Source organism: Vombatus ursinus, unplaced genomic scaffold (genome assembly GCF_900497805.2).
Source record: "Vombatus ursinus unplaced genomic scaffold, bare-nosed wombat genome assembly UNPS02015175.1, whole genome shotgun sequence".
In the NCBI taxonomy this organism is placed as follows: Eukaryota; Metazoa; Chordata; class Mammalia; order Diprotodontia; family Vombatidae; genus Vombatus; species Vombatus ursinus.
Window position 1 is genome coordinate 6,275,532 of NW_020954953.1, and position 246,267 is coordinate 6,521,798.

General features: G+C 39.4%; 2 protein-coding genes and 2 pseudogenes across 5 annotated transcripts in view; 3 read left to right on the top strand and 1 right to left on the bottom strand.

The window, feature by feature from the left end:
* The first annotated feature begins 3,623 nt into the window (after positions 1–3,623).
* LOC114031514 lies at positions 3,624–4,203 on the top strand (annotated as a pseudogene).
* An 8,663-nt stretch (positions 4,204–12,866) lies between these two features.
* Positions 12,867–144,096, top strand: LOC114031479 (sorting nexin-9). 2 transcript variants are annotated; one of them, XM_027846563.1, is made up of 18 exons: positions 12,867–12,943; positions 62,047–62,133; positions 66,674–66,748; positions 68,365–68,487; positions 93,508–93,673; positions 102,194–102,350; positions 107,620–107,704; positions 109,218–109,343; positions 109,448–109,565; positions 114,339–114,469; positions 118,657–118,760; positions 122,069–122,172; positions 127,883–127,960; positions 134,521–134,597; positions 136,026–136,115; positions 139,013–139,127; positions 140,384–140,475; positions 143,586–144,096. In XM_027846563.1, exons 1-18 carry the CDS (start codon positions 12,932–12,934, stop codon positions 143,631–143,633), a joined length of 1,788 nt encoding a protein of 595 aa, XP_027702364.1. In that variant the 5' UTR covers positions 12,867–12,931; the 3' UTR covers positions 143,634–144,096. The 2 variants fall into 2 exon arrangements, with proteins under 2 accessions (XP_027702364.1, XP_027702365.1); XM_027846564.1 differs by having other exon boundaries at positions 102,197–102,350.
* Positions 144,097–178,841: 34,745 nt separating this feature from the next.
* LOC114031525 (synaptojanin-2) overlaps positions 178,842–246,267 on the top strand; it is a 143,526-nt gene continuing 76,100 nt past the window's right edge. For all 3 annotated transcript variants that reach the window (XM_027846650.1, XM_027846651.1, XM_027846652.1), the window contains exons 1-4: positions 178,842–179,282; positions 212,270–212,356; positions 227,650–227,920; positions 238,385–238,610. In XM_027846650.1, the coding sequence (XP_027702451.1) occupies positions 179,156–179,282; positions 212,270–212,356; positions 227,650–227,920; positions 238,385–238,610 (711 nt within the window). In that variant the 5' untranslated portion in view covers positions 178,842–179,155. The remainder of the gene's footprint in view (positions 179,283–212,269; positions 212,357–227,649; positions 227,921–238,384; positions 238,611–246,267) is intronic.
* Positions 198,076–207,244, bottom strand: LOC114031551 (annotated as a pseudogene).

A 246,267-nucleotide genomic window follows, 5' to 3' on the forward strand; every position in this document is an offset into this window, starting at 1 on the left:
TTTCTTTCTTTCTTTCTTTCTTTCTTTCTTTCTTTCTTTCTTTCTTTTCTTCCTTCCTTCTTTCCTTCCTTTCTTAATGCAACTATAAATGCTCTCTAAACTTTCTGGATAGTGTTGTGTGCCCAAATTCACAGTAGCTGCTTTACCAGGGGTTGACTGAACAAGGTTTGAGTCTGTAAAGCTCTTCAGGATCACTGGACAATAATCTCTGGAGATTATCCAACTGCAAATATGCCATCATTAAATCCATTTTCATGATGAATAAGCCTGGCTAATCACTCCTGCAAGGAAAGCAGGGATACCTGTTGGTGGTCTGGTTAGAGAACAGCATTAGTGTCCTATAAATCCCTTTAGCTCTTCTCTTCAGAGAGTTTCTTTGGCAAATAAGGAGTAAGGTTATATCTGAAGAAGCAAAGGGCAGTCTCTTAGGAAGCAGTGGGATCAATGTAGGATTAAAAAGGATCCTTGGCATAAAGAAAGCCAGCCATAAACAGCAGTGTGCTAAATGCTTAAGAACTGGCTCTCAAAAAAACTTCATGTAGAAGCCACTTTTAAGATTAATGTGCATTACTAACATTTCCTCCATCACTTTCTCAAGTCTAAACAACCAACAAAACAATAAATTAAGTCTTGATTTGTAGCATTTGTGACTTCTGAGGTGTAAATGCTTACACTGAAAATTTAACAATTGGTTCTCAGAGCTGATATGAGCTGCCTCCAGCATACCCCTGGCCATAAGGGCTTCTCCTCCTTAGGGAGCAAGAGCTCCTCAACTCTAAGACAAGGGACTAAGGTTGCAGCAACCATTCTTCTGTCTCATCTACACCCCTAATAAAAGAGACTCCCATATAATGCCTCCTTGTTCAATGCAGTCAATCCATCACACAAGAAAGTGATACTTCCCTTGGACAGAGTATTTTCTATCAAGTGTGGTTTAATAGAGTATGCTAGACCTGGGTTTGAATCGCATCTAAGATCTTTACTAGCTGGGTGGCTGTGGGCAAATCACATCAGTTCTCTGAGCGTTGGCTTCCTTATCAATAAAACAGTGATCACAATATTGGTGATACTGTATGTAAACACTTTCTAAACCTTAAAAAAATTCTATATAAATGTCAGCTAATGTTGTGACTAAAATGGCTCATTCCAAGGTCATTAATGACTTCCTATGTCCACAAGGCAGTATGGCATAGTGGATAGAGTAGTGGACTTGGAGTCAGGAAGTGTTGGGTTCAAACCCTACCTCATATTTATAGACTGTGACCTTGGACAAGTCATTTAATTCTGTTCCTCATCTATGAAATGAGGAAATTGGATTAAATAGCCTTTAAAGTTCATTCCAACTCCTTATTTATGATTCTAAATTCAATTACCTTCTCTCAGCTCTCACAGTCATGGATTTGTAATAATCTAACTGGTCTCCATGCTCCTAATCTCCCTTTCTAATCTATCCTTCACATTGCTACCAAAAAAATCCTCCTAATGCATGACTTCTATGAGTTATTCCCCATAAACTCAAACTCTTAAACCTTCAGAAGCTCCCTTATTACATACTCTATATTTCAGCCAAACCAGATTACTAGCTGTTCTCCAATCAACATCCTCCATGTCTAGAATGGTCTGTCTTCACATCTCTACTTGTTGAAATTCTTCCCTTCTTTCTAGACTAAACTCAGGTGATGTTCCTCAAAGAGTTTTTCCCTGATCCTTCCCAGGTAGAGGTAAATTACTCCTTCTTGGAATTTCATGCTTCTCTGGTTGACTCCTCCTAGCCTATGATCTTATTGTAAGATATTATATTTATTTGTACATGCATCTCAACACCCCGATAGACTGTAAGCTCCTTGAGGCAGGGAGTGAATCATTTTCTATTTTTATATCTCCTGTACCTAGTACAGTGCCTTACATATAGTGGGTAATTGACCAATGTTTGTTGAATTGAGTTCCTTGGGTAAATAGGTGATCCTTGTAAAAGAAGTCAGCGCTAAAGACGACCAGTGCTTTTTTTGGGACAGCAAAAAACTAGAAACAAAATGGATGCTCATTAATCGGAGAATGGCTAAACAAAACCGTGTCGTATGAATGACTGGAATATAGTTGTTTAATTGTTTCAGTCATGTCCGACTCTTCGTGACCCCACTTGGGGTTTTCTTGGCAAAGACTGGAGTGGTTTGCCATTTCCTCCAGCACATTTTACAAATGAGGAAACTGAGGCAAACATGGTTAAGTGACTTGACCAGGGTCACATAGCTACTAAGTGTCTGAGGCTAGATGTGAAGTCAGGTCTTCCTGACTCCATGCCCGGCATTCTATCCACTGCACCATCCATCTGCCAAACAGGTATAAGAACCAATGAATGTGATGAATAAAGAAGCCTGTAACACTTACATGAAGAGACTGAAAGTAAACAAAGCCAAGAACACAATATACATGATAACTACAGCAATGTAAATATATGACTACTATAAAATAATCGCAAATGAATGTTGCAAAGTTATAAAGAACAAGCTTGACCCAAAAAAAGAGATATAAGAACACATCTCCCTTTCTACGCCTTTGCAAAGCTGGGGCGGGGCGGGTCCATGAGTATAAAACATTGTATATATATATATATATGTTAGGTATATACATATGTATATATATGTATATACATATATATATATACACACACACACACATATATATATGTTTTGTTGAATTTTTTCCTTCTTTTTCCTTTAAAAAATATCATAATAGATGGCTGTCTGGGAGGAAAGAAGGGGAGGATACAATGACAAATCTAACCAATATAAAAAATAAAGACATAAATTTTTTTTTTTACAAATTTTTTTTTTCTCCTTCTCCCTCCTGACTTCTCTCCCCAAGACGGCATGCAATCTGATATAGGCTCTACATATACATTCCTATTAAACATATTTTCACATTAGTCATGTTGTAAAGAAGAATTAGAACCAATAGGAGGAACCACAAGAAAGAAGAAACAAAACAAAACAAAAGAGCAAATAGTATGCTTTGATCTTCATTCCAACTCCATAGTTCTTTCTCTGGATGTGGATAGCATTTTCCATCATGAGACTTTTAGAGATGTCTTAGAACCTTGCATTACTGAGAAGAACTAAGTCTATCAAAGTTAGTCATCGCAGAATGTGGCTGTTTCCGTGTACAACGTTCTCCTAGTTCTGCTCACTTCACTCACCATCAGTCCATACAAGTCTTTCCAGGTTTTTCTGAAGTCTGCTTATTCATCATTTCTTATAGCACAATAGTATTCCATTACATTCAAGATATAAATTTTTAAAAAAATTTAATAGTACCAATGCTGCATTATCCACCATCATCACTGTACCTTTCCTGTTCATTCCTTGTTTATGTATGCATGAGATGGCTTAAAAAAAAGGGGGGGGGCAGCTAGGTGGCACAGTGGATAGAGCACCGGCCCTGGATTCAGGAGGACCTGAGTTCAAATCCAGCCTCAGACACAACACTTACTAGCTGTGTGACCCTGGGCAAGTCACTTAACCCCATTGCCTAACTAAAAAAAAAAAAAAGACACTTTTTTAAAAGTTAGACATCAATTCAGGCCTTAAATAACAATGTATAACTTTGGCCCATTCACTACCAGAATGGAGACCATTCTAAGCAATCAGACCATCGACATCCTAGACAATGTTGACATCTCTCTTAAGGGTTGGACAGTTATTGTGAAGGGGCCCAGAGGAATCCTATGCAGGGATTTCAACCATATCAATGTTGAGCTCAGTTTCCTTGGAAAGAAGAAAAAAAAGGCTCCAGGTAGACAAGTGGTAGGGAAATCGAAAAGAACTTGCAACTGTACGCACAATCTGTAGTCATGTACAAAACATGATCAAAGGTGTTACCCTGGGTTTTTGTTACAAGATGAGGTCTGTGTATGCTCACTTCCCCATCAATGTTGTTATTCAAGAGAATGGCTCACTTGTCGAAATCAGAAATTTTTGGGGTGAAAAATATATCCAAAGAGTGCACATGAGACCAGGTGTTGCTTGTGCTGTTTCTCCAGCCCAAAAAGATGAGTTAATTCTTGAAAGAAATGATATTGAACTTGTATCAGACTCAGCTGCCTTGATTCAACAGGCCACCACAGTCAAAAACAAGGATATCAGAAAATTTTTAGATGGCATCTATGTTTCTGAGAAAGATACAGTGCAACAAGCTGATGAATAAGTTGGAAAAGATGCCAAAGGCCATTTCCCAAGGAGTCAACACTTATTCAGATGTCAAAATAAAAATAATTTTTGCCAAAAAAAATAACAACGTATGACAATAACATAAAAGATGTCCTGAGCCAATTTGTTTAAAGTGCCAATTAAATGAGCTACCTCTGGAGCTTTCAACCATATCCCCAGGGTGTCGAGGCAGAGCCATCGGCATTGCCTTCTCAGAAATGCAGCAAAGGGAAAAAAAAAAAAAAAGATATGCAGCCTAGGCTATGTCTGAATGGCCTGCTCGTCACAGACTCACCTGGACTGGACAACAGCAACAGACTCTGAGCCGTTAGCAAAGGCACCAAATGTAACTAAAGTGCACAGGATATCTGAGTGGGAGGGAAAACACAGACACAGGACTGCGATTCCCTGGCTGCCTGACTTGCAGGCAATGCAGACATAGCAGTCATTACCCTTCCCAAGTCCCAGAGGCATATGTGAGTCTGAATCTGGCTCTGCAATATAATCAGCTCCACCAAAATGTACCATAGTTTCATCCAGCCTAATTATCCACTGCAGCAGCCATGGCTCTTCCTCCTCCTTAAATCTCTCCATTACCCCCCCCCCATAAAATAATAATGTTTACTCTAGTCACAGTGCTGACAGAATGCTACAGATACTAAGTGCTATGAGTTCAGAGAATGAAGAGAATGCTATGTGCTAATGGGCTCAAAGTAGAGTTCCTGATGGCTGAACAAATTAGGATACATTAATGTAATGGAATACAATTGTGCCATAAGAAATGATAAAGGGGACAGTTTAAGAGAAACTTGGGAAGACTTGTATGAACTGATGCAGAGGGATGTATGAAGAAACTTGAAAACAATTTATGCAATAATACCACTGTAAAAATAAACAACTTTGAAATCTTCAAGAATTTTGATAAATGCCATGACCAACCATAATTCCAGAGGACTAAAGATGAAAGACACTACCCACTTCCTGACAAGAGAGATGATAGGCTCAAGGTACAGAAGGAAACTTATATATTTTGGAAATAATCAATTCAGGAATTTTTTTTTCATTATGCATATTTGTTATGAGAATTTGTTTTCCTTTCTTTTTTTCAATGGTGGGGATTGGGGGGCAATTTTTTTGTTCATTGAAAATGTAAAATTTCATTTTAAAATACTCTAAAATGTTAAAAAAATGATCCAAAGTAAGTTTCATGAAGAATCAGTTTTTTTGAGCTATGCTCTAAAGGATGGATAGGATTTATATGCAGACAAAAAAAAAAAACTATTTTCTAGAAGAATAGGCAACACATTGGGAGAAAGAATATCTATTTATGGTATATTTAGGGGAAAGCATGTAGACCAACTTGACAGGAACCAAGGGTTCATGTAAAGATAATGGAGTTGGGGGAAGAAATAAACATTTTTATAGCACCTACTATGTGCCAGGCACTTTACAAACACTATCTTGCTTTATCCTCACAATAACCCTATGAGATGGGGGCTGTTCTTACCCCCGTTTTACAGTTGAGGAAACTGAGGTTAAGTGATTTAACCAGGGTTATATTGCTAGGAAGTATTTGAGGCTGGATCTGAACTGAGGTCTTCCTGACTCCAGGTCCAGTGTTCTACCTACTCTGTCACTTAGATAATGAGATAATGTTGGTACCATTATATGAAGAATGTTGAACACTAGGATAAGGAGTTTGGACCTTACTTATTCTGGAGACGTTTTCACCATCAGATATTTTTCAGACAAGCCCCTGTTTCTGTAGAAGTCAGAATTCAGATATTTTGCCTAGGTTGGGGTATGGAAAAATTGTCTCTCTCTCTCTCTCTCTCTCTCTCTCTCTTTTAAATTCTCCTGCTATAAATTATAAAATTTGGCCCCCGATTTTTTAGATTTATCCAAAGTGTGTTGTTGCCTTGCCAATCTGATTTAAAATAGAAGAGGAATGAGAGTCTGAGTGACTTAAATCAACCAGTTCTGATGCTTTCAGAATAGACAGAAGGAAAGATACATGGCTTTCCTCATACTTTTAAAAAGGACAACATTGTCATTTTTGACCTGCCAGGTTCCTGCTATGAACCAAAGAAAGGTTTTTTTATGAATATAGAAAAAAAACACCATTGATCATATATAGGACTTTTTATCTCTGCCTACATGGGTGCTAAGCCATCAAGTGGGATAATATTTGTTAAGAGCCTAGCCCAGTCCCTGGCACATAGTAGGTGCTTAATAAATGCTTGTTTCCTCCCTTGCATCACAATTGGTCATTTTTCAGGCAAAAGGACACATATGCCATGTCAAGTTGATGTATTGGGTGAAAGAGCCAGACCTTCCTGTTTGAAGGAGTGCCCTAAGTTATCTTCCTCATCAGCCCACCACAAAACCGGAAATTGCTGCCCCCAACTCATTTTCTTGGGTTCAAATACTAAGGGCTTTGCTAAAAGGCAAATGTTTTATGTAAAAGCCTATATTTAGGGTGTAGCGAACTAGAGGAACTTCCCCAGACTTCACGTTTTGTGTGGTCCAGTGGCTAGAGAAATGAATTATCTTAGATTTTTTTTCTCTCTCTCATTCCCCACACCCAATCATTGCCAACTCCTACTAATTCTAACTCTATAACATTTGTCACACGTGCTTCCTTCCCACTATATGTACCAATGTAGGTATATGCCTCCTTCTCACTGTATGTACAAAGCCACTACCATGGTTAGGACCCTCATTTGCTCTCACATGGACTATTTTAGCAGCCTCTTAGCTAGGCTCCCAGCTTTTAGTATTTCCCTCCTCCAATCCATCCTTTACTGAGCTGCCCAAATCATATGTATGGATCAGACCATGTTACTCCCTATTCTAAAACCTTTATTGCTAACCTTCATTGGCTACGCAAAATACAATCTCTTTATCCTGGCATTTAAGGCCCACCGTAGCCTGATACCTTTACCCCCTTGACGACTCTATTTCATGTTACTCCTTTCCCATACTTTGTTATAGCCAAATTTACTACTAATTGTTCCCCAAATCACCACTCAGCTCTGTTTATTCATACAGTAATGTATCCTCCTCATCCCCACTTTCAGGATTTTCCTCTTCTTTCAAGAAGGAAGGGGAATAAACATTTATATAGCATCTACTATGTGCCACACGCTTTTTTTTTTTTTGCAAATATCTCATTTGATTCTCATAATCAAGGTAGGTGCTTATTATTATCCCCCATTTTACACTTGAGGAAACTGAGGCAAACAGAGGTTAAGTGACTTGTGCACAGCCAGTCACATAGCCAATGTTAGTGGCTAGATTGAAATTTAAGTCTTTCTGACTCCAGATATTTTGCTACTAGCTCAGTTCTGATATCTTTGTCTCCTATATTAAACCCTGCTTCAACACTTCCTAACTAGATGACCCTGGACAAGTCAATGAACCTCCATGAGCCTTAGGTTCCTCATCTGTATTGTTATTATGAGAATAAAAAAATGATGTTGCATATAAAGTATTTTACAAACCTTAAAGGACTATATAAATGCCAGTTATCATTATTAGTGGGGGAGAATGCGACATACATTCCAATGAAACTTGGATCTCATTTGAATTGTTCCTTCTAAACCTGTAATTTCCAATCCATACACGCTCACCTATCCTGTACTGCTCTTGTCCAGAATCTCCCAGAAGTTCATCACAGGGGTAGGGCCCTCCCAGCTTGTTACCCCAAGGTCTTTCTTGCTTCCTCCAGACACCTCAAGGTTACCACTGAAGCCCTCTGGCTGCCCACTTGCCATTCCTCATTGATGTCACTTGACCAGTTCACCTTCTTTTCCTTTGATCCATTTTTGTGATTGACAGATACCAGGTAATGTGAAGGGGGTGGGGGGAAAAGTACTGAGGGGATCAGGGAAGATTTCATAGAGGAGGTGACATCTAAACTTGAGCCTTGAAGGACGATAAGGATGCTGAAAGGCATGGCAGAGGAAATATGAATGGATGGACAAATGGAAAAAGTATTTATTAAGCACTTTAGTATATGCTAGGCATCATGCTAAGCGCTAAAGATACAAATATAAGCTAACAAGACAGTCCCTGTTCTCAAGAAGCATACATTCTAATGGAAAAGATAACACATAAAGTGAAGCTAGAAGGCAGTGGGGGAAGATGTTAACAGAAGAATGTTTGGAAATAACCAGGAAGAGTCATGGTGGCCAGATTCCAAGAAAGACAAAGTATCAGAGCCTAGGGTCCCAGAGGCAGGGTCTAAGTTCTGGTGATTGGAAATCTACCAAGTAATTAATTCTGCAGTAGAGTTAGCAGAGGTCCAAAATTCCAAGTGGCCTGGCAGCATAGAATACAGCATGTCGATATGTACTGTTGAACAACCTGAAATACATTACAGAGTCTTCTGTCCTTTTGTTTCAGAAAATGCCGTTGAGCACGATCTATTCTGGAGAACACAAATTAGTAAAAGGTAATTATATATTAAAAGTATTTTCTAGTCGTGGAAAGTTTGAGGGTTGCTAGTCTGATCACACATAACTATTTGACTTATATGAAGTAAGGATTAAGGAAGAAAGAAGGAATGAATTACTGCAAGAGACCTTTCCAAGTGCCCCTCACTGACCAACTAGTGACCTCCCTCTGAGATTATCTTTAATTTACCTTAAATATATCTTGTATGGACAGGATGTTTCCAAGTTGTCTCCTTCCCCCATTAGAATGTGAGCTCCTCCAATATGGGGACTGTCTGGGGGCTCTCTTTGTACTCCCAGGGATAACTCAGTGCCTGGCACATAGGCATTAGTGAATAAAAGCTTGCTGATAGCCTGATTATGGGTGGAAATTCACTTTAAATGTAAATAGTAGTAAACATGTTGGTTAGCTTTTGTAATTTAAGTTAAAAACAGTGAAATAATTTGTGTAATAATAATCAGTGAAATTTGAGTAATAAGATTTAGTTATCAGAGGGCCTTAGCTCTCATAAGCTCCACCAGTTACTTGGGGACTGGGCAAGTCACTAAACTTCTCTGAGGCCTCAGTTTCCTCAAGTGTAAAATGAGGAAGCTCAATCAAACCATCAACAAGTTATTCCACGCCAGGCACTGTTGTAGGCTCTGGGAGTACAAAGATAAAAGTGAAATAGTGCCTGCCCTCAAGGAGTTTACACTCTATAGGAGGAGATAGGGAGAGAGACAGAGACAGAGAGACAGAAACAGAGAGAGACAGAGAGAGACATAGACAGAGTTATCTACAAAATATATATTATACAATAAATACAGGATAATTTGGAAGGGGCAGGCATCTTATACAATAAATACAAGGTAATTTTGAAGGGCAGGGCACCATACACAATAAATACAAGGTAATTTTGAAGAGGCAGGCACAAACAGTTGGGGAGTGATCAGAATAATTGAACCAGACGACCTCTAAAGTCTCTGCCAGTTCCAAATCTATAATCCAATTTTTAAAAACATTAACATATAACCCTTCCACGACACACACAAAAAGTACCAGACCCTATAACACCAAATGAGTTATTTCCTAAACTTATCTTTCATTTCATAGAAAATAGCATGTTGGTAATTCTCTTCAGTTTAAGTCTTTCCTCTATTAATAAAATTACACATTTGAAAGAGGAAAAAAAAGTTTCATTTATCAAAATAATGAAACATATTCAACCTTTCATTTCCATTTTAGGCTCTTATTTCATAATTTTCATGGGTTAAGCTCTCCCAGAAAACTGAGCTATTGTGAAGTTAACAGCTCAGTGATTTTTCAGGGGTCAGCAAAGTTACCCAAGTATCTTGACCCTCTAAAGCCCTGGGCCTTACCACCAACTCGTTCCACAACTAGGGTCACAGCAGGTCATAAAAAGTAGGAGGGGAACCAGACTCCCTTTGTACTAAGAGACCTGGGCCCATCAGAATCCCATTACTTATCACTGCATTTAAACCCAGGTCTCCTGGAGTTAGGAAGACTCATTGTCTTGAGTTCAAATCTGGCCTCTGACATTTACTAGCTGTGTGACTCTGGGCAAGTCACTTAACCCTACTAGCCTCAGTTTCCTCATCTGTAAAATGGGTTGGAGATGGAAATGGCAAACCACTTCCAGTATCTTTGCCAAGAAAACCCCAAATGGGGTCACCAAGAGTTAGACACAACTGAAAAACAACCAAATAACAAAACCGAATACTTATTATTGCTTGCTCTTGGATTTGAACCCAGGTCTATCTGAATCCAAGTCCAACCCTAATTTATCCATTGTAGGAACTCCACACTGTGCATGGAACCCTTACCAGGAAGAGACCCACCCATGTGGAGCAAAAGACCCCATTTGACTGATTAAAAGCCCAGCCCAAGAAAATATATCAATAATAAGAGCTAGGATTTGTATAAAATTTTAAGATTTGCAAAATGCTTACATGTTATCTCATCTGAGCCTCACAACAACTCTTTCAGGGAACATGACGTAAGTGCTAATATTATCCCTATATGGGCAGTGAGACAACTGAGGTAGAGAGAGGTTAAATGACTAGTCCAGGGTCACTTGGCTAATAAGCATCTAAAGCAGAATTGGAACTCAGGTCTTCTTAACTTTTTTTTTTTTTTTGCTTGGTGAGGCAATTGGGCTTAAGTGACTTGCCTAGGGTCACACAGCTAGTAAGTGTCTAAGGACAGATTTGAACTCAGGTCCTCTTGACTCCAAGCCTGGATCTCTTTCCACTGCACTACCTAGCTGCCCCTCTTTTTTTTTTTTAATTTATTTGGCAATTGTGGTTAAGCGACTTGCCCAGGGTCACACAGCTAGTTAAATGTCAAGTGCTTGATCTGAGGCCGGATTTGTACACAGGTCCTCCTGACTTCAGGGCCAGTGCTCTATCCACTTCACCATCTAACTGCCCCCTTCTTAACTCCTACATTTGACATTCTATCCACTATCTCACCTAGCTGCATGCCCCTCATTCAGGATCCTTATGGGTTGGAAAATTAAATCTGTAAACCCATATCTAAACAAGCCTGTATCCATTTGTACATAATTTGCTTGTTCTCTTCCCTGTCAAGAGTGTGATCTCCTTGAGAGCAGAGATGGTGTTTTTATCTCATTGTATTCCCAGCACATGCTGTACCTGGCACAGAGGAAGTGCTTAATAAATGCTTGTGCACGGATTGTAGGAAAAGGGGAGGGCACAATACAGGCTTGTTTGACTCCTGACCAGGGCTGAGGCTGCAGATCACAAATCTGATTTAACATCTGATGAGTGGCTGGGGGGTGGGGTGGTAAACTGGTCAATTCCTCGGCTTCCTTCAAGTCCCAGCTGAAATTCCACCTTTCACAGGAAGCCTTTCCTGATCCCCCTTGTTGAACAGCAAACTGACCTATTAGAGTGAGAGCTTCTTGAGGGGGTCTCTTTTGGTGTTCAGCACAATGCCTGGCACTTTTTGTTGTTGTTGAGTTGTTTTTCAGTCCTGTCCAACTCTTTGTGTCACCCCCTTTGGGGTTTTCTTAGCAAGGATACTGGAGTAGTTTGCCACATTCTTCTCCATTTCACAGTAGGTATTTAATAAGTATTTATTAACTATTGACTTGCTCATTAGAAGCTAAAGTCTCTGAGGGCAGGGACAGAGCTATTGCCTCTCTCACTGCCCAGCACAGTGCCTGGCACATAGCAGGCATTTAATACATGTTTATTTACTTTCTTATTAGAAGGTGAGCCCCCTGAAGGCAGGGACAACGCTTTTGCCTCTCTTGGTGCTCAGCACAGTGCCTGGCACATAGCCGGCATTGTATACGTGTTTACTGACTTTCTGACTAGAAGGTGAGCCCCCTGAGGGTAGGGACAGCGCTTTTGCCTCTCTCGCTGCCCGGCATGGTGCCTGGCACATAGCAGGCATTTAATACATGTTTGACTTTCTTATTAGAAGGTGAGCACCCTGAGGGCAGGGACAGCGCTTTCGCCTCGCTCGCTGCCCGACACAGTGCCTGGCACACAGCAGGCGCTCCACAAACGCCGCGGCCGGACTTCGGGAGGCCCCAAGCTCTTGCCGGACGCTCGCCGACTCCTCTGGCCAGCGCTGGGGCCCCATGACACGACGCGGACCGGACGTGTAACGAGCGGCTCCCGAGCGGGTTGACCTGCGCACCCAGCGAGCTCCCGCAGGCAGAGCAGGAACAAAGCGCGCAGAGCGTCCGGGGGAGGGAGGGAGAGGAGGAGGAGGAAAAGGAGGAGGGAGGAAGGACCGCCGCCGGCTGCTGCGGCTGGAGGAGGAGGAGGAGGAGGAGAAGGAGGAGAAGGAGGAGAAGGAGGAGAAGGAGGAGAAGGAGGACTAGGAGGAAGAGGAGGGGGGCGGGCGGAGGGCGGAGGGCAGGGAAGGGAAAGAGAGGAAGAAGTTCAGAGCACCGCAGCCGCGGCAGCCGGGCGCGCACCGCGGGAGAGCCGGGAGAGGCCGGCAGCGCGCGGCCCGCAGCCGGGCTCGCTCGGTGCCATGCATTAAATGAAGCGGCCGCCGGGCTCCTGCGGCTGAGTTAGCGCCGCCCGAGCGCTCGGGGCCCCGGAGGCGGAGGCGGCAGCGGCAGCGCAGGAGAAGCAGCAGCAGCAGGAGCGGCCGCCGCCCCCGGAGCGCCGCGGCCCAGCCCTAGCCGCCCCAGCGGCCCCCTCCGGGAGCCGGCCTCGGCCGAGTCCAGCCCGGGAGCGAGCGGAGCAGCCGGGTCAGTCCCGGGCCGGAGGAGCCGCCCTCCAGCCATGGCGACCAAGGTGAGGCGGGGCCGCGCGAGCCGGGCCGGGGGACAGGACGCCGGCCAGACCCCGCGAGGGCCCGGCCCAGGGAGGGGGAGGGGGAAGGGGGAAGGGGAAGGGGAGGAGGACGGGGCCGGGGCGGCTTCCCCTAGCGGGGAGCCACGCTGACACCCCTTCCCCCCAGCACTCCCCCCTCCCCAGGGGGGCGGTGTCCCGGGGGTTCGGGGTCCGGCGGTGCCTGGCCGAGGGGGGAGTTCAAGGGCGCCCCTGAAAGAGGAGGGAGCAGAAGAGCTGCGCCCCCTCCCCAAGGTGGGGAAGGAGGCCTCTCCTGCCCTGGAAAGTTTTCACCTGAGTGTTAGTTTCCTCTCCGCCCTAGAAGGGAAAAGGAAGGGGAAGGGGGAAGGGAGGAAGGCTAAAGTCCCCGGGAGCGGGCCGGGAACGTCATTCCCCGGGGCTGGAGCCCTGGGGGCGCGCGGGACCACTCCCCCCTTCCCCACCCCACCCCGGTGCCCGAGGCTCTTAAGCAGCCGCTTGCCCCGGGCACCCCAGACCAATGCCCCAAATGTTGGGCTTCCAAAGTTTGCAGCTTGCATAAAGAGAGGAAAACTAAAATGAAACACGACGCAAGTCAGCGTCCTTCGTGTCTGGGTACTTTTCCCATTTTGTTATTGCCACATTTTTCGGTGCCTCGGATAAAACGTAAGGGAAATGACTGCTCTCTTTGGCGTATACGTTGAATTATGTTGGAAAAAGTCACAGGATCTGATTATTTGGTGGAACTTTGACTCACAAATGGTCCTTTTCCAAAAAGGGCTTCTTGTCCTAATAATGTCATGTTGGCTAAATGAGGAGACGGGTTTTGCAATCGGGGTTATGTAAACAACTCTGTTCAGTCCCTCCTTTACCTAGGTATTTATCTTATTGAAAATAGGCGCAGGTAAACCGTTTATCATTGATAGGGCCATCTGGGGGGTAGTCCATTTAGGAGATAGTGACAGTATGGTTGACAAAACTTGGAGCATGGATGTCCCGGTTTGGTTTTTTCTTTTGAGTTTTTCTAGTGGTCACTATATACTTTTGTAGCTTTTGACCATATTATTACTTTTTTTTTGCATTAGTAATAATAGTGAAATGATGAAAATTTTGGTAATATTCTGAAAAATTAAAATTGTTCAATTACAGTTAACTTTTTTACTTACTAAACCATGAACTCCAAGTGGGGACTTGATTTAAACTTTATTACCGCCCTCCTTCCTTAATTCTCCAGACTAGGTGTTTAGGAAATGTTGGAATTGAATTGATTATCTGTTTAATAATATTTACAATTTATATGGAATCTGCTGTCTTCCTAGCACTGTACTAAGGACTTCACAATTACTATCTCATTTCTTTCTCACTTCAACTTTGAGAGGTGGGTGCTATTATTATCCTCATTTTACATTTGAGGAAATTGAGGCAAACAGGGTTAAGTGACTTTCCCAGAGTCACACAGCTAGTGTCTCAGGCTGGATTCAACTCAACTCTTCCTGCCAGCATTCTATCCACTGTGCCACCTAGCTGCCCATATATTAGATGTATTTATATAAAAGGTGCAGATTATGGCCCAAGGAACTTGTTACACATTGTAATTGAAATCATTTTTTACTGTTACTATAAAACACACTATTCCCTAGTTTTATTAGGTGTAATCATTCAGCTTGCTGTCTTTTTAATGTAAACATTAATTTGTGTTGACCTCTAAAAACAAAACTTAATATTCAGCACAAAGATTTCCAAAGAAAGCTGAAATTGTTATGATGCCAGACATTCCAGAAATTCAGCGACATGTTCTGTCCACCAATCCCAGAACTTTAAAAGGTAGCACAGAGAACTAGACTTAGTAATGAAATATTAGTGTGCTGTATCCTGAATATCCTTTTGCATTGAAATAAATAAATTCAGATTTAACTATTCACAAGTACACCACACTTTATACCAAAACTTGAACTTAATTTTTTTCAAAAGTTCAGAATATTTGGTTTGGATATTTGTGTGTGAGTACACCCATGCTAAACTTTGGTGTGGTTGTGTACTGATTAGGCAGAGCTAAAATAGTTAAATACTTGTAATAATTTGGTTATCTACAGCATTCAGAAGGCAAATTTCTGTATTCTCTCTGATAAAAGTTTTTTTTCTCTACCCCCAGTCATTAATCCACATTGTACTAATTCCATGTTTTCACTGGAACACATTTCTGTCTAGAAGAAAAATATTAATGATTACTCTTCATATAAAATATCAGTTACTGCAGGGAAGCTCTTACTTGACTTTGCATTTTTCCCCCTCTTACTTTCCCAGTGAATAATGGTGGGTTCTTCACATTGGAGAAGTTTTGTTTTCTTTATCCATCTCTCAATTTTGAGGAAGGCTTAACTTTGGATATATCAAAGACCAGAATTGTTATGAAACCAAATATTGATGTCACTATTGAGTACTGGTCTCGGTATTCAAAGTGGGGAGTACTAAAGCAGAACCCCAGATTTAGGACTTTGCACAGGTGGATTTTTTTAAACTACTACATTCGATCATTATGTGCTTATAGCTTATATATATGTATATGTACACATATGTTTGTGTAGGTGTATATATACACATGTATGTATATATAAATGTATGGGAGGGTGTAGTTCAGGGCATAGCATGTTGGACCTGGAGTCAGGAAGACCTGAGTTCTAATCCTGCCTCAGACACTTAACTAGCTTTGTGACCCTTGGACAAGTTACTTAACCTCTCTCAGCCTTGGTTTCCTCATCTGTGAAATGGGGATGATACTAGCACCTACCTTGAAGGGTTGTTTGAAGATGAAATGAGATAGCACATGTAATTGTTGTTGTTCAGTCATTTTAGTCATGGCTCTTTGTGAGCCTATTTGGGTTTTCTTGGCAAAGATACTAGAGTGGTTTGCCATTTCTCTCTTCAGTTCATTTTGCAGATGAGGAAGCTGAGGCATATTTGACTTGTTGGATTTGAACTCAGCTCTTCCTAATTCCAGGCCCATCGATACCTCCACTGTGCCACTTATCTGCCCCTGTAAAGGGCAAAACTTAAAAGTACTGTGTAAATGCTAGCTTGCTATTTAATCAACAGAAAAACAAATGCTTTTGTTTCAGTTATCCAGATATTTCAGGTAGTATGGTTTCCCCTACAGGCAGTTAGGTGGCATAGTGGATAGAATGCTAGACCTGGAGTCAGAAAGACTCCTCTTCCAACCTCACACACTTATTAACTGTGTGGCCCTGGGCCAGTCACTCAAGCCCGTTTACCTCAGTTTCCTTATCTGTCAAATGAGCTGGACAAGGAAATGGCAAACCACTTAAGCATCTTTGCTAAGAAAACCCCAAATGGGGACATGAAGAGTGGAACACAGTTGAAAAAAGTAACAGGAACACGGTTCCTCTACCTCTAGATTTTCTGTCATTGTCTCGGTCCCCTGTCTTGCTCTGTCAGCATTATTGACACAGCCCTAATTTCTGTGTGCTGCTTTTGTAGTCTTGTACTTTTCATTACCTTTCTGCATGTTTAGGATCATTTAATTCAGAGTAAATTTGTTACTCAGTTTAACATTAATAAGGGTGGTTTTTAAATTTGTTGGGGATATTTCTGATCTTAGCATACCAAGAGTAGAATAAAAGAAAATAAAATTTAGGAATAATATTGACATTTTTTTTCTCTCAGGTTAATTGTTTGCATAATTTTGAAGTATTATTGTCTTATTATTTCTTTGTTCCTACATCCATTCCCAAACGGAAGGCCAGTGTAATAGTTCATTATAACAGGGACTAGAATATGCTGTACCATGAATGAATGAAAAAGCATTTATTAAGCCTTTTGTATATATGCCTGCGCTCAAGGAGCTTACATTCATTTGGATGGTGAAGTAGGAGAATGGTGCCCGGGGATGGGCACTCTGAAATTTCCTGGCATGGTGGATGTGGCCTTAGGGAAATGCATCCACATACCACCCCTGCCCCGTTTTCAGGAGAATCAGCAGAGTTGATTTGATCCTGATTTCAAATCTGGAGGGGAAGAGAGGATGTTCCTGAGATGAAAGGGTTAAAATCTCCAGGGTATGAGCTTTAGGCAAGACAGCTGGCACGACCTGGGTAAGGTGAAGACGTTGATAAATAAAGCTAGTGACAAACTTGATCAGATTTCTGCTATCATACGCTGTTAGGTAGCATGGTAAAATTTAGCAAGCTTTTCTCATTCTTTGTATTTTCATCCCCAGGCCTGGGGGCTAGTACAGTGCTTGGCACATTAGTAGGTGCTTAAGAGAGGCAAAGTTGATTGAATGATCTTTTGAGGTGGGCCCATTTCACAGAGAAATAAAGTGACTTGATCACATAGCGAATGAATGAATATCAGAGGCAGTATAAACCCAGATCTACAGTCTAGGGCTCTTTGCAGTGGTAGGTTTTTAAACTTCCAACATCAGCAAAAAGTTTTACTGTAGTTGAATGACTAATTCATATGAGGAACTTGTTAGTAAATGAAATGTTGATTGTATGAAAAAATGTCATTTTAAGAACCATCAGGAGCTGTTTTTGCAGATGTTGCAATATCCTCAAAAACATTTTTTTAAAAGTTGCTGAGAGTTTATGCATGTAATTGAACACAGCGGGCACACACACACACACACACACACACATACAAACACACACACACACACACACAAAAATATACTCGTTACCCTTAGCTTTAATTTTCTTGCCAGAGTTAACCTTTGGTATCAAATGTAGATTGCTTTTGTGTTGACATAATCATGATCTAATTCTTTTTCTTTTCTTTTTAAAACATTTTTGAAGGCGTTCCTAACATTAATATTTTTTTTTTATTCCCTCCTTTTCATCCCTGGCTTTCAAAGTACAGTATTAGCCTCATGTTGTTTGTATTAAGCAGCTTGTCTCACTGAACTAAGTGGGTGTGGAATGTTGAAAATAACTAATAGGCAGTGATTGGACCACTTAAAACAACCCATGGAAATAAACACTGGGGTAATACTTTTATGCTTCTCCTAAGTAAAAGCTACCTTGTGACCAAAAATATATAATTTTGCCAGATGGCCTTAAAGATAAAACTTTGTTTCATACATTCTTCAGTGCCTTTGACTCAGCACTGATTTTGCTTTCAGAGAGGATTGTGTTTCTTAAATGTCTTTAAGAAGAAATGGAATTTATTTGTAGTACTTTGTGTGTGCCCATGAAGATGAGAGGAACCAGATTATTATGTGGACTTCATTAGGAAATGTTTTGTTGTTTGTTTGTTTTTTTAATCTGCATGGATAATTTTCTACAGTGTGTTTTCATGGTCTCATATTTGTACCTTTACCTGGACATTAACATACCTTATGGTTTTATTTTTCATTCTGTCTAAAGTACTGAAACAATTTACCTGCCTTTTTTCTCACTTAATTTGAGGAGACCTAGAGTTATTTCAATGACAATAGGGCATTGCTAAAGCAAACTCCAAAAATCTCATTGTAAACCATTTTCTTTTTTTCCACCTAGACAATTCAGTACTTCAGGAACCACTTATTAAAAAAACCCCACCAAACTTAAAGCTTATTTCTTATCAATATCTTCAGTAATATAATAATAGTGCTAGCATTTCTATAGTGCTGTAAGGTTTACAAAGCACTTTACAGATATCTCATTTTATCTTCACACAACCCTTTAAGGTAGGCGCTATTATTCATAACCCCATTTTGCACATGAGAAAAATGAGGTAGACAGAAGTCAACGTGCCCAAGGTCACACAGCTAGTTAAGTATCTGATGCCAGGTTTGAATTCATGTCTTCCAGGTACAGCCCTTTATCTATTGAGTCACCAGTTGTGAATTGTTTTGTTTATAGGCTACAAAGTGTCATATTAATTTGAGATATTAATGGATTCTCCCAAGACTGAATTCCATCTATTTGAGGAATGCTTATAAATCTAATTATTCATCCAGCAAACTGTGTCTTTTCGGCAAAGTTTCTAGGATTCTTTACAAGGAGAGAAGAAGGGGGTGGGGGAAGCAAAGCGGTAAACAGAAACAAACTTCAAACTAAAATACAGAATGGACCACCAGGCATTTATCAAACACTTACTGTCATAGACCAGGCACTGTGCTAAGCCTGGGGACCAAAAGAAAGGCAAAAACACAGAAACAGCCCCTGCCCTCATATGAAATAGTAGGCCATTTATATATTCATCCACCATCCTTAATCCCCATCAAACACCAAAAAAGCCAATTTTTTAAAGTTTCAGGTTGAACTGGGGAGCCGGGGCAGCAAAGCTGGTTCAGCTTCACTGTTGTTATCTCTCAGATTTTCTTTTGACTAATTACTTGAAGTCACATGATATACTTAATCTTCAGAAATTGTCAATGTAATGTTTGTTAGAGGATGGTATTCAATATGACTCAATTTTCCTAAGCTATTTTAAGTATCTGGAAATTGAGTCATACAGTGCATCATTACCTGCAGAGGTAGCTTTTTCAATAAGTCATACTTTTGTGGTGGTTCAGTAAGTCAGAGAAACCTTTGATGTTTTTTTGGGTGAGTTATTCAGGCAGGTTGAAGACTCCACTCTTAGGATTTCTGCAGGTTGAAAGAAGCCAGGTTTTGTGGTAAAGAGCTCTTCTCCATTTGGAGTTAGAGGATCTGAGTTTGAGTTCCAGCTCACTTTTAACCTGTGTAACTTTGCGGGAATTACTTTAATTCTGGCCTTTAGCTGCCTCATGTGACAAATGAGAGGTCAGCTTAGATGACCTGCAGAGTCCCTTTAGTTCTAAACTGTGATAGGATCTCAGGTTCTTCATGCTCAGGAGGTATCCTTATAAAACCTCATAAATTTGACTTAATCTTATGTCTTATTTCAAAATAATCTCCTAAGACTCTAGTCATTTTTTTTAGGCAATGTATTTAGGTCAGGCTGTTCACTGAAAGTTGTTAAATTTAATTCATGTAATTCTTCTTTGTTAATCACTATCTTTTAGAAAATTGATAGAATTTTTAGAAAATCTATAATGAAAAAAATTTAGCTTTTATCTAGTGAGACCCTCAAAAATGTGTCACATAAAAATATACATTCTAGAAACTAGATCTTTTTTTTTCATTGTGGTACATTGAAAAGAACAAGTGACTTTGTTCAGTTTTCCCTCTGAGATTTACCTGAGTAATTGGGCAAGTCACTCAACTTCTTTAGGCCTCAGTTTCTTTATCTGTGAAATGAAGGGGTTAGGGGCAGCTAGGTGGCGCAGTGGATAGAGCACTGGCCCTGGATTCAGGAGGACCTGAGTTCAGATGCAGCCTCAGACACATAACAGTTACTTGCTGTGGGACCCTGGGCAAGTCACTTAACCGCATTGCCTAGCCCAAAGAAAAAAAAAAGATTCAGCCAAAAAAAAATGACAGGATTAGATTAAATGACCTGAGGTTCCTTCCAGATTGAGTTCTGTGATCGTGTGGTTTGTGTTATAAGCAGATTTCTGTACTTTTACATTTCCAATTAGGTTAGATTAAATAATTTATTAAATTTGATTTATGTGCCAGGCACTAAGTGCTAAACACTGAGAATACAAATAAAAGCAAAAAGAAAAGATAGTCCCTGCCCTCAAGGAGCTTACATTTTAACAGGAGAACATTTCCCATAAAAGGAAGCTGAAAAAAAGAAGTTGAGGAAGGCCACCTATGCAGTTCTGGACCTTTGCTTGGTTAAATGTTCTTATGACTGGCTTAGGTACTTCCTCATATGGAGGTTCCAAGGGGAAACTTGCTCACTGTTGGGGAGGTGGCAACAGAGAACCTCCAAAGTCTCTGAGGTAGAAGTAGAAAAGTCTGGGGAGTCTAGAGCTTACTTCTGGGTTAGATTATATGGAAAATAAAATACTGTTAGCAAGAGCAGAAACATAGGAATTTTTGCTCTTTCAGTCCTGTCCAACTCATCGTAACCCCATTTGGTGTTTTCTTGGCAAAGCTACTGATGTGGTTTGCCATTTCCTTTTCTAGCTCATTTTACAGATGAGGACACTGAGGGTTAAGTGACTTGCCCGGGTCACACAGTTGTGTCTGAGGCCAGATTTGAAATCAGGAAGATGACTGACTGCAGACCTGGCATTCTATCCATTGTACTGCCTTCCAGAGGATCAGTAATGATAATTATTCACATTTATATATGACTGTAAGCTTTACAAAGTGCTTTCCTTATAATACAACCTTGTAATGTATAGGTATTGCAAGTACTGTGATTCCCATATTCAGATTAGGAAACAGAAATTCAGGAAGAATAAATAACTTGTTGTATAACTAGTGAGTTAGAGCAAGAATTTGAAATTCTTTTTTTTATTCATAACTTTTCATACAAGTCTAGTCATCTATCAATGAAAAGATTAACACATTCAACATTACAAAACATCAGCTTGAACTCCTAGTTCCTCAATCTGGTCAATTCCCATGATCTGCTTCTCCAAGTTTCTTACCCATGTAGAGGTATGACCAAACCTTTGATCTTACCATCACCTGTAACATGTTCCACTTCCCATGTTCAAGAATTCTAAAATTAATTTGTTTGTTTATGTCATCTTTTATCATTCCATTTCTGCCTATGATTTACTACTCTCAAACCTATTTGTTCTCATTGTAACTTCCAGTTTCTTATAACCCTGAGAATTGTCCCAGGCCATTCCCTCTGCTTTGTCTCCACTGTCCTCCCTAACCTGAACAATGATTGATCTTACTTTTCTCAACTCTCTGAAATCTGGCTTCTGATATCATTCAACTGCGGTTTTCTCTCCAAAATTACCAATTTGCCAACTAATGCTGTTTTTTTCCAATCCTCATTCTTGACCTCTTTGCAGCATTTGACATGGCTGATCACCTACTCCTGAATATTCTGGGTTTTCATCCTATTGTTGTCCTCTTTGGATCCTTCTTCCCAACTGACTGATCTTCCATTGTCTCTTTAGTTGTATCTTCATCTGAGGCTGCATCTTGGGCCCTCCTTTTTTGTCTTTACTTTCACTTAGTGTTCTCATTGGCTTCTGTCAGTTCAATGGTCATTTGTATGCAGGTGATTCCATATCCGTATATCTCACCCAAGTCTTTCCTGTGCTCCATCCACTCACACCATATCAATTGAATACGGACATTTCAAACTGAGTGCTTCCATGAGCATCTCAAATCCAAGGTGGCATCAACAGAACTCATTCTCCTCCCTCCTCCTGCCAAAGAGGGCTCCACCATCTTTCCAGTTACCCAGGTTCACAACCTTGGTTATGCTCGTAGGTTCCTCACTCTCACTGCACGTATCCAATCAGTTGCCATATCTTGTTGCCATCCCTACTACAGTATTTCTCACATGCATCCCCTTCCTTCTACTGAGCCATCACCCTAGTTCAGGCCCTCAACACCTCAATCTGGACTACTGAGATTACCTCTTCATTTGTTTCCTTTCCTCCAGAATCACTTCACTCCAATTCTTCCACACCATTGTCCAACTGGTTTTTGTAAAAGTGCAGATCTGACCATGTCACTCCCTCACCCGGTAAAATCTACTCCCTGTTGCCTGTAGGATCAAATATAAACACAGCTGGCATTTAAAGCTTTTTACAACATGCTTCCTTCCCATCTTTTCAGTCTTATATTACCCTTCTCTAAGTACTCTGTGGTCTATTCCAGGGATTGGAATGGCAAATTCCATTACCAGTGGACCAAATCTGCCTAAGAGCCAGGAATGTTGAGTTTTTTTTACATTTTTAAATAAAATTTTATTGTATTTAAAAATGTAAATACCATTCTTAGCTCATGGGTAGGTGGTGGGCCACGTCTGGCCCTGTAACCACAGTTTGCCGATAGCAGTACAGGAATATTTGTTAACCCAGTGCTCTCATCTGCCATCTTCATTCCTTTGTACCAGCATTCTCTCATGCTGAGAATACTCATCTTTCTAACCTCTCCCTATTAGAATCTCCAGCTTCCTTCAGGACTTAGCTCAGATTCCCATAGCTTCGAATGTCTTCCTCCCTCAGATTACCATTTATCTACTCTATGTGTATCTCATATGTACCTCTTGATATACATTTGTCTCCCCAGTTAGAATGGAAGCTCCTTGAGAGCAGGGACTACTTTTGTTTTTCTTTGTATCCCCAATAATTAGTACCTTGTCTGGCTAATAGTGACTGATTAGTAAATGGTTGTTGATTGATTGATCATTTCTTAACATTCTTCTGCTTTATGTTGGTTGTAGGAAAAATACTTTAAAACGTCCGTTTTGGTTTGTAATTTTCCACTTATTAGAGTAGCTGAAAATTTCAGGAAGTATCACTAATGCAGATGGCTATGGATTTGTTTGGTGGTTTGTGGTTAGGTTTTTTGGGGGGGGGGGCCAAGGAGTCCAGCCCTATGATATCATTAGTGTGTGGAAACTTCCTCCATCTATGTAGATAGTCAGATCATCTGTAATTTATGGTCTTGAAGAATGGCAAGGGGCAATGGGAGGTTAAGTAGTTTGCACAAACTCTGTGAACACTTTTGTTTCAGAAATGAAACTTGTACCCAGGTCTTTTGATGCCAGGGGTACTCTTGACGCAGTACTCCACACTTTTCTTCCTTTTGTGGTCTTCTTATGTAAAGTCTTCTTTCACTTTCTTTATGTGTATTTTTTTTCCCAACTAAATCTACTTCCTCTTTATGTGGAAGAGTCAGTCTGTGATCTATTAAGGGCCTACTGTGTGCCAGCCAAAGAGAAACACAAAAAATAGTCTTTGCCCTCAAGGATTCCCCAGTCCAATGGGGCAGATAACATGCAAACAATTATGAATAAACTACAGGATAAGTTGGAGATAATGTCAGAGGGAAGGCACTAAGATTAAGGAGGATTGGTGAAACTTAGCCAAAGGTGAGACTTCAACAGAAACTTGAAAGACCTTGGGGTTGGAGATGGTGGGAGAGAGTTGTAGACATGGGGGATAGCCAGTGAAAATGCTCTCAGTTAAGAGATAGAATGTCGTGTGTGAGGAATAGCAAGGAGGACATTGTCACTTGATGGCACAGTGGCCTGAAGGCAGGAAGACCTGAGTTTAAACTAGCCCCAGACACTTACTAACTGTGTGACCCTGGGCTAGTCACTTAACCCCTGGTGCCTGTTTCCTCAACTTAAATGGTGATAATAGCAACACCTACCTTGCAAGGGTTGTTGTGAGAATCAAATGTCATATTAATTAGTAAAGCATTTGGCACAGAGCCCGGCATGGAATATGAGCTATATAAATGCTGATTCCCTTCGCCTTCCCACCCCCAGCATGGGAGTCAGTAAGGTTTAAGAAGAATGGAAACATAGGAAGGGACCAGGTTGTGGCTGGGAGGTGTGGTGGTTAGCCCTTTCCCAAGCTTGGGGAAGTTTGTACCACTGTCCACCCCTCTTCTGGGCTTACTTGGATCATCGCTGGCAACTTGTTTTCCCTTGTGCTTTTAGACCCTCCCTGCACACGCTAGGTCCTTTCGTGCAGCATTGAATCAAGGACTTTTTAAAGACCATTTTGCTGATATGTGAGATCCACTTTGTTCTTTATTTGTCATTGAACAAGCTTTCTGAGGAGTTAGTGGTAGTTATATCTTCCAAGACTTTAAAACCAGAGAATAAATATTTTATAGTAAATGGAGTAAGGGATCCTGCAGAATTCAAACAGGGTCATATGAGTCTGAGTCATCTTAAATCGTTAAACTCAAGGGCCTCCTCTAAGAAAACACTGCCTTAAAAAAAAAAAGGTTTTAGTGATTTATAACAATATTACTCCCCACCCCTTGTAATTTTTGAGTGTTGTTTACAAGACTTTTAAAATCAAGATGAGCTGCATTTTAGGAGAAGATGAAAAGAACTTCTAACATGCATTACACTTCAAGTAACAATATTATTTCCCAATGTAGAAGTGAAATAGCAGAGAACTGGATGTCCAGAGGCATGGGTTCTGCTGGTCATTGGGACAGCGTGGCTGTAAAATGGTTTGAATGCAGTGGGGCACCTTTCTATGCACCTGGAAAGGTGTGCATGCAACGCTCAATGTTTTTGCTTCAAAAAATGAATTCATTGGTTGTTGAGAATCAAAAGGATAATATGGTATTCTTAAATGAAAGATGTTTAACTCTATTTCATACTACAGCATTTTTAGTAATCCAGAAATTTTCTACTGATATCTTTTCTACGTATAAAAAAAGATTATTTAAACAACCATTTTGAAAGCATCTAGGTTGATCTCTGAGTAGCTTTTCATCTAGATAATATTAATAATAATAGTTAGCATTTATATGGTGCTTTACAACAAGCCTTTATTATTTTTAAATATTTTAATTGTTTTCCAGTTTACATGTAAACAAAATTTAACTTTTGATTTAAAAAATTTTAAGTTCCAAATTGTCTCACTCCTTTCCCTCCCTCTCATTGAGAAGGCAAGCTGTTTGATATAGCTTATACACACGCAGTCATGCAAAACATTTCCATATTAGTCATCTTACAGCAAGCATTTGCTAAGCACCTACTATGTGTCACTGCTAAGGCTTTAAATTTTGCAAAGCACTTTACATTTATTGCATTTGATCCATGCAATTCTACCCTTTGAGGTAGAATTCTCATTGTACAGATGAGGAAACTGTGGATGACAGGAGTTAAGTGACATGCCCAGGGTAATGCAGCTTGTTTTAGTCTGGATTTAAACCCAAGTCTTCCCAATTCCACGTCCCAGTATCCACTGTACCACCTAACTGCAACAACCATAATGTAAAATAAGGGTATATAAAGTCATTTTAGTTATATTTTGCTTTTTCTTTTGATCTAAGCAGTGCAGAAAAATTTTCAAATGTATTCTAGTAGGTTAGAATTTCTGCTGGAATCAATATATACAGGTGTTCCCAGTGAGTATCCATACAGGTCTGTTTCACTTTGCACAGTAGATATATGTTCCTGAAAAAGTTGTATAAAAACAAAATAATAATACATTCACTAGGGGGACATTGCTATTTAAAAGAATTTTATTTTTAGTTACTGATTGGCAAATAATCACCATGCATGTTGAATGGGTTTGGGTTTTGTAGAAAATCTAGCTTTTTTTAATCTTATGTGCTTGAAGTACACTATAAACTATGCCTGAAATTTGATTTTACTTTTTATTCTTAACTTAATAAATGCTAATTAAAATGAGCATTTCCATAGCACAAAACTACAAGTATTATGTACAGCTAACTTTTCTTTTAAAATATATAAATTTAGTATGTAACTTTCAAATCTGTCCTGCTTGTCTGTGATTTTTTTTCCCTAGGCTTATGTTCTCTTGTGTAATTTTTTTAAAAAATGTTGCAGTGACCTTTTTCCTTTTTCTTTTTTGGAAGCTACCTTCTCCCTCTCTTTCTCTTTGCATTCCTCACATTGAACAAAAAAGAGGAGACAAATGAAACCCTTTTGCTAAGTATGCACAATCAAGCAAAACAAATTCCCATATTGGCCGTGTTTGAAAATGTGTCTCCTATTCCAAATATAGTCAGTCCATCACATCTCTGGAAGGAGGTGGGTAGCATGCATCATTGGGTCTCTGGAAATGTGATTGTTGCATTGATTAGAGTAAATAGATTAATTTCAATTTCCTCTCTTCCTTCCCCTATTGGTTCAGGGCATTAGTGCTACTGAGAAAGGAAATAACCAATGTTTGACAAAGTTAGGCAATGTAAAAAGGACACACAATTTATGGATTCGAAAAATTTATATCTACATAATTGAATTTGACTATATCCATAGTGACATACAAAGACTTAACCTAGAAATAGTCATGATTTGAGGCTTAGTGTTCAGATAACATAGCTAGCTAACTAGTGTCAGAATTATTTGTATCTGGATAAGAGAAAATAGGGGAAAGATTATTAAAAACTTCCTGACTTGATCTGTTTGGGGTATTTCTTTTAAACCTTCATCTTTCTATGTCTTTTGACCCTAGGCAGATGCTTTTGGTAGCCCTTAGGAGTGTATTTAGTTTTTATTTTGTGTCATATGGGTTTAAAATATTAGGTTATTGATTTTTATAGGTTTTTTATTTTTATAAGGGAGAGTTTCAAATGACTAGCCATGTTGTACAGCTACAGAAAAGCAAAATAGAGTCAGAAATGAGATGAGGGTTTAGGGAAAATGTATGGAGAAAATTGGATATAAATTTGGAAAGACAAACAAACCTGAGTTCAGACCCCACCTCAAGTTAACAGGTATGGAACCCTGGGCAAATCACTTATCCTCTCTTTGCCATAGTTTCTTCATCTGTAAAATGGGGGTGATTAAAAAATATAGTACCTACCTCACAAGGTTATTGTGAGGGTCAGATGAGATAAATCGGTATGTGGACTGGTGCTTTGCAAATCTTAAAAGTCTATTTTATGTATGGCATATAATATATACAACATATATACATAGGTTATATGTTAATATAACAATATATAAATGCATTATGTAACATAATGTATTATAAAGTAGCTTTTTTATTCCTTGGAGATTTGCCTATATTCTCATTTGATTTGCTTAAAAGTTTTAGAATAAAAGTGAATTTGATAAATGAAGCAAGTTTCAGGATGTTAAGGAAAAGACTGTCAAAACTCTCTTTAAAATGCATGTAAAGTCTTGATGTGGAAACCATTGCTTTTGATGTTCAGCTACAGGAATAGATTGTTGAATGACAACCAAGTAAAAGGGTTCTTGAACTCTTTAAAAAATAAATACAAATTCATTTCAAGTGGCTGATTGTGCAGGACAGAAAGTATGTGGCAGAGTATGAGCTGAATTCCAATTTCCCCATTTTGTTTGGGCCCAAAACATATTTGCAAGTCAGTTACTTAGATTTACTAGAAGTAGAAATAATAATAATAACAGCTAATATTTATATAGCAGGTACTATATTCTAGGCATTGTGCTATGCGCTTTATAATTATTATCTTACTTGATCAACCCTGAGAGGTAGGTGTTATTATTATCCCCATTTTACAGATGAGGAAACTGAAACAAACAAAGGTTAATTAAGTTAACACGCTCGGGCTCACACAGCCAGTTAGTATCTTAGGCCAAATTTGAACTCAGATCTTGCTGATTCCAGGCCCAGTGTTCTATCCACTGTACTACCTAGCTGTCAGCAGGATGTAATTAAGCAGCTTTTGGAAAAATCAATGAGCAATTCATGGAGATAGAAACAATAATTTTCCGATGGGAAGAAATTGCCTTATTTGGGAATGTTGGGTCCTAGTTACTTCTTATGGATCCTCAAATAGTACAAAATTCTGGGATTGACTAAAGGATAACATGCCTACCTCTTCTAACTTATAGAATTATCATAAGCATTAATAATAGACTGTCCTCTACACAGAATGATGATAAATCTGACTGACCCATTAGTGCAGCATGTGGTAATGTTTTTTCACAGCCGCTGGAATATACTACCCTGTCCTGTAACTAGTGTCACAGATTTCCAGTGTAAGTTAGAGGAATGAAGTAGTGGGTTTACCCCGGGCCAGGTTGACCACTTGTCAGGAATGTTGTGTATTAAGGCCTCTTACCTTTGGGGTGTGTCATGGACCCCTTTTTAGAATATGTTTATTATTTGTGTGTTTAAAAAAATACACAAAATGAAGTACATTAGGGGGTTCCCAGAGAAACCAGTTATATTAAAATAGTCATCAAAATATTCTTCAAACAGTTTCCGAGACCCCTGGTTAAGAACCAGAGGGAATTCTTTTTCAGGTATGCATTAGGCTAGATGGCTCTTACAGCTCTAAGATTCAGGCCCTCCGATTCTCTTCTAGTACTTTTTTTTTTCTCCTTTGAATCACAACAATTTCTTTCTCTGTTAAATCTGGTTAGGAAAATTTTGTTTCTTAACTGACAAAAATTAAATTTGAGAACCCAGCTCGATTAAGCACTTGACTTCAGGGGGCACTTTGAAAGAAAATGTGGCCTTCTCTAGAAACAGCCCCATTTTTGACTGTCAGCAGGATGCTGAGAACAATTGTTTTGACTGCTTTTATTGTAATTACTGTTCTTGCTACATAGACACAGTCTTACTAAGTAAAATGTTTGTAGACTGTTGGATTATTGAGACACCAAAAAACCTTAAAGAGATTACAAATAACTATTCTGCTTTTCAGAATGGAATGGTGCATTGTGAAAGCAGCCAGTTGTGATTAAACTTCCTAAATCCTCAATAATTCTCAGAATAACATGCTGAAACAATGAGAACAGTGTCAGAATGTTCTCTAAGACTTATAAGAGATAGCATCACATCACCATGACTTTGAACCTTGAGAATCAGTGAATCCTTTTTATTCCTTTTTTCTATACCACTGAGTACTTTAATATAAAGCAAGTTATCAGATAAAATAAAAGGAGTTACCCAGAATTTCCTGTAGCTGTTGGATAGCCTTATTTTTTAGTGCTTGGCTTTAATGGAGTCATTTCATCTTTACCAATGCAGATTGCAACCCCTTTGTGACTTTTCACCTTGTGAAAATCTTGTCAGCGCCTTATTATTGATCCTCCATTGAAAGTTTACTTGATATGTTGGAAGCTTTCTTATTCTAAAAGGCAGATACTTTTTTTTTCTTTTTTTATTGGTGAGGCCATTGGGGTTAAGTGACTTGCACAGGGTCACACAGCTAGTAAGTGTCAAGTGTCTGAGGTCAGATTTGAACTCAGGTCCTCCTGACTCCAGGGCCAGTGCTCTATCCACTGTACCACCTAGCTGCCCCTTGCTTCTTATTCTATAAATCCAAAAAGTTCATTATCCTTAGGATCTGTCATTTGTCTCATTTTATGTGACCTCACCCCACTTTTTTATCTTGCCATATATTTCCTTAATAATATCTTTTAGACCATTTCTTACAAGCAAGTAGTCATTAGTAACATACTACCTACTGTATGTTGTTCTGTTGAATAACTAGATGAATGAAAGTAAAAACATTTATTTAGGGCTAACTCCATTCCGGGCAGTTTTAGAAGTACTGGAGATACAAATAGAAAAAGAGTCCCTGCCCTCAAGGAGCTTAGATTAATAAGAGAATGTTCTCATACATATGTCATAGTAAGAGAACATACTTTCTTGTATGTGTTTCTATGGGAATGGTAGCCAGGAAAAGGTGTTTGGGACTGAGAATATATGGAATAAATCCATAGGGCAATTGATTGGTCTGCCCTTTCCAATTAATTTAATTACTGTTCCTAAAACTAGAGGTGAAAGGGGGTGTGGGGGGAAGGGACACTGAGAAAGGGTGCCTACCAACCAGAATGCAGGGTTCCAGGATGGGAGCTGGAGAGCCAGGGCAGGGACAGGAGAGGTTGCGTGATGATAGTTGGAGAGCAGCAGCAACAGCAGCAAGGTAGGTCTGGGGCAGGCTAGTTAGGGAGAATTCTCTCCCCACTCTGAGTGCCCCAGCTCAGGGCGGGATACTGGGGTGCCCGATCTTTGACTCTTTACCTTATTTGCAGTTTTAATTCTCTTATATCTAACAGCTGAAGCCATATAGTATTGCTTAGTGAACATTTTATTAGACACAGTCTTTTACAACAGTGAGAAGTTTGAGATTATTGAAGGCGTTGCAGTTTCCCAATTAAGATCTAGACTGGTCTTTCTCTGTTTTTCATCAACTTTGGTCTATTCCATCACTCTGGAAAACTGTTTCTTGTCCTTCAGTGTTGTGGATATTCATTCTGTTGGTGCTGATTGCAACCCATCCATATTCATTCAGCCAAGTGAATAGGCCTTTTAAAAAAAGCACTTAAGATACTGCATCTTGGGTTAGCTTTTAAATAGATACTGTTCACTGGTGAATACCATGGTATTTCTGTTGCTTTATTTGTGCTAGGACTGGAACAGTGAAGTTTAATGGTGATAGGCACCTTTTCATGATGGTGGCTCTTACTGTTCATTGCATTCCTATGAATATTCTAGTAATGAGTTCTCTAAACTTGACATCGTGGAGGCATCACAGGTAATATAGGCAGATGCGTTTCTCACTGACATCTTCAACTTTGCCTCTGTGCTGGTCAGCATTTCTCAGTGATTTGGATGAAGCCATAATGACAGTGCATAGAGAACCCACCCCAGAAGTAGAAAGACCTGTGTTCAGGGTCTGCCTCTGACACAATACTGGTTGTGTGACCCTGGGCTAGGCATTAGTCATCTCTGTGCTCTTGGGTTACAGAGAAGATGCCAGTCTTGCCTTGGTAGAGACAGTTTCCTCATTTAGGTAATTCTCTCTGTCAGTGAAACCCCAGGTCCAGCACCTGTACCCATTCATAGAAAGTGAGCTTATCAGATTTGCAGGTGACATTTGTCTGGGATTAGCTAACACATCCAAGGAGAGTCAGGATTCAAAAAGCTCTCATCAGGATGGACGGATGGACCTGATCTAATTACAGAAAATTTAATGTAGATACATGTAAAGTTCAGACGGTTAAGTGCACAGATAGCATTTTACACAATCATTTCTTCATGAAGATTATTGGAAGAAACTGGGAACATTTAGCTTGGAGAGTAGAAATATTGAAGAACTCAGATAACTGTCATGAAGAAAAGAAGAGAAGCTTTGAAGGCCTGTCGCGTGGAAGAGGAATCAGAGTCATTTTACTTGGCTCCAGAGGTCAGACCACGGAAGAATTAGTGGATGGAAGTCTCAGAGGCAGATTTCAGCATGAGGCTGAGCACCTTCACCATGTAAGGGCAGACTTCTCAACATTTAGAGCTGTAGACACATGGCCTTGACGTCAACATCATCATCATCATCATCATCAGAATCATTAACATTTATGTAGAGTTTTACGAATATATTGAGATGATGTCATATAAATAGAGCTTTTAGGTTTACAACGTGCTTTACAAATATTATTTTATTCTCACAACACTGGGAAGTAGGTGCTATTATGAAGATGAAGAAATTGTGGGAGACAGTGATTGAAGTGATTTGCTGAGGGTCACTCAGCTGGTGTCTGAAGCTGTATTTGAACTCAAGTCTTTCTGACTTCAGGTTTAGGGTTTTACCTACTGCACCATCTAGTTGCCTTCTCATATAAAGAATTAAGGAACTGGGAAGAAGATTGAGGGCTTGTGTGATAGCATGTTCAAGTATCTAAAGGACTGTTTTGTAGAGGAGAGATATATCTCTTGGCTCCAGAGAGCAAAAAAAGAATAAAAACACATGAGGCAACTTTAGCTTGACGTAAAGAAAAATTCCATAGCCACAAAAGCTTTCAACGAAAGCTTTCCCGAAGCAGAATGGACTTTCTTGAAAGTGTGGTGGGTTTTCCCTCATCGGAGGTCTTCGGACAGTAGCTGGAGGAACCAGTGGTTGGATATGTTGCAGAGGATATGTTTATTTAGGACTAGATGACCATAGACTTCCTTTTAAAATCTGAAATTCTATGATTTTGGTGTCATATCAGATTTTTCTCAGAACATGAAGTGTTTTCTTGGAACAGGTTACTGGTAGAAGTTTTTAGAAGTTGTAACTTTTTGTGGTCACCAGAGTTCTATTAACTGAATTAGTAGCTTGATATTAATGGCCCAAAAGAATTAAGGATGTATCTCCAAATCCCTTCATATTTTCCAGAATAGAAACTAACATTCTGGGTAAACCTGGCTTAGTAAAATTGTATATTTTAAATTGTTTGCATCAGTAATAATCTCTCATATTTGTAAAGTACTTGAAGATTTGCAAAGAGTTCTTCCTTACAACAGTCCTGGAAGGTAGACAAGATAAGTCTTATTTAGCCCCATTTTACATATGAGGAAATTGAGGTTCTGCAAAATTAAGTGTCTTACCCATTATCACACACTGCCCATTGTAGGTGTCTAAGGTGGAAATCCAACTTGGATTTCTTGACTCTGGGTTTACCCTGTGCTCCCTCTGAGGTGTTTGGATGGCATCATTAGCTTTCTGGGAAACTACAGGAAAATACTCTTGTTATCCCTAAAGCAATTACATTGAAAGGTGGGCACAGCATTCTTCGTTTTAGAAGGACTCATTATTTGGGTTTATTCTTATCTCCTGGGAGATAATGCATGGCAATTGCATTGTAAACCTTAAAAAGTTATATAGCTAACAATTGCTGCTATTATTATTATTATTATTGTTATTGTTATTATTTCACAGCCAGAGAGGTGTATTTACCAAGGTACCAAAGGTTGTCCCATAGCAGGTCTCTAGCAAAGGGCTGTGGTGAAGTTGCCAGGTAGGTACGTTGAAACTGCCTGCAGCTTCCCGATAGAACTCTCTTGGTGTGAGTGTGATTGTGGCAGAAGTATCTAACAGCTGTGCAGACTGAAATGGAAGTGTGTGCTCCATGTGAAAGAGGCACATAGGATCCAGGATTTGGAGGACAATAGTATGGGACTGTAGGGGGTCACTTAGTTCAACTTCTTTATTTTACAGATGTGGAATTGAGGCCCAGAGGAGGATAAGCTACAGGCCCAGAGCAAATCAGTAAACAAACATTTACTAAGCACCTACTGTGTGCCAGTGCCGTGCCAAACACCATACTAAGTGCTACGGGTAGATAAAGAGAAAGGCAAAACATAATCCTTGTTCTGAAGGAGCAAGTCGGGAGACTTGCAAACATCAAACAAGATAGAGACAGGATAAGTTGGAGATAATCAACAGAGGAAAGGCACTAGCCTGAAAAAAGAGAAGGACTTCTTATAGGAAGTAGGATTTTAGCTGGGCCTTGGCGGAAAGTAGAAGGCAGCATTGAGGACAGAGAGCATTCCAGGCATGGAGGACAGCCAGAGAAAATTCCTGAAGCCTGGAGATAAAGTGTCTTGGGCAAGGAACCAGGATATTTGATGTGTGATCCTGACTGCAGCTATGTAAATTTGAAGACCACAAAATTTAGGCTAAACACAATGGATGAAATTGGTGCTATTTCATGTTTAAATTGACAGACTTCTTTTTAACAGAAATTCGGTTGTAAAGGTGTTTGTAGGCATCAGCTGTTGAAATCTCTTTTGTGGTTTCTTTAAATTTTCGTGGAGTAAAATTTTTTTGTTTGTATTTGTTTTCATTTTTAAAGACAGTTTATCAATAAAAATATACAAATTGATTTTTTTTTAATGACAGTGAAATCAGATGTGATGGAAGGTAAGCAATCCTTAACAACGATCATGGCCTCAGACTTGAAGTTTTTGGTTGATGTGAGTTTACACTTGACTTTTGTGTACTCTTTGTCTATTAAATTTTGTTTTGAGTCAGAACAATTGAGAACAAAGCTTTCCTGTCCTCGAAATAGTTACTCTCACTTTATAGATCTGTGAAGTAGAAAATCTCTCACTAGTTTTTGAGGTTTAAACCCAAGTATTTATTGATTCCAAATTTAGGCTGTGGTACTTGAGTTCCGTAGCTCTGAGGAACTCTAGCTTTGAATATAACTCAGAGCAGGTATTTGTGCTCATTGCTGCTTTGTCCTTTACTTTTGATCATTTAATGTACCAAAAAAGTTTCATTCTAATGCTTTCACTGAAAAGCGAGTTCTTATCAAACTAGTTAGCAAATTCAAGAAGATCAGATTTATTCACGAAAACGAGTGTTATTTTTGGTTGTCTTCTATAAAAGGATCATCTATTTAGAGCTGGAGGGGACTTTAAGGTTGACCGTCAGACTTCCTTGTTTTACAGATGAGAACATCTGAGGTCCACAAAGATTAAGGCACAAGGTCACGTAGGTAGTAAATGACAGGACTAGGTATTGATCCTAGGTCCTCAGACTCCCAATGCAGAACTTCCACAAATGAGCAAACTGAGCCCCAGAGAAGTTGACTGACTTGGCCAGTGTTATTGTTGTTCAGTCATTTTCAGTCGTGTTGGGGTTTTCTTGACCTTTAAAGATATTGGAGTGGTTCGCCATTACTTTCTCCAGCTCATTTTATAGATGAGGAAACTGAGGCAAACAGGGTTAAGTGACTTGAGCGTCACACAGCTAGTAAGTGTCTGAGGCCAGATTTGAACTGAACACAGTGCATAGAGCACTGTGCCCCCCCAGCTGCCCCTGACTTATCCATGGACACCCAACAAATTAACAACCATTTTATTCAGTACTTTCTATGTATCAGACAATGTACTAGATGCTGAAATGATCCCAGTTTTGTCGGTTTTTAATTTAAAGACCCCTTTAGGGACAAGGAGTATATCTGTCACTTTTTCCACTAGGTTTTCCCTTGTACATTTAAAGAACAAAAAAGGAAATTATAGTCGTAAGAAAAGCTCATATACATAGTACCTCAAGATTTCAAATGGTGTCTCAGTTTTAAGGTTGGTCGCACAGGTGTTATCTCCATTTTATGGATGAGGAAACTGAAACTCAGGGTATCCAGTGTCGCCCATCTAGTAAATGAAGTAACTGAAATGGGACCAGAGTTCTCTCCTAACCCTCAGTCCGATTTTCTTTCTACTTCATCTTTTTGTCTCTCCCAGAATAAAAATCAGTCCACGGTTCATATTGTTTAAAAATCTATTTTGAAATATAATATATTTCTTTGGCCAAGCAAAATATAATCTTGCCATAGCATTTAAATTTAATCGCTACTGCTTTGGAATGTATTAGTAGTTGGGATTATGCTGGGTTCTCTGGGAGCTCCAAAAAAACACAGTTCCGTCCCTCAAAATACCTACTAGTCTTGCTAGGGAAACAAAATCAACCCAGAAGCAGCTAAATCATCATCATAAGACCCTATAAGACTAAATGCTCCAGATTAGTGATATCTGTAAAGTATTCAGAGTTCAGAAAAGGGGGAAGTTTATTATGAGAGAAGTTGGGGAAGGTTTCATGGAGAAAAAGAGCCTTGAATTAGGTCTTTGAAGAGTGGATAAGATTTACCTAGAATGCATGAAGAAGACATTTCTGTCGAGGTGGGTGAATATGAGTAAAGCTCAGTAGTGAGAATGACAATGGTATTTTTTGAAGGGAAAAGAGAAGGCTGGCCTGGTAAGAGTGAGCAGTTGATAGAGAGTAATGGGAGACAGTTATATTGTATGGGGGAGCATTGCAAGACCTTGGAGATCAGAAGTTTGGACTTCACTGTAGATTGGGGAGGAAGCCACTGAAAGTATTTGACCTGTAGATCAAAGCAGCTTTTCACAAATGTAAGAAAGCATGGACTCACTCTCCCAGAGGAAGGCCTGCTTCATCTCCCCAATCAATGCAAGTTCTCCTGAGAGGCTGCAAAAGTCTTTAATGCCGTCAATTCAATACCTTATTCTGATATATTCTCCAGCATTGTGGTTAGCAAGCACCCCAGTTCCCTTTAACTCATTAATATCAACTAACTTTTACAAATAGATATTTACTGGGAACATATAACAAGAATAAAGGTATAGACATTTTCCCCCTCAACACCTATGGGGAAGAGGCACACACTCTCCCTTTTACCACCCTGCCCTCTAGGAAGAGTGGACACAGACTGAACACAGCTCACAAGGTTAAAGCTGCCTCCAGTCTTAATCACCCAAAAGCACAACACAGACACAAGAAAGACAGAAGCATCAGCAGGGCTCAAGGCTTCTCTCAGGTAAGAAGGACTACCTATCACTTTGCCTTTTAGTTGATGCCTTTGAAATACACCTCACTTTCAGATAATCCATCTGGCCAAAAAGTCACCTTTACCACAAGATGGGTGGACTAGAATGAGTTATGGAATGTGTGTGCATTCTCCAAATTGGGAAGTAAGGCCCTTTTCATTGTATATGCTGTGCATTCCCCCCCAGCCCTCCCCCGCCATAAAAATTATCTGGCAGCATTGTACAGGATAGTTTAAACTAGAGGAGACTACAGACAGAGAAACCAGGAGGTGGAGAAGGGATGTGATAGACTGAAAAAGTAACCAAAAAGCCAATTTTCTGTTCTATATATAAAAACCCAACATACCCCCTTCCAAATATGGAACTTACACAAAGGAAGGGATTTTACTGGGTTAATGTCTCCTCATCCAGTGGGTCTCTTCAACTTTACATCCTATGAATTTCTGTTTTTAATATCGTTTTTCCTCACAATTTCACCCTTTGCTTAGATTGATTATATCTATCTTTGGCAGGATAACTTCACAAATTAACCACTCAAGTTTTATTTCTGTTTTCTGTATCTCCTTCACTTTATTTTTGTCTCATTTTGTGGTACACATCACCTTACAGCTGTTACATTGGGCTACCCAGCTGCAAACCTAATTCTGTGGTATCGCTTTAGCAGCATGAATCTACTGAGGAAATTACCTTTGGGAGGAGCCTGCTGATACAAATATATATACACACACGTGTGTGTGTGTGTGTGTGTGTGTGTGTGTGTGTGTATTATTATGATGAGTTTAAAATTCTGGCCCTTGTCCAATTCAAAACTAATACCAAGAACTTAATTTTTGATGTGATCATTTTCTTTATCTTATGTTAAAGTTAATCATGCCTATCTTGTTAGGCACCTTTATGCACATCACCCTTTTCTTTAATGAGGATCTATATCAACATGAAAGCACCTTGAAAGATTTGAATCGGGAGATATTGTGTCTCTGACTCTTTGAAGGGGTGTTGTTTCAGGGTAATGTTTTTCTTAAGTTAAATGCTGTGAATTGCCTGTTTCCACATAGATTCTAAATCTCAGAAGTATACCAGAACGTTCAAAATGCAATTCATTCTACAAGCACTTATCGAGCCTTTATTGTTTACCAGTCACTATACTAAGTAGGACCTTAGGGTCATATATGCCTTTGTATTGTCTCCATGAATAAACTATGATGAGATATTTGCTCTACAGATGAAATATCCTTTAAAAACCACCAGTTGTGGTATTAGTGCATTCATAAAGTCCTGGTTACTTTTAAGGAGGGACTCCTGTGTATGTTGTCTTCACTGAAGTTTTAAAAGGGGGGGAGGGGCAGCAGATATGAAGTCACATCTGATTTCAGCTGTGAAGTAACATACATTGACTAGCCATGATGCTGTGACCTGAAGATTCACCAGAGATGCTAATGTACAGGATTGGAGTGCAAAGAGTATGGGATATAAAGTCAGAAGAACTGAGTTCTTATTCTGACTCCGTTTACTAACTTGTGTTCTGGGGCAAATCAGTTAAACATTCTGCATGTCATTCCCAATTTCTTGATCTGTAAAATGAGCAGGAGGAAAAGGTTTTGGCTTGAGGCAAATTATTTCAGTCTTGGCAATTCAATTCAATAATTCTCTGCCTTCAAAGAGCTAATATAGTATCAGGGAGATAATGTATACATATGTCAGTGTATATGTAATAAATACAAAATGAACACAAAGTGGTTTGGAAAGTGAGATCATGGGGGGACAACACGTATCTATTAGTGTGTATATAATACAAACAAAATAAATAGAAGATAGTTTGGGAAGTAAGTACTCTGGCGTGGGGGAGATCAGGAAAGATTATGTGAAAAGATGGCGCTGAGAGGGAGTTTTAAATCTAACTAAGGATTCTAAGAGGTGAAGGTGAAGAGGGAGTGCGTTCAACGAATAGCGGAAGAGCAGGGGCAAAGTCGAGGTGGGAGTTGGAGCATCTCACGTTCAGAACGAGTATGCCAAGTGGGTGGTATGGGCATAAAAATCTTTCTGAATATTTAATCAGTTAGTACATTTTATTTACAGGTAGATTGTCCCTAAAGTTTTCTAGCCCTATAGCCATGGGCTTCAAAACTTTTGGAAGATAACTTGTTTACCTTAGAGAACAGCTGCTTCTTAAAGGCCTGGGAAGCTCACCAAAGAGACATCCACTTTCTGGCTTGCTGTTCTTATCCATGGAATTTAAAGCTGATGAAGTTACCAAGAGAGAGAATATAGAGAAAAGCACCTAGAGCAGAACCTTGGGAAATACCCCAAGTTATGGGCCATGAAAGAGATGATGAACCAGCCAGCAAAGGAGATGGAGAAGGAGTGGTCCTGTAGGTAAGAGGAGAACCAAGTGAGAAAGCAGGGTCACAAAAACTCAGAAGAAAAGAGAATATTCAGGAGGAGAAAGGTGGTCAACAGCATTAAATGCTGTAAAGACTTCAAAGGATAAGGAATGAAAAAGGAAAGCCATTGGATTTTGTAATCAAGAGATCACTGGCAACCCTGGAAAGTATATTTTCAACTGAATAATATTTTTGTCATTCACTTGGATAAAAACAGATTGCATGTTTAACAGATTTGCAGATTAAACAAAGCTAGGAATAATAGCCAGTATGTTGAATGACTGAATTAGGATCCAAAAAGATCTTCATGGGCAAGAAAGATGGACTGAATCTAGTAAGTTGACATTTATTAGGAATGGGAGAAAGTCTTAGACTTGAGTTTTAGAAGTCAGTTTTACAATGATAAGCTGAAAGTGGCATGGCTGGATAGCACTTATTCTGAAAAAGATCTGAGAGTTTTCATGAACTGCAAACTCAACATAAGTCAACAAAGCTCCTCTAGTTAGACTATGTTAAGAGAAGATTGGTGTTGAAGATTAGGTAGGTGATAGGGCCATGGTACTCCATCTGGGTCAGAACGTATTTGGAGCCAAGTTTTAGAAAGAAATTGAGAAATTAGCAGCTAGAAAATGATGGCTAATATGGTGAAGGGCCTTAAGACCACGTCTGTCATAGGATTATCAGTTGATATTTAGCCTGCAGAAGATATTTATTAGCAAGCCTTGGATAACTATCTGTGTATTGGAATGTGGAAGAAAGATTAATTAGGTTTGTTCTGCTTGACCAAAAAGAGTAGAAATAGGAGCAGTGTGTGGAAGTAGCTAAAAGGTTTGATCTGAGGAATAACTTCCTAACAACTTTCCAAAAGCAGAATGCAGCCTTGGGAAGTTACAGATTCCTCCTCACTATAATTATTTGTGTGTTATCCTACCAGCTACAAAAGCTACGAATGTGCACCTGGTGAGAGATTGTGTGTCTGTTGTCTAAGTAACAGGTTTCACAAATCAGAGAGATTCAGAGAGATCACTGGAATAAGTATGTGGTGCTGTTTTTTGTTTTTGTTTTACCAGAGTATTGATCATAGGTTCATAAATTTAGAAATAGAGCTGGAAGGAAAAGGACCTTACAAGTCATTTAATCTAGCTCCTCCACTCTCCCTTTTTCCACTTTACAAATGAGAAAACTGAGATCCAAGAAATTTAAGTGACTTGTTCAGAGTCTAACAAGTAATAAGTGGCAGGTAAGCGGCAGGACCAGGATGATGATAATTAGGAGTTTTTAAAACCTGTCACTGTACCAGCAAATACTCAGTCTTCAAACTATAAGGAATAAAAACCTTTCAGAATACAGAGACCTAACACAAAAAACTATAAAACCTCAGTATTTACTTCCTGGACAAGTTGCCTCACATCCCTGAGCCTCAGTTTCATCATCTATAAAATGGTAGCAGGTTGAATTCAGTGACATCCAAGGTCCCTTCCTGCTCTAAACATGTGATCCTATGAAGGGCAGCCAGGTGGTGCAGTGGATAGATCACTGGGCCTGGAGTCAGGAAGATTCATCTTTCTGAGGTCAAACGTGGCCTCAGACACTTAACTATGTGACCCTGGATAAGTCACTTAACCCTGTTTGCCTCCACTCCTCATCTGTAAAATGAGCTGTCTCCAAGATTAAGAAAAGAACTATATCTAGTTTTGACCTCCTTGAACAAATTTAAAATTATTGGTTCAGGTGTAGTATTTAGGTGGTGCTACATGAAGGCAGGCACTTACATGCTTTTTGGAGATGATTTTGATCATTTTTTCCATGTAGTCCCTACTCTCATGACCTGAATAATTGAGAAAATGCTACAGGAATGAGCTACATTTTTTACCAAACTTTTTAGTGGTTTTAGAACTAGCTTGTTTTCTGTTGAGTTGAAACTTAGCCCACGTAGAGTAAAGTTAGTTGCCTTACTCTATTAGATTTGTTTATGTAGGTGGTTACTTTTTTAAAATAACTTTAAAAAAAAAAACAAAAGTGACTTCCTTTTTAGAAACTGTCAGACCATTTTTAAGAACTTAAGATGTGAATGGCTATGGCTTAATATCTGACCCAAACCCAGAAAATGCCCTTCGGTGGCTCCAGGCCCAGCCCTTTGTAGTCCTTAAGCCACAGGACTTTACTTGGGCTACCTTTCCTAAACTATATTAATAGAACCCTAATATACAGAGCAAGTAAAGGAAGGGTTTGTATACAGAAAGTAGATTAGACTTATCCTTCATCTGAGGACAGAATTAGGAGTGAATGAGTGAAACTTGCAGAGGGATAGATTTCATCTCAAAGGAAGGAAAAATTTCTTAACAATTAGAGGGAGGACCTGAATTCAAATGCAGGTTCAGACACTCTTTAGGTGTGTGACCCTGGGCAAGTCACTTAACCCTGTTTGCCTTAGTTTACTCATCTGTAAAATGAGCTGGAGAAGAAAATGGCTAATCTTTGTCAAGAAAACCCCAAATGGGATCACAGAGTCAGATAGGATTGAAAACGATTGAACAACACCCCCAGAGTGAAGGAGGCTACTTTATTTATTTATTTGTTTGATTTTTGGCTAGGCAGTGGGGTTAAGTGACTTGCCCAGGGTCACACAGGTAGTGAGTGTTTTGTGTCTGAGGCTGGATTTGAACTCAGGTCTTCCTGAATCCAGGGCCAGTGCTCTATCCACTGTGCCACCTAGCTGCCCCAGGAGGCTACTTTAGATGGTAGTGGGTTCTCTTTCATTAGAAATCTTCAAGTATATATACTATGACTTTCTTGATGTTCCTTACACCATTCCATTTCCTGTGTGCCTTTGTACTGTCTCTTTCCCCAAACCTAGAATGCATGATGATGAAGGACCACCTGTGGGAAATGTTGTGGATTTCTATTCAAGTGCAAATTGACCTAGATCAGGGGTGGGGAACGTGTGGCCTCCACACGTGGCCAAAACTTCAGTTTGGATTCCTTCAAAGGGCTGCTCTTGAGAACCTAGAGGCCTTGAGGCCGAAGGTTCCCCACCCCTGACCTAGGTGAATAGCTGGTGAGGCTCCTTCCTTCTACCTGAGATTCCAGAATTAGTGAGGGGGCAGTGATCAGTGACACCTGGCCAGATCTACCAAGGAAAGGGCAAAGGGGTTTAAATCTGTGCCAGCCTGGATATTGTGAGATCACCTATGCTTTAGATTTATTGTATTAATTTTTTACCCTAAATCTCCATAATGTATTAAAAATTAATTGTGCCTTTGAATTGTGTACAGTATTTTAGTGGCCAAGATTGGGAGGATTCTGAGAAGGACTTTTTTCCTTCATATATAGTCTGAATTTGAACCATATTCATCATTGTTTGATTCTGCCATCATCCAGCTAACTTTTTGGCTCTCCCAGTTCAAGTCAAGTTGGTTTCATTCACGTAATGCTTATTGAAGACCCAGTTTGTACAGTGGGAAGTCACTATGCCAGGTGCTGTGAAAAATGCAAAATAAATAAGATATGGTCCTAATCCTCAAAGAACTATAGTAGGAAAGATAGGAGTGAAACATAGATAACTGTATTTGTAAATACAGGGTGAATGGCTCAAATAATTTAGGGCTGTATAATATAAAGTAGAAAGAAGTACTATATAGGGTACAAAGTAAACACTACAGGAATAAAAAAGGAGGAAAAAACCTGACTTCTGACTTGGAGGGACCTTGGAAGACGTAATGTGGACTGGATTTGATGGCAATTCTACACAGATTAAAGATGAGAAATGATAGGTGATTCAGTTTGACTGGAATGTAGGATGTCTGTTAAGAGAGTAATATGGGATAAGGCTAGAGAGGTAGATTGGGACCACCTCTATCAAGAGACTTGAACGCCATACTTAAAGAGCTTTAGTTTGATTGTCTAGGGAGCAATTGAAAGCATGTCCGAGTGATACCATCAGAGCTGTGCCTCAGATGGGTTTAGGTACTTTATTCAGGCGGCAATGCTTAAGATGAATCAGAGGAGGCAACACTTGGTGCTGTAGCCAACCTGATGTTGTTTCTGTTTCTTAAAGTTTCACCCAAAGTATCCACAATACTTAGAACAATTTTCTTCTTTCTTATATAGTAGGTCCTCTTTCCTGGTCTTCAAAAAACAGTTTAAATTAGTCAATCAGTCAGCCAACAAGTATTTATTAAGTATTAATTTACTAATATTAATTGCTATATTAATTTATTGTTTATTGATACTGATTATTTATCATATGCTAGGCACTGTGCTAAGCACTGGAAACACAAAGAAAGGCAAAAGAGAGTCTCGGCTCTCAAGGACCCCACAGTCTAAGGGAGGTGACAACATACAGAAAACTCTGTACAAAGGGTATATGAAGGAAAAATTGGAAATAACAGAGAGAAGGCACTAGCATTCAGGAAGAATCAAGAAGGGCTTCCTGTAGAAGGTGGGATTTGGGACTTAAAGGAAGCCAGGAAGCAGAAATAGAAGGGAAAGAGTGCCAGGAATGGGGAAACAGCCAGAGAAAATTGCCTTTGGAGATGAAGTGTCTTGTTCAAGGAACAGCAAGGAGGAAATCAGAGGATGGGGTGGGATGTGGGGCGAATTAAGACAGAAGAAAACTGGCAGGGGAAGTGAGGGCAGTGGGTTATGATGGGCTTTGAACCCTCAACAAAAATGTTTTATTTCATCCTGAAGGCGTTAGGAAACCACTGGAGTTTAATGACCCGGTGGGATAATATGGTCAAATCTACACATCTGGATGGCTGATTTTCTGAATATGCTTAAAAATCTTTGATTTATTATTCTTTATTCAGATCTTCTATATGTGTTTATTCATTCCTGACAGAAAACCTGCTGTGCCTTGGAGAACCTGCCTAGTTAAATTGAAAATCTCTTTACTAGAGGATTAGCTACCAGGTGATGACTGGTTTTGGTCACAAAATTTAATAAAACTGCCCACTGAAAAGTATAAGTATAGGAGACACTGAGAAAAGTCTTAGGAAGTTCAACAGTTATTGCAGCTGGTGGTCAATTAATAAGATTACATTTTTCATAAGTAGCCCCTAAACACCATTTTTGCTCATAGCAAATAGTAGCCAATATTTATGTGGTATTTTACAGTTTAAAGGAATCTTGTGAAGTAGGTAATACAATTATTACTATTATCTCCATGGCACTGTCAGGGGAAAGGTGCAGGAAGGGCAGGTTTTATTGCAAAGTGGTGGGTTGGGTAGTGACTGCCACCCCACTGCCATGGTGGGCTGTGGGGGTAGGGGTACTTTGTGAGCATGAGTTAGACTTAAGTTCATGGAGTTCTGACCTCTTTTTGGGTTCTTGGTGTGCTAGACCATGGAGACCATTGAAGTAATTTTACCTTTGGTGCATGATTTCTGTTTTGGAGAGGTTTGAGAGGTTGTAAGGATCAGAGAAAATGTCTAGTCCTCCATCTTGTCAGTCACTTTGCATGTATTTGTTTTTAGTGAATTATACCATAGCCTCTTATTTCAGAACATTTGAACAGCTGTAGCTGTTGGAAAAGCATGCCACAGATGATTATTTAAAAAAACATTTCTGTGTTTATCTCACTCTGAAGTTTTGCAGTACTTTCCTTTTTGAAAAACAGTGTTGACTATCTCCAGTCTTTTGAGGATATCTTAGTCTCCTGAAAAGTAAGAAATAGATTCTTCCTTTAAGGATCTTTCTGATTTCTAGCCTGTACTGTATGGGAAATATTTCCCAGCATACAGAGGTCATTTGGTTCTATTTTGAGGAAGTAATGATTCAGGCTAACATGCAATCTCATACTTAATTTCTTACTTAAAATAGATAACTTAGATTTTATTCTTTTAAGAAACTTATTTTTCTATAATTCTGAATAAATTGTCAATTCAGAAAGGTAAAACACATTATAACATTGGCTTTTTTACAAGGTACTATTTAAAAAATGTTTTATGGGGCCTTTTTTTTTGGCTATTGTTTGGCTTATGAATCACTAATGCACAAGAAGAAACCATAATATTCCAAAATGAATCAAAATAATGGTGGTCCAACCAGGACATCAAATATTTACTAATACGCCAGATTCAAATAGATCCAAAAATGTTTGATCGATTTGGTTAAAGAGGGTGATGAGCTTTATCTTTGGAAAACCTCTTCTGTAGTATGACCTCTTACACTTATGGTTTTCTATCCTGCTCATTTTTATCTCTGTATAATTTGTGGGTTGGTGCAACACAGTGGTTATTTCCCAATTTGAGCACCATCTTTGTAAGTGTGAAACCAGTGGTGCATTTGATATATAATCCCTTGAGGCTCTGCCTGTGAAAAAGATATACAGGGTACAAAAGTCAGAGGTAGTAGTGGGGAATGCGGAAAGGGAGGGGCAGGGAAAAGTACCAGATGGTTTCATACTCTAAACAAAATGTTTAGGTACCATTGATTCCTGCTTTATTTCTACTAAAACATTTACTTAGAGAATTTAAAAAAAAACAACTATTTCAAGGGTATATTTCAACTAATTTAGACAACTGATTTTATCCCCTAATGAACGTTAAATAAATATCCCTTTTTCTATCCATGTGCATATATATTTTTAAAAATTCATTTTTATTTTTAAGCTGCATTTTCTCCTTTGAACCTTAATGCTCCCCTTCCCTGTCGGCATTGACAAAGTGAGAAAAACAAAAAACCCCTGTTACAAAGCAAAACAAATTCTGGTATTGACCATAGCTGAAACACATACACACACACACACACACACACACACACACACACACACACACTCACTCTCTCTCTCTCACACACGCATGCATACATACATACATACACACATCTTGGTCTTCACTCTGAGTGCAGATGGAATTCATTTCTCCGTCTGGAGTTAGAGACGGCATGTTTCATCATGAATCCTTCTAGAATTGTGGTTGGTCATTGTGTTGATCAAAGTTCCTAAGTACTATATTACAGTTCTTATGTAAATGTTTCTCCTAGTTCTGCTCCCTTCATCATGACTACACTAGAGTACGTGAGGCAGTGGAAAGAGCCTGGGGTTTGGAGTTGGCTGCGATACATACTCTCTGTGAGACCTTGGGCAAGGCACTCAACTCAGCATTTGTAAAATGAGGCAGTCGGACTCTGATCTCAAAGGTTCCTCCCTGCTCTAAAATCTATGAACCTGTGGCTATAAAGATTGATTTATGAAATTTTTTTCAAAAACAAGGTAGATTTGGCCCTGTAGTCAGGAGGACCTGAGTTCAAATCTGGCCTCTGCCATTTCCTAGCTGTGTGACCCTGGGCAAGTCATTTAACCCCGATTGCCTTATTTTAAACAAAAAAGAAAAAAAGGTAGATTATCTGCTTCAGTGGAGGGAATGTCACAGGATCCTAGAGGTAAAAGGAACTCTCAAGGTGATTTGACTCAGCTCTTTACTATCCCTAATAAGGGTTTTGTTTGCTTAAGTTTTTTTCTTTTCAATTCAGTTTAGTAGCTGAAGAATCTCTACCCGTGAATTAACCTTGTCTTAAATAAAAGTGATAACTCGGATAAGTAAACCTGTATTTTTTATAAATTGTTAAATCTGAGATTAATAGCTGAGATGAACTGTAACTAATGCAGAAATGAGAGGCAATTGCTCACCTGTGTCTTGGCACAAGGTAAAGGAAGTGAAGCCAGGAACATTTCAAAAATAAGCTAGGAGCTTGGAAGCCTATCAGATAGTTGGAAATGTGCCTTCACCCTTGGAGGTAGAAAGAAGACTTCTCTGTGAGGAAACCCAGCCTATACCTTATTCAGAAGCTTCTTATAAAAACAGACATTTTTTAAATGCCTTTTTTTCAAAAGTGCACATCAAATATGAACCTTTCCTTTTTTCTTAATTATATCTTAATGGTGGGATATTAGAAAACATGCTGGTTTTGGAGTGAGACAACTGAATCCATATCCCAGCTCTGCTCTTTACAGCATGTGTGTCCTAAAACAAGTCCCAGTTTCTCTGGGGCTCATTTTCCTCGACTATAAAAGGAAAAGACTCGACTAGATGTCTTCCTGTGTCCCTTTCAGTACAAAGTATATGCTCATATTGATTCTTTTGTTGCTTTGTCTAAAATGTTTAGGTACCATTGATTCCTTCTTCATTTCTACTAAAATGTTTACTTAGAGAACTTTAAAAAAAAACAAACTAGTTCAAGGGTATTAAATAATAAATACTTAAGTAATACATCTATTATTTTGGATATCTTAGCAGTAATTAGAATCCCCTTTTAGGAACATTAGGTGGTCCCTGCTTTTTAATGCCACGTCTTTTGGGGTGGGGGAAGGGACTGAAAAATCACAAGCAGGCTCTGTCCAGAAATGCCTTTGATAAAATAGCTGTCTCTACTTTCCTGACATACTCTCTGGTAACTATTTTTGGTTACTCTCGGTATTTACTTTACAGGATAGTCGTCCAGCTAAGGGCTCACCTTCTACCAGGTTGTGAAGATTAAAAACAACTGAAGGAAAGATAAACATTGAATCAGCGTATTAGAGCTGAAAGAGATGTCTGCAATTCAGCTCCCCCATTGAGACAGGGAAGTAAAGGCCTAGAGAGGTTAAATGTCAGAAGTTCCTTAGGAAGTTAGTGGCAGAAATAGAATTAGAATCCTCTCCTCCTGACTCCCAAGTCTAGCATTCACTGGCTTAAGTTATTTGATCAGTTTCCATATCAGGTGCTTTTAATAAAAAGTCATAATAGCCTCTGCCTTTACATCAATTGCAGACTTTCTGAATTAGGGCAACTCCTGGATTCCACAGCTTGCCAGATACCTACCGTATCTTTTATTTTCTTTGTTCTTTCCATGCAAATCTCCTTGCCTTGACTTCGTAAACCAAATGTAGAGCAGTAAGCAGTTAGCCAAAGGTTAAGGTAACATTGGGTGCTGGTACTAAAGAGGGTTGTCCAGTTTGAGGTTAGAACAGAAGCTAAAGAAATATCATTGCCTACATATGAGGTAATGATCTACTGTTAAATAAACTGATTTGACCACTACTTATCCAAACTTTGGTATTTGATTAGGCCTCACTTGCAAACCTGACCCTGGCTCCCTCGTGTAGGAACCGTGCTAAATTGTGGACTTGATTCTGACTTTGATGTGGTTTTGTGTTTAAAAAAAAGGCCCTTACCTTTTACTTACCTTTATCAGAGCAAGGAAATTCTAGAACCTAGCTTTGACTCTCCACCCATCTGCTTCTTTGGTGGTCAGAGAAGAAAAAATCCCTCCGTACTCTTTGACCTTGTGATTCAAACTTCTTATAAGTATTTCCCCTGTGGTGTTCTCAATGCCGTTCAGGAAGAGGTTACCCATAGCAACCCATAGTTGCGTGTTTTCCGACTCAGATTTCCTTCCTCCTGTATTTTTATACTGTATCTGCATGTCAGGTGTAGAAGAAACAATTAGATGGTTTTGTGCATAGGATTCTTTCATTTTTCTATGTCCACAGAATACAGACAAAAAATGAGTCATTTTCAAGGCATGATTCATGGAGTGCTAAATTTAATCAGCTTAATTCCTAGACCTGTTAAAGGGACATTTTTTTTTCTGCCTGCACATATAACACAATTTTAGTAGTTTTTAAAAAGTTACATAGTGACTTCCTCTTACCTATCCTTGAGACTTACTAGGGCCATATTGGTTAAACAGTTGAAAGTTCCTTCCTTACAATAGCCATAAAATTAAGTTGTACCTTAGTGAGACATGTGGGTCTTATGTTACCTTTTGTTTACCTGAATGTTTTCAGGTAGCAGGTATTTTCTAAGCATCCCCTTCTTCAACAAATAGATATCAAAGAAGTCTGCTCAGTAATATTAGCTCACATTTCAGAAAGTGCACTATGATTTACAAAGCACTTTTCTCCACGGCTATCTTGGTTGGTGGGTTTTACAAACATTATCCCCATTTTTCAGATGAGAAAACTGAAATTCAGACCCTGGCTGGCTCAGGGTCATATAGTAAATATCAGTCTTCTGGCTCCAGACTCTGAGCTCTATCTACTGCTATGTTACTTCTTATTCAAATAAACAGATTATGAGATATAGTAAGAAAGAATTGCATTTGGAAAATGTAAGATTTTTGGTGTGAATCAAATGATGCTTTAAAATTTGTAATAATATAGTACAGCATGTCAGAAAGTTTTGTGTGGATTTTTAAAGCATTTTTATGTGGAAGAGGTTCTGTGATATTAAAAACAGATTGTACAATTACTGTCATAAAACCTAAAGAACTCTTGATTTATCTAATTTTAAAATCACCTACATTAACTCAACATCAATTTAAATGGCACGATGGATAGAAAAACCTTAGTTCAAATCAGACCTCAGTCACTAACTAGCAAGTCATTTAACTTCTGTCTACCTCAGTTTCCTCAACTGCAAAACAGGGATAGTAGTACTTACCTCCTGGGGTTGTTATGAGGATCAAATGAGATAATATTTGTAAAGTGCTTAGCACATAGTAGGTGTCTAATGTGTCTTCCTTCTTTCCTTCCTCCCTCCTTCCTTCCCCACTCTCATCCATACCCATAAAAAAAGTCTGAGAGCTATTGACAGAGTTGGCTCAGGTAGGAGATAATATTACTGATGTCATGAGTGTGTCATGAGTATTGGAAATTGGAAGACTTTGGTTTGAGGCCCAGCTCTTTTTTTTTAAGTAATATTTTCACCTAATTACGTGTAAAAACAATTTTCAGCATTCGGTTTTTAAAATTTTGAGTTCCAGATTCTCTCCCCCCCTCCCCTTTCTCCCCTTTCCCTGAGATAGTAAGCAATCTGATATAGGTTATACATATGCAATCATGTAAAACATTTCCATAGTCATTTTGTGGAAGAAAACTCAGATAAAAGTGCAATAGTATACTTTGGTCTGCATTCAGACTCTTACTAGTTCTTTCTCTGGAGGCAGATAGCGTTTTTCATCATGAGTCCTTTGGGATTGTCTTAGATCATTGTATTGCTGGGAAAAGCTATTCACAGTTCAGTGTACAATATCATTACTGTGTACAGTGTTCTGGTTCTGTTCACTTTACTCTTCATCAGCTCATCTAAGTCTTCCCAGGTTTTTCTGAAATCATCCTGCTCCTCATTTCTTATAGCACAGTAGTATTCCATTATAATCATATATCAGAACTTGTTCAGCCATTTTCCAGTTGATGGGCTTCCCCTCAATTTCCAATTCATAGCTACCACAAAAAGAGCTGCTATAATTACTTTTGTTCATGTGGGTCCATTCCCTCTCTTCCCCCCTCCCTTTTTAAAATCTCTTCGGATACAGACCTAGTTAGGGGTATTGCTGGATCAAAGGGTACACAGTTTGATAGCCCTTTGGGTGTAGTTTCAAATGGTTCTCTAGATTGGTTGGATCAGTTCACAACTTCACCAACAGTGCATTGCTGTTGAGACCCATCTCTTGACATTTTATTAATTCTGTGACTCCAGAGCAACTGTAAAATGTAGTTATTTGTACAACCTGCCTTCCTCACAAGAATTCTGTAAGGAGAGGGCTTTAAATTGTTAAATAAATGTATAGCATTGTTATTTATGGCTCTTTAAATTCTGAAGTCAGATTTTTTTTTATAAACTATCTTTATATTTTTTGTGTTTCTTTCCTCTGTTATTAAGCAAAAAAGGATTATGACACCAATCAACAAATATTTTATTGATTATGTACAGGGCAGCTAGGTTGTGCAGTAGATAGAGTGCTGGCACTGAAATCAAGAAGACGCTAATTCAAATTCAGCCTTGGACATTCAGTAGCTATGTGACCCTGGGAAAGTTACCTAACCCTGTTTGCCTCAGTTTCCTCATATTTCAGATGAGCTAGAGAAGGATTTATTTTGTTGTTCAGTCATTTTTCAGTTGTGTCCAACTCTTTCTGACCCCATTTGAGGTTTTCTTAGCAAAGATACTGGAGCTCGTTTTTTACAGATGAGGAAACTGAGGCAAGCAGGGTTCAATGATTTGCCCAGAGTCACACAGCTAGTAAGTATCTGAGGCCAGATATGAACTCAGGAAGATGAGACTTCCTGACTCCAACCCCAGCACCCTATGCACTGGGCCATCTAGCTTCCCTTAAGATGATTTATAGGGTAGTCCTAAGGAAACTTAGTTTATAAGAGTCCACTGTTAGATTAAATAAGTATAGTACTAGCTGGTTTGGTTGCAGTTTAACCTTAGTTCCTAGCTGTATGAAAAAAATGGACTGAATGGGTAATTTGTTATCATCTGCTGCATTGCATCTCAGGAACTTCCTTGAAATTTCATTTGAGAAATATAAATTTTCTCGTTCCTGTTTTTTCTCACTGTCCTCATTCTATTTACCCTATCCCTCCTCACTCCCTTGCTTTAACTTCTTAACCTGCCTCCCCCTCTCTCTCCACCCTATCTCCTTGCCCTCTTATTTCTTTCCGAATTCTAGAAGACTTTTACATCCTTCTAGAGATATATATATATATTTTTTATTTTCCCCTCTTCAACATATTTCTGATGAGAGTAAGGTTCCAGCACTACCCGCCTTCCCCTCCACTAGCTTCTTCTGTATCAGTTTTTCCTTTTATGCTTCATTTGTATGAGATAATGATTCCTTTTTATCTCTCCTTGCAGAGTTTATTATTTTTTTTAGTCACCCCATGATACTCAGCTCAGCCCACGCCTTCCTTTCAAACTATCCAAATGATGACAATCATAAGAGTACTGCTAATATTTTTACATATACAAAGTAAACAATTTGACCTTATTGAGTCCTTAGTGATCTTTAATGTTTACCTTATATTTCTCCTGGATGTTATATGTCAAATTTTCCCTTAAGTTCTGGGTTTTTTGTCACCAAAACCTGAAAGTCTTTGAGTTTGTTAAATCTCCATTTTTTACCATTCAGGATTATACTTAACCTTGCTGGGTAACTCACCCTTGGTTATAACCCCAGTTTTTTTGCTTTACAGAATATAATATTCCAAGACCTATGATTCTTCAGTATAGTAGCTTGCTAGGTCTTGTGTAATCTTTGTTGTAGCTCCATGATGTTTAAATTGTTTTTTTCTTATTGCTTCCAATATTTTCTCCCTAATCAAGAAGCTTTGAAACTTTGCTATGAAGTTCCTGTAAGTATTCCTCCTGGGATCTCTTTTAGGTTGTGATAGGTGAATTTTTTCTATTTCTACTTTGTCTTCTTGTTCTAGAACTTCAGGGCCATTTTTCCTTGATAGTTTTTCCTTGAAAGAGTTTTTTCATCTGATGCAATTGATCATTCAGAGCTTCGGAGTTAATTTAAAAAAAAATTAATTTACTTGATAGAAGCAGGTCCCAAGAAGATAGGAGGTTCTGTGAAGATCTCTGAAGCTCCCTGCTCAAGCCGTATAGCATGGCCCTCATGTATTCTTTTCGTAGAGGGCACACAGTTGAGTTTTAGATCATTAGGGATAGGAAATAACACACACTGCCCTAGGTATGTTCCAGAGCTTCCTGACTCCCAAAAGTTCTGATAGGTGGGGTCAGGGTGGGCAGACTGCTGCAGGTTTCCTAGTGCCCTGGCCTACAGTGTGAAGAAATAATTTGCAGTAAAACAATGTTCTAACTAAAATAAGACGAATCAGCATAGAATAGTGGATAGAGTACTACACTTGAAGTTAGGAAGATGAGTTCATATGCTGCCTTAGACACTTACTAGATCCCTGGGCAGGTCAATTAACCTCTCTTGGCCTCAGTTCCTTATCTGTAAAATGGAGAGGTTGAACTCAGTTAACTCTTAAGATTCCTTCCAGTTCCAAGTCAATGAGCCTATGATCTTAGGGTTATGGTAGTGACATATGTCAAAAGAATATTTGTTGTGACTCATGTCTACGTTATTATACTATGGTTTTAGGTTATTTCTTATTAATAATACTTTTAGACATTGCTTCACTTGAAGTTGATAATCAAAGGATTATCGAATAAAGTTTATCTCTGTGGTCCAACTTTGCAAGACAAATTAAAATTAAAATATATATGGGGGGTGCCGTGGCATCACAGAATCTGATTGTGAGAGAATCTCAGAAGATACAAAATCCAACCCATACCTTAAACAGGAATTTATATTGTAGTGCACCCAACAAGTGTTCCGCTTTGGCTTGAAAATCTGCAGTAGGGCTGCTGCATTCCAAAGCAGCAGAAAATGAGTTTAGGAGGCAGCTGCAGGAACACTCCTGGAAGATCGGGACAGCTCTAATTGTTAAAAGATGTTTTTCTTTATATCAAACTGAAATTTGACAATTGACCCCTTCTGCTTATTGTTCCTAGTTCTGATCTCTGGGGCCAAACAAGAAAACATAATCTCTCTTCCATGTGGTCCTTCAGATTCTTTAAGGCAGTTCTGATATTTCTCCTAAGTATTCTCTGTAACCATCAACTGATTCTCATTCCCCAAGATTTTAAGACCTTTATCATCCTAGTTTCCATCCTTTGCATGCTCTCTAGCTTTGGTGGCCAAGGAGAAAAAAGGAAAAGGACCTATATGTACAAAATTATTTGTAGCAGGCCTTTTTGTGGTGGTAAAGAATTGGAGACTGAAGGGATGCCCATCAGTTGGGGAATGGTTGCACCAATGTAATATGTGGTTGTGATGGAATACTATTGTGCTGTAAGAAATAAGGAAGAAGACAGTTTCAGATAAAACTTGGGAAGATTTATATGAACTGATGCAAAGTGAGCAGAGCTAGGAGAATATTGTGTGCAGTAACGGTGATATTGTAGCGGTAATTACCTGTGAAAGACTTAATGACTGATCTGTATAGTGATCCATGACAATTCCAGAGGACTCATGGTGAAAAGTGCTACCCAAATCCAGAAAGAGAACTGAGGGAGTCTGAGTGTAGATTGAAGCAGATTTTTTTCTTTATTTTTAATGCTTTTTTCCCCCTCAACATGGCTAGTGTGGAAATGTTTTGTATGACTGCATATGAATAATGTCTGTCATATTTCTTATCTTCTCAATGGATGGGGTAGAGTTGGAGGGAAGGAGAGAGTTTGGACCTGAAAACGAAAATAAAAAATTAAAATACAAAAATAATAGAATAAAATGTGGTGCCCCCCTGAACCTGATACCATGAGTGCGTCAGTTGTGATCTGACCTACAGCATCACACATTTGGTTGTGTCTGACTCAGAAAAAGAAACCAGAGGCACCTACCTAGTCTGGTCTAGTATACTATATTCCTTGCCACATATTCTCTGAAAAGTGTTTGTGAAAATCTCTCTCTCTCACACACACACACACACACACATATTTGTGTGTGTGTGAGTGTATCTGTATATGTCTATATGCCATTCTCTTGAAGATTTTATAGAGAGAAAATAGGTATATGGGTTGGTGATTTTTGATGTTTTCCTGGTTGCCCTTACTTTGGTAGTAATGTCACAAGAGGGAGGAGATAAGATTAAGAAAAGTACATATGAGCAATTCTATTCAGTTACAAAGGTCAATATTAGTATCATATGGTCTGTCAAAGGACACATCCCTTTTTTCTTTTAACTACTGATAAACTTTTTCGGAGAGTGTACTTTGGAAGGGGGATTGTTTGGGTGTTTGGGATATATCTGTTGTGTCAAAACAGTGTATTGATTAAAAAAAAAAACACATCTAAGAGCCCAAGAAGCTTGGCACCTTGATGCCCTTTAGCAGCAAACAGTCCAACATATCTTAGTCCAAAGGAATGCCATTCGTTGTTAACTCCTTGGAAGTTACAGAAACGTGAGGCATTCATGTCAGTGACATTTGTTTATTCCATACCTTCTGGGACTCAGCAGTTCTAAACAAGTGAATTTTCATAGTAATTGCATGGACCTCAGATCCTTCATCTGTGAAATGAAAGAGCTGGATGGTCTTAGATGGACTCTAAGGTCCTATAAAGTTCTAACCTTTTATGATTCTGAGTTCATAATGACAACCTTGAGTCATCAAGGAAAGGTTAAACCATGCTCACTATATAGTATCTGTTTAAGAAGGCATGGAAGGGTATTATACATTTTAGACAGATTTCTATCCTAAATGGCTCAATAGGAAAAAAATTTTGATGCTTAAAATGGTAAGTTTTAACTTTTGGAACATTTATTTATACAGAATTGCTCATTCCCAGAGGAAGGTGTGTAGTAAGAGGTGTGGATACTGTAGTACGTTGAATTTATGTAACATCTCACATGTTTGTAGAATTGGAGTTGAAAAGACCCCAGAGGTGATTTGTTGTTGTTCAGTCATTTCAGTTGTATCAGATTCCTTCACCAGCTCATTTTACAGATGAGGAATTGAGGCAGACAGGATTAAGTGACTTGCCCAGGTTCACACAACTAGTAAGCATTTGAGACTACATTTGAACTGAGGACGATGAGTCTTTCTGACCCCAAGTCCAGTGCTCAGTTCACTTCACCACCCAGCTGCTCCACTTCACTTTGCAAGTAATTCCATTTGCACATGGTTGTCCAGAGTCAAAAATAAAAACCTCTGTTTGACATTCAAAACCTTTCATAACCTGCACCTTACCTCCTTCCCCTTTCGATTCTTCGTACACTTTACTTACCCCTTTGCACCCTGTAGTCCAGTCCCACTGTCCTCCCCACTATGTCCTTTCACGGTCTGCCATGCCTAGAATGTTCTCCCTCCTCATTTTTGCCTCTGGCCTTCCCTGGCTTCGTTCAAGTGCCAGTTAAAATCCTACATTCTGTGGGAAGCCTTTCCCAGTCACCTTTAATGCCCTCTGTTGATTATGTACAATTTATCCGGAATGTAGTTTTGTCCATAGTTGTCTGTTGTCTCCTCCATTAGGCTGGGAGCTCCTTGATGGTAGGCGCTGCCTTTGTTTGTATCCTGAGTGCTTCACACCGTGCCTGGCACAATGTTTATTGACTGACTAGTGCTTAATATCTTTTGTGCTAACACATTGCAGTTAGCTGAATTAATTTTGTTCAAAAATTTGACAGATTTGCATTCTATTTAATTGTTAGCCTTATAATAATGGCAGTAGAGAACTAATTTTAATGTAACATTTTTCTCTATATTCCAGTTCAGTTCAACAAGCATTTATAAAGTACCCACTTTATATCAAATACCGTGCCAGGCACCATAGTTTAAAAGATTCATTAAACTTACATTCTAGGGGGAGGGGATTATGAAAACATACACAGATGAATAGATATAAATGTATTAAGAAGGGGGGAATACATAGTAATTTCCAGGTAGAGAACATTAATAACCTGGGGGGTGGAAGGCAGGGTGGTAGAGGGTAGGAAAAAGCCATGGACAGGATATAGCCATTGAGGTGGGTTTTGAAGGTAACTAGTAAATTCCAGAAACAGAGAGAATATTCTAAGAATGGGGGATAGCCTATGCAAAGACTAGAGGTGTGTGTCATGTAAGACAGGACTTTGGTAGGAACATAGAACGGGTGAAGAGGAGTGATACAAAATCAGTCTGGAAAAATGTGGCCTGAAATAAGAGGGCCTTCACCAGCGTTATTGCAATCCTCTGTGGGCTCTCAAACTTTGTAGTGTCCCTCCCAAAACGTGGTGCTCAGCATTGAACACTTCAGCATGATATGACCAGGGCAAAGTACAGTGGGCCTGTGACCTCCTTTATTCCTGGAAGCTCTGCCTCTCGATGAAGCCAAGAGTCACATAAGCTCTTTTGGCAACCATGTCTCACTCCTGACTTACAGTACCCCTTTTGTGACTGTGTATCCTGTAATAATGGGTAGCATTTATTCCATGGAACAATATTTATTGGTACCTAGAAATAATGTGATTATGGGACATTGCTCAATTATTAGATTCAGAAAAGGAAAAAAAAATAATGAGTATGTCTCAGTCTATAATGGATACCTGCCTCTTGAGTGGAATCTTAAACCCTTTTGATGATGTTGAGGTTTAGAGGCTTACAGGTGCTGGAACCCCAAAATCATGACACGTGGGTGCTGCCCGAATGAATTCGACCCAAGCCTTCTTTCAGCCGAAGACAAGGTTTATTAGAACATGGATGGGAGTGAGATTTAAAGAATCTGCCATATTGACCAGGCTCTTAAGGGATCTAAACATTTGTGTCATTAATGCAAGCAGGCTAGATCTTAACAATTTGAGCCCTTGGCTAGACTTTAAGAATCTCCGCACCTTAATAGAGGCCAGATGGACCTTATATACAGAAAGACTGTGGGAGGGATCTAGGAGTGGCTAACTAGTTTGGGGTGACTAGAGGAGGGGTCTGGGAGAAGGGGTATCTTGATGGGAGTGGCCAGTAAGCTGGGGTGACTGGAGGAGGGGTTTAGGGAGGATCTTGTTGAGAGTGACTAGGAGGTAGAGTGAGTTCTAGATAGGATCAAGGGTGGGAAGTGGCTGGGGCCATCCCCAGGTAACAGATAATAGAGGGCTGGGCTAAATGAAGGATAACAAAGAACTGGGAGATTGGGCATAGGCTGTAAGAAAAGGCCAGTTGGTAGGATTATGGCCTCAGGCAAAAGCTAGAGACTTCTTTAATCAAGTAGAATTCAAGGAGAATCCATAGACAAATGGGACCCAAGTTCTTTTTGGGGTAAGGGGCAAAGGTGTTGGCTTGGGCCCGTATCCCCTTAACGTGACCTCTACTGAAGTTGACCTCTAATGTCTGATTGTGCCATGAAAGTGACTGTGGTTCCTTTCAGCCTCCTCCATTCATACCCAAGCTCTGGCAGCTTCTCTTTCTAAGACAGAAAGGTTCTTCAAGCCTAGGTGAAGGAGGGTTGTAATCTTTGCCGGTGGAGGGAGTAAACATCTACCTTAGTGAAGTTGCCACTCCTTTGAATTCTAGAATCAGAGGAACGTAGATCACAGATTTTGAGCTGGAAGTGACCTCAGAAGCGATTTACCTTAGTACAACCCCTTCGAAACTAAGTCCCAGAGACTTCAAGACTAGAGAGGATCATGCTTGAGCCCTTCTCCTATTCTGCCTGGGACTTAGAGGGTGTGGGAGGGACAGCTTTAAAATGCCTCCTGAAAAAGCCAGGTTTCAGCTAACAGAAGGCAATTTCAAATTGTCGAATGCAAAAGATTTTTTCTATTTTTTGTTCTTGTTATCCCTTCCCTAAGATAAAATCATCACCTGAAATCTTATCATGTGATTGACTGAGCTTTGATACTCAGCACCCGTGGGTTGCCACTTCCCACTTATTGGAGGGCAGAGAAATAAACTCTTCTCAAACTAGATAGATGGCTTTGGAGGTTTGCCACCTTTTCAGCTTTCATTTGTGTGTTTTCTTACCCCGTATTTGACTTTCATGGGCAGCTAAGTGGCACAGTGAATAGAATGCTGGGCCTGGAGTCAGGAACACCTGAGTTTAAATCCAGCCTTAGACACTTAACTAGCTGTGTGGCCCTGGGTAAGTCACTTAATCCTGTTTCCCTTAGTTTCTTCATCTGTAAAATGAGCTGGAGAAGGAAATGGCAAACCACTCCAGTACCTTTGCCAAGAAAACCCCATAAGAAGTCACAAAGAGTTGGACATGAATGAACATTTGACTGCAAATTACTTGAGAGCAGGAACTATTTTTTTTCTTGTTTGTACTAGCAGCTGTAGCACTGTCCCTGGCACATACATAGTTTGCCTTTAATAAATATTTATTGACTGTGGTTTGTTTTATAAATTTTAGATTATCAGCAGACAAGTAGAATTTAGAGAGTGCTGGTAGAAAGAAGCTCCTGTTTATTAAAGAAAAAATTTAAAAGAAGCTCCTGAAATAACACTTAAATATTAGTCCCTGAATTAGACCTTTTAGGAACATTTGAGCGTGAGTAAGCATGAAAAAAAGGGCTCTCTGCTTCCTTGAGGAATTTGCATTGAGTACTCTGAGTTCCCCTTAGGTTGGGATGATTCTAAACCTATAACCCAACCAGCAGTTCTGGCTCCATACCTCAAAGAAATCAAAGAAAGAGAAAAAGAACCTATTATATTTAATACATAGGTTTATAACAACTCTTTTCATAGTAACCCCATACTGGAAACTAAGGGGGAGAGGAGACATCTACCTGCTGCAGAATGGATAAACAAATTGTAGTATATGAATGTAATGGAACATTATGGTGCCAATATGATAGTCTTGAAGGAAACTGAAGATGTTGTGGTATAGTACAGAGTGAATTGGGCAGAACTAGAAAAACAATTTCCACAGTGACAACAACATAGAGAAAAATAACTTTGAAAGACTTGAGATCTGATTAATGTGATGATAAACTAGGAGTCCGGAAGACTGAAGATAAATCACATCACCCACTTCTTCCCAGAGATGACATGCACATAAAATCCTAGAAGGCAGTATGTGTAATTGGACATGGCCAATGTGGGAATTAAAGTTTGAGTTTCGTTTTTCATTGTTCTATAGGGAGGGGACAATGAGAATGAGATGTGCCACATATATTTATAAAAAGAAATGGAAAAAATTAAAAGCTTCCCCAGTACACACACACACACACACACACACACATTTAATTAAAGCCCCACATTAGTGGTTTAGATCCACAGTATCCAACTTAATTGGACAATTAATAATTCTTCTCTTAAGTAAGGGGGCGTTTTCCAGTGGCATACTTCTTTGTCAGAAACTTCCTAAGTAGACAAAGAAATAATAGAAAAGGATTAGGTTGCAGTCTGGAGTGGCAGGTGGTAGCGATGATCACAGTTCTATCTAAAAGGTATAATTTGAACCTCAGTCATAATGACTACAAGCCCAAGCATTCTATCCATTATACCAAGAAAAATGGTTACATCCTAACTAAAGTGCCAGCTATTCAAGGAAATAAAAAAAATCTATGTGGGACTTTCGGTACAAAAGGAGGTAACAAAAAGGATTGCGTCTTAGAGATGAACTCTATGGACTCATTGATTTGTGCTAGGACATGGCAAACTGGATTGGAAAAAATGTATTTTCCTTCCTTTGTTGCAAAGATTAGGGGACTGAGAGTAGGAATGTTGCATGTAACATCAGAGAAAAATAAAATTATATCTTAAAAAATTTATTCTCCCCTACCCCTAATTATAAAGAGAATTTTTCATGGTGTAATCTTTTATATTTAGGTTATTTATCCCTTTCTTAGTATCTCTTGCCTGGCAGTTGAGTGTCTTCATGCCTCAGACCTGTTTTCCAAATCATTTTCCATATATCTACCAAAGTGGCTTTTCCTAAAAGTCATTTCCTTACTCAGTAGATTCTCTATTACCTCTAGGATCCTTAATATAAACTCCTCTGTTTAGTTTTTAAGACTGTCCAGAGCTTGGTCCCAACCTGCCTTTCCAACTTCATTTGCCATCCCACATCTTTTGACCCAGCCACACTAGCTTTCTTGCTACTCTAGCTCCCATCTTTTTGCTTCTGTTCTGACTGCCTGTGGAATGGGAATGCACTTCTTAGCTTACTTTCACCTTTTAGAATACCTGTCTTTCCTTTCAAATTCTGCTCAAGCAACACTTTGTACTGGAAGCCCTTCTTGTGTCCTCTCCTGCCAAATCTATCTTGTGTTTATTTTACACATCTATATTTATGTTCATGTTGTCTGACCTGATAGAATGCAAACTCCATGAGGGAGCAGATAGGTTAATTTTTGTCTTTATATATCTCAGAAGTGCCCCTGGCATAAAGAAGGTGCTTTAATAAGTTCCTGTTGATTAATTTAGTTTAGATGTTGATCTACATCTATTTTCTGCCAAACTGCTTTTTTATTTTCTTGGACATTCTTATTTTTGGTTTTATCAAAAACTGGACTAGTAATCTCAGTTTTTGATCATTATATACTCTGTTCCACTGTCTTATTTTTCTATTGTTAAAATCAATAACAAAAATTTTGATGATTATTATAATTTTATTTATTAATGATTATTATTGGTTTATATTGTTGAGATCTAGAAGTGCTATGTTCCCTTTCAACTTTTCCCCATTATTTCCCTTGAGATTCTAAACTTCTTGTATGTTTGTCCAGCTGTAGAAAATAACTATACTCCATGGTAGCTTGTGTAGCACAAAATTTATCAATTAATTTAGCTAGTATTATTTTATTATCCCGCAGACCAGATATGATCACTAAATGTACCTCCCATTATATCTTCCTTTATTTCTAGGAAATGTTTTACAATTTTATTTAAATAAGTCTTGAATATATTTTAATAGGTTGATTCTCAAGTATTTTATGCATTTTGCCATTATTTTGAATGGCATTTCCCTTTCTGTAATTTCATCCTGGTTTTTGCTACTGCTATATAGAAATGCAGAGTTTTTGTTCATTTATTTTGTATCCTGCTATTTTACTAAAGACATTAATCATTTCAAATAGTTTCTTAGGTTATTTATTATTTGACTTTCTAAGTAAGCCATCATGTCATCTGCAAATTAGGATATGTTTGCCTTTTGATTTCTCGTTCTTGTCTCACTATCACTAGGAAAAGATAAGAAGTTTGACCTCTTACTGTCCAACTAGGCAATAATGACACACAAATAATCAGTAAAATAATTCTTAAATGTGCATCAGGTGAATGAAATTCAAGTGAAGCATTGGAAGGCTAATTTGAACTGATGCAAATTGAAGGAAGCAAAACCAGGAGGATAGAGAAAGGAAGAAAGATAGTTAAAGCATTAAGCTCTTTCTGTATGCCAGACACTAAGCAAGACAGTGTCTTCTCTCAACTAGCTTACATTCTATTGCAGGAAGGTGGCACATTAAAAAGTTTGTTTGTTTTTTAATTTAAAAAAAATTTTTTTTTAAGTCTACCAGAATTGTACAAGGGAGCAGCTGCTACATGAGGTCCTTGAGGAGAGACCAGGGAAGGCTTCCTAGAAGATGTAACATCTATGTTGGTTTTTAAAGAATGGGTAGGAATTCAGTGGTGAAGGATAGTGGTATTCTAGGTATGGGAAACATCATGAATGAAGGTGCTCCCTCCAAGTCAGTAAAATTTTCCATTTCTGAAGTAAAAATTTCCATTTTTACCACTGCATCTTGGAATCAAGCCAATGAGACACCTAAGTCATTGGTCACATTGATCAATTTATAGAATGTACTGTGGCATATTTCAAAGTAAAACTAACATGTCCTTTCTTCTTTCCTTTCTCTCCTTTCTCCCCCACTCTCATTTTAACAGGCTCGAGTTATGTATAATTTTGATGCTGAACCCGGAAATAATGAATTGACGGTTATTGAAGGGGAGATCATTACAATTACAAATCCGGTAAGAAAAATATCAAGTTGAAGTCATAGAGCTGTAGCTCTTTTCGTAGGATTCATTGTAGAACAGAATTGATTATTCAAGACCACAAAAGATTTTTTTGCTCTCTGCTCTGAAGTAATTGTAAATGGACCAAAAGTAAAATGTTATTTCCCTAAATCTTAAGGCAGGATTGTAACTCTGCTAAAGATAACTGAGACTACCACTGAATTCATGATTTTCCGTGATTTTTTTCCCCTGCCGCCGCAACATAGTGTCATGTTTTTATGATAAAAAATGATGCTTATAAATTTCTTGGCTTATTATCCTAAGGTAATTACTCAGTGCCATTATAAAATGGACCTCACTTAGAAATGGCAGTAGCAGGTAAAAGAAAATATATCTTACTGATGACTGGCATTTCATTCATTTTTTATCTTTAGATCTATATTGATGACAAAGAATCAGTAAACTGCAATTTGTCTATAGGGAAAATGGAATCAGAGAGATCTTGGTTTTGCCCCTGTGGAAAAACTAGCCAAACTCTGACATAAAAGCTTACTCATTTTAGGTCTGCCACATTCTGACTATTTTTGGCTCTCTTATAAAAAAATATGCTCTTTCTGGGTAGTTGCCCTGCTCAGTCCATACCTCCTGTTATGCTCTGAGTCACACCACCACATCATGATCAGAAATGGCAAAATAAATATATATCCTGCATACATTTTTGTCATGTTACAGCAATCATATATTCATTAGGTGACCACTATGTTCCCAGTACAATTAAGTGCTTTGGGTGAAACAAAAGTAGTAGATGTAGTTCTTGCCCATGTTGATTATATAGAGAGTACTAAATACCTATTTTGTGAAATGTATTGCTCATAATTTTTCGGAATAAATTGCCAGCTTATTTTCAGCAAAGGATCATAGATTAAGAGCCAACAGAGACGATGAAGGTCTGCCTCTTTTATAGGGAACAAAAAAAGTTGTTGCTGTTCAGTTACTTAAGTCATATCTGACTCTCTGACCCCTTTTGGGGGGGGTTTTCTTGGTAAAGATACTAGAGTGATTTGCCATGTCCTTCTCCAGCTCATTTTACGGATGAGGAACTGAGGCAAACAGGGTTAAGTGACTGCCCAGGGTCACATAGCTAGTAAGAGTCTGAGACCAAATTTGAACTCATGAAGATGAGGGTTCCTGATTCCAAGCCCAGTGCTTTATCCACTGTGCCACCTAGCTTCCATAGGGTTAAATGAGTTGTCTAAATCAAATCCAGCATTTTAATCCAGAGTCTTTTGACTCCATGATATTCATTCCTCTGTGTGATGCTCTGACTTTGAAATGAACAATAAAATCTTAATGTCCAATGTAGTGAACTTAAGGTGGTGACAGTGGACTGGAAAGAAATGGGAAAGAATCTTAGAGGCATTGACCTGGAGGTGGATTGGCAGGACTTGTCTCCTGATTGGATGTGGAGGGAGAAGGATGTGTTAAGGTGATTTAGGTTTGGAGCTTAGTGAGATCTTTAGCAGGAGCAAGAATTCAGAAGGGAGAGCTGATAGGAGGAATGGGAGAGGGGAGTGAAATTGAGAGTGGATCGAGCCCAGTTTTGTATGTGTTGAGTTAGAGGTGTCTGTATGGCAGACATAAATGTGGGAGGCCTCTGCATAGTTAAAACCATTGGAGTGGACAAGATCACTGTGAGAAAGCATAGAAAAGATGACTGAGAGCAGAGTTTGAGGGAACACCCACATTTAGGGAATTGGAAGAGTGTGAAAACAGAAGAGAGAAGGAAAGACTGGAATTGAAGGAGAAAGAATCGTGAAGGAGATTTAGAGGGTTTTTAGTGATTAGGGCCGGTAGTTGGCACAGTGGATAGAGTACAGGGCCTAGAATCAGGAAGACCTGAGTTCAAATATGACCTCGGACACTTACTAGCTGTGTGACTCTGGGCAAGTCACTTAGCCTGTTTGTCTCAGTTTTCTCATCTATAAAAGGAGCTGAAGGAGGAAATGCAAACCACTCCAGTATCTTTGCCAAGAAAACCCCACAAGGGGTCACAGAGAGTCACAACATGACTGAAGTGACTCAGTGACAACAACAAAAGTAGTGTTGAAGAAGGCTAGACAGTAAATTATTGGAAGGCCAAAGAGCTTGTCAGGGTGACAACAAGGTGAGGAGAGGGGCACTTCAGCTCCAGATCAGCGCTCCATCGGCGTTGGCCATAGCAGCAGCTAGCAACGAAGGTCAGGGATGAAGGTGCTGGCTGCCTCCGTGACCTTCTGCAGAGAACACCTCTTTCCTGCCAAGCCAAGGAATTGGTTTTCTGGTTAACAGTACACATACCTCCCTCAGAGAAGAGAAAGTAAAGGAGCTCGAAGAATTTTTCTCCACTCATTACTAATCCTATCTTCCTCGATCTCCCCCAAAAGGGAGAGGGGTTGAGAAGACTTCACTTACAAGAACAAAGAATGAGGTGTGAGTTGGACTTCCCGATCTGAGATTCTTTGTAAAAGGAGCAATCGAACCAACAAACATTGGTGAAGTGTAGGTTTTCTGCACGCAAGCACAGTCATGTCATCATCTCCCTGATGTCATGGTCTTCTTCCAGAACAAAGGACAACTCACCACAACTGTGGCTGTTAAGAAATGTGAATTGACTAGTTGGTAATCACAAAAGAAGATACAAAGTTTAGATTAGACTTGGCCCCTATTTTCTCAGAATTTACTAGGCATAGATTGCAGAGACAGATGGTAGTAATAAAGAATGTTACCTCAGTGCATTTGAGTTAGAAAACAAAGTACTATCTATGTGAGGTCTGAAAAGGGAAAGGGAATCCGGAAAGACTTCCTGGAGAAGGAGGCACATGAGTTGCTTTTAAGGATGGTTAGGAGCCAAGGAAGTAGAAGAAGGGCCAAGATGTAGGAAACCACAGGAAGAGAGCATTTCAAAAAGGAAAGGGATGGGAGTGTCAGAGGCCCTTGAAAAGTCTGCAAGGAAAAATCATGGTATACCCTTGGAAATTGCTTGGTTATTTGTTAAACCAAATTTTTAGGCTTCCAAGTGGGATTATTGGAGCAAAAACTGATGGTTGTTCATTTACTGAACATCATCAGGCATCTACTAAATATCCTTTAGCATGGGGTCATGTACTTGGCACTTAAAAGTAAAGCAAATTCATTTTGTTTTTAAGAAAATGCCTAAGGCTGTATACTCAAATTTAAACCAAATTGTTGATTTTTTTAAAATTAATTTTTTTTCTATTTTCCAGTATTTTTTCCTTCCCTTTGCCTAGAGAAAAAAAAAAAGAAAAGAAAAGATAGAAAGAAAACTCTTGAAACCATTATACATAGTCAAGCAAAATAAATCTTTGTTTTGACCAGTTCCAAAAAATGTTTTTCTCATTCTGCTTATTTAATTCAGCACCTCCCTCTCAGGATGTGAAAACTTGGATTTAAATTTATGGGTATTACGAAGTAGCGATTGATGCCATGGGGTTAGCCATTTGTATTCTAGGATTGACAGATGACTTGTAGAGAAAATGTGGTTATCCAAATTCAACTAGCTTTGGATAGACTAATGTGGATATTTAATTAAGAGCTTTTTAAAATTTTTATTAAATGTTTCCTAATTACATGTAAAACAATTTTTAACATTTATTTTTTAAAATAAATGAGTTCCAAATTCTCTCCCTCCCACCACTCCCCTACCCTTGAGAAGACAAACAATGTGATATCAATTATACACGTGAAGTCATGCAAAACATATTTCCATATTAGTCATGTTGTCAAAGAAGACACACACACAAAAACCACAAGAAAAATAAAGTAAAAAAAAAAAAGTAGGCTTCAATCTGCACTCAAGGTCATCAGTTCTCTCCCTGGAGGTAGATAGCATTCAAGGAAACTCTTAAAGTATTGTTTAGGGGAAAATTAGAATAGAGAATGTCAGTTTATTTTAATTTTATGTTGGATCCTATTTAGTCAAAAGAGACACTATAGAGCAGTAGAGAGAAAGGAAGAGAAAAATTAATTTTCGTAGCCCAGGTGACCTGACCACACATTACCTTACAGGTATGCAAGGGGGCAGCCTTGTTTACCAGATAAGGAAAAAGAGATACCCAAGAACACATAGCTAGTAAGTGGCATAGCTCAGACTCAAACCCAGTTTTTCTGGACTTGGATCTTAGTGCTTTTTCCATTATACCCACTACATCTCATGAAGTTAATAATTTTCTAGAATTGAGTCATGGTTTAAATGATGAATGAAGAAAATGTGGTCATCAAAATAGAGCACACTTTTCATAGACTAATATGGGCATTATTTACCACTAGCACCAATTCCTCATCAATATTTCATTAATTGTAGTCTGGGTTTAACTTTTTTTTTCCTGTAGATAAGGTCTCGAGTTTTTTGATGTCTGGGTGACGTGGGGAGGGGTGTAACTTATGAATGATGGATTTTGTAGAGATGATATACTTAGTGTTTAAGTTGTTTTTGTTTTGTTGTGATTCTTCACACAAGTTTCCCAAATATACCAAATTTCTTTTTGCATGTTTTTAGGATGTAGGTGGAGGATGGCTCGAAGGAAAAAATAACAAAGGAGAACGGGGGCTTGTTCCCACAGACTACGTTGAAGTAAGAATTTTCATTTAATTACAACAGTTACAACTGATTCCTTCTGTAACTTATTTTGGATGAACAGGTTTGAGGGACAGAACATAAAAGAGAGTAACAATTATTCCTCCCACATGTATTCCCTTCCTTGGTGTGATTAGTAGTGGTTAAAATGACATAAATGGTATTGTTCAGGAGGTGCCCTGGAAAAATTGGAAGCCATCTTATTTTTTATTTTAGTGAATAATACATTGTATGTTGAAGTAAACAAGATAATAGCTCATTTATCTCTATTATAATTGTTATTTTTTGTTAGTAGCATTACACTATAATTCCTTACCTTTATGTAACACTTGACAGTTACAAAGTACTTTCCCCCACAATAATCCGGTGAGGTAGGTAATGCAAATATTATCCCTATTTTCCAGATAAAAAAACTGAGATTAAATGACTTGTCCACTTCCTCCCTCCTAGTAAGTGACAGGGCCTAAGCACAAATCCCAGTCTTAGGTTCAGAGGAGTTAAAGACCCCAGAGACTACCCTTTCGTTGTACAGAAGAGGAAACTGGGATCTAGAGAAGCCACATGTGTTGCCAAGAGTCACTCAAAAAGAGCTAATCTTTGAGCCCCTATCTTTTGCCTCCAAATCCAGTGTTGACTATACCACAATCAGAATTTCCCAATTCATTTTCTCTGTCTTGTTTAAAAAAAAAAAGTTAGCTGCTCATTGAAACTGTGAGCTGCTGCCCATTATCTTTGATGTCCATTACAGCATTAAGTTCCTTGAATTGACCATCCATGGTTAAACACCATTCAGTTAAAAACTAACCAACCAATAACAACCAAAAAAAAAAAAAAAAACCCAAAACAAAACACCATTTCTTAGCCAACCAGCTGGCTCCCTCTGCTGGCTGGTTGTTCTATATCATGTATAAAATGAATGTAAAATCCTTTGATCAGTCAAGTTCAGCGGAAGGTGGAGGAACTAAGGTCCTGTGCTGAGATGCAGAGGTGTTTATTTGCTTCTGTTTTTTAATCTAGTGGGTAAGGGAAGAGAGAATACTCACTCTAGAAAGGAGATGATGTCTTTCGGGAGGAAAGAAGATGATATGGATCATCTCCTGGGATCCCTTTTAATAGAAAAACCTTTCTTAGGGACACTCTTCCAGATCTCTAACACACTAAGTATAAGGGGTCATGTTATAATATCTCATTCATGTCTGCCCAGAGGTAGAAAATCAACTACTAAAGTTTATGAGAATGGTCTCTGCTTTTCATCTGAGGCCTAAAAATTCCTTAAGATTGAGGGAAATCTGAGGGGTGGCTGGCATTGAGGTTCATCACAATTACCAAACTTGCTAGTTTTAGCAAAATCACTTGGGTATCCACCTTAATGTTTTCAATAAGTAACTTAGGATTCATTCAGTTAGATGCCAAACACCCTGATAGGTGCTGAGGGAGATACAAAGAGAGGTAAAACCCAGCCCAAGCCCCCAAAGGACCTTACATACAGTCTAGTAAATAGGATCTCAAGCTCCATTTTCCCCCTGGTGGTTGACTCTACTGGCCTACAATAATCTTAACCTCAAGCGAACTATGCATTGACTGAAAATAATAAGAGTTCTTTTACTCTTCAGATTTTGACTAATGGTGGGAAAGATCAGTTTTCTTGTGGAAATTCAGTAGCTGACCAAGCCTTCCTGGATTCTCTGTCAAGTGCAATTCAAGTCAATGCCTCAGCGGTCAACAGTAATAACCAGGTATGTGTTCTCTTGTCTTACTGAAGATGGCGGGCTTTGCCAAGCGCACAACTTATTGTGAGAGCTGTGATGCGTTAAGTTGTCGTTCTCTAAAAGCACAAAAGAAAGTTGCTGTTAGTGTAATGTGCTGCATTTCTGTTGAGTGGTATTAGCAAAGAAATCACACATTGAGCATCGATAGAGGCTGTTTTTGAGACTATTGGGAGGCAAGGCATTAATGACTAAAAGAGTTTTGGCACAGTGGTATAAATTCAATTATGAGGTCTCCTATGGAAGCTGAAGAAATATAGAGAAGAGGGACACGAGAGAAAAAGGCCACTTGTTCCCAAAAGTTTCAACTGACAAGGCACCTACCACAAAAAATAGGCAAACAACTGTTTTTTGCCTACCAAGGAAAGCTAATGCATTGAGATGAATTGAAAAAACTTCATTGAAGTAATACAGTATTATTATAGAAGTGGTTGACCTTTAACTGGTTTAAGTGAATTTTAGTTTAGTCTGGCCTTCCAGATAGTTATGTGATGTGAGCTGCAAGTCATGCTAAGAAAATGATTGAGTCAGTTGATTTCATTTTACTACCTTCCTGTTACCTAGTATTATATTAAGAATATTGGAGGGATTTTAGTCTTTATATTTTTATACATTTATGTCAAACTTGTTTAACTTTTTAAAAACTACTCCAAAAATTAAGGATATACTTTAAAATATCCCTAGGTTTTCTCTAATAATCTGTTATGGGCCTGTCATCAGTGCAATTTCCAAAAGCTTCTTAAACCTCTTTCTATTTTTAGCACTCCATAATGGCAAGAGTGTTGGATTAGAAAATGACAACAGTGTAAAAAAGTGTAAAGCATCAATTAAAAATATTTTTTTACAATTTAAAAAATTTTAAAAACCAAACTGTGGCCAGTTCATTTGACCAAGCTTCCATTTCAAATTAGACTATGACACTGACTAGACTTGTGCCCTTGGAAAATCACAGAATCTTTATAAGTCTCGGTTTTCTACTTTGTAAAGTGAGCAAATTGAACCATGTAATCTATGAGAAACTTTTTAGCTTTACTATTCTATGATTTGAAATTCATGAGTTTATTAAGAATTATATGAAGTATCACTTGTTTTCTTTTGACTTTTTTCCTAAAAATATTGCTTTCAAGGTTCAAAGGCAATCATCTTGTTTTTTTCTCTGACCTTTTATAATAACAATAATAATAGTTAATAGCTGGCATTTATATAACCCTTTAAGGTTTCTAAGATGTCTTACAAATACTGTTTCATTTGAGCTTCACAATAACCCTGAGAAGTAGGTGCTATTATCCTCATTTTCCAGATGAGGAAACTAATGCAGGCAGAGGTTAAGTGATTTGCCCAGGGTCACTCAGCTAATTAGTATCTGAAACTTTATTTGAACTGAGATCTTTGTAACTCTAGTCCCATGCTCTATCCACAGAGGATTATGGAGTATGAAAAAAGGCCCCCATATAAACTGTAGGCTGTAACTGTAGTCATGATGCTCCTATTTTAACTCCCCTCCCCCCAAAGTATTTCTTATGTCCTAGAAGTATTAGGGAGATAGTAATTTTTTAAATTAATTAATTTATTTTTGCTTTTCAACATTCACTTCCATAATCTTTTGAGTTTTAAATTTTCTCCCCTTCCTTTCCCTCTTCCCTCCCCAAGATGGTGTGCAGTCTGATATAAGCTCTACATATACATTCCTATTAAACATATTTTCACATTAGTCTTGTTGTAAAGAAGAATTAGAACCAATAGAAGAAACCGTGAGAAAGAAGAAACAAAACAAAATAGAAGGGAAAAAAGGACCAAAAAGCATGCTTCGATCTGCATTTAGACTCCATAGTTCTTTCTCTGGATGTGGATAGCATTTTCCGTCTTGAGTCTTTTAGAGATGTCTTAGATCCTTGCATTGCTGGGAAGAGCTAAGTTTATTAAAGTAGTCATCAAACAGTGTGACTGTTAACTGTGCACAGTGTTCTTCTGGTTCTGCTCACTTCACTTAGCATGAAGTAATTTCCTTACTCAGCTGTGTTGTATAGGTTTAATTTGTAGACTTTGGTTGGAGGGAAGTGAATTGACCAGCCAAATATTTGGAGACATGAAGAGTGCTCATGTGACCATTTTGAAAACGATAATTCTGGTACTCTGAAGGAACATCTCAGTAGAAATTTATAATATGATGAGACATTCTGGTGGGCTGTTTGCATGAGGGAGTATAATTAACTCTTAGAGGCAGGAGGCTGTAGTGATTCCTTTATTTTAATATTTAAGAAATATCTTTTCTGATATAGATTATTCATTTGGGTGTGAATAGTCAGAGTCATAAAGGATTCTGACTTTCACTTGTATACTGTATCACCATCTCTTTTGAGGTGAGACTAAATAGATTACATTAGATCCCCTTCTAACTTCCATTTTATATCCTTAATTAGCTTGAAAAGATAGATTAACAAGCAGTGAAGCCTCAAAAATGTTTGCTATCAATAAGTTGAGCATAGTACTAAATTTCACTGGGTAGATGATAAAATTTTGAGGAAATCAAAAACATTTATCTTAAAACTGAGAATAATTTTAAGAGGGCTAATACAGAGTCATGGCATTTTTACCAGTTGTGGGGTTCATGTTTTTTTTTTGTTTGTTTGTTTTTTAAGTATATTAATATTCTAGCTAAATTTCCAAGTTTCTTGAATGGATCTGTGATTTGATCAGTATGGATACTCCTTCCACCAGTACCTATTACAACCCATTCATGTTTTCTCATCCTGTTAGACTCTTGTCTGTATGTTCCTGTAAATCTTCCCCTAATCTAATTTCCTTTTCAAATCACATGTCTCTCAGATATGAACTTGTATGCTACTTCTCTTCAATCAGGAGGACAATTGGAGGGATCTGGAAAGGTTTCATATAGAAGATGGTGCTTAAATTGTATAATCAAGAAAGAAAGGGATTTTCTAAAGCATAGCCGAGCAGGGGAGTGCATTCCAGGTAGGAGGGATGTCTAGGACAAAGGCACATTAACTCAGCTATTAGAATTCATATGTGGTGCCTCTGCCACCCTAGATGGTGAAAAGTGTGCTATAAAAACATAATACAGATCTTTTCCATCTTTTTTATCTGTTGTCCTCTTCCTCCTTCCATCCTTAAATGTTTTGGAGTGACTTTTCTTTGTTGGGTCTCTTGCCAAGCTTTCAGGAAACATTCTCTCTCTATAATACTCTATATTTTATGAGTAAATATTGGCCATGATCCATCCCCCATCCTTTTTGCAAGAGCTTTCTAATATATATTGGTATTGTCCCTGGCCTTTATATCTTCCCACTTGACAAGGAGATCAATTTTTACTCTCTTAGGTGGTTTCTGAGCTCTTTAGGTCTCTTTGTTGTGGCAGTTTACACTGGTTAAATAAACTTCCTTAGGAAATGATAGTGGTTTGTGTAGTCAATATCTAATCATTTATCTCTTTTCCCTTTTTGGTGTCAACTAGTTTAAATCAGGGGAGAGTCACTTCACTTGCTACCACAACTTGTTTTTATTTTTCTTTGATGTTGATTTTGGTTTTGGCTCTAACAAGTCAACAGTCTTACTATACAGAGATATCTGATTCAGAAATTGTTTGCTCATTAGGACTCAGTCTTTTCTTGCCAAAATATAATCTTTTTTCTTTTTTCTTTTCTTTTTTTTTTTTGTGCTTTTTGGTGAGGCGATCAGGGTTAAGTGACTTGCCCAGGGTCACACAGCTAATAAATGTCAAGTGTCTGAGGCCAGATTTGAACTCTGGTCTTTCTGAATCCAGGGCCAGTGCTCTGTGTCACCTAGCTGCCCCCCCCCATTTCATTTTTTAAAGATAGTATTTGGTGTCCACCTTGTTGAGTACCTGTCAGTTTTCAGTACAAAAAAAAATATTCAAATATGTAAGTGTAAGGTATATAAACATATATACTTGTGTAGGTATGACGCTTCTGTATAGTCTACAAACCTTTTTGCCCTCTTTTTGTTTCTTATTCCTAAATCACTTTTTCTAAGAGTTTTCATTATTCTTTGCTATATGCCCACCTTTGTGTTGAAGTCACCAAATACTGAAGTGTGTGTTAATTTAACGAAGAGAGTCTTATCTAGTTTTTCATAAAATTTCTATTTTCTCATCCTTTGCACCAGATTTTGAGGCATGAGCTGTAATTGTTTATACTAGTGGTTTTCTTGGAAATGCTTATCATGAGTACTGCAGTGTAAAATTACCTTTCTCATGAGATACTATTTCTTGTTGCCCTTGGCCACTCAATAAGAATGATTCTCTTTATCTGCCTCTCGAAAGAAAACCTGTGAGCCATCTTTCTATTTAGCTTAAACTGCCTCTTGTTTTCTGGTTTCATTTATAGTAAGAAAAGTCAGAATTGATATTACTCAGTTACTCCAGTAGATGGTTCAGCAGATAGAGCTCTGGGCTTGGAGTAAGGAAGAGCTGAATTCAAATCCAGCCTGTTAGGTACTACTTACTACCAGTTATAGTTACTGCTTGGGCAAGTCACTTAACCTGTTCTCCTTAATCCACTGGAGTCTTCGCCAAGAAAACTCCATGGACAGTGTGGTCCCAGTGCAAGGGGTCACAGAGAGTTAGACAAACAACGAGTAACATGACCATTTGTAGGTCACTGGGCAAGGTTCTCCCTTTCAGAATATTATTAGCTGATTAGTGTTTGCAGATGGTCAGAAAACCATGATTCTTAGCATATTTTGTCCACCTTTCTATCACTGCCACAGTTAACACAGAAGCTCAGGAGAAAACCACAAGGGACTGAGTGCCCTGTCTACGTTTTATAAAGAAATTATGAAGATAGATTTCAGGAATGTCATTGACAAAAACAGAGGCCCTATATACACCAGAATAGTTAAATCAGCACTTTTTATGGTAACGGAAGAGTGGAAATAAAATCCACTTTTATTGGAGAATGCTGAAACAAATTGTGGTACATGAATATGCTGGAATATTATTGTGCTCTAAGAAATAATGGATGTGATCAGCATAGAGAAGGGTAGAAAGACATGAGCTGATACAAAATGGAGGAAACAGTCAGGAATCAAAATATACAATGACTGCAACAATATAAACAGAAAGAAAAACCACAAAGTGATCAGAACCGAATGTGGTGAAATTATAAAGAAAAAACTTGGCTTCCAAAGAAGAGATGTGAGCAGAAATCTCACTCTGCTCCTTTGCAGATGTTGGAGTCCCCATGTATGGAGTAACTGAATACAGGGTCAGATTTTTTTTTTTTTTTTGATGTGTTACCAGGTTTTATTATTTATTCTCTTTAAAAGAAATTCTTTATTATTAAGGATGGATCTCTGGGAGGAAGGGGGATACAGAAGCAAATCTAAGCTATGTAAAGATGAGAGATGCCACTAAAAATTTTATTTTTTTTTGTATTTTATTTATTTGTATTTTAAAGATTTATTTATTTCCATTTTAAAGAAGAGAAAACATGAGTCTCACTTCACTCGAGTCATGCCTTCCAACTCCTACAACCTACTTTACAACCAGGGAGATGGGTTTTGTAACTGTTGATATGCCCACTTATGTTAATTAATTCTTCTGTACTTTTCATGACCTCTTTGAGGGGTCTATAACAAGTCTTTTTTACCTATGTAGATTCAGAATAGAGATCTCAATTTTTCTTGGTATAGTAGAGATTGAAGACCCTTTATATTGTTTAATTGTCTGTGAATGAGTAGCCTTAGTCTTTTTTTTTTTTTTTTTTTTTTTAAGGCAATTTGGTTTAAGAGACTTGCCCAGGTTCACACAGCTTAAAGTAAGTGTCAGGTGTTTGGTCTGAGGCCAGATTTGAACTCAGGTGCTCCTGACTTCAGGGTGGGCAATCTATCCACTGTGCCACCTTGCTGCCCCAAGTAGCCTTAGTCTTAAGAAGCATAGCTTTTAGTGACTTAGGAAAGTTTTACAACTTGTGACCTAATTGAACTTTGTATATTCCCAAGTGCATTGGGGATGTATACCGTTCCAGAGGAATGAGTTGACCAGTCAATTAATTATTTTTCAGAGAGAGAGAAAACCATGAATTAATATTATTTATTCTGGAGAATTTCCTTTCTCTTTCCTCCTCTGCAGTTCTTCAATATGATTTTTAGAAATTGGATGACTGGCTTATATCTGAAAAGGTTTTTGGGCATAATCTTAAAAGTTTTAGTAGATTGCTTCATTAAAGAGACTTCTTTGAGATATATAATTGAAGAAATATTTTAGGGAGGAAGAACTGTAGGCCATAAGCCTTTCTTTACCACATCCTTTCCTCTTTCCCCTTCTAAGAGTAGTGAAAATTATGTTCTTTTTTCCATTATTGTCATTAACACTCATTTATTTTGAACTGTCTGAAGATCAGTATGTTATCTATTACAAGATTTGCAGTTTCTAAACTTGAATCCCTATCTGTAAAAAGCTTCTGATCTGACATTATAGGATTATGGGATTTATCATATTACTAGTGTAATCCTTTACCAACACAAGTTATTCAGCATATTAAGAACTCTTTTGTTTTGCCATTCCCAAGAAATTGGACTGTTTCTCTTGTTGTTTTTATGGTTTGTGCTACCAAATATGGGTTGTAGAAATCAGGCCATTAATTGAACTTAAAAATCTTTGTTGTATGGGATCTTTCTCTATAACTACATTTGCTATAAAAGAATTTGACCAAAATGGAGATCATATTCCTCTCCTTCCTCCTAGTTTCACCCATAAAAATTATTAGAGGCAAAAAGCTTTAAAAAAGAAAGAAGAAATATCATTCTTTAGAAGAGAACTGTCTACTTCCTTACCCCGTTTATCAAAAGAATTCCCCTTTTCTGAGGAAAGTGCTAATGTTGATATTAACATAGCCACATGAAAAAATCCTCTCTTAAGGTTTCAGATTCTAAGATTCTCACAAAACCCATAGACTTTTAGTTACTTATAGAGATGTCCTGTCCTAAACTGTTTCTGAAAAAGACATTTTTTTGTGTGTGTGATTCATTTGACCTTTTGGAGATTTGTATGTAGTCTATTTGTTTTTGGGTAGTTTCCTTGGGTCCAGCTATTCATAGGAAATGTAAGCTCACTTTGAATTTAGCTTTTGCATTCCAAGCAGATATCAGTCCATCAATACCACCTCCTCACGTGTTGTTTGTGTAACAGAGAGCTTTCTTCATGAGAACTCTGTTGATCTTTGCTGCCTTTTAAAGTGAAGGCTAGTCATACTCAATTTTGTTTCGTTGTTTTTCTGTTCCAGTAGAAAGAAAAGATGAAAAGAAGGTACAGTTTCTAGCAGTAAGTCTGTTAGAGTAAAGGGGCATTCAGCATCTGCAATTATATGCAACCCCATCATTAGCAGTATGTATGCCCATGAAGGCCCTTCCAGGGATATTACTTCCAGGGACGGATCTCTGAAGCCCACATTACTTTTCACTGATTGCAATGGCGTCCTAGTTTGTTTGTACAAACAAATAATAATCTGCTTATGATGTTTTACATCAAAATTAATAAGCTTCCAAAGCTACTGTTATGTAATTATGCTTGATGATTTTTTTTTCCCCCTTGTTTTGGATAACTACCTGCAGTATAGGTAGTTGGGCATTCACAGAGTTCAAATTGTCAAAGGATTTAGTATACTGTGATTGTTGAGACATTCTTAAGATTTCGAGCAAGTAGGGTTAGTAGGCCTTGTTACAAATTTATACCATTCTACTTTACTTTTTTATTTTATTTTGGAAGGCACATGGAGTTAAGTGACTTGCCCAGGTCACACAGCTAATAAGTGTCTGAGGCCAGATTTGAACTCAGGTCTTCCATATTCTAGGCCCTACACTCTATCTACTATGCCAACTACCTGCCCCAATTTATACCATTTTACTAAGATCAAGCTTTGCTTTTAGGGTTATCCAAATAATATCTATCCATAAGAATCCATCCCAACTTAGCTTAAAAAAAAAACAAAACATTTAAGTTGCATAAGTAGGGCTAGATTATAAGGATATAACAAGAAGACCTGTGAAGATTAAGAGGGAAAAAGGTATTTTTAAATACCATTTGTATTTTGTATTTTGGGTTGTTTTTTTTTTTTTAATATTTTGTTTTAATCATTCCAGACCTGCTTTCTCACCCTCCTGCCCTACCCCCACATGAGAACACAAGAAAAACTATCCATTGTGCCATCTAGATGAATCCACACAGAGGGCTGGTCTGTTAGAATGTAAGCCCTTTGAGAAACAGGATTTATTTCATCCTTTCACTTTGTATCCCCAGCACACCTATGGGTCAACAAGAATTTTGAGTCCTTCTAATATGGGAGACAATAGGTAAACAAATAGATACATATAAGAGTTATAAAGAATAGAGGGAAGGTGACCTTCCATCTGGAGGGGAAGGAAAGGCCTCCTTCAGAAGCTGGAACTGGAGCTGAGTCTTGAAGGAAGAAGAGTATTGCAGGCATGGGGGACAGCCAGTGCAAAGACAAGGAGAGTGTGGTGTTCACAGAGCGTCTCTATGACCACTCCTTCCAAGTCTCCTTTGTTGGATCTGCTTCTTTTCCTTAATCCCTGGACTGTGGGTATACACAAAGCCCTTTCCTGAACCCTCATCTCTTCTCTCGATGTATTGTCAGTGACATTATCAGCTCACAGGGGTTTAAATTATCAGCTGGGTGGATAGAGTGGGTAGAGTACTAGACCTGGAGCCAGGAATACTTGAATTCGAATCCTGAGTTAGAATTATTAGCCATATAACCAAATCACTTTACCTCTGTCTACCTTGATTTCCTCATCTGTAGAATGAGAGTAAAAAATAGCACTTACCTCCTAGGATTGTTGTAAAGATAAAATTAGGTAATTTTTTTTTCCAAAAATTTTTTGGAGGAAGTTGGGGTTAAGTGACTTGGCCAGGGTAACACAGCTAGTAAGTATCTGAATTCATGTCCTCCAGACCTCAGTTCCAGTGCTCTATCTACTACACTACCAGGCTGCCCCTGGTAATATTTTAAAAACATTTTGCAAACCAGATAAATGCAAGCTATTATTATTACTACTACTACTACTAATAATAATAGTATTGTATCTGTGCTGATGACAGTCAGCTCTATATATCCAGTCTCTGATCTTTCTCCACAGCTTTAGCCCCACCTCACCAACTGCCTATTTGAGCTACAGGCCCCGCAAACCCCACTCTCTTCTTTACTTCCCTATTGCTATCAAGGTTACCACCATACTTCCTCCCCCTATATCATGTCAGATGCAGACTTCCTGACTTTCTGTCCATAATATCTCTTTTATCCATTCACTTCCCTTCTCACTGTTGATACAGGCATCACCCTAGTTCAGGCCTTAATCACTTATCGAGGAGACTACTAGCCTCCCGATTGGTCTTCCTTACTTACATCTCTCTCTACCCAAATTCATCCTCCATACAGCCACAAAAGTGATTTTCCAAAAGAGTAGGCCCTATCATATCACTTCTTTGCTTATTAAACTCTAGTTATCACCTCTAGGATTAAATACAGGACGTACCAAAAGTCCCAAAAGCTATTTTAAGCGTAAAACTCAGGTGACTTAAACAGGGAGACACAGCTTGTATGGGGCAGGATTCAGACTCGGGTCTTCCTGACCCTGCAGTACTCTGTTCAGGGTTCCACCTAACTGCTTCAGGGGGAAGGGAAGAAAGGAAGGGAAAAGGAAGAGAATAAGATTTATATAGGATCTACTAAGTGCCAGTCATTAATCCGTCTTTTGCGTCTTTTCTTGGTTGTTGATTATCTCACTTCTTTTTTTTTTTTTTTCTTCTGGGCAATGGGGTTAAGTGACTTGCCCAGGGTCACACAGCTAGTAAGTGTAATGTGTCTGAGGCCGGATTTGAACTCAAGTCCTCCTGTGATTATCTCATTTTTAAGGATGCCCAGGTTCAGGGTATCTTTAGGTAGCAGCAGCAGCCAGGGAGTTTCATGGTTGACACCAGACCTGATTTATTCAGCCCGCTAATATATTATTCAAAATTTGTCATGGATCTTCTAAGCTGAAGGGTTTCCTTCTATTAACAAAAGATATTTACCAGGAATTATGCCTGTCACGTTTTAGCTTAATTCATAATAGAGATAAAATTTCAGCAATTTCACCCCTTTTTGAATTACAAGTATACAATTATACAAAACTCATATATTGTGTTTGTATGTAAGAGCTATTAAAATGCAAAGATACATAGTTGTGGTGTAGCATACTAAAGGTACTCACTCTATAATTACTAGACTTTGGACTGGTCATTAAAGGGATGTGGTAAAATTATTTCAGGTTGATATCTTTTATGCTCATAGCTATGAGGAAAAGCAGTAAAATTCTTATCTTTATTAATAATGCATAGAGTTAATGATTAGGACCAATATTGCATTATAAAATAAATTGGATGATGTGTTTTTTTTTAAATATTTTGAAACATTTTAAGATGTTTTAATTGACTTTTTTTTCTTTATATCATCTACATTTCCCAGTGCCTTCCTCCTAGTTTGATCAGAACTTCTGAAAAAACTCCAAAGCATTGTAACCAAAATTAGGCTTAGATTGACATCTTATACCATCTTTCAGAAAAAATTCAAAATGGATATGAAACTTGACTATTAAAGATCATAGCATAAAAAATTAGAAGAGAAGCTTGTCTTTATACATTTCACATCTGTGAGTTGGAGATTAATTCTTAACCATATAAGGAATAGAAGCAATTACAAAAGACAGAATAAATAATTTTGATGACAGGAGTTTGAAAAACATTTGCACAAACAAAAGTAATGGATCTAGAATGTGAAGGGAAGTGGTTAAGTGAGAAATAAAATCTTAGTATCAGATTTATCAGGTAAGAGTTTGGTATTTGACATGTGTAGACAACTAACAGAAATATATAAGACCAAAAGCGATTCCTCAGTAATTAAGTTCTCAAAAGATATGAGCTAACAGTTCCCAAATAAAGAAATGCAAATTACCAACAACTGTGGAAAAATGTTCCAAATTACTACTAATAAGAGAAGTACAAGTTGAAACAACTCTAAGACTTTACCTCATACCCAACAAATCAGCAAAGATGACAAAAGATGTGAATAGCCAGTGTTGGAAGAGTTGTGGAGAGACAGGCACATTAACACATAATATTGGTGTAGCTACAGATTAGTACCACCATTCTGGAAAACAATTTGGAATTATACAAATAAAGTACATAAGTTCTCTATGCCTTTTTGACCCAGAGATTCAACTGCTAGACATATATCCATCCCAAGGACGTCACTGATAAAAAGAAAGTTTCCAAGATATTTATAGCAACAATTTTTGTGATAGCAAAGAATTAGAAACAAGGTAGATAGTCATTAATTGGAGAATAGCTAAATTGTGCATGAATAGCAATAGAATATTAACTGTGCTATAAGAAATTATGAACATGGTGAATACAGAAAATCAAGGAAAGAATTAGGTGAAATTAGGCAAAGTAATAGTAAAGCAGAACCAAGGAAAAATACTTAATGACTCCGACGATGTAAGTAGACAGAACAGCTACAAAACAATTGAAAATAAATGTTTCAGAATCACAAAGAATAAAGAAGAGAAAGGAGAAGACACTCCTCTCCTCTTTTGCAGTGTGGAAAAATCAATATATTATCAGATTTTTTTCCAATGTATTGATAATGCTATTTTTTTTTCTCTTTTGGAAAAAATATGTATTATATGAGATTCTGTGGGATGGAGAAGGATACATGGGGAAGTATAGGCAATGTAAAAACAGAAGATACCAATAAAAATTGTATCAAAATAGATTCTGGCGTCTTTTTCTTTTTCATATCACCTATATTTCCAACTCATTCCTCCCCCTCCAAGATCCATCCCTTATTATAAGGAGCGAAAAAGAGGGTGGAAAACAGTTCATCAAAACTATACAATCCATCAGAAAACTCTGGCTTTACGTGTAGTGTTGAATGTACATAGTCCCTCCAGCTCTGCAAAGGAGGAGGGAAATGCCTTCTCATATCTCTGCTTTGGAGCAAACCATAAAGTTAAATTTGAAGCTAATTTGAAAAAGATCAGTGTAACCAGTGACTCTGGGGTTGGGATTGAAACATGTGTATTGCCCAGGCTGTGATGTGCAGCAGGACTAGCAATTATTCCATCTTCAAAACAAAACAAGAACATTTTAAGTGATCATAATTTCATAATATTTGCTATAATTACTTTCATTGCAGTTTTTCTTCCATGCAAAGTATTAACATTTTATCTTTTACTTAGGCAGTATAGTGGCTTTGAACACCAAAATCAGGGTTGAAGTTCCAATTTATTTATTTATTTATTTTTTAAAGGCAGTTGGGATTAAGTGCTTTGCCCAGGGTCACACAGCTAGTAAGTGTCAAGTGTTTGGTCTCAGGCCGGATTTGAACTCAGGTCCTCCTGATTTCAGGGCCATTGCTGTATCCACTGCGCCACCTAGCTGTCCCTGAAATTCCATTTTAGCACCTGGTTGTATGACTCTGGGTAGGTTGTTTAATCCCTTTGCCTCTCAGTTTCCTCGTCTGTAAAACAGGAATAGTAATACCTGTCCTGTTTACATCAGTTCTTGGTGAGGAAACTGCAAAGTATACTTATATGCTGCCACCCTTCCCCCAAAACAAATTTCTTACCTTTCCTGCTTAGGGAAAGAATGTATGATTAGTGGGAGACGTAGGTGATGGAATAGCAAAATACATCACCAATAAAAATTTATTTAAAAAAAAGAAAGATATCTTAAGGCCTAGTCTTTTAGCTCTGAGATTGTAGGAAAGAGGCTTAAGAGCTTATGCCAAAAAGTGAAATATTGTGCAAAGTTGTAGCTAGGAATAATTTGGAAATCAGAGGCCATACCATTTCTGAAGAATTATTTGGCATGGAGATTGGGCACCCATTTAGATGAATCATTCACTGTATTTTATTTGTTGTTTAGAGGTACTAGCTGACAATATGCCAGGCCTATGCTCAAAGGCTGTTGTAGAGATGGCGGGGGATGGGTGCACATGCAGGGAGAGTTTGGGGCTTTTATTGCCACTTTAGTGTGTATATATTTTTAAAGCTAGCTCTATTACAAGGAAGTTTCACATCTGTTTACTATACCCTATCTTAGCAAGGCCAAACAGATGTTTAGTTTAGCTGAACTTTTTTCTTCCTCTTTTTTATATATAAGTGATGGCCTTCTGGGAGGGGATGAGGGAAGAATAAAGTAGGAAATGTAGGTGATGTGAAAAAAGTTATCAATAAAAAATTATTTAAAAAAATTAATATAGTGAGCCCTATAGGAGAGGACACTAGACTTTCTAAGTAGGGATAACCAGCCCAGTTTGGAAATGGAACAGATCAGAGCTCTTGTGCTATTCAGAGAGGCACTGGCCTATGAGCAACCCCAGTACTTTCAGCCTGGGCCAGATAGATAGGTAGGGAAAGGCAGTCTTTAAAATGCAATGAATGAATGACAAATTGGTGAAAGGCCAAAAAAGCCAAAGTCTAAGCAGTCAGGACAGATGCTTCTGAAAACAGTCCAAATATATCTTCTCATCCTGCCTATCGTTCTACCCTTCTTGGAGACTTGTTTCCTGTTCCTCAACTCATAATGTACTTGTCTTGCTTTTGTTAACGTTATCAACCCCCAGGCATCTTCAACAAGTTTCCACCATTTCTTCCTTTATTTCACAAAAGAGATAAAAGTAGTTTGACCCAAAGGTCAAAAGATCGAACAAGGAAGTTCATGCATAAGGATGTTTTATTATTATTGTTGACTTTGATATAGGCAATGTTCTGTTTTTAACCTATACAATTCTAGTTTTACCTAAAGGGTTTTACGTTTTCTATAATTAGAAGTGGGAGTGGGAGTGGAGGATAACTAAGACCTTTGCGATTTTGAATGGGCAGCTTTCTGGCTTTTAAACCCTCTAGTCAGGTCAGTACTCATATACAAGAAAGAGCTCCTAAAATTAAGCATTTATGCCTATAGCCTCCATGTACCCTAGGTACTGTAACAAAAAAGAAAATTCATCACTGCTTTGCCAGAGCAAGTATCTCCTTCACCCTCAACTTCCCAACAAAAAAATGCTAAAAATAATATTGAACCACACTTTTAAAAATATTTTCAGACTCTTATTAAAAGCTTAGAAATGGCCAGCTTTTTTTTTTTAAGGAAATTCTCTGAAAATGTCCAGTGTACTCTATGCCTGACCCTCATTTTACCCCAATCGATGTAACTCTGAAAAAAATTGTAAATTAAATTTTTGAAAATGGAATTATTTCATCATTGAATGCTATTGTCATTCTGGAGGAGTTTTGTCTTCATTGTTAATTGGTCATTATAGAAGCCCTTAAATACCTTTCTCTTTCTGTCAAGCTACTGCTTTTACACAGCTTTCCTTCCAGGCAGGGCCAGAGTTTTAGAAGGGGATGACTGTGTTCCTTGCCCTCAGTTCACACGAAGTTCTCTACCCTTCGGCCCAACCACTCTACTGAAACTGCTCCTTCCAAGGAAGGAAACTGCTAAATCTGATGACTTTTTCTCAGTCATCATTCTGCTCAGACTTCCTGCAGCTTTTGACGCTGTCAACCACCCCTTCCTCCCATACACTGACCTCTTTCTGTGTCACTATTGTATCTTATTCTACTTGCCTGACTATTCTTAGTCTCCTTTACTACTGTATCATCATCATCCTTCATCCCATTAAGATGAACTTCCCCCAAAGTCACCTCCAGGCACTAATTAACAGGCAGAGTATAGGTAGTGATATTACCAATTTTTGTTTTCTTCTCTCCCTCCTTTCTCTTACTCACTTTTATTCTACTCTTCTTTTATTCTGCTCAAGAGATATTTCTGCCTCTACTCTCTTTGCCTCCCAGGCAGTGAGTGTGCATGGTGGTGGTGGGGGGGGGAGTGAGGTGTAGTGAGAAGGAATGGTCCTCATTGCTCTGGCCAATGCATTGAATTGACCTTTTTTCCCCCGAAATGAGTGGACCCAATTCACAGTAATTCTAACAGTGCATTAGTGTGCCTGTTTTCCCACAACCCCTCCAACATTTCTCATTTTCCTCTCATCATCTTTGTCATTTTGTTGAGTTTGAGGTAGAACCTCAGAGTTGATTTAATTTTCATTTCACTAATTATTATTTATACAGTGGATTACTACCCTTTCTCTTGATCTCATTAGCTGATACTTATAGTCATGAAGAAGAAACCCAAATGTAATGCCCAGCTCTTACCTTTAGTCCCACATTGCCAACTGCTTGCTGAATTCAATGTGTCCAAAACATAACTTACTATATTTTCACCTAAACCCATCTCTCCTCTAGTCTTCCCTATTTCTGTTCAGGGGACCATCGTCCTACCAGTAAACCTTGCAATCATCCATGCCTCTCTCCTTTACCTCACCTCCCATATCTAACTTTTGTATCTACTCTACCTTTGCAACATCTCTCCATTTTTTTCCTTTTGTACATTCACACAGTCAGCATCCTGGTTCATCATCTCTCTTGCCATGGGTTATGGTAATAACATCCTGATCTATCCTTGCTTTCAGCCTGTCCACTCTCTAATCAGTCTTCCGCATAACTTCCAAATTAACATTCCTAAAATAAGTCAGTGGTTTCCTATTGCTCTATGATAAAATACAAACTCCTCAGTCAGGAGTTCAAAATTCTCTATAATTTTGCCCCTGCCTACCTTTCCAGACCCGCACACTGTTTGTTCCAGCCAGACTGACCTAAATCTTATTCCCCAATTTCAATATACTGTCTCCTGTCTCTCACCTTTCCTTCCCCTCCCCCTTACTTAGAATGCAGTATGCAGTCCCTCTTAACTTATACTTCTTAGAGTGCCTAGCTTCCTTCAAGGATTAAGCTCAATCTCATATGATCCAGCAAGGGACATATAAGCACTGGGGATATAAAGACCAAAGGAAAAAACAACTCAGTTCCTGCCTTCAAGGAGCTTACACTCCTTACATTTTACTAGGAGGGGGTGTGGATAAGTGAACAGAGGAGTATGTCCATACATATATATACACATACATATACATACACGCATATATATGTATGTATATGATGAATTCAGGGGGGAGAGGGAGAAAACCTTTCCTGATCCTCTCTTCCCCTCAGTCGTTATTGCTTTCTCCATCCTGAACTGATTTTGTTTTTATTTATCTGGATTTTATAATCTTGGATTTATTGCTGAAAAGGATTTATGAAGTTATCTAACCTAGCCCCTTCATTTTACAAATGAAAAGATAAGATGTAAAGTAACGTGCCTGAGGTCATAGAGGTAACAGCAGAACCAAAATTTGAACCTGGGTCTGCAAATCCAAATTCAGCACCCTACCCTACTATGCCTCATAAATTGTTTCCCTCTACTGCTTCTCATTCATAATACTGTAGCGTCTTCCTGGGTAAGAGCTTACAAATTAAATTATGCTCTAATCCAGCTCTTGGCTGCTCTGTCTTTCTACTTGGCAAGGGGATCTGGTATCTATGGTCTGAAGCAGCTTCTAGGCCACTTGGTATAGTGACTGATTTCACATTAGATAAACTTTAGGAAATGGTCATCATCAGTGCTGATATCTGTCCTTTTGCCAGTTTGCTACCCTTTTTTTTGTGCTAGCCCTTTGTTTAAAGAAATCAGATTGGAGTTGCTTCAATTAATTAAATAAATTTTATCACATTTAAATGTTCTAGAGGGCCTTGACATTTAAAGACACATGATAATTCTTTAAAGCAAAGAGTGTTTTGAAAAAAGTGAATTGCCCCCTATTTTTAATGGGAATCTACATTTTCATATATCGGGTTCATAGTCATTATAGACCAAGGTACACTTGCCATGCTAAAATTTTGTCTCCTCTTATAGACCAGAAGGTTCTGAATCTGATGCTCTCAGTCTGGCTTCATTTCTTTCTTCAAAGTAGTTTGTTTGTATCACTTGCATGAAACTTGCTCTTTCCTCTGCTGTTTATCTTGTTTTGGAGGCTTCTATAATTGCATTGTGGTGTGGGGCTACAGATTTTGAAAAATAATGTTGTGCCAGTATGTTGGAAATAAGCTAATTTTTCTTGCATGTTTGTGGACAAATGCATGCTGGAGTCACCCCCTTTGGCTTTCCCTGCCATGAATTTGCTCTTTCCTGCTAAAAGCGATGGTGTGCTTTTAATTTTTATTCACAGAGCACTTTTTATTTTAAGGGGGATATTTTGGCTCAGATTGGCTACATCGAAAGCCTCAACCAGTCTCCACCTTCATCTTCTTCTCCTTCTCCTTCTTCTATAAATGAGGTAAAAGAAAATCTTGAATGCTAGGGAAAGCTACAATTTAATAGACTCCTTTGCCAAAGTAAAATGATTCTCCCTTGGAAAGTACCTGAGCATTGCTATTTATGACATGTGGGAATAGAGGATGTAGAATATCTTACAAATCTTTTTCATGTAGTTTGACTATGGCCTCATGGAAATGTACCTTTTGGGGTGGGGTGGCACGGCACATAATCTAATAGTATTATCCACTGGGGATTTGACACTAGTGCATCTTGACAGATTGAACTCAATAACTCCCACAGGTCTTTCTTTGAAAACAGTCACATAACTGTATTAAGCATAGGAAATTCAGACACACATTGATCATAATCAGGAAAGGTTTGCCCACAGACAGGTATTCAAATTAGTGTTCATCAAAAGGAGAATTGGCTCAAAAAGATTTGCCTTAGGAATTCAACTTCTAACAACTTCTTTTTGGGGGATGGGGGTGAGGCAATTGGGGTTAAGCGACTTGCCCAGAGTCACACAGCTAGTGAGTGTTATGTGTCTGAGGCTGGATTTGAACTCAGGTCCTCCTGACTCCAGGGCTCATGCTCTATCCACTGCGCCATCTAGCTGCCCCAAGAAGTATGACTTTTAAGTCTGATATGATTGCAAGCATTGAAACATTGACTTGGAGAGCTGGAAGGGACCTTAGAGGCTGTCTCATCCAACCTCTTCATCATATACATAATAAGGAAATGAGCCTCAGGAGGCAAAATGACTTTTTTTTAGGGTCACAGCTGAGCTAGGATTTGGACCCGATTTCTCTGATTCCAGTTCTCTTTCCTAAGCTTGGAGTCAGTTGGCATTCTATTACAGGCATAAAATAGTGTTTGCAAAGAAGTTGCCACAATGTAAGACTTGTTTGGGAGGAGAAATTTTACTATTTTATTCCACTGTCATCTGTGTCTGAATGATGCAGATTTTTAGCCAGAGTAGAACATGTCTGAAGTGATAATTAGACATTCTCCATTTAAGAGTAACTCTTATTTTAGTATGACCCAGCCAAGTAAAAAATCCTGTAAACCTGACTTTCTTCTCAACTTATATAAACACAGTCTCCCTGCCCAAATGGAGGAGATTTGCCTAAGTCAGAGAACTGAAAGTTTTAACTTTTCCCCATCATCTAGGTTCGGTCTCACATGTGAATTATTTGAACTGAAAAGCCCCTTGCGAAATCTATACCATCTGGTGACCCGTCTATCACAACCCTTACTCTGCCTTCCCTGGAAGTTCCTCTAGGAGTATTACTATTTGCATTAGTCATTAACACCAGAGCCATAGCTCACAGTTTCAGTAGCAGGCACTAGAAAACATGCTTTCCTAGTGGTAGAGATCTTTTGGGCCATGTGGGAAGAGAGACCCTCAGATACTACAAGGCCATAGCTGGGAAGATCATGGACATGGGAGGAGGTCACCTAGGTTACCTTTCTAGAGAGAAGTATAGGGAGGAACCATGCCATATGGTGGCTCTTCTCAATTTAATTTATGATTCTTGCAAACTAATTTCTTCACTGAGAAAGGAATCAGAGTGCTGTTAAAAGTTAAATGTCATTTGAAAATTGCATAGTATTTTAAAGTCATTTTAAAATTGTATTCCCCTTCTATATTTTGGTAACCTTGATCTCTCTCTCTCTCTCTCTCTCTCTCTCTCTCTCTCTCACACACACACACACACACACACACACACACACACACACACTCTCTCTCACCTTGACACTCTTCCATACACATATGCCTTTCTTCCTCACAGCTGTGACAACTACCACCTCATAACCCTTCCAACTGTCTCTTGGCCATTCTAACAAGATAAGTAAGATTAACACTTCAGGAATCATAAAGTAAACTAGTTTTAATTTTTACCCTGCCTTATGAAGATCATGTGAAAGGAGGCCTAAAAACCTGGAGTATTCAATTGTCGGCTGATTTTGATCTTTCACCTCTAAATAAAAATAAATTCCTTAAGATGTAGAATTAGGTTAGTACTTCTAGACATCAGGCAATATCTAGTTAGGATTTTTCCTGGTGAAGTAAAAGGGAATGAAAATACAATTTTCTAGGCCTAAAGCAGTGTTTCTGATAATGAATTATATAAGCTTCCAGTGACAGAAAGCTTGTTTCTGCTGGGCCAGGAAGTAGGGTGCCCTGAAATTGAATGAGTTGTAATATTTTCTTCCCAGTTAAAATGTCAATATCTTATTATTAAAGGACCTCTCTTTCCTAATATAATCTGTAGGACTTTTTGTTGAGGTAAGACTGATTTAAAAAAAATCTATTTAAAGTCGTACTTTCATGCTAACCTAACTTTCTTTCTCTTCCTTTTGCGTCCTTTTTTTTCTTTCTTTCTTTTCATTTTCTGCTCTTTCATTTCCTTGTCTTGCCGTTTTCTTCCTTATATAACCTTTGAAAGTCTACTTTGTGTAAGGTACTGGGATAAATGCCATGGGGGATACAGAGATTAATAAAGACCCATTCTGTGTTTTTACTAGTGGAGTTCAGGCAGTTAAAAGTACCCTGAGAAGAGGCATAAACAATTCAGAAGAAGTCTCCTTCAGAACTTGGATTCAAGAACACATCTCTAGTCCATTGAACACTGAAGTTGGATTCAAAAGCCCTCTGAGTTATAGGCCCAGCTTTTCCATTAACTTGCTGTATGACTTAGAGCAAGTTACTTAACCTCTCTATATCTCTTAATCCATGTCTATCATGTTACAGATAAAGAGATTACCTCTATAAAGAGATTATCTCTAAGATTCTAACATCCTTAATGTTCAATGATTCATTAACGTTCACTTTCAGAATCTTCTTTGAAAGCTCTCTGTGTACAATAGGTCATCTTCCTATTGGGTTGGAGGGGAAGGTAGGCTGGGTTTACTAATATCCCTAAGTATAAACTAGCAAGAAGTTTTTATATGAGTTTTCTGAACTTCACCATGAAGTTGTTTAGGACTTTCTAGGTATCAGTTTTCATAGAATCAACTGTTAGAACTTTAAGGGATCTTAAAAAGCATCTAATTCAATCCCGTTTGTCTAAACAAATAAGGAAACTGTGAGGGCCAAATAGCCAGAGAAGTTAAAGTACTTGCCCAAGGTCATGGAACTAATTCAATGGTTTATTCATTCAACAGATCTTTATTCAGCTGCAAGATGCAGACACTAGTTTTCATTTCAAGTATCCTTATCCTCTACCAAAAGGGAAGCCTTCACTTCATACACAAAGGAGTCATTCATTACAAAATTCTCAGCATGTGGGGTTTGACTATAAAATATAATACTCCAAGTAATATGTGTAATTTTGTGGAATTGATAATTAGGAGATGTCAATAGGAGAAGTATTATCTTTTGATGAATTTCTCTCTTTTTAACCTTTTGCCACCGCCAAGGAGGTTTTGGGTGGATTTGTGAATTATTAAACTAGACTTGGGTAAGAAGATTAAGTTTTCATTACTAACACTTTCCTTCTGTGGGGAATTGTTCATAAATAACTCATTATGAAAGGGAGCTGTTTAAAGCAGGTAATTGCTCATTAAGAGGCCTCTGAAAAATAAAAACAAAGATTTTGAGTCAAAAGTCACTTCAAGATAATGTAGCAAGAATATTAATCTACCACTTTTATATTCAGAAGGAAAAGGTTAATGGGAATTTTAATGGAAGTGTGCCTTAATAGAATTTGAAGTCAGCAAATCTGAAATAAGCTGCTGTTTGGATACAGATCTAGAGAAGCTGGATCTATAAATGTTAAGTTAGTTAAAAGAAGAGAGCCCCAGTTGTCCTTTAAATATGACAGAAATGCAACCATTGTTATATTGCAGTTAGCATTTCAAAATGTTTTGTAATGGCTAATTAGCTGAAAAGTCCTTTTCAAATATGTTACTTATAATGTTGCCCAGTTCTTTGGTTCAAGAAACCAAGACTTGAGTTATTAAAGGCAGTTTCCCAAGAATAATCACAAAACTGATACATCCAAATATTGAGGTCAGATTTGGGAGAGAGGTTCAAGTGTGAAAGAATTCACTTAGACCACTTTCTCTTAACCAATGGGTGCTTTTTATTTTATGTGAAAAAGCATCACGGGCCTCATTAGTGAGAAGCTAATGAAAAGGCCCTAATATTTGGAAGGATCAGGCTTATATAGACATAAAGCAATACAGCCTGACAATGTTCAGGATGATGTAGTTTTAGGGTTTTATGGTGGTTAAAGATAAGGACGGGATAAGGAAGATGGGAAGTTTTATGACACAGGATGAGGGGGGAAAGGACCTCAAGTCACAGGATCTCAAGTTTCAGGAAGGGCTACAGAATGAGCCCCAATCCCCTCTCAGGAGGGTCTTCACAAAGTACTGGAAAAGCAACCCTTAATAATCTTTTTAAACCTTAGGGCACCAAATGCTATATCCACGTCACAAACTTAGATAGATCTTTACTAATGGCACGAAGATTGGCTATAGTCATCGCCTGTAACAGGTGGTAGATTCTAACAGTAAATATAATCCATTCTATACTAAATAGATATGTGTGTGGCCATTGTATGCCTCTTGGTAATTGGGTCTCATTGATTACTTTTTACATAGCTTGTAGACACAAAAACAGTCAACCATGTAGTTAATCAAATTAGGATTTCATGTTTCAATTTAAAGCCTCACATTGTCTTCCTGGCTAGATTTTTAGGAGAAAGGAGGTGGGGGGCTGGGGAAGTTGGTTACTACCATTTTTTAAAAAAGGTTTATTGATGCCTTTTTTTTTTTTTTTACTCTTTTGTGATTTCTTGTTCTCTTCATCCTTCTCTCTCTCTCTCTCTCTCTCTCTCTCTCTCACACACACACACATACACACACACAAACAATTTGAAACTACAAAAAAACCTCAGAGATTAACTAGTTCAACCCTTTGATTTTACAGATGAAGTGAGAACACAGGCTAAGTGACTTGCCCAAGGTCACACAGTGACAGAGTTGGAGTCCTCAGACTCCAAATCTAGCACTAAGAAGAGAGGAATTATGTTTCATAAATTGTCCTCAGAGTCCCAAACTGGTCATAAGAAAATCCTCTGGAATTTTTTTTTTTTTTTTTTTTTGGTAAAGATTAGTTGGCCTTGGTAAAGGCAGGACAACGAGGTGGCTCAAAGGATAGAGCAGTGTACTTAGAATCAGAAGCCTTATCTTCATGAGTCCAAATCTGACCTTAGACACGTCAACCCTGTTTGCCTCAGTTTCCTCATCTCTAAAATGAGCTGGAGAAGGAAATGGCAAACCACTCCAGTTTCTTTGCCAAGGAAACCCCAATGGGGTTACAAAGGGTTGGAAACACAACTGCAATGCTAAAGGCAAAATAATGCTAAATTAAGGGTTAGTTTTCTATAGTGATCAACAAAGCCAGCTTCTGGGGCACAGTTTTGGTTTTTTTTGTTTGTTTGTTTTTTGTTGAGGCAGTTGGGGTTAAGTGATTTGCCCAGAGTCACACAGCTCATAAGCGTTATGTATCTGAGGCCACATTTGAACTCGGGTCCTCCTGACTCCAAGGCTGGAGCTCTATCCACTGCGCCACCTAGCTGCCCCATGGGGCTCAGTTTTAATACCATAATCAAGACCTATTGGCAGTCCTTGAAAGCCTGGGTTCCTGGTGCTTACTTTTCATGTGACCACAGGCACTATAAATGGGAACCAGGAAACACAATTGTCATAAAGGGTTATAGTCCTTTCAACATAGTTTTTTTTTTTAATAGAATGTCAACGACTACTATATTTAATCATTTATCTGTTAATCAAGGATCCTTGGTTCATCCCAACCAGTGCAGATCCCAGGCCTTCTTGTAATCTTTAGTTTCAGAGAGTTAGCTGAAGCTCGCAGGGTTTAAATGGCAGTGGTCACACAGTGTCAGGAATGAGATTTGAACTCGGGCATCCCCTAGCCTTGATAGCTTTCAGTTATTTAATAAAATAAAAATTATACACCTGAATCCTGTATATAATAAAAATTGAAGTATATATCAATCAAGTAAGGCAATAGAGTAATCACATAAAATTTAATTAAGCGTTTTGAGGTCTCTGGGAAACAGGCCATGTAGAAAAGGGGAGGAGCCAAAGGGAGAAAACAGACAGCCACAGGCCTCTGGGGAGAGGAGTGAATTAGGCAGGGGGGAGTTCCAGGGTCCTGAACTGAGGAGAGAATGGGATCTTAGGGGCCAGGAAGTAGCCCAGCTCTGCAGTGCCTCCTTTAAGTGCCATAGTTAATAACATGGATGTCATTGCCAAAGCCTTGTTGACAAGTGTGAACCACTATAAATGGAATAATTGCAAGTGAAGAACTATTTGTCTTGGTTTGAATGCCAACACAGAGAGAAAGACTAAGCTTTTCTAGGAGCAGGGGGGGACACAAAGAGCAATGGATTGCTTCTCTGCGGGGATCTTAGTCCATTTGGGATGACATAGGAGCATGAACAAATGACTAACAATACTGGGTTGTGAGTGATGAAAATGAATGATTTTAGAAGGCAGATGAATCCTGTTAAAGACATATTTATATTCTTGTTAGGCAGACCATCCCCCCCTCCCTGATTTTTCCCTCCAGGATTTGGACTAATTCAGGGGATGTGCCAGGGCTACTTCTCACCAAAGTGTTCCTTGATATCACGGATAGCTACTTTTCACTAGTACTAACATTTGTTCTTTCGCTTATTGTTATGGAAAGTGATAAGCTTATAGGGAGAGGTGCAAAGTCCTATGAGAACTAGGAAAGAAAGGAGATATATCTCGTTGGAGGGGGAGGGGGTGGAGACATCCAAGAAGAATCAAAAAAAGTTTCAAGAAGGGAAGGGGATACCACTGAGCCTTGAAAGAGGGAGAGGATTTCAGCAGGCATCAGGAGCCATTTGATGGTTCCCAGTGTGAATTTTTCTCAGTTTACCAAACCCTGTGGTTTTTTTGTTTTTGTTTTTTTTTTTAAATATAGCCTGCCTTCGCTCCTAAATGTGCTCTGGGTTGTTAGACCTTTAGCCTGATAGCTCTGCTGATAAATGGTTAGCCGGTTATTAGAAGCCTAGTATCAGATAAGTGTCTCCCTGTGAGCTCATGTGGATGAGATGTCTTTCTCTTATTAATGTTTAACTTACAGTAACACCACTAGGGAGTTTGTTAAAAGGTAGTTAGGTTTCCTGTTTTGTATTTTTTAATATTTACCTAAAAATAATAGAATAAAATTGTGCATTCAAATGTAAAATTTTGTCTTTTAAAAAAGAAAAACATAGGCATCAGGTTTGCTGTTTTTTAAATACTCACCTGAAAATATTAAAATGAAATTGTACATTCAGATGTAAAATTTTGTCCTTTTAAAAGAAAAACACAGGCATCAGGTTTGCTGGTTTTTTAATAATCCACGTACAATTTTATCCTTTAAAAAATGGGCATCTGATATTAGTTCTCCATTTCTATGTGATTGAAATACAAAAGATCAGTCCCTGTAACCATGAGTGTGTTAAAGAAGAGTAGATTAGACGTCGGCTCCATTCAGTATTTTCTTGCAACCCTCTCTTTTTAAATCAGAAGTCAATGTCTTTGCGATATTTTTCCAGTACCACTTTGTATGTTCAAATGCCACACCCTCTGCACTTAATTCTTAAGACTTAACCATTCCTTTTCTTTCCTTGCTCTTCACAATGTAGGTGAATAGTGCTAATGACCCTTGGTCAAACTGGAATGCTGGCAAATCTGGGAACTGGGAAAGCACAGATGGTTGGGGAACCAAACCAGAAGGTGCCTCTGCTCAGAAGAACACTTCCAACAACTGGGATGCTGCCTTTGGCCATCCACAGGCCTACCACGGGCCAGGTGAGAGAAGGCTCTTCTGAGCCCTTAAAGGAACCAGGTCATCCACCTTCAATACACATTTTCATGCATGTTAAACAGTCCCTCAGGACTACTTTACTGGGAGAATCCACAAACACTCTTTGTTCTGCCCTCACCAGATGTTGGCGGTTGATGTTCTTTTCAAAATACAGACAAATGTCAATTATCCACAAAGGGATCATCTGCTTTGTAACACCTGAGGATGTCTCCACCTCCTTTACTGCACATTTGGGCCTTAGGACTACAGCATAGAAGGACTCAGGCTCTTTTTGTGTCCCAAAGCTAAATTTAAGTCTCATCTTTACCAGTCTTTCCTCTGCTATTGGTTGATGTGATTTGTGCCACTCTGTGCCCAGGGTTAGCGCAGGGAATTGAAAACTGACAGTATGACAAGAAACTTTGATAGGCACAACATGGAGGCGGCCTTTTGAATCAAAGCAGAAGTAGTCAAGAGTGCCTAGAAGTCCAGACTGCTGGCTGATTCTGGGAACTCCTCTTCTAGAATTCTCTGTTTTCTTCTTCCTTCACTTCCGTAAATCTCTTCGTTTCTGCATAATAAGGCTGAGTGCCTAAATTCCTCATCCTCTCCATGTAGAAACAGCCCACTTTAAAAGGAAGTTTGAAAGGAAGCATAAATCAGCAAGACAGTTTTGAAAGTAACCTCTGGAACTATATCTTCTTTTTAAAAGGGAAGGAAATATGAAATGGAGATTCATGGTTTCCTACATAGCACTTTTTTGTGTTGCACCGTGTTTGGGTTTTGTGTTTGGAAATGCTCTTTTTTGTGACTGTTTAAGTTCGGAATAAAAAATATAGTGAAACAAAAACAAAAAAAAAAAGACGCCTGCTGCCTTTCACCAGGGAAGCAACATCGCAGATTAGCTGGGATGTTGGCACAGACTGAACGTGGAAATTGGAAAAAAGGGAGGGAGCTCTGCCTGTCAGGGGCACCACTATTTCCCCAGAGAATCTTAGCATTAGAAGTCATTTAGTGAGACCTCCAGGCCTGGGCAGGAATCCCCCTCCCCCTCCTCAGCATATGTAAGAGGTGGACATTCAGGCAGAGGATGGGTGACACCCTACCCCACCCCGACGCCAGCCAAAGATAAGGAAAGATCTTATTAATTCACTAGGCAGCCCACTGACTTTTGGGGTAACCCTGATTGTGAGAAAATTCTTCCTTTATTGAGTCAGAAAGGTCTGCTCTGGGGGCAGCTAGGTGGCGAAGTGGATAGAGCACTGGCCCTGGAGTCAGGAGGACCTGATTCCGCCTCAGACACGTAACACTTAGTAGCTCTGTGACTCTGGACAAGTCACTTAACCCCAATTGCCTCGCCAAAAAAAAAAAGAAGATCCACTCCATTGCTCGTATTTGCAGTTCCCCTAGACTTACACAGAGTGAGTGCCATGTTATAATACTGTGCAAACTGTAACTCTAATTTAGAGTCAGAGCTTTTCTACTTACTTCCTCTGTGACCTTAGGCAAGTAACCTCTCCAAGCCTCAGTTCATTTGTAAAATGAGGGGAAAAGAAGGGGAATAAGTATTTTTATAGCACCTACTGCATGCCAGGCACTGTACTTAAGCCCTTTACAAATATTATCTCATTTAATCCTCACCACAACCCTATGAAGTAGGTGCTGTTATTATCCCCATTTTACAGTTGAGGAAACTGAGGCAAACGGAAATTAAGTGACTTGCCCAAGGTCACACAGCTAGGAAACCTCTGATGGCCCATCACTCTATATCCACAGAGCCACCCAGCTGCTTCTAAAATGAAGAGGCTGCACTAGATGGCTCTGTGCTCTCTCTTCCCGATGACACCTGTCTTCAGGTATTTGATGACAACTCTACTGTCCCTCTGAGTTTGTCTTCTTTAAGCTAATTAGTCCAATGGCAGTTTCAAATCTCCCCACTTCCCTGGTTCCTCTATTCCTCTAGAATAGTTTTTTTGGTCCATGCCTTTTACATTCTGAAGAGAGCGTAGGTGTGGCCTGTCCTCTTCTGGGTCCATCCTTCCTGCTTGTGAATGCTGAACTTCTAATGACGAATCATAAAATTATGTTGAACGTTGTGATTCAGTGGAAAGAGCATGAGACTTGGAGCCAGCTAAGGCCTTGCTTGATTCAAGTCCCATCTCTGATACTTACCGCGTTTCCATGGCTACGTGTCTTAGCCTCTCGGAGCCTCTGTTTCCTCATGTGTAAAATGACGATAGTAAAACCTGTAATAGCTACCTCCCAGGGCTGTTGTAAAGATCAAACGACATGGTGTGTACAGAGCACTTTGTAAACCTCAACAGTCTATAAAAGGCAGCTGTCATCATTATTGTCTTTATTATTATTATTAGCCTCCCTGAAAACCACATTACATATTGGCTTGTTCCAAGCTTATGGCCAGCTAAAACCTTGTCTTTCCTTGTTCAGAACGCCTTGGTGTTCATGTTTCCTTTCTTTCTTCTTTCTCTCATATCCAGTGAAGCCCCCTAGAGTCTGCCTCTGTAATTTCTCTCAAACCCATCCCCTCCTCACAGTTCCCACTGTTAACACCTTAGTGTGGGCCTCTGTTACCACCTGTCTGGGCTATAGGCCTCTAACGTTCTTTCTCCCCTGCTCCAGTCTATGCTTCCTAGTCCCACAACCTGGCATAAAGTCCCACCAGCTCATATTATCACTCCCCCTTTTCTCTCTCCCCCCTTTCCTCCCTCTTCCTTTCACCAGACTGGAAGTCACAAGCCAGTTCATACTCTGATTGGCATAAAAGCTTTGACCTTCATTTTTCCAAACTGGGACTTCATACCTCTCTTTGGTCAGACTGGTGGCCCTTTGCTTCTGGAGCCTCACCGTATTGGGGCTTAACTAAATTCAAGGACTCAGTCGGCTCTAGTCCTACTATCACTCAGAGCTCTGGAGCTCAACCAATTCACCAGCCTCAGCTTCCCCAAGCAGCAAGAGTTACAGGCTTTCATCACCACACCCAGCATCGTTCTACTTTTCTTTCTTTTTTAAAAAAATTTTATTTTTTAAAATTTATTTTATTTTTAGTTTTCAACTTTCACTTCCATAAGATTTTTGAATTAAATTTTCTCCCTCTTTCACCCCCCACCCCCACAGCACGAAATCCAATATAGGCTTTACATACACATTCTTGTTAAGCATATTTTCCCATTAGTCGTGATGTAAAGAACAATTAGAACTAATGGGAAGAACCACGAGAATGAAGCAATAAAACAAAACAGCAAAGGAAAAGGAGAGCAATTAGTATGCTTCCGTCTGCATTCAGACGGAATTTCTTTCTAATTCTTTCTCTTGGTGTGGATAGCGATTTCCATCATGAATCTTTTGTCGTTGTCTTAGATTCTTGTGTTGCTGTGAAGAGCCAGGTCTATCAAAGTCAGTCATCCCATAATATGGCTGTTACTGTGTACAATGTTCTCCTGGTTCTGCTCATTTCACGCTGAATCCGTTCATATAGATCTTTCCAAGTGTTTTTGAATTCTATCTGCTTATCATTTCTCATAGCACAATAGTATTCCATTACATTTATATACCACAACTTGTTTAGCCATTCCCCAGTTGATGGGCATCCCCTCAATTTCCAATTCTTTGCCACCACAAAAGAAACTGTTATAAATATTTTTGTACATGTGGATCCTTTTCCCATCTTTATGATCTCTTTGGGATACAGCCCTCGAGGTGCTATTGCTGGGTTAAAGGGTATGCACAGTTATATAGCCCTTTGGGCATAACCCCAAATTGTTCTCCAAAATGGTTGGATCATTTCACAATTCCACCAACACTGTATTAGTGTTCCAGTTTTCCCACATCTTCTCCAACATTTATCATTGTCCTGTTTTGTCATGCTATCTGTCATTTTAAGGAAGACTCCATTTATTCCTATGCTCTCTAGTGTTTTTAATAGGAATGGGTGTTGTGTTTTGTCAAATGCTTTTTTCTGCATCTATTGAGATAGTCATATGATTTCTGTTAGTTTTGTTGTTGATATGGTCACCTATGCTGATAGTTCTCCTAATATTGAACCAGCCCTGCATTCCAGGTCTAAATCCTACCTGGTCATAGTGTATTATATGTTATCCTCAAGATAAGTTGTTGTAATCTCTTTGCTAATATTTTATTTAAAATTTTTTCATCTATATTCATTAGGGAAATTGGTCTATAATTTTCTTTCTCTGTCTTGGCTCTTCCTGGTTTAGGTATCAGCAACATATCTGTGTCATAAAAAGAATTTGGTAGGCCCCCTTCACCTATTTTCCCAAATATTGTGTATAGTATTGGAATTAGTTGTTCTTTAAATGTTTAATAGAATTCACTTGTAAATCCATCTGGCCCTAAAGATTTTTTTCTTAGGGAGTTCATTGATGGCTTGTTCAATTTCTTTTTCTGAAATGGTGTTAAGTATTTTATTTCCTCTTCCGTTAATCTGGGCAATTATATTTTTGTAAATATTCATGCATTTCATTAAGATTGTCAAATTTATTGGCATATAGTTGGGTGAAATAGCTCCTAATTATTGTTTTGATTTCCTCTTCATTGGTGGTGAATTCACCCTTTTCATTTTTGTTGCTGGTAATTTATTTGTTTGTTTTTTTAATCAAATTAACCAAAGGTTATCATTTTATTGATTTTTTTTTCCATAAAACCAGCTCTTAGTTTATTTATTAGTTCAATAGTTTTCTTAATTTCAATTTTATTAATCTCTCCTTTGGTTTTCAGAATTTCTAGTTTGGTATTTATTTGGGGATTTTCAATTTGTTCTTTTTCTAGCTTTTTTGTTTGCATGCCCCATTCATTGATCTCTTCTTTCTCTATTTTATTCATATAAGCATTTAGAGATATAAAACCTCCCCTAAGGACTGCTTTTGCTGCATCCCATAAGTTTTGGTATATTGTCTCATTATTGTCATTCTCTTGGATGAAGTTATTGATTGTTTGTATGATTTGTTGTTTGGCCCATTCATTCTTTAGGATTAGATCATTTAGTTTCCAATTAATTTTTAGTCTGTCTTTCCATGGCCCTTTATTACATGTAATTTTTATTTCATCATGATCTGAAAAAGATGTGTTAATATTTATGCCTTTCTGCATTGGATTGTGAGGTTTTTATGCCCTAGTACATGGTCAGTTTTTGTGTAGGTGCCATGTACTGCTCAGAAAAAGATATATTCCTTTCTGTCCCCATTTAGTTTTCTCCAGAGGTTAATCATATTTAACTTTTCTAAGATTCTATTGATCTACTTAACTTCTTTCTTGTTTGTTTTGTGGTTAGATTTATCTAGTTCAGAGAGGGGGAGGTTGAGGTCCCACACTAGTATAGTTTTGCTGTCTGTTTCTTCTTGTATCTCCCTTAACTTCTCCTTTAGGAATTTGGCTGCTATACCACTTGGTACATATATGTTTAGCCATGATGTTACTTCATTATCTGTGGTACCTTTTAGCAGGATATAGTTTCCTTCCTTATCTCTTTTAATTAGATCTATTTTTGCTTTTGCTTTGTCTGAGATCAGGATCGCTACCCCTGCCTTTTTTACTTCAGCAGAAGCGTAATATATTCTGCTCCAGCCTTTTACCTCTGTATCCCTCTGCATCAAATGTGTTTCCTGTAGACAGCATATTGTAGGTTTATGGTTCTTAATCCACTCTGCTATCTGTTTCTGTTTTATGGGAGAGTTCATCCCATCCACATTCACAGTTATGATTACTATCTGTGTCTTCCTCTCCATTCTATTCCCCTTCCCCCTCGTTTATGCTTTTTTCTCTCCTTTTTCCTTTTCCCTCCTCAGTAGAGTTGTGGCTTCAACCACCGTCTCCTTCAGTCTCCCCTTCCTTCTATTAGCCCCGCCTCTCTTTTCCCTTTACCCTTTCTATTTCCTATAGGGTAAGTTAGATTTCTGTACCTAACTGATTATGATATTCCCTCTTTGAACCAAATGTGATAAAAGTAAGGTTCAAACAATGCTCATCTCCCTCCCTTCTTTCCCTCTAATATTCTTGGTTTTTATGCCTTTTCATGTAATGTAATCAATCCTTGTCTGCCTTCTCCTTTCTTTTTCTCCCAGTACAATCCCTTTTCTCCATTTAATTAGATTTTTTACCATCCCATCAAAGTAAACTTAAACCCAGCCCTCTGTCTAAGTATACCCCCTTTTAAATGTCATGATGACAATACAGTTACAAATATCATCTTCCCTTGTGGGGATGTAAACAGTTTACCCTCATTGGTAATATAATGGGGGTTTTTTTCTTTCCTGTTTAACTTTTTATACTTCTCTTAAGTCTTGTATTTGAAGGTCAAATTTTCTGCTGAGCTCTGGTCTTTTCATCAAGAAGGTTTAGAAGTCCCCTATTTCATTGGATGTCCATTTCCTCCCCTGAAAGATTATGCTCAGTTTTGCTGGGTAGTTGATCCTTGGTTGTAATCCAAGCTCCTTTGCCTTATGGAATATTGTATTGCATGCCCTCTGATCTTTTAATGTAGAAGCTGCAAGATACTGCATAATCCTGACTGGGGTTCCATGATATTTAAATTGTTTTTTTCTGGCTGCTTGCAGTATTTTCTCTTTGATCTGTTGTTTTGGAATTTAGCTACTGTATTCCTTGGCATTTTCAATTTGGGATCTCTTTCAGGAGGTGATAGGTGGATTCTTTCCATGACTAATTTGCCTTCTGGTCCTTGGACCTCAGGTCAGTTTTCTTTGATGATTTCCTGGAGGATATTGTCCAGATTCTTTTTTTCATCATGGTTTTCCAGTAGACCAGTAATTTTTAAATTGTCCTTCCTGGATCTATTTTCCAGGTCAGTTGTTTGATCAATGAGGTATTTTATGTTTTCTTGTATTTTTTCATTCTTTTGTTTCTGTTTGACTGATTCTTGCTCTCTCGTAGTCATTAGCTTTCACTTGCCCCTTTCTAATTTTTAAGGAGTTGTTTTCTTCTATTGGATTTTGTACTTTCTTTTTCATTTGGCCCGTTTTACTTTTTAAGGAGTTCTTCTCTTCATTGAGTTTTTGTGCCTCCTTTTCCATTTGACCAATTCTACTTTTTAAGGACTTGTTTTCTACAGTTAATTTTTGTCCTTTCCTTTTCAAGCTATTGATTCTCTCTTGCATACCTCTCATTTCTTTTCCCAATTTTTCTTCTACCTCTCTTATTTGACTTTTAAAATCCTTCTTGAGCTCTTCCAAGAAGGCTTTTTGGGCTTGAGACCACTTCGTATTCCCCTTTGAGGTTTCGTATGTGGGTATATTAACAATGTTGTCCTCTTCTGAATTTGTGTCTTGATCTTCCCTTTCCGCAAAATAAGAATCTATGTTCATTTTCCCTTTCTGCTTTTTTTTCATGATGTTTGCCTATTCTCTGACTTTTTACCAAAAAAAAAACAAAAAACCCAAAACTGTTGAGTTCTCCTGCTGGAGTGAAGGGGGCACTTACTTAGTGCTTCTTTTCCTACTCCCTGGGGCCTTGCACTTGAATGTTTGGCTCCTGGTCACCTGGGCCTTGCACAGGGATGTTTTGCTGCTGCTGAGTTTCTGTCAGCCTGAAGCTTTCCTTCTGGAGTGTTGTGTTTCTCAGAGTTGTGTTGAGGGACTGGGTAATTCCACTTCTGGAGAACGCTGTCACCTGTGGTCATTTTCCGAGTTGGTGTTTACTAGTTCCCCTTCCTGTGTTGAGGTTCTCAGGGATCCTGGTGGTAGCATTTGCCTGTTCCACCATGGGTCTTAGGATCTCCCAGTGGTATGCTGAAGTGGGGCTTGCCGCTGGTTTGCTGGGACATCTCCAATCCTGTACTGCTCCCCCTCCCCCAGAGCGAGAAAGGCCTTTCCTGTTAATCCCCCCAAGCTTCCTGGGGTACAAGATTGCTGTGCCCTGCCTTTTTGCTGGCTCAGGGTTTTTCCTGGGTCGGTATTTTCTGGGCTTTCAGAAGTCAGTGAGGGAGAGTAAGAGCAGCTTATTTCCTACTCTGCCAATCCTCCATTCTGCCGTTCAGGTTGTTATCTCATACGGTTTCTTTCCGTATGTCCTATACTTCGTCCAGATTGGTCCACTCACATTTGCTAATGTACCTCCATACATCAGGTTCCCTGTATTTGGAATAGCCTCCCCTCCACCTTGAATTCCTACTCATCTTTTAAAGCCCATATTGCATTATAGCTTAACAAAATTAACCTTGAGAGACTTACCTAGCTGCGCCATCAAGATGGGAACAAAGTCCTATGAACATAGGACAGGTGGTACCAAGAGGTGGGAGAAGAAGACAAAAGAAACATGAGAGACAATCTTCCCATTTCAAAATTTTGTCTCACACCTTCCCTGCCAGGTTATACTGTTTGAGATGAGAACATGAGGGTGAAAAGACTCGTTATATCTGAAAACATTACTCTATATTCACCATCCTTCTACTCCATCTTCTTATAATTGGCTGTTACCTTTTCCTATGGGCACCAGAATGAGGATGATCTGTTTTCTTTCTCTTCTGTTCCTCACAGCAGCTGCCGGGGATGAGGATGACTGGGATGAAGATTGGGATGACCCCAAGTCATCACCTCCTACTTATTTTAAGGATGTAGAGTCCACTGAGGCCGGTGGGGCCCAACGAGGCAACGCTCGTGCTAGTGGTGCTTCTATGAAGATTCCACTTAACAAGTAAAGTCAAAAAAAAATCTTGGTTCTTTTAGTCTTGAATATTAACTTGAAAGTTTATTTGTAGGAGCAGTCTTTTTTTTTTTTTTAACAGTCTCTTTCTATTGAATTTAATGACATTTGAGAGGCAGCCTAGCTTAGTGTACAGAGCACTGGACCTGGTGTCAGAAAGACCTAGGTTCAAATCCTCCCTCAGATACTAAGTGACCCAGGGCAAGTCATTTAACTTCTCTGAACCTAGTTTTCTTCTAAGTACAGTGAGGGAGTTAGGGTTTCTAAGGTCCCTTCAAGCTCTAAATCTGATCCTGTTCTATAATCCTGTCATCTGAATCCCTAGAATATTCAGAGATACTGTTAAAAACTCATTAAATATTGAGCTTTGCCTCAGGATGTCAAATGAAAAAAACTACAGCATATCAAGCTTAATTCCATTTTAGTTTTCTTCCATTCTACTGATACTTTTGAAAGTAAATAACCATCAGGGGTTGCTGCTTTATTTTGTTGTTGCTGTTTAATTAACCTTTTTACCTGGTAGTTTACATTTTTAATAAAATTATTTGTAGAAGCATTCCTTATTGGGAAGGTGTGGTAACATAGTGCATTTTTATCATACTGGGATTTTAGGGTAAGAAACACTGAGAAATAGAATTTATGACTTTCTTGAGATTCAGCCAGCAGTATTCCTCTGACGAACAACTTTGTGACTGATATTTACAAAAACCTCATTGATTTCATTTTAATCTTAGTAGTATTCACAGTCCATTTTTCAGTGTAGGTGTCATAAAGTTGTCCTATGTCTGAAAATCATTAAAAGCAGCATAGTAAATTGTGTGGTTAATGAATATAACCTGGGGCAGCAAGGTGACATAATGTATAGAGTGGCAGGCTTGGAGTCAGGAAGGTTCATCTTCTTGAGTTCAGATCTGGCCTCAGACACTTACTAGCCTTGTGACCTTGGGCAAGTCACTTAACCCTGTTGCCTTGCTTTCCTCAGCTGTAAAATGAGCTGGAGAAGGAAATGGCAAACCACTCCAGTATTTTTGCCAAGAAAACCCCAAATGGGGTCACTTCAAGTCAGACACAACTGAAAAATGACTGAACAAAATAAATAAAACACATAAATTTAGTAACTCTTATTTAGACTTCAGCCTATTTGTTACCTCATTTAAATTAGCATATTTTGATTGCATAATTAAATTCATTAACCATTTGTTAAGCCCAGGTTCTGTACCATACCAAAGTGAAATAGTCTCCACCCTCAAGTCAGCAATATGTACATAGGTAAATAAATACAGAAAATATATAAAGTCATTTTGGGAAGGAGGAAGTGCTCGCAAGTAAGAGAATCAGAGAGGGCCTTGTATAGGAGGTAACACCTTATCTGAGAACATGACAGGCACAAGGTATAGAGGTAGGAAATGGAATGATACCTAAGGGAAACAGCCTTGGGCTAGAACATGGAATTCATGGGAAGTGAATAAATATGTAATAAGCCTAGAAAGGTCAACTAATGCCATACTTTTAATAAATTTGCCTTCTCTTTGTGACATTGTTCAATTTTGTGTTTAATTACATATATGCAAAATAAAGCCATTCACTGACAACTTTTTAAAATGCATTTTTAAAGTAGTAGATATAGTTAATAATTTTTATTGAAATTTTATTATTAAGATTCTGACAAATTTTTTTTTCACATATTAAGCTGAAAATAAGGGCTGTTTAAAGTCCCAGCAAGTTTAAATATGTCTTAAAAGACCACTAAAGGGTAGGGTTAACATTTAATTTTGTCAGTGTAATGAGGCAGTATCATATATTGATGTTTTTCTGCTGCTAAGTGAATTTTTACATGTGGAAAAAGAAAAACTTAAATTTTCCATTGGTTTGAAAGCCTTCATTTTACAATGATTTTCTATTAAAAATGGCATTAATTTTATTTCTTTCGTGAATTATTAGGAGGCAGCTCCTAATGGTATAGTGGTGGTATAGTGGATAGAGTGCTGGACTTGGAGATTGGAAGACCCCAGTTCGAATCCTGCCTCAGACACTTAGTAACTGTGTGACCCTGGGCAAGTCACTTAACTTCTATAAGCCTCAGTTTCCTCATCTGTAAAATGGTGAGAACAATACCGCCTATCTCATAGAGTTGTTATAAAGATCAAATCTGTTAACACACGTAAAGTGCTTTGCAGATGTTAAAATGCTATATAAATGCTTTTATTTTTAGAGAAATACAGGCATATAAAATTAAAATAAAAGCCATTCTTCTCCAAAATAAAAGTTTTATTAGTTGCCCAGAAAGCACGAAAAAGTACTATAGCATTCCTCAAGTTGCTGTGTTTGAGTTGGATGAACGTCTTCCTTGCTAATTGCCAGTCATTAAATTACTTCTGGGTTATGTAGTTTCTTAAAAATTAAGATAACTGGAAAAGAGGAAAAGAGTATCAGTATAAAAAGGATTGAGGATTATGAAAAGCAACTTAATGAAGTTATTTAAAAGATCTGAAATTTGGAAATAGCACTGTGACTTTGAGTAGCTCACTTTGCCTATCTCTGAGACTCACTTTCCTCATCTGTAAAATGAAGGTGTTGAACTCTGTGATCTCTGAAATCCTTTCCGACTCAAAAATTCTTTTTGACTCTAAGAACTCTTCTTCTGTGACTTATATTTTGTTAAATTTATAAAGTTAATATAATAACCTACTTGCTAACTGTTTGTCCTGTGTTCTGGACAAGCACCATGACATGCAAGTGAAATAGATTTAGGTGAGGGAGGGCTGTGCAAAGTCACCAGCCTCACTTTTCTCCTCCGGAGCCATCTAGGTCCAGTGGTCAGATATAGATCAGGACTACTGATCTATATATGAGAAACCCCAGGATGCAAGAGGGAAACCTTGGCCTTTTTAAGCTAAGGTCTTTAACAGGTCTCAGTTTGACTGAGGCAACACCCATTCAGGGATATAAGACTAGGTAAGAAATGAGACATAGAATGGCCTCTTTTACCTAGTCAAAAAAAAAGAAAGAAAGAAAGAAAAAAATAATCAAACTGGGTGGGAAAGACCCTCTAGGTTTCTGGCTAAAGAGGAACAATTACTATTTACATTCATTCTGAGCCATCAGGGCCAAAACAATAACCATTGAGTGGTGCTTTGGTAGACCCAATCAATGTTGTTGGCCAGTCAGTGAGAGCCTGAATGAATTGGGTTTAAGGCAAGGTCTTTAAAAAAGAAATCTAAGCAGCTTGGAGGCACACTGGATAGAGCACCTGCCCTGGAGTCAGGAAGACCTGAGTTCAAATCCGGCCTCAGACACAGCTTACTAGCTGTGTGACCCTGGTCAAGTCACTTAACCCCAATTGCCTCACACAAAAAAAAAAAAGGAAGAAAAAGAAATCTAGCTAGTAAATCCCAAGGATTCAGCCTTCAAAATTTACCTTCCTTTCAGCAGAACACCTCAGGTAAGGATATGATACCCCATGTGGAGAGTGGAGGGGCAAAGTTGCCCAACTGGGCCTGATACTATGTAAATGTGGTAGAGTTCTTTGGGTGCGGGGCTTAAAGAGTTAAATGCAAGGCATCCCAATTCTATATGCAGAGAGGCCCTGTGCATCTAAAGCTAACCCAGATTGTAGGTTGGGACTTGAGACAGGAAAGAAGAGCAATCAGTACTGTCTAGGACCTTGGTTGGAGCTAATGTGTATTTGGGGACAAAGGAGATAATAAAACTAACTTAAGTTCCCTAGGCATTCAGGTTCTTTTTCCCAGCTTAATTCTAGACTTAGCCAGAGAGGATGAAGTATGGTGCATCAATGCATCTTTCAGGTCCATTCCAAAGTAGACCTGTACTTCTAGGTCTCAATTGTGGCCTTAATCCTTGGACTTTCCTAGAATTGACCCCCTTTTTTTAGAGAGTTAAGAATGTTTTAAATCATGTGATATTGTGTAAATCATTTTTTAATCTGTTAATGTACTACCAGTGAGGAGTATCTATACTAAAATTGTTTAACACTAAACATTTTAGCTCTGTGTATTAACATTTGCTTTCCAGCTTTGAACCAACTTTCGTTTGGTTCTGTACTGATTTGTGGACTCTAAAATACTGGGTCAAATTAACATAAAGTTGAGCTCATTGTAGAAAATGTCACCTTTTTCTAAATTTACCACTCCTTCTAAGACTAGAATGTGACCATTTTTGGTGAAGCCATAAAATGACATTTCAATCAATCCAGTTACATCCCAGTAGTTGGTTGGTGGGGATGCAGAATAAGTAGTAGACAAAGACCCTGCTCTCAAGGACCTAACAGAATATTGCACAGAATGTGTTTAAGACTAGGAATGAGATTCCAAAGATGTGCCCAACAATGGCGACAGCAGTGTAGTAGGTAAAGGAAAAGGGATCTTGATTGAGCTGAATTGTATTGTTTTGGTCAAAGAATCAAAGATGCCAGTATTACTGTGAAGCAAAGAAAGATCTTTCCGTACTAAAGAAGGCCCTTGTAATAAGAATGTTCCAAGTTAGCATGCTTTTATGAGATCTACATTATAATGACTTATTTGAAAAATTACTACCAAGAAAAAAACCCCACCAAAGCTAAACACCCAAATAAAGGCATCCCCTTCTCAATAGTGACCTTTGGGAGATTGCTTGCTTATGTCATGGCTGTTGATATTGCTTAAATGGTCTTTGTAATAGCTTTCCAAGTCTGTAGCACTTCAAATATCCAGTTCCCAAAGAGGCTTTCCAAAGATGTTTTGAGTAATGGGATTAACATTGGAGTAATTTAATTATACCCCCACCCTGACCCAAATGCCAATTTTAGGAACCCTCATTGAAATGCATAAGTCCTTGAATGCTTGTTTAAATAAAATAATCAGTCTCCTTTCTCGTTAATCACACCTCAGTATGTGGCCAACTCAGGCTGCTAAGAGTTCCCTCCTGTAATCTGAATGAAATTTACCAAATTGTCCTATTGCCCTTCTTTGGGTGATAGAATTTTGTAGATTTAAGATAAACAGTGTCCCTGTAAATGTAGCACCTTCTGGAATAAAACTATTTTCTTAGTAGCTGCAGCTTGATTAAATGACTAATTGGCCATTGAGCAATCTGATTAGACTGGGTATCACTTACCACACCACTGTTTCTAGTGCGTCTATCTGAAAGACAAAACAAGGTGAAAATTGTTTCTAAAAAGCAAATGGGAATGGAAGGATTTGAATTCTTATAAGGAAAGATTGGGGAGCTCAACAGCATTTTATTCATTTATTTCTGTAATTAGATTTCCTGGATTTGCAAAACCTGGAATGGAACAATACTTACTGGCAAAGCAGCTAGCAAAACCCAAAGAGAAAATTTCCATCATTGTAAGTTTTTGGTTATTTTGTGTTTTTTTTTTTCCTTCCTTTAAACTGTTTTAATGATAATTTCAGTACTAAGAGAATTGTTTCCTTTGTGAAAGGTCTAAGATATACATACCCTAAATAACTGACATTATCCTTTAGTATTTAAGAATGCTAGAGATAATTAGGCTATTAGTGCCTTCATCTATGCTATTTAGATCTGTTTTCTTTCTCTTTTTAAGACCATTAGTAGTAAGAGTATGTAACTATAGATCACTTTGGAAAATCCTTTTTATCAGACCTTTGAGATGAGTTGATAAGCTTAATTTTTATGCCTCAGTTTATAGCCTAGAAAAATAAACATGCAGTATCAGAACATAGCACCTTCTCTAATGTCTACAGTAATCAGACTTTTTTTTTACCAGTCAGCCATCTGTAACATGAAGATAAGAAATGATCAGATTAAAAAACTGGTATTTAACGATACCATTGAGGATATTAGTCTGTGTCCTTTACTTAATATTTACACAGCTCACACATAAAGCATTGGGATTTCATCCACAAATTATGAAAGATAAGAATGCCAGATAGCTCAGGACATCCCAGCTGTGTGTCCTAAAATAAATGTATTTCAGGAATGGGAGCTGTGGATATATGCTGTCCCTATTCACTTACCCAGATTGGTTTGATGACTGAAGAAGCCTTTATCATAATAACCACAAGCACCAAATGAAGATAGAGAACACCATCCACCTTAGTTCATCCTCTATCACAAGATGTTGGTGGAGGAGCAGAAGTTATAAAACCTGTGTTCTTCCTTACTTGCACCCTCAGTCTTTTGATAAGCTTTGCAATTCTGTGAATTTCCAAAGTGGGAAAATGAGGCTAAGATTTCTCAGCGGTCTGCTACTCCCATAACCATGTTGGGAGCAAAGGACCAGGGTTTACCGTCATTAGCCTACTACAGAGTAGTAGGCTGTCACCATCTCTGATAAGTGTGCCAAAGGCCTGAATCCCTAATTATGTCATACAAGTTCAGGGGTAGGAAATTTTATTTTAAAGGGGCAGCTAAGTGGTGCAGTGGATAGAGCACCGGCCCTGGAGTCAAGAGGGCCTGAGTTCAAACCCAGCCTCAGACACATGATATTCACTAGCTGTGTGACCTTGGGAAAGTAACCCTGATTGCCTTACCCAAAAAAAAAAATGATCTGGTAGGAAATTTTATTTTAGAGTTCCCCTTCCTAGTGAAGGTAAACTAGTAAACCCAAAAGCGTTCTAACTTAAATTTATGTGGAATTTAGAATGAAAACAAATTTATACTCATAAATAAAGCATTCTTTGAGTATGGCATGTAATAAGGAAAAAAGATCTGACCCAGGATGTACGTATGTTACCTCCGTGAGATGTATATAGCAAAGAGATTTCTACTTGGAAGGGGCTTCTGTCCTGAAAAGAAAATTTTTGATCATGGACTGATTAGGATCTTTATGCTTGTCTGAAATGAAAATAATTTTTTTGTGGGACATTCTGCGTGCAGGTTGGAGATTATGGCCCAATGTGGGTTTACCCCACCTCTACATTTGACTGTGTTGTAGCAGATCCCAGGAAAGGCTCCAAGATGTATGGTTTGAAGAGTTACATCGAGTATCAATTAACAGCCACTGTAAGTGCCTCAAACATTTGTCAGAGCTAGAAGTGTGTCCAGCTTTCTTTCTGTGCATGGTGTTTATTTACTTGTTTTTCTCTTTCTCTGTCTGTATTTTACAGAACACTAATCGGTCTGTCAACCACAGATATAAGCACTTTGACTGGCTCTATGAGCGCCTTCTAGTTAAGTTTGGGTCAGCCATTCCAATCCCTTCCCTCCCGGACAAGCAGGTTACAGGTGAGTATATTGCAGATCTGAGCCCAGCAATTATAGAACAACTTGGAGAAATGAGGGTTGATCCTGCTGTATATCCAGTCTTTGAATTTGAAAAAGGCATCAGGGGAATCATAAAATGTCCATAGCAGTGAGGTGGTGCCACCGTGCAAATAGCCCTGGGCCTGGAATCTGGAAGAACCCAGTTTGAACCCTGACACGGAACACTTACTAGCTGGGTGACTCTGGACAAGTCACTTGGCCCCTGTTTGACTCAGTTTTCTTATTTGTAAAATGGGGGGTAATAATAACACCTCCCTCCCAGGGTAATTAATGAAATAATATTTGTAAAGTACTTAGTGCCTGGCATATAGTAAGTGCCATGTAAACGTTAGCTATTATCGTTGTTCTTGTTATCTTACTAATACTTTTATAATTATTCCAAATAGAGATACCATTTGGCTTTTCCCTACTCTTGTGAAATAGTAGTAGTGGAAGTTGCCTGGAGGAGCAGAGTATGTAATTTGGAAGAAATTCTTAGTGGGAAGTCTATCATTATTATCATTTATTATTACTATTATTATTTTAAAGCCTGCTGGAAACTCTGAGGCCCTCCTGATCTTTCTCAGGGGCCTTCAAGGAGTTTTAGTGAAACAAAAGTATAACCATATCTTAAAGATGCAGAGGCTAGTGGGTGAGCTTAATGTTAATATGTATATGAAATTGTTCTTATAATTCTCTAGCTTTTATTATGTGTTACTGTTGCTATCTCCCTTAAAAAAGGAAGGAAATAATAAAATCAGTTCATATTTACAGAGGGTTTTAAGGTTTTACAGAGCCCTTTTTTCTAACCACCTAATAAGGTATATAGGGCAATAATTGATTACTCCATTTTACAGATGAGGAAACTGAGGCCTAGAGAAATCAGGTGACTCATCTGTGGTCACACAGTACTAACTGTGAAGAGTCTAGATTTGAATCTCAATGCCATGGCTCTAAGTCTTCTTGTCTTTCCACAACACTAGATTGCCTCTCACCAAAAGAGAAGGGGAGGGTGAGGGTGGAGGGGATTGGAAGGGAGACCAGTATCTCAAAAAAGAAAAATATTCTTTAAATTTTAAAAATTATGTCTTTAATTTTATAAAGACTATGTTTCTTTAAATGGTTTTATGGTGTCTTTTCACATAACATAAATGTTTCTGAAATATAAAACAATGTAAAATACAATAGTGTAACAAATGTAATTATAATAGTGATTCTCCAATATTCCTTTCATTAACAAGGTGCAGAAAGCCATGAAAAGCGTTCTAATTACTCTTATATAAAAACAGTTTTTCAACTAGTCAAGAATTCACTTCAGTAGAAAACTATGGCTCTCTCTAAAATGGTAATAGTTGTGCTCCACTTTGAAGAACACATTTTAGCTTCTTTTCAGTCTAATTATTTTAATCTGAACACAAATAAAGCCTTTTTTTCCCCCAATCAAAGCTAGTTTATGTATTCCTTCATTCTCTTAAGTTAATTTCATTTTTATATACACATTTGTTTGAATTCCTTTGAAACGTAATTCTGGCTTTATCAGGAATCAAATACTTAATGTAGAACAGTTATTTCATGTATAGTGAATGATATTTTTAAAGCAGGGCGGGTTCCTCCATCCCAACCCTCCCAATGCTGTGACTCAGTGGTTTTTTTTAAGGGCAGGCAGCCAGCCAGCCAGCAGTGTGCCACTTGAAAGCAACAGCCCCTCTGTCTGAAGAAAGATGAGCATTGATTCACTGACCGGGATACATGCCGAGGACACTGAAAAGCCCGGAAGTGACTTTCTCTTCCCCCTCCTCCCCTGTTAGCCTCCTGCCCAGAATCCCCCTAGCATCATTATATTATATGAAAATACTCTCATCACTTAAACATTCAGCACACACAGTGAGTGGCAAGGAGATGATGAAGTGGCATTTCTGTACACTTCAGAATTAATCCATGAAGAATTCAACTGATTAATCTGAATTAATTTTTTTTTTGCTTGTTTTGTGATTGAGTTCTTTATGAGATATTATGAATGAGGCATTTTTGTTCCTTGGTTGTGCCAAGTATTCATTTGTTTTATGAGATGATTAAATGAGATTCTTTGAAAATAGGGGAAATGGAAGTTACCTTTTGATGAACTCTGTAAGTCTTATTTTAAAATGCTACTGGACAAAGAGTTAGGTCATAGTTGAGACATACTTATTCTGCCAGGAAAATGAGTTCTGGGTAATTTTTGGTAGAAAATGGACATTAATCTACTGCTCGTGATTAGGTAAATGGACTGTTTCTTTAGTGCTTTCCTTCCTAATGTGGAAATTGGTACAACATGACTCCATGTTGAACTCTAAAGTTGATTATTTAAAACCTTTAAGAAAACGGTATTGCTTCCCTTTTATTTAAGCAGTTTTAATTTGGTTTTGTGAGGTTTACACTGACCTGGCACTATTTTTTGAGACCTCTTCCCCCAGAGATGAAGGATGTCATAAAATATTGTGTGCAGGCTACTAAAGGGAGGTCCATAGACACTGCTGTAATTAAGTGTGTAAGTCATTATAATCCGGTGGCATGAACGTAAGGGCCATCTTACATCTATAAGGAACCCTCTTGAAGTCAAAGAATCTTAAGGTGCCATGTTTTTTTTGTTTTGTTTTTGGTGAGGGTAATTGGGGGTAAGTGACTTGCCCAGGGCCACACAGCTAGTGAGTGTTATGTGTCTGAAGCTGGATTTGAACTCAGGTCCTCCTGACTCCAGGGCCAGTGCTCTATCCACTCTGTCACCTAGCTGCCTCCAAGGTGCCATATTTTTAAAAAGATGATTTGAGCTATATTTTCAAAGCAAAATTCCAAGCTGCTATTTTGTTTTTATTTCTGTAGATAAAAGGATGTTAATGGAATTAAGTAGTTATCACTTGGGGGGAGAAGTTTTAATGTTATACTTGCTTAGTCTTCTTATTTATATATAATACCCACTTTTAATAAGTTCAGAATGCCCAAGAAAAATTCATTTAATGTGTAGTTAAATGAATTGTAGCCACTGAAAATTCCATTTCTAACAATTCTTTCTTATTCTTGACAACAAGAAGAAAAAATTACATAGACATAGTGAAGGATTTGGAGTAAAAATGAACATTGCATGATATTTTTTCCTCCAATTGATATTAAATCATTGAGTCACAAAGAGTTTAATAGGTAAAGGGGACTTTAGTAAATAATAGCTGAAATTATTTATAAAGAGCTTTGAGGTCATTTTACATTCATTATCTCATTTGAGCTTCACAAAAAACAATGCTACTACAAGTGTTATTGAAAATCATCTAAATCCAGCCATTTCATTTTGCCATTGAGGAAAGAGCCCAAGAAGAAGTCAGGTTGTAAAGAATCCATAAGAATCAATACTGAATTTCTTCTTTAGAAAACTTGAGCATAGAACTGTCCAAAATCATGGTGTCGGTTGCTAGCAAAGCCTCAGTGTATATAATAACCTACAGATAAACTTGTTATTAACCACTTAAGTTCCTACCTCTTCAGCCTCTCACAACCAAATAATATTCACTTGTGTATAATGTAGTGGCAGACATTTCAGTTCTATGTGGATTTCTGTCTTTTGTTGAAATAGTCAAAAACAATTTAGCTCTTGATTTTCACACAGTTTTCCTTTTGATACTACAAAAAATTTCATCATTCCCTCAGTCCATTGCTTTCCCCCCTCCCCACATTTTTTTTTTTAAGGCAGTTGGGGTTAAGTGACTTACCCAGGGTCACACAGCTAGTAAGTGTCAAGTGTTTGGTCTGAGGCCTGATTTTTGAACTCAGGTCCTCCTGACTTCAGGGCCAGTGCTCTATCCACTGCGCCACCGAGCTGCCCCCCAGTCCGTTGCTTTTTTGGCTGATTGACCTTGCTTTACAGTTGTCTCTTAAGCTTTTGAATATTGAGGTATCCTGAATTGTACCTACATTTATAGGCAAGAAGGCATCCTTTTTAAGCACTCTGTTTTGGAGTCTTCATCCACACAATCTAAGGAAGTATTTCCCAGGATTTTTAGTTTTCAAGGCAATTTCTATAAAGCAAAAGGAGAAAAATGGTGCATTTCTGCATTGGTTCCTGTGGTATTTACACAATTCTTGTGTTTATAGAAAATGATCATATGCAGCATTTTTGACAGGTTGATTTCTACAAATATAAAAATTTGGTGCAAATTGTAAGAATAGCTTGCTGAATTCTGTTTTAAATTTGTTTTCTGCTCCTGTAACCTTGTATTTATTACTTCTTTGTGTATGTGTGAGAGTGAGGGACACAGAGAGAGAGAGAGGCAGAGAAGTTATGTTCTGTTACTTACTTTTACCCAGGAACTGGCATAATGTTAGTGGCAAGCTCCATTAGATTCAATTACAGTTGAGTCCGAGGTAGCTGAGTGCTTTGGAGGTCCTTCAAGAAAATAGCACTCAGGCTGTGATTATTGATTCTGTCAGATACAACAAGGTGGCATATTGTGTTACTGAATGCATTAGTGTCAGCAAATGCGTTCCATTTTCAAAAATTCAAAAAAGAGCCTTTCTCATTCTTCCTCCAGGATGGGCTTTCAGTACTCAACTAGTAGTTTGTGTTTTAGGCTAGCCAGAAGTTCACATGGGGGTGGGTTGTTTTTCTCTTCTAATAAATAGTTTTTGCTTTTTATTAACCAGCTACATAAAGGGCCTTTCCATTGTTGCTAATAACTAACAATGCCTTGGGGCAAAACTGCATTATTTATCCTAATGTGACTCTTCTAGGTCGCTTTGAAGAAGAATTTATAAAGATGCGAATGGAAAGACTGCAGGCATGGATGACTAGAATGTGTCGTCATCCTGTCATCTCAGAAAGTGAAGTTTTCCAGCAATTCTTGAATTTCCGGGATGAAAAGGTAGGAAATGACTTTATAAACGGTCTTTCAGATATTGAACAGCCAATTTCAACAGCAACCAGAAAATCAGAGTTTTAGTATTTGCTTTTATTGAGAGCAACGTGGGAACTGGTCTCCTGATTATTCTTTAAAACACAGGAAGAAATCCACATGAAGCTGTAGCAGGAGGGAGGAATTAGATGTCATAGAACGGACTTCTCCCTTTGCCATAGAACAGAAAGAAATGCAAGATTAGTGTCTCCCAAGGGGTTTTTAAACATAAGCTAGGTCCTTAACACTTTTGGATATTCTTAGGTTGTAAAGTCAAGGGAATGGATTAGATGACATCATACGGTAACTTCCAACCTTCTTATCTTAATGATAAAATTAAATAGAAGAGAAAATAGATTTATGACATTTTGGTACAACGCTTGACTTCTGTGGTAAACAGAAAATGTGTGTTGGTCTCTGTGCCCCCAGTGGACAACCATCTTTGTTAGTGGCCACCTATCCTTTATTAAGAGCAAGAGATCAGGGGGCAGCTAGGTGGCCCTGGAATCAGGAGAACTTGAGTTCAAATCTGGCCTCAGACACATAGCACTACCTGTGTGGGCCTCGGCAAGTCACTTAGCCCTGTTGCCTAGCCAAAAAAAAAAAAAAGAAAAAGGGGAAGAGATCAATTGCTCGTAATATATTACTATCAGTTTTAGAAATGGTTTTTCCTCTAAGGAAAGTTTTAAAGCATTCTTGGAGTGAAACTTAAGATATTGATATTTCTTTCTTCTTGGGAAGCGTCCAATGTGTTCTAAAAACAAAACAAGTATTGCCTTTTTCATACCCTTTGACCTAGAAATCCCACTAATGGTCATTTATCTCAGGCGGATCAAAGACAGAAAGTGTTCTCTTGTATAGCTAGCTACATGGAGAGATCACATGATACATATAGCATAATATGTCAGTAATAACATGATATTTAATGTGTGTGAGAGATATAGATAGCTATATTATTAATAACCAGGACTGGTCATTGTAATTACTCAAGAGGTTAGCTTTTTTTAAGTGGACTTTGAAGTTTACACTATTATAAATAAAATATACATTTTATATAAATATAATCAGGCAACACTGCTATGGTAGTAAAGAACTGGAAATAAAATGATTGCTCACTGACTGAGGAATAGCTAAACTGGCATATGATACAATGAAGAAATAAAAAAAATCTTTTTAAGCATTTCTTGTATTTCCAAGCACTGTGCTTGTTTAGGGGAAACAAATAGAAAAACAAAACAATCTTTGCTTTCAAGGATTTCACCTTCTATTAGGGAGATGTAATGCATATAGAAGGGTCTAGCTACAGGGCAGATGGCAGTACTTAGGCAATCATCCCTACAGTAGATAGTAAGACCATCCATTTTATCCAGTAGGGGAATATTATTTTGTAATAATAAATGACAAAAATGAGGAATTCAGAGAAACATGAGATTTGTCTTAACTGATGGGTATTGAAAAAAGCATAGCCAAAATAAAAATATACCCATTGCTGTGCATTTTACTTAGAATAGTGCAGATTTTAAAACCACTAAAAGGAAAGCTGTACTCTTGGGTATTTGTGATAACAGTCTTAGTCCCAGAGAACAGAGAACTTATGCAAAAACAGAATATTGTGTGGGTTTTCAGAAATGGACATTATCAGTTGGTTTTTCTCAACTCTTTTTTTTTTCTTTTGCTGGAAGGGAGAGGTCAGTTCCAGGTACAGAGGTTGTGGGCAGTGGGGTTGATCAATATTTAAAAAAAAAGGCATCAGTGAACGTCTTACAAAGAAGAAAAAGTATGATTTATATCAGAAGCAGCAAAATACAGATGAAGTACATAAATCCTATAAAATGAATCCAATTACTTTAGCCTTTTTAGAATACAATTGCAGAAATTTCAATAGCAGCAACCCTCCTTGAGTCTTTGTTTTGGCTCCAGTATCCTAGCTGACTTCTTAAGAAGCATTTCTTGTTAGGTGAACACTTGATTACAAAACATAATTATGAAGCCAAATTAAATATTCTATCTTCTCTCACTGGTTTATGTGTGTGTGCATGCTGTGAGGAAATGAGAAAACAATGGGGTCCTTCACACTTGTTTGTGTATTTACATACTATGAGTGCTGCCTGCAAGATTGCTGTAGGAAATCTTAATGGTCTACTTAAAGCAGTGTGATGATTTTCTCGTGTGGCTTGTAAAAATTGATCTCATAGTTTTATAGTCATGTCATGTAGAATCTATATTTAGAACTGGAAGGGACCTTATGGAGGGGTAGGCAGTGTGGTGTACGCGGTGTGGTATATGTGAATGGAGCACCGGACTTGGGAATGGGACCTGAATTCAGATGTGACCTTTGGGTGTCTCACTTTCTAAGTCACTTCAGCTTTGATTGCCTCATGGTCCAGAGGTTAGAATTTATCAGCTATCACAGAGAATTCTGACCTGTATATTTGTCAGAATTTCCCAACCTGGACAAAATTACAGATGCTTGAAGTATAAGATGATAGAATTAAAGGGGATGTTAGAGGTTGCCCCCTTGCAGGACTCTTTTCTGCAACATCTCTGAAAAGCATGTATCCCATCTCAGCTTGAACTTCCAGGGACGGAGAGCTCAGCCTCTCACATCTCAGCTTTGAACAGCTCTGAGATTCATTAGGGATTTCTTGTCTACTCTTTGAGCCTCTCAAGATGATTTTGGATCCCAATTCTATCTTCCAACATAAGAACTGTCTCAGCTTTGTCACCTTCTAGTTTAATAAGATGTCAGCTACTAAATTGGGTAGCTAGGTGGCACAGTTGGTAGAGTGCCCAGCCGGGAGGGAGTCAAGAAGACTCATCTTCCTGAGTTCAAATCTGGCCTCAGAAACTTACTAGCTGTGTAGCTCTGGGCAAGTCACTTAATCCTGTCTGCCTCAGTTTCCTCATCTGTAAAATGAACTAGAGAAGGAAATGGCAAACCACTCCAGTATCTCTGCCAAGAAAACCCCAAATTGGGTCACAAAGTTAGAAATGACTGAATAAAAACAACTACTAAGAGTGTTAGAACTATAAACAACCTTGTAGCTGAGCACTGGATACCCCCCCACCCCACCTCACCTTAGTATTCATTCATTAATCATTAATTAATTAGTATTTAGGTAAAGCAACTCAACCATCTAGAAATATACATTGCAACCATCACCTGGCCCATATTTCCCCATCTTTTCTACAAAAGTGATTTTTGAAAAAGAGATTTTGTCATTTGTCTTGTTGAAATCCCGATATACCATGTCTACATACCAGTACATTAACTCAATTTAAAAAAAAAAAAAAGAATTGCGTTCTGTTGAGTTTATGAAATACCTATTAACATGTAAGAAACAGTTCTAAGCCCTTAGTAATGATAAGTAGATGTTGATATAATCCTCTAAGATTTGCAGAATGCTTTGCAAATATTATCTCATTTTATCCTCATTATCCTCATCAATAGCAGCGGAATATCGGTGCTATTATTTCCATTTTACAGATGAGGAAACCTGAGGCAGACAGCGGTTAAGTGACTTGTCCATGATCAGACAGCTAATAAGTGTCTGAAGGTGTATTTAAACTCAGGTCTTGCCTGACTCCAGGCCCAGGGCTCTATCCACTATGCCATCTAGCTGCCTCATACAAAAATGAGTAAGGTTCCATTGTTGCCAAGATGCGTAGGATGATCTGTAATCTAACTATCTGGGATAAAATACGTACCCAGAGAAAATAAGTAAAGTGAAAGTGCATTAAAGAGAAACAAAGAAAATATTTTAAGAGTTTGATGAAAGGAAAGATCACTTTAGGTTGGGGAGATGAGGGAAAGGTTCATGGAGGAGATCATATAAGTGTCATAAGCAGGATTTAAATCCGAGTCTTCCCAATTCCCAAGTCAAGCACCCTACACTGTGCCATGCTGCTTAGAAGGTACCTGTTTTTGTAATATACTCTATATTATTTTAGATCAGATTATAATTTAAATTAGAAGGAATGTTACCGCTGTGCAAATAGAGAGGCTGTTACTTTTCAGTTAAGAGGCTAAAGGTCCAGAGTGGACAAATCTCCATCCCTCTTCTGCTGTTACTGCTGGTGGCTGAATGGATGCCCTGGGACAAAAGGGAAAAATTCTTTGTACTCACTCCTTTACATTATAATGTTCTTATTTCTAGGAATGGAAAACTGGGAAGAGGAAGGCTGAAAAAGACGAGCTGGTGGGTGTTATGATATTTTCAACCATGGAGCCAGAAGCCCCAGACCTGGACTTGATAGAAATGTAAGCCATGTTATCTTGGTTTCCATCTCTTGGTCTGCTTTTTTTTTTTTTTTTTTTAAACCTCCCACGGGATGGCAATCTAGACCAAGTTGATAATGACCTGAATTCAAACTGGATGAATAGCCTCTGTGAAATGGGTTAGGAATGGAGTTATGTTTAATCAGAGTTAGAAGGGACATCATCATAGCTGACATTTATATAGCTCTTTAAGAAATGCACATCACTTGTACATGTATTATCTCATTTGATCCATTTAATCCAGTTTCTTTCTTTTTTTTTTTTTTAAACACATAAGGAAACTGGGACCCATATGTCCCATGCCATCCTCCCATTTTCATTCTAAATCCAGTAATGATGATGGTGCTGAGGAATGTCAAGGCCCAGTCTTCAGACTCCAAATGCAGTGTTCTCTCTCCTTATCTTTTGTTTCTGTAGACCAGAGGTCAGCAAACTGCTCAACCAGCCAGTGAGTTAAGAATGTAAATGAAAGTTTTATTTTGTAAATTTGTAAACCTGTAAATTTTTATTGTCTTTAAAAATGTAAAATCTCTTCTTAGCTCACAAGTACAAAAACACTCCAGCTTCAGGTCTAGAATTTACAATGATGGAGCATTTAAGTGATGGAGAAAAATGTTAATAATACAAATTAAATTTAAAAGTGTGGTTTTTTTTGTTTGTTTTTTTTTTTGAGTAGCCAAGTGTTAAACATTTACCAACACACCACTGCCTCCAGGTTCCTTTACAGCTCTGCACTTACAGAGGCCACATAGGGGTCTCAGTTTCCTTATGTATAAAAAGGGGAGATTGGACTAAATGAATCAAATGAAATAGTATATGTAAACAGGGGCAGCTAGGTGGTGAAGTAGATAAAGCACCTGGCCTGGAGTCAGGAAGACCTGAGTTCAAATGCAGCTTCAGACACTTACTAGCTATGTGACCCTGGGCAAGTCACTTAACCCCAATTGACTCAGAAACAAACAAAATAATGTAAACAGTTTGAAAACCTTAAGACTCTATATACAAACTAGTTATCAGGCGAGGTAGTGGTGGTAATATTGTGATGTCTCGTCCAGCTCTAAAATCTTATGATCCCCTATGAACTAAACATGGTAAATCTAACTAGAAAAAGAAAAGCCAACTTTGCTCCCACCCTGATTTGTCACCATAACTCACAGGCCCATCTTGGTTTCATTTTCTCCTTTAAAGTTTGATGCTTTGATGATTGGCACAGTGTTTAACAGCTGTTTCATAAAAGGATTATTAAAATGATAAAGCAGTGTGGAACCAACAGACAGCCACTTTATCTTCACCAGGACAAAAAACCTGTTGGCATATTTGCCTTGAAAGAAGCAACCCTGAAGCTCTTTTTCCCCGCCTACGTGCTTTGTAAGAGCTTGTTAAAAATACCTTATCTCCTATAGGAAATAATGTTAGCTAGCAATTTATATAGTGAATTCAGGTTTGCATAGTGCTTTACAAATATTATCACATTTGATCCCCACAACCGACTCTGGGAGGTAGGTGTAGTTATTATCCCTATTTTACAGATGAGGAAACTGAGGCAAACCAAGGTTAAGTGACTTGCTCAGGGTCACAGAGCCAGTAAGTGCCCATGCCTGGATTTGAACTCGGGTTTTCCTGACTCCAGTGTCCAGCACTATCTGTCTACTTTGTAGACACTGTGATTAGGACTTAAGAAATAGTTCTTTTGTTTGTGAAAGAAGCAAAGAAATCTTAGAGTCTTGGGTGTCAAACTCTCGGGGGACAGTGAGTGGTCTATTCAGAATTGCTTTCTTCTGACAGCCACCAGAGATGCTTCATTTACAGTTGTGACAGATGGGGGCATGTTGAGATTTCATAGAATTTCATCTTAAAGAATCAATAAACCATTTACCTTTGGCTAACCTTGGTTATCAGATTTCTAGATAATGATGGAAAGAAGAAGATTTAAATAAAAAGTGGGAATATTATGATTTGGCTAAGGGAGCTACATGTGCAGGCCTCTTTGGAAATTTAACCTAAATGTTTTCTTTATGCCATTAAAGCAGAAATTCTGTGTGCCTTTTGTGAAGTGAGGGCTTGTATTCAGTATTAAAGTAGTGATAATGTACTTTATGCCATGTAAGCTTGAGTGGTAAACACTGCTTGGTTTTTTAATGTGCCTTAAATTTACATGGGACTTTTTTGGAAGTGGCCCAGAATTAATGTATCTTGTTAATCTTTCTGGCTTCTTCAGAAGCAGCATGGGGAGAGGTAGCCACTACTCTCATTTTCAGATAGGGAATGCAAAACGCAAAAATGGCTAAGGTACGGTCACATGGGTGAATGGATCAAATCCCAGATTGACGTCATCCTCTAAAAACCATTGTATATGCATTGCTAAACTCACAAATATTTGAGCATTAATTTCTTGCTACATCATGCTGAAGAGTGGAGTGCGTATAATCTTGTCTGAACTCCTATCCGGTCCAATTTGGAGATGACTATATCTGGGCTTGGTACATCAGGAGGCACAGATGATGGACAGCCAAATTCTCATCATTTGGGTTGGGTCATCGGCTTTGTGGATTGGTCCCCTCCTCCCAATGTCTACTCATTCCCTACTCTGCTGCATTTCCACAGAGGACAGAAAATAACTCAATTTTTTTCCACTTCTGAGGATGATTCTAGATTATGGTATCGCTTACCCCACTTCATTGAAAGTGTTTAGGTTCTTCTCTTGACCACTTTAAGAAACAAGTATTCTGATTCTGCGATATTTCTGTCATATAATTCGGCAAACAGTTTATAAGTTCACCAGCAACTACATCTGCAAACAGTAGATAGTTTATTTAGTAGGGATTTACATATTAGTAAGTTACTACTAGAATGAGCAGTTAAAGAATTTTGATAAATGCATTGAATAAATGACTGGTATATATGTTTTGTTGGTCTGTCTCAGCTACTATACCGAATAATTGAGAGGGGACTCTGGGCTTTGGGGGGAAAAATGGATCATGGGTGAAAAATATTCATTCTCTATAGGGAGAGGCTGATAGAACCCAAACAGAATGTTAGTGGCTGTTTTCCACTAGTATATCCAGCTATTTGGCACAGTTGGCAGGTGTCAGTCATTGTTTGGGGGGTTCTTTTTTTGTTTTTGTTTTTTTGGCTAGGCAGTGGGGTTAAGTGACTTGCCCAGGGTCACACAGCTAGCGAATGTCAAGTGTCTGAGGCCGGATCTGTCAGTCATTGTTTAAACACAGTCCTCATCCACCAAGGAGCATCCTCATCTAATCAGTCGGTGGGTGGTTGTCTTTGCTTTGCAGAGAACAGAAATGCGAAGCTGTTGGTAAGTTTACCAAGGCCATGGATGATGGTGTCAAGGAGCTGCTGACCGTGGGACAGGAACACTGGAAGCGGTGTACAGGACGTAAGTCTCACTTCAGGCGTTTGTTGACCCTTGTTTGTTGTTGTTATTGTTTGTTTGAATTTTTGCCACATTAATGAACTCAGTGGCCCCAGAAGAAAATTAGGTAAGTCAACTCGAGTAGGTAAAGTTTGAAATGATAGTGCATTGAATAACCTGGAGTCACAAAGACCTGAATTCAAAGCCTGCCTCATGCATTTGCTAGCTGTGTTACTCTGGCTACCTTGGTTTCCTCATCTGCAAAATGGGGATGATAATAGCACCTATGTCCCAGGGTTGTTGTGAGACCAAAATGAGATAATGTTTGTAAATCAAATGAGATGTCTGCAAAAGTGTTTAGCACAGTGCCGGGCATACAGTAGGTGCTACATAAATGCTTATTCCCTTCCCGAAACTGCTTTGCAAACCTTGAAGTTGTTGTTGTTGTTTATTTTTAGACAGCTTAGAGCCTTCCACAGCAGCACATAGTTAAATTGTGGTCGGTAATGCTAAAACCGTTCGTTCTCCATGAGTGTAAAATCGGAATGGTGGTACATAGAGTTGCTGTCTCACAGGCTTGCTTTGAGGTCCAAATGAGATAATGTATATAAAGCGCTTTGTAAAATTTAAAGCAGTTTATAGGCAGCGAAGTGGCACAGTGAATAGAACGGCAGCCTTAGAGCCAAGAGGACCCGAGTTCAAATCCACCTTCAGACACTCGCTGTTTGACTCTGGGCAGGTCGCTTAACCTCAATTTCCTCCTTCCCCCAAAAAAGGCTTTTTATGTGTCAGGTATCTATTCTTGTTACTCGTCTTTAACACATTGGACTGTGTGCTCCTTGAGAGCGGAGACTGGAGTTTTTTGCCTTTCTTTGTATCCCCGGAGCTTAGCACAGTGCCTGGAATAGAGTAAACACAATAAATGCTTGTTCACCTTGACTCTTTACACAATTCCATAGGATTTGCTGAGGATGGCCAGAAGACTTAAAAATTACTTACTCCAACTTTGGATGGCATAGACAGAGACATTTTAGATCTCTGATGCTCTTCTGAGTTTTTTTTGTTTTGCTTTTTGGTGAGGCAGTTGGGTTTAAGTGACTTGCCCAGGGCCACACAGCTAGTAAGTATCAAGTTTCTGAGATCACATTTGAACTCAGGTCCTTCTGACACCAGGGCCGGAGCACTATCCACTGCACCACCTAGCTGCCCCCAAAATCTTCTGTTTGCTTTTTTTGGGGGGGGGGGATGAGGAGTTTGGGGTTAAGTGACTTGCCCAGAGTCACACAGCTAGTAAGTATTATGTGTCTGAGGCCTAATTTGAACTCAGATCCTCCTGACTCCAGTGCTCTATCCTCTGCACCTCCTAACTGCCCCCTCTGATGCCCTTCTGAAGAGTAATTGTTGCATTGCGTACTTTTTTTTTTCTTTTGATTAACACAAAACACTGAAGAAGTTTTGCCTATATACCAAATACCCTGAAAAGCTATTCCACATTCTATGAGGGGAACTCTCTATTATCTGGTACCATAGTTATAGTACAATGATAGCTGATACTCTCAGACATTTTGAAATTCTGAACCACTAAAGAGATATATAATTAAGTTAAGGATAGTAAATGGATTCTTAATATCCTGCATTTCTTTAAAAAACAAATGCTTCTTATCTATCATGACCATACCCTGTCTGCCAAAATTTAATCAGAATACCCCATTCTCCAACTTTTACTTGGGAAACTGAGAGTTTCAGTTAGTTTTTCTGTTTCCATCGATGGGAATTAATCTCCTTTACCACATGGATTTTTTTGTAGTGTGCTTTTTTTTTTTTTAAATCAAGTGATTTTTCAATAGATGAGAGAGTATACACTGTACTTTTTTCACCTCAGTCTCTAAGATGCCATGCATGTGCTTGGCTCCATTCCTGCAATTTCTAGAAATAGCCTGAAAAAGTCAAATTACTTCTAATAATAATAATAATAGCTAGCACTTATATAGCTCCTACTATGGCACTTTGCATATAAAGTAGAAAAATATGAGCACAATTTTAGAAGAAACTGGAGAGGCAAAATGTCCCTTCTTTCTCACAGCCAGAGGAAGTGGTTCAAGGAGGGGAAGAGTAGTGAGAAAATAGGCAGCTGCGGTAATAATGACCATGTAGTATAATTGCTGTCTCAGACCTAAATTTACATGCAAGTCACCCCATCGAAAATGAGCCCTTGTCAGCTCCCGCAAAGCTGGGAACAGCAGCAACCAGATCAGACCATTAGCTTGGCCCCCCTCGGAGCAGAATTGACCTTCCTCTGCCATATCTAGGCTGACCTATTGACATGGGCCTCCTAAGGCTTAAAGGTGAACCTGGAAATGCAGTTTTCCAGTGTAGGAGACTGATGCTACTGATTTCTGGAGCAGTACGGCTAGTATAGGCATCGTTTTATATCCTTCCAATAATACACAAAGGCATGTATTACAAAGAAATACTGGTTGTATTCTTAACCGGAAGATTATATGGATAATTTCTTGTTACTTTGGTACTCAACACAAGACCAAGTTGGGTCATCTTTGTTTTTATTAAAAGAAATGGGTTTTTTCCAAAACTAAGATGAATCAGAGTAGTTAGGTTTTTTCCTGAAACTCAGGTGAATCAGAGTAAGTGGGGTTTTTCCAAAACTAAGATGAATCAGAGAAGTGTTAAAAAAAAAAAAAATTAGACACTAAGGGTGGAATGTTATAGATTAGTTAACAAGTTAGAAATCAATAAGCCCCCACTCCCACTTTTTTCATCTTCCTTTTGTGTTCTTCCCCCATTAGACTGTAAGCTCCTTGAGGGTAGGAACTATCTTTTTCATATTTGTATACTCTAAGCACAGTGCCTGGCACATAGTAGGCACTTATTAAATGTTTTCTGACTGACTGATGGATAAATCTGTTGTAAAAGTAGTGGCACAATTGAGATCTTTTTTTAAAATATTGAAAAGAGGTAACACATTGCATTTATGATGTACTTACTGCTTTTTCAAGGCACTTATAAATAGTCACATTTTATCAGAAAGAAAAATCACTTAGGATTTGCTGACAAGCCAGCTGCCCTTGCCTGAGGGACATCTGTCAGAAGTAATGACAGCTTTGCTTCTGTCCCATGGCAAAGAGAACTGATGATATATTCTGAATACAGAAATTAAGTCTGAAAAGTCATGTCAGCAACTGTTCAATCTAAAAAAAAAATCCGTGCTTTTGGCCATAATAAATAACTCTTGTAGACAAAAAGAAAATATTTTTATTAAAAAAAAAATACAAGAAATGCTATATGGCAGTACACCCACAGTTTCCTGAACTATAAAAGCATATCCTTTGTGAGACAGGTAGTACAAGTAACCCCAATTTACAGATGAGGAAGCTGAGGCTCAGAGAGATTAGTTGACTTGGCTAGGGTTGCATAGCTGATGGAAAGTAGTAGGGTTCAGTTCTCAGCCAGCCCTAGCATTCCCTCACCCCCAAAATGAATCCAAAAACAAAAGGTCTGTGAGTCACCCATCACAGTCTGCTGGCAGCAGGATCTGTGGATATAGGGGGATTCTGAGAATTTTCTTAGTGGTGAAATAGTCAAGACACACATGCACATACACACACACACACACACAGACAGACACACACACACACACACACACACACACAAATGAAGTGGAAAGAGAGAGACTGGAGGCAGAATAGCACCCTCTTACCTACCACTTCTCCAAGTTATCTTGTACACTCACGCTTTGCTCCTTCTCTCCTCTACCCCCTCCACCCCCACTTGCCTGGGCAGAATTCTTTGTTCTTGTAAAGGAAATAAAGGGTATCCTAAGGCTATGAAAGCTTAAAACTGCACTAAGACTTTTGGGACACCCTGTACTTGGATTGGCCAACTCTGATTGCTTAGGGAGTGACCTCAAAGGGCCAGTGAAACTATGGAATCCTAATTTGTCCTTCAAACACTCGTCTGTCCCTCTCATCCTCCAAAAAAAAAAAAGTATAGTATGTGAATGATTATATTAGATTTGGTGAATGGTAAAAGAGTGGGGGGGTAGCAGTTTTATTTACCATTTCCTTCTTTTATTCACCATTTAATTTGCCAGAGTTGGTGTATAGAATGTATACGTATATAGGTATGGCACCCTAATAAGCTTGTATCTTAAAGAAATAAAGAAGACCCACACTGAAGCCACGCCGTGCCTGTGAAACACACAGCAAATATCATGCTCAGTTCCAGATGGTAGAACCAAAGTCTGAAAAAGAAAATGCCATGCATCTAATCAAATTTATTTAGTTGCAGCCCAGATCCCCTGATTGCTGCAGTCTACACATCTTAGTCAAATTCTTCTGGAAGGAATTTAATTATGTTAGAGTAGGCCCATAAGATAGAGTTCTGGCTCTAGATTTAGGAAGCCTTGAGTTCATATCCAGCTTCAGACGCTTACTAGCTGGACAAGTCATTTACTGTCTGTCTGCCTCAGTTTTCTAACCTATAAAATGGAGATAATGAGAGCAAATTCCCAGGGTAAAATTATAGTGAAATGCTATGCTAGCTTTTGTTGTTCTTATTCAGTCATGTCTGACTGACTCTTCGTGACCCGATAGACTTTAGCATGCCAATATTGTCCATGGAGATTTCTTGGCAAAGGTACTGGAGTGATTTGCCATTTCCTCCTCCAGGGGATTAAGGCAAACAGATTAAGTGACTTGCCCAGGGTCACACAGCTTGTAAGTGTGTGAGACCAGATTTGAACTCAGGTCTTCCTGACTCCAGGCCCAGCATTCACTCATTTATGTGAGCCTCCTAATGCTGGCTAGCTATTATCAAGTATTAATTTTCAAATGTGAATAATGTTTTTTTTTCTTTCTTAAGGCAAGAGATCAACTGGGGAAGTATACAGATAGATGAAAAAGAATCCATTATTTAGAAATTGTTTTGCATTGTTCTTTGAAATCTATCAAATTTGAAGGGATTTTGAATTTTCAAGTCTATGGAATCATAGGATAGGAGTTTAAGAGCAGGAAAATACCATGGAGATCAGTGAGTCTGACTTACTCAGTTTACAGACAAAAAATCAAGTCCCCAAAAGGTCATAGAATCATGGATTTGGTGCTGGCAGGGACCTCACAGGCCTCCCTCGTTTTCCAGAAACTGAGGCCCTGAAGGTTAAGTGACTTGCCCAGGTTACCCAGCTAATAAGTATCAGAGCCAGGATTTAAAAAAGGTCTTCCTGACTCCAAACCCAGCACCCTATCCACTGTGTGAACTAGCCATTCACACTTCATTAGGTGAGGTGGCCTGTTCAAGGTCACACGACTGGGGAGTGAGAAGTTGTGGTTTAATGATCTTACTCGGGCCCAAATCAGAAAAGATATTTAAGATGCTTTGCAAACCCTCAAAAGCTGTGTAAATTCTTGCAGCTGTTCTTGTCCATTGCCTTTCTACTGAACTACATGACTTAGTGCACCATAATGCATTCCTTATGCCTTCCCAGCAATTGATCTGCCATGCAGTGGCAATGTTAAAATACAAATAGCAACCCATATGTTTTTTTCTTCATAGGTAAATGGAGTAGTGAAAGAGTGAAAGAATTATCAAAAAAAAAAGTGAAAATACAATAAAGATGTGGGTAATGGTATTGACTGACATAAGTAACTTTGATGAATGTAGATCATAGTTGGGATAACTTTTTATCCTCAGATTAAGTAATCATTATTTCTTTTCTTAGCATTGCCCAAGGAATATCAGAAGATAGGAAAAGCCTTGCAGTGTTTAGCAACTGTATTCAGTTCCAGTGGCTACCAAGGTACATCTTTAATTTATTTGCACATAGACTGGGCCATATGTGGTATCATAGAATTCTGAATTGGAAGGACCTCAGACCATCATCTAATCCAATGTTCTCCAAAGTGGAAGCTCTGGTCTAGCCCCAAGGAGTTTATGATCAGCCAGTCATGGGGTAGGAAAATAGATCATGTCCCACCCTCTTCCTGATAGGCAATTAATGGGCTGTAGTACAATCACACCTACTTTTGTCCCTCAAAACTCCTAATGTGTTGTGTGTACACACACATACACATACACATATACACACACACACATATCTGCTGTGCAAGCTTCTAACCTACCACTCTTTGAATTGGGTGTTGACAGGGCACCTGAGTGGATACCCATGCGTGGAGCATCTGCATACCCACCTCCTAAGCTCAGATCATTTGGTAGCTATGATAGGCACACCTCAGATCAAAGTAGGCTCCATGTTCTGGGAAAGTGACCTGGATTAAAAGCTCTTCCCTTCTCCACTCATTTAGTCTATGAACCAGAAACCCCTACTATAGTATCTCCAGCAAGTCTTCACTTGCTTGTCCAAAGCCTAGCACCTTTGTTACAGAACTTTCCACAGGATCTGGAAAGTGAACAAGAATCTCATCCTTGAACATCTTTGTGACTAGGACTTAAACTGGTTAAGATGTCACAGTAAGAATCCTTGAAAATATCAACATTCTATTTCATTGAGTTGTATGAAAAGTAGAGACTTTGAGAATCTACATGATGAAAGATTGGAGGGAGGAGAAACGTTTGAAAGGGAGCATAATTTGTGTTCCTCCTGCTAGCTTACTTTCCTTTAGTTGTTCCTGGGTCCACCTCTTCAGTGTTTTTTGGAATTAAGTCCATGGCACTTGGCATGGAGGAACACAGCTGTAATCTTTGCTACTGAGGGAGACTGAGGCTGGTGGATTGCTTGAGCCCAAGAGTTCTGAGTTATGAGCAAGATAAGGGAGGAGACTCAGTATCAAAAGAACAAAGTCCTTGATACTGAACGTATCTTACTCTTGAGTCCATTTATTCGCTGAACTCTTAGAATAAAAGTCTTATTTTTTTATCCGTATAGTCACTCTAAGCAAAATGCCCCAAGTATTGGATCCATATTGCCTTAAGTCTCCTTCTCTCTCTCGGCATTCTGTCCATCTTGTTCCATAAGTGAAAGTCTCATCTGAATTGTTGAGACAGTGTCATTTGACATAGTTGTTCTTGAAGCTCCTAGTGCCTTGTCTCTGCGAATAAGTTACTGCTTTTGACTGCATAGTTCATTTTGTCTCTTCTCATTTTATGCTATAGAGCAGACTTGTTTTGTTCCTCAACCCATGATTTTATCATGATGGTGAACTCCCAGTGAGGAATGTCCTTTACCTATATGGATTGGCACCTCCTCTGTAATGTGTAGTCTAGAGTTGCCAAGGCCACTGAGAGAGGCTTAGTGACTTGCCAGGTCACATAGCCACGGGTGAACCAAGTCTTACTGAATTTCCAGGTTAGCTCCTTAGCCAGTATACCATGCTGCCTAAAAATTGGTGTTTAAATACATGAATGTCCAGTATAAATAATAAGCTGGAATTTTCTTTCTATTGTCTAGCTCTATCAGATTTCTGAACGTTTAAAAAGTGATTCATAGGAACTGCTAAGCTGGGCTTACGGATTTTAATCTCTATCTATTAGGACCTACCAAAATTCAGTTACATTCAGGCAGTGTTTTTGTGTTTCCGTCCCAGGCTCTAAGGTGAGACAGCCAGCTCTAACAGGAAGAGGAGGGGTTTTGGAGTCCAGTGACTTGGCCTTGTCTCCTGATTTTGCCTTACCACTTGATGTTGGACGTGTGGCTCTCAAGCCCAAGGTCCTACATCTAGAAAACAAAAGTGCTGGCTTAGATATCCTCTTTAGCCCCTTCCTTCAGGGAATGTATGCTGATAATGGCAATGGCGAAAGGAGAGCAAGAGAAGGGGCTTTTGGAAGGCGAACCTTTATCTCTGGAAGAGTTAAGGAAAAAATGTGGACAGGAAATTATTTATCTCAGATAATGGGGTGGCATCGTCTTTAACTGTCAGCACATTCCTGCCGTGGCCTGACACAGATAGGAGCAAACAAAGATGATCCTCGAGCAGAAATCTAATCATATCTCCCCTCCCTATCTCCAAGTGACTGGCATGCTTGCGGTTCTCCAGACTTAGCACTTCTTTGCCTTTGACACAGGCTGAATGTGTGATGCCTGCTCCACTCACCTCCTCACCTGTTCCTCTTAAATTAAATCTCCATTTCTTTTAAGGCTCAACTGAGGTGCCACCTACCTTGGGAAACCTTTTCTGTATGCCCTGGTCATTAGGGTTCTCTTCCTTCCACCTTAAACTTAATTAACAGTGCAAATATTGAATCCCTTCCCTCCTTCCAGTAGAACGTAAGCTCTTTGAGGGTGTGGACTGTTACATTTTTGTCTTTGTTCAATTGAATTTGGCAGGAAATTGTAAGGGATCCCTCCTTACTACAGATCTTCAGTTATCTTCATGTACTTCTATGGGCTGCTAAGGTTTCTGTTCCCGCTGTTAGGGGTGGGGAGAATGAATTTTAATTTATTTAACAAATAGCAAACACAGGCCACAAAGTGATACTGTTAGGAAAGGATAATATAGACAAGGAGTTCTTAACCTTAGGGTCCTAGACCTTTTTAAAATTTTATTTAAATAATTATATTTCACTATCATTGGCTTTCTTTGTTTCTAACATGTTCATGCATTTAAAAACATTATTTTGAGAAAGGAGGCCCATATTTTTCACCAGACTGCCAAAGTAGTCTGTGACTCACACGAAAAGGTTTAGAACCGTTACTATAGACAATCTAAACAGAAGGGAGGAATTAGATGATTAGGGGGGTGTGTGTGTGTGTGTGTGTGTGTGTGTGTGTGTGTTTTGAAGGCAAGAAAAGAATCAAAGAGAGCTTAAGAATGGTATTTTGCTGTTTTATTTCCCAAAGAGAACAATTTATACTGGGAGGAAGAGATGAAAATATGATTGGGAGGAAGAGATGAAAATATGATTAGCAGGGAGTAGAAACTGAAGAATCTGGCAGGACAGCATCTGGCTGCCCTCAGTGAGTTTGTCACCTATCCAGGATAAACTATATTCTAGGATGCTGAAAGAACTGAGAACTAGGATCGCTTAGCCAGCATTGGTAATGTTTGGGAAATGTTGAAGAATATGAAAGGCATCAAAAACCTGGAGAAGGAAGGGTCAATGCAGTCCCAGTTTTTAGAAAAGGGAGAGAAGTGGAGCCTGCAAACTATATAACTGTGAGCCTGACTTTTATCCTGGAAAAATTCTAGAACACCTTTTTTGAAATATAACCTGTAGGCATTAAGAAAAAGAAGTTGGGATTACTAAAAGCAAGCATGACTTTTTCAAGAACAGGTTATGACAGACTGATCTCTTTCCTTTTTTTTTTTTTCTGACAATGTGACATTATAGGCTAGCAATTCAGAGGTAGACGGTCTATACGTAGATTTTAGGAAAGCATTTAACAAAGTCTTTCATGCCATGCTGGTGGAGAGGATGGAGGGGTATGAGCTAGAGGATAGTACAGTTAAGTTTTTGGAACCCTAAAAGTAATCCTTGATGGCAGTGTTCAGCTTGGGCATATAGCTGTAGTGTAGTTGGTCCTGGGCTAGTCAACATTCTTATCAATGACTTAGATATAGAGAGAGGTAGGGGTGTGTGTGTGTGTGTGTGTGTGTGTGTGTGTGTGTGTGTGTGTGTGACACAGAGAGACAGATTGTGACAGAGAGAATGAATGAGAATGAGAATCATACATTTAGAATTGGAAGGGACCTTGGAGATCATTGAGTGTGGTCACACAGCTAGTAACTGTTAAAAAGGCAGGGTGTGTATGGATCCAGGTCTTCCTAAATTCCAAGTCAAGCATTCTAACCAGCATACCACACTGCCTCTTCTAATATATCCAATTTGCTTAACCTCTTCATTCTGTAGGCATCTCAAACTCAATCTGTCCCAAAGAGAACTCATTATCTTCTTTCTGAAACCCATTCCTCTTCCAGATTTCCCTATCTCTTTTGCTAGTACCACCATCTTAGCAACCAGGAACACAAACTAGAGGTTATTCTTTTTTTTTTTTTTAATTTTTATTAATTTATTTTGATTTATCGATAATCACCTCCATATGCCCCAAATCCCTCCCCCCCTTCCTCCCCACCACCCTCCTCAAGACAGCACACAATCTGATATAGGCTATACATTTACATTCCTATTAAACATATTTTCACATTAGTGATGTTGTAAGTAAAAATTAAAACCAATAGGAGGAACCATCAGAAAGAAGAAACAAAACTCAACAGAAGAGAAAAAAAAAAGCAATTCAGCTTCCATAGTTCTTTCTTTGGATGTGGATAGCATTTTCCATCACAAAGCCTTTGGAGATGTCTTAGATCCTTGTATTGCTGGGAAGGGTTAAGTTTATCAGTATTAGTCATAGCACAACGTGGCTGTTATTGTGCAAGTTGTTCTCTTGGTTCTGCTCACTTCACTCAGCATCAGACCATACAGGTCTTTTCTGGTTTTTCTGAAGTCAGCCTATTCATCATTTCTTATAGCACAACAGTATTCCATTACATTCACATACCACAACCTGCTCAGCCATTCCCCAATTGATGGGTATCCCCTCAACCTCCAATTCCCTGCCACCACAAAAAGAGCTGGTATAAATATTTTTGTACATGTGGGTCCTTTTCCCATTTGTATGATCTCTTTGGGATATAGCCCTAGAAGTGCTATTGGCTGGGTCAAAGGGTATGCACATTTTTATAGTTCTTTGGGCATAGTTCCAAATTGCTCTCCAAAATGGTTGGATCATTTCACAACTCCACCAACAATGCATTAACCTAGAGGTTATTCTTGACCCTTCACTTGCATCCCCTTCTCGGCAGTTGGGGTTAAGTGACTTGCCCAGGGTCACACAGCTAGTGTCAAGTGTTTGGTCCGAGGCCGGATTTGAACTCAGGTCCTCCTGACTTCAGGGCCAGTACTCTATCCACTGCACCACCTAGCTGCCCCTCAAACTCTTTCTATATTTAGTTAGTTCCCAGATCTGTCCATGTCATTCTCCAGATACAGTAAGGTAGAATTTAATGAAGATAAATGTGAAGTTTTACATGTGAGTTGAAAAAAATCACCTTCACACACTAGAAACAAGAGTGGAAATTCTAAAGAAGAAGACTTAGGTTTAGCGTGAGCAAAAATCTTATCAGCGTTAGCTCCAAAACAAAGCTCAGTGGACTTACTGACCAAAAGGTAGTGGGTTCCCTGTCACTAGATATTTTCACATTGCAATATTCTCAGCATAAGGGTACTCTTATTCAATTACAGGTTGGACTAAATACCCTCTGATGTTCCTTCCTACTCTTAGGCTTTGTGAAGATTTGCACAGGGTTTATGGGAATGAATGAATGAAAAAAGCATTTATTGAGTGCTTACTCTGTCATGAGCCTTGGGGGGCACAAATAAAAATGCAAAACAATCTGTCCCTGATCTCAAACTCACATTCCAATAAGAGGATATAATACATATAGGAGGGTTTAGCTGCCAGTCGGATGGCAATGCCCACAGGTCTAATGGATGTGTCAGTAGGGAAGATAATATGGTTCAATGTTCCACCATTTTACTGAGAGGATTATAGTTAGTGACTTCCCTGTTCATCCAAGGGGTGTGAGTGGCACAGTTCAGAGGGACAGGAACACTGAGCCCTAGGATCTGAGGTGAAGGTGGGTTGAAGATAACTTTTGCGTAGAGGGGACTGAGTGGTCAACATTCCAAGGAGGAGAGCGCATCCAGTGTATGGTGAGAACTGGACAATGAAGTTGGGTGTAAGGATAGGAAGGTCACTTGGATAGAGAGAAGAGAAAGGTACTTGAATAGGGATAAAAAGATTTGCATATGGTAAGAAAGGAAGAGGAGACAAGTGGAAAGCAGGCCAGCTAATAGATGGAGACTAGAGAGAAAAGTTTACTCTGCTATTACTAGTAACATGGTCACCATCAGATTGCTGTGCTGATGAATCACAGCAAACTCCAGAGTCACTGCCACTTTGATAATTTCACAACTTCCTGTGAGAGACACTGTTCCATTGCCTGCTGCCTCAATATTAACTCTTATCTATGTTCATAATTACTATTCAGTTGTTATTAAATAGCTAATATATGTGTGACACTGTTCTATGTCATAAAAGTGCCTCAAACATTAATTATGAAGTGTATTGTGTTGTCTGTGTGCATTACATAGTTTAACTCATTCAGGTTACAAGTATTTTTCATATGATACTTGGGCTCCCATTTTAATTAGGCTCTTACGCTTTCCAGCCAAGATGGAAGTCACTAACATCAAGCTCTTTGCTCTGATTCTCTTCTATTTACATATGCAAATGTCTAACACAGTCGTGACAGTGGAGCTCAGAATCCTTTATTCTCTCCCAGTTCTACTGTTTTTTTTAGTCCCGATATGTCATTGAAGTAAATGCAATTGTATTTTCAGGTGAAACAGACCTCAATGATGCAATAACAGAAGCAGGAAAAACTTATGAAGAAATTGCAAATCTTGTGGCAGAGCAGGTATGAGTGTGGCTGTTCACATCTCTGCATAATTCTAGTTGAAAAGGAGACATAGAACGTGCTTCCCTGGTGTTTGGCTTACAAGAGGAAGTTTTCTTCTCCTTGTCCAGATAGTCAGTTTTCATGAAAACCAAAGGCAAAAAGTTAATTTTAAGAAATCAGACTTTCTTAAATGGCTTGCTGATTTTCAAGGAATAAATAACATCATTGTATTCCTATCTCATGTAACAGTCTAGAACATCGATTGTGGTGCTGTGGTCCTAAAAGGACACAGAAAATTGTCATTAAAAATTACAAATTTTATGTAGAATTTATATCCCACTTAATCCTTAGTAGCCCCATTTTCTGTATTTGAAGAAAATAACCTTTTAGAGGAACATCTCTCTGAGTTTGCCATTTTTTCAGTTTTAGCTTTTGCTTTCTAAGTTCATGGGAGTATTTTCAGATGACTTAGCAAAATGGTACATAGTTTTATTATTAAAAATGCATATTGGCATATCCTAGCATAGTCAGTAACCATTAGTTACTAACTAGTACCAGTAATTAGTTACTGATTAGTAGCTAACTTCTTGTTATTCAGTCATTTTTCAGTGATATCTAAATCTCTGTGACCTCATTTGAGGTTTTCTTGGCAAAGATATTGAAGTGGTTTGCCATTTCCTTCTCCAGCTAATTTTACAGATGAGGAAACTGAGGCAAACAGAGTTAGGTGACTTGCCCAGGGTCATACAGCTAGTAAGTGTCTAAGGCCGGATTTGAACTCAGGAAGGTAAGTTCCTGACTCCCAGCTGGCACTCTATCCAGATGTCCTAACTTTACTAGTTTACCGAGTAAATTGTTCTTTTCAACAACAACAAAAAAAGAACATAAGAAAAATGCTACTGCAATAAAACGGGAAAATAATGTTGAATTCAAAAAGTGACTTAAGTAGTCTGCTGCCATACAGGTAGCCAGGTGACATAATGGAATTGTATGCTGGTCCTGGAGTCAAGAAGGCAGATCCGGCCTCAGATACTTATGTGACCCTGGGCAAATCACTTAACCCCAATTGCCTTTAAAAAAAAATAATAATAATAAAGAAAAAAAATCTGTTTGCCTTAGTTTCCTTGACTGTAAAGTGGGAAAATAATAGTACCTCCTTCCTGGTGCTATTAATAGGAACAAATGAGATAATTCGTCTTTTTCATAACATGGGCATATTGTGTTGCTCCAAAATTGCTCATCTTAAAAGGCTACTTTAAATCTGTTTCATTTTCAACTTTCACAAAATGTAGTCCATAAAAAGATTTGCTTCTGTTATTCTTGGTGAAATATAGTTGAACATTTACAACACAACACCTCAGACTTAATTGGTATGTAGGCTGTGGGTTAAAAAAAATTACTTTTTCTTATTTGATCTGTCACTAATCACAAACATATATATTTTAGCCAAAGAAAGATCTCCATTTCCTGATGGAATGTAATCATGAGTACAAAGGATTCCTTGGCTGTTTCCCTGACATCATTGGTACTCACAAGGTATCTTGAACTTGAATTGACAAAACATTCCTCAAAGATAATGGGTGCAAGATCAACTATTTCTCTTTTGGTTGTTTAACTTCCTTTTATAATGACCGGGAAGATTGATTGATTGTGTGTGTGTGTGTGTGTGTGTGTGCGTGTGTTGAAATTTTGTATCTCTACAAAAGTGTTTGTGGGGCTGTAATGGAAAATTATGCTTCTGTAATTTTTACTCAGCTAACAATCCCATTTGTAAGCTTGGAATAGATGAAACCATTTTCTTTTAATGAACTTTAAGTCTAAAAGACAAAAATATGCTTTTGAATGCAGTTAAAAAAAAAAATACCAGTTACCCAGTAAGAAGAGAATGAACACAAACGACTGTACCTGAATTTTTGGTTCTCACCAGTTCCTTCCTGTTGAAATAAAACCAATAAACCAATATTGGTTTGTCCCTGAAATTAATAAGAGATGTTTTGTGAGTCAGCCTTTAATGGTTGACAGTACTGTTGATGTATTTGCCAAAATTCCCCAGAAAGGAACCATAAATCTCCCAACTCTGGAGCATTTTAAAGTAAAAATAACTCCTCTATCTGTTCCCTTCTCGGCTCGCACAGCCACGACCCTCGTTCAGAGTCTCGTCACCTCTCTCTTAGATTAATGCAGCAGCCTTCTCATTGGTATTCCTGTCTCCAGTCTCTCCCCTCTCCAAACCATCCTCCACACAGCTGCCAAATTAATATTCCTAAAGCACAGGACTGATTTTGCTACTCCCCTTCTCAACAAGTTCCAGTGACTGAATCCCTGCTGTCTGTAGGATCAAGTACACATTCCTCTTTTTGGTATTGGAAAGCTTTCATAAACTGGTTGCATCTTAGGAAATGGGCTGCTTACACATCATTCACTTTCATGAGCTCTGCATCTCAGCCACATTGGCCTAGTGGCTGTTCCCTGTCCATGACGCAGTCATTTCCTGTCTCCATGCCTTTGCACGTACTGTGCCCCCAGCCCACCCACACTGCCTGTGTCTAGGGTTCATTTCCTCCTTATCTCATCTTCATAGAATCCCTAACTTCTTTCCAGACTCAGTTCACTTACCACCTCCCCACAATATTCTTCCTTCTCCATCTCCAGTTGCCAATTTAATTTTTCTCTTCCTGGACCCAAGGTTAGACTGGGCCCGCTGGCAGAGCCTAACACCGCTTTAGAATTGGTCATGGTGGTGTTGGGTTGGTTTGGACATTTTTGTTTTTAATGTTTATCAGCAGAGTCTCAACAGTGGAGCAGTCAAAGGACTTAATTGTTCCCCTGTAACCCAGCTTCACAATTTTGGCACGGTTCTAAATAATTGAAATAGCATGAAGGAAGGGAAACTCATATGAATGCGTGTTTTTGCACAGTTTTGAAGGGCGTACTGTAAAATTTGGAGTGACTTGGCTTTTAGTAATAAATCCTACGATGAAAGTGAGAAGTTTGCTCTGTCTCTGGACCGGCATGACCATCAAAGTTGCAGAATATCAAATCCACCAAATCACCCTCTTGACTTTTCTGGTTTTGTTCATGTCGTCATTCCCAGACACCTAAGCTCAAAACTTTAATGTCATCTTTGGCTCTTCCACATGATTCTTTTCCTTCACTACCTGTACTCCTACCCCTAAAAGTACATTCATATCCAGCAAATTACCACATCATCTCTTTTTGATTTTTTTCATTTAACAAACACTTTTTCTCCTCTCCATTGGAAAAAAAATAGAAAAACAAAACCTTTGTAATAAATGTGCGTCATCAAAGGTGGCAGCCTGTTATACAGAATGATACACACAGTTTTGGACATGGCCAATATGGGAATTTGTTTTACTTGACTCTTATTTGTTTTAAAGATTTGGCGTGGGAAGGAAGTGAATGCTTAACACTTGAAAAAAAATGAAATCTATTTTAAAAATATGAATAGTCAAGCAAAACAAATTCCCACATTGGCTATGTGCAAAATAAAATGTGTTTGAGTATATTACCTCTCTGTGAGGAGGTGGGTAGCATATGGCTGTGTCTTTATCATTGCTCCACATTGTTTCTTAAATCTGGCCTTTGTTTCTATTCCTAATGCCACTCTGTGATTCAGACCCTCATTTCCTCTCAAGTTGACTGTCGAGTAGACTCCTAGTGGGTTTCCCCCACCTCCATTCTTTTCACCCTCTGTCCCATGCCATATACTACTCCCAGATTGATCTTCATGATACAGCATTCTGATCATGTCACTCCACTTCTCAGAAGCTGTTGGTTGACTCTGCCGTTACTTGATAAGCAGCATCCAGTCCTCTTAGAGCCATGACACCTAAGGTCTTCCGCAGTCTGCCTCCAAACTTGCATCTCTACTCTTGTTTCCAGCTATTTTCCTCTACTTTATGCTTCAGCTGAATTGGACTACTTGTTTCATATTGACATACCGTGATTTCCTGCCTCTCTATGTTTGCTGATAACCTTCTCTGCCTGTGGAATGCCCACCACTCTTTCTTCTGTCTGTTGACATCGTATTCCTCTTTTGAGACCTCTTTCACAAAACCTCACTGGATTTCCCTTCCTGCTTCTTTTCAAATCTCATTGCTCTCTTTTTAGCTGCCCGTGCATTTATATTCCTCTTTGTGTTGCAAAGATCTGCATACATTTATCACCACTCTTGCTGCGAGATTGTGAGGCGAGGATGATGCTTTATTGATCGAGGTCTTTTGCAGCAGCTGACAGGTGTTGGTGGTTATTTGACTGTTTGGTTGCATTCTCTGAAGAACAGTATAGAAATCTCAATTCTCTTTTCTGTGTGTTAGAACATGTGAGCGTCTTCCTCACTGAAACTATGATATGTAGAAGCCTTTTGTTTTTTATTTGGCTTAGCTAATAATGTCTGGTTTTGTATTTGACAGGGAGCAATAGAAAAGGTGAAAGAAAGTGATAAATTGGTCGCGACCAGTAAAATCACCCCCCAGGACAAACAAAACATGGTGAAGCGTGTAGGCATAATGTCTTATGCACTACAAGGTAAATATGAAAACTCTTTGTCTAAGTACGGTTTGTTATATTATCAGTAGCTGGCACTCAGGGGAATTGGTTGTAATGTGGAAAATCCCTGTCAGAGCAGTGAAATTGAAATGTAAACAACAGTTAACTGGAAGATTTTGAAGAAAATTTATCACTGAGTCTAAAATATGGGTTTATCTTTAAAATACCCAAGACGGGCCAGCTACGTGATGCAGTGGATAGAGCACTGGTCCTGGAGTCAGGAGGACCTGAGTTCAAATCTGGTCTCAGACCAGACACTTGACACTTACTAGCTGTATGACCTTGGGCAAGTCACTTGCCCTGTTTGCCTCCGTTTCCTCATCTGTCAGATGAGCTGTAGAAGGAAATGGGAAACCGTTCCAGTATTTTTGCCAAGACAACCCTAAATGGGGTCACAAGGCATCAGACACAACTGAAATGATTGAATGATAAAACCTCCCAGGGTTGTTGGGAGGATCAAAGAGGTTTGTAAAGCAAACCTAAAAGTGCTATATAAATGTTGGTAGTTATTATTTCCAACCTCTTTTTTTTTTATTATTAAACTTTTTTTTTTTTTTTTTTTGTTTGGTGAGGCAGTTGGGGTTAAGTGACTTGCCCAAGGTCACACAGATAGTATGTGTCAAGTGTTTGGTCTGAGGCCGGATTTGAACTCAGGGCCGGTGCTCTGCCCACTGCGCCACCTAGCTGCCCCTTATTGCCAACTTCTAAAAGAGATCTTTAGCGGTTAGTCAAACCTTCTGCCCTGTGCAGGGATCCCCTCTACAAGCTTCATGTGATTCTATCTCATTTTTAATATAGTAATACCTAAAATTAGAGGCAGCGAAGCTATATAGTGGATAGAGAGCCAGTACTGGCGTCAGGAACAACTGAGTTTGAATCCTGCTGTAGAAACATGCTAGCTGTGTGGCTGTGGGCAAGTCATCTGACCTCTTTTGGCCTCAGATCTTCCTGACTGTGGGTCTTCCTCTGTCTACTGTACCTTGTAGCTGCCTCACCTAGGCCTTCTTTCTGATACTCACTAATTTACATTAATTACATTCATCAAGAAATGTTTGTCTGCCATTGGCTTAATTCGGTTGTATCCTTCTTCTCTTGTAAAATACACTGCTGAGGGCTTGAGTGTGCTCTGAAGGCAGCGAGGTTAAATTCCTTTGGATGAGTCATCATCACCTAGGAGGAGAGTCATTTACTTTGGAAAATCTTAAGCTGATTTCCGTCTTGGGTTTTGGTTGCAGCGGAGATGAATCACTTTCACAGTAACCGGATATATGACTATAACAGTGTCATCCGCCTGTATCTGGAGCAGCAGGTACAGTTTTATGAAACGGTAAGTTGGCATTCCTTTTTCAAACATTTGCACTGGTGGGCTCAAATGAAGATTACTTGCAATTTTGGAAGTAAGGTGTTGAGCCTTTTTAAATTAAGTTATGAGAGGTGATTTTTAAAAAATTATTATTGCTTTTATTTTTACATCACCATCATATTCAAATCGACTTCCCTACTTCCCTGCTCAGTGAACCATTTCTTATAACAAAGAATAAAAAAAAGAGAAAAAGTAATTCAGTTAAACCAGGGGTGGGGAACCTGTGACCTCAAGACCACGTGTGACCCTTTAGGTCCTCGAGTGAAGCCCTTCCATTTGGATTCCATCAAAGGGCCGCACGTGGCCTCGAGGCCGAAGGTTCCACACTCCTGAGCTAAACTGACTGGTATATCCACTGAGTCCCCACTGAGTCTGAAAGTTTATGCAGCGTTCCGAGTCCATAGGCTCCCACCTCTGCAAAGAAGGGAGGGAGGTCGTTTTTTTTTTTTGTCATCTTATGGCCAAGCTTGGTCATTAACAGTGTCCCATTTCAGGTTTTTGTTCTTTTACATCACTGTCCTGGTTCTGCTTGCTTCACTCTGTTATTCTATTTTAAGGCTTCCAGAGCTTGGATAAATTTAATTTTTATGACACAGTGATATTCTGTGGTAGTTGTATTCCATAATTTGTTTAGCCGCCTCTCCACAGTCAACAGGCATCTACTTTGTTTCAAAATCTTTGCACCACTAAAAGTGAAAAGTGCTGATGTGATTATTTTGGTGTGTATTAGAACTTTCTTCCTATCTTTGAGCTCCTCGGGGTGTATGAGTAGCAGTGGCATCTCTGGAATATATATCTCAGTCACTTTCCTAGTTGCATTCCAGATTGCATTTTGGAATTTTTAGACTAATTCTCAGCTCTCCCAACAGTGCATTAGCATATCTATCTTTCCTCTGGTTTTTGACATCTTTGCCAGTTTTGCTAAATGTGAGGTGAAACCCGAAGCCTCAAGTTATTTCGATTTGAATTTCTCTTATTATAAGTGATTGGGAGAGGCGGTGAATATATCAGCTTCTTTTGAAAGATCTCTAGTTTTTGCCTTTGATTTTGCTCCCTCGATACCAGAAAAACATTTTGTTCTTCTAAAGGAGAAAGAATCTTGGATTCTTAAAACCCTAAGAATTCCCTATTTTGTTCCCACCTTCCGCCTCACTTAATGGCCAGTGGACCGCATATGAATCATCCATTTCTCTGGGTACCAGGAACACTACTAAATGAGATGAGATCATCCCATCACTATAGTAGGCTTTACAGTGACTCCTCAGCAGGGAAAGGAGACTGGAATAGAGATTAAACCCAGGGCCTTTATTTCTTTTTGTGAAAGAGGAGTTTCACAGTCAGCAAGCATTTTGTGTACCAGAAGGAGATTTAAAAAGAAAAGCAAAGCATCTCTCTCTTTCTCTGTCTCTCTCTCTCTCTCTCTCTGTCTCAAACACACACACACACACACACACACACACACACGACATAATACATAAGTAAGCTAACATTGCAGGTCACCAGACTGTATGTAAAGCAAATACATAAATGAAACAAACCTGAAAAGCTAATGAAGAGCCACGTTTTTGTTCTGCATTCCCCTAGGCATATACTCAGGCATCCAATCAGCTCTGTGTCACGTAGACTTGAGCAGCTGCTTTGCCTGCCCATTTTTAATTCCATGGAAACAGTGGAGCCATATCCATTATCCTAGGAGCGTTCCACCCTCATGAGAGCAAAGGTGACTGATAACTGACCCACCAGGGTTAAGTATCTTCTTTCCACCAATGTTTTAACCTGAGCAAAAAATTCACTGTATCCATCCACCCACAATGTCTTAAGCAGACATTGTGCTGAACACATGTGCCTCAAATATATTACTGTGCATACCACATATATTAGTGTACATACATATAAAAGGCAGCTCTGTCTGATGTGCCTCATCTGTGTATCTTTGTGAAGTTATCATCACAGCAAACAGATAAGGGGACATACCACCCATCTCTTAGTAGAGAGGCTGGGGACTACTGAGGTAGAAGCTAGAATGTCTTTATATCAGATGCAGTCACTATATTGGGTATTTTTGCTTAGTTCTTTTACTTTGTTGAAACAGAGATTCTTAACCTTGTTTGTATCATGGATACCTTTGGCAGTCAGGTGAAACCTATATAAAATACACAGGATAACAAAGGAAACCAATTACGTTGAAATATATTTATCAGATTTAAAAATTTTTACATATATGTAAGTATATTATACTTATTTATTATGTATTTACATAATATAAATGTGTATGTATATAATACATATATGTGAATATAATATTATAATTACATATATTATTTACATATCTTATGTGAGCCTCACAAAACCTTAGAATAGATACTATTATACTCCCTGTTTACAGATAACGAAACTGAGGCCTTCTAGGTCTTATGGACCCCAAGTTAAGAACCCCAATTTAAAGGAAAGGCTCAATCTTGAGGAGAGGTGGGGTACATACATAAATTACTATGACATAAAATTTAAAAAGCATCAATAAGTCTTAGCCTTTTAAAAAAAGTTTCTTTTATTCATTTTTTTAAAAGTTGGTAACAGAACTCTTGGAATTTAAGTAAGCAGCAGCCTCCCTCTTTGCAGTGAAGTTCATATATTTGGCATTAATCGTGTTTCATTACTGTACGTGTGTGGACGTTAGAGTGGCATGTGGCACCTGTGATCTTGGAGAGTCTTTGGTATTTGTTACCTCTTGGAATATTTGGTTCACTGAGTTCCAGGGATTTTCTCCATAAGGCTGAAGGAGCCACTGCACATGGTGATGGCCCACATCTAGTTCTCACTTCTAAATTGTAACCATTGTGGCTGCTGCACTTTATTTCACAGGATCATTTTAAGATGTCTTGAAATATTTTTATGGCGCTGAGTTATAGTAGTTGACAGACAACATTTTAGATTTAACTTAGGCACCTAAGAAAGTATGCCCTAACGTAAATGTCTGTTTTCAACAGATTCACAAATATTCTGAAACATTCAGAAAATGTTGCGGCTCATGACTTCTGCACGTAATTTGTTTTAACGTGTATTTTTTCTTCCAGATTGCAGAAAAGCTGAGGCAGGCCCTCAGCCGCTTTCCAGTGATGTAGACCAGGGACATGAAGAAAACTCCTAAGTGCTTCTTTCTGACTTGGGGCAATGCAATTTAAAGTTTGTTTTCTCTTCTTTTTCTTCTTTCACCATCCCAAAAAATTTTCGAAAAATAACTGAATTGAAGAAAAAAAAACCCCACAAAATTAAGATGTTTACTTTATTAAGCAGCCTGAATGCATCATTTATTCAAGGGTGTCCCTTTTTTTTAAAGTTCATTTTTCATATCCATTATTTAAAAAAAAAAAAATTTCTCTATTTTTGGAAAGGATTTCAGATTGCTGGGATTTGTTAATGAAAAATTAAAGAGTTTTTCCCATTGATTTTTGTATAGATTCCTAATCTCTAAGTCACATAAAATCTTCTCATTCTTATCCAATGTCAGATAAATACTAATTTCTTTAAAAACGTGAATATGCCAGAATAAAAATATATATATGTTTGTATATTTTTATAACTCTACAGTCTTTGGGGGATTCCTGTCTGCTGTTTAGCAAAATCCACATACATTTCATTTACACATTTGAAACGCAACTGCTTATATTTTGGGGGGCCAGGAGGGAGATGAAAAGGGAGCCCCTGGGATTTTTAGGTCTCTGTCATGTTCTAAAGGTATTTTACCATTTACCTCTTTAAAAGGATTCAAACCTCACAAAACAAGCTACAAAGTGCACACTTAGGTTCCTTTCCCTGCTTCTGTTTCCTCACCTAGCCACTGTCTTAAAAGTAATTTCTGCTGCACCGCCCTGGTGGCCCGTGAGGATTTGTGCTGCTGTTGCTTAGCCCCCATTGCTCCTTTCAAGTTGGAGTCAGGGGGTGATCATCAGTAGAAGTCATCGGTCGGCAGCATCATTGAACATCCTCTACTTCTGGTTTCCTCCCCTCCACTGAAGAGGCAGCCTGATGATAGTAGATACACTAGGTGTAGAGGGCACTTTGGGAGAAAAGGAGTAAACTGAACACTCCTCTCCCATGTTTCCACCCTTTTATTCCTCTCGTTGTTCCACCCTCACCCAGTTATCACAACGTGCTGGTGATGGTGTAACCCCGAACAGGTACCGAATCTTTCTGTCGTAGCATAGTACCCCCATGGGATAATCTTTTCATCTGGGAGAGTGGGGGAGAGATGAAAAACATAGTTCAGTCGCTTAACAGCCAAAGAGGAAAAGGACCTTCCACTATCCCACCTACCTCCCACTCCCATTCTTCTGCCACAGCAGTGGAAAAGCATGGAGACTACCTTTCAGGTGATAGATACGGTGTGAAGTCTGAGTAATGGACAGTAATTCTCAGTGCTTTTGTGTTCAAGAGGAGGTGAGAGGACACCGTTTTCCCACTAGTTGTATCCTATGCACAGCCTACTTCCAGTAGAATTGCTCCAGCTGCCTGTATTTCCACTTACTGCCGAATATATCCTTGACAAGTCAAGTGACTTAACCCTGAGGATGATGCATCAGGAAATCCTATTACTGCAGAGAGGCAGGGAATGTTATCTTAGCTCTGGAGGCTCTCTTACTCCACTGTCATACATTGCTTTCATTTTTCTGTATTAATGGTTAGAGAAAAGGGAAAAATAGAGGTCAGCCTAAGATGAAACCAAAAAGAAATCCGATAAAATGAGGGTGAGTATGTGAGAACATCTTACACTTTAGTGTCAGGGGTTTTTGTTAATATTTTTATAAATAATTCCCCCCCCCCAAGTTTTCCTTTTATAAAATTCCATAGAGCCATGTTTATGATACAGCCATTTAATATATGTACAAATTGTAAAGAATGTGTATAAATATTTTACACCAAATGCATGTAGAAGCAACTTATAAAATAAATTGTTAAAAACTGTACAGTAAATTCTCAAAGCACTTTTTCAAAACAATACTTCAGCATTTTTATTTTTTTCCACTTGAATTGTTTGTATATTGTTTCTGAAAAACAGGATGGGGTGTGATTTTAAGTTTTGCTTTATTTTCAAATTAGAATCCACTTTCTCTCCCTCCTATATCCCCTTCTCCTTACCCCTAGTTGAGAAAGCAAGAAAATAACCTTGTTATACACATGTGCAGTCCAATTTTAAAAGTTCCCACATTGTGTCCCAGGCACTGTGAACTAAAATAGCTCACTCTTATAGGGAGACAACAAGCAAACAGATATGTACAGACAGACAATATACAGGATGCAGAGTCAGTTAGCAGAGAGAAGGGATTGGGAAAGAATTGCTGTACAAGGTGGGGTCATAGCTGGGACTTGAAGGAAACCAGCAAAGACACGTGACTGAGATGAGAAGGAGAGAGGATTTCAGATGAGGAGAAAAGCCAGATAAAATGCTCAGAGCCAAGAGATGGGAGTGTCTTGTTTGTGGAACAACATGGAGGCCTGTTTTGCTGAATCAAAAAGTCCTGAAGAGGAAGATTAGGTGCCAGAGAGTAAGGAGTAGGAAGATTGGAAAGGTGGTGGTAGGGAAGGGGCCTCTAGGATATGAAGGGCTTTGTGATCCTGAAAGTGAGAAGGAGCCCCTGGAGTCGACCCATGCTTTAGGAAAATCACTTTAGTGGTTGGAGGATGGATTGGAGTGGGGAGAGACTTGAGGCAGGCCGACCCATCAGCAGACCATGGCATTAATCCAGGTGTGAGGTGATAAGAGCCTGCACTAGAAAGGTAGCAATGTCAAAGGAGGTGGGCTTATCCAAGAGATATTGCAAAGGTGAAATCAACAAGCCTTGACCACAGATTGGGGGTGAGGGTTTGAAAGACCCAGGTACTCTGAGGGACTGGGAGGTTGGGGGTACCCTCACCATTAATAGGAAAGAAAGGTCAAGGTCTCAATTCTTTAGCTGTGTAGTAGTTGAAGTTAACCAAAGACTGTAGGGTTAGGTTATAACAGTTTTTTTAAGTCTTAAAGTCTTTACAATCTTTTAAAAATGGAAAAAAAATTATATCACCTATATTTCCCACTATATCTCTCCCATAGTATCTCTTAATTATCCATTTACATCTGAGGAAGTGGATTCCTGGGGAGTTTTGCTTTAACCCCAAAATGAGTCCATTAGGTAACAGGCAAACCAAGAGACCCAGGGAGGCTAATTTAATTCATCTGGGTTAAAAGTTAAATCCAGCCCCACTCACCTAGTTGTGTGACCCTGTGACCTAGTTAATGAAAAATTTTTTAACGGGGTGTACTTGACCTCAGTCCAAGGTACCATGACTTCTGGTGTAGCCATCCGGGGGGAGCAAAGCTCCATAGCCTTGGCCAAGAGAACCCTCACTGAGAAAACTCCAGAAGTGTTCCCAGCACATGTCTGGTTAGCCAAGAAGATTGAAGCCAGCTTCCTGATTTTTAGCTGAGAAGGCTAATAGCCATTGACAGAGAGCTGAAGCAAACTTCGTAGTATCATAGCTAAGGCCCAGAGGAAGAGTCAGTAACAGAGAGGAGATTTGAGCCCAGGTACTCTTGACTCCAAATTTAGTCTTCTTTCCAATGAACCAGAAAGTCCTCTACTGGCTGATAAACTCATTCTTTCTGCCTGGGCAGAAGATTGCTAAGAGCAGGACCTCATAGCTAAGACAAAAAGGAGGCTAAAAAAAAAGGCTGACAGAAAAAGGGAAAAATCAGTAGCCTCTTTTCTGAAGGGTAGAGGTTCATAAACCACAGCGACCTTCCTGGTGGGTGTTATTTCAAGGCATTAGGAGCCTTTGATAATTATTAACCAGCATTGATAACCATCTACAGCAGAGTGTAGCAGGAAGCAGTGTAATGAAGTCTGAGTCAACAGGCACAGTGCTAAGCTCTGGAGATAGAGAAAAAGGCAGAAACAGTCCTTGCTCTCAAGGAGCTCACAGTCTAATGGGAGAGACAACATGCAAACAATTACGTTACCAACAAGATATATACAGATGAACTGGAGATGATCAGCAGAGGGAAAGCAGTAGTATTAAGGGGGACACAGAGAGGTTTCAGTTGAATGATAGGGTGGAGACCAGACTGCAAAGATTTAAGAAGAGAGTAAGAGGAAGTGGAAACACCTGCATTAGAGTGTAACCATTGCTAGAAAAGCTGACCAGAAAGGCTGTAGCATCAGGAGAATGAGGTCTCAGTAGAATGGATCAAGTAAGAGGAAAAGAATGAATTCAGGTGCATTACTAACTTCCCTAGGTTTCTGGCCTCGGGGTGGAGACTTCTCAGGACTTTGGAAATCAGCAAGAAGTAGCTGGAAAGCTGGCTAGGGATGAGGGTGGAGGGGACAGAGAGGAGGTACCAAAGCCCAGGCCAGGGAATGTGATGGAATGAGTTTCCTTCCTTCTGGGCAGGGGATATTGGTAGAAGAGATCAGAAGCTTTATGGTGTGGGAGGTAAGTTGTATGTCCTTATTTATGCCCTGGTTCCACAGGTTCCTCACTTATACATCCCCTTCATGGAGATGCCCTGGCCACTTTTGTTTCCCCATGGATAATCACTGTGAAGGTCCACTCTTCCACAAAGTGTGTGTATTGAAAGGAGAATGAAATGAAGATTTAGGGGGTAGTAGGGAATGTCATCGCTAATTAAAATGTTATAAAATGAGGGTGCTATCTGGCTATTAAAAAGTAAAATGCATTGTAGGGGCTCATGAACAATGGTTTGAAAATTATTCTAACACAAAATGTATAGAACCTTGACCAGCCAAGTGGTGGGCCTGGGGCAGAGGGGGGCATGGGGGGGGCAAGAATGGGCCACATAGGATTTGGGAGAGAAAGTTGGCATATTTTAGTAAAAGAGCAAATCTCAGTCCTATTCATTTTGTTAGCTTCATAGGTCATGGCTATATTTGTGTTAGGGTCATATAATAGTAACTCTGATGGGGATATGCATTATAATTGAATTTCAAATTAATCCCTAAACTGGATTAAAAAAGAATTTGAGAACCCCCACATGATAGTAATCATGCTATTGATACCATTGAGAAAATATATAATGATGAGCTACTGTAAATTTGGTAACAGAAGTAAATTCATATTTTGTCGGTCATAATAGCATCTTTTCTCCTTTTTTTTGCAAAATAGTAATACAGTATGTGTTTGAGGTTATATATGTATGTATTATAGACATATATATATATATATATATATTTTTTTTTTTTTGCTTTTTGATGAGGTAGTCAGGGTCAAGTGACTTGCCCAGGGTCACAGAGCTAGTGTCATGTGTCTGAGGTTAGATTTGAACTCAGGTCCTCCTGACTCCAAGGCCAGAACTCTATCTACTGTGCCACCTAGCTGCCCCAAGACTATCTATTGTAATACAATAGGTGTACATAAGGCATTCCTTATGTTCATGGATTAGCAGACCATCTGAAATCAGTCCATGGCTCCCCAAAGGGGTCCTTGGTGTATAAGCCACTCAGTTGTTAGGAGCCACTCAATTAGATGATCTTTAAGGTCATTGAGCAATACTAGCAGGCCATGACCAAAAATGCAGAGCACACTGTCGCTAGTAAGAACTCCCACCAGCCCCATGGTCTCCAGGGAGAAAAACCCTGAAGAAAACATCTGAAAAAAGAAAGGTATCCTCCTCTCAGACTTCATGAAAACCAACATCTGTATGTGCCTGAACTGTATCTTTGAGGAAACCCTTTGCAGCTCTGACATCCTGTTCAGAGATTTTCTTCTCTTCCTGTCTGTCTCTGCCTCCTTCCATTCCACCTCCTCCCCAACCTAGATTAAAGAGTTTGCTGCTTCAGCTCCTTGGCCATCACTGTGACTCATTACTTAGCCTGATTTATTTTTCCCTCTGGTGGTAGGGAAGGTGGTTGCAGAGAAGGCTAGGGCTGCTAAAGAAACCATTTAGAAATTTCCCTTAGGGCCTAGACAAATATGCTTGGACAAATGCAAGCCCAAGGTCAAGGTTTTGTTTTCGTTTTCCTTTTATGGCCATGCACACCCAGGCGGCTTAGCTGGAGCACTGCTCCTGGCTTAACTGGTCCAGGGATGCAGTATGATGTAGTGGAAACTGAAGTCAGCAGACCGGTCAGGGTTCCAGGCTAGGCAACTCCTCGGAGTGTGGCTGGGTTTCCGCATCTATAAAAAGAGGCTCATACGGGGCTTCCAGGAAGATAGTACAGTGAGTGTTTTGCTAGGTTAATGCTCAAGTATTTTTATATTTTCTTTGGTTTTTGTTAGTAATATGAAGATACACAGTTACATATAGAAGTCTTTATTTTTTCCTTTATTTGTCAAAGTGTAAGAGCTACCTACACTGATGTGTCATTGATGGCAAAATAGCAGAAAATTTGCTCTACCACCCTATACACACACACACATCAAAAAAGTTCAAAGGAAAGATACTTCCAAAAAGAGGAAAAGGGGCAATCAAAGAATTGAGCAAACAGAAAAGCTCTAACAAATTGAAGAAATAATGTGAATTTAAAGAAACCCAAGTGAAGTCATTAGAAGTAAAAAGTAATAATGTTATATTAACACCAACAATGTTCCCAGAAGTGAAGATGGAACAATTTCAAGACATATCAACGTGGGTGATTTTTACATATCTCTATTTTTTCATATTACTAATACAACCCAAACAAAACAAAATACTTGGGCATTAACTTAACCAAGATATTCACAAAGCTTAGATGTATAGAGAAAGATATATATATATAGATAGGTCTATATATGTATGTATATATTATATATATATATATAAAACTATAAACTTATTTCTATTAGAAATAAATGAGGAATTAATTGGAGTGGAATACCTTATACGGTAGAAAGAGCACTAGTTCTGAAATCAGAGGACCAAGGATCAAATCCTACGTCTGCCGTGCTCTGTATAACCTTGGGGAAAATCACTTAGCTTCTCTGGGCCTCAGTTTCCCCATCTGTAGAATGAGTGAGTTGGACTAGATGTCCTCTAGAGTCCCCTATGGTGTAGATTTATATTCCTATGATATTCAGTGAAAATGGTTAAATTGGGCTCATCTTTAAATCTTATGTAACAGTCTCAGATCTAAAGTCAGGAAGACATCTTCCTGAGTCCAAATCCGGCCTCAGACATTTATTAGCTGGGTGATCCTGTTTGCCTCAGTTTCGTCATCTGTAAAATGAGCTGGAGAAGGAAATGGCAAACCATTCCAGCATCTCCACCAAGGAAAGCCCAAATGGGGTCACAGAGAACTGGACATGACTGAAAAACGACTTAACGACAAAAAATAAAGGGTAGAGCTGGGAGCAAGGTGGGAGGGAGTTTGAAGAGTCTGATCGAGCTTTGATGTAGGAGAAAAATTTCTAACAATTAGAGCTCCCCTAAAAGCAGGATTGGCTTTCTCAAGATGTAGTGGCCTCCCTTTTGCTAGAGACCTTCAGGCAAAGGTAGGATGGCGGTATCATAGGATAGGCGGTACAAGACGTTCTCCTTTGGACATGAGTCTGGCTAGCTGGCCTTGAGGGTTTCTTCTACCTCTGAGAATGTGTGATTCTGTGATCCTAATAACTAGAGATGCCCAGCATTGGGATGGGCTGCCTGGTCAAGCAGTGTTGTCTCATTATTTAAATATGTATGTTTTATGAAGAGCAAAATGCATGTTAAATGTTTAATTATGGGATTGAGAAGCAGAATGATGTCAGGGATGGCATAAGATTCACATGCCAGGTTCAGTATTGGACTAGTCAGTGACATTATATTCCAGTTATGTTACTGTTTTACATGTATGGTATTTATTGCTCTAATATTATTTTAACATTTGTTTATAATTAATTGTACTTTCTACTTTCCAGTGCCACACTGTATAATATCACAAGATTATTTTTGGGTAACATTCATTTAAAATGTTTTAAATATTTTATTTTTTTCCAATTACAGGTAAAGACAGTTTTTAACATTCTTTTTTTAAAAATTTTGAGTTCCCAGTTTTTCTCCCTCCCTCCCTCTCTCCCCCCTTACTAAAATGGTAAGTAATTTGATATAGGTTATATATGTGCAATAATGCAAAACATATTTCCATAGTAGTCATGTTGTGAAAGAAGAAGCAGACCAAAAGGAAAAAAAACAAAAAAATAAAGTGAAAATAGTAATTCATTTAAGATTGAAAGAGAACAGAGAAAAACTGAGGGACAAAATGTTTTGAGATACTTTAATCCCCAACATCACATTGTTAGTTTCTTTCTCATTAGTGTTGAACATGATGTGATATAGTGGAAAGAGCTCTGGATTTGGAGTCAGAGAATCTGGGCTCAAATGTTTGCCATCGCTGGGCCTCAGTCCGCTCCTATGTAAATAAAGAGATTACATCAATTGATGTCTAAGGTACCTTCCGGGTCTAAATCTATGATCCTGTAACAAGGCTTTTCTTTCTTCTTTCTTATCGAAGGACTTCCCTCTCTACTCCCAACACCTAGGACTGTGCAACCATTTTCCATATTAGAAAATCGTGATTCGAAAATCCATCTCTCCAGGCTGGGAGGCAGGGGCATATATTCAGAAATAAAAGTGGTATAACAGCAAAAAAATGTAGCAGTAAAATTTAGAAGAAAGAAAAAGCATATTCGTTCTTTCGAGATGAGCCTTAAGTCACTTTTCCCTGGAGTCGCAATTCTTGACCTGGGTGTGTGGATTTTTTTTTAATTTTTCAAAACTGTACTGTAGTATAATCCTTTGTGATCTTATGTATTTTATCTATGCATTTAAAAATATTATTCTGGGGAGCCTTTCTAGAGGATTCACTAGATTTCCAAAAAAAAGGAAAGAAAAGGTTAAGCACCCTTTTTACCTGTAGAAAATTAAACCAGGACCTATGGATATAAGCTCCATGAGGGCAACGGCTGCATCAGTCAGCCAGTCAGTCAACAGAGCCTACTATGTGCTAGGCACTGGTGAAGGTAAAGGAAGTAAAAAAAAACCCAGCTCCTCCCCTTGAGGAGCTCACTGTCTAATGGGAACTGAGCAGTCACCGTATGTGGGGGGGATCTGGGATAACCATGTGCCCTCCAGGGAATCTATAGGAGGCTGCTTTCTGAATCCCTTCTGAAGAAACTTAAGTTCAAACAGTAACTAAGGGAGTTTCCTTGGCCCATTATTTGAATTCAGAGTTGCAGCACATTCAAAGGGCAGGGCAAGGTAGGGCAGGGCAGAGCCCAGCAGGGTGTGTACAGGAAGAGTCAATAGAAGTGTAACTTTCCAGACTGCAGGGCAGGCTGCCAACTCAGGAATGACAACAGGGCACCAGGTCACATCAGCCTCCCTGTGCATAGACCTCTTTTAACAAGTGCCATTATAAGCGGAAGCCAAAAAGGGAATGCAGTGGTGTAGGAAAATTTTACGTGCATACAGAGCATCTTTCCATCTCGAAGTGACTTGCAGGCACTAATTAACTCTCAGAGCGCCTGTAGTGATGTTGCCAATCCTCTCTCCCTCTCTCTCATTCTCTCTCTCTCTCTCTCTCTCTCCTCACCTTCCTCATCCTTCCCTCTCTCTTTTTTCTCCCTCCTTTCCTTTCTTCTTATTTCTTATTGCTTTATTTTTCCCTTCCACTTTTTTCTTTGCCTCCCTTCTTGCATTCCTACCTAACTATATCCCTCCCTCTTTCTTTTCATGCTTTCTTTCTTCTCTCCCTTCTTTTCCTCTTTATTTTTTCCTCTCACTTCTCTTTTCCTTTTATTTCTCAAATAATCATTGTCATTATTTCATAAATGGGGAAACTAATACATAGAAGAGTAAGTTCTTCTACTGCTGGTGAAATGTAATGGAGCCAGGTTAAGAGAAGGCTTTGGTGCCACAGCACCAAGCACACATATCAGCTTGCACATAGAAAAGGTTCAACAAATGTTTGTTGGTTTGATTTGTCTCAATAAACTTGCTCCCGTCCAAAATGATGACTGGTATTAAACAACCAGACCACCCTGTGGATCTGTGTGCACCCCTGTGGACAGCTGGCCAGGCTTTCAAATGCTGCTTTACTAATTTAAAGTAATTCTTAGCTTTTTGGCAAGTCGAGTAGAATGCGTTTCTGCAGCCCTCCCCCAAAACATTCTCAGTGGCACATATCGGCAGGGGAGTTCATTATTATTGTTTCTTCTATATTAAACCAAAGAAAACAGGAAGAGTTTCGGCCAGGAAAGATAGTGAATCAAGAAGCAGTTACTAGGAATTATGGTTAAAAGAACCAGATTTTTCAGAGAAGAGGAAAAAAAGGCCAGTTGAAAAGGGATCTCAGTGAAAGCTTTCTAGTCACTTTTTTCCTCATCTGAACTCTGGTTTCCTCCTCCCCTAGTGTTAGTGCCTTATTTTACTATTTTAGATTGTGATTCTAGTTTATTCTAGACTCCAACATTCACAATAAGGTGTTCTCCATTTTGTTTTTTAGACACAAATTTAAAAGTATTCCTCATTGCCCTGGCAGATCACCTAGGGGACAACCCACTCATCTCATTTTAAGTTTCAGTAATGCCTTTTATTTTTTACACCAAAATCATTCCCCAACAATAGGGTACCTACCACCACCCATAGATCCTTCCCTGGGCAAAACCCACCAACAAAATGACCACTTCTGATAGCACATGTAAACATTCCACCCCTGTAAACTCCCACCTCTCTACCAAGGGGAGAGAATTGTATTTTGTCATTTGTCCTGTGAGGCCAACATTGATTGTTCTGTTTAATCTGAATTTAGCTGTCTTTCTGTGTTAATGGAAACTGGGGCTGAAGGTAAAGTCACTTGTCTGTAGGCAGAACTGGGGCTTGAACCCATGTCTTCTGACTGCAGATCCAGTGCTCATTCCACTTTACAATCCTGTTCTCCTCATCTTTTTGGTGTTTTGTTTTGTTTTGTTTTTTTATCTTCATGAAGGTTATTTTTTTTTCCTCCCAAAAAAGCAATTCTAGGTAATTTTTTTTTCAAATACTTTACAGTAATAAAACTATCGGGATAAGTAAAAGCCACACACAGAGCTCACTATTTCATAGGCAGTAGTAACCTAATTTCACTAGAGATCTGCCCACCCCCACCAAAAAAAAACCAGAGAGAGATGCTAGATAGATTAGCATAACTTTATAAATATAGGATATATATCCGGTATGATAAGATTGTAGACAAGCATGCTAATGGGATTAATTACTATACCACAGAGGCATTGCTAAATGAAAAAACATATCTGTCCAAGTAAGGACTAGATCAGTGCCATGTTTGTACATATCACTACCTTTCATTTCTAAGTAAGCCCTTCACACTGAGTCCTGAATGTAACCACTTTTTTTCTACACAGTGGGAATCTCATTTCTTGGTTAAATGTAGGCTTTCATCTTTGTACCTCAAGCAGTATTCTCTATGCTTTTATTCCAAAAGATTTGTACCTCCTCTAGCTAGCCACATGCAGACCTGAAATGAGAGGCATTTTGATGAACAGGAATGATTAGACTTTTTAATTCATGGTCCTAGAGGGCCAGTAAGTTGTTTAGTCGTTTGGTTTTTTTGTTTTTTTGTTTGTTTTTGTTTTTGTTGGGGGTTTTTTTTTTTTGGTTTTGTTTTTTCAGCCATGTCTAACTTTTTGTGAACCCATTTGGGGTTTTCTTGAGATTGCCATTTCCAGCTCATGTTACAGATGAGGAAACTGAGGCAAACAAGGTGAAATATCTTAACCAGGGTCGCACAACTAGTAAGTGTCTGAGAATTGGAACTCGGAAAGATGTCTTCCTGACTTTAGGCCCAGCACTTTATCCACTGTGCCACCCAACTGCCCTACCAATAAGTAGTAGTTGTAGGTAGAGTAACTTACTCTACTACTAACCTTACCCAGGAATAAGGAACAGTTTCTACAATCATGATTATCCAATAGGGAAATGTGAATTAATGAGTTCTCTGTTTTGGAAGGAATAAAAGTGAAATCAACCCTATGAGTTTTCATGTCCTTCCAGGAGCCTTCTAATCTATAAGTTGTCTCTACAAAACCTGTTTTTAAGATCAATATATTTTGCTTGTATAGAGATAATGTTTTCTTTCAACATTGTTGCTTTTTTGCTTGTCTTCTACCAAATTGTCCTTCATTTCTATATATTTGCATTTCTAATAAGTTGTTCTCCCTTTTGTGTTTTTGGTGAGACTTGCCACCATGGATTCAAGTTTTTCTATTTTGTCTGCTATGCAAAACATAAATCCTGCTTTATGATTCTTATTTCTATCTTGAACTATTCAAGAAAAACCTGCTACTTGGCTCCATGCTCTCTTCAGAATTCATAAGTTCCACTTCCTCATCAGGTGTTGATTCATTTTCCATTGTCTTATAATATTAATTGAGAAATATTTGGACTCATTTACATATCCTGAAGAACATCTTCCCTTTTGGTTTATCCGCTTGCACTGAAAGTTATTACCTGAGTTTTCTTTCTCCTAAGATCTCTGGTAATTTCTCTATGGGGACAGAACTGGCCTCAGCTGGATACCAGTATCCTTTCCTTCAGGCCTGATGTAATCCCCTCCTTCCCCCAGGTGTCCTGCCCCATTCCCCTCTGTTCCCTGGCTGAGCACTGCTGCAGCACAACCTAGTACCCCTACTGTTTTTATGTGGTAAAGGGTGAAATGAGGGGGAAAGCGTGGGATTGGGAGAGGTAGAGTTGAGTCCTTTTGCTTGTTGCCTCAAAATGTTAGAGTGAGAGCAGGGATAGAGGAGAGTGCTGGCAAAGACGTCAGCAAGGAAACTGCTGAATGGACTCCAGAGCACAACCTTGTGGCTCCCATTGTGAGCACGAGGATGAGTGGGGGCTGGTGCCCAGTGACCATGTTAGTAATCAGCCTTCGCTGCTGTTAATTTACCAGGTTGTTACCTCATTAAGGTTCTTGATGTCTTATTCTGGAGAGATCGCTGCAATTAGTTTATTTCTTGTGCATAATTCTAATTTTTGGAGAGGTTTTAAGGATCAAGGAAAATGTCTAGTCTTCTGTCTGGTTTGTCATGTGACTGTACAGTAAGTGTTTCAAGCAGAGACTGGAGGACCATCTTTCAGGGATTTTGGAGAAGAGATGCATCCATCAGGCAAGAGTTGAACAAGATGATCTCTGAGGTAACTTTGTAGTTGAGAGCAGGAGATTGCCTAATGAGAGCCCTCATTATACTTGTAATTCTAGGATTCTAAGGAAAGGATGATTTTTTTTGGGGGGGGAGGTAGGCAATGGGGTTAAGTGACTTGCCCAGGGTCACACAGCTAGCAATGTCAAGTGTCTGAGACCAGATTTGAACTCGGATACTCCAGACTCCAAGGCCAGAGCTCTATCCACTGTGCCACCTAGCTGCCCCAGAAAGGTTGATTTTTAAAGGGAGAGGGGAAAGTCAAATCATTATTAGTATATCAATAAAATGGATGATATAAATATGGTACATGGAAAAATCCTGTCATCCTGAACAGTCCTTGGGTAGCGTTTTTATTTTTGTTCAGTCGTTTCAGTTACATCCAACTTTTTATGACTCCGTTTGGGGTTTCCTTGGCAAAGATACTGGAGAGGTTTGCTATTTCCTTATCCAGCTCACTTGACAGATTAGGAAGCTGAGACAAACAGGGCTAAGTGACTTGTCCAGGGTCACACAGCTAGTAAGTACCTGGGCACAAATTTGAACTCAGGAAGATGAGTCTTCCTGACTCCAAGCCTGGAATTGCATCCACCCCTTGGGTGGCATTTTAAGTTTTATAAAATGCTTCATACCCATATTTTCATCAGATATTAATTACAACTCTGTGGGGTGAGTAGAAGCAGGGATAATTTTATAGAGGCTCTAGAAGATGAAATGATTTGCCCAAGATCAAATAGCTAATAAGAGGAGAATCGCAGAAATGAAGGCAAGTTTTTTGATTCCACTATGCCTTTCAAACATTATCTAGACGTAGCCTTACCTGCAAAATGACTGTTTACGGGACCAACCACCTATATTGTCATTCTTGACCCCTTGTATATCTGTCTATCTTTTCATCGAGGCAGCCTGGCCTGGAACTGTTTAATAATGGTGTTACGGTGCAAGGGAAGGAACAATGAATTCGTAGCCAAAGGTCCTGGCTTTGAATCCCATTTCTGCCTTCACTTCCCGAGGTTAAGTCAGTTAACCTATATCCCACCTCGCCCCCTACACAGTGCAATGGAGCAAAAACCTCTTTTTGCTCGTTATTACTTTGGCAGGTAACTCAACTTTTTCTAATTTGGGCTAGATAATGTGTTCCCATGACATACATTTGCATTCAGTGGAGAATACATTCCTATAAATTTTATGCAAATTAGTATTTTTTGGTAACTGAATGTCTATCTCAGTAGTCTGAAAAATGAGAGCCATGGCTTGCCTCCAAGAGACGTGTTGTTAGTTGTTGTTGAAGTGTACCCAACTCTTTGTGACCCCTTTTGGAGGTTTTCTTGGCAAAGATGCTAGAATGGTTTGCCATTTCTTTCTCCAGCTTATTTTACGGGTGAGGAAACTGAGGCAAACAGGGTTAAGTGACTTGCCCATGGTCACACAGCTAGTAAGTATATAATGCAATACAATATAATAATGTATAGTACAATATAATACAAGAGATGTATAATCATCCAATCAGAAGATGAGTTCATTCCACCCTCCCTATAATAGCCATTTGGGAGACTTGCCTCTGACACAACCATATTAACCCCAAATCCTCAATAATTCCTTTAAGATCTGCCCCTTCTATTATTGTGCAAGTTCCCAACCTCCCCCTTCTGGGCTGAGTACAGCACTCTCAGGGCAGTCATAAACAGGCCCTAACTGGTCACCCGCAACAGCTGCTGCCAGTGGGAAGATCTACCCTGTCCCCTGACATACCCACTCCCCATCTCCCTCGTGGCTGTGGCAGACGTTCCTCAAAGGGCTAACTCTTTACTGAGGGACAGTGATGGTCCATTTTTGTTGTTGCTGTTCAGTGATTTTTCAGTCGTGTCTGACTCTTCGTGACCCTATTTGGAGTTTTCTTGGGAAAGATATTGGAGTGGTTTGCCATTTCCTTCTCTAGCTCATTTTATAAATTGTGAAACTGAGGCAAACAGGATTAAGTGACTTGCCCAGGGTCACATAGCTAGGAAGTGTCTTGGGCCAGATTTGAACTTGGGAAGATACCATGCCAGTCCGAACCAGCCCATAAACATTTATTAAGCACCTACTATGTGCGAGGCACTCTGCTAAGCACTGGGAATACAAAGGTAGGCAAGAAACAGTCCCTGCCCTCTAGGAGCTCACGATCTAGTTGGAGAGACAAACAAACAAATAAATATAGACAAGCTATATGCGGGGGGGAAATAGGGAATAACTAAAAGAGGGAAGGCACTAGAATTAAAAGGGGTTGGAAAAAGCTTCGTGTAGAAGATGGGATGTTAGTTAGGACTTGAACGAAACCAGAAAAGTCAGCAGATAGAGATAAAGAGGGAGAGCATTCCGGGTATGGGGGGACAGCCAGAGATGGAATGTCTTCTTCCAGGCCCAGCGAGGAGGCAAGTGTCACTGAATCAAAGAGAAGTTGATGGGGAGAAAGATAAAAGAAAACTGGGAAGGTGAGGATGGGAGGAGCTAGGTTATAAAGAGCTTTAAACGCCAAACAGGATTTTGTATTTGATCCTGGAGGTGATGGGGAGACAATGGAGTTGATTGGGAGGGAAGAGGGAATGGTGAGACCCACACTTCAGGAAAATCACTTTGATGACTAAATGGAAGATGAAGTGGAGTGGGGAGAGACTTGAAGCAGGCAGACCTACCAGCAGGCTATTGCAATAGCGCAAGCATGAAATGATGAAAGCCTGCGCCAGGGTGATGGCAGTATCAGAAGAGAGAAGGGGGCATATTAGAGAGAGATTACAAAGGTAGAATCAACAGACAGATTGGATATGATATGATATGAGGATAGGATATGAGGAACTGAGGATGAAATCTAGGTTGCTACCCCAAAGGACTGAAAGGATGGTGTTGCCCTCTACTGTTAGAGGGAACTGGGAGAGGGTTTTGGGGGGAAGATATGGCCCTACCCTCCTATTTTTTGTTTTGGTAGAGTGAATTGCACTTGGCTGGGTTGCACTCTGCAAATCAGATCTTTCCCCTCAAATCCACCTCCTTTTCAAAATTCCCAATTACTGTCAAGGACACCACCATTCTTCCAGTCACCAAGCTTCATAATCTCTGAATTTTATTCAGTTCCTTATTCTCTCTAATCTCACTTATTCAATTTACTATCAGATCTCTTTTCCTTCTACTCACACAACTGCCCTCCACTCCCCAACTAGTTTAGGGCCTCATCACTTGCCTGGACCATTGAAATAAATGGCCTCCTAACTAGTCTCCCTGACTCAGTTCTTTCCTCTCTGTAGTCTGTCCTCCACATAGAAGCCAAAGTGACTTTCCTAAAGCACAAGGCTAAACATATCGGAATGCTGAGTGAATTCTAGTGACTTCCTGTGGGCTCTAGGATCAAATATTATTGCATCTTTGTCATCCTTTTAAAATGTCTATTTTTAATAATAGTTGTTAGCATTTATATAACACTTTAAGGTTTGCAAAGCACTTTACAAATATTATCTCACTTTATTCTAATAACAACCCTAGGAGGTAAGTACTATTATACCCATTTTACAGATGAGGAAACCAAGGCAGAACATGATTAAGTGGCTTGCCCATCTGTTAAGTGTCCAAGGCAGAATTTGACTTCCTGACTCTGAGACCAGAACTCTATCCATTATAACGTCTAGCTGCCTTACTTTTATGTCAGTTTTATAATGTATATAAACATTAGTATATTATATAAATTACTAATAATTTATATAAATTTATAATATAAATTATATATTATATGTAAATAAAATACATATAAATTATATATAATATAAATATACAAAATAAATTTATATAATATAAATTATTAATAATTGAATATGCATGATGGGGGGCATGCTCAAAAATGTTTACTTGATAAGGATGTGTAATCAAATAAGTTGGGAAGCCAGCAGTCTGTACGCTTAGGTAATTAAAATTCTCCTGTAAGAAAAGTGCTAGAATCTCTTTCTTTTCTGGATACTGACTGATTTGTTTTGCTCATTTAGGTGATTTCTCTTGCCACTGAGATGCTCAGATCATATTGGGAGGTGCGTTTGATAACCACCTTTTTAATGGGCTTTATGGAGAAAATTATCATGACCACGCAGTTCATAATATGACATCACAGGCATTGTGGCACCTTAGGTCCTGGGGTCAAGGAATCTCAGAGGCCAACTAGTCCAACGCTCATTTTACAGATGAGGAAACTGAGGCCAAGGAGGTGAAGTAATTTGCCGTCACAATCACACAGCTAGTAAGTAGTAGAGCTAGGATTTGAACCCAGGTCTTCCTGACTCTATGATCCCAGGCCCCATTTTAGGTCTTGACAATTGCCAGACTGATATCATTCATTCATCTTAGCATACAAGGCAGCTGAATTGACCACATAACTCCAAAGGGTATCTCATGTTCCTTTGGATCCCAGAACAGCTATGAGCAGGTGATAGCAGCTCACGAAACAAGATCTTTTCCCTTCAGCCAAAGGACAGGGGAAATGAAAGAGAGCCAAGCCCTAAGTAAAAGGAATATGGATGATGGAAAGTCCCTACCCAGGAGGGAGTGTGGTGCATTCCAAAAACGGCCTCCCTATTTTACTTGGAGCTGGGTTTTTGATTTTTGCATGAAAGTCTATGGAAAATACAGCAGTTGAGAGAGAAAAAAATGTGTCCTTACTTCTGGTTGAGAGATCTTGGCTGGTTGAATCTTGAGATAGTATAGGCTTCTTGTGGTAATTTTACGGGCAAACCAGTCTGGACAGTGATGGGGGAGAAAAGAATTCAGTTGTCTGGTCAATATTACTGTCCAAATAAATATATTTGGCTAAGGGTAATCTACTTGCACATAGTTTGAGAATGAAGACAATCAACTTTTAAAACAGCTGCTGTTACTGAAAATACTTTGCTAGCAGCAGAATGTTTTAAAGCCAGGCACAGTGTGGGGCTGCTGAAGCATCTCATATTTAATTTACAACTTCAACTTCAAAAGAGGTGTGATTTCATGAGCATGGTACTCCCACTACCAGCCCAGATGCCAACTTTTCCACACCTCAGGAGATGGTTTCATGAATTGCTGGAGCCAAAAAATTTTTTTTAATTAATTGAAAATTTTAAAAGAAAATATGTTATATACATATATATGTGTTTATGTATGCATATATATATAATACATATATATGAATACACACATGGGGGCAGTCTTCTGGTGAATGAGACTTTCTGAACTTAGAATTAATTTACAAATATGGCTAAAAGTGTAAACATATGGAGAATTTATTGATTTTTTAAAAAATGTGCAAATTGTCTCTTAAGCATAGACTCAATTTTTAAAGTATTCTTTTGGTAAAATTTTAAAAGCTAATATTCAGAAAAAAGCAATGATTTTATAAGGTATTCAAATGTAAAATTGTCAACTGATTTGGGACATCAGCTAAATTCTATTTATGGTCCTTCAGTGAAAGACTATAGAATCTCAGAATTGGAAACAGATCTGAGAGTCCATCTCTTCCAAACCACTTCTTGGGATGATTGTGAGCATTAAATGAAATAATATTTAGCACAGTGCCTGGCACATAGTAGGCACTTAACAAATGCTTGTTTCCTTCCTTCCTTTCTTTCTTTTGCTCTATAAAGTCTTCATCAATTGGTTATCCTGCCACTACATGTAGAGAACTCCGATGATAAGGAACCTGCAGCTTCTGGGGCAGTCTATTCCACTCTTAGACCTTTGGAATTTTTAGGTATTTTTCCTTCTATTAAGCTCAAATCTGTCTTTCTGCAACTTCTGTCCATTATTTCCATGTCTGTCCTCTAGGGCCACATGAAACAAGTCTTCCACTTCAAATATTTAAAAACAACCATCTTGTCCCTCTTAAGTCTTTTCTAGGATAAATGACTCAGTTCCTGTAACTGATGATCACTGGCATAGTTTCTTGGGGCCTCATCACCCTGGTAGCCTCCAAATTGTCAATGTATTTTCAAAAAAACAGTTCAAAAGATGACCCAGTATTGGTCTCGCTTGGGGAAGGTGGCATGGTACACTAGAAAGAACACCGACAAAGGAATCGGCGGATCTAGGTTCAAGTCCTACCTGGCACGCTTACCTGTATGATCGTGGGTGAGTCACGAGATCTAGACCTCATCTGTAAAAGGAGAGGGTTGGATTGTATGGCCTTTGAAATCACTTCCAGCATCAGATCTATAATTCCAAATAAAATAGAACTATAAACTTCCTTACTGAGATTATATGACCTTTTGTAGTTGCAATGTCATGCTGCTGACTCATAGTGAGTTTGCAGTCCACTAAATCCCTGGGTCTGTTTCATCTGACTAGCTGTCTAATCAAACTTCTAATATATTGTACTATTATCATTGAGCTTTTGAACCCAGACATAGGGCTTTATATTTACTCCTATTAAGTTTAACTTTTATTTGATTCAGTGTATCTTGTTGGAGTCCTTTTACACGTCAGTTATGTTATCCAACATGTTACCTATTTCTCTCTGTCTCTGTCTGTCTGTCTCTGTCTCTCTCTGTCTGTCTCTCTCTGTCTCTCTCTCTCTGTCTCTCTCTGTCTCTCTCTCTCTCCCTTTCTCCTTCCCCCACCCCAAAAAAAATATGCTTCAATATACATGTAGAGTTCATCAGTTCTCTCTCCAGAGGTAGATAGTATTTTTCATCATGAAATTGTCTTAGATCATTGTATGGATCAGAGTAGCTAAGTTTTTCACAGTTGGTCGTTGTATAGAATTGCTGTTTCTGTATACAATGTTCTACTGGTTCTGTTCACTTCACTTTGCATCAGTTCATATAAATCTTCCAAGGTTCTTTTGAAACCATCTTGCTCATCATTTCTTATTAGCCTATTTCTCCTAACCAGTCATCAACCAAAAAATTGACAGGCGTGCCTTATCCAAGTGTTCCTTCATCCAGGCAATTGATAAAAATGTTAAAGCAAACAGATCAAAGACAGAGACCTGAGATACTCCACTAGAGAACCCTTCGAGGTTGTCAATCACCATTCTTTGGCTTCTACTCCTCAGCTAGTTTTGAACCCACCTTCACATTTCTCCATATTGTCAGAAAATGTGTTGTGAGATACTGTCAAATACCTTGATGAAATCCAAGGAAAAGAAAGATTTTAATTTTTGGAAATGAACAGAAATACATTTCGTGTGTATGGGATATGATGCTTGGAGGTGGGAGAGGGCAGAACAAGATCCAGGAGCAAAAGAAATCCAATTTGGCTGGAGAGTAGAGTGGTTGAAGATGAGTCATATGAAATAAAGCTGGAAAAGGAGGTTGGAAGCAAATTGTGGAGGGCCTTAAAGGCCAGGCTAAGGAGTTTGTATTTTATTTGAGAGGCAGTGGGAAATCACTGAAAGTTTTTGAGAAGGAAAAGTAAAATGATGATAGTTGTACCTTAGCTCCTAGTTCAAGAATATAATCATTCCCTATTGAATAGTTTGAGAAATTTAATGAGCGTTGATGTGTTATTAAAGAGCATGACCTACGTGTGATTTTCTTTCTTTCTTCAAATGTTATTTTGTTTTGATTGTGGTTGCTTTAGTTTTGTTCTTTTTTTTAATTAAGAAAAAAATTATTTGATTGTCTTAGTTTTTAAAGGGGCAGCTAGGTGGCACAGTGGCTATAGTGCTGGACCTGGAGTCAGAAAGATTCATCTTCATGAGTTCAAATTTGGTCTCAGACACTTACTAGCTGTGTGACCCTGGGCAAGTCACTTAACCCTGTTTGCCTCAGTTTCCTCATCTGTCAAATGAACTGGAGAAAGAAATGGCAAACCACTCCAGTATCTTTGCCAAGAAAATCCCAACTGGAGTCACGAAGAGTTGAACATGACTGAAAATGACTGAACAACAACAAAAGTTCTTAAAAATTAATTCAAACTTAGATGTTTTATCAAACTTTTTTCCTGATTTTGTTGTTGCTATTTTATGTAGTTTTTCAGTGTGCCTATTCCTTTTCTGACTACTTTTTCATGCTGCATCATCTTATACTTCTAATCTTTTTTCTTATCTTCATATTCAGTATTTCTTATGATATTCCATCATCTTAATGAGTCATAATTAGTTGTATTATTACCAATCATTGAACATGTGGATTAATTACAATTTTTTTATTTTTGTTTTTTTCTATTATAAACACATCTGCTATGAATGCTTTTATACAGGGCTTTTTTAATAGTGCCCTTAGAATATAATGTGAGTAGAGGGACCATTGGTTTAAGAGTTTGGGAACTCTCATTGCATATTGCAATGTAGCTTAGTGGTCACGGCCTTCAAGTCAGGAGGAGCTGGGTTCAAGTTTTGTCTCTAGTTCATACTAAGTAGCTGTGGGTAAGTCATGTAACCTCTCCGGGTTATAGCTAACTCTCTAAGATTTAAAGATACATATTAGATACATAAAGGATGCATACATACATATTAGATACATAAGCCAAATAACTTGACTTTGATTCCTGGGAAAATTTTTAAATGGATCATTAAAGAGATGATCTATTAAGGGAAGCAATGACTGCAAAGAGTTGGTGGAGTTTCAAGAATGATCATGCCAGACTTAACCTCACTTCCTTTTGACAGGATTACTAAATTAATAGATGAGAAGAAATGCTATGGACATAATTTACCTAGACTTTTAGTGATTCCTTTTGATAAAGTAGCTAATACTAGTCTTGTGGAGAATAGAGAGAGATATAGATTAGATGATAATACAATCAGATAAATTCAGAGTTGAATGGATGGCTGGGTTCAATGAATAGTTGTTAATAGTTCAATGTCAACACTGCAGGAAGTCTCCAGGGGAATATCCCAGGGATCTGAGCTTGACCCTGTGCTGTGTAACATATTTATTAATGACATGGATAAAGGCATAGATAGGATAATTAATTTGCAAATGACACACAGCTGGAAGAGAGCTAACAGAGTGGATGGATGACAGATGGTCTTGATAGGCAAGAGTATTGGGCTGAAGCTATTAAGTAGAGATGCACTATAGATGAATGTGAAGTCTTGCTTTTGGATACAAGAAAATCCACTTCATGAGATGAGGGAAATATGGCTAGATGATAATTGTTTTGAAAAAAAGGCTCTAGGGCTTAGTGGACTACAAGCTCTGTATGATGTAGCAGGCCAACAACTAGCTGATGTGATCTTGAACTTCATTAACAGAGGCATGCTTTTGAGAACCAGAGAGTCCTACTGTACTCCGTCCTTATGAAACCTCATCTGTAGCATCATGCTTAGTTCTGGGGACCGCAGTATAAGAGGGTCATTGATGAACTAAAGAGAGTCCAGAAGATGACAATCAGGATGCTGAAGAGCCTTCAGTCCACAACATAACAATTCAAGGAACTGGCCAGGTTTAGTTTAAGTAAATGAAGACTTGGAGAAGGATAACTGGCTTTAAGTATTTGAAGAGCTGTCATGAAGAAAAGGAATTAGACATTTTATTTGGCCCCAGAGGACAAAATCCGGAAAAATCAATGGAAGTTACAAACAGGCAAATTTGGGCTTGATATCAGGAAAAAAAATCCTGATGAGAGTTTTCCAAAAGTAGAACTTTTTCTACTACTTTTTCTTTTTCTTTTTCTTTTTCTTTTTTTTTTATCACCTGCTTTGGAAGGTGATGGGTTAGCCTTCTTTGGAGTTCTTCAAGCACAGGCTAGACAATCACTTGTCAGGGATGTTATGGCAGAGATTCCTTTTGTGTATGGTTTGGACAAGGGGCTGCTGAGATTTTTCTGATTCTCAAATCCCATGATTTTGTGATCTGCACCTGTGTAGTGAATTAGTCTCCCCACCAAGAGTTCACTACACCAATGAAATCACAGATCTAGAACAAAACAAAATTGTATGTTGTGATATTGCTTCAGGAAAATTATTTTTGGTAGCTATAGGAAAGATGAACTGGAGATGGGAGAGTCTAAAGGCAGAGACACTGGTCAGAAAGTCAAGGGAAGGGGCAGCTAGGTGATTCAGTGGATAAGGCACTGGCCTGGAGTCAGGAGGACCTGAGTTCAAATCCAGCCTCGGACACTTACTAGCTGTGTGACCCTGGACAAGTTATTCAATCCTGATTGCCTCAAAAAAAAAAAGTTAAGATAAAAAGTGAAGTGGGCTTGAACTGAGGTCATAGCATGTAAGGGGAGAAATGGGGACATTTGTGTGAGATATTATGGAAGTAGAAACAATGAGACTTGACAACTGGTTGAATGAGAGAAAATGAAAATGCGTGTAGGAAAAATCAGAGTTGATTCTAAGGTTTCAGGTCTGATTGCCTGGGAGATTGGTGGTACAATCAATAGAAATAGAGGAGTTAGGGGATGGTGAAGGCTTGGAGGAAAGATGATGAGTTTTGGTCACATCAAGATAACCATCTAAATGGAGATATCTAGCAGGCAATTGGAAATTCAAGACTAAAGCTCAGGATGAAAGTGGAAGTGCATAGATTTGGGAATCATCTGTATCTCCCTTTAGGACATCACGTCTTCAACAGGAAGCATTGCCAAAAAAAAAATGTTAGTTTCCCTTGACTTGTTCTTGATGAACCTATGCTGCCTAATAATGATCAACACTTCTCTGTGTCTTCTGGAAATTTAAAGTAAGAAGGCATGCTCACTGGCCTAAGACTTGAAAAATACCTCTTTTTTTGTGAAAATTGGATATTTACCCACTTCTAGTCATAGGGGCATTGAAAGAGATCCCAGAGGTCATCTTGTCTAGTCCAATACCCATTTTCTACAGATGAGGAAACTGAGGTCTAGAAAGATAAAGTATCCTATAGATAGTAAGTGGCATAGCTTAGACATTGTAGTTGGTAGTACACCATAGGAAATAGGCTGACTCATTGAGCTTGACAGGCACAAATATATCTATGGGCAATGGTACCCTGAAGGAGTTGGATTGCTTTTAGGGACCCAGTAGAAGATGGCTTTAGGAGACTATGAGACTACTTCTCCATCCTCTTCTCCATCACTCTACAGTAGAGGAGAAAAGAAATCCAGATAAATTGAGCACGTGACAGATTGGGGAACAAATTTCTACCCTGCTGCTACTTCAACCTTTCTTCATTTTTTTTTTTTTTTAGTGAGCAATTGGGGCTAAGTGACTTGTCCACAGTCACACAGCTAGGAAGTATTACATTTTTTTTTTTAAAGATCACCGAAAGTGACTCAGAAATCACATCCCCAAGGTATTTCAGGACACTGAGATGTAGTTTTTTAGACCTGGTCTTTTTTCAGTTTTAATTTTTCTCAATCTACCTGCTACATTTGATATGACCTACATTTGTTGATATTTTCCCCTTCTTCTCCCTTCCCAGAGAACCATTTCTTAACAAAGAATAAAAAAGTGGGAGGAGTTAACCAATACATAAAAAATGTCTGACATAATATGTAGATGTTCCATACCCATAGTCCCCCTCCTCTACAAATAAGGTGAGGACTTTTCCTATCTTCTCCCGTCTCTTCTTTGGAGCCAAGTTTGGCCATTATAATCTGATAGCATTCTGATCTAATAATTTTGTTGTTATTCTTTCCATTTACATTTGTAAGGGTGGGGTTGACTGAGTCAATCAAATCACCCCACCCCAGGTAAAGTGTCAAGATCCTACACCCTGATACCTTAACCAGGTGAGAATACTTCTCTATTAAATCCAATCATCACAGGTTTTATATTAAGTGCAAAAAAGTATTTGATCAATATAGATATCCTTGAAAGTCATTGAATGAATTGGAGTTACTGTACGTTGAAAATGTGTCCAACTTGGTTGAGGAAACTTGGTCATGCTCTGTGAGTTACCCTAAAAAAGAGCAGACCGGTTCAGAACTTGGAGATTTGCACATCTAGAAGCTTAGTGGTAGAAGGCTCTAGCCAGACTCCTGAAAATAAATAGTTTGGAGAAGAGAGAAGATTGCCTTGGTCTTTGACTATGACCTTGGCCCTGGTATCCTCCTGCCCTCCTTGGCCAGAGGAGAGCCTCATGAACTTTAGACGTTTGGAGGATTTGGACTTTCTATTGCCATCCTAGCAGCATCCCTGGGAGAGCAGGGGCTGGTGGCAGCGTCTACAGTGGAAGCCAAAAACAGATTGAATAGACTGAGAAAAGACAAAATTAAGGCTCTACGTAGAGCCCAGCAGAGAGACCAGACCATACCTAAAGGGATCTGGAGGATTCCCGCAAAAAGACTTCCAGAAGTTGTGAGTTATCCCTTTGTTACTTCTTCTCTAAGTATGAGCTCACTTTCCCTTTTTTCAATATGAACTTATGGCAGAATGTATCATAGACTTGGGCGGGGATGAGGAAGGGAATGTTTTGTACCAACTATATCACCATACTAAATACTCATCTATAGAAGTGAATTAAGTCTGAGTGTTGAATAATTTGTAATCATAGGAGGACTATAGGAGCTTGTAGGTGACAGTATTAGAAAAGATACCTTCTACCCCCTTTGGGTTATCCCTGTAATACTGGAGGTAAATAGCGATTTCAGAGCCTGTACTACACATTTTTCTTTGGAGGGTTTTTTTTGTTTTTTTGTTTGTTTGTTTTTTTTTTGGCTAGGCAATGGGGTTAAGTGACTTGTCCAGGGTAACTCAACTAGAAAGTGGCAAGTGTCTGAGGCCAGATTTGAACTCGGGTCTTCCTGGGCCACCTAGCTGCCCCTGTGCTACACATTTTTGTTCTCACTGTGGGTATTATTTCCTAGTTCTGCTAACTTCACTTTGTATCATGTAATGTGTCTTCCCAGCATCCTTTGTATTCTTCATATTTTTTTTTAGCATAGGACAGTAATATTACTAGCTGTGTGACCCTGGACAAGTCACTGTTTACTTCAGTTTCCTCATCTGTAAAATAAGCTGGAGAAGGAAATGGCAACTACTCCAGTATCTTTGCCAAGAAAACCCCAAATGGGGTCATGAAGAATCAGTCACAAAGAGTCAGACATGACTGAAACAACTGAACAACAACAAAATATTCCATTACATTCATATTCTAAATTTAGACATTCTCCAATACTTTGATGTCTACTTTGTTTCCAGTTCGGATACATTTTTTTTTTTTTTTAGGCAATTGGGGTTAAGGGACTTGCCCAGGGTCACACAGCTAGTAAGTGTCAAGTGTTTGGTCTGAGGCCACATTTGAACTCAGGTCCTCCTGACTTCAGGGCCGGTGCTCTATCCACTGCGCCACCTAGCTGCCCCTCAGATACATTTTTAAAGTGAACCTTCATGTTAGGCTCCATACAGATAGGCCAGCAGTTTGGTGGGTTTCAGTCTCTCCTAGCTGGTCTTCATTCGATAACCTCCATTTTAAAAAAATTTTTAAATTTTAATTAATTTATTTTGAATTATCAACAATCACTTCCATAAGATTTTGAGTTTTAAATTTTTCTCCCCCCCCACCTCCCTCCCCAAGACGGTGCATAATCTGATATAAGCTCTACATATACATTCCTATTAAACATATTTTCACATTAGTGATGTTGTAAGAATGAGAGTCAATAGGAGGAACCACCAGAAAAAGGAAACAAAACACAACAGAATAGCAAATAGTATGCTTCAATCTGCATTCAAACTCCATAGTTCTTTCTTTGGATGTGGATAGCATTTTCCATCATGAGGCCTTTGGAGATGTCTGAGAAAGGTTAAGTCTATCAATGTCAGTCATTGCACAACATGGCTGTTACTGTGTACAACGTTGTCCTGGTTCTGTTCACATCACTTAGCAACAGACCATACAAGTCTTTCCAGGGATAACCTCTATTTTTTTAAAACTGTGTGTTTTATTTTACTCTATGGAAATTATCTCATGTGTAAGGTGAGAGACTGACCTATTATTTTTAGGGTGCAAAACACTAAGAAGGGTGGATAAAGAAAACTAGCTTTAGCTAATAATTTATTACCACCACAGAAGAAGAAAAAAAGTTCTATATGAAAAAGAATAACAGGCTATGTAATCCAGTGCAGGGATCTCAAACTTATGGTCCTTCCTCTAATACTGAGTTATTTGCAGTTCTTAAAGTTGCGTGATGCAGTCAGGGGGTTGCTGAAGCTGTCTCCAACAGGCTTGGTAAATTTTTAATATGACCATTTTGTTGTTGTTCAGTCTTTTTCAGTCATGTCCAACTTTTGGTGACCCCTTTTGGGGGTTTTCTTGGCAAAAATACTGGAGTGGCTCACCGTTTTCCTTGTCCAGCTCATTTTACAGATGAAGAAACTGAGGCAAATAGGGTTAAGTGATTTGGCCAGGGTCACACAGCTAGTAAGTGTCTGAAGCCAGATTTGAACCAAGCAAGGTGAGTCTTCCTGACTCCCCCCCACCTGGCACTCTATCCACTGTACCACTTAGCTGGGTGAGCATTTATACCTCAGAAATCAGCAAATGCTACAAATCGGAGCTTAATTTATTGTTCTGCTGATTGTCTAGACTTAAGAAAGTGATGGAGAAAATGCTGCATAAAAGTGTGATGGGGTCGTTTTCCCCACAAAGAGACAGTTGTTAAACATTTACCATTTATCATAAACCATTTACCCTGGATGCAGTCCTGTGTCTCTTTGCTGAGCAAGTCTTCAAAGAGAAACAAATAGTTATTAGTAATACAAATAGATGAGTGCCATAAATTAAAACAAACAGGAGCTTTGATTTAGAAATCATTGGTTTAATGGAAAATATACTGGGCTAGCCCTGGTTCTAGTCCTAGTTAGCTGCATAATCTTGAATAATAATTCATATTTCTGTATAGTTTGCCGTGAGTGATCTTTTCAGTACCCTTGTAAAGAAGGTAGTGAAAATATTAGTATATCCATATTATAGAAGAGAAAATTGAAAATCGGAGATTTTGTAACTAACTGATTTGCCTAATGTCACACAACTAGTAGGTGTTTTTCCAGGATTCAAGTCCAGTCTTTTACCTCTAAGTTCAGTGCTTTTTCCAATCGGACTTCTTTTGTCTCTCTAATAATACTGGCTGGCATTTATATGGGGCTTTATAACTTTAAAAGGGCTTTTTCATCTATTGGTGCATTTATCTTTACAATAGTTCTGTGAGGTATGGGTATGCAGATATCATCATCCCTGTTTTACAGAAGAGGAAACTGATGCCAAAAAGTAAAAATGGTTTGCCCAAAGTGGCAGAATCAGAACTGGAACCCAGGCTATCTGACTCTAAATCCATTGTTCTTCCATTATACCACAGTCTCTCTGTGCCTTTGGATGTGACTCTGCCTCTTACTACTTGGGTAATCTTTGATAAGTCATTTAACCTATCTGGACCTCAGTTTCCTCAACTATAAAATGAAATAGTTGGACTTTGTGGTCTCTGAGATCCCTTCTAACTCTGAAGCTAAGATCTTATAATAATTTGTTGCTGTTGTTCGATCCAACTTTTCTTGACCCTTTTTGGGGTTTTCTTGGAAGAGATACTGGAGTGGTTTGCCATTTCCTTCTCCAGCTCATTTTACAGGTGAGGAAACTGAGGCAAACAGGGTTATGTGACTTGCCCAGGATCACACAGCTAGTAAGTGTGTGAGGCCAGATTTGAACTCAGGAAGATGAGTCTTCCTGACTCCAGGTCTGGTTCTCTATCCACCTGACCACTTAGCTGTCTAGATTTCATGACCCTGAAATGGAAATATGTGCTCTACCTACTTCACAGATTTGTTGGGAGATAAAGTGAGAAGATATTAAAGTACTTTGATAAAAACTAAAAGTGCTATCATGCAAATATAGGGTATGATCTTTGCCATCATCAACATCAATAAGGAAAAGTGTTTTGTTTTAAACTTAGTTAACTAAGTTTCTAAGGAAATTGGCGAGCCAGAGAGGACTGAAAGAAACAATAATGTCCAGTAGAGCTGCTGACTATTTACAGAAATGACCCAAAGTTGCTGAGTTGGTTTTGCTGTATAGCAAATTATTATGTAGCAATTTCACTTTCATGTTAATTTTCAGTCACTAATTATAGGGTGAGGCAAAATTGAGAAAGAAGGTTGTCCTCCACTTCCCATTGTGGTCACATAGGAAACTTGCTTACTCTTTTTCCTCCAGTTGCCATGTAATACTGTCTCTTCATGTGTGATTTTAATCATAGACATAAAAAGAAATCCTTAAAGAGAATGTGGCCTAGGCATGGCTAACTTTTGTTTTGCAGGTTATTGCTAGCGTTTATTTGATGAATATTTCCAGCAGTAAATGTAGCCACTGAAACCCAGTTAACAAGAGTTACGTTTATCTGGATTTTTAAAAAATAAAGAAAAACATACACACTCATTTGGGTATGGAAATCTATCTTACCCTACAGGAAAGTAGGGGGGAAGGGGATAAAGGGGGAGCAATAGAAGGGAGGGCAGATTGGGGAAGGGGCTAATTAGAAGCAAACACTTTTGAGGAAGGACAGGGTCAAAAGAAAGAATAGAATAAACGGGGTAGGGGTGGGAAAGGATAGAGGGAAATATAGTCAGTCTTTCACAACATGACTATTATGGGAGTGTTTTGCATGACTACACAGGTATAACCTATATTGTATTACTTGCCCTCTCAATGAGAGCGGATAGGGAGGGAGGAAGGGAAAGAATTTGGAACTCAAAGTTTTAAAAACAAATGTTAAAAATTGTTTTTACGTGCAACTGGAAAATAAGATACACAGGCAATGGGGTATAGAAATCTATCTTACCCTATAGGAAAATAGAAGGGGAAGGGGATGAGAGAAGGGGGGGGTGATAGAAGGGAGGGCAGATTGAGGGAATGGATAATCATAATGTATGCTGTCATGGGGTAGGGGATGGGGAGAGATGGGGAGAAAAATTTGGAACTCAAAATCTTGTGAAAGTGAATATTGAAAATTAAAAATAAATAAATAAATTGAAAAAGAAAAAGACAAACCAAAGAATCAACTTAAGTAACTTCTGTATAGACTGGACTGCTCTGCTGGAACCATAGCAATAATAATAGTAATGTTTACAACACCACCCAAACCAAACCAGGTTGTTACTATATTAATATTAGAATTATTAGAGTAATCCAGCTGAAAGGTTTGTCATCTTCCACCTGCCCCCACCCCTTTCCCTACAGCTTTTTTTGCTCTTGGTTTTGAACCTTTGCATATGATATTTTCCCCACCAAAATGCATTTGCTCCTATCTTCCTCATTTTCTTCTCTTTTTTTCTTCTTACCTCTCTCTCTCTCTCTCTGAGTATCAATCCACCTCCTTTAAATTCAACTTCCCCCCCCCTTTTGGGGGGGAGTGAGGCAATCAGGGTTAAGTGACTTGACCAGGGTCACACAGCTAGTAAGTGTCATGTGTCTGAGGCTGGATTTGAACTCAGGTCTTCCAGACTCCAAGGCCAGAGCTCTATCCACAGAGCCACCTAGCTGCCCCAAATTCAACTTTTAAACACAGTTTTTAAATTGTTTTCTTCCAGGATAAAATTTACATAAAGCTTTACATATGTCATCTAATTTGAGCCTTCCAACAATCCTGTGAAGTAGGGGCTAACATTATTCTCATTTTACAGATGAAGAAACAGAGGCAGAGAGGCTAGGCAACTCGCTAGGGGTCACACAGCTAGTAAGTGACTGAGACAAGATTAAAATGCAGGTGTTTTTGATTCTAAATCCTCTGTTTCTAAAAGACACTCTCAATGGCTCTGCTAGAAATAAAGAAGATCCTTGCAATCTTATTCCACATCTGTTCTCCCTAAAGACCACGTTATACTGTTATACTGAATGGGTGAATATGTGCAGGGGTCCCTCTAAGTTTGAAGTGGTTTATTTTAGTACCTATTTTTCACAAGATGAGAGCTCCTTCATCCTCCATATCCAATCGGTTACTTAGTCTTGCTAATTCCACTTTCACACCATCTCTAATCTCTTCTTCCACAACTGCCTCTGCATTCATCACCCTCCCAGCTGGACCACTGTAATAGTCTCCTGATTGGTTCTCGTGATTCCATTCTTTCTCCCCTCTTCTAACCAGCCTCCATATTTCTAAAGTCCAGGTCTAACCATGTGACTTCCTTGCTCAGGAAGCTTCCATGGCTTTTCTTGTCTTAAGAATAAATACAATCTCCTCCTCTGTCATTGAAATGCCTTCACATTTCTCTCCAGCCTGTTTCCGGACTTACTTCATTTTACACTCTCTCCTAGACTCTACCTTCCTTCCAAACTGTTCTGCTTATTGTTACCCATCTACAAACATTCTATCGCTTGTCCTGGGTCTTTACATGGGCTCAACCTCAGGCTTCTCGTCCTCATTGTTGCCTGTTGGCATCATTTCAAGGGTCAGCTCTAGTGTCAAAGCCATCTCCTACAGAATGGCCTTTTGTGATCCCTCCAGCTATTAATATTCCCACTGAAATTACTTTCTTCCACCCCACAGTGAACTTAGTAATGACTTCTCAAAGAAAGAAAGAACATTGAGGCCTTGCTGTTCTGGAGTTATAAGTTGTCTTGGGCACCTGTGTTCTCTAGGTGTGCCTCGCTATCATTGCATACTATCTACTCTTATCCCCCTTCCCAACCACCTGTGTGTATTTGTGGGCATATACCTCAGTTTTTGGGGGGAAATGCTTTGTAACTACTATTCTTGTTATGCCATTTACATAAATACCTCTTTTTTTTTTTTGAGGCAGTGGGGTTAAGTGACTTGCCCAGGGTCACACATCTAATAAGTGTCTGAGGCCGGATTTGGACTCAGGTCTTCCTGACTGCTACCTAGCTACCCCTCATAAATGCCTTTCTAAAAGCTGATTGTTATGGATAAGATCTGTCTGAGATGAAGAACTAAAGTGTTAAAAGGATAGCCACCCATAGGGTTACCATCTAGAATTTGAGTTAGCACTGTTTCTCTGAGGTCACAACTTACCAGTGCAAGTTGGAGGAGTGAGCTCAGAAGGGATGCTGCATTGGCATTTACTTATCTTTGTACCCATCTATTTCTCTTTGCCAGAAGAATGTAAGCTCACTGTGGGAAGGGATAATTCTTCTTTTTTTTTTTAATTAAATTGAACATATTTTGTGTGGGAGACTGACACATTGACCATGTACTTGGTAAGGGACAGGATTGAATTTCTTCTTTATCATTTTTATTATTTTTATTAAAGTAACAAGGGTCTGGCCAATGAGCCCAGTCCCTACAAGCATGTGCAGTGCTGCTGATGCAAATACCCCGAGATTTGGGAGCCTGCTTCTGAGAGAGTCCTGATGATGGTAATGGAGAGACTTTGGAGCATTCATAGACATTCCATGACTGGGTCTGGTCTGCTAACTGTGTGTTATTGATAAGTAGCCTCTCTGATTGGCTTCAGCTGCAGAGCTGGAACAGAGGACAGAGGCATTCAAAAAGGCCCTCTTTCTCCCTAGGCTCACTTCTTTCTTACCCAACGACATCTGGTAAGAGACAATGCTGATGGGGCAGCTAGGTGGTACAGTGGATAGAGCACCGGGCTTGGAGTCAGGAGGACCTGAGTTCAAATCCCACCTCAGACCAGACACTTGACACTTACTAGCTGTGTGACCCTGGGTAAGTCACTTAACCCCAATTGCCTCACCAAAAACAAACAAACAAAAAGAGACAATGCTGAAAGGACAGAGCCTTCAGGCCTTCTCCTTGTCTCAAGCCAACATGTGGCTCTAGGAAAGATAGATAAAGCATTTAAGTGTTTACTATGTGCCAGGCACTGTGCTAAGCACAGGAAGTACAAATACTAGCAAAAAATAATAAGAGAATCCCTGCCTTTGTGAACCTTACATCCTAATGGGGGAAGACAGCACATAAAAGGAAGTTGAAAAGGGGGGTGAGGGAGGAGAGGAGAGGAACCAGAAGGAATCCAAGGAGTCGTGGGCTGAACCACGTTTGGAGTAAACACAGCTGATGTGGGTGCTTCTCAAATATAGGTTCGGGAAGGAACTCACCACCAGAGGAAAAGACTGTAGAGATGGAGATGTGGCCAGCATGAAGATAGCCACTAGAGTAAAGGTCCAGAAACAGTGTGGGGAGTGATGGCCTTGTGAAGGGAATTATGATTTTTATAAAAATCAATATGATATGGGTAATGAATATACTAATAGATTAGATTTTTTGGAATCGTCTCTCTTGTGGGAGAGCTCACGATGCAGCTTAAAATGATAAATTGGACTTTGACAAGGCTCACAATCACTGGCATCCTTGTGCCTGCATACCTGAAGGGAAGCAAATCAAAGATTGTAGATCCTGTTCCCATCACAGAACTCTAGTCCTGTGACCCACCAAGTAATGACCCCCTCAAGGGCTTGAGCAATATTGCTCCCACAAGACTCTAGAATTGTTGTATTGTCTTCCATTTGTGGGTTTGTTGTTGGAAACTACTGAAGCCTAGGAAAATCACTGTTTGTAATCCACCTTCCCCCCTTCCTACTTGTGATTTATGTGTATAATCTCTGTTTTCACTTCAGCAAAGTGGAATTAGTTTTTTTTAAGGCAATTGGGGTTAAGTGACTTGCCCAGGGTCACACAGCTAGTAAGTGTCAAGTGTTTGGTCTGAGGCTGGATTTGAACTCAGGACCTCCTGACTTCAAAGCCAGTGTTCTATCCACTGCACAGCCTAGCTGCCCCAGCAAAGTGGAATTCTGATCAGGAGAATTCCCGATCTGCAAGTCTGTTCCTCATAATGAAACTAATTAATTAAACTGCAACCTGATTACAGGCTCTTTGTCTCTGGCCTGCTGTTTCTTCATTCTTAAGTTAGAGACTGGCTCAGTAAAATCTTGTTAACAGCCTGAACCACGTTTTGGAGTAATCAAAACAGGAGTTTGAGAGTAAGTGAAAACAAGGTTGAATTTGTTGCCTGCATTACTGTTTGTTCTTTAATTTTTGGTGAAGGAAATTGGAGACTATGACCTTATCGATATCAAAAGGTCAGGAGACCCTTTGGAGTGCAGGAATCTGGGGCTCTAGGAATCTTTGATAAGTCCATGTGGGGTTTTATAACCAGCCTATTGATGACCTGAAAATGAGAGGAACTCATCCAGAATCTCTGCCATATTTGGACATTAACTTGGTGGGACCAATAGTATATAGAACTGGTGTTAAACTTAAGTCTACTCTCTCCAGAGACTGAGACATTATGGGGTAGGATATGCCTCCAAGGTGTTGGAGGGAAATGTTTGTACTTCTGTTCTTGCTGTATTTTCCATGTAAATATCCTTTTGTAAAAGCTAATTGATATTAGATTGGTTAAGTAGAATTGGAGCACTAGTCAGAGGTGATAGGGGCACTTAGCACAGTGCCTGGTATAGAAATGTTTAATAAAGATGCTGATTGGCTGACTGGGGTGGGGGGGAACACACTGAGAATGGGGGCTTGAGCTGACAGCAGTAGAGAAGATACCTTCAGCCCTTCAGGGGTACCCTTAGAGCCTTGAAGGACAGATGCAGCCTGTCGTGCTCTGGGAGAGTGGGCCCAGAGCACATTTACCATAGGAATATTACTCAATGATTGTAGAGTGTTTTCCAGTGTGGTTTCAAGTTTATTATCTGACTTGATCCTCAACAATCCCATGAGGTAGAGAAGGCAGAGATTATTACCCCCCGTCTACACAGGAGGAAACTGAGGCTCATCAAGGTTTAATGAGGTGAGACAAAGCAAGTTCTCCTGACATCTAATCCCCAGTTCTTTCCACTATATAACCTCTACCTTATATGGACTTTCTTTCCTTCAGTGTTCTCTGTCTGTCTCTCTGTCTCTCTTTTTGTAATTGTAGAACTGCTGGATTTCATCGCCTCAGAGTTATGTGGAATGTGTGGAATGTCCCTCCTTATCTACCGCAACCTGGAGAAGACCCTGGCACTTCCACATGAGGGTTTGAGAAATCTCCCCACTGACTGGGCTTCGGAGGATCTTTGAGACCTGCGAACTCTCGGAGCAGGTCGGAGAAACTCGTTTTGACTTTTCTATCCAGTGCTTCCACAGCCAGCTAGCCCCAAGGTTAACGGGGGAGGAAAGCACTGCTACCTAGACCTCTGGGGGGAGCACTAAGCCTTTTGAACCCGAGGAAAGGAAGAAAGAGCAGACTGCTAGGGAGGCTGCCCACAGCTCTCACCTACCCCGGGGCAAGAGGGCGGCGAGGGGAAAAAGAGAGAGGGAGGAGAAGGAGGAGCCAGCAGTGGGCCGGGCTGGGGGTAGGGAGACAAAGTGAAACTCCTGAAAGTTGCTCAAAGCGTGGAAGGCCTGGCCCAGGGAGGGGAATTTGGCGGTTTTCCCCTACAGCTCTCTGCCTTCTGAGTCCCGGGCCAGCTGGGCTGCAGCCAGCGGCTTCCTCCTAGGGGAACAAGCGGGGGCAGTTCCCCAGACTGGACAGTGCGGGGGCTCCGATCCTGGCGCTCGGGCCGGGTGGCTGGAAGCTCCCGGTGAGGCTGGAGGAGTTCGGGAGACTGGAGCGCTCCTCTCCTGCCTCCTACCCGGTGTCTCGCGGCCCCCTCCTCGCCTGTGAGTAGAGCTCCGCATGGCTCTGAGCAAAGGACTGCGGCTGCTGCGGAGGCTGGAGTCCCCAGGGGACAGCAGCATCCTGCTGGAGGCCCGCAGCCGCCAGGACTGTCTCCTCTTCGAGGCCGGCACCGTGGCCACGCTCAGTAAGTGCTCTTCTTCCTTCCCTGGGCTCTCGGGCTGTGGCGCGCCGAGCGGCTCACGGGACCTGCCCTATCCGGGATGGCTCATGTCCTGGGAGACCCGGGGGTGCGCACGGTCAGCGCCTCTGGTGGAGGGAGGAGCTGGGGGAACGAGAGGCACAGCAGCGGAGCCCCGAAAAGCTCTTCCCGGGGCTGAAAGCGCCTGCTTCGGGGCTGCATCCTGGGGCTGGTCGGCCAGTGTCTGGGGTCCGGGACAGTATGGCCCTCCTCCCCATTTGCCTCCCGTGGCTTTCTCTGAGATGACTGTGCTCGGTGCCAAGCGTAGCCTAGTGTGGGACTGACACTCTAGGAATAGACTTCTCTTTAAAAATCTCAGAATGGATGGTGGGTGAGTGGGAGGGGGTTTGGGATGGTAATGTGGGTTCAAGCGCCCTTCCAAGTGGCTTTAGAGTCCCTCGGGTTAGACCTTCCCTAAAGTGACTTTTCTCCAAGCTTCTGGGTTTGGTTTTTGCCTGCTGGGCTAGAGGGAGCCTCTAAGAATTACAGGATAGGAAGGCGGGAGTAGGAGGTGGGGGGCACCGCCCGCGCCCCAGAAAGCAATTCTTAACCGGGCGCGAGCCTTTTGTGTCTTACTTTAGAAATATTAATTATGATCGGAAAGATTTGGCCTCTATAGAGTTTGAGCAGCTATGCCAACTCTATGTGTGTGTATATCTTTCTTCCCTACACCTGTTTTTGGAATAAATGATTACAGTAGCTGTGAGCCGCTTGGGTAATAGGTACATTATGGAAGGCTTGCTACTCCAGGTCGACAAATCCATGGTGAAGAAAACTCAACACACCTGACTACAGAATTTGGCTGGAAGGACTAGCACGAGATCCTTGCCAGTGTAGTCGGGTACGCTTCTGGGTTCTTGATGGCAGCGAACTTGACCTTGATCTCCAAATACTGTGATAAGTGTAATGCCATTCAGATAACACCACCAGGGTTGCATTTACCACTAGCATCTACGTGAAGGATTCAGGCAGTACTTCCAAGTGTTCTAAATCAGTCAGGATTGTGGAAGTTTTTGAAAACTTATTATTTTTTTTTCCAAGTGTAGATGAAAGTCAGAGACTGGACTTTAAAAGTTTGCTGAATTTGTGAGCTTGTGTATATATGACTGGCTAAATAATGAGTGGAGAGAGGGTGCCATTTTTCCTATACTCTCTTGGAATTTGTGTGGCATGCTAATTTCATTTGCATGCATTGGTAGGTGGTTGTGTAAACATTCTTAGTTTATAAACATTTTCATACATTTTTGAGCTATTTGTCCAGCTAAATTGTAAACTTTGTAAAGGTACCATTTCTTTAGTTACTCTTCCTCTCCAAAAATGTAATTAAAAATGCAGTAGTCTTTTTTTGTTGTTGTTTTGAGGTTGTTGTTTTTTTGTATGCACAAGTTTTTGTTTCCTTTATTCTCTGAATTTAACATATGCAATTGGTTCACCTCTATGAAATACAAGCTCCTTAAGGGCAGGGACTGTTTTTTCTGCTGTTGATTTTAATCTTCCTGTTGCCCAGGACAATGCTTTTCTCATGGCAGGTGCTTGTCAAATTGAGAAATAAATGTAAAGATCTCAAGTCAGGTTCTCCATCTCTCAGTTCTAAGCTGATACCTCCATGTTCCTCTATGAAAGCCCAAATTTGGCTATTAAGATACAGAGGCAAACATTATCAACCACTTAAGATTTCATTACCTCAAAAGTGAAGAGTTTGGGGATGAATTGAAGAAATAGAAGGCATATTTTTCATTAGGAAATTAACTTGGTAATTATGCCTTCCAAAGTGTTTTTACATCAGTAAGTCAGATACCAGAATATTTGTCATATCAGTCATATGTTTTTGTTTTCTTTTCTTTTTTTTTTGGTCTTCCAAATTTGCCACTTAACCTAGCATTGTTTGGTTTTGTTTTTCTCTGGAAATCTTGGGCTGAAAACTTATGGTGAATTTTTATCTTTTTTTTTTTCTTAAACTAAATTGAATTAAGCTGTTTTAAGAAACTCAGTAGTATTTAATTGGTAATACTGGCTCCAAAAAGATCATTTCTTCATACTTCCCTGCTAAGGGTAGGAACATTCTTTTCCTAGGGAAATTGTCTGTTTAATCCTTTAAAAAAAAATAAAGTACAGATTGATTAGACACAACGTTTGAAAAAATGATTTCTTCCCACTAAAAGTGTACATATAGCTTATGCGTTGAGAGTTTTCTGAGTTTTCCTCTCTGAGCAAAGCTAGAATGACCTCATTTTTATTTTTTAATTTTCTTAAATGAATGAAACTCTTTTTCTCTGTCACCTCCCCATAGGGGGAGAAATAAAGGACAAAACCCTTGCAGTGATATGCATACTCAAACAAAATTAGAATGCCCTCATTTCAAAAAAACCAAACATTGAAGTAGAAGATTGTGCTGGAAGAATCTACTTGCCACCACCTTTGGGTACTTTTCAGGTTTCAGAGCAATGTCTTTTTCAGATTCAGCTGGCAGGGGCTTTGGGGCATCTCTGTTTTGTTTTTCTGTGCTCGTTGTCCCTGGTGGTTTGTAGCTGGTTAGTTCAGTTTTAGTACAGGACTAATGAAGCCACTGGTATTGATTGGATTCCCCCAAGTGAGCTCATTTCTCTCTTCTGTGGCCACAGTGTACTCCTACTCCTGACTAGCTATCTTGCAAATACAGACTGTTGGTTATATGGGAGACCAGGTGAGGGTTGAATGAATCATCTTAAATCCATCTAATCTCATTGAAGGACTGGTTTCGATCCCTGGCCCTCCCAGACAGCGAATTAGTAAGTAATTTTTGGCTTTATGAAGGACCAGGCAGCACAATGAAAAGACAATATTGTTTAGTGCAGAAAACTGTGAATTTGGAATCAAAAGATCTGAGTTTGAATATTTGCTCTTGTCACTTACCATGGGATGATTCATTGCACTTTTTTGCCTTATCTATATTAGGGGGATTGGACTAAATGATCTTTCTTCTTTCTTTAACATTATAAGATTCTATCATCTCAAGGGCATTTTCCAAAGGTTTTTCAGCCAGGGTTCAGACATGATCAGGGACTTGACCTGACTTGTGGTTTTAAGAAGCTATTCTTAGCTTCTTAAGATAAGATGGTCAGTCCCTCCTGTTACTACTTGAGAAATCTGTAAAGAGATATTTGCCATGGGTCACTTAGCCAACTAGCAGAGCTTGATTGTTAAATGAAAGGTGCTCTAAATTCCTTCTTTTAAAAGTTAGGGCCAAAAGCAAAGCCTTTTATGTAGAAAGAAGCAGCAGATGCCCCAAATACAGAAGTGGCAGATAGAATGTAGAGAGAGGCAGTGGTGCATTTAAAATCGGAGGACCTTCTTCTAAGGTCCAGTTCTGTCATAGTACTTGTGTGAACTTGGGGTAAGTCACAGCTCTCTGGGACTCAGTTTCTTCATCTGTAAATGAAGAGATTGGATTAGATGACCTTCAAGATACATTCCAGCACTAATTCTGGGAACCTATGCTAAATGTGAAGATCTGGGTTCAAATCCTGACTCTGATAATTACTAGTTGTGTGATCGTGGACAATCACTTAACATCTGTAAGCATCTGTTTTCTCAGCTGTATGACTGAGATTAATAATAACTGTAAGACCCACATCAGAGGGGTAGACAAAAGTCTTACTGCTATTTGCTTAAAATGGCAGTAAGACTTTTGGCTCTCGCCTCCCTCTCTGCCCTCTCCCTCCTCTCTACCCTCTCCCCACCTCTCTTCCCTCTCTCATCTCTTCCCTCTTCCCCCTCTCCCCATCTTTTTCTGTGTGTGTGTGTGTGTATATATACACACACACACACACACACACATATACACATACACATACACATACATAAATAGTTGTTGGCTACATAAATAGTTGTTGAATTCAGGAACTCTTTAAGAAATTTTTTTCTTAGTAAATTGGCAATATAAATGAGTGAAAAACCACATCTGGTGACTCACTTTCCCCAAATAGGTGATCTATGAATAACATGTAGATTTTTTTATTTCTATGTGGTAGAGTTGGGGCAGGGAATACCCACACACTTTTTTAAAATCACAGTATGAGCTGGAGGGGAAAAGCTGCTCAGGGTGCATCTATTTCTCTGCAGCCCTTTGAATTGGTTAGGTTAGGGTAATGTGCCTAATTGACCTTGGGCTGCAAAGCCCAAGGGGGCAGACTTTGGGACTGATTTGTTTAGGACTGTCACCTCTGGAAGAGCCACCTCAGGATTTATCAGTCATAGAGCACAAAATCCTGGTAGCAACTTTCCCTGAAACTCATTCCCTCCCTCCTCTTTTCTCCAAGTCTGTGAGGGAGTGTTTGTGCCTCCTAGATTTGGTATTAAATCTGTCCACAGGGCTTGGGCTGTTTAGTTAGGTTAATGAGAGAATGTCCCCAAATCACTTTTGAGCTTCTGGGAAGAAAGGTTCTGGGTAAACATGCAGGATGCCTTTTTAAAAAAAAATCATTCTGCTCTGTTTGGACTGAGGCTACAAAGGCGGGCTTCATTTGAATGAACAAAATGGTTATAAAGCAGGAAGGGTAAAGGCTTTGTCTGGTGTGTGGCTATTGCCACCTTCGCAGAGTTTATGACCCAGTATTATTTGGTCACGTTGGTGCCTTGAAGTTTGTCCTACTGGAGCTTCCCAGTGTATCATTTTGGTCAGGTTCCTGTTACAAAGATTGGAAAATAAAGTGAACAGGGTGGGACAGACCTATTTCAGTCCCAGGAGAAACTGAATTGTAGCCACAGGGAGATCTGCCTCTTTTCTTTGAGCATTCACTTTACAACCTCTGTGCTTTACCTTTTCCCTAGTATCAGAGTCACCCCCTGCACCCCCTCAAGGCAATCAATTCCTGTGGCTCCCTATTGCCCCAGACTGAAATATAAAATCCCACGACGGTTAAAGCCCTTGGTAACCTGGTCCCTTCCTACCTTTCTGGTCTTCTTACATCTTAATCCCCTCCCTCCCCTCTCCAGTGATGCTAGCCTTCTTGCTTGGTCTTGGCTCCATCTCCCAACTGTGTACATTTATTTCCACTGACTTTTTCTCTTTGCCTCTAACTCTCTTTATCCTCATTTCTATGTCTTGGATTCCTGGGCTTCATTCATTCTCGGTTAAAGTTCCACCTTCTGCAAGAAGTCTTTCCTAGTCCTCCTTAAACTAGTATTCCCCTCTAAGATCATCTAGCAGTCAGGTGCTGGGCCTGGAGTCAGGAAGACTCATCTTCCTGGGTTCAAATCTGGCCTCAGACACTTACTAGCTGTGTGACCCCGGGCAAGTCACTTCACTCAGCCTCAGTTTCCTCATTTGTAAAATGAGCTGGAGGAAGGAAATGGCAAACCACTCCAGTATCTTTGATAAGAAAACTCCAAATGGGGTCACAAAGAGTTGGACGTGACTGAACACACATACACACACATTTTGTACATAGTTTGCCTGTTGTCTCCCCTATTAGACTGTGAGCTCCTTGAGGGCAAGGATGGTGTTTCTGCCTTTCCTTGCATCGCCAGTCCTTAGCACAGTGCCTGGTACACAGAGGCACTTAATAAATGCTTGTTGAGTTGACCAATATACCAAAACTGAGTTAGTTTTTCCAGTTCTCTTTTGTGTAAAACTCACCTGTAGGAGAATGATGCAAGCCTCAATAGACCCTTATTTTAGCTCAAGGTTATTCAGAAATAATTTCCTTTGATTGACTCCTTTTAAAATCGGTTTGTTTGGTATTAAGTAAGTTTTGGTCTTCATTGCTCATATGTGTGAGTCCAAAGTTTGCTCAACAAATTGAAGTGTGTCCCAAAGCAGAAACAATGATGTGAATTTGCACCTAGACATGTTATCCTTTCCAAAACAAAGCAAACACTTAAAAAAAATTTTTAAATTTATTTTTAGTTTTCAACATTCACTTCTATAAGATTTTGAGTTTTAAATTTTCTCCCTCTTCCCCCTCCTCCCCCCTTCCCAAGAGGGCATGTAATATGATATAGGTGCTACTTATACATACATATTAAGCACCTTTTCACATTAGTCATGACTTAAAGCAGAATTAGAACTCATGGGAGGAACCATAAGAAAGAAGAAACAAAACCACAAAAGAAAAGGAGAGCAAAGAGTATGCTTCCATCTGCATTCAGACTCCATAGTTCTTTCTTTGGATGTGGATCCATCATGAGTCTTTTGGAGTTGTCTTAGATCTTTGCATTGCTGAGAAGAGCTAAGTCGATCAAAGTTAGCAAAGCAACCACTTTTGACGGAATTGATCATGGCAGGGAAGACAGAGTATCTCCTGCTTTATATAGGCTTCCCATAGCCTTCCGAAGAACATTTCTTAGACCAGGGTTGGGGAACCTTCGGCCTTGATGCCACATGTGGCCTTCTAGATCCTTAAGTTTGGCCTTTTGACTGGATCCAAATTTTACAGAACATCTGCAGGTTTCCCACCCTGTCTTAGAGGTTCAAGAGAAGGCCTGAGATTCTTGGAGTGGAGATAAATTTGTGCTTTCCCGAGTTTTCTCTGAGTTTGCACTCTACCTCCAAAATAACTCCCTAACATCCTGAGGTCTTAGCTGCCATTTTTGACTATCTTGATTCCCCCCTGAGGAGGGCTGCTGTTGGAATAGTTGTATCCTTCCTACCTAGGATAGCACAGGAAGGGAAATAGTTTACTACTGTACTCCTCCACACCCTGCTAATTCCACCCAGACTTGAACCTGGAAACCATCAGCTCCAAGTCTTTAGCATGGTGTCTCTAAGGTTTTCTTGACAAGGTCCTAGGAGTGCAGCCACTAAGGTACGTGAGAGGAATTAGCCTTGTTTTCTCAATCTCCATTCGGTACCTGGGCCAAGACATACTAAGGCTGTGCTGGTGATGGTATTTGCAGCTAATGAAGATGAACAGTAAAAATAAACCTCCAAAGAGATCTCAGCATTCCTAGTATAGCTGCTGGTGAGCTGAGGAGAAAGGGTGGAGCAAAGAAGGGTGAGAGTAAATGTCAGCAAACCAGTGATCACCATCTCTCCTGAGTCAGCTTGATAGACAAGCCATAGTGTGTGAAGTTTGAGGAGAGGGCAGTCCACCTTCACCTGCCTGTATCACTGCCTAACTTTCGTCAAACCTGCTCTATGAAGTTTCAGAACAGAGAAGCACCAGGATTCATTTTCATGTTTTAAAAGGCACAACTCGGGGGCAGGTAGGTGATGGAGGGGATACAGCACCAACCCTGGAATCAGGAGGTCCTGAGTTCAAAACTGGCCTCAGACACATAACACTTAACTAGCTGTGGGACCCTGGGACCCTGGGCAAGTCACTTAATCCCATTGCCTAGCCAAAAAAAAAAAAAAAAAAGGCACAGCAGTAACAGCTCATATTTGCACAGAACTTGATAAACTATTGTCTAATATGCTGTCCTCCTAGCAACCCCTCTGAGGTGGGGCCTGTAGGCAGTCATTGCAGAATTCCTTTAAATAGTGTCATGGACTTAAAATGTGGTTGGGTTTAGATGCAACTTTTCAGAACTGGCTTTTCTGTTTAAAGGGAGGCACACCTGTGTGCTCAACAAAATAAACAAAACCACTATGCCCATTGAATTCTGTAATTTTCACTTCTCCCCTTGCCTCTGTGTTCACCTTGGTTATTTTTTTACTAGCTTATTTATATAGGTGTTTCACTGTTTACAAAGAGATTTCTGTACAACGACCTTATGAATATGAATCTCATTTTACAGACGAGGAGACTGAGACTCAGAGGAGTTAATTCCCTTGCTAATAAGTGGCAGAACTGGAATTTTAAACCAGGCCTAGTATTTGTTGCATGATGTATATTTCTTGAAGTAATTTTTTTGGGGGGGGGGGCAATTGGGGTTAAGTGACTTGCCCAGGGTCACACAGCTAGTAAATGTCAAGTGTTTGGTCTGAGGCCGGATTTGAACTCAGGTCCTCCTGACTTCAGGGCTGGTGCTCTATCCACTGTGCGAAGTAACTTGTTTTTGCTAGAAGGTTATTAATAGGTAGTATTAGTAAAAGCTCACCTATGGTACATGTGAGCAAGCTGCAACATATAGCAAATAAGGAATTTCAGAGATTAGGAATAAAAGATGTCACCCGGAATAGGAAGAGAACATAGGCAGGTAGCAAGGGTGAAGGATGACTGTTGAACACTCCATTGGTATCTTCTTGATGTCAAGAAAAAACTGAGGGTAGCTTCTAGCACATTGGGTTGGACCTCTGTGATGAACTTAGGGTAAGACATGGACAAAAGTCACAGAGAATATGGGCAGGTGTGAGTGGGTTAAATCTATATCATTGGACAGAATATCCTAATCAATGGAAAGAGTATTAATAAATGGAATTCAAGTGTATATGGATTTTAGTCAGTCTGATATTTTTCCAGAAGATATAACTTAGGTTGAATGAGCAAAGACATAATTTTGCTCATAGTAAGCACTTAATAAATGCTCTCTGGAAATATTCCATTTGAAAGCATAAACAGCTTTGTTTTTCCAGCAAAGATGGGAATGCTTCAATCTTTCAAGATACATAACCAGATAATCTGACAGCAGGTTGCCCAAGGAATTGCTTTTGAATGTGTGAGCCATCAGTAACCTGCTTCTGAAAAATGTTGACCTGGAAATGTTGACCCCCATCACTTGCCTTTTGAAAATCTACTGGATTATACTCTTGAAAGAAAGAAGAAATGTATCCTGATGGAGAAACAGGAGGTGAAATATGCCCCACCACCCCCTCAGATCCTGATGAAGGTAACCCAGGACTCCAAACCCAAGAGACATGAAAATAAGCCCCACCCTACCCCCAACACATACCAGTTACACTGCTTCCAGTCCAGGCTCCTCAGCCATCATTGAAAGGAAGTAATAACTGTGGAGAAGGGGCTTGCTTTCCTCACTGTCACCACCATCACCAACTGGTGACCAGCTTGCCACTGACTGACAAACAGGTAAGCCCAAGAACCCCAGGAAGGACTGTACCCCCTCCCAACTCTTCTGCTTCCAGCCCGAATCCCATAGCCATCCTCCTAGGAAGCAACCCCTGTGGAAATGTGACCTGGCAACTGCTGAACAGCTCCCACTTCAGCAACCACTCAAGACTCAGAAAATTTCTCAACACTACGTTCTTGGCACTGTCAAATGGTTCAACATTGGAAATGGATTTATTTTTATCAGTGGGAATGCAATTGAAGATGCATGACAATCTGCTTTGCACCCTGATGTATCTTAAGAACCATGGGGCCTTTTTCTTTGATTTGTTGCTGAAACCTGTTATGTTATTATCTCCCCCATTGGAATGTATGACCTCCCTGAGAGTAGGGACTGTCTCCTCTATTTCTATCCATAGTACTTTGCTCACAGTAAGCACTTAATAAATGCTTTTTCATTTATTCATTCCCCATTCAAGAAGAATTCAACCATTTGTTCATAAGAAAGTGACTTTTTATGCTGACTTTTCACTCACCAATTACGTATGTGTTGTCTGGCCACTCAAAGGAAATGTTAACAAGTATGTCTTCCCTTGTCATGAGAAAGCATCCAAATCATTAAAAACAACAGGGGTGCCACAACCAATTTTTCCAGAAGGCTGAAAACTCGGTGGAATGAACAAGTGGTCAAACTACTTGGATAGAGATAAGCAATCATGAGCACAAAACGATCAGTCCTAGTATTTAATGGATTTACACTCTCCCAGTGAATAGTGAGAGAGCTGAATGAATCCAGCCGAAAAAAGATGACTTTCAATTTATTTAGTGTTTCAATGACTTTCAATTTATATTGTGTTTTAAGGTTCTCATGGTGCTTCTTTAACAACCCTGTAGGGCTTGGTAGTACAGGTATTATCATTATTATTTCATGGATGCTTCTCATCTTTAAAACAGATGGAAAGGCAATATGATGTCATGGTTAGAGAGTGTTGCTGCACCGCACCAGTGAGTGGCCGGAGCTGAACAAAGCAGGCCAGAGACAGGAGAGTGAGGAATCAAACAAGTTTCGTTTAAAAGTGAGAAGGACGGCTTGCAAGGAAGGACACGTGTGCAGGAGCCCCGCCCCTAATGGGGGGACCCGAGGCAGTGTGGGGAGATCTCAGTACTTATGCCAATAGCTATGCAGTGAGCTGTAGCCCTGACAATGAGTACTAACAGCAACAATGAGACATGTTTGATTCATAGCTGGGCTTCGACCAGAAGATGGGTACTGCAGGTGCCTGTCCAAGTTCGGAAACCACCTGATGCTGGTATGAAACAATTCTGGGATTTTGCTGGGCTTGAGATCGTCCAGAGGGTGAGTGCAAAAGTTTGTTGTTATGCTAAGCTCAGGGCACAACTTGCTTGCTGGGCTTTAGCTCTGGAAAACAGGATGTCTCCTAATATCTTGACAAGAGCCAAGCAATGACCAAGTGAGGCTTGGGCTGGGACCCGTTGTTGGCCAACCAAAGACAGCTGTCCTCTCCCTGTGACTTAATGATGCCTATGATTGTCTTACCTCTCTTAAAATCATAAGAGAATGACAGATTTAGAGTTGCTGGGGACCCTTGTCCAAACAAAGATGAGGAAACTGAGGCCAGAAGAGGTTGTGACTTTATACCAATCCTTGTCTTTTCCTATGGTTCCCTTTATTATAAAAGTACTAGCTGTCATTTTCAGGATTTTGACTATATGTACCTAACAGTACTTTGTAAAATAAATAGCATTTATTTTTGTTTTGGCCAGAAACCCTGAGGGTCTTCTCCTCCCAGATTTTATTTATTTATTTATTTATTTTTTACTACTTAAAAGAGGCCATTTTTTGCCTCATTTTTATATTGCCTTAATCACTAAATGGATGTTGCCTCAGACAAACTGAGACCTGTTAAAGACCTTAGCTGAAAAAAGCCAAGGCCTTCCACTACATCCAGGGCCATCTCCAGTGATCTTGATCTATACCTTGCCACTGGACCCAGATGGCTCTGGAGGAGAGAGTGAGGCTGGTGACTTTGTGCAGCCCTCCCTCACTTAGATTCAAATCACTTGCAAGTCATGCCATCTGCTTGCTGATACCATGGTCCTCTTTGAGAACGAAGAACAAACAATAACAATAACAAGAGCCAACTTCAGAATCAGGTTCAAGCCCTGCTAGATGACCCCGCACAAATCATTCAAATTCAATGTTCCTATACACCTAAGACTATGAGTTGCAAAATTGTGTAGAGTTTGCATGGATGAAGGCCTCTGTTCCCTAGGAGTTCTCTGGGTCAATGAAATCCTAGGTCTGGATGAAAAGAAAAAAAAAATCTGTAAGTGAGGAAGCTGAGGAACAGATGAGGAAAGTGATTCGCTCACAGTCAAAGATAGTAAGCATCAGAACGAGGATAAAGATACCACATGTGAACATACAGGATGCCTTTTCTTGTTTAGTTGGGGGATAAAGCAGAAGTGAATATCTCTACCAGATCAAAGCTTTCTGAAGTCTATCTGCCCTTCTTTGGGTAGGTTCCATAGTAGTCTTTCTGCTGAGTGCAGTATCTAATTATGTCCTCTCTACTAGAGGTAGATGCCTAGACCCCTGTTGATAATGATATAAAGAGAAGATAAAATGTGTATACCTTTGGGGTTGATCTAGAAAAGACTGTATTGTGAGTTAACAGAGTGCTGACCTGGATGAACTAAATTAAGTTTAACTTGTGTTAATCTTTTTGATATGGCATAGGTAATTGTTCCTCCATATGGAAGAGATAAAAAACTAGGCTTCTTATCCATAGAGCTCTGATTTGGTGTCTTGCTAAGTGATGGCAATCACAAAGGGAAATGCTGGCTGTCAGAATCTCTCTGCTGGGTAATTTATAGTAGACAGGTACATCTCTAGGTCTCTCATTCTAGCCAAAAGATTCTTTTGGTCCTTTGTGTCTGCAGTAGTTCTGTAGGTTTTAGAGTCAGTCTGTGGCTAACTAACCTTAGCCACTGGAGAGCTGCAGCCTTTATTGCTGCTCTGGGAGATAAGCTAGAAAGGAGATCCTGGGAGACTCTACCTTCATGGTAGTTGGGTTCAAAGAGAGAGCTTTACAATTTTTTTTTTCTTTTTTAAAATTTAATATTTTATTTTTTCCAATTACATGTAAAGACAATTTTTGACATTCATTTTTTGAAAGATTTTGAGAGAGAGGATTTTGGAAAGATGGCAGAGTAGATAAGAAAATTCCAAGCTCTCCAGATTTCCCCCACAAACAAGATAAAATAGCACCTCGAAAAGAACATAGAGTGGTAAAAATAAACAAGGGTTGGGGCAGTACAGTGGTAGTCCTGGGACAATCACAGAAAAATCCAAAGAAAAATCCCAGGACCAAGGTTTGGTCCCTTTGAAGAGTAAACACCTTCAGGTTAGTTCCCTTGAAACAACAACTAGCTGGGTTGGGAGGTAGCCTTGGTCTCAGCCACGGGAACTTTCACTTCCTGGACAGGACAGTCTTGGAAGTCCAGGGTCTGAGCCAAGGAAGATTAAGGGAACCTCTGCTGATAAGGGACGCCAGGTCCAGCTGTGATGCTGAGACACCAGCACATACCCAGTGAGTGGAGAAGCAGTGGGGTGGGGCCTTGGCTAGCTGTGGACACTTACAGGAGGGCAAAGTCCTTGGTTTCAGTTCCAGGCCAGAGGGAAGAATTGAAGGAGGACCTGAGGCCAGAGGCACCATCCCCCACACCCCAGGACTAGATTACAAAAAATAATCTGCTGCAAATTTAAAAAAAGAGAGAGAGAGAAGGCAAAAGAGAAAGAATCCAACCATAGAAAGTTACTATGGGAATAGAAAAGACTGGGACTCATCTTCAGAGGAGGATATTGAAGCAAAAGAAAGGCTCTCCTACCCCAAAAAGCAATGTCAAATGGTCACCTGCCTAAAAAGAATTCATGGAACTTAAAAAAGACTTTAAAAATAAAATGAAAGAAATTTAGGGAAAAATTAAAAAAAAATAAAAACAATTCAAGAAAAAATGAGCAGCTTATGAAAAGAAAGTCAATCAATTAGAAAAGGAGATCCAGAATCTTAAGGAAGAAAATGACTCAAAAATTAGAATTGGGCAAGGGGAAGCCAGCAAAGTTATGAGACCAAGAAATAATAAAGCAAAATATAAAAAAATGAAAAAATAGAAGAGAAACATCTTATAAGAAAAATTATCTGAAGAATAGATTGAAAAGAGAAAACATAAGAATAACTGGACTACCTGAAAGTTATGATCAAAAAGAGAATCTTGATACAATAATACAAGAAATAAAGAAAATTATCCTGAAGTGTTAGAACAGAGGAAAAGTAGAAATAGAAAAAATTCACCGATCACCACCTGAAAGAGATTTTACAAGGAAAACCTATAGGAATATCATAGTCAAATTCTGAAACCCCCAGCTCTAGGATAAAATATTACAAGCAACAAGAAAAAAACAATTTAAATATGGCAGTGCCACAATTAGAATCACATGAAGACCTAGCAACAGTGACACTAAAAGGCCCCAGGTCTTGGAACACTGTATCAAAGAGCAAAAGAACTGGGGTTGTGCTGAAAATATCAGTAAAGTTAAGCATAAACTTGAATGAAAAGAAATGGACATTTAATGAATTGTCAGACTTTCAGGATTTCATTTAAAAAACAAAACAAAACAAAACCTGATCGTAATAGAAGATTTAACATATAAGATCTAAGAGAAATATAAGGTGCAAAGACTAATTACAAGGACCTCAATAAGGACAGACTGTTTACCTTTTAAATGAGTAATATACAACATATCTAAGATTGTTATCAGTAATTGGATAGTTTGTAAGAAAGATTGGGGTAGACCTGAGTATGATATGATTTTTAAAAGTAAAACCGTTTAGGAACAGGTAAAAAGAGCAATTATACACATGAGGTGCAAGAGGAAGAACTGAAAGAGGAATTAGATGGGGGAGGAGGGCTGGTAGTTCTGGAACCCTATTTTTATTGGGAATGGGTTTAAGAGGGAAAAATACATATATATCTAGCATGGTATAAAAGTCTTCTAAATTCTGAAAGAAATAAAAGACTAAAGGGATAGGGAGGAGGGAGAAGATAAGGGAGGAATTTTTAGAGGGGAAGGTGAGGGAATAGGATAAGAGTGAGGTAATAGAAGGGTATTTAGAAGAATGGGAGGTTAAGGGAGAGATTCTTGGAGGTGGGGTAAGTTAAGAAAATAGATTTAATCATAAGAGGAAAATAGGGAAACTACACTATATGTCAGTCATTAATCAAAAATTTTTTAGACTATTTAAAATAATTACAGTATAAGGTTGGAATATTGGTATGATGTAGGAAATGATGAGTTGGTAGACTTAAAAAATGTGGAAAGACTCAGACTTATGATGGAAGAAGTCAAAGAGAGAGAGAGACAGAGGACAAATAAGTATGGTACAGTCTTACATAAATGCGTATGAATCTATATGTTCATACATGAGTATGATTATAGATATCTAAGTATGTGTGTAAGTGTATATGCATGTGTATATGTATGTTCGTGTGTGTATGCATATATGTATACATGTGTGTATATATATGTATGTATATGTGAATATATACACACACAAATATATCCACGCTTAATTGTACCTTCTTGGGGGAGGAAGATGAGGAAGGTGGGAAAAAGAACAAAGTAAAAAGTGTACAGCAGCAAAAAAAAGAAAATTTACAAGGAAGCAAAGAAAAGATGGACAACTCTGAACACAATACATAGTATTTATTATACAGGCTTTCTTGAAACAAAAATTTGTTGCTATATATTTTGAATCCTTTCTTACATTCTGCTGGGCACATGGCAATGCTATTTTTTTCTTTTCTTATTTTATATTTAAGTTTATAATATGGTTTTTTCTTTTCTTATTGTGTATTTAAGTTTTTATATTTAGGTTTAAAATAAATTAATTTAAAAAAAAGAAAGATTTTGAGTTCCAAATTTTTCTTCTTTCCTCCCTCCGTCCCATCTCCCTCTCCCCAAGATGGCAAGCAATATGATACAGGTTATACATATGTAATCATGTATAACATATTTCCACATTAGTCTTTTTGTGAAATAAGAAACAATAAAAGAAAAATACACAAAAGAAAAACAAAAAAAAGTGAAAATGGTATGCATTCAAACTCCATTAGTTCTTTCTCTGGATGTAGATAGTGTCTTCCATCATGAGTCTTTTGGAATTGTCTTGAATCATTGTATAGAGCTTTCTTTCCATCCTGTTGCTGCCCATCCCAGGCTTTAGGAGTGTGCAGGGTTGATCTCAGTTAAAATCCTGTCTCTTACATGAAGCATTTCTCCATCCTTATTAACATTACTGCCTTCCCTCTGAGTTTTTTCCAATTTATCCTGCATAGATCTCATTTGCACATAGTTGTTTGGATTCTGTCTCCTTCATTAGATTGTTAACTCCCTCAGGAAAGGGCCTTTATAAGGACTCCTGGCAAAGTGTTTGGCATATAGTAGGCTCTTAATAAATGCTTATTGACTTGATCTCCATTTCCTCTGAGCTCCTATAACAACTGAACTGTTGTAGCCACAATTACTAGCTAATTATATGCTGTTTCTTATTGTTCAGCCAATGGTTTAGGTACCTCGGTCTTATTTCCTCAACAAGTGCTGATATGTAATGTTCTGTTTACTGTAGGCACTTAAAAATGGTTACTAATTTAGTAGTGGAGAAATTGTAAGGTCCCTGAAAGAGTTTGGCTTATTTTTTTCCCCTGTCCATCTGAAGTACCAGGCTCAGCATTAGGCATATGATAGTTGTTCCAAAAATGTTTTTAAAAATGTTTTATTTATTTTCTTTTTAATTTATGGAATAAAAACAAGCATTTCCATAAAGTAGTATAATTTTAAAAAAAAGATGATTACACATGAAACTGCAAATCTATTGTGTACAACTTGCTATTCTTTTTAAATTTATGATAAAATTTTTATGTAAATTTCTTTTTTTTTCCTCCTTTTTTCACTCTCCCCTCCGGAGATGGCTACCATTAGACACAAATATATAATATATATATATCATATATATATTATATATATATATTCTGTACATCTATTTATCAGTTCTTTATCTGGATGCAGGTAGAATCTTCCTTCATATGTCCTTTATAGTTAATTGCAGGTATTTATAATAGTTAAAATGACTGTTGCTCAAAATTGTTCCTAAAACAATATTGCTATTACTGTATATGACATTGTCTTGGTTCTGCTCATTTTGCTCTTCATTATTTAATACATGTCTGTCCACGTTTCTCTAAGATTGCTGAGCTCATCATTTTTTCTTTTTTTCTTTTTTGTGGTATTTTATTTTTTTCTAATTATATGTAAAGACAATTTTTAGCATTCTTTTTTTTATAATGTTTTGAATTCCCAATTTTTCTCCCTCCCCAAAATTTTTTTTTTTTTTTTTTGGCTAGGCAATGGGGTTAAGTGACTTGCCCGGGGTCACACAGCTAGTAAGTGTTATGTGTCTGAGGTCGAATTTGAACTCAGGTCCTCCTGAATCAAGGGCCAGTGCTCTATCCACTGCGCCACCAACTGGATTTCTTACCCTTTTCACTAGAGGGCTGACAGTACCATACCCTTCCTCCGTTAAAACATTTCTCCTTCCCTCGACCACTTGTGACCTGGACTTTAGAAGCAGCAAAAAGTTGAGGCTAAGTTGTGGAAGCTGCTTCTCAGGGCCTGAGATGCCTTTCCCATGCCAGACACTATTACTGCAGGATGGACTATCTCAGGCAGAGCTTCACTGGGGATGGGATGCAGCAGGGACTGGCTGCTACCATTGGCCCAGCAACTAGACCCTCTCCCTGCCCTTAGTGGTCTTTAAAAAAAAATGGCCATGAGGTCACTTGTCCAAAGTCATATAGCCAGTATGTGTCAGAGGTGAAATCTGAATCCAGGTCTTCCTGGTTCCAAGGCCAGTCCTCTACCCACAACACAATGCTGCCCTTATTTCCATTTCTCCATACCTTGGGTAAAATGTGGCAAAGAAAAAAAATCATAATAGTTTGCCTTTGAGTCTCCTGGAGGTGAATCTAGAAACCTGATTTTGAAAAATTGTTGTACATTGTGGATTTCTAAAATATGATGGATTGCCTTCCTCACACCACCACTTTAATACCAGTTGCTTAGTAAATGTAATAGCATGTTAAGCTAAAAATTAGAAACTGAGAAGAAGGTATTTATTAAAATGTTATGAACCATGCCAATTCATGAGATGCCTCAGCATCTTTTAAAGCTGCTCCAAGTACTTGTTAATACCCTTTTAAGTTCTTACACTCTTGGACTCAAATTACTTTTCATTGCACCAATGCCCTTCCCACCCACCCAGCCCCGAGTTTTTTAAAAAAAAGTCATTTGGGATGCCACTGGTTCAGATGCTACTCATGTGGTCTTGTTGCTTCCCTTTCCTGTGATTTAGCTAGAGCTAGACTGTGAAGGTTGCCATAATATATAATCCCTAATGAGGTCAGTTAAATATTTAATACTGGGAAAATGTGTATTTTTCCTTAAAAAAAGAGATGCCTCTCAGTATTATCTACAGCATCCCTATTGAGGTGAAAAACTACGTCAAGTGAAACAGCTAGACTCCCTTCCATGGCATAAAAGATCAGAGTAGTATCAGATAAGCACCAGTCAGTGCTCCTGGGCCTGGCAGAGGATTTTATTTGAGCCAGCTCAGCTTTCAGTTCCATTTACTGAATTGGGATCTATTCAAGTAATAAGACTCATCTTAACCTTTTTCTTTAAAGGGTGAAGGTAAGGACTCCTGAAAAGTACAGATCGAGAGTGACTAACCCCGCCCGTCGTATGCCTGCCTATAGTGTACCTGTAGTGACTGGGGGCTTTCTTTCAGCCATAGGAGAGAGAGTAGCCACAGGGTCAGCAGCACCCATTTGATAGTATTTGCCTTGGTAACATGGGAACATTTTCAGCAGAGCTCTCTGGAGGGTAACCATTGTATGCCTTCAAAGTAGGCGAAGGTGCAAACAACCAGGAGTCTCCTATTTCAAAGAGACACCTGCTTGTACCCCATTTGTGCAGAGTGACTAACCATTTATTATGACTGAAGAACGTTTATTTCACTGCAATGTGCTACTTTTATAGTTTATATAGAGAAGAATAACTGACTAAAAACTTTGTGGGCTGGTAACTTGTTTTAATTTAATGCAGGGTGAAATGTACATGCAATTTATCCTTAAGATTTATTGGAAGCATATATGATCAACTGTATACATTTATAAAAATACAGAGGGAGAAGGAGAGATAGAGATAGAGAGAGGTAGAGACAGAGAGATCCCCTATCTCACCCACCAATGACTGGATCTCTTTGGCAAGGTTCCTAATTTACTATAGAGTAAAAGGGTCTGCTTAGTTTTGGTGGGTCAATTCAATTCAACCGACATTTCTTCTGCTTTAAAAAAGAAAGATATTTAGTCTCATGATGAGATTATTGCATTTAGCCATCAAAAACATAGGTGCAAAAAGAGAAACCCTACATTAAAAATCCTTCTTTGGAATGCTTTGCACTTTCCACAGAACAGAAACTAAAATAACCTGTTTTATAATTAGTCACAAATACAATCTTGAAGTTTCCCCCCCTCAAACATAAAAAGTCTTGTCTAAAACATGTGTTCTCATAGTAGCAACTAGGCCCTCCTGCTACTGTACTTGGCTAAGTTCACAAATCTGTTGTAACCTGTAGCTTCCTTTTCCACCAAACTTTCTTTCCTAACAGTAATTAAAATCTTTGGCCTCTGTTGTAACTACTGCTAATACTGGAATCGCCATAGCCACTTCCGCTATGTGGTTTGGCCAAATATTGGTCCCCATAAGGGCCAGAGCTCTTGCTTCCAAATTTTTCTCCAATTATGGGACCAAAGTTTGAAAACTGATTGTAGTTCCCAAAGGCATCATAGCTTCTACCATTTTCCAAGCTGCTTCCATCATTACTCAGTCCACTATAGGCATCTCCACTTCTTTCATGTCCTCTAGACCTAATATTACACCTGCCATCAAAACCACTATGACCACATCATGACCTAAGTTATTTCTTCCAAAGCTTCCTCCATGGCCAATACCAAAGCTCCCACAGCTATTTCAAACTGTTTGACTAGATGAACCACTGGCCATTTCTTGCTTAAACAAGGCTTTGCTCACTTCACAGCTGTGGCCATTTGCAGCGTGGTATTTTTGAATGACAATCTTAGGGTCATAGTCATCAAAAGTCATAAAAGCAAAGCTCTTCTTCTTCTTCTTGTTTCCATGATTTCAATTGCTTTAACCGTTCCATACTGTTCAAAGTAGTCTCTGAAGTGATATTCCTCAATGTCATCCTTAACACCACCCACAAAGATCTTTTTCACAGTTAAATGGGCATCTGTTCTTTGAGAATCCTCTCAGGAAACAGCATTCTTTAAGTTCAACAATTCTGCCATCAACTTGGTGAGGTCTTGTATTCCTGGCTGCATTTCCTCTTCTGCTGTAGCATGGTTAACAAAACCTAAGCCTGAGCAATGCTTGCTGTTTGGATCCCTCATTACCACGCAACCATTGCTCAAAATCAATCCTTAGACCCCATCTATTGACTTGGAATTCAAGCCTCCTTGCCCTCCTTGGACTTGTGGCATATACATTTCAGTGATCCTTTTTGGATGGCATGAAGGATAAAAGAGGCAGACATTTCTCCTCTGAAGTGCTGAGGGAAAAAGATTAAGAAAGGCTAGGGCACGGGCAGCAGATATAAGGGATTAAGTGATTGGAGAATAGTTTGGGGAATGCCTTTACTCTAGTTGGGCCATGAAACTTTTTGTGTTTGTTCTCTAATTAGCACTCAAGTACCCTTTGGAAAATCAGGTAAGATTCCTTGATGTATTTTTTTCTTTCCTTTTTTCTCTTTCTCCAATCTTCAAAGTCTTTTGGCTTCTGAGAAGTCTCTTAGAAGGGGAGAGGAGACTAGAGGACTAGGGGAGGAAATAAAGTCAATTCTCATTTTTATCTAGAAACAAAATACTAATGTAAAAAGGCTTAGTCTGAAGAGACAAAGACGGAAATAATCAATGGGAAGTATAGTAGATAGAGCATTATTAGAGCCAGGCTCTGTCAGTTATTAACTCTGTGACTTTGGTCCAGTGAGCTCTGGTTTCATTGTCTGTAAAATGGGTATAGATACTGGCATCCCTACCTAAGTTATTGTGGAGATCAAATGAGGTAATATAATGTATTTAAAGTGTGAAAGACAGTAGAAACATCCGTTGTAGTCATCCTTTCTCACCTCTCTTTTGCAGATGTGTTGAGTGTACCACTAATCATTTCAATCACCTAGATCTGCAATTTGGGAGTCACCCTTGATTCCTCATTTACTGTCTTCACATATCAAATCAGTTCTATTTTCACACCATCTCTCATATTTGTCCCCTTCTCTGCCTTCACACATTCACTGTCAGCCATCACTTCTTGCCTGGACTATTGCAATAGCCTCCTCTCTCTAATCCAGTCTGTCCTCTGAACAGCTGCCAAAGCGAGTGTTCTGACTAAAACAAACGTATTACTGTGTCACTTTGTTACTTCCCACGCAACAGAGTTCAATGATTCCCTATTGCTTAGAGCATCAAATACAAACTTTTCCACTTGGTATTTAAATCCTATCCTAATCTAGCTTCACTCTGCATGTCCCAGTTTATTTTATCTTCACATACTGTACAACACAGCCAAACTGGCCTTGGCCATTTATTCACATAGTATATTTCATCTCCTATCTCTTTGCTTTAGCACAAGCTAGCTTCACATGTCTGGAATGCACTCTTTCTTCATCTCCATCTCTTAAAATCTCTAATTTTCTTCAAAGCTTATATAAGCAGCCTTTTCTGATACATTCCCCTTGTGGCTGCTTTCAACTTGATTATTTATTGTTATTATCTTGTAATTTTTATCATTTATTTTGTATAAACTTTGTATTTTGCCTGTACCATGTTTATTATTTATTTCATACATGCTAAAATAGGTACATATTCTCTTCCTTGATGTTTAAGAATAAACTATTTTATGTTTTTCTTTATATCCCCAGCATCTGTCACACTTAATAGGTGCTTAACTAATGCTTATTGGTTAAAACGAAGAGTGAACTCAGGACATGGCCTTTAAAATAATCATTATCTGGTGAGCTGGGGTTAATGTTCACATTGTCTTTTAAGTAGCTTTAATTTCCGCTGCGTTATGGTGATGCAGGCATTTAGTTGAATTGTCAAAGGAGGACTTCAGTTAGAGCTCTTTTTCCCTGTTGATTTCCATGAGTGTCAGTAGGCATGGCAAATGTCATAATCAGTCGTGGTCTTATTGTGGTTAAAGTTGATGAGTCAAGACTCTTTGGCCTGACAGATTTTTTTGGTTAGCATAGATATTTTATTTTTTTCATACAGGAAACAAAACCTTCCACTCTGTGGTAGAAGAATGGTAGCTCTGTCCACTTCACACACCCTTCCTGTCTTGAAATTCTACTTGAAATCCCTGACTAGTTTTTAGTTAATGTAGATTTCAAAGGCCCAAATGAAAATTGGCACACCTTGAGAAGGGAGCTGGCCAGATGGAATAAACCCAGGCTTTTGAAGCCAGTTTACCAAAGTAAGCATTCCTATCCCCGTCTTCTTTCCTTTGCTGACCTCTCAATAAAGAGGAGCCACAACACCACTTTTTCAATAAAAAGTCTGAAGATTTGAAAAAATAACCTCCCTAACACTCTAACACAGGTAATCAGGCTCTCAGAAGCCCCGGTGTTTCCCTTGCCTCTAGAAAAAAAGTGCAAATAATGTTGTTTGGCATTTAAAGCCAGCATAATCTACTTCTAGCCTACTTTTTCCCCAGACTCATTCCACATTATTTCACTCTGTGTAGTCCATTCACCCTGGCTTATTTACTGTTCCCCACTGGCAGCATTCTATTACTTGCTGTTCCCTATTTATAGAATTCTTTTTTTCTTTTTTTTACTTTTAGGCAATTGGGGTTAAGTGACTTGCCCAGGATCACACAGCTAGTAAGTGTCAAATGCTTGGTCTGAGGCCAGATTTAAACTCAGGTCTTCCTGACTTCAGGGCCGGTGCTCTATCCACTGTGCCACCTAGCTGCCCCTATTTATGGAATTCTTTCCTCATCTCCATATCCTTGCATAGATAACTCCTTGGGCCTGGAAAACACTCCTCCTCACATCAGCCTCTCAGAATCCCTAGCGTCCTTTAAGGCTGGGCCTAGAGTACTACCTTCTACATTAATCTTTTCTTGATATTCCAGTTACAATGTCTCCCTCCCAGAAATTACTTTGTATTTAATTGGTATACATTTTGTATTTACTTTTCTGTCCACGTATCATTTCCCTTCAACAGAATGTAAACTCCTTGACGTCTGTGACTTACAAGTTCTTATCTTTATATCCCAGGAGCCTAGCATTGTGCCTGGCACATAGTAGGTACTTAATAAGTGCTTATTGGGTGAATGAATGAATGAAAGAGCATCTTTCTCCTTCCTTTTTTAAAGGCAGTTTTCCGTAGATGCAGTAAAATTGATGCTCTATGTGAAATTGCTGATGAGCGGTGGGCAGTTTATGAGCATGCATCACCAGGTAGGGTGACCAGAAGGACTTGCCCATAGTGAGGGTATGTGTGGGAGCCAGAGGTTGCAGCAAGGCAATTAGTTGCTGGGAGTCGAGGCTAGCAATGTGGGCTGAAGCAGCACAAAGCTGGAACAGGCAGCAGGTCAGAAATCGAGGATAGACAGAATGGAAAAGTAATCCAGGGCACCAGCAGTCATACTGAATTGAACCTGATACTGCCACACACCTATGGGCTCAGCCAGAAGCTTCTCACGTACAGGACTCACACAGCTAGAGCGGAACCTAGTCCCAGGGAACGTCTTGTTTGAAGGAGAAAGCATGTAAGAGACGAGACTGGATATCTCTGTTTCAGAAACTAAAAGAGAAACAGTGGGAATTATGTTGCTTTTGAACAAGTCTCTTTTGTCTATATGCTAATAGGTGATCCAAATGTGGATATGTTTTTCCCCTGATTTTTGGACAGCACCAGATGCATGATAACAGAACACATGATACTTTATAGTTTATGAAAGGCATTGTGCACTAACAACCCTGTGAGGTATTAAGATTTATTGTTCCCATTTTACAGATGATAAAAGTGAGGCTCACTGAAGCTAAAGGACTTTTTTTTAATCTAGTAATTGGCAGAACTGAAGCTTGAATCTCACCCCTCTGACCCTAAATCCAGCTTTTTTTTTTGGCAAGGGAATTGGGTTTCAGTGACTTGCCCAGGGTCACACAGCTAGTAAGTGTCAAGTGTCTGAGGCCAGATTTGAACATAAATTCAGCATTCTTTATGACATTTTGCTACCTTCCTGCCAACACTAATTACACTAGTTTGCTGAGAGATTTAGATGTAGATGCTAAGAGAGATACAACAAATTTAGTACACAATTATTTACTATTTTTTTTATCTCTTCAGTCATTCAATAAGTATTTGTTAAGTATCTTTATGTGCCAAGGGCAGCTTGGTAGACTGTCCAGACTGAACTCAGGAAGACTTATCTTCCTGAGTTAGACTCTGGCCTCAGACACTTACTAATTGTGTGATCCTGGGCAAGTCACTTAATCCCATTTGCTTCAATTCTGTGAAATGAGCCTGAGAAGAAAATGGCAAACCACTCCAGTATCTGTGCCAAGAAACCCCAAACGGGGTCACGAAAAGTTGGACGCCACTGTCCAACAGTGCCAAGCACTGTACTAGATGCTAGGGAGAAAAGCACAAATAGTTAAACTATTTCACTTGCAAAGAGTTTACATTCGAATAGGGGAAATCATGAGTATATGTATGCATGGCACATATATAACTTAATAAATACAAATATGTACAAACTATTTGCAAAATACAAGGTAGTTTGGGAGGAAGGGCAGTAGCAGATAAGGGATCAGAAAAAGCTTCATGCGGAAGATGATGTTTGAGCTGCATCTTAAAGGAAGATAGAGACTCTGAGGCAGAGGTAAGGAGGGGGAGTGCATTCCAGGCAGGTGAGATGGTAAACGAAAAGGCATAGAGATGGGAAATGGAGTATCTTGTGTGAGGAATAGAGGGAGGCCAGTTTGCCTGGATCAAAGAGGGTGGGAGGAACAATAGTGTCCAATGAGGCTGGGAGGATAGATTGAAGTCAGGTTGTGTAGGGTTTTAAAAGCTAAACAGAAGAGTTATATTTTATTTTAGAGGTAAGTAGGAAGCCACTGGAATTGGTTGACTTAGGGGAGTCACATGGTCAGATTTGAATTTAAGAAAAATTACTTTGACATCAATATGTAGAATGGACTGTTTAGTTCTTTTATTCCATTAGGGGTCCTGTTTCTCTTTGAACTCTCATAGAGCATGGACTCTATTTTCTGTAATTTTATCTGTATGTCTTTTCACACAGTTGCAAAAGCAATTAGATGTTTGATTTCTGAAGCTGAAGCCTAATCTGGGGTGAGCCAGAAAAAAATACTCCATAGCCTGTTTCCTGGTTGAAATGTGGGGCATAAATAGGTTTTTGACAGGTTGCTTCAGGAGTTGTATCAGCAAAACATTCTTTCCATTTGCTGGGAGTCAACCATTTAGCTGTTTTATGATTGATGCATCTGAGGGGCAGTGTGGCATAATAGAAGGAACACTGGGTTGGGGGTTTAGCAAATCTGGATTTAGGTTTCTATTGGTTTTGTGACTTTGGTCACAGACTTGACCTTTCAGAGCCTCATTTGCTTCCTCTGTAAAATAAGAAGGTTATACTGCATGTTCTTCAAAATCCTCTTCAGTTCTGACATTCTGCAACTACGAGACAGCTAGTGGTGCTGTGAACTGAAGTCAGGAAGATCTGAGTTAAAATTCAGCCTCAGACATTTACTAGTGTGTGACTCCGACCAAGTCACTTGCTCTATTTGCCTCAGTTTCCTTTACTGTAAAATGAGCATAATAATATTTGTAAAAAAAAAAATGCTTAACAGTGCCTGGCACTACATAAATGTTTATTCTCCTCTGTTTCCTATGAATGTTATATGGGAAAATCTAGTATTTTTAATTGAATAAGTGGTTTTTTCCCCAGTTTCTACTTCTCCTCTGGTTCCACAGTTGAAGATAGAACACAGCACAGGCTTTCTTTCAACACACTATTAAAACATATTAAACTCTTCAGCAATTAAAAAAAAAAACATTTGGAGTATAATTCCTATGACTGTTTACTTCCCAAGAAGATATGTTGGCACAGTCTTAAGATACAGGGCCAACGGATTTCTTTTAAAAATCTATAAGGCAATTTGATCTGTCTTTTTATTATTATTTTTTAGTTGTTGGCCCACTTGTTCTGCTGCTGCCTCATGTTGATTTTTAATGTATTGCTGCTAGAGCTTTGAATTTCTTTGCCGTCATCTTTTGACACTAGCAATAAGCCTGTTTATTTCAGGAGTCCCCTTCTGGCACGTCTGTCCAGCTGTCAGCAGCTCAGACTAATTTTCTTTGTCATTCTTGTTCCTTATTTTAAAATTGTTCCCTTTGATGGAAAGGTACTGTCTGATTTCTTTTGCAATAGCTGAGCTGGCACAAAGAAAGGGTGGTGAGAATAAGGGAGTAGAAAAGCTGTGTTGTTTTTTGTTTTGTTTATTAACTATTGCCATTGAGGTTAGACAGAGACTGATTAGGACTGATTAGGTAATGGTGCCCTTTTTCTACTGAGACTTAGGAGTTGTTACCTTTGCTGTTCTTCGAGTTCAGGAATAGCTTGTAAAACCAATTTCCATTTTTGCCAGTGAAGGAATGGCAAACCTTTACTTCCTTGTACTATGTAGCCTAGGGGTGAGCTAGGTGGCACAGTGGTTAGACTGCCAGGTCTGGAATCAGAAAGACTCGCCTTCCTGAGTTCAAATCTGGCCTCAAACACTTACTAGCTGTGTGGCCCTGGGTTAAGTCACCTAACCCTGTTTACCTCAGTTTCCTTATCTGTCAAGTGATCTAGAGAAGGAAGTGGCAAACCACTCCATTATCTTTGCCAAGAAAACCCCAAATAGGGTCATAAAGAGTAGGATGTGGCTGAAATAACTGAATAACAACACTACTTAGCCCAGGACTGTCATGTGTCCTATAGCCTTCCTAGGGGTCTAAAGTACATCTATGTACAGCCAGATGTGCTGAATTCTATTCAGGTCAGAGGTTTGAGGACTGGAAGAAAGGGATCTAAGGGATGTAAGTTGACTCCTCCCTTTTTCTGTCATCCAGCAATCATTTTTTAAGCACTTATTATCACCCAGGTACTGTGTTTAGCGCTGGGAATACAAAGAAAGGCAAAAACAAGGTCCCGGAGACAGTTTTATGAAATTCATTTTTTATAGGGGGAGGCAATATGCAAAAAAAATATTGTACATCCATGATATATCCCGTGTAAATAGAAAGTAATTGGGGTTAAGTGACTTGCCCAGGGTCACACAGCTAGTAAGTGTCAACTGTTTGGTCTGAGGCTGGATTTGAATTCAGGTCCTCAGGACTTCAGGGCTGGTGCTCTATCCACTGTGACACCTAGCTGCCCCTAGGCTGAGTCTTGAGGGAAGGAAGCCAAGAGGTAGAATTGAGGAAGGAGAGAATTCCAGGCATGGAAAGATTAGGAATTGGTGCACTTCTCCAAGAAGGCCAAGTTGATGAATTGTAGAGTATGTGGAGGGAAGGAAAGCATGAGAAGAGTGCAAAGGTAAGAAGGGGCCGGGTTGTGAAGGCCTTTAAATGCCAAAGAAAATTTTATATTTGACCCTGGAAATAGGGAGCCACTGGGATTTATTGTGTAGTGGGGTGATGTCACGGACACACCTGAATTTTAGGAAGGTTGCTTTGACAGCTGAATGGAATGGGGAGAGAACTGAGTCTGGGACACCAACCAGCAGGCACTGCAATAATCTAGGAGTGAGGTGATGAGAACTTGTAGCTCGGGATAGTTGTGTGAGTGGAGAGAAGGGGATTTACGTGGGAGATATTGTAAAGGTGGGAACATCGAAACTCAGCAACAGATTGGATATGGTGGAGGGGAACAACAGCTAATTAATGATACATCCAAGGCTTTGTGGCCAATCCTTTCTCCATTATATCGCTCCACCTCTGAGTTAATTTACTTTAAATCATGCTCCACAACCAAAGATCTTCTTTTTGGGAATATGAGCCTAACTTTTTTTTTCTTTTAAATAGTATTTTTTTCCTAATTACATGTAAAGACAATTTTTAATAAAAATTTAATAAATTCATTTTTTTAATAAAATTTATCTCCAAAATAAAATACTATCAAGAAAAAAATAACAATAGGGGCCGTTAGGTGGTGCAATGGATAGAGCACTGGCTCTGGAGTCAGGAGGACCTGAGTTCACATCGGGCCTCAGACACATAAAGCTCACTAGCTGTGTGACATTGGGCAAGTCACTTAACCCCAATTGCCTCACACACACAAAAAAGATTAAAAAAAATAATAAAAAGGAAAAAAGAAATCAAATTTTGAGTTCAAAATTTTCTCCCTTTCTGCCTTCCTTCCTTCCTCCCTAAGATGGTAAATAATTTGATATAAGTCATATGTGTGCAATCACATAAAACAGATTTCCAAACAAGTCATGTTGTGAAAGAAAAAAAAAAACAGATCAAAAGGAAGAAACTACGAAAAAAATAAAGGAAGTGGAAATAGTATGATTCAATCTACATTCAGACTCCATCAGTTCTTTCTATGAGCCCAACTTGTGCAGAGAGGTGTCATTCTAAGGTGGTTGGCATTTATTGACTCTGATTGTATGAAGAGTGTAAATTTCCTTTCACTCTTGGTACATCACCGGTTTCTATGCTGTGCTCATTACTGCTGCTGCCTTGCATCATTTGTCCAGCATAGTGGTTTTTGACTTGCTATTTCCCACTGGGTGATTTTTGTGGTTTGTGGTTTTTGCACAGCTAGGAATATGGGAAGTTGCACCTTTACAATAAGGCTTCACAGAAGCTGTTTGTTGGTTTTGGGTTAATTGCTCAGGCCTCTTTTCCATAAAGAAGTTTTGTTTTGTATTTTGCTTAGCAACCTTTGCTAAGAGTTGCCTTTTTGAAGAGCTGTGTTTGCTACCAACTAATAGAGGTTCATTGAGTATCCCTCCACCTGCTACTCTGACATATTCAAAAGTAGCACTCGAGGTGGCTGTTATCTTAATCTTTTGGAGTTTTCTCTCCTTCAAGGACAGTCAAATGCAAGAAGATAGTTTAATGTTCTGGGCAAGAACTTCCTTGCAAATCATTTCCCACAGTCTCTTTGCTTTTGCTTTTTTGCAGACTCGACCTACTTTATTATGTGTTACTACCTTAGGGCTGGGCATAGCTAGCATTTGTCTGCTTTAGAAAGGAGATGCCATCAAAGCATCTTATTGCAGAAAACCTCATTAAAGGCAAAAGCACATTTGTTTCTTCCTGAGTATTAATCTGGGCTGGGTGCCTGCTGAATAGGGGACTCCGGTTCAACTCTGCTTTATGCATGTTAGGATATTATTAGCGTTTAGGAATTAGGGCGTAGTGGAAAGGGTCAGAAGAGAACTTGGTTCAAATCTGGCTTTCAACACTTACTAGCTGTGTCATTCGTGGAAAAGCATTTAAAGTCTCTGATCATGGAGATACAGTAATAATACCTACATTGAATTGTTGCAGAGATGAAATGAGATAATACAATTAGTTTTTAATAAGTATTCACTAAGTGTCTGTGATGTGCAAGGCCGAAGATACAAAGACAAAATAAAACATTTTCAGCCCTTAAAAAACTTATATTTTACTGAGGAGAAATGTGTCATGTACAGAGATAAACAAATGCAGAAGAGATACAAAGTATTTCAGAAGGGGAACGAGAGTACCATTCGGAGAAGGGGAACATCAGGAACGGAGTAGGTGGCACCCAAGTGGGATTTTAAAGAGAAGGGAGTATTCCAGAAGCTACAGTGAAGAGGGAAAACACTGAGGCATGTGGAGTGTGGAGGACAATCTATGCAAAGTCTCAGAGGTAGGAATGGAATGGAATCTTTGGGAAACAGCACGTAGGTCAGTTTGGCTTCGCCATAGAGTTGGTAAGGGGGAGTAATGTGAAGTAATCCTAGAAAGATCTGTTGGGAGCTAGATTCTGAAGGGCTTTAAATGCCAAGCTGAGGACTTCCTATTGTATCTTAGAAGAGGCAGTTTCTTTTTTTTTCTTTAATTTTTTTAAATTAATAAACGTTTATTTTCCCCCTCTATTGAAAAAAAGAAAATTAAAATCCTTAAGAAACATTAAGATCCTCACACCTCCAGTAGCGTCAACCTACTGCCACTTGGTCCCCATGGACTAGGGGGCCTGACCAAAGCCCTCCAGTTAGTCACTTTTCCCTTGTCTGAGGGATCTTCCAGGAATGGGCCACCCATACCAGCTTGTGTAATGCAGATGAACCTTGGCTAAGCCTTTAATCTATGTAAACTTCCCTATGCTTTAGCTATCAGTTGATGAAAGGGGTAAGAGAAAATCAGAAATGTAAAAGAGAATGCCTTTAGTTCTGCTAGAGAATAGTGAAAAAACAGTAACATTTTATTTCATGTCCTGTCAGTTCCCTGAAACTCCTAGTAGTAAAATAATCCTCAGCAAAATTGCAAAAACTTTGTAATAGTTTAAAGGAAAACCGGGAAAGGCTTAGCAACCATGTTGCTTGTGAATTGAGGTATTGAGAAACATTTTTTTTTTCAGCTTAAAATATGTGGAGATAATAGCAAACAAATAAATGAACAGTCTATACCTGGAGTCTCTTCTCTGATTCCTAGAGTGAGTTTCCATAGCTATCCTGTCTGTGGATCCATTTGACCCACTGCACCCCAAGCAAACATTGTCAGCTTTACCAGACAAGAAGATGAATATGTGGAATTTCCCTTTCTTCTATAAAGGTATTTAGCCTAGAGTTCCCTAACTTCAGAAATTGACTTGACTTTTATCAGGCCTCTGGGAGGTAGAAAGGGAGTGGCTAGTGTGATATCTTAGAAAAATTTCTGAACAGGCCTTTTTTGACTTGAGAGTCTTCCCACTTCCATTCTTTGTCCAGAGATATCTGGGTGGTACAGTGGATAGCGCACTAGACCTGGAGTTAGGAAGACCTGGCCTTAGACACCATCTAGCTGTGTGACCATGAGTGAATCACTTAGCCTCAGTTCAACAAACTACCTACCTACTTGGGTAGTTGTGAGGAGAAAATGATTTAGTATTTTTCCAAACCTTAAATTACCATATAAATGCTCACAATTATTATTTTCTATTTCCTTCTGACATCTGCTTAAGCTCCCTATGACAAGCCCTCTGGCACTCCAAGTCAGTCCGTCTTCTCCTTTGTCTCTGTTCCAATTCCCATAGCTTAGAGTTGGGTTGAAAGTTAATTCATTATACTAATTTATTTAAATATGTGAATGAAAGAGCTTCTTCATCTTTCCAGGCCTTAACTCAAGATAAATTAATACTGAAGAATGGCCTCTCTTAGGGACTCCAAATCCCAGTGGCTGGAGGATGATGTACCATCAACCAAAGGAGAGGGAGTTCCAAGGGATGGGAGCTAACCATGGTTCCCTAGGTCCTCCTAGATTTTTTTTAGATAACTGACGGCACAAGATTGGTTCCTTGGGGTGGGAAGGACTTTGAAGGGAATGAGAATGCCTTCAACTCTCCAATCAAAAATCGTCTCCTTTACAATTCTATTTTTGGCTTTTATCTGCCTCTGTCTTAGGTTGTTCTCTGCCCGTGCCTTTGCCGAGGTAACATAGGATGTAAGGTGTTCTGGAAAGCATATGGCAATCTCTAACATGAGGTTATGAGCCTAACGTCTTGGTAGTCAAATCAATAAATTATGCATTAAGTACCTACTGTTTGCCAGGTACAGGGGCTAAAGAGACAATAACTTAAAAAAACCTTACTCTCTAGGAGCTTAGATTGTATTGCGGGAGGGTGAGAACTACATGTACTGGACATAAGAAAGTAAATACAGAGTGGATACAAGGTAATTTTAGGGTTGGGGAGGACATTAGCAGCTGAGAAGATTAGGAAAGTTCTCCTGTACCAGCTGGTCCCTGAGCTGAGTTTTGAAAGAAGCTAGGAATTCTGAGAACAGTGAAGAGGGAGTGCATTCCAGGCATAGGGGACAGTGACAAACAGTGCTAACACATGAAGATGAAAGATGGAAAGTCATGGGTGATGAACTGCAAGGAAGCCAGTTTCACTGGGCCATGAAATAAAAGTAGGGGAATAGAGAAATATATAATAAGACTGGGAAGGTTAAGTTGAAGCGGGGTGCTAAAGGGCTTTACATGCCATGCAGAGGAGTTTGTATTTGAGCCTAGAGGTGATTAATAGTGAGTTATTGAAGTTTATTGAGATTCAGAGGGACTTGTCACACTGTGCTTTGTTTCTGATGTCAAGATTAGGAATATCACTGTGGCAGCTTTGGGGAAGGCGGATTGGAGAGGGAAGAAAGTTGATATAGGAAGCCATTGCAATAATCTAGGTGAGAAGCATGGATGAAGAAGGGTGTGTGTGTGAGAGAGAGAGAGAGAGAGAGAGAGAGACAGATTTACCGGAGTAGTGTTTTTTTTTGTTTGTTTGTTTTTTGGCAATTGGGGTTAAGTGACTTGCCCAGGGTCACACACAGCTAACAAGTGTCAAGTGTTTGCTCTGAGACCGGATTTGGACTCAGATCCTCCTGACTTTATGGCCAGTGCTGTATTTACTGAGCCACCTAGCTGTCTGCGCTCGCGTGTGTGGTTGTGTGTGTGTGTGTGTGTGTGTGTGTGTGATTTAAAAGACGACCTGTGGGAGAGATACTGGAGATATTGTACAATCAATAAGACTCGACATTTGAATAAGGTGTTGGGAGTGGGGGGAGAAGGGGCATAGTGAGGGAGAGATAAAATGTTAGTGATTCTATTGGTTGCCATTCTGGATGACCTCTCGCTAAGGCTGTGCATTTCAAAAAACTTTTTTTTTTCTCATTTACTTTTTGTCTATCCTTTGGTTCTTAGCTTTTTGTGGAAAGTCTGAGTTCTCTCTTTGAGATTTAGTATTTTTTGAGGTTATCTTCCTTGTACTTAATAGGACTTGATGTGATGTTTTCCATCTGCCCCACTTGACAGCAAAGTTGGTCTTTTGTCGTTACTGTTGTTGCTTGTTTCTGTTTTTAAGCCAGGTAATCTCTTTGGGTTTTGGGGGCAGCAATTGTTAATGGTCCCGGCAGGGGCCAGCTTGGAGAGAGTCAGTTTGTATAGGATTTGAGTAAGAGGAGCCTAGGATTACCGTCTGTCCCAGAATTGGGGGGGGAGGGGAGGCAGGAGGGAGAAATGTGACATTCTTCTTCTCATTTGCAGACTACCTATTTTCTCCCCTGATACATTGGAGGTAAATTAAAACTGAATTGGTGATTTCAAGGATTAAATCACCAGCCCTTATTTCTTTCTGAAGGAGGGCCCAAAATGGTTAATAATAAATTAGTCCCCTTTTTTTTGAACATATGGCGTGTGCTTGTGTTATAGTGTGAGCCCACAGTATGAGGCCCGGGAGGAGTCTGCTCCGTTGGTCTGAAGAAAGAGTCAGGGTGGAGTGGGCCTTATTTGGGATTTACCTCTCTCTTTCCTTAGGAGCAGGTCTGGGTTTCTAAACATCCAGCCATTCAGGAGAATTTCCTATCACTTTGCAGCGCTATAATTTACCATCATAAAAAACTTCCACCCGTTTTGTGCTATTGTCTGGTTTCTCTTTTTTTCCTTTTCCTTTTTTCCCCCTTTCAGAGTGGGAGGGAAGCCAGATGGAACACACTGCAGTCTGAATGAACCCTGAACGACAGACTAACGTGGATGCTTATTCTGTTTCTTCCTCAGCTCCAGAAGAAAAGGAGGTAATTAAAGGACAGTATGGGAAACTCATAGATGCTTACGGCTGCCTGGGCGAGCTCAGGTTAATATCTGGTAAGTGCCCGTTCAGGTTAAAAATGACAGGAATCAGGATGTGCATTAGTGTACTCCGCAAATAGTTGGGCAAATAAATAGCACCTATTGCATTAGATCTGAAAGACTCACGGGGTCTAGCTGTTTTATTTTGCAGCTGTAGTCAAACCTCTTTGGCATTTCTTTAGAAAACTAAACTGGAATCTTAGTGCAGATGAAGGGTGTAGGGGGAGAATGGCTGAATCTGGATCATCGTTATCTATTCTGTAGATCATAGGCAGCTAACAGCTTTAGGCTGGTGCGAGACAAGACTGGCGTGGTGGAGAACAGAACTTCCTTCCATCCTCCACCCAAATAAAAGCCTGGTCTGGGCAGCCCTGTTGATTTTTGGGCTTTTGGGCTTTTTGAGTGGCATCTGTAGGATTAGAAGATGCCACCAAGGGGATGCAGATGAAGGACAGAGTTGATGGGCAGGACTGCTAACTTGGAGGGCAGAGGAGCTGAGATGGGAGTGGTGTAGGGATTATATATGTGGTAGGAGGTGAAGAGCAGAAATGCAGATTTACAAAATGAAGGTAAAGAAACACTGTTTTAGAGCCGGGGTGGGGGATGGGAATTGAGGTTTATAATTTTATCTGATCCTAGAAGATATAAAAATGTTGGGAAATAGCACTAGATAGGCTGGAAGACCTAGGTTCAAACCCTACCTTTGATATCTGTGTGGCCAGGAAAAAGGCACTTAACATTTTTGAACCTCAGTTTCTTCATCTATAAAATGGGGATAATACTATGAAACCTATGTTATAGGACTGATTTGAAGCTCAAATGTAATAATATATGTAAATTGTTGTACAAACGTCATTACTGTTGCTGTTCTTATAAACTAGTGTTTCAAGCATACTGCCTTTTGGGAATAAACTGGTCATAGGGTGTGTAGTTCAACATGTCAGTAACTTCTAGTACAGACCAAGCAGTTTGTACCTGCACCATATATTACTGATTCTTCAGGGTCCATTGTACCACAGGTTCACTCCCTGCTTACTGAATCAGCTCAAGAAATAGGTCCTATCTTAGTTATCTGGAATCCACCCAGTTTTCACCCATTATCTTTTTTTTTTTTTTTTCCCGGGCAGTCAGGGTTAAGTGACTTGCTTGGGGTCACACAGCTAGTAAGTATCTGAGGATTTGAACTCAGGTCCTTCTGACTCCAGGGCTGATGCTCTATCCACTGTGTCACCTAGCTGCCCCTACCCATTATCTTTTCTCGGTCTGTTGGCAAAGAAAAGGGGGCTACAGATTCCTTTCACATGACCAAGATCAGTGTCTAGGCTATTAATTTATCTCAGTTCCATTTCAGTAACTATGATTAAATAAAAGTGGGAATTGTGGTGAACTGTTCCCCCTTAGATTTAAGGATTTCTCCCCTTCTCCTTCCCTCCACATCCCAGAAGTTTCAGGACACACAGGTCAGGTAGTAGATGTTTTAAAATGAATGGCTTTTAAAAAAACTCATGCAAAAAAAAAAAAAAACCCCAACTCAACTACTTTTCTTTGTCATGTGTTTTTCACTACATTTCTGGAGGTTTTGCTGACATGGGATAATTACTCTTCAACTGTAACCTGTCCCTCAGAGGCTGTTCCAAGTTTTCTCTTTCTTTAAGCCTCCAGTTCCATGCCACTCCCTTTTCCCTTAGCAGATGACCTTACCTCCTACTTTAGAAGGGAATTGAGGTCACCAGACATCAGCTCCCTCAATCCTCCACTCTTAGACCTCAAAACCTCTTTGTTCTTACATTTCTCCTCCTCCACTGTACCGTCTCACGGGATTAGGTGGTGATCCTTCTTGCCAAGAATGCTACCATCATCTCTTTTAGAACCTTGTTCTATTGGTCATTCTCTTATTTTTGATTTTTCCCTTCTCATTTGGCTCCTTCCCTGCTACCTACAAATATATTCAGGTCTCCCTTATCCTTAAAAAAACAAACAAAAAAAAAACCCAAAACAAAAAACAAACTGTCTACCTTGCTATCCCCACAAGCTTTTATCCTACATCTCTTTCTGTCTCTCTTGTTCTCTCTCTTTCTCTCTCTCTCTCTCTCTCTCTCTCACACACACACACACACACACACACACACACACACACACTCACAAGATGGCACCAGTAAACTCCCCAAAGGAGCAGTCTACATTCACTGCTGATACTTAACTCTAAATCTCCTTGAAATTTATCTTCCAATCATACTTTATTGAAACCTCTCTCTGAGATCATAAATGACCTCTAAACTGACTTTTCTCACTTTTCATCCTCGCCTATTGAATCTGACACTGTTGACCTCTCTGTTTTTCTTTATATTCTTTTCCTTTGGCTACCATGACACTGTTGTTCCCTGGTTCGCTTTCTATCTGACTGACATGTCCTCTTGTCTGATTAATAGTTATCTTCTCTTTCCTTATTGAGAAATATGGATAGCTTGGTGGTACAGTGGATAGAATGCCATCCCTGGAGTCAGGAAGACTTCAGTTCAAATCCAGCCTCAGACACTTAATAACTGTGTGACCTTGGGCAAGTCACTTAACTCTGCTTTCCTCAGTTCCTCATCTGTAAAATGAGCTAGAGAAGGAAATGGCAAACTAGTCCAGTATTTCTGCCAAGAAAACCCCAAAAGGGGGTCACAAAGAGTTGGACACGACTGAAAAATGACTGAACAACAACTTTCCCTGAATGCACTGGTCCATCTCTTCTCTCTCTCCACTGACTCATTTGGTGAACTCATCCATTCCCATGGCTTTGGTTAACTTCTCTGTTCAGAAGACCCACAGAACTAGTATCAGTGCTGCATCCCCACCTGCCTGCTGGGCATTGCTGCCTGGTTGTTCCACCATCATTTCAGACTCAATGTGTCTCAAACTGAGCTCCTCCCTTATTTTTCCCAACTTCCCAATTTTTACCATCATACCAATTACTCAAGCTCAAAATCTCCATCTTCTTTGACTCTTCCCTTTCCCTCATTCCTCATATCCAGTTAATTGCCAAATCCTGGTTTCTATCTTTGATACTGATATTTTATCTTTGATGTCCTCTGACTTAACCTATCCTGCTCTTCTTTTCTACCATGACTCCAACCATCTGAGCTGTGATCCTGAAATATGGTAACAGGCTCTCAACCAGTGTTCCTCCCCCACGTTCCCCTCTTCTGATCCCCCCTGTACACTGCTGCTTACATAATCTTCTCTGATCATACAAAACTTTTCAATGCCAGACAAATAAAAGACACATTTCTTATTCTGTCCCCTGGCTCAGCATTGCGTCTTCCAAAACCTTTGCTTAGGCTATCTCCCAAGTCTGGAATACATACATTCCTTCCTCACTTGGGCCTGTTAGGATCTCTAGCTTCCTTTAAAATTCAGCTCATGTGCTACCCACGTTGGGAAGCCGTCTCGGATCCCCCTAATTGTTAGTGCTTTCTCCCTCCCGAAATAATCACATATGTATTTATCCATTGAATCCACTACTAGAATGTCCCTGAGGTCAGGGACTATGTTTTGTTTTTGTCTTTTTTACCTCCTTCCCCCTCCTGGGGCAGCTAGGGGACGCAGGGATAGAGTGCTAGCCCTGGAGTCAGGAGGACCTGGGTTCAAATCTGACCTCAGACACTAGCTGTGTGACTGGATAAGTCACTTCACCCTGTTTGCCTCAGTTTCTTCCTCATGAGCTGGAGAAGGAAATGGCAATACCCCTGCTAAGAACGAAGAGCTGGACACGACTACTTGACTAAACAACAACCTAGTGTAGTTGCACGTAGTAGGTGCTTTATAAATACTTATTGGATTGGATTCAAGGCCCTCCTCAGTCTGACTCCAATTAACCTTTGTATCCTTGTTTCGCTTCACTCCCCTTTTAGCACTTTATATTTTAAGTCAAGCTAGATAAAGAATTCCTGCTCTCCTCCTGCCCTGCCTTTCCTCTATGTAGGGCATCACTCAAGCATGGAATGCATCCTCACCTCAGGCTCTTGAAATCCTTTTTTTCTTTCCAGTCCTAGTTCTGATAAAGCCCTACTAGAATATACAAAAGGGCAAACACAAGGTAATTTGAGGAAAGAGATAGTACGAAACAACCCAGAGGATCAAGAAAAGCTAGAAGGTGAATTGAGTTTTAAAGAAAGCTGATGTTTTTAACAGGAGGGAGGTAAGATGGAAGTGGATTGCATGGTTGGGCCAGCCTGTGCAGAGGGATAGAGGAGCATCATACGTGGTGGATCGTAGGCCAGTGTGGAGGGAATATAAAATGACGAAGAGCACTGTGAAATAAACACGGGAAGGAAGGGCTTTGAATGCCAAGCCGAGGACTCTTTGTGTTATCCTGGAGGCAGTCTGGAATCATGGAAGGTTGGGCAGCTTTAGAGAGGATGAATTGGAAGGGGGAGCATCCAGAAGCCGGGCACCTAAGGCGGCTGCAGAAGCATAAGGGCCTGAGCTAGGAGACTGGCTGTTGGTGGAAGGAAGGTTGTGAATGTGAGATGTGCTGGTAGGATCACTAAGACTTGGCAGCTGACTGTGTATGGGGGGTAAAGGACAGTGAAGAGTTAAGGAGGCGAGGCAGGTAAGTGGTGAAGTGGACAGATTACCTGCTGTGGAGTCAGGAGGACCCGAGTTCAAATATGACCTCAGACCCTTGACACTTACTAGCGCAAGTCACTTAACTTTGATTACTTCCCACCCCCCCCACAAAAAAAAAGAGTTAAGGATGACTGTTGGTGTCTATTGGTACCCTCAACAGAAATAAGGAAATTTGGAGGAGAATAGGGTGATGGGTTCTAATTTGGACATTTTAAGTTTGAGATGTAAAATGTGCTACTGGAGTTCAGGAGAGAGGTGAGGGCTGAAATACAATTTTAGGAGTCATCTGCCTGGTCATCTCCCATCACCTGAAGGCTTCTGTCTCTTCCTTTTCCAATTTCTTGTAGCATTTGACCTATACCCTCTGTGCACTTATCACATTCTCCTTCATAGGGAAGTTATTTGTGCACATATCCTGCCACCTTCCATTGGTTACTAAGCTCCTTCACAGCAGGCTCATGCCCTCTGCATTAAACTCTTGGCCCCTTCCTACTGTTCTGGTCTTCTTACGTTTGTTTGTTTGTTTGTTTTATTAGGAAAATTGGGGTTGAGTGACTTGCCCAGGGTCACACAGCCCAGGGTCAAGTGTTTGGTCTGAGGCTGGATTTCCCCTTCTTACATTTGTAACACTGGCCCCCTCACTCTTCCTTGCATGGAACATCCATCTCCAGGCTCTGGGCTTTTCACTCTTTGTTCCCATAACTGGGAAGCTTTCCCTCCTCAGCTCTGCCTCCTGCCTTTCTTCAAGGTTTAGCTCAAATCCTGCCCTATGTAGGAGGCCTCTCTTGATCCCTGTGCTAGTGCATCCCCTCCAATATTACCTGTATGGGTGTGTATGTGTGTACATACATATGTATATCATCATAACAGTAACACTAGCATTTATATAGTACCTACTATGTGTCAGGCACTGTGCTAAATGCTTTATAATATTAACATACACCCAATATATGTGTGTGTATATGTATATATGTATGCATATGTATACATTGTAGCTGGGAGGCAATATTTTTTTTTTTTTGGTGAGGCAGTTGGGGTTAAGTGACTTGCTCAGGGTCACACAGCTAGTAAGTGTCATGTGTCTGAGACTGGATTTGAACTCACGTCCTCCTGACTCCAGGGCCAGAACTCTATCTACTGTGCCACCTAGCTGCCCCCCTGGAAGGCATTCTTCCATGTATATGTGTGTATACCTGTGTGTGTGCATACACATACTTTATAAATGAGAGGTAATCTATGTACACAATATGCATACATATGGTTATATACATGTATATGCACACACTCTGTAAATAGATATATTTATATATTTATATATGGACTTGGGATGCAGGGGGTATTCTTCCTCTTCCTTGCACACACATATGTGTATATATACACATATGGTTTGTGTGTGTGTGTGGTTTATACATAGTTATTTGCATATTGTCTCCCACATTGATATGTGAACTCCAGGAAGGCAGGGACTGTATTTTGGCTTTCTTTGTTGCTTAGCACGGTGCCTAGCACATAAATGCTTAAATGCTCATTGACTGACTGTTTGAATTGACATTTATTATGAATTTGTCGAATTTAAATGACTGCCAATTGTTTCTGTGTTTCTGGGGTGTCTGTCCTGTTCACATTTTTAAGACCTAAATTTTTCCAACTAACAGAAATGTAGAAGGGGTTTTCTCCTGGAGGGGCTGCCATTCTTGTCCCTCCACTCAAGAATAAAATTGGACTTTGGTCCTGAAGCAAGCAATTATTGAGAAGAGAAACTGAAAGCCAGACAAGGGGTCTGGAAGAGGAAATCTTTGCATCGTACACTAGAGGCCAACTTCTTTGGTGATGGGTTACTCTGATAGGGTTTCCAGGCTGAAGGGATTGTTGTTAGCTCAAAAATAATGGCGAGAGGGGCTTGGAAGGCCACAATCTAAAGGCCTACTAGGCTGAGTATCTGGACTTGAAAGCAGCCTGGAACACATGTTCCTTGACCTGTCTGATCACTCAGAGCTTCAAAGAAACCAACCAGGCTGGGCTTTGTGAGCTGTAAACTATGACCTATGAAGGGCAAACATTGGAAGTGAGAGTGAGACTAGGCCTGTAACCCCCAAAGAAATAAGACAAAAAAGGTCCGATAGATGCAAAAATAGTTATAGCAGCTCTTTTTTTCATAGTGACAAAGAGCCTGAAGCTAAAGGGGTGCCTACCCATCAATTAGGAAAAGATTGGACAAATTATGTTATATGAATGTAATGTAATATTTATACTGTAAGAAATGAGGAAAAGATGGTTTCAGAGAAACCCAAGAATAATTGTGAACTGAGGCTGAGATAAGTGATTATAGAACCAAAAGGACAATTTATGCTGTAACATTAATATTGCAAAAATGAAAAATTTTGGAGGAGGTGGAAACTCTGATCAGTACAATAATCTACTGTGATTTAAGGGAGCCAGTGATGAAGAATTCTTGCTGTACAGGAATTCTCCTGATAGCTGATAGAGTAATTTGCAGAATGAAACATAACATTTTTGGACATGGCCAATATTGGAATTTATATTGCTTTATTCTATTAATTTGTTACAGAATTTTGTTTTTATTTTTCTTTTTTTTTCCAGTGGCAGGGGGAATGTAAGGGAAAAAATAAAAGCTTTGGAATTAAAACCAAGTGGTTAAAGCTTTACCACTCATTTGGGCAAGTCACTTCACCTTACTGAGTGTTTTCCCGTCTATAAAATGGGAATAATATTTAACTTATCTGAAAGTTTGCTTTCGGGTGAAAATACTGAAAAATATAAACAGCTGTCCAAATACAGGGTGGTATTATTGATAGAATAGATTTATATAACTAGTCTGTTAGCAAATCACAGATCTCCATTGTGTGTGCTAATGGCAGGGTACAGCAGTGAATGGTTTGGACCTTTATGACATACCTTGAATGTGGATGGTCAAAAGAAGGGTGTTTCCCAGAATGCTTAGAGGTTGCAAGGGAAGGGATGGGCCAAAGACCAACTGGTTGGCAGGGAAATCTTCCTGAAAATCTGTTAGGTGGAGGAGAGTGGTAGGAGGGCAAAAAAAGCCATCTCAGGAGAAGGTAGAGGAACACTGAGAAGCTCAGGTAATACATGGGTAATTTAAAGTTCAAAGATTTTAGGGCAGACACTAGTGGGAAAGTCACCTTAAAATGAAAATCCTTGTGTCTGATATATTCACTTTTAGAATTAAATAGAAGTAAGACTGTCTACAGTATCTTGAAATGAATGACCTCTATAAATGTTGGGTGTTAAGTGGATAATTACATAATGATTCTGCAAAAGGAAAGGAAGAAAACTTTTTTTTGGGGGGAGGGGGAAACTAGTTCAATGCATAGAGTGCCAGACTTGAAGTTAGGAAGACCAGAGTTCACGTCAGATCTCAGACATGTGCTAGCTTTGTGACCCCAGGCAAGTCACTTAACTCTGTTTGCCTCAGTTTCCTCATCTGTAAAATGAGCTGAGAAGGAAATGGCAAACCTCTCCAGTGTCTCTGCCAAGAAAACCCCAAATGGGGTCACAAGAAGAAAACAACTGAAGAACAACAAAGTTAAAGTACCCTGTGAGAATCTTTTGTTTAAACCTTGTAGCTGAAGTGTCAGCCAAGAGAATGATGTGGTCCTTGGACACATTGAAGGGATTTGGAAAAAAGCCTAAATGGTCATCACCACCAATATAAGACAGTGTGACCACTGGCAGAAGGTAGGAGGGTATAGCTATGCAAAACACTTACAACATTGTTCTTGAATAAACAAAGCCTGCGTTGTGCCTGCTGGTATCACCAACCCCCATGCCAGTAGTGGAAATGACAAATGATCTTTGAGAGGTCAGTTTCACTCCCAGAGAGACCATTCCTCTGTGTTTAAAAATAAATTTTATTTATGTCTTTTGTTGTCACGTCACCTACATATCCCCATGTAGTCATCCCCTACAAAGAAAAGAGTAGAGGGGGAAAAAAACAGTTAAGCAAATCCAACTCACACGTTGAAGAAGTCCTACTTTGTATGCCATGCTCTACATCCAAGTCTCCCCATCTCTGTAAAGAGAATAGGGAGGTGCCTTGTCATACCTCTTCTTTGAGGCCAAGCTTGATCATCAATTTCATAGAATTTGGTTCTAGTTGTTTTGTTATTATTCTTTCCACATACATTGCTGTGGTCATTGTGTATATTGGTTTTTTAGTTCTATTTCTCTTTGTTTCTCTGTATTAATCACATTCATCATTTCTTATGGGAGAGTAATAGTTCACTTTATTCACGTACCACAGTTTGTTTAGTCATTCCCCTATCTTTGCAGACAGACCATTTTCAAAGGAGTTCTGAGGAAATATGGTAGAGGCAGCTAGGTGAAGCAGTGGATAGAGTCCTGGGTCTGGAGTTAGGAAGACCTGAATTCAAATTTGGCTTCAGACTTTCTCTCTATACTATCCTAGACATGTCAACCTCTATCTGCCTTAGTTTCTCTTGGGAATATTATTAGGACTGCCTTCCCTGGGTTGTGGTGAAGACCAAATGAGGCCCTTCATAAATGTTCTTTCCCTTTTATCCCTCCCTGCTTTTGACTGAAGATCTTAAATAGAAGAATCTAGGAAACAAGTTTACAACCCTTTGAGCAAAGAGAATTTTGCCTGTGGAGCTGAGGTTATCATTCACATATAGGATCTGAGGGGGATGGAGGTGGCCAAATGGAAATGACCAAAGCTATTGGCCAGGGCTATGTAAATAGATCTTTTTAGGCTCTGCTTATGTAGACATGGTCCTCCTCACTCTATCTGGATGCTTATATTTTGACCTCTACTTGCAAGCCTCACCTGGCCAAGTTTGGGAACTGGGGCCTTCCCTAAGCAGAAAGTCTATTAAAACTGAGTCTGTTTTTCATCTCCCTTAGCCCTTTCTACCCTTTCAGTTTGCGTAGATACCCTAGTTACCATTTTCCAAGATTTTGGCACCTCTTCCCCTTTGGCTGTGCCCTCTGTTTGGATGAGTCTGGTTCTTGTCTGGCTTCCTGGCTTCTGACCCATTACCATCTCTGATCCTTTTAGAGGCTAATGGGTAAAAGGCTGGACTTGTTATTACTTTACCACTGACATGAGGGTACCAGGTTTTTTTTCCCTACTCTGGGCTATTCACATTATTTTTCAAACCTCTGGCTCTGCAGCACCTTTCAGGTCCTGGGATGCTTCTCCAGTCTGGCCAGCTGCCAGGAAATGTGTTTAAAATACACAAGTGGGAACTGGGGGGGGGGGAGGCTGAGGTTCCTCCCGCACTAAAGCTATTTAGGCAGTGGTTCTAGTCATTCAGTTTATGATTTTAACTTGTAAACACCCACTTTTGGTGGTTACATTTGAAAGCAGCAATATGGAAAAAAAAGAAGTATGCCCCTGGAGGAATCAAAATACCTGATTTAGGATCTTGACTTTGCTACTTATTAAACTTGGTGGCATTGGGTACATTACTTTTCTCTAAGCCTCAGTTTCCCCACCTGCCAAAGGAGGAGGTTGAACAGATGATGACCAAAGTTTCTTCCAGCTCTAAGAATAATGACCCTAATGAATAATGAGCTCCTCTCTGGGGCTGCTGTTGGGGAACTCAATCTAGGTTTCTCAAGAGTCCTAGACCTTGGCAGTTACCTAGCTTAATGCTCTTATTTTCCAGATGAGAAAACTAGGCCCTAGTGACTTCCTTAAGGCCAGGCATAGTTAGTTTTCTTTCCCCTGTTGCCTTTCTTTTGGGAAGGAGAACTGTTCTTCCTAGTATTTAATCTTGTCTCCAGCATTCTAGGACAACTGGGATTTCCTTCTTGCTGCTCGATTATCTAGAACAATTTCCCTCCCCCCCTCTTTTTTTTCTAAAAACTGTCCTCTTTACCTATGCTAAGATAGCCTCCTGAGTCAATCAAAATAAACAGGAATTTCTTGAGATTATTAAAACATTTGCTTCCTAATAGTCATTCAGATTTTAATTTGGAAACCAGCCTTCAAGGAAACCCCTACCTGTTTTCTAGAATGAAGTCTGTTTCACTTTTTCTGTAATAGTCCTAAGCTCTTAATTTAGGGCTCATTTAAAATTCGTATTTCCATCAGTCTCCTGGCCTGAGTTTTCTTGCACTCCCTAACTGCTGCTGCCCCATACCAACACAATTGTTTTTAGGAGTGAAGAAACGTTTAAGCATCTCTGAGATTCTTTGTTTTGAGGAGGGATTTCCAAATCCTGAAGAAGTGGGTCTGACTCTTAACAGAAAATAAAATGAAGGCCCTAACCAAACTGTGTGATCCTGCCCTTTTTCTCATCTCATCCCCAGCTATGCTCCAGTCTCCCTAGCTGACTTCCCGTACCTGGAATGCTATCTCTCTGCTCAGACTACCGAACTGCCTGGCTTCCTTTAAGTCTCAACTAAAATCTCACTTTTTACAGGAAGCCTTCCCTAATCTCTCTTAATTCAAGTTCCTTCTCTCTATTAATTATTTCTTACTTCACCTCTATATGGCTTGCTTTGTATATATTTGTTTGCATTTTATATTCCCCCATTAGATTGCAAGCTCCTTGAGGGCAGGGACTGTCTTTTGCCTCTTTGCACGCCCAGCACTTAGCACAGTGCCTGGTGCTTAGTAGGTGTTCAATAAATGTTTACTGAGTAGTTGATAATTCTGAAATTCATTTCTGCTTGTGCTATGTGGGAGTTCATAGGGATTCTGTCTGCTTCATTTAGGATGTGAAAGAAGGGGTTTGGATTGAGTTAGGAGTTCAGTAAAGAATAATCAGTCCAAGATAGAGAAACATCAGGACAAAAATCTAAATTCTGGTCTAGACTCCCAGGATTTTCTCAACTCCTGGCCCTTAGAATAAAATCTGCAAAAGACCTGCCAGGTGATTCCTTGGGCCATTTAGAGCTGGATAGGACCTCTGAGGCCATCAGAAACAACTCTTATTTTAACCTCTCTGATACTCAGGGAAGTTAAGTGAATTGCCCAAGGTCACAGGTAGGCATTTGAACCTGGGTTCTTTGACGCTAGAACTTCCTTCAGTCTTTTAATGTCTTATAGATATAATAGGAGAAAGAGCATGATGAAATGAAAATAGCTTTAGTTTTAGAATCAATAAACATTAAGTGCCTACTGTGTTCTAGGCACTGTGCCAAGCGCACTCTGGCTTTATTATGACTCAACAAGAATTACATTATCCTACTACGATTACTTGTTGTTAGCCTGATCTTGTGACTTTTTCACTATTCAGTTCTATTTATTAGGTATGTTGTATTAGTTCTATGACTTAGACAAGTCCCTTATACTCCCAACCTTCCCTCCTCAGTTTCCTCCTTTTTAAAGTGTAAAGCAACATGTAAATGCAAGCTATTGTTATAACTTATTTCTGGCATACATTTAAATGTTGACCTCTTTTTTTCTGGAGTCCTGTCCTACCTCTCCAACTTTATTTCCTGTTATTTTCCAGCATGCATACTCTGCTTTAACCAAGTCAGTCTTACTATCTTAGTTTAGGAAATACAATGTTCTTATTTTCTGTTCTATACATTGGCTCGTAACGTCCCCCTCTCTGGAAGATCCTTCTTCCCTGCTTTTTCCAATCCAATGCATTTTTATCCTGATCCAACTCGGGCATTACCCTCTCCATGGAGCCCTTTTAAATGACTTTAGTCCACAGAGTGATCGTTTCCTTTTCTGAACTCTTCTTGTCCATATTGCTCCCTTTGACTTTTAATCATACTGCCTTATAGTGATAATTAACTTTTATATAAAAATTGTCTTTTTTTCTAACGTGGCCAATACAAGAATTTGTTTTGCTTAACTATGAATATTTATTACAAAGATTTTTTGTTGTTTTTTTTTAATGGTGGGAGTAGGAAGGTAGAGAAAATAGATGTTTGTTAATTGAAAAAAATTCATTTAAATATCAAAATATATCTGTGTATCAATATATTTAATATCGATGTATATGAAAAGATGCATTGTCTTATTGATTACGTACAGTCTAAGCTCTTGGAGGGTGGACATTGTCCTGTTTCTCTGGTATCTCCTGCCAATATTTATGGTGCACATAGTGGGCACTGTTCATAAATCTGTTGAATGAATAAAAACTGGATATTGCCTCGCCAGTATCTCACAAAAAGTAGCATTTTTTTTTCCTATTAATTCCATTGCATGGTTGTGTATGGGACAAGTGGTCCATAGACTCTTTTGTCCTGACAAGGGATTCTATTGATTCTAAAAAACAAAAACAAAACAACCACAGGAGAACTGATTGATCTATTCTGGAGGGTAATTTGGAACTATGCCCAAAAGGCTATAAAACTGCATACCCTTTGATCCAATGATACCTCTAGTAGATCTGTATCCTAAAGAGATTTTTTTTTAAATAAAGGGGAAGGGACCTATTTGTACAAAAAATATTTATAGAAGCTCTTTTTGTAATTGCAAAGAATTGGAAATTGAGGGCATGCCCATCAATTCTGGAATGGCTGAACAAATTGTGGTATGTGATTGTAATGGAATATTACTGTGCTATAAGAAATGGTGAGCAGGCTGATTTCAGAAAAACCTGGAAAGACTTAGATGAATTGATGCGAAGTGAAGTGAGTGGACCCAGAACATTGTACAAATAGCAACAGTACTGTATGATGACTAGCTATTCTCAGCAATACAATGATCCAAGAGAAGTACCCATGATGAAGAATGCTATTCACCTCCAGAGAAAGAACTGATGCCACCTGAACGTAGATTGAAGCATACGATTTGTGTCCCCCCCCCACCTTGGGCCTGTGTCTTCTTTCATAACATGATTAATATGGTTTAAAAAAAAAACCAACCACATGAGATAAGAGTATGCTGGAACAAGTGGACTAATAACTCTAAGGTATTTCTCACCAGGGATGGTCTTCTGAATATAGATTGGGTTGAAGACAAACCCTTATGGACAGACCAGACATATATCTACTTTTTGGGGGTAGATGAAAGATCATGGGATCATATATTTGAGTTAGTAGGTGACCTGCAAGGTCATCTGGTCCAACTCCCTTGTTTTATGATGAGGACACTAAGATCCAGTGAGGTTAAGTGATTTGCCCAAGATCACAAAGGGATTAAGTGGCAAAATCAGGATGTAAAACCCATGTCCTCTAATTTCAAATCCAGACTGCTTGGGTTAAGGCCCATTTGTCTTCCCTTTCTTTTTTATATGTCCAATCATCATGCAGGAGTTAAAAGTCATCTATGAAAGATATTTCCCTTGATGGTCTCAGGGTCTCAACTCAGAATCCTGGGAGAATCTCTGTACTGGGCAACCCAGCTGTGCCTGTGCATGTATATTAATTGCAAATCAAGTGTAACTTTGTTATATAAACATGCAAAAAAAGTGCAAAAAAGAGAACCAAGGCAATTTTGTAAATTGCTTAATATGACAGAGAGTCCATTCAGCCATTAAAAGTGTACATCCTAGATGCCTCTGGCTCCAGCTGAGGACTTCCTAGAATACAGTTCTTCCAAGGCCATTGGGGTCCCCAAGGTTTGCAAGGTACCCTCCCAGGCTGGGTGCTGGTCTACAGCCACACAGTTGAGCTATCTCCACTTTCTTCTCTGGCTTCAGGATCTCTCAGAATCCTTTCTGTTTTTTCTTCTTATCTCTGGAGACTTCCTCCATAGGAGGAGCCTCTCCTTTGGCTCAGCTTTCTCTTATTTTCCTTTCAATCATGGGGGATGCTTCTGTTCTCTGGGTTCTCTTTTCTTACATGTGCTCTCTGCATTTGGATTTCACATGGTTACTTGCTCCATCATGCCCTCTGCTATGTTAGCAGAACTCTGTTGTTCCATTCAGTGTTTATCTATTTAAAATATTTTATTGAATATTTTTGCTTTACAGTTACTTCCCAATTAATTCCCACCCCCCCAAAAATCCTTTCTTCCTTATAAATAAAAAATTAATTAAAAACAAGTGACATTGAAGCATGTCTGTCAGTATATACTTCCCTTTCCCTTCCCATCCATGAGAGGAAGGAGATGTGTTTCATTGCCTGTCCTAGGAACAGATGTTAGTCATTGCATTTAATTTGATTTTAGCTGTCATTTAGTGTTTTCATTTCCAATACTGTAACCATTGTGTATATTATCTGTGTAATATTATTTTGCTTTCATCTCTCTTAGTTCAAACAACCATATCACATGTGTCTCTGAGTTTCTCATATTTGCCATTTCTTATGGTGAAGCAACTTTCTGTTACATTCCTATGCCATATTTTTTCAGCTGTTCCCCAATCAATGGACACCTAGGGTTTTGTTTTGTTTTTGTATTTTTAAATGTTTTATCAATGTTTCTCTCTTTTTTTTTTTTGCTTCTTTATCACAAAAATATCTTTATCGCCAACTACTAAATAGATGTCCTCCTGTGTAACAAATAAGGCACACCCTCTTTTCAACATATGTTTATTAAAAACCAGTTCTACCGGGGATGCAAAGATAAAGTAAAACTGTTCCTGCTCTCAAGTTTATGCTCTACTGGGGGGATATAACATGCTCTACTCCTAAAGGGATGGGAGTGGGGGGCAAAAATGGTGCCACAGTAGCCATAACAGTGTGACCATATTTTTATGGCTATTATGTCCATGTTTATCAAGTCTTGCTGCTTGCATGGGAGCAATAACAGATAATCCTTCTTTTTCTGATTAACTTTCTAGGTGGCAAACAACTGAGCTTCTTGGTCTTGGTGACAGGCTGTACATCGGTGGGAAGAATTCTTGATGCTGAGATCTATAAAATCACTGCAATAGATTTCTGTCCACTCCAGGAAGATGGCAAGGAAGAAGACCGTCTCACTGCACTGAAAAAAATTCTTAACTCTGGGATGTTCTATTTCTCCTGGCCAAATGCCGGCTCCAACTTCGACCTGACTGTCCGAGCCCAAAAGCAGGGTGATGACAATTATGAGTTGGGAAATTCCTTCTTCTGGTTAGTACCTTGTGTTATATTTCAGCTTTAGTCTTTTGCAAATAGCAATGGCAGCAGTTATTTTGGAAGCCAAATCTTAGTTTTTTGCTTTGGAAATACCTATTTTATGGAATATTCATGGAGGAATGTTACACAGGTCTGTATTCCTCCCACTACTCGGCAAACTCAGTGCATCCAAAAAAAGATTTATTTAAATGATGATGATGATGCACAAAACGCTGTTTTAGGCTCTGGGAGAGATACAAAGATAAATAAAATGTGCCCCCTGTCCTCAAGGGACACGGCTTTCATCCATAAGCTCAGTTAATTGGCAATTGATGATTTTCATTTTTATTTATATTTAGCTTTTCTGAAAGAAATTGACTTTGGATATGTAGCCTTTTGAAAAGGGCCCTGTGCCGGTAATGCAGTAGATTTTTTTTTTTGTTTTGTTTTTTTAAATTTGGTTAGGCAATGGGGTTAAGTGACTTGTCCAGGGTCACACAGCTAGTAAGTGTTATGTGTCTAAAGATGGATTTGAACTCATGCTATATCCACTGCACCACCTAGCTGCCCCTTGCAATAGGTTTTAACTGATGGTGGTACCTTTCCCTCTGGTTCTTTAGTAAAGTGGTCACATACTTTAAGTAAAGATGATGAAAGATAAGCCTAGAATTCCTCTTATTGGGAAGTGCTCCCGTTTACCTCATGCCCCAAGTCTCTCTTGAGATTCCAGTTCTTCTCAGACATTTCCTTGGTAGTTGGCTTTGTCCATTGGGCCACATTAAAGCTGCTCTGTGGTGGATGTGCTGAAACAAGGCTTTAAATATTGGTTGTGATGGCTCTTTGGGGGCAGGGATTCATTTTGGTCTTTTTGTCCCCAGCTTTTAGCACAGTGCCTGGCCCACAGTAAACACTCGAGACATGATTGTTGATTGACTTTCTAACATCCATAAGGTGCTTTAATGTCTGTAAACTGCATTAAATAAATTATATATTCCTGTGGAGGACTAACTCTTTGTTTAGACTCTCAGAGAGACATTACTTATGTTGGGGCATCCATTCTTGCTTTTGTGGATTATTTCATTTTATAGGAGTATTTGAAACATCAAGATATAGTCCATGTAATGTAGGATGATGCAGTTCAGTAATAGTACTTGTTTTTTGTTTTCCTAGTGTTCATATAAAAAAATATAGGAAGAGGAATTAGACTTGCTATCGTTAGTAAGTAAACAACTTTGCCTTAGGTCTCTATACATCCCTGCTCTCTGTTAGGCATTGTATAGTGAAGTGTGATAATCCAGTGTATCCATAGCTATTTTCTAATCATGGTCAGGGAATGTTTCTTTAGTTTTCAAAGTATTTGTTGAGATGGTACACCTTTGAACAACCAGTTCTAAAGTACCAGAAGGCAGCCCATAGAGTATGTTGGGAAGAGAAAGCATTAGACTTGGGCCTGAGGGCTAAAGGCAGTGGCCTCTAAATTGTTGCCATTTCAAGCAGATGGGGCCAAGGGATTGTGAGAGATAGAACAATTTTCGAAAACATCTCTATAGCCCCTTTGGGAATGAGAAGGGCTGTGAGATGTCCTCGGAACTTTTACAACTCAATGTCACTTTTTTGTTTGTTTTTGTCAATTATTGGATTGCATAATTCTCATGTACCAACATTGTGGTTGGTAGAAAAGTGTTTGTTGTTACTGTTGTTGTTCAGTCAAGACCCTGTGGACCATACCGTTCATGGGGTTTTCTTGGCAAAGATACTGGAATGCTTTGCCATTTCCTTCTCCAGTGGATGAAGGCAAACAAAAGTTAAGTGACATGTCCAGGTTTCTGCAGGCAGTAAGAGTTTGAGGCTGAATTTGAACTCAGATCTTCCTGATTCTAGGCGTAGCACTCTATCCACCCAGGCATCCAGCTGCCTAGAAAAGTATATGGACATATGAATAACAATATAAAATAATATGATTTCTCATCAAAATGAGACATTAAGTGCTGCATAGGAGATCAGAGAATGGGGACTTCACTTCATGGAAAAGGATAGGATTCACTCATCAGATATCTACTTGGAAGCTTTGGGTCTTTTTTAAACCAGACCTATGATTTAATTGGGATAGTGAACTCCTGGTGAGAAAGCCCTCCCTACAAGCATAGATCAACACCTGTCCAGCAGTTTATCATCATTCACAATAGCAATAAGCAGGTAGTAATCAATTCACTACATGCACACAGAAAATTGTCTAGGGTAGTGGTTCTCAAATTTTTTGGTCTCAGGACTCCTTTATTCTCTTTCTGATCAACCATCCGGGTTGTCTTGGGCTGGAAATTTGTTTCACTCTGTCTTTTGGTGGGTTCCGCTGCTTTAGAATTTGTTTAGAGCCATTTTTACAGGTATTTGGAGGGGGTTGGGGGAGAGCTTAAGCAAGTCACTGCTTTTACTCTGCCATCTTGGCTCGCTCCTTTATTCTCTTAAAAATCATTGAGGATCCCACAGAGCTTTTGTTTATGTTATATCTGTGATATTTACTGTCTTGAAAATTAAAATGTCCTAGTGTATTATGAAAATAGTTTTGACTTCACAGACTCCCCTGAAAGGATCTTGAAGATCCAGAGGAGTCCCGGGCCCACACTTTGAGAATCACTGAGGGAGGGCAAGAGGCGAAGTGTTTGGGAGTCACTGGGCTCGGGGACTGAGAGATGGTGCCTAGGGATGCACAACAGGTACATGGGAGAGACAAGATTTGAACCCAGGTTTTCTTGACTGTGAGGCTAGCTCTCCATTAGACCACCCTGCTTCTCTGTGCTTTGTACTATAGAAGGAAAGTAAGATGGAGGGTTGCCATTGTCAAAACTTCCTACTGGGAGTATATTGGTTGGTAGAGGTGCCACCGAAGTGGAAACCATTGCTGAGCTCTCCAGTGAAATGACCTAGTCCTGCATTCCATGACCAACCATTGAATCACTGGTAGGCAGGTGTCCATACTCAGAGGATCACCACCAGGTAAAGTGAACAAGGGAAAACAGCTCTCTTGGTTAATATAATCTTTTTAGTCTGGAAACCATGTGTGTTTAGTCATTTTCAGTCCTGTCTGACTCTTTGTGACCCCATTTGGGGTTTTCTTGGCAAAGATGCTGGAGTGGTTTGCCATTTCCTTCTCCAGCTCATTTGACAGATGAGGAAATTGAGGCAAACAGGGGTGACTTGCCCAGGGTCTCACAGCTAAGCTAGTAAGTGTCTGGAGCCAGATTTGAGCTCTTCTGACTCCAGGCCTGGTGCTCTATCCACTGTAATATCTAGCTGCCCCTGGGTACCATGGTACCTAAAAATTATCACCTGATATGACGCAGATAGATGGAGCAGTGGAGAGTGCTCTGGACCTGGAGTCAGTAAGAACTGAGTTCAAATCTGACCTCAGACTTATTAGCAATATGACTCTGAGAGAGTCACTTCACTTTTCTACCTCAGTTTCCTCATCTGTAAAATGGGGTTAAAAATAGCACCTATTATTATGAAGGTAAAATACGATGATATTTATAAGGCACTTTGCAAACCTTGAAGAGTTATATAAATGCTAGCTATTGTTGTTAATGTTAATTATAATAATTACTTTTACAATCAAGTCCTAGAGGGAAATTCAAAACTTTGTTTCCCTAAATAAATCTGCTTTTTCTTCTCCCTAAAGAAAATGGCCTGTGTTCCTACAGAGTGCCAACAGATGTGACTAAGAAATTATACTATGAGGATCCTACATTTGGCAAAGGGTTACTCTTTTTCCTGGCCCATTTGCAAATGAGAAGTTGTGAAATAAGATCAAATGATAACAGCTGTCATCAGTCACTGCTGGCCTGATGGAACTCGGAGTTTTTTGGAGGCCTTGCCCTCTTACCGGTAATGTTCTTTGCCAAGAATTGGGTGAATTGGAGCAGATATTTAAGGTACACACCCAGCACATCCTTGCTTACTCACTGTTGGTAGTAACCTGCACTTCTGTGCTATTGCTAAAGAAAAAAAAATCCTTTAGTTGATCAGACCAGATTATAAGAATTTAGTGTAGACATCTTTAGAACTGGCTACTAAGTGAACCAACCCAAGCCCACTACGTGCATTATTTCTTTTTTTTTTTTTTTTTTTTTGCTTTTTTTGGTGAGTCAGTCAGGGTTAGATGACTTGCCCAGGGTCACCCAGCTAGTAAGTGTCAAGTGTCTGAGGTCGGATTTGAACTCAGGTCCTCCTGACTCCAAGGCCAGAGCTCTATCCACTGAGCCACCTAGCTGCCCCTTGTGCATTATCTCAGTATCCTGTTTGACACAAATTCCATTGCTGCTCCTGAGATAAAGTGTCTTGGGAGGCAGCCTTTTATAGTGCAATCCTGTTTTTTGGAGCCAGGGTTCTAAAATCTTTTCTCTGCAATTTTTCTGGTTTTGTGACACTTCTCCCTCTCTGGACCTCAGTTTCCTCACTGGCAAAAGGAAAAGGTTGGACTAGGTAATAACTAAGCTGCCGGCTTTAAATCTATAGGTAGAGTACTAGTCTATACATGATCCTGTTAGTCAACAAACACCTAGATGACTTGGTGGATACAGTGCTGGGCCTGGAGTCAGGAAGACCTGAGTTCAAATACAGCCCTCAGACACTTGCTAGCTGCATAACCCTGAGCAAGTCACATCACCCTGTTTGCCTCAGTTTTCTCATCTTTAAAGTGAGCTGGAGAAGTAAATGGCAAACCACTCTAGTATCTTTGCCAAGAAACCCTAAATGGGGTCAGGAAGAGTCATATACGACTGAAACATGACTCAACAAGAGCAATTGTATTGGATCAGTTTGTGAAAAGGAATGAAGTGTAAGGAAACTAGAAAGTTAGGAAGGGGGCAGATTGTGAAGGTCTTTAAATGTCAAACAGAACATTTGTACTGTGTTTGCTCTTGGAGGTAAATAAAGAGCCATTGAAGTCTTTGAAATAATTGGTTAACATTGTCATACGTATACTTCAGGAAGATTATTTTGGCAGCTGACTGTAGGTTGGATTGGACTAGGGAAAGAGTTGAGGCAGGGAGATGAACCATAAGGCTGTGGAAATAGTGAAGGCAAAAAAGTGATGAGGGCCTGAACTAGCATGGTGGCCAACTAGAGAGAGAGAGAGAGACAGATAGGAGGGATGCGAAGGTAGAAATGATAAGACTGGCAGCAGATTAGATCCATGGATGAGCAATTTTTGAAATTTTTGAAATTTGAGGATTTGATTTTTGAATTTTGATTTTTGAGATTTAAGGGTGACACTGAGGTTGCCATCTACGGTGACTTTGAGGATGGTTCTCTGCTTAATGGTAATAGGGAAGGTGGGAAGAGGGGATGATTGTGGAGGGAAAGATAATGAGTTTTGTTTTGGAAATGTTGAGTTTCAGATGTCTACATGACGTTTAGTTTGAAGTATCCAAAAGGCAGTGGTGGATACAATATTGGAGTTCAGGAGGGGCGTTAGGACCAGATATACATCTGGGAATCATCTTTATAGAAAGGATAATTGAACCCATGGGAGCTGTTGAGATCAGCAAGTGAGAAAGTATATAGAGAGAACTTCTCACAGCACACAGTAGTACCTTTTCTTCAGGGTTGGAGCCTGCTACCTTGGCCCTGTAGGATCCTTGATTCTGTAAATTTCATCCATCCTTTGAAGCCAGGGTACTTTGCCATTTGCACATACTCCATCCCTATAGCCAGATATTAAAGAAGGAAGGCAGGGAATCACTCCAGTTGGTGGGTTAGATCAACTTAATATCATCATTTCATAGGATTTGAGATTGGGAAAATGACTTTAAAGTTCATCTAGTCCATACTGTACCTGAAGCATAAATACCTTCTACAATTCCTAATGAGTCATTCATTAAATACAATACTAACAGCGATAGAGAATTTAATCACCTCACAAGGTAACATTCCATTTTCAGACAACTTTTTATTGCTAGAAAATTCTTCCTTTTCTTGAGCCTGGCTTATTATCTGAATTATAGAGTGATTCATTTTTACCCCTTATTGCTACACATGCTAAGGCACACTTTAAATACATTTTTAGCAATGAGTTAGATTGGATCTGATTTTTGTAGTGATTTCTAAAGGTTGCATGCAGAGCAGTGTAAAGAGCCATCCTTGCATCAAGAAGACCTACATTTATACGCTGACTTTGATATCTACTAGCCTTCTGCCCTTGGTCAAGTCACTGAATATGTCTGCCCTCAGGCACAATCTCCAAGATTATAAATGTCAGAAAAAGTGCCTGTCTGTATTGGGAGTGGGAGTTTCTTTATTGGCAGTTCCCTACTCTAATGAAATCACAGATTTGCTCAAAAAAAAATTTACTAAAGGAAAGAAGAGTCTTGCCAGAATCCTCGTTGAACCCCTGACCATTAGGAGGAGACTGAGTTAGGAGGAAAAAGGAAATATTTCTACACTCCTCTCCAAAACAAATATTGTTTGGGAGAAGCCATCTGGGCTGTCAAGATCTCCTGGTTTTGTAAGGTATCCCTAGAGTGTGGGTGGAATGCCATCACAAAGTAGCTTCCTTGCCCATCCTGTTAGGAAGCACTTACCTAATTTTAGGAATAGGGGTTGAGTACTTTTTCTCACTGGTAGAAGAGAGAGTGTTGTTCTTGAGGAAAGCCAAGGAGTAATGATGTCATTCATTGCTGTTTTAAAACAAGTAGGCCGTTGCGATCTGGGTTATATTCTGTGCAGCAATTTCCCAGGGAGAGCCTTACTCCTCGTGAATGAGTTAGAGGTTTTAGGAGAGTGACAGCTCAGTCCTTTTGGCTCCTACCTGGTAAGCTGAAGAAGTGCTTGAAAAATTGTTACCTAGTGGCAGAGGGTGTCAACCCGCTCTCTCGTCATTAAGGAAGCAGTTCTTTTGCGGTCAGGATGAGTAGCACTCGCTAATTCCCTGGGGAGTAGTATATTTACTAGGAATTTTTATTTGTCCAATTTAGTCAAGCAAAGGAGCATTTATTAAGACATAGATGAAATAGATCATGATCTTAGGGAGCATAGGGCAACTATGTTATGCAGTGGATAGAGTGCTGGGCCTATTGTCAAGAAGACTCATACTCCCAAGTTCAAATCTGGCCTCAGACACTTAGCTGTTTGACCCTGGGCAAGTCACTTTACCCTGTTTGCCTCAGTTTCCTCATCTGTAAAATGAACTGGAGAAGGAAATAGTGAACCACTCCAATATCTTTGCCAAGAAAACCCCAAATGGGGTCATGAAGAGTCAGACACAACTGATAATGACTGAACATTAGGGAGCATACATTTTATAGATGGGAAACAGCACATACACACACAAGCATATGTAAAATAAATATGGGTAATTGATTGCATGGGGGGAGGGGAAGATACTGAAGCTGGGGAGATCAGGAAAGGTAGGGTGTAGCATTTAAGCTCAGCTTGGAAAGGAACTGAGAAGTAAGGAACAAATGCATCCCAGGCATGTGTGACAACTATGTAAGGGTAATGGGAGATTGTATGTGAAAAACAGCAAGGTCAGCTTGACTGGACCATAGAGAGCATGAAGGGGAGCCATCCTTAGAAAGGCTTGAAAGTGGTTGGAGCCAAAGGGCTCTAAATTAGCCAGAATCATTTGTATTGGATCCTAGAGGGTCACAGGGAGCTCCAAGAATCTGCTGAGCAGAGGAGCAATGTGATCAGACTTGTGTTGCAGGAATATCACTTTGCCTACTACTTGGAGGTTGGATTGGACAGGTGGGAGAGTGGAGGCAGGGAGACCAATTAATTAGGAGGCTATTGCATAGTCCAGGTTAAAGATAATGAAAGCCCCAAATAGGATAGTGGCTGTGTGAATAAAGAGATAACATGGAGGCAGAATCAGCAATAATTAGCAATTGCTTGGATCTGCTGAGTGAGTCAAGAATGATTTCAAGGTTGGAAACCTGGGTGACTGGAGGATAGTGGCATTCCTTGAGAGAAATGAAAGATTTTGTTTTTTGGGCAAAGATGAATTGTGTTTTAGACGTATTTAGTGTGAGATGCCTCCAGGGCATCTAGTTTGAAGTCTGGTAGATAGTTGGTGTTTTGATAATGGAGCTCAGGAGAGAAACATATAAAGATGTGAAAGGTATCTGCATAGAAATGATCATAGAACCTGTGGGAGCCTATGAGGTCACTCAGGATGGAGTGTTGGAAAACACCAACAGATAGGGGAATGAATGATCATGCAGCTAAGGAGACTGAAGAGTCAGAGAAGTAGGAGACCATTAAAAACCCAAAGAGGAAAAAGTAATCAAGAGTGAGTCGTCAGCAGTGTCAGATGTTTCAGAGAGGTCAAGAAGAATGAGAATTGAGAAGAGACTATTGAATTTGACCATTGGGATCTTTGCCAAAAGTCAGATTTTGAGGGGCTGAGAAGTCATTGAGAGGGAAGAAATGAAAGCAGTGAGTGTTAACAGCTTTTTCTTGGCTATAAAAGGGAAGATGGCTATAGGATGGTTTCGTTTTTGGTTTTGGTTTTGATTTTGGCTTTTGGTTGCTTTTTTTTTTTTTTTAAAAGGATGAGAGAGACCTGGGCATCAGATAGTGAGTCAGTAGATAGTGAGAGACTGAAGATTAGAATGAGAGAGGGAGAGACTGTTGGGGCAATCCCTGGGTCAAAAGGAAGAGATCAAGTAAAGAGGGTGGCCTTGAGGAGGAGGAATAAAGGAGGAAAAAATGGGGAATGATATAGATTAGGGGAGAAGAGGGAGCTCGCAAATGGCCTTGATTTTTCTTCGTAAGAAAGGAGGTGGTCTTCTACTGAATGGGTACAAGAGGCTTATGGAAGAACAAGAAGTTATGGAATGGCAGCTATGGGGAGGAAAATGTGATAGTGAATCGATTAAGAATAAAAGATTTGCTTGCTTCAGTAAGAGCTCAGTTGAGACTAGATACTATAAATTTATACTGGATCCAGTTAGTCTGATTTCATGAGTTCCTGAGGAAAGAGATAGTGGGAGTAATGCAGGACTGTTGTTGTTTAGTGGTTTTTTTCAGTTGTGTCCGACTCTTTGTGACCCCATTTGGGGTTTTCTTGGCAAAGATACTGTGGTGGTTTGCCATTTCCTTCTCCAGCCCATTTGACAGATGAGGAAACTAAGACAAACAGGGTGAAGTGACTTAGCCAGGGTCATAAAGTTAGTTAAGTATCTGAGGCCGGCTTTGAACTCAGAAAGACGAATCTTCTTGATTTCAGACTGGAACTCTATCTACTGAGCCACCTAGATGCCCCAGGGCTAGGGTTTGGCAAGACAGAAGCCTTGACAAGAAGGCAAAAGGTTCAGGAGGAGAGAAAAGTGCTATGTCGGCCTAAATGGGTCAAGTTTTGGAAACAAAGAAAGGGAATTCAGGGAGTGATAGGTAGACTAGATGAGTACTTGCAAAATAAGCAAAATCATACAAAAAACCCCCACAAATACTCTTAAACAATATTGTTTTTTAAAAGGACATACTACATTTAATGAAATAATAACAAAAAAGGCCTTATTTCCTTGTGTTCACTTGCAATCTCCCTTCTGCTTGGTTGTGTATATATTTTGTTGTTTTTTAAAAGTATACCTTCTGTTATTTTCTTTGGTATGCATCCCCACATATAAGTATGTATTCCTTTGTAGTCTTCATATTTATCATTTTTGTGGCATATTCATTTACGTTGATATACCATAATTTATTTAGCCAGTCTAATCCCTAATTTCCCCAGTGGGGAATTTTCGATTTCCATTTTTATTTTGATGGTATATAAGAAACCTTTATCAACATTTTCATATCGAGTGATACATTTTTACTTTTTAATAACATCCTTAGAGTTGTAGCCCCAATAATGGTACCCCCGAGTTTTACGATAGGATAACACTTTTAACTCATAATTGTATGTTGCCAGATTGCTTGGGACTTTTTTCTCTCATCTTTCTTAAAACTTGATTTGCCTACCTTTTGATTGTAGCACTCTCTTGCACCCTTTTTTCCTTGTGACCTGTTATATTATTGCCTGTCTCTCCAAAACAAAATAAATAGTTAATGTTAATGACTAGAAATTATATAAAGTTTTAAGGTTTCCTTCAAGGGTTCTTATAGCGACTCTATGAGGTACGTACTATTATTATCCCCATTGTAGAGATGAAGAAACAAAGGACTCATCCTGCTACATGATGAGGAATGGGTTGGCTGGTTGATGAAGGAGAGTGGTATAAGCTTATCATTTCCCAGTAGAATAGAAAACTTGAGGTCCAGGATTGTTTTGTTTTTGTTATTGTGATCCTCCATACTCAGCCCAGTGCCTGACCCTGGGGAGATGTGTAATAGATGCTTATTGGATTGAATTAATTTGAATCTTATTGTGGGTTATTGTTGGGCCCTTGACAAGCATTCTTCTTGGTCCTGATGCTAATCTACTTTCTTCTTCCTGTGTCTTTGTTGTCTGATTAATCCACCCGTGGTAAAATTTTGCAGGAACCAGCTGTTGCACGTTCCCTTGAAGCACTACCAAGTGAACTGCTCTGACTGGCTGCTGAAGGTGATCTGTGGAGTGGTGGCCATCCGCACCGTCTATGCCTCCCATAAACAGGCCAAAGCTTGCCTCATCTCCCGGATCAGCTGTGAGCGAGCTGGTGCCCGGTTTCACATCAGGGGGGTGAATGATGATGGACACGTGTCTAACTTCGTCGAGACAGAGCAGGTAAGTGACTGAACCCGACTTGAGGTGTCCAGTGATTCAATGCTTCTTGAGTAAGAATGGGCATGACTCACTCAAAGGCTTTCTCTGTATCTTGTTACCTGCATGAAGTTCTTTATCTTTTTATTATTATCATTTTTTTATTAATTTATTTTGATTTATCAACCCTCACTTCCATAAGCTTTTGAGTTTTAAATTTTTCTCCCCCTCCCCTCCTCCCTCCCCAAGAAGGTGTGCAATCTGATATAGGCTCTGTATATACATTCCTGTTAAACATATTTTCACATTAGTCATGTTGCAAGGAAGAATTAGAACCAATAGGAGGAACCACCAGAAAGAGGAAACAAAACAAAACAGAAGAAAAAAAATAGCAAATAGTATGCTTTGATCTGCATTCAAACTGCATAGTTCTTTCTTTGGATGTGGATAGCATTTTCCATCATGAGACTTTTGGAGATGTCTTAGATTCTTGCATTGCTGAGAAGGGCTGTCTATCAATGTTAGTCATTGCACAACGTGGCTGTTACTGTGTACAACATTCTCTTGGTTCTGCTTACTTCAGGAGTTTTTTATCTCAATGCTCTCCCCCCTACTCTGCTTTATTCTTCTGTAGTTGACATTCCTTGTGCAGGTCTGGTGCCTGTGTTGTGTATTACTTTTTGGTTAGCTTTCTGGTGCTTCTCTCACTGTGGAGAATGCATCCCTTAGGTACCAAATGTTGTTCCTTCTCCTTTTTTCTTTTCAAGTGTACTTCGTATAGAACTTCCACTTTTGATTCTCAGCAAAGAGTAGTTAGGACTCCTGATGGAAGGAGACAAATGATCCAGTTTGGTTTGGTGCTGTTTTTTGAGCAACAATGGGTAGACCGATACACTGCAGGGGGAAAAAATTCTCTCATTTTTATTCTAGATTGATTTATTTTTTTTTTTTAGCTTCATCTTAGAAGCAAATTATGGAAGTTGGGAGTTGTGGAATCTGGGAGTAAGGGAGCAGTTGGTTTCAGTGCCCATGGAATGGAACCATCTGTTTAATCTTCCATTGATCTTTCTTTTTTTAATTCTGTTCTCATTCCCAGGGATGCTGTTTACAACTCCTGCCTTTAGCTTGAAGTCTGCAGGGTAAATCTTTAGAAGAGAATATAAGACAGTGGTAAATTTAAGACGGAGGAAAGCTCTGATGAAATTCATGGGTGGAATATTGCCACGGATGACAGTATCCAAATACCCTACATTTATTTTGTGCCTGTAGGCGTTTTTGTCAGCTTCTCCCTCTTGTATCTGTGATTGAGCTGCTTCTTATAAGGACTTTGGACAGTGTGAGAACAGGGTCTGTAAAATGGAAAACGATTTGATTAATGCACAAGAAGCCTTGACTTCCTGTCAAGCCCTGACTGCTTGTCTATAGGGCTTCTCTGACCAAGGGATCCTGAACAGATTTTTTGGGGCAGTGAACCCATCAGGGAAGTAGCAGCCATCTTGGAAAATGATATGATCTCAAGAGAAGATGTGTGCTCTCGATTTTAAAATTTACTTTAGAAGCAAAAGAGAGGCAATGTGGCATACTGTGGATAGACAGCTGCTCTTGGAGCCAGGAAGATCTGCATTTATCTTACCTTATTAAATTTGACTTTTATCATATTTGATCCTTGGTTCTAGACAGCAGGATTTAGTTCCTTTCAGGTTGACATCTATCCATTAATTCTTTCAGTCCAGTTGTTCTACCGATTCTGAATGTATCTTATCAGTATTCTCATTCCCCCATATCTCTCCACCATTTCTACAGGGTAAGATGAGGGATTTTATCAAATACATCACTGAAACCCATATTTACTGTGTCTTAGCCCATTCTACCTGGAGAAGTCACACAACTGTACTGACTGCCAATTTATGTTAAGCAGTCTTCCCCGGGCCCTTCTGCTATATGACAATCCTTTTCTTTTTCTCTGACTGATTTCTCACTACACTTCCCACAGGTGCTGTTCCAAATCTCTGCCTTTTTTTTTCTCAAACTTCCTGCGCCACCATTAGCCTCCCTCTCAGCAGAAGACCTTAGCTCCTACTTTAGTGAGAAAATAAAGACCATCTGTCATAAGCTCTCGCTCCCAATTCTGTTCCTCACAACTACTCTAGGTCACCTATTCTCTCTTCCTTTGCTCCACTCTTTTAGCAATAGTTGGCTGTACTTGGATGTAACCTCATGTCCTTTGGGAACTTGCCCCCTTTTTCTTCCTGCTTTCCTCTGTTATCTGACTCTATACCTGCTGCCCATGAATGAGCCCATTTCTCCCCCATTCTTAATCTTCATAGCCTGTATCTCCTTCCTTTCATTGTCAAACTCCTAGGAAATGTCATTTCCATGTGTTTGCTCCTTACCCAGCTTTTCACCTGCTTTCAGTCTGGCTTATGATCCCACCACTTTACCGAAACAGCTGTGTCCATGGTTACCAGTGGTCTGTTAATTGCTAAATCCTATGGCCTTTCAGTCCTCAACCTTTTCGACTTTTCTGCAGTTTTGGGTGCTATTGACCACTCCTTCTCCCAAGCAAGCTATTCTCCCTCACCTTTTGTGATGTAGCTCCCTCCTTGTTATCTTTCTGTCTGACTGCCTGCTCCTTCCATGTTTCAGCCCCTAACCATGGGTCCCTCAAGGCTTTGTCCTGGGCCCTCTTCTCTTTTTTCTCTATTTTTCATTTATTTCATCAACTCCTATTCAGGTATCTGAGCAGAGGGAGGTATATATTTTGAACCAGACTTGGGATTTCATTGTTATAGAGATCTTCTTATAAGAAAACTCCCTCTCCCAATGCAGGTCAGCACCTAAGCTGCAGTCTAGTCTCAGTGAATTGCCCAAGGCACTGGGAGGTTAAGTAATGAATAATTTTATTTTAAAAATAGCTAAAATTTATATGGGGCAGCTAAGTAGTGCAGTAGATAGAATGCCAGGACTGAAGTCAGGAAGACTCATTTTCCTGAGTTCAAATCTGACCTCAGACGCTTTCTAGTTGTGTGACTGTGGGCAAGTCACTTAACTCTGTTTGCCTTGGTTTCCTCATCCATCAAATGAGCTGGAGAAGGAAACGGCAAACCACTCCAGTATCTTTGCCAAGAAAACCCCAAATTGGGGGAGGTCAGAACACAACTGAAAAATGACTGAACAACAACAACATTTATATAGTGCCTACTGTGTGCTAGGCATTGTGTTAAGTGCTTTCCAAACATTTTCTCATTTGATCCTCACAACAGCCCTGGGAGGTAGGTAGGTACTGTCATTATCCCCGTTTTACAGATGTGGAAGTTGAGGCCCAGAAATGACTTGCTCAGGATCATACAGCCAGTAAGTGTCTGAGGTGGAACTCAAGCTAGGCTTTCCTGACTCTGAGGCTGGCTTCTCCATCCATGGTGCCATGCTGCTTCATGAATACCTATTTGTCTACCTCTATTATCTCTCCTGAGATCCAGGCTGTACTGCCTATTAGACATTTCCAACTGGTCATCATATTGGTTAAAGTCCAAAATACATTATCGTCCCTGATTAACTCATCCCTCCTCTAAATTTCCCGATTTCTGTTGAGGATACTATCCTTTATGAGTCAGGTTTGGAACCTTGTTAAGTCATCCTTGACTCTTTCCTCTTCCTCCCCCCATATTTAAGATGTTGCAACGTTTTGTCAATTCTCCCTCCAAAATTTGTCAGTTCTCCCTCTCCATCTGTCTCTTCTTTCACACACTCTATAATTCAGCCAAATAGTTCTACTTTTATTTCCCCAAAGTTCACGTTCCATTCTCTAGTCCTTCATGTTACCCCCAAGTTTGAAATGCACTTTCTGACTTTTAGAATACTTAGCTTCCTTCAACATTCAGCTCGTTTCCCTAGGTGTTAGTGCTTTGAGTCATTTCAAATTATGTATGTTTATCCATATAAGTGCTATATCCCTACTCCATCCCCTCATAAATAGAATGTAAGTTCTTTGAGGGCAAGGACTGGTTTCATTTTGTATTTTTACATCCATTGCCTGACACATAATTAGTACTTAATATGTGGTTATTGAATCAAATTGAATTCTCCTAATCTACCTACCAGTCCAAACCTGTCAAAAAAGGAAATGAAGTTAGTCTGTTATGATCTGTTTTGGATGAAGTTATGCTGGCTCATACTACTGGTGCTTCCCATTCCAGATGCTTACAAACTATTAATAATATCTTTTAGGATTTTTGCCTATTCAATTAGGAATTGAAGCCAAGCTTACAGGACTATAATCTGAAGACTCCATCGTTTTCCCTTTTGGAAAAAAAATTAGGATTTGAGACAAGCAAACTACGTTTGCCCATTCTCAGTCCTGTAGCATCTCTCCCATTCTTCGTACTCTTTCAGTATCTTGGAACAGAGGTGTCAAACTTATATAGCTCACAACACTCAGGCGTAAAGTCCAAACCAGATTAAAATGTAATTGGGAAAAATTTAACAAAATTAATACAAGTTAAATAAAATATAGATAATGTTAATATGTGGTTTTCTAAGTCAATATGCAACCCACAGGCAACCTTAGGTGCAGTTTAGTAGCCCTCATTTCAATTTGAGTTTGACTTGGAATATCAGTTGGTCCAGGCCAGATGGCATGAACTCACTGGGGAGCAGCTAGGTGTGATTTCAATATCTCTCTTCTCTTGCATCTCAATTTTTTCAACCAATCTTGTCTTATGACTAACTTCCCAGTCTAAAGATCATTCTTTTTGGTAGAGAAAAGAAAAATGAAATGAGAGTTGAATAGTTCTACTTTCTTTTGATTGCCTTTTATATCTACCCTGAGAAGCATTTCTAGCCCTTTTTCCATCTTCACCTTACTCCCTACATAGCGATTTAAAAAAAAAAAAATCTCTTTTGTTGTCATTAGTATACTTTAGCTGAATGCTAAGCTAGACAGCATTTCTGACACTATTGTCATGGAATACTTGTATTCATCCTCTTTTACCTGCCTTCCTTTCATCTTTTGCATTGGCTTTTAAAAATCACTCTTGATCAGTGAGTTGACATTTCTCTCTTTTCTCCCTCTCTGGAATTATTTCTGTTTGTGTCATCTGAATTTTGTTCTTGAGAACATGTTATCTCACTTGTGCCAGTATCTTTTGTCATATATTAGGCTCCAGGATCCTATATATTCTCTAAGATCTTATGAACTCTTGGAAATCTGCTCTCCCTAACATTGGGGTTACATGAGACTTGTAATCCTCTGTGTTTTCAAACAGTTGAGGAAAAAAAAAAACCTTCTTCCCTTTCCTCTTTCTTTCTAAGTCAGTGAGATGAGATGATCTTTTCCATTCCAATGTCTGGTCAACTCTTTACCTTTGGACATTTTTTTTTTAGGCAGTTGAGGTTAAGTGACTTGCCCAGGGTCATACAGCTAGTAAGTGTCAAGTGTTTTGGTCTGAGGCCAGATTTGAACTCAGGTCCTCCTGACTTCAGGGCCGGTGCTCTATCCACTGCACCACCTAGCTGCCCCCCGGGGACTTTTATTGAATAATTTTGTGGATACCATTCTAAATATTTACCAGAGGAACGTCCAATTTTCTTGGGTCACATCAGATTAAATAATTTTTTTTGTTGTTTCCTTGGAATGTAAATAGGTACATGGGTCATCTTTTTCTAAAATATAGAGGGAGAAGGCAAGATGAAGAGAGAAGATTCTCCTAGCAATAGCTAAAAATTCCTGTTGCTGATTTTGGCAGGAGACTACTTGTTCTGCGTATTAGGAGTAACAGTTCTTGCTTACATAGCACTTTATGCTTATCCAATACTTTATACATATTACATATTTACATTAGTAAATTTGGCCCTCCCATCAATCCCTAGGGGTAGGTAGTATGAACATTTTTATCCAGTCAATATCATTATAATATGAATGTCCAGCCTAAGTGCCATAATATGCAGTGCCTTACACAGGCAGCATGGTATGGCACAAAAAGCACAGGATTTAGAGCCAGAGGACCTGGGTTCAAATTTCAGCTCTACCTTGTGCAAATCACTTCATCTTTATAGGCTCCCTTTTCCTGAAGCTCCAAATCTCTTCTATTAGTAAGGGCTTAATAAGGGCTTGTTGACTGACTGATTAAAAAAAAAAAAGGAGGAAATTGAGGCCCACACACATCAATACTTACCTTAAGGTTATGTACTTAGTGAGTCATAGAATTGGGACTCGAGCCCAGGTCTTCTGACCTCCCAGTTCAAGGTACTCTCTTTGATAGCACATCACATCACCTGTGTATTTCAGCTATTCATTTGGCCTTTTATGTTGAGAGAGAGAGATTTATTGAGAAGAGAAGAGAAAGACCTTTGCAAAAGTTAGAGCATGTACCCATTGGCACTGTGCCCATCAGACTGTTGAGTTTCTCCCATCCTACTAAGAGGCTCTTTTGATAATTAATTGTGAGCTTCACTCTGCCCATTAGCAATTGCTGGAGCAGCAAGGGTGGGAGTTTTGTTTCCAGTCCTTGTCTGGGCTGCACCCAGTGAGAACAAAGGGAGATGAGGCCAGATTTATGTAGTTGGTATAGGACAAAACCTGTATTGTTATATTGGCTACATTTATTTCTTTAGAACAATGCTTTCCAAATGGATTTCTGGAGAGTTCTCCAACAAGTGATTGGCATTCTCTACCTTCTATGTGTTATGAATAAGAGTCCTCCTGGGCATGGAGGCAAACACATGGGTCTGTTTTATGTCCTGCATTATGTAGAAGAATTGGTTTTGCCTAGAGTAGAACAACAAACTGTGTTCTGATTCCTAGCATCCCTCCTTTTTTTCAGACAAAAATGCTTGAAAATACATATACACAACTGAGGTTGGCTTTTCCAGGTAATTAATCACTGCCACCTCAATGATTCTTGACATTTTTAAGTGGGAGAAATGTCAGGCTTTGAAGCTCACTCTGATTGTGGGGGCAGCCAGCCAAGCCAGCAGGTTGAAAGCAGCTGCTTGATTGGGAGAACCAATGCTGAGCCTGTGGTGGGAGGGAGGATTGCAGTCTGGGCTTCCTCTGCAGTAGCTAGTGCTTACCAGTCACCCAAGCTGGAAATCTGGAGTCATCTCTGTTTCCTCCACCTCCAGTCCTGGATTGTGATTATAAAGTTGATTTTTTAAACCCAACTGTGAGACTTTCTAGATGGTTGGCTTGTCTGATAAGGATTCCTTTATGGAAATCTTCTGAAATACTTTTGGGTCATAATCTTCTAGAAGCTGCCCAAACTCTGCCTGGTTTTCTCATGAGCCACAGTGAATGCATATGCAGAGTCTGGCTTCAGATGACCCTCACCTGAAACTGCTCCAATCCCACCATTAGGACTAATGGGTGGCAATTCATTCCCATTCATTCAAGAGTCATTTATAACAGTTAAATGGATGCATATTTCACTCACCATGTTTTCTAACATGCAGACTTGAAACCTCAGTCATTTTCCACTTTGTCCTCTTTTTCCCTCTGCACTTAAGCAGTTATCAAATCTTGTCAATTCTTCCTCCATCATCTGTCCTCTTCTCTCACTTGAAAAGCCACCACCCTAGTCCAGGCCCTTACTGCCTCTTACTTGTATTATTACCGTGATAACTTACCTAACTTGTCTCTGCTTCCAGTCTCTCCTTTCCAAACAATTCCTGCAATAACTTCCTA

Coding starts and splice junctions, on each gene's coding strand:
- LOC114031479 (XM_027846563.1), top strand. Junction 109,566..114,338: donor CCCGGACAAGCAGGTTACAG/GTGAGTATATTG, acceptor TGACTCTTCTAG/GTCGCTTTGAAGAAGAATTT. Junction 122,173..127,882: donor CTGGAAGCGGTGTACAGGAC/GTAAGTCTCACT, acceptor TTCTTTTCTTAG/CATTGCCCAAGGAATATCAG.